The sequence below is a fragment of the Pipistrellus hanaki genome, assembly GCF_964339955.1.
Source record: "Pipistrellus hanaki genome assembly, chromosome: 5".
NCBI lineage: Eukaryota > Metazoa > Chordata > Mammalia > Chiroptera > Vespertilionidae > Pipistrellus > Pipistrellus hanaki.
The window spans coordinates 68,572,138-68,860,495 of NC_140507.1; the positions used below are offsets into that span (position 1 = coordinate 68,572,138).

At 43.1% G+C, this 288,358-nt stretch overlaps 6 protein-coding genes across 19 annotated transcripts in view; 2 read left to right on the plus strand and 4 right to left on the minus strand.

Moving 5' to 3' along the window:
• The window catches only part of EXTL3 (exostosin like glycosyltransferase 3), a 110,936-nt gene extending 107,526 nt beyond the window's left edge, over positions 1–3,410 (minus strand). Inside the window, exon 1 of one of the 2 annotated variants that reach the window (XM_084886377.1) lies at positions 3,306–3,410. The gene's annotated coding sequence lies outside the window, so the exon portion shown is untranslated. The remainder of the gene's footprint in view (positions 1–3,305) is intronic. The other variant, XM_084886379.1, reaches the window with a different exon arrangement.
• Positions 3,411–31,093: 27,683 nt separating this feature from the next.
• LOC311623327 (FUN14 domain-containing protein 2-like) lies at positions 31,094–31,609 on the minus strand (the record flags this gene model as incomplete). Its single annotated transcript, XM_084885336.1, has 1 exon — positions 31,094–31,609. One exon carries the CDS (start codon positions 31,607–31,609, stop codon positions 31,094–31,096), a length of 516 nt encoding a protein of 171 aa, XP_084741462.1.
• Positions 31,610–41,678: 10,069 nt separating this feature from the next.
• Positions 41,679–123,165, minus strand: FZD3 (frizzled class receptor 3). Of its 3 annotated transcripts, XR_014795218.1 has the most exons (8): positions 122,966–123,165; positions 112,352–112,881; positions 86,330–86,526; positions 80,479–81,496; positions 55,220–55,368; positions 50,175–50,408; positions 42,633–43,092; positions 41,679–41,966 (listed from the first exon to the last, which is right to left on the minus strand). XR_014795218.1 is itself a non-coding variant. In XM_084886392.1 (7 exons), the coding sequence occupies exons 2-7, from the start codon at positions 112,538–112,540 to the stop codon at positions 42,879–42,881; spliced, it is 2,001 nt and encodes a 666-aa protein (XP_084742518.1). In that variant the 5' UTR covers positions 112,541–112,881; positions 122,966–123,165; the 3' UTR covers positions 41,679–42,878. The 3 variants fall into 3 exon arrangements, 2 of the variants coding, with proteins under 2 accessions (XP_084742518.1, XP_084742519.1); XM_084886392.1 differs by having other exon boundaries at positions 41,679–43,092; XM_084886393.1 differs by lacking the exons at positions 112,352–112,881; positions 122,966–123,165 and having other exon boundaries at positions 41,679–43,092; positions 86,334–86,526.
• A 3,754-nt stretch (positions 123,166–126,919) lies between these two features.
• On the plus strand, positions 126,920–177,467 carry FBXO16 (F-box protein 16). Of its 4 annotated transcripts, none has more exons than XM_084886453.1 (9): positions 126,920–127,063; positions 133,060–133,195; positions 141,080–141,115; positions 149,436–149,642; positions 153,441–153,605; positions 158,354–158,586; positions 163,480–163,582; positions 174,915–174,940; positions 175,415–175,554. In XM_084886453.1, the coding sequence occupies exons 2-9, from the start codon at positions 133,097–133,099 to the stop codon at positions 175,422–175,424; spliced, it is 879 nt and encodes a 292-aa protein (XP_084742579.1). In that variant the 5' UTR covers positions 126,920–127,063; positions 133,060–133,096; the 3' UTR covers positions 175,425–175,554. The 4 variants fall into 4 exon arrangements, with proteins under 4 accessions (XP_084742579.1, XP_084742580.1, XP_084742577.1 ...); XM_084886454.1 differs by having other exon boundaries at positions 174,915–174,958; positions 175,415–175,537; XM_084886451.1 differs by lacking the exon at positions 174,915–174,940 and having other exon boundaries at positions 175,415–177,467.
• A 23,320-nt stretch (positions 177,468–200,787) lies between these two features.
• Positions 200,788–260,145, plus strand: ZNF395 (zinc finger protein 395). Of its 4 annotated transcripts, none has more exons than XM_084886419.1 (10): positions 200,788–200,810; positions 242,845–243,094; positions 245,573–245,805; positions 247,775–247,884; positions 251,563–251,798; positions 252,187–252,287; positions 253,111–253,399; positions 254,997–255,089; positions 255,853–255,956; positions 256,570–260,145. In XM_084886419.1, exons 2-10 carry the CDS (start codon positions 242,858–242,860, stop codon positions 256,679–256,681), a joined length of 1,515 nt encoding a protein of 504 aa, XP_084742545.1. In that variant the 5' UTR covers positions 200,788–200,810; positions 242,845–242,857; the 3' UTR covers positions 256,682–260,145. The 4 variants fall into 4 exon arrangements, with proteins under 4 accessions (XP_084742545.1, XP_084742544.1, XP_084742543.1 ...); XM_084886418.1 differs by lacking the exon at positions 200,788–200,810 and adding an exon at positions 215,968–216,046; XM_084886417.1 differs by lacking the exon at positions 200,788–200,810 and adding an exon at positions 216,066–216,300.
• Positions 260,146–262,100: 1,955 nt separating this feature from the next.
• PNOC (prepronociceptin) lies at positions 262,101–286,451 on the minus strand. 5 transcript variants are annotated; one of them, XM_084884475.1, is made up of 4 exons: positions 286,085–286,156; positions 275,121–275,270; positions 265,512–265,899; positions 262,101–262,539 (listed from the first exon to the last, which is right to left on the minus strand). In XM_084884475.1, exons 2-4 carry the CDS (start codon positions 275,244–275,246, stop codon positions 262,454–262,456), a joined length of 600 nt encoding a protein of 199 aa, XP_084740601.1. In that variant the 5' UTR covers positions 275,247–275,270; positions 286,085–286,156; the 3' UTR covers positions 262,101–262,453. The 5 variants fall into 5 exon arrangements, with proteins under 5 accessions (XP_084740601.1, XP_084740602.1, XP_084740599.1 ...); XM_084884476.1 differs by having other exon boundaries at positions 262,109–262,539; positions 265,454–265,899; positions 286,085–286,307; XM_084884473.1 differs by lacking the exon at positions 286,085–286,156 and adding an exon at positions 286,373–286,451 and having other exon boundaries at positions 262,116–262,539; positions 265,646–265,899.
• Positions 286,452–288,358: the final 1,907 nt, after the last annotated feature.

The window sequence follows — 288,358 nt, forward strand, 5'->3', positions numbered from 1 at the left end:
TTTGCCCACTATTCAAAACGGATCCTGCACTAGACATTGGACCGAGGGCTGCTTCTTAACCTGCCTCAGTATGCACATCTGTACAGTGGGCTAATAATGCCTAACTTATAGTGGTTTTTATAAAAGTCAGGGATGATGAACACAAAGCGCTGAGGTAAGCTTACAAAGTGAAGAGATGAATATTAACCCACTGGCTGCAATGAACCGTTATGAAAACCAAATGAGGTAATGTATGAGAAAGCGGAAACTGGTAATGCATTCTGTAAGTGCTAAGCCCTCATCATTTCTTTCCTAATCACTGCTACAGCCTCCTAGCCGTTCTTCCTGCCTCCTCGCCTCTTAAGTCTGTCCTTCACGGACTTCCGGGAGAGCTACCTAAAGCAGCTCTGACCCTGATCCTCTCCACTAAGTGTTCAGTGGCTCCCCTCACCCTTCCCAGGCCCTCTGTGACCTGGCTCCTACCTCTCTCTTTCATCGTACTTCTTATCTTTCCAGGCCTCACCTCTAGTCACTTTATCTCCATGATTTTGTGAATGCATAATGAGTTAATGTTATAATTAGTATCCTAATATAATAAGCGGCTTTTTAAGTACTGGCACCCTAAAGATGGAAGCCAAAGGGGAACTATTTCTAAGTACTTTATTCCTTTCTTCCTCCAAAATAAGTTGTGTGTTTTTCATTTGAGCTCCTTACGTCTTCACAGTTCTGAGAAATCCTGAGACATATGCTAGGCCCCCCTAGTTGTATGGTTCTGATGACACAGCACCCAATTAAGAAGTCAAACCCATGGCTATTTCTCATTAGGAGTGGGCTAGAGCAATGAGTCCAGTCTTGCAGTCAGTTAGGTATCTTCTCAAGCAATGAGTAAATTATGAGTTGCTTGCTTGTGCTAACTCCTGTAAACGCCAGTCTGTGGCTAGAGGTCAATTGTGGGGTTTGTTTTAGTTTACCTTTTTCAGAAGCAAGAACTGGGCCACTGGGCCTTTTTTGAAATAATAAAGGAATTGGAAGGTTGTAAAAGCAATGAATGGGCCAACAGTTTAAATTAATCCAACGTGCATGGTATTTACAGTTAATGTGGGAAACATCTGATCCACTTATTTTTATAAAGGGAGCCCATGAATTTATCTACATATTTCTTTTATATGGGTGTCAGTGTCTTTCCACATGAATCTCTTGGGGCTATGGGCTTACGAATGCTTGCAATCTACTGTGCAATGTTATCTTTAACATGTTCTTAAACTGTTTCTTTTTTTTATTAAATATATTTTATTGATTTTTTTATGGATAGGGAGAGGGAAAGCGAGTTAGAAACATCAATGAGAGAGAAACACCAGATCAGCTGCCTCCTGCACACCCCCTCCTAGGAATGTGCCCGAAACCAAATTACATGCCCTTGACCAGAATCGAACCTGGGACTCCTCAGTCTGTAGGCTGATGCTCATCCACTGAGCCAAACCAGTTAGGGCTTAAACTGCTTATTTTAAGCTTCAAACAGTGCCCTCTAATTCTTATGGATGTTTTGTTTTGTTTTGTTTTCCTATTAATGGGTTTCATCTTTTTCATTTATCTCCACTAACTGAGGATGTCTACTAGCTAAGACAATTTTTTAAAATATATTTTTTATGGATTTCAAAGAGGGAAAAGGGGAGAGAAATGGAAACATCAATAATGATAGAGAATCACTGATGCTTCCTGCACACACCTCACTGACCACAGAATCAAACCGTGACCTTCTGGTTCATAGGTTGATGCTCAACCACTGAGCCACACTGGCCAGGCAACTATTTTTTTTCTTGCTTTTAATCATTTAAAGGTTTACCTTTTTTAATCATAAATACACAATGCATTTAAATAAATATTAATGTCAGATGTGGAAAGTATTTTCCAAATAGAAAATATTATACATAATAAGCAATTCATAATTTCGTATTTTGATAGAGAACTGACACTTCTGAAGGAAAAGTACCCAGAGATGGAGTTAAGGACCATTAAGAAATTCTACTTAACAAAAAGTAAGAATCCTAATAACTCCTAGATTCTTCCCCTGGGAATACGTGAGGCGACAATATCCCATTTTAAAATAATTTGAAAGAATTTTCTTATATTCGATTGCTATCTCAAGCCAAGAGGTGCGTCCAGCATTTTACATTTGGAAGAAACAATAAAGATAATTAAATCCAACCTCTTCGTAACAGTAGAAATGGTTTTGGAAGCAAGTTCGCCTGATTTCCCATGTCCTGCCTTTTACTACAGCTCATTTATTAATCAGAATCATGGTCACTTGAAGAATGTATCAGGCAGTGTTCCTAATTATATAGCCTTTATTACTAAACAATAAGAGAAACTGCTTAGATTTCACATGTAAAAATCAATCGATATGACTGTATTGGAATGACTAGAGGGTGGAGGTTTTAAAGAAAAATACATCTCTAAAAATGTAACTTCTTCTACCTTGGGATAGAGATGGGAATAGTCCTGTCTTCTGAGCTTTTGGGAGCTGGCAAAGGTGGCATTACCTTAGAACTGCAGGCTGGAGCTTCCCGGTTGGGATTACCAGAGACTGGCATCGCCACCGAGGGGAACAGGAAGCGAGGCCGAATCCAGGGAGCCAGGCAGAGTGCCCAGACACAGCCGAGGAGGACAGACACCCGCGACCTCAGCTCTCCCCGCTGCCCCACATCCCAGGCTCCCGTCTGCCAAACTTTGTGCGAAGTTCTAAGTGTGGAGCCCCCAGACGAGGGCCAGCGCTCGCTCTGGAGTATGGCAGCAAGGACTATGGGGAAGCAGCGTCCTGGAGAGGAGGGGACCTGGGGACGGCGCGTCTGGGTCCGGGAGCACCTGAGAGCACCCACTAGCTCCAGTCTCAGGACGGCCTGCACCTGACAGGCTGGCGCGGCGGGGCTCCGGACAGCCGCCGCTCACTCCGGCGCCGGGGGCCGCGGGGCTCAGCACCCGCACCCGCAGACCCCGGCCCGCCGCCCCTGCACCCCGCGTCCGCGCACCCCAGCCCGCGCCTGCACCGGCTCTCCCCCATCCCAGCCCCGCTCCGGGGGACTGGCTCCCCTGCACGAGCCTGCAATCCCCCGGGCACCGGCTCCCCACACCCGGCTCCCCGGAGCCCCGCAGCGACTAGGGACGGGGAGAAGGGAACGCAGACAAAAGAGTTTTAAAACAGACTCTCCCCCCGCCCCCCGCCCCCAACAGACCTGGTGGCTCCAGCTAAACATGGAAGCAGCTTAAGACGTTCCCGTTTGCACAACTAATAAAAGACTCCACACATCGCCCTCAACCCCAGCCCTTACCTGGTTACAGCGTCCGGGGGAGCGGTCTCCGCTGCCGGGGAGGGCACGACCTGAGCCCTGGCTGCGGCCCGCAGGAGGGGCTACGGCGGCGGCGGCGGCGGCGGCGGGCCAGGGCCCCGCCGCATACGAGGCCCCGCCCCCGGACGCCCCGCCCACGCGACCCCGCCCCCGGGACACCCCGCCCCTCCGCAGCCCCGCCCACACTTCCCAAACCTGTGGTGGCCCCGCCGCCCAGCCGCAGCTCCGTCACCTTCCGACGCGGGGACCACAGAGCCCGGTGCATTGTGGGAGGCCAGAGCCTAAAGCTGAGCCTGCGCTGACCCCTGGCGGGCGCAGCCGCAAAGGGCGCCCTGGCCCCGCGGTGGGGAACGTGCAGGAGCTGGGAGAGTCCCCGCTGAGAGGGGAAGGTGGACTGCCCGCTTAGGGCGACCGCAGGAAGCCAGCATTGGTTGCAAAAAGCTCTATCTCAGTAAGATAGAAACCTACGCCAGGTGCTTTAAAAGTGCCTGGGGCCACCTCCCACATAAGTATAAAATTAAAGCAACCTTGAAGACGAGGGAAAGCTTTTTAAAATAGAGGGGGGGGAAACAACTTTTAAAATGGTGAGACTGAATGACGTCAAGATTATGGGGGAAATCTGCACACTTACGTAGTTTTATTTCTGTTGAAACCACAGGCTCAATCTGTTAAAAGAATAATGGGTGAACATGTAACAGGAAGTACTACACTATGCAATCCAGGATTTTCTCTTCTGGATATATACCTGAAGGAAATAGTTCAAGAGAAGTAAAAAAAAAAAAAAAAAAAAAAGATAAATTATACAAAAATATTCATAGTGAAAAATTAGAAAATAAGAAATGACTAATAATATATGAAAGGCACGTAAATAATATGTCACTATTTAATAATATGTCACTATGGACCATTATCCCTATGTAGAAATATTTATATCAAATAAGATTAAAGAAAAAACACAACAACACAAGAAAGCACACAGCCAATGATTCCAAGTATGTGAGAATATACGTGTTGACAAATGTAAAAAGAAACTTTGGAGCAATGTAAATAGTTTAGAGTTTAATGTGTCTTAAGAATATTTTACTGTATTTTATTTGTTATTGTTATTTTAAATCCTCACCCAAGAATATGTTTTCATTGATTTTTAGAAAGAGAGAGAGGGAGATGAAAGAGAGTGGGAGAAACATTAATGCAAGAGAAAAATATCAATTGATTGCCTCCCATATGAGAGCCAACCGGAGATGGAACCCACTACCTAGGTGTATGCCTTGACCAGGAATCAGGTGAAGCTCCAACCAACTGAGGCAGGGCTTAAGATTTTTTTATTTTAATTAAATAACTTTTCAAACATTTCTAAGTTGTTGGGACTATTTCTAATTTTGGATGGCATTGCAATATTTCAGTTTTCCTCTCTCTCGAAATAAAAAAAATAAGAAAAAATTACCTAAAAAAAAGTTCTAAGGTTTTAGAGAATCATGACAGTTTTTCTTGTCAGCAAATGCTATGAGGCACAAAAGGAAAGTCTATTTATTGGACAGTGTATTAGTTTGCTAGAGCTGATGTAACAAAACACTGCAGACTGAGTAGCAAACAACAGAAATGTGTTGTCTCACAGTTCTGGAGGCTGGAAGTCTGAGATCAACATGTTGACAGGATTGGTTCCTCTTGAGCCATAGGAAGGAAAAACCTGCTTCAGGCTGCTCTCTTGGCTTGCAGACGGCCATTTTCATGTTCACATGGTGTTCTCCCTGTATTGGTGCCTGTGTCCAACTTTGTGAAAGGATACCACCAGCATGGCTTTCGGGTTCAAAGGCTTGGAGAAAGAGCTGACGTACAAATGATACACACAAGACGGGATTAATTTTGATTTTATGGGGGGAGGCCAGGGCAAACTCAACTATAGAATCTCCTTTTCCCAGCTGCTTTTATTTACTAGAATACACAATTGCCTTTTAGGAATGCAAACAGACATATCAATGGCAATGTTATAGTAAACAGTAAGACTATCGTGTTTTCGGGGTGTTTGCTTTAGGCCATTGAGTCAGCAGTAGGTACAATGCAAATTCACCCTGTGAACTTCCAAGGAGCCACTCTGCCTTCTGGTGCACTCCTCGCATTCATATTAATAACTGTTGATCTTGGTTTCTGGCACAATTTCCTTCCTTTATAAAAACACCAATCATGTTGGATTAGGGGGCACCCTACTCCAGTATGACCTCATCTTAACGAATTACATCGGAAATGATCCTGTCTCCAAATAAGGTCACATTCTGAGGAACACAGGGTTAGGACTTCAACCTATGAATTTTTGGAGAAGCAACAGTTCAACCTATACCGGAGAACAAGAGCTTGGGATTCAAAGTGTAATCTTATGAAAATTGCACCCTCCAGATGACAAAGATAATAATCATGTACATTATGTAATCTCAAATGCATCAGAACACTAACAACTTAAACCCAATAAAACCAAAACTGATGGGCTTCTGGTCAAGATGGCGGCATAGGTAAATGTGGTACTCGCCTCCTCACAACCACATCAAAATTACAACTGAACGGCAGAACAACCATCATTCAGAGCCCGCCTGAAATCTGGCTGAATGGAAGTCCTACAACTAGGGAATTCAAGAAGCAGCCACATTGAGACTGAGCTCAGAGAAGACAACGAACTCTCTAAGGTCACAGAGACAATCTACAGAGGAGCCAGGTGCCCACCCAGCTCTGTTTCCAGAGGCTCTGATCATGCCCTCAACAGGCCTCAATCTTTTCAAACCCTGCTACGTTTCAATGGTGAAAATACTATCATTTCCTAAATTGTTTTGGGGTGATGTTGGATATTTCCTTATGTTTGCCAAATTGAGTACAACTTTCTTTTTTTCTGTTCTTTAACACCTTTCCCGCCTTTCCAGTTGAAACCAGGGATGTCAGTGAGATAAGATAGCCAGAGGCTTCCTATGAGTCAGATATCTGTGTCTACAACTGATGTGTCTGGCCTCGTGCAGGAAGAGCTGAAAAGATATGCCCAAATACCTGGAGGCAGAGTGGCGTCTTTTGCATTTAAACGTGGAACACGGGCAGAGCAGACGTGGGTTGAGAATTATAGGCAGGATCCCTGTCATTAGAAGGCACACAAATGCCCTCCCGCTGGAGAGCTCAGCTTTAGTTCAAGAGGCCGATCAGAGCCCTCTCAGCTTGCGGTGGGTGCCCTACAAGGGTGAACTCATCTTCTGGAACTGAGCCAGCCTCTTCCAATTAGCCCTGCCATGTGGGTGAGAGAGAAGCTTGGAATCTCCACTGAGCCTTACCTCCTCACTTTGGAGGTGACAGGGACCCAGAGAATCTCTGGGAGAAAGGAGGCCGTCCTACCACGTTTGAAGGAACCAGAAGCCCAGTCAGCAGTGTACTGGTGAAACCACCACTGGCTCTCCAGAAAGAAAAGCTCTGCTCTGTGGTGTACGCCCATATCTGTGGTGTAAATACTCCCATCATTAGCTGACTTCAAACCACCACAAGAGGTCACCGGGGACAGAGTTGGGGCTGCAGCACGTCTCCAAGCCCAAGTAATTGCTTAACAGTCCAAGTGGGAAGGCTGTGGGCAGGAAGCCATATCTGGGAGCACCCAGTGAGAATCAGACAGAAGGGGCAGAAGCAGAACCTCCCTCTGGATAGCAGTGTGCGGAGGGCATGGCAGTGGGGTGACCCAGGCAGAATCAGGGTCCACACACAGCCTCCGGGGCAGTGGAGATGGGGATTGGGCCAGAGGAAGTGAATTCTTCCAGAGGCAACAGCAGCTTGTCCAGCCTGGGTAAGAGAACAGGTAGGTAGCTTCAGCACACAGGTGAGGCAATCAGAATGTTTCTCAAGCTGGATGGAAACACTGCTCTTTCATGTCCCTTATTGGGACATCCTCCCAAGAATAGAGATTCTGCCGAAACTGGTTTGGCTCAATGGATAGAGCGTCGGCTTGGGGACTGAAAGGTCCCGGGTTCGATTCTGGTCAAGGGCATGTACCTTGGTTGCGGGCATATCCCCAGTAGGAGGTGTGCAAGAGGCAGCTGATCGATGACTCTCTCTCATCGATGTTTCTAACTCTCTATCTCTCTCCCTTCCTCTCTGTACAAAAATCAATAAAATATATTTAAAAAAAAAAAAAGAATAGAGATTCTCCTGAGAAGACCTTGTCTGGAGAGAGACATTAAGATTAGAGTTTCCAGGATTCACGCACATGATTCTTGTCACTGAGCTAAATCCCACATGGGCTCTGTTCCAGGTTAGGGACATGGCGTCAGGCTGAGCACATGTGGGTTCCTGTTAGAATAGGTAAGGCTTGTGCAAAGGCAGGAAACAAAACCAAGACAAGTTGGTGCATCTCCTGTGACTTAAACTGGATATACATGCCCTACTAAATGGTGAAGGTAGTCCCCCCTTATGCATGGAGGATACATTCTAAGACCCCCAAGTAGATGCCTGAAATCACACATAGTTCTAAACCCTGTATACATTATGTTGTTGTTTTTCCTGGACACGCATATCTATGATACAGTTTAATTTATAAAATGGGCACAATAAAGAGACCAGGAATAATAACTAATAATAAAATAGAACAATTATAGCAATATATATAATAAAAGTTATTGTATTGTACTTACTTTTTTTTTTTTTAATCCTCACTCCAGGATATGTTTTTATTGATTTTAGGGAGAGAGAGAGAAACATCGATGTGTGAGAGAAACATCAATTGGTTGCCTCACTGTGGATTGAATCCCCAATCTGGGTACTATGTTCCCTGACCAGGAATAGAACCCACAACCTTTTAGTGTAAGATGACACTCCATCCAACTGAGCCACCCAACCAGATAAAGACAAGATGGGATAGTGGGGATGCCCGCATGCAATTTTATTCCATGTGCTTTTAAATCAGCATAAGCGACATAGCATACTGATTGCAAACAATGCTGTTCAATCAAGCATATGTTAAACACCATGATCTGACTTTGGTCAAACCCAGCTCATTGCTGTTATTCTGCTTCCTAAGAAATAGTCACTGAAAAGTTCTTTGATTTTCTGCCCCTGCCCCAAAGCTTTGAGGCCTTGTATTGAATTCTGTCAGCATGTACTGGGAAGTTGTAAGATATTCCAATTTGTACACTCTGAAGTCCCCATATGACTCCGGTCAAAGGCTATCCCCAAGCAACATTAGAAAGTAAACAGCCAGCATCTTCTTCCTGTGTCTTTTCCTTCCAGACACTGGGTAGGAATCAATAAGGGTAGAATTTTTAGGCATGAGTGGAAAAGGAAATTTTCGGATCTGGCAACCTTGCCACTCCTCCAATCACACCATCAGGACACACCACATACTCAGCTTGGCTGAAAGGCCAGTCCTACCTGGACAGGTCCTCTCGGACGGAGGCACTCTGACAGGAGTTGGGCTTTGAAAGATTGTCCTGCTTCCTGGAGTTGAGCTAACTAGGCATCTTGTGCTACCTCGATACAGCCTGAATAAAAAGCGTTTGAGGTGAGAAAGTGGATGTGGCTAAAAGAAGGAAGCAGAAGGGTACCTTGGGAATAAGCCTGGAAATCAATTACCTCTTCCCCTCAATTTCCTCCGCTAGTGAGAGAAACCACAGCAAGTTCCAAGATAAACGCTGAGGAGCCACTAGAGAGTGTGGTCACCGGGTCATTCGTGGGAGCCCTCGTGTATTCCTAGGTCCTTCTCCGTATCTCAGTCCACAGTGGGTGTGTGACTGGTGATGAATTCACTTAGAAAGGAAAGCTCTAAGGCAGTGGTCAGCAAACTCATTAGTCAACAGAGCCAAATATCAGCAGTACAACGATGGAAATTTCTTTTGAGAGCCAAATTTTTTAAATTTAAAACTTCTTCTGATACCACGTCTTCAAAATAGACCTGCCCAGGCTGTCGTATTTTGTGGAAGAGCCACACTCAAGGGGCCAAAGAGCTGCATGTAGCTCGAGAGCCGCAGTTTGCCGACCACGGCTCTAAGGCATTCAGATATTAGCCTTGTGCAGAAATTTTGAAGAGCATAAGATTTGCTTTTTACTTCTGACTGCCTCTCCTTCCTCTCTGTGGGGCTTCGTCTCCCTGTCTCAGTTACTGACTCTTTTAAAATATATATATATTTTATCGATTATTTTACAGAGAGAAAGGGACAGGGATAGAGAGTTAGAAAAATCGATGAGCTGCCTTCTGCACATCCCCTACTGGGGATGTGCCCACAACCAAGTTATATGCCCTTGACTGGAATCGAACCTGGGACCTTTCAGTCTGCAGGCTGATGCTCTATTCACTGAGCCAAACCGGTTTCGGCCCAATGTAATATTTTTAAAAATCCAAAAGATGGATAAAGATATATCATGCTAACACTAATCAAGAGAACACTAGAGTAGCTATTTGACTTTCAGGCAAAATGGACTTTGGACTTTGGAGCAAGGAAAATTATCAGGGATAAAGAGGGGCATTATATAATGATAAACATATTGATAAAATGGTCAGTTCCTCAAGAACACATAATAATCCTTAATGTTTATACACTTAACAACAGAGTGTCAAAGTATGAGGCAAAATTGATAGAAAAGCAAAGAGAAATAAATGAATCCACTATTATAGTTTAACAGCTCTCTATCAGCAATGGACAGATGCAGCCGGCAGAAAATCAATAGGATATAGTTGATCTCAACATTACCATCAATCAACCAAATATAATTGACATCTATTGACTATTTCACTCAACAATAGAATATACACTCTCCTCAAGCTCACACATCAAGTAGTTAGTCACCACAATAGACCACATTCTGGGCCATAAACACATCTTAACAATTAAAAAAATTGAAACCATACAAAGTATGCTTTCGAAGCACGATGAAATTAAACTAGAAATTATAACAAAAAGGTGGAAAATTCAAAAATATTTGGAGGTTATACAACACACTTTTAAATAATACATAGGTTGAAGAAGTCTTTTTTTTTTTTTTTTTTTTAATAAGTTTTTATTTTTCATATTATTACAAATGTTCCTTCCCCCCGCCCCCCCACCATTGCTCTCCTCCACCAGGTTCCCACCCCACCCTCTGCCCTTTCCCCTCTCCCCATTGTCCTCATCCATAGGTGCACAGTTTATGTTCAGTCTCTTCCCACGCCCCCCTCTCCCCTTTTCCCCAAGAATCGTCAGTTCACTCCCCTTCCATACCTCTGATTCTATTATATTCAACAGTTAATATTGTTCATCAGATTTTTTTAATTTCCTTGGTTTTTAGATTCACTTGTTGATAATTATGTATTTGTTGTTCATAATTTTTATCTTTGTTTACTTTCTCTTCTGAAAGAACCCCCTTCAGCAATTCATATAATTCTGGTTTGGTGGTGATGAACTCCTTTAGCTTTTTTTTATTAGTGAAGCTCTTTATCTGGCCTTCGATTCTGAGTGATAGCTTTGCTGGGTAGCTTATTTTTGGCTGTAGGTTCTTGCTATTCATCACCTTGAATATTTCTTGCCATTCCCTTCTGGCCTGCATGGTTTCTGTTGAGAAGTCAGCTGACAATCGTATAGGTGCTCCTTTATAAGTTACTACCTTCTTTGCTCTTGCTTCTTTTAATATTCTCTTTTTATCTTTTGCTCTTGGAATTTTAATAATGATGTGTCTCGGTGTGGTCCTCTTTGGATTCCTTTTGTTTGGAGTTCTGTGCGCTTCCTGGACTTGTAAGTCAAATTCTTTCACCAGGTGGGGGAAGTTTTCTGTCACTATTTCTTTCAGTATGTTTTCGATATCTTGCTCTCTCTCATCTTCTGGAACCCCCATAATTCTGATGTTGGTTCGCTTGAAGTTGTCCCAGAGGTTTCTTACATTATCTTCAATTTTCTGGATTCTCTTGCCTTCTAGCTTCTGTGGAGGAGTGTCTTCTGGCTCTTTATGTTCCAAATCTTTGACTTGATTCTTGCGATCTTCCCTTTTGTTTTTAGGACTCTGTAAAATATGTTTTATTTCAGACAATGTATTCTTTATTTCTTGTTGTTCCCTTATCATTTCTTGATGGTCTCTTTTCATATCCTCATAGGTCTTATCCATCTTTTCTAGGAAATTCTTGAAAAACCTTATAAGCGTAGATTTGAACTCTATATCCAGACGCTTTTTGTCCTCCATTTCTTTCGTTTGTGATCTATTTTGTTGTCGCATTTCGCAGTTACAGATGGGACGGGGTTTCAGGGTGGAGCCTGCAGCTTTGGCTTCCGTCAGCCCCGCCCTATGCGGGTCCTTCAGCTGCCGGAGCCTCTGAGAGAAAGGTGCCCTCGATTTTCGCCTGCTGCCAAACAGTCTATGCTCTCCCACAATGAGCCCGGTATTGGGGTTCAGTTCAGTTGGAAGTGGAGTTGGAGGTGGCGTTCACAGCAGTCTGGAGCCCCAGTCTCCTTCCCGTCAGGGCAATCCCGCGGCACAGCCGACCGTCCCTTCTCTGGGGGCAGTGTGCGCGCCTCCGGGACCTCCTTTCTCCGCTACCCCGGGGTTCCGACTTACAGCCCAGCTCCCTATGGCTGAGCCTGGGTCCCCGGGGTCTGGCCCAGAACTGGAGTTCAGAGCAGTCAGGGGCCCAGCACAGTCGGAGTTTTATCTCCTTTCCGCTAGGGAACGCCCGTCAGGCACTCGGCCTCCCTCCTCTCCGGCTCCGTCCTCTCCGCGCGCCGCGTGTCTCCGTACCTTGGGCTTTTACAGCTCCTCCGCGCTTCCTTCTGGTTTTCTCCTTGCTTCTCGATGTAGGATTTCCAGTCAGTCGACTTTCCTGTAGTTCTGGGTATTGTCCATTTTATATTTTAGTTGTATTTTATTAAAATTGTTGTGTGCGGCTGCGGCTAGTTGCCTACCCGAGCAGCCATCTTGGATTCTCCTGAAGAAGTCTTAAGAGAAATTTGAAAATACTTTTAACTAAATGAAAATGAACATACAACTTACCAGAATTTATAGAAAGCAGTAATAGAGGGAATTTATAATATCGAAGGCATATTTTAGAAAAGAAAAAAGATTAAAACTAGTAATATAAGTTTCCACCTTAGGAAATCCAAAAAGAAGAGCAAATTAGATCCAAAGTAAGCAGTAGAGATGTCAAAAATTAGAGCAGAAATCAATGAAACTGAAGACAGGAAATAAAGAAAACAAAACCAAAAGCTGATTTGTTTTTATTGTTTGGTTTTGTTCTTTATTTTACTTCTTAAAAAACTTTCTTTTCTATGTTTGTTTTCTTTTTTTTTTGTGTGTGTGTGTGTTATTTTTTTAAAAATATATTTTATTGATTTTTTTTTTGCCCCCCTCTCTCCCTTCCACACATCCCCTCCCTCTCCAGAGGTTTATGTCCATTGGTTGTACTTATATGCATGTATAAAAGTCCTTCGATTGATCTATTATCTCCCCCAGATCTTCCTCCCCTCCCCGCTGTAATTTGACAGTCTGCTTGTTGATATATCTATGTTTGTTTTCTTAAATAGAACCAAAAGCTGATTTTAAACAAGTCAATAAGGAGAGCTGACTTTGGGTGGTGGTGGGCACATGATACAATATACAGATCTTGCAATGTAGAAACCCACTCCTGAAACCTATATGTTCATGTTGACCAATGTCACCCATTAAATTTAATAAATTTAAAAAAACACACAAAAATCAATAAAATGGATACATCTCTGGTCAGGATAACTGAGAGAAGAGGAAGAAGAAGAAGAAGAAGAAGAAGAAGAAGAAGAAGAAGAAGAAGAAGAGGAGGAGGAGGAGGAGGAGGAGGAGGAGGAGGAGGAGGAGGAGGAGGAGGAGAAGCCCTAGCCAGCTTGGCTCAGTGATTAGACCATCAGCCTGCCGACTCACAGGTTCATTTTCGGTCAAGGGCATGTACTTTGGTTGCAGGCAGACTCAATTCCCGGCCCCAGCTATAGGAGACAATCAATTGGTGTGTCTCTCTTACATCGATGTTTCTTTCTCTCTGTCTCTTCCACTGTAAACATCAATGGGAAAAAATATCCTCGGGTAAGGATTAACAACAACAAAAAAAGAGAGAAAAGATATCAATTGCTAATATCAGATATAAAATATTTCATGTTCATTAAAAATACATAAGTATATTATTTAAATATATAAGTACACACACACAACACATGAATATTGATCCTAGGGAAATTAAAAAGATAATAAAAAAATATTATGCCCTAGAGTGCCTAAAATATTAGGGCCTAGCCAGTTTGGCTCGGTGGATAGAGCATCGGCCTGCGGACTGAAGGGTCCCAGGTTTGATTCCGGCCAAGAGCACATGCCTGGGTTGTGGGCTTAATCCCCAGCAGGGAGTGTGCAGGAGGCAGTCGATCAATGATTCTCTCTCATCATTGATGTTTCTATCACTTTATTCCTCTCCCTTCCTCTCTAAAAGTCAATAAAAAATATATTTTTAAAAAAATATTGCGAATAATTCTATGCCCAGAAGTTTGACAACTTAGATGAAATGGATCAATTCTTTGAAAGACCCAAGTCTTTCTGCCAAACTCAGATGATATGTTTCTCACACAAGGAGAAACATATCATCTGAGTTTGTCATTATCTATTAAAGAAATTGAATCAATAATTAATAGCCTTGTAAAACTGAAAGCACCAGGCTCAGATTGGTTTCATGGTAACTTCTAATACACATTTAAGGAAGAAATGATATTTATTCTCTACCATCCCTTCCAAAATACAGTCAAAGGGAACACTTCCCAATTCATTCTGTGAGTACCACATTATCCTACTACCCAAATCAGCAACAACATTTCAGGAAAGGAAAACTACAAACCAATATCTCTCATGCTTAAAAAAAAAAAAAATCCTTAGCAAATTATTAGCAAATTGAATACAACAACATATAAACCCAACATATGAATCCAACACCATGACCGAGAGGTATTTACCTTAGGGATACACGGCTGCTTCAACATTCAAAAATCACTGTAACCCAGCACATCAACAGGCTAAAGAAGAAAAATCATAGGATCATATCAATAGATGCAGAAAAGTACTTGACGCAATCCAACCCTCATTCATGATTTTAAAAAATTCATGATGTCCCTGCTTTAAAAAATTAATAAGAGAATAAATTTCCCCTGGGTAAATATTTGGTCAAGAATCCTGAGAGCAGACTCTCCTTGCTAGAGTTCTCAAACATGTTATACATGGACAATTATCACAAGGGTTTATAATATGAGATTAAAACCCCAAATAACTTTTGCATTCAAGATAGGTTTTGACCCAAACATCACGCCACTAGGCTGGCGCTGCTTCTCCTCTGTGCCATCAGAATGCTCTTCTGGACCCAGGCAGACAACCTCAATGGAGAAAGAGCCCTTTGCCCTTTGCCAAGCCTAAAGGAAGGGTGATCCCGGAATGCCAAGCCTGTGTGCTCACAATGGAGGCTGGACGATGAGGGCTGGGGTGACAGGGGCGCCTTCTGCTGCTAGACGTGAACAGAATCACTTCTGTATTTAACCCTGAGTCTCCTTTGACATTCCTGTGGCAAGCTTCGTCTTCAAAGCATAAAGGGCTTAGAATATGAGAAGTCTTTTCCAGACACAAAGGAAGGAAGAAATCAGAAGCTATACCCAAGGGCAACAGGAAAGCTAGGACAGTATCCTTTCTGTCTTTAAGTGGCCTTTCACTTCTGGGGTCAGGGTGACAAATCCCTTTGTGCCAGACATTCCAAAAACCAGGCCATTATCCCCTCTCGCCACGCAGGGGTGACTGTCACCCGCTGGCCTTTCAGTACAGAATGAGACAAAACTCTCGCTCAGATAACAGAAAGACTGGCCCCGTTTAAATGCCCTTAGAATCCAGACTATGAGAAGGACAGGAGACCATAAAAATAACATTTTTCATGTCCCATTTCTTCAATGAAAAAACCCCGGCTCAGAGAGGCGAAAAGATGGCTGGAGGACACAAGACAGGAGAGGAGATATGGGATAATAGGATCAAACGGCTCAGGGCTTGGTGCCCAAACGTGAAGCAGTCGTTTTTTATCAATCTGTTTCTTCATCTGCAAAGTGGGGATAACACAATATCAATGCAGAAAAGTACCTGACAAAATCCAAACCTCATTCATGATTTTAAAAATTCTTGTTGAACCTGTTTTTAAAGATTAATAAGAAAATAAATTTCCCCTGGGTAAATATTTCGCAGGGTTGGTGTGGAAATGAAGATAGGTAACTTGCAAAGCATAGTTCTTGCCACACAAAAGTGCTTAATAACTCTTTTATTTTCTTTTGTCTTCCAGGTCAGAGCCAACACTCACTGTCTGTGCTGGGGAATCCTCTTTCCTGTGGTCCAAAGGACAGCCACAGGCGGCGTCTCTGCGGGGATGAGGTCAAATCGGGGGTGAAAGGGGCCACTGGGTGGGCACAGTGGCTCTGCGGTTCTGCCGCCCAGCACAGGAGACACTGAAGTGGGCTTTGTTTCTGCCTCTGTCACTGAGAAGCATGAAAACGTAGATCCGCTTATAGTTCCATTTTTCACCTGAGAAATAGGACAAAGTTCATCAAAAACTGATATTGTCTGGTATTCTGGAAGCCCTCCCAACTGTTACATCCAATGAACTTTGCTTAATCTGTGCTTTTGTCTACATTTGCTGGGGTCATTGTAACGAATCAAAACTCAGTGAATGTAATCCACCCAAAGTGTGTGTGTGTGTGTGTGTGTGTGTGTGTGTGTGTGTGTGTGAGATTGGGAATGAGGGGAGTTTAATGGGAATGGGAAGTTTGTCCTGTTCTAAATGGAAAATGATCAAGGTGCCAAAACCGGTTTGGCTTGAGCGTTGGCCTGAGGACTGAAGGGACCCAGGTTCGATTCCGGTCAAGGGCCTGTACCTTGGTTGCGGGCACATCCCCAGTGGGGGGTGTGCAGGAGGCAGCTGATCAATGATTCTCTCTTATTGATGTTTCTAACTCTCTATCGCTCTCCCTTCCTCTCTGTAAAAAAGAAGTAATAAAAATATATATTTTTAAAAAATGATCAAGGTCCTCAGGTCCCCATATTTGCAGAAAGAAACCCAGTAAGCTAAGAAAAGGTGGCTGAATGAGTTTGAGAGAGTGAGGTTCCAGGGATTTAGAAAGAGCAAAAATGTTTCCCTAGCCAGTTTGGCTCAGTAGATAGAGCATTTGCCTGCGGACCAAAGGGTCCTGGGTTCAATTCCAGTCAAGGGCATATACCTCGGTTGCAGGCTATTTTCCAGCCTGGGCCCTGGTCAGGGTACATTCAGGAGACAACCAATCAATATGTTTCTTCCACGTGGATCTTTCTCTCTTCATACGCTTTAAAAATGTTAAAATATCCTCAGGTGAGGATTAAGAATGTTGACAGAAGAAGATTGAGGCAATGGCAATCAACAAAGAGCATTAGGAAATTTTCCCTATGGCTCCTCAAATCTATATTTTTCAGCCCTGATCTCTGCCCAAGACCTCTATAATACTTGGAATGTTTCTGTGCCTCAGATACACTCACTGGGTCCTGCCTCAGAGCCTTTGGAGGAGCCATGTCTCTGCCTGGAATGCGCTGCCCTCAGATCTTTTCATGATGGGCTCCTTCAGAACTCAGCTGTTTTTCTTTCTTTCTTTTTAAATATATTTTTACTAGAGGCCTGTTGCACCAATTTTCGTGCAATAGGCCTTCCTTCCCTTGGCTGCTGGCACTGGTTTTCCTCTGGCACCTGGGACACAGGCCTTCGCTCTGGCTACCACCTTCTGTCTTCGCTCCGGCCAGAGCCTTCAGTGTTCTCTGCTCTGGCCAAAGCACCACTCCTGTAGCTCCCTCTGTCCCCCAACCGTCCCTTCATAGCAGGCATCCTGCCCCCACCCAGCCTCTCCATGCCTGCATATGCAAATTAACCCATCTTTGTTGGGTTAATTTGCTTACTCACTCCTGATTGGTTGGTGGGTGCCACAGAGGTATGTTCAATTTACATATTTCTCTTTTATTAGTGTAGATTGATTTCAGAGAGGAAGGGAGTGGGAGAGAGAGAAACATCAGTGATGAGAGAATCATTGATTGGCTGCTTCCTGCACACCCCACACTGGGGATCAAGCCCACAACCTGGGCATGTGCCCTGACCAGGAATCGAACCATGAACTCCTGGTTCATAGGTTGATGCTCAACCACTGAGGCACACCAGCTCATTGAGCTCAGCTTAATGTCACCATCTCAGATGACCCTTACAAGAAGGCAACCATTCACTCACTATCACCTTATTTTAATTCTCTGTGCAGCTCTTCTCACTCATTGAAGTTTTCTTGTTTTATTTCTTTAGTTACTATCGGTCTTGTTCCACTAGAGGGGAAGCTCCAGGACACAGCAGGGATCTTTTCAATCTACTTTATTTACTGTATCTTAGTGCACAGAAACTGTTCTGGTATATAATAGGCAATCACAAATATTTGTTGATGGGATAGAAGAAGGAATGAACTCAAAGCCACCAAAAGTGAAGTAAAGAGCATTGTTTGAGGGGGGTGTTCATTTTAATTGAATCCCCAGATTGTCTCACATGCTGATGTTCAGAAGCTCATCAGGTAGCCATTCAGGAATGAGGAGAGAGCAAGCAAGAATCCCAATTGGCTGGGTGTCTTTACCAGGAGACGTCTGGAAATGGAGTTCTCTGTGTCTTTCTGTAATGAGATGAGCTCAAGTATCTGTTCCAAGACAGTTAAATTGTGTTCCAATTTAAATTGTGCTATGGTCTTTTTTAGATAAAAAAAAAAGACCATAGCACTTGCAAGGCAGATGCTCTCTGCTTTGCAAGTGCTATGGACTTTTTTAAATTTAAGTCCATCTGGATGGGTGTGGCTGTCTCTAGCCGGGGCTTAGCAGTTGCTAAGAAGGATCAATTAGCTGTAGCAGATGTGAACATTTGCCTTTACTTGGGCTTTCTCCTGCCCCATCCCACTCTCTACCTGCAGAAATCCTATTTCTTCATCTTTAAGGCACAGCTAATATGTAATGCTACAGCTTCTGAGAAATTTGTGACAGCCTCCAGTTGAGATTAGCCTATAAACCCATATATTATCTTTTTTTTTTAAAGAAATGCAGCTTTAAAATAAAATAAAAAACACAACTTTTTTATATTGATTTTAGAGAGGAAGGGAGGGAGGGAGAGAGAGAAGAGAGAGAGAGAGAGAGAGAGAGAGAGAGAGAGAGAGAGAGAGAGAGAGAGAGAGAGGATGATGATGAGAGAGAATCATTGATTGGCTGCCTCCTGTACACCCCCTACCAGGAATTGAGCCCACAACCTAGGCATGTGCCCCAACTGGGAATCAAACCATGAACTTCTGGTTCACATGTTGACGCTCAACCACTGAACTACACCAACTAGACTATTCCTTTTTTAATTTACCCTTTATTATAATTACGCTTATACACCTAGAGTTACACTTAAAGAATGTTAAGTTCATTGAAGGAGGAATCATACCATTCACTTTTTTCATCTCCTCTCAACAACTTTCACATTTCTGCAGAGGCGGTACTCGATAAGTGTTAGTGAAATGAATAAACCAGTAAGAGAGGGCAGAGTTACTCCTACTCAGCTAAACACTATGTTATGACTGAAGAAAACAGGGAGGAGCAGGGATCTTAAACTCTTACAGCATTTACATATGTTCCCGGCTACCTGGTCTCCTCTCGGCTTGGGGAGACTGAAAAGGTAAACCGAAGCCTTGCTGAGATTTGCTTTAAGAAACCCCTAATAGGCACCCAAGGTAAAGGATGTCCAGTCATCCTAAAGGCTGAAGATTAACTGTTTTGAGTATGTAAAACAGAGTTTATTCTTATATTGTCATTTATTAATCATTGTATTATTTTTCAGATGGGCTGTGGGTTTGATCTCCAGTCGGGGATCAGGGCCTCTGCAGGATGTCACACATTGATGTTTCTCTCTCCTTTCTCCATTCCTCTCTCTCTAGAATCAATAAAATATCCTTGGGTAAAGATTTAAAAAAATTGTAACCTCTTTATAAAGCATTGTCTTCTCCATTTTATTTCTTTTGTGGTAAGTTAGAAAATATTCAATACTGAAGAGCTATCTGAAAACAGCCAGAGTCCTCTCTACCATCCGCATTTCCCAGACCTCAACATTCTGTAGCTAAGTCTTCATTCTCTGTTCTGGACCCCTCCTTTTTCTTCTCTTCCTTTCTTGTTTCTTTCCTTTACCATTTCCTTATCTCTCTCAGTACTTCCCATTTCTGGCAACTTATCAGGTCTCCTATAAACAGATAGGAATCTCTGTGGAGGCTTCTTCACCCTTCAAGGCACTATGATGAAAGCAACCAGGGGTCAGTAGGTTTGGTGCCTACTAAGGCTGAACACACATACACCCCCGGCCTCAGTCATCCCACTCTTGGTACATACAATAGAGAAATGAGTGTCTACCCAAGACATGTATAAAAATGTTCACAGCAGCTTTATCCATAACAACCCAAAGCTGGAAACAACCAAATGCCCACCAACAACAAAATGGATAAAGTGTGATATATCACATAATGGAATGCTACACAGCAAAGATAAGCAATGAATTATTCTATATATAGAACACTATACATGGATGAACCTCAAAGGCAATGATGAAAAAGGAAGCCAAACACACACATCCCTGTCTTTCTATTTCTCCATATGTACAAGTCAAACAGGCAAAGCTAATCTATAGTGATATCAGACTGGAAAAGTGGTTACCTTTGTGGGGGAGATACTGACTGGGAGAGAGCATAAGAGATTCTATCTTATATGGTTTCCAGTGCCCTGGCCAGTGTGGCTCAGTTGGTTGGATGTCGTCCCATGCACTGAGAGGTTGCTGGTTCAATTCCAGGCAGGGCACATGCCCAGATTGTAGGTTAGATCCCCAGGAGGGGGTGTGCAGGAGGCAGCCGATCAATATTTGTCTCTCTACCTCTCCCTTCCTCTCTCTAAAATCAGTAAAAACATACCATATATATATATGGTATGCAGTTACATGATCCTGATATACATGTAAAAAGTTGTCAGGATTAATGCACTTTTAAGTTATACCTCAGTTAAAACATCAGAAAATATATTAAATTAAAAAAATAAAGTAACCCATGTGCTACCGCAAATTCCCAAACAGGAAACAAGCTGTGCTCCCCACGACTCCCCACATTCTAACGCGTCTGCCTCCTCTGTGTCGGTGCCAGGATGGCATATGATGGAGCTGTGAGCATATGATGTGAGGAAATGTGCAAAGCAAGCAGACAGCACGGCAGATGGAGGCACACTCACCTTGCGAGAGGAAGCAGTCCAGCCCCTTCCTTTTGCGGCTTCCTTAGCTGCGGATCTGGAAGATGAGCGTCTGTCCTGTGATAGACGGTGGAATAAACAGTTTCTCCCCAACTTCACCCTCACATTCAACCTCAGAGTCAAGGGACATTCTCCCTTAAAGCTCCGACACCCATGCTCTCATTTCTCCTGGTTTCATTTGCCAAGGGCATGTGGTACAGTACCCATCATGCCTCTGTTCTCTCCCTTTCCCTCTTCATCACCTATTTTATCCTCTTCACACATCATTCTCCATGTTCTCCTTGTTATCTTTCTGCTTTTTCTACCTCTCTGTGATTCCATCTCTCTTCCCAATCTTCTCATTTCTTTCAACTAGAATGTATGAGAAAAATTAAAGGGTTTTCTACAGCATTCTGAATTATTTAATTTTTAAAAGGAACTTTGGAAAAAGCTAGATTTTGTTGTAGAAAACACCTTTCCCATTAAGGTAAACTCGTGTGTACATTATTACATAGAAATTGGATCCTCACACAACATGGCTGTCACTCTAAAAAAACAAACAAACAAATAAAAAAAACACCTGTTGAAATTATAATATGGTGGGTTTCATAATTTCTTCTTAGGAAAACCACTTTCAGAAACACTGTTCTCTAGTTCTGAATAGATTTACGCAAAGTGAAATCTTTAAATGACCTCACTTTGTATGCACATTAACTTACAGAGTGCCTAATAATAGAAAGGCAGTTATGGGAGATTTGTTTCACTGATACTGTATGACCCACAGAGGGAGAGGTAGAAGGGGTATGGGTGGAGAGAGGGCTGAAGCTTCCCTGGGGGAGGGCTAGACTGGACAAATGAAAGGAATGTGTGGAGAGATTAGGCCAGTGAGGGCAGATGGAGCCAGGGCTGGACCGCAGGAGGCTGCCTATTGCCTCGCCTTCAATCCCATAGTCCTTTTTATTTTTGTTTACAGATCCTGCCTCGGGTTTATATGCACAAATAGCACAGGAGGCCACACCAGTCCTTCCCCTCTCGCATTAGCAGGCAGAGGCCTCTACTCTAGAGCCTTCCTGGGGCCCTGGGCATCTCTGGGAGCCAGAGCCTGAGCTGGAGCCAGAGGTACTGTACCACATGCCCTTGGCGAATGAAACCAGGAGAAAAGAGAGCATAGGTACTGGAGCTTTAAGGGAGAATGTCCCTTTACTCTGAGGTTGAATGTGAGGGTGAAGTCGGAGAGAAACTGCAGCTTGGGTCTTGGTTTGAGCCTTGGCCTTTGGCCAGCGGGGCCTGAGATCCTGGGGCATGTGGGCACAAGCACATTTCCCATGCTTGGGGTGAGTGATGTAGGTAAATTGATAAACTTACGGCTGGCTGCTGCCCTTTGGGATCTTGGGCTTGACCTCCTTGGGCTTTATTTACAAAAGGGCTTTGATACCTTGGCACGTGCGCTCATGGCCTTGGCGTTGTCGGCCTGCATCTTCTTCCAGCCCTTCTCGTGCTTCTTGGCAAAGTGCGTGTTTCTCAGGAACTTGGGGTCCGCTCCATGAAGAGACTTGCATTTTTGTGCTGAGGGTTTCTTGATACCATTTCCGTGCCATTTTCGGAACCGCTTGTGGATGGTGTGATTCTTGGAAGTGGCTGTGTTTGCACCCACGCCAGCAGCTCCCACCGCACCTGGGACCCAACGAGCTCAGACTCTCAGCCTTTAACCACCTGCCCGCCACTGGGACGTGAGGCATGACGTGGAGGGGTCAGGCCGCAGGGAGGAAGGAAAGGGTGCTCTCGTGGCCGCGGCTCAGCTCTCCTCTGTTGTCCTGAAGAATTCAGCTCGGTCTCTAACAGTGCATACCAACTCACCAAACCAGAACCGCATGTGAGCCTCCCCCACACTCAGGAAGGCCAGGAGAAGCGGAAATATAATTCTACCCACCTCCCGCAGCCCATCAACTAGTATTTCTTACACCTATTTACTCTACCTCTCCCCACAAGAAATGCTGGGAATAGAACGTTCTCCATCTCACGTTTCCAGGAAGGAAGGGGTACTCTATGGAGACTGATGTCTAGGCAACGACAATGGCCTGCCTTTGATTCATCCCTCCAGGGAGCTGCTGTGGGACCATTTAGACAACCCACAATAGGAATACTGAAAAAATCATGCCATGTAACCTGATTCTCAGTTCCAAAATCTTCAAAATCAGGTATGATAGTGCCCACCAGCAGGGCTGTTTTGAGGGCTCAGTGAGATTCAGTGCCAGGCTTATGATGGGTGCTCAGTAAACATTGGTTCCTTCCTACTCCTGTCCCACATGCCTTAAAAAATGATGAGTTGGTAAGTTTATTTCCTCCAGATTACTTGGCCAGCAGCCAAGATATACTGCCCCATGCGGGCAGGGCCAACTCGGTTCAGGCCTGCGGACCCATCTGTCACTCCCCATTCTGTCAGGTTTGTGACAATATGGCACAGATGCTTTGATGTAGGAGCATTTTGATATGGCTTGAAACACCATCATTTTTTTTTTTTTTTTAACCATAAGAAACATTACTAAATACTGTGAGGAGCAGTTTTAAGTGCAGACAGAGGGAAAGGCTGAATCTCATTTCTGAATCCTGGACACAGGGCCCTTACAGAGTGAGCTAAACCAGTGGTTGGCAAACTGTGGCTGGAGAGCCGGCAGCTTGCCGCTCTGTTGACTAATGAGTTTGCCAACCACTGAGCTAAACCAATGGTGGAGGCAGAGGCTAGAGACAGGAATTCACAACAGGCATTCATACTGTGTTTCCCCGAAAATAAGACATCCTCCGAAAATAATACCTAGCACATGGAAAGATAAGACATCCCCTGAAAATAAGACCTAGCGCAACTTTGGGAGAAAAAATTAATATAAGACACTGTCTTATTTTCGGGGAAACAGGGTACTAATTTTACTTGGATCCTCACCCAAGGGTATTTTTCCCCATTGATTTTTAGAGTGAAAGGGAGGGAAGGAGAGAGGAAGAGAGAGAGATGCACCTTGTCCAAAGCCAGGGATTGAACCTGCAACCCAGGTACAAGCCCTTGATTGGAATCCAACGGGTGACTGGTAGGTCGTGAGGCCACACTCTAATCACTGAACAAAAACAAGACAGGGTTTATCTGGATCTTAAGGGTGGAATTATGCCAGGATTAGACCAAAGATTCCAAATCTCAAGTACTTAGGAGCAGTTTTCTATCTCAAACAGAATCTCTGGCACAGAAGAGAGATGTCTGAGGAGATATGTGAGGGTGGAGAGCCCCTGAAAGAGAAGGAAGGACTAGTGGTCAATAGACTCAGGGGCTCTTATCTGGGGTTGAAATCGAGAACAGATGACAACGTATTGAGGATGGAGAGAGTATGTGGGACAGAGAGGGTAGGAGAGAGGTGGAAAGATATGATGGTGGAGAGAAACCTAAGGAGGATGAAGGTTGAAGAAAGGGAGAGTGTTTTGGGGCAGAGAAATGAAGGAGCGGGAAATAAAGGAGAAGAGATTTTAGTTTATGGCATAAAAACTGTCCTTAGACTAACAAGAGGCTCCCTCAACTTGGGTTATCACCTAATCTCTGAATGTCAAGGTAACATTTTGCAAATGGCTGTAGGTAAGAGGGGAAATGCTTCACCAGAGACCATGCCCCTGGGTCATGGTTTTTTTTTTTTGTTAGTTTGTTTTTTGTTTTTTTGTTTTTTCTCCCCATATGCACTGAACACAGTGATAGTGCAAGTACTGGGCTAGTGGTACAGGTGGTAGCAGACACCACACAAGAGCCATTCTCAGGTTTAACATCTGACTCCATGAGCTGCCCTTGGGGTTCATTCTTCACAGGGATGGTCAGTCCCTTCATCTGAGGGTAATTGTTAAGAATAGACAAGATGGCTATTACTCTATATGCCCTTATTTATTTGCCTATAAACTTCAGAAGCAAATCTCTGAAGTATTGAGCTGATGATCTATAAAACTATATCTCAAATGAAGCTGTGAATTGAGAATTTGTGAAGCTTTTGGAATACATTTCTCTTGAATTGGTGATTACAGCTCCGGGGCAAAGCAAAATGTGGCTATTTCTCTCGTGTAGGATTAAGATACCATTTCTGATTTTAAAGAGGTGGTATGATGCAGTGTTTAAGGGCATAATTTTTGGAGCCAGCTGCCAAGTTCTAATCCTAGCTCTACCAATACTAAAGGTGTAAACCCTAGGAAATTGACCCACTCTTCAGATGGTTAGGGTTCTGGTGGCTCCAGAGTTCGTCAGAGAAGAAATGGGTCAAAAGATAGCCCGATTGAAGGATAATCTCAGACAAGCAATCTGGCTGGAAAACATATAGCAAAAACAATTAAAAACTACCCAAGCTTCCCGCCTCAAGATAGAGACTTGATCCCAGTGAAGGGCTTGGGATGCGGGTTTGGAGGGGGAGGGAAGAATGTGTGTGCTGCCTTTTCTTTGAAACTATGAATTGTAATTATTGAAGTATCTTGGACCTGCAAGTGTTTCTTCAGGGAAAAAAAAAAAAAATGAGTCCGTTGCTTCTTTTAAAGGTTCCACTGCAGTGTATTTGTGCGGAAGGGCCTTGTCAGTTGGTAACTGGAAGGAAAGTCGTCTTGTAAAAACTCGTTCTTTGGATGCCACATCCACCACTCAAACCAGATGCTTCTGGACATCTGGAGTGCAGCTAGCCAGCTGTGCAATAGTACAAGTGGGATGAAGAGTTCTCCCGTTCTAGGTGACCTCCACCTGTGCAGGTGCATAATTGAGGCCACATCACTTTCACACTGTAGATACTTTTATTCATATGTGTGTTCTTTATAATGCTGCATTTTGTGACATGAAGTTCCACTGCTATTTACAAATGTAAAGTTTTGTTTGAAAGCATTGCTTTTATTTTTTATTTATTTATTTATTTATTTTTTATTTTATTTTGTTTGAAAGCATTGCTTTTAATTTCTAGTGTCCCTGCCTTGTTTTCAGGGGGGTGGGGGAAAGGCTATATGTGGATTTCAGCCTATAAATTCATGACCAGCCTAAAAAAATAAAACAAAAATCCTGGAATGTTAGTACATCAGAACATCAATACATGGGACTGCAATCTATAATCTTGAGTGTCAAAGATCTGCTCTACTTGTTGAGATCAGTAAAGGAGAGTCTCACATTGCTCAGATGGCTGTCAGACCATCCTATTTGTTTCTGCCTCTCTGCAGCCAACTGTTCTGACAGCCCTGCAAGCTGCTGAAAATGAATCCTGTTCATGGATTCAAATTTCATTAGGGTTTCTGCTTTTCAGCTTACTTTCCTCATCCACGCAGTATGCCACCCCAAAATGTGACACTAGGGAGAGCAATTATGCTCCAGATGTCTAACTAGATCAAGGTCAGTAAACTATGTTCTCACTCACAGTTGTGGGTTCGTAGAAGCAAAAATCAATTATTACAGATAAGTTAAAAACTAGCCAAAAAAACTAGCTTGTCATGAAATTATTTTTAGAGTGAAATATAAAATATCTAACTTAGGGTGTTTTTAATAGTGTACTTACTGAACACTATTCAACACATGACAATTATTAGTATTCAGTTTCATAGTATGGCCAGTTTTCAGAAAGAAAGTAGCACAGGACAAAAGAGAAGGGAAAAGAGAGAAGGCATGAGAGGATAAGTGGGAAAGACATCGACGGAGGGAAGAAAGGTGATAATAGTCAGAATCTGAGAGGGGAAAAGGGAGGCAACGTCAAGAATGGTTCTTCACTTTTTTTCTCATCACACCCTCTGAGAAAATTAGAAACTACAGGGCTTTCCCCATAAAGTGGACATGTTTACATTATATTCAAGGGATCCATGAACTACCGGTTAAGAACTCCTGGTCCAAACAGGGCTACAGAAAAGTGGAAGCAAAGGGAAAGATACAGAGAAACAGAAAGGCAGAGAGATGGATAGAAAGAGCCACAGGGAAAAAAGGGGGAGAGAAGGGATGACATCAGTTTCCACCCCTTCTCACCCAGACTAACTCTGGGCTAAACTTTGAAGATGAGCATTCCTCAGTGCTGTTTAATCTCCCCTCCCATCTTTTCTCTCATCCAAATGTACTGCACTCATTAAAAGGGAGCGGTATGGTCTTAAAACTTACAGATACGAACCATTCTAGAGGAACATCAAGAGGAAATCCATGCAGCTGAGCTGTGTTAACAGGTCCTTCCCTTCTCGAGGCTCCTGTCTCTCCTTAGTTCAATGAAGGAATCCACATAGATAAAAACATTTTTCAGTCAATACGTGCCAGCTCAGAAGTTGTCCCGGGGTCAGGGGAAGTCCCTGGTGTGATAGATAGCAGCAGGAGCAGAGGTTGCCATGCAAGCTGAGGATTCACTCCCTTCCAGTACCGGTGGGCTGTAGGCACAGGGAAGGAAAGAAAGGGACCTTTTCTGGGGGAAGGAGGAATCTCCCTCTCTGCACTTGTGTATAGCGTGGTCTGATGATGAAAGAATGTGCCTATCAATATTGCAACCATCAACCTAACGTATCTAAATCTGGTCTTTGCTCCAGGCCTCTTCCCTTTCCTTGGAGGAGTGTCAGTTGGGAGACAGACTAGGAAAACATTTTAAAGTTCAGCTCTATAAATTTCAACTTATTTTCCCACTTAAGTTTTAACTTCAAGTATAGACACTTGACTCTAGGGTTTTCATTCTAGAGTTCTTACCAAGAGATGAAGAGCTACAAGATTTCTCTTGTACTATTGGGGGTTTGAAGCGGGGATAATAAAAGAAATGAAGCTGAAACCGGTTTGGCTCAGTGGATAGAGTGTCGGCCTGTGGACTGAAAGGTCCCAGGTTCAATTCCGGTCAAGGGCATGTACCTTAGTTGCAGGCACATCCCCAGTAGGGGGTGTGCAGGAGGCAGCTGATGGATGTTTCTCTATCATCAATGTTTCTAACTCTCTATCCCTCTCTTTTCCTCTCTGTAAAAAATCAACAAAATAAATTTGAAAAAAAGAAAAAGAAATGAAGTTTCTGGATTAAGCCGGCCCCTTTATAGGAATAGTGACTCCTGACATAATATTCTCAACCTCGTGTTGTTTTCTTAGGGGTTATATTTCCTGAGCATCTGGGGGCTGGGGGTAAGAATTGCTCAAAAGAACAGAAGCTTTCATTTGGATGACTTAGAACAATGACTCCATTCAAGGGACCAGGGTGGGATGGGCAGGGGTAATGCAATTGAGGAAGAAAGGAATAGATCAAGTGTGAAAATTCTGTGCCAAACAGCCTCCACAAGCTTCCTTCCAGCTAATCTGACCCTTTTCAACGAGAAGCATGAACTAAATTGTTGCTTTGATGATCTTTCCACTTTTTCCCACTGAGGTGAACATGGAAGCCGTATGGCATCTATCCATTTGCAGCCCTACAAGAGAAGGCTCTGGGCCAAACGTGAATAATGAGCTCCTCCCCTGGCGTCAGTCGACAAGTGATGCTCGTTAGTAAAGCTAACTCAAAACTGGCCCGTCACCTCCCTGGAGTTGTACTGCGCCCATGAAATAGCTGGCAGGTGTCTGCATACTTCCCATGTGCCCACCCCATGGCACAGGCAACCTGCTGCTAAGCAAGGTATTCTGGGGCAAAAGGGGAGGGAAAACAACTAGGAAAGTATTCAAAATAACTCACCATCCCCTGCTTATTTGTCCATCTGTCATACACAGGATTTACTTGTTGCCTAGGGCCTGGTCAGCAAACTGCGGCTCGCGAGCCACATGTGGCTCTTTGGCCCCTTGAGTGTGGCTTTTCCACAAAATACCACGGCCTGGGCGTCTATTTTGAAGAAGTGGCATTAGAAGAAGTTTAAGTTTAAAAAATTTGGCTCTCAAAGAAATTTCAATCGTTGTGCTGTTATTTAGCTCTGTTGATTAATGAGTTTGCCGACCTCTGGCCTAGGGCAATAAGATGTTTTTCCAAGTGTAGCCCTTGGACCACAGACATGAGAATCATGTGTGCTTTTAAATTCATATTCTTGGGTCCTACCTCACACCTACTGAATCTAAATCTCTGAGGAATGGGCCTGAGAATCATTTTTTCCATACTATCCTTCCCTCTGAATCACCAGGTGATTTTTATACAAAAGAAAATTTGAGAATCTCTGTTCTAGAGAACACACTCTTCTCTGAAAGTCAGGGGAAGTGGCTTCCTAGTTCCAACTTTCCTTTTAGCTTAGCAAGCTTTCTTTTTATCATGTCTCAGGTTGGATGAGGAGTCATCAAAATATTTTAAGATAATTATAGATTTACATGCAGTTTTAAGAAATAATACCCATACCCAGTTTCTCCTCAATGGCAACGTTTTTTTGTAACTAGAGTAAAATATCAAAACAAAGAAAGAAATTGGCATAGATACAATCCATCTATTTTATTTAGATTTCACCAGTTTTACACTCCCTCATTTGTGTATGTATAGTTCTGTGTAATTTTATCACTTATAGATTTGTGTGACCATCACAATAAAGATATAAAATGATTCAGAAATTTCTTTTTCTACCTTTTCTCTTTCCTTTCTACTTTTTCTCTTCCTTCCTTCCTTCCTTCCTTCCTTCCTTCCTTCCTTCCTCCCTTCCTTCCTTCCTTCCTTCCAATTCTCATCCATTGATTTTTAGAGAAAGTGGAAGGGAAGAGAGACATCCATTGGTGGTCTCCTGCACCCCTGGGGATGAAACCCAAACCCAGGTATGTGCCCTTGACCAGGAATCAAACCTATGACCCTTCCATGCATGGGCAGATGCTCCATCCACTGAGCAACACCAGCCAGGGCTGATTTAGTAATCTTAAAAATGGGAGTTCAACTTAGGTGCTTCAAGGGATACTGTAGTGAAGAGGGAAAGAGAAGGGTTAGGCGAATTAAGTGGGATTTTAGGCACTTTCTCTTTAAACAGTCCGTCTTTATCTGTTTATATACTGAGACTTACTATACTGGTGAAAGAATCCCATAGCTAAAAGCCTTTAGTTTAGTCCAATATTTTCATTTATAGATGAAGAAACTGTATGCACGTGTATCAATGTGCTCCAGCACATACACTGGTTTATTACTCATTCTACTAATGATCAAATAACATAAACCATTCAGAAATTGCCCCTTCCCTTCAAACGTAAACTCCTTAAATTTAGCAACATATAACTTAGGACCTTTTCCCACCTTAATTGTCAGGAGATACTTTGAGGTTCATTGCCTGGCATATAGTCATCAATCAGTGCCTCCAGGAAATACTGGACTTTCATTGGCAAACAGAGTTTGAATAATTGATGAAAATGTATATTATACATCTCTTTGTTTCCTTTTAATCATTAAAGAAATCGTTGTAAAAAAAAGGTGTCCCATTCTTCTATGATAAACCTAACGAAGTGTAATGTATAGAATAGAATGTACACTGTATTCTTCACTGGTTTTATAGTATCTGGAGAAACATATTCAGTTCTACGGAAAATTTTAATAGGAATATTTGCGACTGGAATCTTTGGAAGGGAACTACTGGGTCTAAAAGGAAGTCATGAGAGAATAGAAAAATAAGACAGGAATTGGAGTATGGGACATATTTTGCCCATAGAAAAATTTAGATGAAAAATAGCATAGTTTTTCTCAAACATTTAGAAAATAATACTGTGAAGGAATTACTGTATATCTGTGGGGCAAAACCAGTGGGTGAAGGTAACAAAGAAATACATTTGCCACTCAATATATGGAAAGCGTTTATATAATCAGCTGCCTCAAAATGGAATGGAAGGCCTTACAGAGGAGTGAGCTTCCTATTACTGAAATCATTCAAGCAGAGGCTTATAAAAGATGGTTCCGAAGAATTTTTATACTGGGCTAAAGATTGAACCATATGATTTCTAAGGTATCTTCCAATTAAAAACTGCATGATCGAGGCAAGAAACTCTAATAGTAGTTTAAATCCTGGTCTGCCTTCTTATGCAAACAAAACAAGAAAAACAAAAACACCCCAAACTGATTTGCTTATGTGATTAGGCTTTCCTTTTGAGAAATTGATATACTTTAATGTATTCTCCGCCCCCCCCCCCACCTTTCATGCTGAAAGGCGAATGTTTTCAGTTCCTTTTCATGCAGCACATAGTCAAGTATCTATGTGCTTGTTATTCCTTTTCCAAATCAAGTTTGAGACAACCTCTGAGGATCCACCCATCCTCCGAGGTGAGCCATCTTGCACTATGTTTTAGGAAATATCTTACAGAGGGGGAAAGGAACATTCTTTTCCTACAGACTAGTCAGGTGGGGAGTGTTCTGGGAGGAGAGCTAACGCCTACTATCTCTTCTGGCGTTGCTGGAGGCTCACAGAAGGGCCGTATCCAGTTTGTACCAACAAATGCCTTATAGAAGCCATTCAGATCCGCCACAGCAGGGGGGAAGGCACAGAAGAGGAGGAAGAGGAGACTTGATGTCCTAAGATGAAGAGGCTAGTAGGTGGAAAGCCCAGGAATAACGGAAACGGAGTTGACCTCCTTAGGATGACATGCCAAGCAGGAAGCCTCCGAGAAATCCACCCGCCATCAGAATGTTCGACTTCACAAACAACGCGATCTCCTCAGCTTTGCTTTTCACCTCCATAGGTATGTGGGTGCTCCTTTGGGACTTCAGATGTTCCTTGGCTTTCTTCATGTCCCTCTCTACTTGTTGCCAGTCAATTTTGATGTACTCGGCATGGTTTGCAAGCTGAAGGAGAAAAAACCCTCCTCCCACTGCCGTGGCAGCCAACCTTCCAACTTTCTGGAATATGAAGCCGGTGCACCATCCAGTGACACCTCCAATTAACAGCTGGGTTGCCATGCTGCCCTTCTCAGTCGAGAGCTCAGATTCATTGTCAAAAAGCTTGTGCCACCATCGCTGCTTTTCAGCCAACTTTGCAAGGTCCACTATGTCAAAATGTCCCTGACTGGACGCGGATGCTTCAGCGAGGTGCTCTTGCGATGCCACCCGTGAAGGCTGGGCGCCGCTGGCCTGTGGGTCAGATGTTTCCATTCCCACGGCCGCGGCGGAAGAGGGCGGACTGCGCTGGCCGCAGCCACTCCCCCCCGCCCCTACCCATGCGTGCAACTGCGTCACAAGGCTCCCGGGCCGTATCCAATGGATTCATGTTTTGCGGCAGATATTCACTGAGCCCCTATTGGGTGCCTAGTCCTGAGGATACGTGTTGTTACAGAGGACGTGACAACGTACAGAGAAGGGTCTTAACCTATATTGGCAAAGTAAGTGTGAAAGAGCCATGATACCAGATGGTGTGTGTTTGTATACTATGTTCCAGATTAATGTGAATCCTATGTTATGAATGAAAAGTGACTATTATAAGGATATCCTCATTTAAAAATAGCAGGCTAATATATTAAAGAGTCTAGAAGGTGATTAAAAAAAATTTTTTTTTTATTGATTTCAGAGAGGAAGGGAGAAGGAGAGAGAGATAGGATGAGAGAGAATAATTGATTGGCTGCCTCCTGCACACCCCTAATGGGGGATGGAACCTGCAACATGGGCATGTGCCCCAACCTGAATCCAACCATGACCTCCTGGTTCATAGGTCAAGGCTCAACCACTGAGCAACACCGGTCCAGCAAGAAGATGATATAAAAAATTATATTCAGTCAGGTACTAATGACAAAACAGACAACAAATTATTTTACTTTATTAAAAATTTCCAGTTTATAACCAAAATATACAACAACTACATTTAAAATCAGTTTGTACACTCACAGTTAAAGTGCTAAGTAAAAACATTTACAAAAACCGACAGTAGTCTACTGTAAACAAAATAAATCTACAAGAGCAGAGTGCAAAGCACATCCAGCTAATGTAAAAATACAGTTCATGCTCTAATCAAGTGCACTTGCCCTATACACATCTCAACAATAGTAACTTTCCCACTCACTTGGAAATGAACAATTTTCAATACACAAAAGAGAAACATGAAGAACTAATGCCACAAAATACAAGTCTTTAGCATAAACACTTTCTAACTAGATGTTTATATGATAAAGCAAGATTAAAATTTTAGAATCAATATTATAATTATCTTGTCAATTTAATTCAAAACAGGTTTGGAAACTCAATTGCTAACTGCTAGCCATTTAAAAATAATAGTTTTTAAAGGAAAATAATGAAAAAAAGGAATAACTTTTCTACCTTTATATCTCTTGAAAAGAGAAGGAGGTAGTCATTCTTGATAATAGTAAAATGAAGACTTTTTTTTTTTTTTTTAACAACAATGGACAGCGTTCACCTATAAATTTAATATCAATGACTAGAGCTGTAAGACAGGCCAAGTTGAAAGGTTGGCTAAGACTGAAACACAGGCCATCTCAGGAGAATAGTGTGGATGATGGATACCTAGGATGCTCTGGACACAACCTTAAACTGAAAAATAAAAATAGGATCAGCATGGCACTGACTTCATAGAACCCATAATTACAAGTGACTAGCTCCCTTCCTCAAGATCACTTGAAAGTAGACAGCACTTTCAGACACTTCATGGGCAGAATCCTACGTTAGGTCATTTAACATCTCTTGCCTCACAATAGTCCCATCAACTCTAGTGAGATTATTTCCACTTTTGTCTTAAAGCTTAATATTCTATTAACTGATAGTAATTTGCACTGGCACTAATGTATTTGTTCTATTTATTTATTTTAAATCTTTATTGTTGAATAATGTGTTTGCTCTTAAATGCAGATTTCTCTTTAAGACAGAGGTAAAAGGGCTATAGTCCTCAACACTTTAATAAGTTAAAGCAAATTTCCTTCTTCCTAACACTTTCAGATAAGTTATACTTTGGGAGTATTGATAAAGAAGACTGGAGATAAAAGGCAGCCCTGTCCGTGTGGCTCAGTGGTTGAGCGTTAACCAGGAGGTCATGGTTCGACTCCCGGTCAGGGCACATGCCTGGGTTGTAGGCTCAATCCCCAATAGGGGCCGTGCAGGAGGTAGCCAATTGATTATTTCACATAATTGATGTTGCTATCCTTCTCTCCATCTCCCTTCCTATCTCTGAAATCAATAAAAACATTTTTTAAAAAAAAGGCAGATAGTAATATCTTGGGGATTGTAAAGAAGCAGGTATGTACCTAGACAGACTCATGGTATCAACTAAGAAGTGTACCAAGCAGTTATTGAGAGATCAAAATAAGCTTCCTCCACTATAAAAGTTTATCCAAAACTAAGACACTGGATTAATACTGGAATGTACAAGATCAACTTTTTTTTTTTTTTTTTTAATATATTTTATTGATTTTGTACAGAGAGAAAGGGAGAGAGATAGAGAGCTAGAAACATTGATGAGAGAGAGAGTCATCAACCAGCTGCCTCTTGCACACCCCCTACTGGGGATATGCCCGCAACCAAGGTACATGCCCTTGACCGGAATCGAACCCGGGACCTTTCAGTCCCCAAGCGACGCTCTATCCATTGAGCCAAACCGGTCTCGGCAAGATCAACTTTTGTTAGCTAACCTGTTACCCTTATTATTCATAATATTATTTATATGAAGAGCTGTAACAACATCTGAATTTAGGACAACTTAATTTACAACCTTTTAGATCACTAAAATTGGAGATTTCATTGTAGAAGAAGCTTCATATTTATATATGTTTTTATACTCTCTTTTTTCTTATCAACCTGAACTCTCTCTATATAAAAGCCTAAGCAACTGTTTGACAATTAGAGCAAGAGTATTTATTTCAGTAACAAAACAATACATAATTAAGACAATGATCTTTAAAAGTAACAGAAACCTCCTTGGCCTGGTTCTTAGAAAACACAAATCTAAAAAAGAGAATTCTGTAGAGAGCTAAAGAAGCTTTATGGAAACATCTGCACAGCCAGAAAAAAATTACAAATAACAAATCACATGTTATCTCTAATAATATTTTAAAGCAGGATACATACATGTTCGTGGCAACTTAGCAACTGTATTCACTCAATGAATCTAAGAATACAGCATAAAAATAATTATTGAACAGAAAAGTTTCAATATACTCTGAAATTCCTTTTACATTTTATAATTATTTTAATGTTGGCAAACCTGGTAGCTTTTTTCTTTTGTTAATCCTCATCTAAGGATATTTTTTCCATTAATTAAAAAAATACTTTTAGTGATTTCAGAGAAAAAAGGAAGAGGGAGAGCTAGAAACATCAATGATGGTACATCTACACAATGGAATATTATGCTGCCATAAAAAAGAAGAAATTCTCATCATTTGCAGCAACTTGGATGGAATTGGAGAACATCATGCTGAGTGAAACAAGCCAGTCAATGAAAGAGAAACACCACATGACCTCATTTATGGATGATAAAGAACATTATAAACTGAAGAACCAAAAGATAGATATAGACAGTAAAGCAACAAGCAGACTGTCAATTACAGCACGGAGGTTAGGGAGATCTGGGGGAGATAAGAGATCAACCGAAGGACTTATATACATACATATAAGTACAACCAATGGACACAAAACTCTGGGGAGGGAGGGCATGTATGGGCAGGCGGGGAAGGGGGGGCAATGGTATATGTACAAAGACAATAATTTAATTTAAAAAAATCAATGATGAGAGAAAATCATTGATTGGCTGCCTCCTTCACACCCCACACTAGGGATCAAGCCTGAACTGTGACCTCCTGGTTCATAGATTGACACTTAACCACTAATCCAAACTGGCAAGGGCCCTGATAGCTTTTTAATTTGCTATATGGGCCAGTATCACTGTGTGGTTTGTTCAAAGTTTAGGCTAACTAGTTATATTTATATTTAAGGGAACAAAAACCACATTATATATGTCATTTTTTTTCCTGTATGTAAATTTGAGGTGCTTTAGAAGAATTTTTACATAAAGTTTACATGTAAGCTTTCTTTCACTTTTAATACAATTTTCCTCCTTTAAAATTTCTTAAAATCGAGAATGGGAAACAAAGTTAATAACATATCTGAATCCTATCAATTTAAGAATAAATTGCATTAACAGTACAGATTAATCTATTATAGTAAATATAGTTCATGGAAAGAAAAAAAGCAAGCCCAAATAATGATTATAAAATGGTCAAGAAACAACCATATTAGAGATGGGTGGAATTTGAGACTACCTAATCTAATGGCCTTGTTTCTTTCATTTACAAATGAGAAAACCAAGGTCCCAAGAGGTAAAACTCCAAAGTTACACAGTTCATTTAGAAGAGAGACAAACCTAAAAATCAAGTTGCCTGACTCAAAATTCAGTGGTACTCAAAAATAACATAATGCCCTTTTACTAAGCATTTAAAAAACTGCCAATTTAGAAAACAGAAATTATTTAACTCTATACAGTTTTATTCTTTTAAGCCAGTAAGTACAACACAAAAGAATAGTTGTAAATTAGTAATGTAAACAAACATATAACAAAAACCCCAGGTCAATAGTAAAAATAATAATAATGTAGTTCACCCTATTGCAGGAAATATGATAAAATAAAAAGCATGAAAAATATCAGTCTTATAAATACTAACTAGGGGCCCAGTGCACAAATTCATGCACCTTGAAAGGAACTGTGGGCTGGGAGGCTGCAGTGGGCACAACAGCAATCTCGCATCCTCTGTGCCCCCACCCAGCTCCTCCCACCACAGCCCCCTAGTCCCCTGTCTGCTAGCAGCCCTGCTCTTGCCACCACCGCTCCCATGCACTAACAGCGCCAGAGTCGCTCTGCACCATCAGCGGGTGTGAGTGGCAGCTGCTGCCCCAATCGTCCCTCAGGAGCAGGGGGAGGTGGAGAAGCCCTCAGGTGCGATTGGGGCCAGCAGCCGCTGCTTGCACTTGATGACAGCGCTGAGCGATCGGGGCTGGTGCTGGGCACTGGCAGCAGGGACAAGCAGTAGCTCCAGCACTGGCAGCATGGGGAAGCGCCTGACAGGACCATGGCACATGGGAGCAAAGTATTTTCAGTAACCACCAGAGGCTCGCCCCAATGACAGTGACCAGTGCCCTGTCTTGGTCTGGCGCCCCTGCTCATCTACTTCACCAACCCGCTGCTGCCATCACCGGCCATGTTCCACACTCGCCCCCTGGTGGTCAGCGCATGTCATAGCGACCAATTGTTCAGTTGTTCGGTTGTTCCACTGTTTGTCTATTTGCATATTAGGGTTTTTTTTTTTTTTTATATATAGATGTTACTAGCTAATGGTAATTACAAAATTTATGGAACTCTGAGTTCTCAAAATCTAAATTACAATATAAAAAAAAAACTTGTTTTTGTATTAAGTTAAACTGGTGACAGTGGCCAATAGAATAAAGGAATAAATTCTGAGCAATGTTATCATATCTTGAAAAATGTCTAAGAAAGGACACAATAAATTTTCTAAGGTGATTCTTTAAAAAAACAATAATCTGCCCTACCTGGTTCAGCTCAGAAAATAGATCATCAGCCTATGGACTGAAGGGTCCCAGGTTCGATTCCGGTCAAGGGCATGTACCTTGGTTGTGGGCACATTCCCAAAAGGGGGTGTGTAGGAGGCAGATGATCTATGTTTCTCTCTCACTGATGTTTCTAACTCTCTATCCCTCTCCCTTCCTCTCTATAAAAAACAAAATCAATAAAATATATTAAAAAATAATAATCTGAAGACACTTATCCTTCAATGCATTTAAATAGAATGAACTCTTTTTTAAAAAAAATATATTTTATTGATTTTTTTACAGAGAGGAAGGGAGAAGGATAGAGAGCTAGAAACATCAATGAGAGAGAAACATTGACCAGCTGCCTCTTGCGCACTGGGGATGTGCCTGCAACCAAGGTACATGCCCTTGACCGGAATCGAACCTGAGACCTTTCAGTCTGCAGGTTGACGCTCTATCCAATGAGCCAAACCGGTTTCGGCAATTGAACTACTCTTAAAGGAAGTAATGTTGTACTGGTATAGTATCTGGCAAAAACGTAAGTGAAACTTCCTTTTATCTTTATAGCAACAAAATTTTACTAGAGAGAAATCAGAGAATAAGAAATAGGCTTATTAACTAATTATATTACATCTTTATATATCAACCAAAATAATAATGTCTACAAAGATGGCTAGGACGACCATAACATTTTCCCCTAGATTCTGGATCCTGAGAGAAAATTATAATCATATATGAATTTGCCTATAAAAGAAATCAAGGATTAAAGTTAAATTAGGAAAAAACTCTAGGAAACTGATTATAGTTATATGGGAGGTAAAGGATGCTTGATCTTCCTATTCCTTTCCCAAAACTCATATAACTGGAACAAAAGAGAAGGGTAGAAAATTAAATTATGAGGGGATGACAATATTATTTTTTCATATAAAATAGAAATAAGAATGTATAAAATTATACAGCTACTAAGAAACATAGTTGAATTAAATGTAAATACTTTATCTCATTTTAATCAGTTATATAAAGGGATAAAAGAAATGTAAAAGAATCATGAGTTCCTTTGTAAATCTTGGTTTTATAAGGTATCTTTTGTCTGCTTATATCAGGGGAAAAATGGAGAAATTCTTACTTTTAGGCAGGTTTAAAAAATTATATATACAAACATAGAAACAATTAAGATAATACCTTACAATTTAAAGTTTTGCAGTGATGAAAACTAATAATTTAATCACCTTTTAAAAACTTGTTCTTAATCAGATAGAGTTAGGCACATGAAAGTCCTCAAAGAAAACAAGTAATAAGGCTTACACTTCTTATATTTTTCTTACAATTTCAGTGAAGCCAAGCGATTTTATATAATTCCAAATCAAAGATATCATATACTGGAGATCCCTAATTTCTGTTGAAAGGGACCTACAAATTCATCATATAAAATTTGAGAGCATACTGTATTTTAGAGAGCTAACACAATTTAAGGACAGAGCTACTCTTGAAAAAGAATCTCATTTTTAAAAGGATAATTGGATTGCTGATTTAAACATGGTACCGAATGAATACTGGTCTAATTGCCTGCTTTGTTGTTACTGCTATATACCACTGAAAACCATATCCTTATTTTCTACAACTCCCAAATTTTAACAGAAACATATAAGTAGATCAATTTATAGATTACAGACCATTATAATACATGTTATCTCATTTGATCCTTACACATTCTGTGAGGTAAGTTGGGACCAAAAATTGCCTTATCCTCATTTTACACTGAAGACATTGAAACTAAGAGAATTTAAATGACCTGTGCACTTCACACCATAATTATGGGTCTTTGAATTCCAAGGCCAGTGGAATTTTCATTATACTAGACTATGTAATTCATCCAAGTATGATAATATATATAAATGTACCTTTGGCATGTCAAAAGCGGTTTATATATCACCAGAGTGAAATTTTGGTATATTAATGTTTTCTAAGTTTTAGCCAATGATCCTCTATTTTATAAAAAAAAAAAAATTTAAGTTCATTTTATTTCATAGGGCTATAACCTAAATCAAGGTAGTTACAATTTCAGTTATTTCCAACTATTATCACAAAGAAACTGAGATAGGTTAAAATGTTGAAAAAAATTTTCTAATTTGAAGAGATTTTTAAAATGTTGGAAAAATTTTCTAATTTGAAGAAATTCTTAGATTTCTAAATCTGCTTTCAGAAGAAAGAGAAAGAGAAAGTTATTACTAATGAAGGTTTGCTTAAGTATTTATCACCCAACTAATACACAAAAATCTAATTTCACATAAAACCAAAAAGAGCCTAAATACTTCTAAGAATAGCTCTCACCATTAAAAATGAATATAAAATGTTGGTACAAGTTTGTATATATATATTTCTTTAGTTTAAATAGTAATATGGATAGTTACTATAGGGAAAATATGCTTCATTTGGTATAATTTTCTTGTTTCTTATTTCTTGCTACATGTTATTTTGGTAAAGTAGAGTTAATTTCACTTAGTTTAAATTCAGATCATTCAAATTTTTTTGAAGTGAGACTCACTGTTAGAATAAAAGTGAGTTGTATGACATGTTATTCATTTATTTATTAAAAAATTTACTATGTACTAAGCCCTTTGCTAGTTATTGAATTATTAATCAATTATTCTTTGAAGCTATTATTTTGAGCTTAATATTGTCTTAGATCTGTTAATTACTGAATAAATTAAACAAAATATTGGTGAAATCAAAGTACTTTTTGAAAACCTTTTGATTATATATTAACATTTGAGAGAGTACTATTATTTTCTCAGCTGTCAACTGAACGAACAAAACACTAAACATTATCATGTGCCAATCACAACACAAATTAAACATATGGTAAGAAAGCTGTCCAGACTTGCTCAAATTGGCTTAAACTAGTTGAAACTTGAAATGCTGTTTGCAACATATAGTTCTTCAACTGTCTTTGAAAAATAAATTAATTTGGAGCACTAGTTTGATAAATAACATGGCCCAAACTAAATATTGTTATCCAAAACAATGAGTTAACAATATTAAATAAATTTTGTGGAGCAAAATTAAGATACTGGAAGTATTTTAATGTAAATAGAAGCCAGGACCCTTTGGAGTTTAGAATATTTTTCTGAACTGAAATGTCAATATAGCATTTACATATATATCAACAGTTTAATAGAGAAGATATAAATGAACACATAAAATCAAGAAGCAAGAATTAATATTTTCATAAGGTTCAATCAACTGTCTATACTTGGCCATTTGTACAAGAAAACCAATTAACAGTTTGGCAATTCATAATATAATGCAGATGGCGAAGACTGACAACATCTTTGAGCTCAAACTGGTACCTTCTATTTTAACTTCTTATTTTTGTTTCTGAATGCTTGGGTTGGCCCTCTCATGCTGTTCTCAGGAGAGAATCTCAGACAAAAGCTTCATGAATTGTTCATTTATTTATAAATAAGTTCAAGGGCATGTATGTTGGTTGGGGGCGCATCCCCAGTAGGGGGTGTGCAAGAGGCAGCTGATTGATGATTCTCTTTCATCAATGTTTCTAACTCTATCCCTCTCTCTTCCTCTCTGTAAAAAATCAATAAAATACATTAAAAAAAAGAAAAGGTTTACTAGATGTCAATTATGAGGGAATTTACACTGTCTTGAGCACTTACTCCAATTCCAAGGAGAAAGACAATGAAGACAAAGGGGGGAAAATTACATTTTGGGCCAAATGTTCAAATATATCTTGTGAAGAATTAATAATAAAAATATTAACATATACTTTGAAAAAAACATGATAAATTGTTACCAGAAAACTGACTTTTGTATCTGATAAAAGATACTTTTTCAACACCTAATTCTTTGTTACTTTTTGTTTTTTTAAAAAAAGTAAAAGTACACATGAACCAACATATGTCAAGCAATGTATGATAGTAGCCCTCAAATAAATCTCTTAAATCCTCTATAATCTTAATCCCTTATATTTTAGTTTTCAAAGAGTTTTCATATGATTTTTCATTTGATCCCCTATTTGACAACTTTGTGAGGTAGGTATTTATCTTTTATCTTCATTTACAAACAAGGGAACTAAAGCTCAGAGAAGTTGACTTTTTAAAGGTCAAAAGCCAGCAAATGACAAAGCCAGGCCTCTCTGGAGTTTAGAATATTTTCTAAGGTGTCATTCTTGGATTACCTGCATAAGAATCACCAATGGTATTTTTATAACTACAGAGTTTAAATTCTTATAGAATGAGAATTTTTGGGAGTGGAGTCAGCATTCCACATTTTATAATGGACAAATAAAGTGGAAAACAATTTTGTATTAGATAATGATGTAAAATATTGAGTCCACCTAGATTTTCATGTGATATAATGAGATACCATCAGATCATCATCAGGGGCAAATCAATTTAAAACAGCCTGCAGCCTGGCTACAGATTAGAATCATCTGGAAAACTTATTTAAAAACCTATCAATTCTCATCTGAATGAGAGGAAGGCTTGGGCATCAGAGGTTCTCCAAATGATTCTTATCTCTAGTCAGGGTTGAGGACATTCTTGTTTAAAATGTTTTTCTACACATTACACCTAGCATTTTCCAAAAAATTTCTTTCCCTTTTGATCAATTTCATGCCTAATATAGTTACCAAGTTTTTATTGTAAATTAAACGTTACAAGACAAAATGTCAAAAAATTTTGAGTTGATATTTTTAAGATTACAAGGTACTTCACAGCAAGACTAATCATGCTTCATTCAGTTACAGTGATTTTTCAGATACCCCATATAAATAACCACTTTGGACCTAGGTTATATATATTTCAGCTGTAAACAAGACTTATCCAAATCTGAATACAAGGGAGGGAGCAAAAGCTGTAGCCTATTTGCTACTGGGCAATGCAAATACAGACAATCAACTCATTGATAGGAGGGGCTGGATGCCAAGATCTGGTGGCTTTGGCAAGATCACATCTCACTGCAGAAAAATACAACAATGAATACAGAGAAAACATTTTTGCCATTTTGTAATTGTGGTTGCCACAAAAAACCCTTATAATGTGTGATGCTTATCTTATTACATGCCTCCATGGAACAGATTTGAACATAAAGTTCTCTACAAATATTACTACATGGGAAAAGATGGCTACAAATTATTTTTTCCATCATGCATATGGAGAAGTTATAAAAACACTGCAAGTAAAAGGAATATTTACAAAAGTAATGAAAACAATTCACTTATAGGGAAAAAATGGCCAGTGATACTCCTAATCCTGTATCTCTCTGGATGAAATTTATTTTGGTAGAATTTTGAAAAAGCCTTCAATACTCTAATCAGATTCTTCTGCTGATCTTTTATTCTATTAGTTAAAATACCCTTGCTGATTTATCAAATTCTCTTACAGTTTAAAACTACAGTTCTTTTTCACTCATGTAAATAAAACTACAAAATCCTACCATTCATCTGAGAAATAAACCTTGCATAGAAAATTCTTTAATTCTGAAATTTTGTTTTATTAACAGAATGACCAGAATGTTATCTCACAACTAGTTGATATTATATATGAAAGTTCACTACAAAGCAGTCACCACACATTTAGGACTTTTTCTAAATACAAAATAGTGGGTTTATAAAAATGCTTACCAGACAAATAATTCTCTCTTCATTTCCTAGAAATAAGAATTATTTATGTGACAATATAATTTTAAGACGCCTTGATATTCCAAGTTTGATGCAATATAAAAAACAAAAATTTACTTTTCCAATGGACACAATCTGCACCTGACTGAACGCATGATAACAGTGAGTTACAGCAGTCAGTCATGCTAAAGGCAAAGAATAAAATCTGCTTTGTAAACGCCACAAAATTTCCACCTTAGACAGGATAAATTAAGCACTGGTTCCATCTTCTTCAATAACACGGTTCATGCTGGTGCCATGTGTGATGTGAGTCATAGGATTATTACTGAGATCCCGGATGCTGCTATGTCGTGACTGTTCATTGAGACGATGAGAACTGCTGTGCCTGGAGTGATCCGTTAGTCGTGACATGCTGCCATGAGGTAGTCTCTCTTCCATTCCTCTGTAACTGCAGGGAGTATACCTAGTACAGAAGAGTTTATTTTGAAGCGAGTAATAGAACACACTAGAAAAATAACACTAAATTTTGCATGAAAATGCTGCACTAAATGAAATAATTAGGAAACCAATAAGTGAAAAGTAACAACCACCTTTGATGATTTACAGCAATTTCATTAACACTAGAATTATTCATATGGCTAACAAAAAAAAAAAAAAGAAAGAAAGAAAATATACTCATTAGATTCAGAATCAAGGTCCTATTCTTTGCAAAAGGACAGAAGTTAAGGTTAATTTTCCCCATTCAAATAAGTTATCGGTTACGGGGTGAGTTCAGAAAGAGGAGGGAAAATAATGGAAGAAAGATGACACTGACCAAAACTTTGATAAATCAGAAGTGTAGAAAATTGGCTATAGCCGAAACCGGTTTGACTCAAAGAGCGTCAGCCTACGAACTGAAAGGTCCCAGTTTCGATTCCGGTCAGGGGCATGTACCTTGGTTGCGGGCACATCACCAATGGGGGGTGTGCAAGAGGCAGCTGATTAATGTTTCTCTCTCATTGATGTTTCTAGCTCTCTATCCCTCTTCCTTCCTCTCTGTAAAAAATCGATAAAATTATTTTTAAAAAATTGGCTATAATAAGAAGTATAGCAACTCAAATTTACTAAAAGACTAGGAAGAGGGAGCATATGAAATTAGAGGAGAAATTAGTGTAACCAAAAAGAAAAAGAAAAAAAGATGAACTGGCAAGCAACAATGACAGTATGTGCTGATAGCTTCTTTCCAGATAGCCCAGTTAACAATTAAATTAACTACTGTAAATGGTGTTAACTATTTTTCCTCAGAGCTGTGAGCATACTATGCTATTTTATAGAAGATACATCTACTTAAGTATATATAACAACATCCTAATACACTATGACTTACATTCCTGCTAAAGCAAATTCCCTCAGTATCCTGAACAAAGAACTTTTGAATATGCTAACTGGGCTAACTGCTTATTGTGGACAGTCTTCTCCTCCATCATTGTACTTATCTTGAAAGCAGCAATGGGGAGCTGTTAAATTTTCTTTTGTTCCAATCCTGACTCACTGAGCCCCCATCAGAGATAAGAATACTCATACTCAGATGTACACCTTTTTGTAAAAAGTATTTAATTTAGGATAACAAATCTCAAAGAAAACTTAACTGAATATAATTTATAACTTTAACATATTAAATTTTAAGTAATGTTTCTAAAAATAAAAAAGAATATAGCAGGTCATTTCTTTTTTAAATAGTCATCAAAATAATCATATGCAGCTGAAGACCTATTGGGTGTCAAAGCATTCATTTATCATTCCTTCATAATTATAACAAATTTCATGACTCAATATGAATAATTTATAAAATTAAAAACTTTTTAAAACTATGAGTTTACTGATTTTAGAACGAGGAAAAGAGAGATAAACATCAATGCTGCGAGGATCATCAGTTGGCTGCTTCTTGTATACCGCCACTGAGTATCAAGCCCACAACCCAGACATGTGCCCTGACCAGGAATCCAATAGAGACCTGATTCATGGGTTGATGCTGAAACACTGAACCACAGTGTCTAGGCTAAAATGTAAAGATTTTAAAGACTGATTCATGAACTTCTGAGGAGATCTAGTTTGACAGCATGCTTATTAAATAGTTTTCATTAGATCACAGATTTTGAAAATTGAAAAGTCCTTTTAAATTATAAAAGAAAGTATATCTTTTGTTTCCAGTTTTAAATTTTACTTGCATGTTTTGATAAAATAATTTGTTAATTGAAAATATTTCAGAATGAGCTTGTTATTCTATTATTTTGCAAAAACAATTATTGCCTTAACTGAGTGAAAGATTTTTCCAAATTTGATCTGCCAGCTAATTTGAAGCTCTTTCACCTCTCATAACTTCATAAGTATTATTTAAAATAAATATGGGAAATAAATCAAATTAAAACAAATCTGCTTCAGTTCCAGAAATGATATCAGAGTAATTAAAAAAATACCAAATCACTACTTAAAAATGTGAATTGGATATTTTCTTAAATGAAACCTAAGTATTTTAGTTATATGAATCAAAGAATATATGTTTCATAGGAAAAATTACTATATTGAGGTGAGATATATGGCTATTCACAAAATTCTATAATATAAACAACCCATTCATGGATAATTAGGAATCAACTACACAGAAAAATAAATTTAATTATAGTTTTTAATCTCAATTGTATATTTTGATAATTATTTAAACCACTGTGACCATCTAACATACAATATGAAAATGTACATTAATCTTAATATAAGCTTAGGCAAAAACAATTAGTATGTTTAATTTGCTGAAAAGATAATATGGTGTAGTCCAAAGTCAAAATGAAAAAAAAAAAATGAAGATGATTTGCTCTCTTTGATTCTCTATACAATGAATAATTCAATTAGTTGTAATTTCACTAGTATCTCATTATGCATTCCCTAACTATCCCTTGTAGTCGCCACTTTTTACCATCCTACTCACTCAATTCAAATAAATATGGCAAATGAACCAAATGGAAATTTTTTTTTTTATCTACCTACTCATCCACTTTCTTTTTTACCCATCTTTTCATGGGTAAAATTACCCATCTAATCACCTATTACTTATTCTTTGAAGTTGATTTACATGTGTAAGGTATGTGTCTCAAGTGTATTTATTTTGCATAGCACTGAGATCAATTATCTATCAAGGAGTCTGGATTAGAGTGAGTAATGTGAAGTGTGTGTGTGTGTGTGTGTTTATGTGTGTGTTATTTCATAACCAAGAAATCAATAAGATGATGAGAAAAGGATGACCAAAAGATAATGTTAACAGTAAACTTAAATGCTGACTGATGGCCCTAGACTCTCGAATCCAATAATTATAGGCTGTGATTAAGCCCCTATCCCAGTGGTCAGCAAACTCATTAGTCAACAGAGGGGCAAAGGCGACTCGTGAGCCACAGTTTGTGGACCACTGCCCTAGCCAGTTTGGCTCAGTGGATAAGACTATTGGCCTGCAGACTGAAGGGTCCCTAGTTCGATTCCAGTCAAGGGCATATGCCTGGGTTGTGGGCTTGATCCCCAACAGGGAGCATGCAGGAGGCAGCCGATCAATGATTCTCGTACTGATGTTTCTATTTATCTTTCCCTCTCCTTTCCTCTCTGAAATCAGTAAAAAAATATATTTAAAAAAATCCTGAATGATGCAAAGAGAAATTTCCATGAAATGGCTTTTGGAATTATGATAATCCCTGTTTAGAGTTTTAGGTTTAATGTGGTCTGAGGTGCAGGGTATGGCAGAGAGGCTCACAATGTAAGTGTTCTTGCACCACATTATAGAACCACATTAGTAGGCCACCATTATAGTTCTGGGTCCCGAATTTCTGGGAAATACAGTATTTCTAAAATCATTTGTTACTCAATATACTTGTGTGTGTATGCATGTACAGCTGAGGAAAGACAACTGTATTGAAAATACGTCATACCAAAAGAATTATTAAAAAGTAATTAACTGCCATGGTGATTCCATGACACTATATTTTTATTGATTCCCTCATATGTGTACAGTATAAGCATTTTCTCTGAATCATATGCTGGCTATTCTATTATTATTACTGTAAGGTGTTGTTCTTGATCTATTCTTTTTTAAATTATGACTTAACAGCTTCTCAGAATTTTAATTACCAATTCCTTATACTAATGATTATAAGCTTCCTTATCGAAGCTCCAGTTACACTCAGATTACAGAGGCTGAAATTCCCTATGATTAATTACCTTCAGAAATTCTCTATTCAGTATGAACTTATCTTTTGTTACCATTCATTCACTCTATTTATCTTCTCTAAGATACTTTCATGGGCCAATCTGATCTTTCCCTTTTCTAAAGTTCCACAACATCAATCATCTATAGCATTCACTGTTTTAATTATATGCTGGCTTGCACTATTACTTAATTGGTTCTTATGCATATATCTTATCTTCCCTAAAAGGTCATATGCTCCTAGAATGCAGAAATTATACTTTAACTTTCTTCTATATATCTCTATATACAAAATACCACATGCATATGCATAAGCACTGTACTAAAAATAACTGTCCAATTCTTATTGAAAAGGAGGAGGCTAATAATATCAAATGTCATATAATGCTGACAGTTATTTCATGGAGGATGATGTTGACAAAATGTATTCTAATTCCCTCCCTCCTTATGAATGTCTTAAGATAGGACCCCTAAATACTTACTGTAGAAACTTCCCAACTGAGCTTACTTAAAATCTTCTCACCTAGGTGTTGCCAAAGTGATCATTCTCAAATACAAAGATGATTTTATCACCACAGTTGCCCACACATGCATACTGTGCGGTAGCCATACTCCAGTACCTAACCCCTGCTGTTCTCCTTACCTCTGCATATATATTCTTTCCCTGTCTTTAATTTCCAAGTGCTTCCCCTTCAAAGTAGCAGTGCAATGTTGTTTGTGAAATTTCCTCTGACTTCCTATGATAATTTGATGGTTTTCTTCTCTGGGATCCTAAAGCACCTTGTATATAATTTTTTAAAATATATTTTATTGATTTTTTTTTTCCAAATAGGAAGGGATAGGGATAGTTAGAAACATCAAGGACAGAGAAACATCAATCAGCTGCCTCCTGCACTCCCCCTACGGGGGATGTGCCCAAAACCAAGGTACATGCCCTTGACCTGAATCGAACCTGGGACCCTTCATCCACAGGCTTACGCTCTATCCTCTGAGCCAAACCAGTCAAGGCTATAATTTTATTATATACAAGGAAAAAAATAGGTAAAAGATAGAAAACATATCATAGTCAAAAAAAGACTGCTGCTTTTTAAAAACAGAGTAGCTGTCCCATTAGAAGGCAAAAGATCTTCTGAGAAGTCTCAATCTAAAAAGTATGGAAATTATATCCTACACTAGGACAGAGAAGACTGAGAGAAAGGTTAGGATGAGATTGAAAAGATATTGGACAGTTATAAAAACACATGTTTTAAAGTTAACATAGAATTCTTTCCATTTTAGGCATAAGAATTTTCATTCTTTCAGTTTCCCAAACTAGAAATTGTTAAAAACAAAAACAAAAAACAATAAAACACAAACATTTGATATAGTTCTCTCTAGTTGTTATTAATCCATCATCAATTCCTATTTTTTTAATTTCTTCTTTCTAAATATTTTTCAGATCAGTTCTTCCTCTCTTTCCATTGCCACTACTTTCCTGTTAATCTTCATCATCTCTTAACTGAATTATTGCAAAGCTCCTTAGAAGTGTCTAATCATTGGCAAATTTAACAAGAAAATACATCCCCTTCTCTCATTCTCTCTGTGAAGCTTCTCTGATCCTGTGCCCTTCTTATTTTTGACTGGAATATAGTCATTCCCATCTTGACCTCATATTATTCATGCTATAATAGCACAAATGAATAGTTACAACAGAGATCGGATAACCCACAAAGCCTAAAATAGTTACTATGTGGCTCTTTATAGAAAAAAACCTCAGGACTATACAGTCTTCCCTAGGTATCCACCCAGGATTAGTTCTAGGACCCCTGCAGAAACTGAAATCCATGGATAATTGTTTTTATATAAAACTAGAGGCCGGGTGCACGGATTCGTGCACTGGTGGGGTCCCTCGGCCTGGCCTGCGGGGATCAGGCCAAAACTGACAGCCCAACATCCAGGGGTCCTGGAGTGTGAGAAGTTGCAGGCCAGGCCAAGGGACCCCACTGGTGCCAGTGCACAGGGCCTCCAATATCCCCTGAGGGGTCCCAGATTGCAAGGGGCCTAGGCCTGGCCGAGGGACCCCATCGGTATACGAATCTGTGCACCAGACCTCTAGTATGCATATCTGATCTTTGGTCAATCTCTTTCTACCCTTCCCCCTCCCCCCTTTCCTCTGAGATTCATCAGTCTGTTCCATGTTTCCATACCTGTGGTTTCCACTCCTGCATTGAGCATCTGCCCCCTGGTGGTCAGTGCACATCATAGCTACCAGCCAGTCAGCCAGTTGGCCTGTTGCTTAGGCTTTTATATGTATATATATATATATGTATATATGTGTATATATATATACACACACACACACACACATACACACACACACACAATATATATGGTATATTTGCATATAGCCTATACACACACCCCTATATATATTAAATCACCCCTATATACTTTAAATCAGGGGTCGCCAAAAGGTGGTCTGCAGACCATCTCTGTTAGGTCTGAAAAGTTAGTGACCACTGCTTTAAGTTATCTCTAGATTACTTATAATATCTAACACAATGTTTAGGAAATAATGACAAGAAGAAAAAGTCTGAACATTTTTAAGACAGACACAACCACTATAAGTCAAACTACATTGTACAGGTCAGCAACAATATAACACTTCCCCCCCAGTATTTTCCATGCCCATTTGAATTCCTGAATGCAAAACCCATAGCTACGAAGGGCCAACTGTACCATCATACTTATATTTTACTTTAATTGTTCACTTAAAATAATAACAGAAGTTAACATCAGGCACTTACTAAGACAGGCACTGTTCTAAGCAATTGGATATATTATCTCATTAATTTTTTTTTACAATAGTCCTAAAGGATATTATTACTATTTCCATTTTACAGATGAGAAAACTGAAGCTTATCTTTCCAGATCCCATGTGTAAACAACAACACTAATAGTGACTATACTATTATTCTTAAAAACTGTGAGCTTATTAAAAATATAGATTATGCCTATATCATCTTTGTATTCCCAGAACAGTAGCTGATATAGTAGGTATTCCACAACTGTTTGCTAAATTAATCTTACTAACATAACCATTTTCATCCTTCCTTCTCCCTACTCAATACCCTTTGATGACTCCATATTTTTTACTGCAGCAAGTCTAAGCTTTAAACTCCTCTGACTGGCTTTATATTGGACCATAATCAGGGACAACTGTTCCTAGCAAAGTTAAAAAAAATTAACAATGTTCAACCTCTATTTCAGAATTGGCTACTCTTCCTTAAGCTGTGTAACTCTAATTCAGCACATGAAATAAACTAAGCTAGCAATAAACTCACCTGCCATCACGAGATCTGTGGAGGCTGCCGTGATAGCTGCTCACTTTGCTGTGGACACTCCCTGCTTTGCTTCTCTGATCATCCACCATAGCCAGCTGAGTTGAAGAAGCATGTGTGGATGTTCCTTGAGTGGAAGTTCCTCTTGATTTCCTTATAATAGGAGTATTTGGATCCCTCAGAAGGGACTGAGCAAAATCAGGTTCTTGGAGTACTTGTCGGCTCTCATTCACTATCCTAGACAACAAAATACTAAGTTTAAGATAAAGATTAACATTCCTATAGACTAACAAATAATACTTTTGTGACGCACTGACATTATTCTTTAAATTAATTGCTCTCCACATAATGTCTTTAGAACAGATATAACATTGTTAACAGAGGAAAGAGTATAATAAAAATTCTTGTGAATCAGCCCAACTGGCATGGCTCAGTGGTTGAGCAACGACCTATGAGACAGGAGGTCACAGTTCAATTCCAGGTCAAGGCACATGCCTGGGTTGTGGGCTGGAGCCCCAGTGTGAGGTGTGTAGGAGGCAACCAATCAATGGTTCTCTCTCATAACTGATGTTTCTGTCTCTCTCTCCTTCTCTGAAATCAATAAAAATATATTTTAAATTTTTTATGTGTAAATCTGTTCACAAAAGTGATAGAAAGAGGTCTGTGCTAGGATAAAAAAAATAATAATTTTAGTTTCAACTCTATCAACAAATATGTGATCTTAGGCAAGTCACTATCTCCTTTCCTTTTCCTCATCTATAAAATGAAGTTATATTAATCATTTCTAAAAAGTCTCTTTCAGCTAAAGAATTTTATGATTTGCAAGGGCACTGAAATATTACAAAGATATTACTATAAAATAGAGCAATTGTTTTATTGCATTTATTATGGAAGTAATGGAGGCCTCAGATACATTTTTTAACTTGTAAGATCAGTTGTTTTAAGGCTACAACTTAATTTTCTGATAGAAGCAGTTGTCTAATGCTGGAATAAACGTAAGTGGTCATAATTAGAACAAAAACATGAAAAATTAAGTAAATTTTGACTGGAAAATAGTCATTCCCAAACTAGAAATTGTTTAAAAAAATGTTTAATATATACAAATATATAATTAAGTCTCAGATATATTAAAGACTTAAAGAAAAAAATTAAGGAGATAAATTATTGTCAAGAGCAAAAGTTTTTAACTGTTACGAAAGTGTTAAAAGCAAATGTTTATGATGATGAACAAAGCAGTATTTAAATTAATAAAAGAGCCAATTAAATTGTTGCAAAGATCTGTGTCTCAGTTTATGTAAATCGGTAACTTGAGAGTCAGGATTCAAGTTAAAATTTCATTTAAAAAACAACCACCTCAAATACATAAAGATTGGATCATACAGTGAGAAAGTGCATATATTCTCTTTTCAAATTACAAAAGCATTGTTGTTGTTTTTACAATAGAACTTGGATAGAAGGGCTGAAGGAAAACTGGCATTTGTTAAGTACCTGCATTGTGCCAAGTATTTTAAATACATCCTTCTTTGAGCCTTTAAAAAAAATTTTATTTAAAATTGATTTTTAGTGCGTTGACTGTTTCTTTGTTTTCCGTGTCCATCTCCATTACGGAAAAGGACAGTCAGGTTCCTGAGTGGAGGAGCTGGGGATTAAGAAACTAAAGATAGAGACTAAGAGGTAGAAACAGATTCATCAAGCTGGGCGATAGGTGGGCGCCATCCTCTCTGATAGAGAGGCAGCAAGCCCCAAGCCATGAGCCACACACAGCAGGTTTATTTTATAGGGTCAAAGGAGCTTATTTGCATTCTTAACTAGGCCCTAGCATTACTAGATTTACATATCTAGACCCGCCCCTGCCGACACCTGGACAAAGGTAGTCAGAAACTAAACAACACCCCCAGCCCTCTTGCGGGAGGGAGGGGGGTGCAACTGGGACACTGCCTCGGGCTCAGCTGACAATTTAAAGGTGGCCCTCTACATTTTAGAGAGAAAGGATGACAGAGAGAAAATCAATGTGAGAGCAAAACATCAAAAGCTTCCTCCTATGTGCCCCTGCCCCAGGGATCGAGGCATGAAACCAGGGCATGTACCTTGTCCAGGAATCAAACCTGCAGCAACCTTTTGGTGCACTGTGGGGACAACGCCCAACCAACTGAACCACAATGGCCAGGACTATGCTTTTTTCACCCTCAATGTATTTTTATTGATTTCATAGAGGAAGGGAGAAGGAGATAAAGACAGAAACATCAATGATGAGAGAGAAACATTGACTGGCTGCCTCCTGCACACTTTGGGGATGTGACCTGACTGGGAATTGAACTGTGACCTCCTGGTTCATAGGTTGATGCTCAACCACTGAATCATGCCAACTGGGCGAGGACTATCCTTCTTAATAATGTTTTTGTTATGGAGACGAATGTCCTGAGAGAATATTTCTAAGAGGATATTAGAATCTATTAAAAATAAACATTGTGGTCCCCATTTTATAGATGAAAAACTGAGGTTTGAAAGGATCAGTGGACTTTCCACAACAAAACCAGTAGTCAGAGATCAAACAAGTTTAAGCGGCTTAGAAACCAATCATAAAGTAATGATAAAACAATGTTTACTTAATCCTGAAAACAGAGTGTCAAAAACTAAATAGAAGAGACAGTAAGTCAAAAATAGTACTGTCCTAGCTTGTAGGATCACAATGACTTTGTTGAGGAGGTATCCATGATTGCAGAAAACCAAGTAAAAGGATCCTTGGGTACTTTTGTCAGTTTGAAAAAGACTCTGGCCCAACCAGGATCTCCCAATAACTATTATAGAATAATTCCTCATAAGGTAAGGAGACCGGACGTCCCAATTTTTAACAATTTGTCCCATCACCCTTGCGTTTTAAAAAAGTCTTTCCAAAAATCGGGATTTTTTAAAAACGCCATGGGATGCGGGACAAATTGTTAAAAATTGGGACTTTCCTGCCAAAAGAGGGACGTCTGATCACCTTATCATAAGGGCAGGTTGGGTGTAGCTCTATGTGGAATTTCCAATACAACCCCATAGAGAATTATTTGTCTACTAGAGCCCCAGTGCACGAATTTGTGCATGGGTGGGGTCCGGCTGGCTTGCCCCAATAAAGGCCAACTGGGCTGGGCCAGCCGGGGGGATGGGACAGGGGAGGTTGGCTGGCCGGCCCCGCCCCTGAATGGGGTGTATGGGGCCAATCAGGGACGGGGTTGGCCAGGCAGAGAGGCCCCAGATGGGTTGGTGGGCTGGCCCCATTCCCTTGTCAAACTCCAGTGGAGGGGACAATTTGTATATTACACTTTTATTATATAGGATGATCCAGAAGTGACCAGGAATGTTTAACTCAAGCCCCTTCCTCAGCTTTATGTTGTACTGTGATTAAAATACGTTTAAAATGTTCAACAAATACTCAGATAAATCACAGTAAATCCTACAAAAAAGACTCCATGAAAGCAGGCACTTGTCCTGTTTTGTTTCCTGTTGAATCCCTGATATCCCAAAATAGTTCATGGCACATAGTAAGCATTTAATAAAGACTTCTTAAAGAATGAATTAATTCCTAGAAAATATATTTTTGTAGTTGTTGTTGAATGCATCTTTCTCTCTTTGTCCTATGAAACTGTATTTAAAGGAGAAATACATTATCTGATATCACTAATAGCAGTCTCAGAATAAGAAAAATATATATTTTAAATGTGATTATTTTATTTTAATTTAAACTGTTTAAGATAAACTATTAATTACTAATAGTTTATAAAATACAGATTTTTATTATTGAGGCACTTTAAGTTGCATAGTGAAAGTACATTAGCCCATACAAGGCACAACATTTTAAATACAATCTTAAGAGTATCTCCTGAAACCCACTTTCCATGGACCCTATCCATAAGTTATACTAATTTAGAATTCAGATATATTCATTTTTAAAATTCTGAGTAAAAAATTTAAAATAATTGGTTCTTTTGTGAATATTGAAGAACCTTGTTTTATTTAATGAACTAAAGGTTCAAAAAAAATTAAAGATTCTTTAAATATGCCCTCAAAAGATTGCTTCGGCAAGTCTTACCATTATGATATTCTAATATGTAGTGTGGTCAACTATGAAATGAATTAAAATACTTTCTTAAACATATTTTATGTTATCTAATGGTATGTTTTTTTCTATATTGGCTTTAATGTGTACTATATCAGAATGGAATAGCATGCTATCTCTTTAAATCATTTATGGTTTACTTGGACGAACAATTTGAAATGGAAGCCTAATCTAATACCTGTGTGACTTAGGCCAAGGCACTTAACCTCTCTGTGTCTGTTTTCTCATCTGTAACACCAAGATTATAATAACCCTCACAGGATATAAAGAACATAAAATAAGAATGTATATAAAAGCATTAATTTGTTTTTAATTTTAAGAAAAATTATAATTTGGATTTTTAAAAATAAAGATTGACCTTCCCTGATATCTTAGTAAGGAAGAGAAGTTTTTAACTTTTTTAGAAATTTGATTTGAGAGAGAAGGAGGGAGGGGGAAAGAGAAACATAAATTTATTGTTCTTATTTATGCATTCATTGATTGATTCTTGTATGTATCCTGACTGGATTGAACATGCAACCTTGGTGTACTGGGATGACACCTTACTCAACTGAGCTACCCAGCCGGGGCCATATTTTTAGATTTTTATATTATTTTTAAAATGTTTTTTTTTTATTTGAGAGAGAAACATCAATTGGCTGTCTCCTGCATGCCCCCTTCCCCCGACCCTGCACCTCCAACTGGGGAAAGAGCCCATACCTGGGCATGTGTCTTGATCGGAAATCCAACCCCTGACCGGGAATTTAACCAGCGACTTTTTGGTGCACAGGACAATGCTCAAACAACTGAGCCACACCAAGTTTTTAGTTTTTAATTAAGACATGCTACTATGCCAGTCTTAACTGATGGCAGCTGAAGTTACAGTCCAAATTATTTTAATGTAAGCAATACAAAAAAATTTACGTGAATGTGAAGTCTGTGAACATTGTGATACTTTACTTCAACTTACTCTTTTTTCCTACGACCATGAAAAAAACTGGCCCATTCAAAGCATGTCTTTTTGCTTCCAACCCAAAATATGGAGGGAATACCAACTATGAGAGCCATCAGGTATTTCATCAGAAAGAGAATCAGGTCTGGACGACTCATTTGAGTGACCTACAAGAAGGGAAAGAAAAATATCTTAAATAAAGTAATTATTTATTAAAGGCCATTATTAAGTATTTAAAATAAACAACAGTAAAATAATTCTACATTTTGATGTTTTCACTTATATAGTACTATACTTAATTTTCTGGTTATATGGAAAGATACACTCGCAAAAATTTGACAATAAACTTATAATATATATTTTGAGTCCTATATTTTTCTTATTAGCTCACATTGGCTGTCTTCTATAGAAAAATAGTATTAATGCCCAAATAAACCCTAAATAGGAATAGAGGCTCAAGTAATAACCATACTGGCCAATTTTACTAGTGTTATCATTGGCCATACTACCTAATAAAAGAGAAATATGCAAATTAATCATCACTCTGCTACACCCACAAGCCACGCCCACTAGCCAACCACCATAGGCCCTTTGCCCAGGCTGCCCCACGTCGCAAGGGAACCCCCAACCTGATCCAGGACACCTTTCAGGGCAAACCAGCTGGCTTCCACCCATGCACCAGGCCTCTATCCTATCTAATAAAAGAGTAATATGAAGATTGACCATTATTTCAACACATAAGATCATGATAGCTGCCCTTATGTGGTCAAAGGTCCTGCCCCATGTGGACACAAGATGGCCAGCAGGGGAGGGCAGTTGGGAGGGACCAGGCCTGCAAGTGAGGGCAGTTGGAAGCGATCAACCCTGCAGGGGAGGGCAGTTAGGGGTGACCAGGCCATCAGAGGAGGGAAGTTGGGGGCAAACAGGCTGTCAAGGGAGCAGTTAGACATCAATCAGGCTGGCATGGGAGTGGTTAAGCGGTGATAAGGCTGGCAGGCAGAAGCGGTTAGGGACAATCAGAAAGGCAGGCAGGTGAGCAGATTGGAGAGGGCACATGCTGGGCTGAGGGACACCCCCCCACCCCTGTGCATGAATTTTGTGCACCAGGCCTCTAGTCACAATATAAAAAAATTATCATCTTTAATATGCTCTTCCATCTACCTACTTCATTCTTAATTCTGTTCTTTTCAAGCTTCCTCTTTAACCTATGAGTTACTTGTAAGTGGATTTTCTAGTCAGATTAGATTTTCAAAAATTTATTTTTATTGCCGGTTTCAAGTTTAATTATTATGGTAAGAGAATCTGGTCTATAGATTCTGGTTACCTTAAATTTTGGAGACTTCTTTTATGATTTAGAATACAGTTTTCTAAGTATTCCTTGTGTGGTAAAAAAATAACACATATTCTCTATTTGCTGGGCACACAATTTTCTATATGTATTAGATCAACTTCATCAGTTGTGTTGTTTAAATTTTCCCTATATTCTTGACCAATTTTCTGTTTACCTACCCATTTTAATATAGGTATACTAAAATCTCTCACATAACTGTGAACTCATCAGTTTTCCTTCCAATCTTGTCAAGTTTTTATTTTCAAGCCTATGTGAGGTGTTAGGTAAATTCAATAATGGTCTAGCTGCTTATTTTGCTTTATGAATACTCTTCACTTTACATTGTATTTTATCTGACATTAATACTGTCACATCAGCTTTTCTTCCATGTTCAAATAGCTCTAGCTTTCTGCCTATCTGTCCTAGTTCTGTTCTATGGAGATAAGAAGAATAGAGCAATCACTCCGAAAGACCAGGTCCAATCAATGAGATACCCTGTCAGAAGCAAAACTTAAAAACACAGTGTAAGTACGGGGAACAATGAGACAACAAGACTATCCAGAAAATCCAAGAGAATCAACTAGAAAAAACAAAAAAAAACAAGCAGAAATAATCAAAGGGTTCAGTAACTTAAGTTGGACAAGATTAATATAGAAAAATAAAAAAATTCTGTATATATATCAATAAAGAGGTAAGAAAAATAATGAAAACCATTTAATTTATAATCTTAACAAAAACTTTAAGACAGCTAGGAATAAACCTAATAAGAAAATGATAAAATCTTATTGAAGGACACAGAAAAACCGAAGTAAACAGAGAAATATGTTATATTCCTACATGTAAAGACTCAATGTCTTAAAGATGTCAATTTAATTATCCCCCCAAATAATCTTATAAACTTGATATAATCTGAAAAGATCAATAGGATTTTTCACAAGATATAAAAAGTGAGGTATATAAGTATTTCAAACACTTAGATATTTATTTGAAATATCTAAGATAGATTGTTTAATAAGTGATGTAGGAATGGTTGGGAATCTACCATTCCCAACAATTTAAACAATTTAAACACCACCTCACATAGTAAGGAAAAATAAATTCTAGAAAGTTAAAAATAAATCACAAACCTATGGAAAACATAAAGCATTTTTATAATGGAGGGTGTGAAGCCTTTTTAGAAGAGTAATATGAAACAAAGAAGTTATAAAAGAAAAAGGCTGATAATTTTGATTATTAAAAACTTAAAATTTCTGTAGAACAAGAAACTATAAATCAAATTAATAGATTAATGACTAACTAGGAATATTAATTGTATTATCTGTCAATAAAGTAAAACAAAAAAGAAATCAAATGAATTAGTAAAGATAAAATAAGTTAAAAGTAAAAAAAATTAATAAACCCCAAAATTGGTTATTTGAAAAGCATAATAACCATACTCTAGCCCAATCAGAACAACAGAGGGAAGTCTGTCTGTGTGGCTCCGTGGTTGAGTGTCAATCTAGGATCCAGAAGGTCAAGGCACATGCACGGGTTGCAGGCTCAATTCCCAGCAAGGGGCATCCAAGAGGCAACCCATTAATGATTCTTGTCATTGATATTTCTCTGTCTCCCTTCCTCTCTAAAATCAACAAAAATATATTTTAAAAAACAACAACAAAGGAAAGAAAAGAACTCATGTGCACATACACATGCAGAAATGGTAAATAAACAGCTACAAAAGACAAAAACTAAAATAATATTAAGAGATTACTTTGCTCAATTGCATGCAAATAAACTTAGAAATTAATGAAAGCAAATAATAAGAAAATATAAACAAAACTAACCATAGCTCTGGCCACTTTGGCTCAGAGTTAGAGTGCCAGTCCACATAATGAAGGGTTGTGGGTTCGATTCCTGATCAAGGGCACATACCTTAGGTAGGCTCAATCTCCAGCCCCAGTTGGGGTGCAGATAGAAAGCAACCAATTGATGTCTCTCTCTCTGTGTGTTTCTTTCTTTTTCTCTCCCTCTCTCTCTTTCGCTCTGTCTCCCTCCTTCCTTCCCTCTACTCTCTATAAAAAAATCAAAAGAAAATATATCCTGAGGTGAGAGTAAAACAACAACAAAAACTGACCTCAGTAGCAAGAATAAAATTGTGCTCAATAGATTTGATAAAATAATAGATTTGATAAAATAATAAATCTATAGATGTCCCATTTATGAATTTTTATGCAAATAGCAAATTCAAAGAATATGTCATAGCCTTGGCCAGGTAGCTCAGTTGGTTATAGTGTTGTCCCAATACACAAGGTTCTGGGTTCAATCCAGGAGTCAAGGCAACAAACAATGAATGCATAAATAAGTGTAACAATGAATCAGTGTTTTTCTCTTTCTTTCTCTCTCTCCCCCTTCTTTTGTCTCAAATCAATAAATAAATTAAAAAAGAATGTCATACCAAATATAGAAAAGCAAGGAAACTGATTTGTACATTTGATACATTATCGGATCAAAGAGAAAACATATACAATCATTTCTACATATGCCAAAAAGGAATTTGATAAAGTTATCCATAATTGTTTTTAAAATCATAATAAATACCCATTTATTAAACATTGTAATAAAATAAAAATAGAAGATAAGCCCTTACAGAGACAAAATAAATCTGTTATTCCAAAAGCCAGTACCATGTTTAACGGGAACACCAGAAGTTACTAGTCTCACTAAATTCAGGAATACAAGAGGAGCTACTATTTCTACTCTTAATTAACTTTGTATCAACAGTTCTAACTGACTGCAATTATACAAAAAAAAAGGTATAAAAACTATAAAGGATGATAAAATGATTATTTACAAATAATATAATTTTTTAAAATGTACTTTTGTTACTTTCAGAGAGGAAAGGGGAGGGAGAAATAGAAACAAATATGATGTGAGAGAATCATTGATTGGCTACCTCCTGCATGCCTCACACTGGGGATCAAGTCCACAACCTGGGCATGTGCCCTGACGGGGAATCAAACTGTGACCTCCTGGTTCATAGGTCAAAGTTGATGCTCAACCACTGAGCCATGTCCCCTTTCCCAGGTTAAAATCTGAGGAACTTCATACTGCACATTCAAAGAGTCACGAAAGAAAGTAAAAATGTTATCCTCCCCTCATCTATACTAATAAAAGGGTAATATGCTAATTAGATAGGCTGGACATCTTCTGGATGTCCTTCCTGACAAAGCCAGGGCCCAGGTGCCTGCAGCCAGCCAAAGGGAAGTCTGTGAGAAACCGTATCTTGTTGCTTATATAGAGTTTAAACTGCATTGCATTTTCTTTCATAAATTAGAAATACTGCCTATATAACAGAAGTGCTTGAATTAAAGAGGAGTGCTTAAAACAAGATCAGCAATAACACCAACAATCAAAGCCTTCTATTTGGCAAGAGTGTAAAAAGATTTAGAAAACAGAGGGATGGAACAGTTTGTGTTATAAAGTTCTGGTCAAAGCCAAAATTCCAAGGTAACCAAGTCAGCACCTGCCCGTGGTAGAGATACAGTGAGAAAGCAACTCAAGCAACACCTGTTTTGTGAACATGCCATTTAGGCAGAGTACTGGAGCCAGAGAGCTAAGACACTGGTGAAAAATAGTCAGCCTTGCTATAAGAAAAGATTTCCCTTATAAATGAAGAAAAAGAAAGAGAAAGGAGAATGAATTATTATCTATTTATAAATTACATAAGAACACCCCCCCTCTCCCCAAACAAATTCAGTCCTGATTTAAAACAGGATATATACTAGGTATAAAGGAAAATATTTAAATAAAGGAATACGATGTTCAGTTTTTATTTTATAATAACATTATAATGCCTATATTTTTTGAGGAAAAAAAAAATCACTAAATATCTTAGTTCTTTGTATAATTAAAATGGACAAGTGAGAAACTTCAAAACTCTTATAATTATCCTTTATAAACACTATATTCCTATTAATGTTAAAATATATCACAGTAACATTGGAAAAAAACTCACCTGACGTATTTCTCTGATCTATTTACTGGGAACTGTAGGGAGCCAGGCAGAGAAGGGAGACTACCAGTACTCACTGTAAGCCCCACATCTTACTGTCCTTTCCCTACCATGGTCTGGCTAGCTGTGAACAGCTTACATTCACCATCTTCTAAACAACTGATCTCCACTAACATCACTAATTTTATTCAACAGAATTTTGCAATATGACTTTATTCAACCACAATATGGAAAAGTTTTACTCTTCTAATTTAGATCCGGAATCCATCAAAGACCTGGGGTTTGAAAATTCTTTTTAATTAAATAGAAAAATTATTCATGCTAAAGGAGAAAAAGCATTGTGGGAAAAAAAAAAACAACCCACGAAGGGCATTTTTATGATTATTGTGGTGGCCTACATTTAATTCTTGTTTCTGAGATTTTGGCTTTGAATCAGCCAAAGGTTGGCAGATTTCTTTCCCTATCAAGTAGAATCTATACTTTACTAATTGGAGACACATATTGCATTAGGTTTACTTTTATTTAAAAAAAAGATTCATTACAAAATGTTAGCTTATACTGAGCCTGTGATCATCAAAGTCACATAAAAATAAATAATTGATCAGTCTGTGACAGTAGTTCTAGAATGGAGGTCTGTTGTATTGGTAAGTAACAGTAGTTCTAGAATGGAGGTCTTCTGATTCCATATTTTGTGCACTTATTATACTACATTGCTTTATTTGCCTTTACTTTTATTCTCTTTTGAAAAGTCCTACTTGAACTACTATACTGCTATTATAATTAAAACAATGATAGGAGATTAAGCAAGGACAGAAAACAGACCATAGAAAAGAAGAGCAAAATAAGTTTCACATATGGAAACTTGATATATGAGGCAGCATTATAGTTCACTGGAAGAAGTCTAGTCATTAAATAGTGATAACTATATATCTACATATTTTAAAAATAATATCTCATCCTCACACTAGACATAATAAATTATATAGATTAAAAACCCACACCTAAAAAGCAAAACTTTAAAACTGCAAAAAAGTATTTTTTTATGACTCTGGGATAGAGATTTCTTAAATAACATATAATTTATAAAAACAAGAAAAAGATGGGTAAATATATACGTACATTAAAATTTTAAATTTCTGCAGATTAAAGGGCATGATTTAAAAAGTGAAAAGCCAAGCTAAATATCTATAATACATAAAACAAAGAATTATAATCCAGAATATGTATGTGTCTGTAAATAAGCAATTTATAGAACTTGAAATAGCTAATAAACCTAAGTTCAATCTCACCAGTAATCAGGAAAATACAAATTTATATAGCAATGAGGATTGTGAATACAATTGACAAAAATTTAAAAAATCTGATGATACCAACTGATGATGAGGATGTGAACAATGAGAACTCTCTGTTCGTTCATATGGGATTCTAAATTGGTTAAACAACTTGCAATTTGGCAACATCTAGTAAAGTTGAAGATTCACATGCTATGACACTACATTTCTGTTTTTTCACATATACTATAGAGAAACTCATGTCGACACACAAAAGTATTCATAGCAGCATTATTTCTAAGAGAGGAAAAACAAGGTATAACCTAAATATCCATTGAGAGTAAAACAAACAAATGTGATATATCCATACAATACTGCACAGCAGAGAAAGCAAATAAACTTTACAGATATTACCATAGACAAATCTCACAAACATAATAAATGACAAAAGCAAGGTGCAGAACTATATATACATCTTTGACACTATAAAGTTTTAAAATAGTTAAACTAATATATATTACTTAGGAAAATATAATATATAAATATACAAAAACAACAAATCCGGGATGATAGTTTAAAAGGCAGATTAGATCACAAAGGAGGAATTGGTGTTTTGTCAGTGTTTTTTTTTTTTATTAAATGGATGGTAGATCTATTGATATTCAATGCATAACATCATTCCTTATTCATATCTGTATGTCAGAAATATTTATAATACCTTTTAAAAAGAAAGGACAAAAAGGAAGTGAAGGCTCCTACAATTACAATATAGTTTGTTCCTATCAGGGAGGCAACAGTTTTGGAAATAAAGCAAAAAAAAGTAATTGTTTCTTTAACTAGGTATATTTCATTCCTAGTTCTGTATCTGTCTATTTTCCTTTTGCTAAGTTTATCGTCTTTCATCATTGGTCCACTAATTTATTTGCAACCCTGTAAAAAGAAGTATAGTAAACGGGGATTTCAATTCCCACGCTTTTATTGTTAGAGGAAATCATAAAATACAAACTCCACATTTGCAAATAATCTCATTTTCTTTTCCAAACACATAGAGATTACCTTCTTACAATAATTCTTTCTTTTAAATTCAAGAATGGCAATGAGGCTCCCCAGTGTGACTTAGTAGTTGAGCGTTGGCTTATGAATCAGGAGGTCATGGTTCAACTTCCAGTCAGAGCCCATGCCGGGGTTGCAGGCCCTATCCCCAGGAGGGGACAGGCGGGAGGCAGCTGGTGAATGATCCTCCCACTCCCTTCCTATCTGAAATCAATAACATATTTTATAAAGACATTCTAAACTAGAAAAACCATTTTTTTTAAAAAGGAATGGCATGAGGAAGGTTAAGCAATTTAAATTCTAATTAACTTTACCAATGACTTTATTTGTTGATTATACCCATTCTGAGGTATGAGATGGTATCTCATTGTTGTTTGGATTTGCATCTATCAGATGATTAGTGACTTTGAGCACATTTTCATATGTCTCTTGGCCTTCTGTATGTCCACTTTCGAAAAGTGTCTATTTATGTCCTTTGCCCATTTTTTATTGGATTGTTTATCTTCCTTTTGTTAAGATGTACGAGTTCCCTATAAATTTTGGAGGTTAGGCCCTTATCGGATATAACATTGGCAAATGTGTTCTCCCATGCAATGGGCTCTTCTTGTTTTGTTAATGACTTCTTTTGCTGTGCAGAAGCTTTTTATTCTGAGGTAGCCCCATTTTCTCCTTAGTTTCCATTGTCCGAGGAGCTGTATCAGTGAAGTTTTTACTACATTATATGTCTGATATTTTGATGCCTATGGATTCTTACAAATTTTTATGGTTTCCCATCTTACATTTAAATCCTTTATCCATTTTGAGTTTATTTTTGTGTATGGTGTAAGTTGGTGGTCTAGTTTCATTTTTTTGCATGTATTTGTCCAGTTTTCCCCAAACCATTTATTGAAGAGACTGTCTTGATTCCATTGTATGCTCTTGCCTCCTTTGTCAAAAATTAATTGAATATAATGACTTGGGTCTATTTCTGGATTCTCTGTTCTGTTCCATTTGTCTATATGCATGTTATTGTGCCAGTACTAGTCAGTTTTGAGAATAGTGGCTTTGTAATAAAGCTTGATATCTGTTATTGTGATTCCTCCAACTTTATTCTTCTTTCTCAAGATTGCTGTGGCTACTCAGGGTCTTTTTTTATTCTATATGAATTTTTGGAGAGTTTGTTCCAAGTTTGTGAAATTGCATTAAATCTATATATTGCTTTAGATAGTATGGACATTTTATTGATGTTGATTCTACTAATCCACGAACACGGTATTTTCTTCCATTTGTTTATGTCTTCCTCTATTTCTTTTTTCAATGTCATGTAGTTTTCCAAGTATAGGTATTTTATCTCTTTAGTTAAGTTTATTCTTAGGTATCTTAATTTTTTTTGGTGCAATGGTAAGTGGGATTGCTTTTTTTATGTTTTTCTGAGAGTTCATTATCTAGCTATATAAAAGCCTAAGCAACAGAACCCACCGAACAATTGGTCCACTGGTTGTTATGATGCACATAGACCACCAGGGGGCAGACGCTTCATGCAGGATCTGCCCCCTGGTGGTCAGCTGACCAAGGGGAACCAGGGGCAGCAGGGTTGGGATGAGTGGGAGCAGCAGGCAGGACCAGCAGTTTGATATCCCCCGAAGGGTCAGAGATTGCAAGAGGGCGCAGGCCAGGCAGAAGGACCTCACCAGTATATGAATCCATGCACCGGGCCTCTAGATGGTGTATAAAAAAAGCTATAAATTTTTGGGTGTTAATTTTGTATTCTGCTACATGGCCACATTTATTAAATCTAGGGTTTTTTTTATGGAGTCTTTAGAATTTTCTATGTACAATATCATGTCATCTGTGAACAATGACAGTTTTACTTCTTTTCCACTTGGATGCCTGTTATTTCTTCTTCTTGTCTGATCAATATGGTTAGCACTTCCAGTACTATGTTGAAGTTCTACAGGAGTGGTGAGAGTGGGCATCCCTGTCTTGTTCCTGTTCTTAGGGGAAATGATTTTAGTTTTTGCCCATTCAATAGGTTTGTCATATAAGACTTTCATTATTTTGGGTATGATCCTTCTATTCCCACTTAGCTGAGGATTTTTATCCAGAAAGGGTGTTGGATTTTGTCAAATGTTTTTTCTGCATCAATTAATATGATTATGTGGTCTTTATCTTTCAATTTGTTTATGTGATTTATCACGTTCATTGATTTTTGGATATTGTACCATTTCTGCATCCCTGGAATAAATCCCACTTGGTCACGGTGTATGATCTTTCTAATGTAATGATGGATCCAATTTGCTAGAACTTTGTTGAGAATTTTAGCATCTATATTCATCAGAGATACTAGCCTGTAATTCTTTCTTTGAAGTGTCTTTATCTGGTTTTGGGATTAGGGTAATGCTGGCTTCAAACAAAGAACTTGGACATGTTCCTTCCTCTTGAATTTTTTGGACTAGTCTGAGGAGGATAGGTGTTTGTTCTTCTTTGAATGTTGATAAAACTCCCCCATGAGGCCAGGGCTTTTGTTTGTTGGACTTTTTATTTTTTATTACTGCTTCAATTTCCTCCATAGTTATTGGCCTATTCATATTTTTTAATTCTTCCTGATTAAGTTTTGGAAGGTCATATTTTTATAGGAATATGTCCATTTCTTCTAGGTTGACCAATTTGTTGGAATAGAGTTGTTCATAGTATTTTTTGGCAATCCTTTGTATTTCGGTGGGGTCTGTTGTTATATCTCCTTTCATTTCTGATTTTATTTATTTGGGTTCTCTCTTTCTGCTTCTTGGTGAGCCTGGCTAGAGGTTCATCAATCTTATTTATCCTTTCAAAGAACCAGCTCTTGGTTTTATTGATCTTTTGTATTTTTTTTGGGGGGGGGGTGTCTTTATGTCATTTATTTCCATTTTGATCTTTATTATTTCCTTCCTTCTGCTTATTCTGGGCTTTTCTTGTTGCTCTCTTTCTAATTCTTTAAGTTGTAGAGTCAGATAATTTATGACCAGTTTTTTTCTGTTTTTTTTTGAGACAGGCCTGTAATGAACTCCCCTCTCAGGAATGCTTTCACTGTGTCCCATAGATTTTGGATTCTTGTGTTTTTATTTTGTTTGTTTGTTTTTTTGTTTGTTTGTTTTTTTATCTCTTTGGCAACCCAATCATTGTTTAATAACAGCTATTTAGCCTCCAATTGTTTAAATTTAAAAAAAAAATTTTATTGTAGCTTATTTCTATTATGCCATTGTGATCCGAGAATAATTTTAATATGATTTCAATCTTCTTAAATTTGAAGAGACTTTGCCTGTGTCCCAATATGTCTATTTTTTTTTTTTTAAATTTCCTATGTGCACTTGAGAAGAATGTATATTCTGTAGCTTTGAGTGAAATGTTCTGAAGATGTCAATTAAGTCCATATGATCTACTGAGTTGTTTAGGATTGCTGTTTCTTTGCTGATTTTTTGTCTAGAGGATTTATCCAGTGATGTCAATGGGGTATTAAAGTCCCCTACTATAATTGTATTGCTGTCAATTTCTCCCTTGATATCTTCTGCAAGTTTTTTTCCCCCTCATGTATTTGGGTGCTCCTGTATTAGATGCTTATACGTTTATCAGAGTTATATTCTCTTGTATCGATCTCTTTAGTATTATTAAGTGGCCTTTCTTATCTCTTATTATGGTCTTCACTTTGAGGTCTATTTTGTATGATATAAGTATTGCTACCCCAGCTTTTTTTTTCTTCTTCCATTTCCATTTTTCTGAAAAACATTTTTCCATCCCTACATTTGCAGACAATATATAAATGGGTCATTTTAAAAAATCCATTCAGCCATTCTATGTCTTTTGATTGGAACATTTAGTTCATTTATGTTTTATGTTATTACTGATAGGTACTTTTGTTTGTAACCATTTTTACTCTTTATGCCTGTGTTCCTTCTTACCTTTCTATTTCTTTTTACAATAGCTTCTTTAGCATGTATTGCATTGCTGGCTTGGTAGTGATAAATTCCCTCAGTTTTTTTTTGTTTGTGAAGCTCCTGATTTCCCCTTTAATTTTGAATGATAGCCTTGCTGGATAGAGTATACTTGGATTCAGTCCCTTGCTTTGCATCACTTTGTATAGTTCCTTCCATTCCCTTCTGGCTTGATGTGTTTCTATTAAGAAATCATTTGATAATCTAATGGGAGATCCTTAGTAGGTAACTCTCTGCCTCTCTCTTGCAGTCTTTAAGATTCTTAGTCGTTAATGCTTGCCATTGTAATTATGATGTGCCTTGGCCTGGGTCTTTTTGGGTTCATCTTGTTTGGGACTCTCTATGCCTATATAACTTTTTCTTCCCTAAATCAGTAAGTTTTCTGTTATTATTTCTTCAAATAGATTTTATAATCCTTGGTCCTCTTCTTGTCCTTCTGGCACACTTATTATACACGTTACTTTGTTTCATGTTGTCTCAATGCTGCCTAAGGCTCTCCTCTTGCTTTCTAAATTTTTTCTCCAATTGTTGTTCAGATTGGGTGTGTTTTTCTGCCCTGTCTTCTAACTCGCTAATTCGGCCCTCCATTTCTTCTAGTCTACTGTGTTTTTTATTGTAGCTATATCATTCTTGATTTCCTCTTGATTCTTACATAAGTTGATTTTCTAAGCCATCTGGTTTACAAACTCTATGACCCTTACTTTGAATTATTTTTCTGACATACTGCATGCTGCCATTTCATTTAGTTCCTTTTCTGGCAATACCTCCTTCTTTGGGGGTTGTCTCCCCATTTTTGCTCTCACCAAAGGGTCCACGTGCTGGGAGGGTTGCACAGCCTGAGAGTCACCAGAGAGCCCAGGCACTGAAGACTAGCCTTCTTAGGTCACCTAATAATATCTCATTGCAGGTGGCCCTAGGAAAGACATGATCTCAGACTAGGAAGCCCTTTGTGGCTGAAAGATGTCTGTTGGATACACCTCAAGAGCTGAGCTGCAAGTCTTTCTTTGTAGGAGATCTGGCAGTGCATCACCATATTTTCCACAAGTTTTACAAGGTACAGATTTCTGGTTGAAGAGTGTGTTTTTTCCCCCTCAGTATTTTAAAGATACAATCATTCTATCTTATGGTTTTCATATTCGTCGTTGAATACTCTGCTGTCATTGTACTGTTGGTCTTTTATGATGATCTGTCCTCTCTTTGAGACTGATTTCAAAACTTTTGTCCTTGGCATTATGCAGTTTCATCAAAGTGTACATTTCTGTTTATTTATCCTGCTAGGTGTATATAATGCCTCCTTGATCTACAGATTCAAGCGTCTAGCAGTTTTGGAAAATTTGCAGCCATTATATCTTTAAGTACTTTAAAAAAAAATCTCTCCTACATAATAAACACCATTATCACAACTACTGGTATAAAAGGGAACTCTGCAGCTATTCCAGAATATAGCCTCTAACCCAAGCATCCAACATGAACTGGCCATCAGTTTATTTTTTCATTAGTCCTAGGAAGTTATCTTCTAACCTAGTAAGCCAGCTAATCTTAAAGTTGGTTATTTTGAGCATAACTGGTATGTTATTGCACTCTCTTAAGTCTCACCTGCTGGTTCTACCTCTGACAGAAAGATGTTTCAATTGGGCCAAGAACAAATTAGAATCCTCAGAAATGATAAATAAGCCACTGTCCAATAGATGGACATTTTGTAGTAGGAAAAGGATTGCGTGAAAACTCTAATAATCCTCTTCCTCTTTTTTCCCTTGCTAATGTGTCCCTTGCATTGGAAGGGCTAATAGAATTAGGAAGAGGCCTGGAAGAAAGAAAGTATGGAAAAGGCTTCTTTATGAAGGCTCAGTTTTAAGTAGTAGGGGGGAAAAGTAATTTTCAGATCATCACTCACTATCTCCAATTATGGTGCAATTAAAGCTCAGATAGGGCGAAGAATAGAAGTAGACAATCTGGCCTTTCTCTTGCTAAAAGGGGCAAGAGGAACTCCTCTAGAAAGACAGATACACAGACACACACCTTTGAAATAAATAGTACTGTATGCAGGTAGTCAGTGATTTGGAATTCACAATTTTAGTTACCATTCTCTTTCCATCAGATATGCAAAATACACTATAATGTTCACATAGGAACACATATTTGCATGCAATGCTAGCTATATATGCTATATTTGTGGCAAATTTAAGACCTCACTTATTTTTATTTTTCCATAGTTACCCTTAGGGATTAATGTGATTTTGAGAATAAAGATGACACAATATTTAAGAAATTGTTAAAGTAATTATCTGGTCACTTTTATTATTTATTTATTTTATTGTTATTATTTTTTAGTTTGGTCACTTTTAAACCTTAGGACTTCAGCAAATTTTTTTTCTACCCAATTTATAAAAAGACACACTTTAATTTGGCAATGAAGAATATTCTTTGGGCCTATGCAGTGTGGCTCAGTGGTTGAGTGACAACCCAGGAACCAAAAGGTCCCCAGTTCAATTTCCAGTCAGGGCCCATGCCCAGGCTGCAGGCTTGATCCCCAGTGTAGGGCAAGCAGGAGGCAGCTGATGCATGTTTCTACCTCTCTATCCCTTCCTCTTGCTCTCAAATCAATAAAAACAAATTTAAAAAAAGAATATTATTTAGAAGTGCTGGAAAAATAAATGTACTCTCCAAAAGTAATCTTTGTATACTTACTAAATAACTGTATTTTTAGCTGTAGTATAACCAATATCATATTCTTTAAGATGTTTTTACTAGGTTTCTCCATATTTTTTAAAGAAACAGAGGTAAAAGCCCATAAAATAATTGTGCTTTAGTCACTCACAGAATTAAAAGGACTTTCATATCTGTTTTCTTCTACTAGACTATAAAGTCCTGTAGGATAGGAGCTGTGTCTTATTCACTCCTGCTTTCTCAATTTGGCAATTGTCAATATGCCAAAATGGTAGATATATAATAAATGGTTGTTGCATTATAGATTAATTTTATTAAGAAAGAAAAAAAAATCTGTGGTTTATGAGAGAAAAGTTTCTAGATTCATTTGATATTAGAACTGAGAAGAACCTTAGAGATTATCCAGTCCAACCCCCTAATTTTAGAGATAAAGAAACTTTAAAGTGACTAGTCTAAAGACAAAGCTAGTTAGGGGTACAGCCAGGACTAGGTTGCATCTCCCAAATACTCCTCCTATGTTTTTTGGGTAAGAGGTGTAAAGTGGTGGTAAGAATGTAAGCTTTGGAATCAGAAAGATAATTCATATCCCAGCTCTCACTTACTGTTTGAATTTGAATAAGTTGTATAATTAAGAAACTCCATTTCTACATTTGTAAAATTGAGTACATTTTAACTTACTGGGCTTTAGTGAAAATTAAGTGAGATGATGTATATAAATTTGCTGAGTACAGAACATGGTGCATAGGAAATACTTAACTAGAAGCCTCTATGATTATTACATTATTTTGCTTCTGTTTTACTATTCCCATAAACTACTGAAATTATTTCCTTTAACTGGTGCAGTAATGACTACAAAATGATTGGGGAAAAATTTATTGGCAAGTTTTTATTATAATGATATACTAGAATTTATTTTTATTTTTTATTGTAGCAATATAATAATACTAGACTGTACTGAATATTTTTAATACCATTATGCAAATAGTGTAAAACAATGATTCTCAAGAATAGTAATAAGAATGAAACTGACAATTCATATGGACAGAAAAAAATGGCACAGACAGGCCACCAACTACTAAATTTTCAAAGATTATATAGAACAATGCCTGCTATAGATCAGGATTGACAAGCTAAAGCATGTGGACCAAATCTGATGCAACTGTTTTTGTAAAATCAAATTTTATTGGAACAATTCCATTTGTTTACATATTGTCTATGATTACTTTTGTATTATCTTGGTAGAGTTGAGTAGCTGCTGCAAAAATCATATGCAGGCAAAGCCTAAAATATTTACTATATGACCTTTGACAAAGTTTTCTGTGCCCTGCTGCAGATCATGCCAAGTTCATTAAAAACATTTTTTTCTAAAATGTGTAAACCATTTGTACACCAGATACATTTGCAACTAAGTTTTAAAATTGAACTTATAACTTGGGCTTTTCTGTTAAACAGAGGCCAGAATAATAGTAACTTATATGTTTTAATATATTTATCCAACAGTGCCATTTGACAGCATTTTACAACCTGTACATAATGGTATTAATAGTTTTCTATAAATTTCTTTAATATTCTTTTATAATATTTTCCTATAAAATTAGATTTAGAATATTTTTTCATGGATTACTCTTTTTCCCTATTATATACACTAAACAATTTTGAGGAAAAATTAATTTGGTACTAGGAAATCACAAGCAGGATATTTAACATTTAAGTATTAGTAGCGCTATATATTTATACAGAAATATTCACTGTCCCTAATGTTGGCAGTGTAAAATACACCTATTTCCCTCAGGGTCCTTACATAAACAATTATGATTCCTTTTGAAATTGCCTGGTAGAGAAACATCATTACCAGAGTTGAAGCTAATATCATGGTTAGATTTGACATTTTTCTGCTAGTTTTGTATTTTTCTGAATCAAGACTCGATAAACAACAGATGGGTTGCCTTGTGTGGCTGAAATAATACAAATAATGTTTTTTTGTTTGTTTTCTATAAAAATACATATTTTTTAGAATTCTACAAATGGTTCTAATGTGAACTTCATAGTCTTAGCTAAGTTGCTTGTATTACAGTAACACATTTCTACTACTGAAACATAGGTTCTATTATCAAAATTTCTTGGGATATATAGCATTGCATTAGATGTATGAAAGAGGTGAAAAAATGAAGGGGCACTTTAGGAAAGAATATGTGCACTTTTGAAAATAAATATTTAGCCGAAACCGGTTTGGCTCAGTGGTAGAGCGTCGGTCTGAGGACTGAAAGGTTCCAGGTTCGATTCCGGTCAGGGGCATGTACGTTGGTTGCGGGCACATCCCCGGTGGGGGGTGTGCGGGAGGCAGCTGGTCGATGTTTCTCTCTCATCAATGTTTCTAGCTCTCAATCTCTCTCTCTTCCCCTCTGTAAAAAATCAATAAAATATATATTTTTTTAAAAAGAAAATATTTAAATGAAAAAAATTATGATTCTAGTTCAGAATATAGTGTTAATATATTCCTTCCTCAAGCTTCAAGAAATATGTAGTTATGGCAAAAAAAAAACAAAACTGAAATTTTCCTTTTTGCAAGGCATTCTAGAAAGAGGTTTAAATTTATTATCTCCTTTAATCTTCATAGCCACTCAAGGGGTACATATTACTATTTGTAACGTATTATTTCCTGCATTTTACATGAGGAAACTAGGCACAGAATGTTAGAGACAGGACATAAACCTAGCCTGTCTGCCTTTGAATACTATGTATGTATGTATGTATGTATGTATGTATGTATATTTTAGAGAGAGAGGGAGAAAGAGAGAGAGAGAGAGAGGGGAGAAAAAAAAGGAGGAGGAGGAGGAGGAGGAGGGAAGGAGGGAAAGAGGAGGAGGGAGGAAAAGAGGGAGGAAGAGAAAAGAAGGGAGAAAAACATCCATCAACTGTCTTCTGTACCCACCCCAACAGAGGATTGAATCCAAAACCCAGGCATGTGCCCTGACTGGGAATAAAACCCACGACCCTTTGGTATAAGGGATGATGCTCCAACAAACTGTGTCACACTGACCAGGGATAAAGCCCATGTTTTGTTTTGTTTTTTAACCAATACTATGTATATTATTGAAAGGCCTTTCTAGAAATAACCTTTGAGACTTGTAACTCATAAAATGCTTTGAGCCTCTTAAAAGGCAATAAATAGAGGACATTATTTTTAAAGAGAAAACTGCAACAACAAACACCGAAGTACCTAGAAAATTACTAATGTTAAATAGTATATCAGATGGAAGTGTACTCTAGAAATAAACTGTACTGATTTTATTGTAAATAGTAAAATAGGTATTCTGACAACTGGGGCTAATTTCATAATTCTGGCATTAAATATTACTTGTTCAAGTATTATTTAAAACACATTTTAAAAAGTGTTCTTGCTAGAATTAGTTAGTATAAAGTATTTTTAAAATATTTTTATTGATTTTAGAGAGGAAGGGAGAGGGAGAGAGAGAATCATTGATCTACTGCCTCCTGTACACTCCCCACTGGGGATCGAGCCTGCAACCTTGACCGGAATCTAATCTGAGACCCTTCAGTCCACAGGCCAACGCTCTATCCACTGAGCCAAGTAAGCCAGAGCTAGTATAAGTATTTTAACCCTTTGCACTCCGAACCATTCTGGACATTGGCAACCAGCTACTCGACGCTACTTTGCGAAACGTGCATTGAATTAACTCAATTCCCCGTAATCACTAATAAACTGCAATGTCCCCTGAGAGGGGACATCCGAGTGATATGCTAGAATTCCGATGTCCCCTGAGAGGGGACATCCGAGTGATATGCTAGAATTCCGATGTCCCCTGAGAGGGGACAGCGGAGTGCAAAGGGTTAAAATCTAAGCAATAAATTTCTATTTACAGCAAGGTTTCTATTTTAAATATTTTAAAATCCTTTATACAATCCCTATTTTTCTTCAAATTATGGACTTAAATACATGCCATTTGCATTAAACACAACTGACATTTTGAAACATGTGATCAACTACTTCCCAAATTTATTTTTCAAATATTTGAAACCTGCAGTAATATAAGAAATAACTATAAAGCAACCTCTAGAAGCAAAATATTCAAATATTATTCTCTAAGTCATGTGGCAGGCTACTCTAAAGAAAATTTCATTGCTCAATACATTTTAAAATGTCTCAGACCCTGCTAAGTATTCTTTTAGGCAAGCTCAGTGATAGTAAATCTGTCCAATTATGTGTGGATATTACTTCAAATAGGAATTTAATATCTCTGGTACTCAATTCACAAGTCTATGTAAGATTCTTCTCAGTGAAATTGTGAATGAAAACTAGTATTAAAATTCTAATATCAAACTGTTAAAAAACCAAAGTAGGACAAATATATGATATCACATAAATGTGTACCCAGAGTAGTACAGGTATACCTCATTTTATTGCACTGCTTTATTGCACTTTACAGATAATGCGTTTTTCACAAATGGAAGGAAAGACCCTTCACCTGCAAAAAGATTATTACTATCTGAAGGCCCAGGTTAGTATTTTCTTGCAATAAATAAATAAATTTTTTTCATTAAGGTATGTATTTATTTTTATAAACAATGCTACTGCACACTTTATAGACTATAGTGTAATGTAAGCATAATTTTTATATGCACAGGAAAACCAAAAAATTCCTGTGATACTTGCAGTGGTCTGGTCTGGAAATGAACCTGCAATATCTCAGAGGTATGCCTGTAGTCAAATTCATAGACACATTAAGTAATGATGGCTGCTAGGGGCTGGGAGGCAGGTAGGAAAGGGGAGTTATTAATGGGTAAAATTTCAGTTTAGAAATATGAAAAGATTTCTGGAGATGGATGGTGCTGATAGTTGCATAAAACGTAAATGTACTTTATGCCACAGAACTGTATACTTAAAATGGTAAATTTTGTTACCATTTCTGGGGGGATATTTTACCACAGTTCAAAAAAAACCACCCTAGATGACTGGTTCTATAATTTGTCAGTAGGCTCTAGTTTGGGTGGGCTATACTTAGCTGACCCCTCAGTTAATGTTTCTCTGTGATATGTCATATTTCTTTCTGCTTTAACCCTTTAGAGTGGCAAGAATGAAGCCATACTATCAATATCATAAGGTTGTTATGGGTATCAGATAAAATCACAGATTTACTCACAATGAACTTTATACAAATAAGAACAGTTCATATTTATAACACTATCTTTTTTGAACAAGTCATATTTAACTCAATATCTGTTACTTAAGAAGGAAAAGCAAGAGTCACAAGGGAGTTCATGGGATTCATACACAGAATAAAGCTTTAATCATACTTGCACTAATCTGCCAAAACAATCTCTGAACTTTTATGCTGAAGAAAAAAGTTAATACTAATTCTGGGAAAGAAACATACCAGGGAATAAAAATGCAAGTATGTAATATCAATCTATGAGGTGTTAATGTAAAAAAGCACCCCCTTCCATTGGAATTGGAAAAACTTTTTTATGAAGGAAGAAAGGCCAGAGATTCCCCCACTTGAATGAGTAAAAGGTTCTACAAAATAGAACCAGAGTCAAAGAAGCATCAAACAGACCGTCCAACCTATGAAGGAATGTGGGGAGTGAGGGGGTAAGAGATCAACCAAAGGATTTGTATGCATGCATATGAGCAAAACCAATGGACATAGAAAGGGGGAGGAGGGAGAGGGCATGTGCTAGGGGATGGGAGCAGCTGGAGAGAGCTCAGTGAGGTAAAAGGAGACTTAAGAAGTACTTTAGCTGAAACCGGTTTGGCTCAGCGGTAGAGCGTCGGTCTGCGAACTGAAAGGTCCCAGGTTCGATTCCGGTCAGGGGCATGTACGTTGGTTGCGGGCACATCCCCGGATGTGCAAGAGGCAGCTGGTCGATGTTTCTCATCGACGTTTCTGGCTCTCTATCTCTCTCCCTTCCTCTCTGTAAAAATCAATAAAATATATTTAAAAAAAAGAATATCATTTAAAAAAGTACTTTAAACAATAAAAAATTTAAATTAAAAAACCCACACAAATTGAAAGTAACTTAGCTACAGATAATCTTTTAAAAAATAAATAAAATAAATAAAGTTGTTTGGAACTACCAAGTAAGTATGAAAAACTGAATGAGTGATCAACATGGTTCATAACAATTTCTTGGCTGTAGCTGGTTTGGCTCAGTGGATAGAGCTTTGGCCCAGTGGATAGAGCTTCGGCCTGAGGACAAAAGGGTTCTGGGTTTGATTCTAGGTTAGGGCATATGCCTGGGTTGTGGGCTTGAGCCCCAGTTGGGGATGTGAAGGAGGCAGTCAATCAATGATTCTCTCTCATGATTAATGTTTCTATCTTTCCCTCTCCCTCACTGAAATCAATAAAAATATATATTTTTAAGAAATAATTTTTTGGGGGTTAAATTTTAAATAACTAATAAAAACACTTCAAAAAACAGGAAATAGTTACCATGCATGAGTTGAATTTTCAAGAATCTAGAAAAACAAAGTATAGTTGACCACTGAACAACACAGGTTTGAACTGAGTCGGTCTATTTATATGCAGATTTGTTACAATAAATATACAGCCAGCCCTCTGTATCCCTGAGTTTCACAACTGAGTTTTATAACAGTAGATTTAACCAACTGCTAACTGTATGTATGCATTGTTTTGGGGGAGTCAAAAGTCATATGAAGGTTTTCAACTATGTGGGGGATGGCACCTCTAATCTCCACATTATTCAAACATCAACTGTAATTCTAAAGAAAAGCAGCAGGAAGAAAGTAAGGTAAGAAGAGAAATAATTGGGAAAAAAATAGAACATATATTAGGAACAAAAATAGGAAATAGTAACAATTTTCAAAATTAAAACATGTGAATAACCTTATACCAATTTATTTGAAATATTTTTCTAGAAAAATATAAATTCTCAAAAATGACTCAAGAAGAAATAAGACCTGAATAAAACATTATTATTAAAGAAATTGAAATGGTAGTTTAAAAACCCAGTGATTACCAAAACGTCTCTCACTTACTTCTACAATACTATGACACATAGTTTTTACGGGATATACTAACCTTTTCAAAGAGCAGAGAGCCCTAGTTATTATGGAAACTGTTTCAGAGAAACAAACCTCACTTTATGAAGCTATTATAATCTCAACACCCAAATAGACAGGGACAGTACAAAAAAGTAACAATTATCATCACCTATCTCATTTACGAGTGTACAGTTGTCTCCCCTTATCTGTGGCTTCACTTTCTGTGGTTCCAATTACCTGTAAATCCACAATCCAAAAAAGTTAAATAAAAAATTCTAGAAATAAACAATTTATAAAATTTAAATGGCACACTGTTCTGAGTAGCATGATAAAATCTAGCACTGTCCTGCTCCAGCCTGCTCAGGACATGAATCATCCTTTTGTCCAGCATCTCCACACCATATATAATACCTGCCCCTTAGTCACTCAGCAGCCATCTCGGTTATCAGATCAACTATCTCAGTATCTTATTTTACTTAATAATGGCCCCAAAGGGCCAGAGTAGTGATGTTGACAATTCAGATGTGCCTAAGAAGAGATGTACTTTCTTCCCATGAAAAGGTAAGTAATTGTTATATTCTATTTTATTAGTAGTTATTATCATTAACTCTTACTGATACCAACTTATAAGTTAAACTTTATCATAGACTAGAGGCCTAGTACACGAATTTGTGAATGGGTGGGGAAACAATACTTGGCCTGGCCTGTGATGGGGCCGATCAGAGCTAATCGGGCCAGCTTGGGGAGGTTGGCTTTGGGAGCACACTCACCACCAGGTAGCAGCTCCTGCATTGAGAGTCTGCCCTCTGGTGGTCAGTGCACATCATGGCAACTGGTCATAAAGGTCACTTAAGCGTGTGTGCTTGTGTGTATGTGTGTGTGTGTGTGTGTGTGTGTATTTATAGAGAAAAACATAGTATATACAGAGTTCAGAACTATCTGTGGTTTCAAACCTCCACTAGAATCTTGGAATATATCACCTGTGGATAATGGGGGACTACTATAGATGTAAAAAAATTTAAATAAAATGTAAGAACTGGAAAACAAGTAAGAGACAAAGCTGTCCTTATTTTCAAACAATAGAATTTCTACAAAGAATATCTAAGAGGATCTAAACGCAATTAGAACTAATAAAAGAGTTCACAGGGATGCTTATTATAAGATCAATACACAAAAGTCAGTCAATGGCATGCTTGTACACCAGCGATAACCAATTTAAAATGTAACAGAGAAAACATCTTATTCATAACTGCAACAAAAACAAGGTACCCAGAAATTAATGAACATATAAATAAACAAAAGGATATGAAAACTCAGTATACAAAAACGGCAATTTCCCCCAGATTCATTTAAAATAAAAAACAAGTTCAATCCCAACACTGTTTTTTTATGAATAAATTAAAGGATTTTTAAAACACAAAAGGCAAAGAAAACACAAGTTAAAAGACAAGCTACAGAGCAGGATAAGATATCTGCAATAAAAATAAATGGCAAAGATTAATGTCAAGAATATTTAAACTATAACAAAAAAAGGCAAATACCCAACAGAGCTATGGACAAAGGTTACAAATAGGCAAATCACAGAAGAGAAATCTAATAAACATACAAAAATACTCTCAACCTTATCAAACTCATCCTGTACTGAGTGTAAAATTAAAATAAATATTTGAGTTGAAGATGTCTTATAATGCAACAATTTCACATTTTGGTTTATATCCCATGGAAATTCTTATTCATGTACAAGGAAGACAGGAATTACAAAAATATTCATTGCAAAATGGATAACAAAAAATAAACTGGAAACTATATGCCCAGAATATAGTTTCAGAATAATGAGTGAATAAATTGTAATATATTTCTACATTAGACTATTAGAGTTAAAATGAACACATATCAACATTTATATTCTTAAAAACATAAAGTTGAGTAAAAAAGCAACCAACTGATTTACCTCATTCATATGAATTTTTAAAACTTGCAAAACAGCAAGTTTTATAGATACATATTCAGCCACAATATAAAAATATTAGGAAGAGCTCTAGCTGTTTTTCTCAGTGGTTAGAGCATCACCCCAAACACTGAAGGGTCCTAGGTTTGATTTTGGTCAAGGACATGTACCTTGGTTGCAGGCTCTATCCTTAAATGGTCCCATTCTATCCTTAAATGGTCCCATTCAGGGCACATGCAGGAGGCAACCAATCTCTCACATCTATATTTCTCTCTCTCTCTCCCCCTCCCTTCCACACTTTCTAAAACTCAATGAAAAAAAAATATCTTCAAGTGAGGATTAATATATATATGAAAAAGTGATAAATACCACATTTATGAGAAGGGTTACTTACCTCTGGGAAGGGAGAAGGAAGAGGAATGGGAATATGAAAGGGAACGGAAAGATTCATCAACTTTGTCTTTAATAATAGATAGCCAGCCAGCCAGCCAGATAAAATATTAAATTTCAACATTATGAGTAGATGGATGTTTGTTATTTTCTATCCTCTATATATTTAAAATATTAACATATACCTTCCTTAAAAGGAAAGATTAAAGAAAAATGAACTGCAAATAGGACTATTTACACAACAAAATAAAAGGAAATTGGCATTTTTATTCACCAAATATTTATGAGCTTTGACTATGTACTAATCACACATTCCTTATTCCCAGTACCACGGTTACCATTTTTGTTGTTGTTGTTGTTGTTAATCCTCACCCAAGGATATTTTTCCACTGACTTTTAGAAAGTGTGCAAGGGAGGAGGAGAGATAGAAACATCGATGTGAGAGAGACACATCGACTGGTTGCCTCTTGCACGTGTCCTGAGACCAAGGATCAAGCCTAAAACCAAGGAACATACCCTTGACCAGACTCAAACCAGGACCCTTCAGTAAAAGGGACAACATGCTATCCACTGAGCCAAACTGGCTAGGAATGTTACTATTTCTTATGTTTTTTAATCTATACACCCATATTCTCAATGGTATTATCTACTGACCTACAGAATATACATTAAAATATGATAACACAAAAAATATGAAAGCAAAAGAACTTCTTGCTTTTAAAGAGTTCACCATCTAGCAGGAGAAATAGACAAGTAAAATATATAAGTACTTTAATAAAGACATTTAAAAGGTATTAGAGAAACATAAGGGTTGGGATAGACAGAAAGGTGGCTGGTGCACTTCTGAGAATAGGAAACCTGGAACATGATGAACAGGAGATAACTCTTAAAAAACAAACAAAAAAACAAACAAACTTGTCTTAATAGGAAGAAGAGAGGGTAATAGCTAGTGGCATAGTTCCACAGAAGGTTTTAAGATGAGAAAGAGAAATACTTAGCATCAACTCCTCTGAATTATTTTCCTTGTTCCACTTCTCTCCTAGGATCTAAATCCCAGATGAGTGTGAGCAATTTACTATACATTTCTAAGTCTCAAAGGAGACAGATGCTTAAGAATTTTATAGAGGGAACCTGAAAATGATCTCTAAGATTCTATGATTCTATTATTATGATTATCTAATCTCTTTAAACTAAATCACAAAATATTCAGTAATGCAAAAGAGAAAACAGACCAATTAAGAAATGAACTGGTTTGTACAACTGCATTCTAAAAAACAATTAATTCCTATTTTGAACATCAATAAAATTTCTATAAAAAGACGGTACCTTTTTACCAGAGTTGGTAAAGTGCTTCTTCCCTTCAAACCTGAAGTTTTAAAGAATCAACAAGCAACTATTTTGTAATAACAGATGTAAATTGCTTAAAAGCCCATACTTTAAAGTGGTTAAAGTCACATTTTAAAAGGAAGATGTTTATAGAAACATATGTATGCCATTCTTATTACAATATATTTGTTCATTATCTTTCGCTTTAAAACTTTAATATACAAGTTGAAGGTTCATGAAGTTTTTTAAAGCCCCAGCTAAGATTAGCTCTTCAGAGTAATATGCCTTCTTTTCACTATTACACAAAATTTAGAACAAGGTTTCTCTTACCTGATATGGACATGGAATGTGATATTCTCTGCAGCGTTCTTGTATCCATGTTGTTTCCCAGATGCCACGGTAAGCTTGCTCATAAAAATAGCATCCAATTACAACCAAGAGTGGTACCAGATAAAGAATGCTGAAAACACCAATCCGGATCATAAACTTCACCAATTTATCTTGGTTCTCCTTTTCTAATGGAATCTCAATTCGAACTCTGTTTAGGGATATAATGCCAGCTAAAAGGAGTGAAACCCCAACTACCACATACAGGCAGAGGGGTGCAAGAACAAAGTATCTCAATGCATCAACATCGTAGAGGCCAACAAAACACACGCCACTGATATTGTCACCTTCAATTTTATTCATCGCTAAAAGGATGATAGTTAGAGTTCCAGGGATGCCCCATGCACTGGCGTGAAACAGCAATGCTTTCTTCTCAATAGCTTCACTACCCCACTTTGGCACAGCTGCCAAGAACCATGTGATGGTAAGAATTACCCACCAAACGCTGCCAGCCATAGTAAAAAAATAAAGTACCATAAAAAGCATGGTACAAGCTTTATTATGAGATCCTTGTGTCACTGTGGAAGCTTTATACTGTGCAGGGCTAGATGCATTGCAGGCTACTCGGTCCTCAAGCAAAAACCCAATGAAAAAAATTAATGATACCATCATGTAGCAGACTGCATAAAAAATAATAGGTCTTTCAGGATAACGAAATCTTGTGACATCAATCAAAAAAGTTAAAAAAGTAAACAACGTGGCAGAGAGGCAAATGATTGAGATCAATCCTATGAAATATCGAGCAAATGAAAGTTCTTCTCTCCTAAAGTACATATTTGGACATGGAGGTGAACAATCACGCACGTGCAAAAAAGAATAACCAAGATCAGGATCAATTTTCAATTCCCGAGGACACCAAAAACCATAGTCCCTCTGCACTGCCACTGGGGCTCCTTCAGTAGGATCTCCAGCTAAATTCAGATCCACAAGTCGAGGGTATGGCTCATCACAATCTGGGAACCTATAAAATATAAGATGAGAACCATTTTACTTACTGGGAAATCACTGCCACTTAACAATTTGAATTTCCAAAAATAGCACCTGTGACCTTATTATTTTTCCTTACGTACTTAGAATACATTACAATAAGTAGAAATAAAGCAAATAGTAATATATTGTTTGGTTTACAGAATTAGATTTTCCATAGTTGACCAAAAATGATGTTTCACAATTTTGTCTTGGCTTTAAAAGCAGTACTCTTGCTGGTTTCATGGGTTCGATTCCCAGTCAAGAGCATATACTGAAGTTGCAAGTTCCTTAGCCCTGGTAGGGGCTTGACCAGGAGGCAGCCAATTGATGTATCTCTCTTGTGTCGATATGTGTCTCTCTCGCTCTCTCCCCACCATTTCCCTCCCAGTATCTCTAGAATTCTTGGGTGAGGATTAAAACAATAATGAAAACAGTACTCTTTCTTAAAATGGTCAAGCATAGCCATCCAAAAAAGGTATATGCCCAGTCAGTATGGCTCAGTGGTTGATCAGGGCACATGACTGGGTTGCAGGCTTGATCCCCAGTGTGGGGCATACAGTGGGCAACTGATCGATGACTCTCTCTCATCACTAATGTTTTTCTCTCTCTCTCTTCCCTTCCTCTCTGAAATCAGTAAAATATATATATATATATATATATATATATATATATATATATATAAAAGATGTATAAACTATTTATTTAGAACACAATTTAGAGCATTTCAAAATATAAACATATATATATATAAGTAAAATAAATAAATATAAGTATACAGTTCCAACAAAATAGAAGCTAGAAGTTAGTTTGGTCTAACTACAGTATAGTCTTCAATTTACCCTATATTCACATAGAACTTACTTAAACATAAGAGCTAAAAATATTCCCTAAATGCATGTTCCAAGGTATTTTGAGTTAAATTAACATTAAAAATCCTTATAAGTGGCTTATATAGTAGTTTATATGCATCAAATAGTTTCCAAGGAACTATCACTTATATTGTTTGCCAAATGCATAACCTTATGCTCTAGTAGATTAATCTTTTTTTAATTTATTTTCTTCACAGGGGTTGGAATTAGAAAGTTAAAGATTTTAATGTTTTCCCTTTGTTTTACAATTATTCTCTGCTTATATTGGTTAATTGAAGGCCTTCGAAGGTCTCTAATGTCAACTATTTCCTTCCTACCATCTCTAATTTCTCTCCAACCCACTGCATTCTCTAATCCAGTTATTCTCAAACTTTCAAGTGCAGGAGAAAATTTAAGATCCCTTTAAAATGTAAATTCTCAGTCCCTACCACCACAAATCATATTACAATATACTCTTGTTAGGGCCCAAGAAATCTGCATTTTAACAATTTTTCAGATCCACAAACTTGAGTGTCATAGCTTCAGAACAGAGAAAATAAGGCAGACATACTTACACGACTAACAGTACCATTCTCATGAACTTCCTGCATCTTCAATTTTCTTGCCAGTAGCAGTTGCCAAGTCCTCAGACTCTCACTAACAATGTTTACTAGTTTATATGCATCAAATAGTTTCCAAGAAACTATCATTTATATTGTTTGCCAAATGCATGCATAACCTTATACTGTAGTGGATTAATCTTTTATTTTTTGTTACAAACCATTTCCTTCACAGGGTTTGGAATTATAAAGACAGAAACTTACTGTATTCAGGCATTTATTGGAATCCTGAAGTATGCCAGGGGTCTAACATAAACAGACAAAAGAACAGGATCTCTATCCTTCAGTCTAAAAGGAGATACATACTGGTAAAAACAGCACAAAAGACAACAGTGTGATGCATGAAGCAATCAAAATCTATATAAAGTATAAAATGATATAGAGAAGGATTAATTAGGAGAAGAGGTTATAAAAGACTTCACAGGATAAGTCTCTGAACATAAAACTTTGAATCAGTATTTGCCAGTATTGGAAGTATGCCAAACAGTGTAATAGCTTCTGTTCAAACAAAAGCATACAGTTGTGAACAGGGTGAGTTTAGTACTACTGGAGCATGAGGTATGCATGACTTGTGACAGGGATGAGACTGGAGAGGAAAGCATGTTGCAGAAATGTGTATGTATATACAAAACTGATAAAATTTAAAACCATGCAAAGTAATACTATATTTTTATGGATATATTTGTATATATCTATCTGCCAATTCAACACAAAGACGCCCTTCACTCAAAACCAAACTCCTGATTTTTTTCTCCTTAGATTTCTCCATTTCCATGAATGATAATTTCATTCTAGCTGCCTAGGCCAAAGACTTTGGGGTCATCTTCTCTCTCATTTACACTTCAGAATCTACCAGCAAATCCTGTCATTCTACTTAGTGATATTCCAGAATCTGACCACTTCTCTTTCTCCGCTGCTGCCCCCCAGTTTGACATCAGTGCCTCATCCCTGGACTTCCAATTGATCTCCACTTCCACACAGCAGCCACTCCTGTGCTCATGATGTTTCTTCTGTTCAAAATCTTCTAATGGCTTCCCTTCTCAGAGACAAATTCAAATTCATATTAGAGCTACAAAACTACCTCCCCAATACTTTTCTGGTCTTATTTAATCTTTCCATTCTTCTTCCCTCACTTAGCTCCAGCCTCTTTGATCTCTTTGTTCTCTGAATATGCCAGACATTCTTTTACTTCAGAACCTTTGAACTTGATCCTCTGTTTCTTCTGCCTGGAGTATTCTTTTCTAGATATTTGTATTTGTTCTCCCCCTTTACTTAGATCCCTCTTCCAATACCTCCTTATCAAAAAGGCCTTCCCCAATGCCTCCACAGACAATAGAGCTTCTACTTCCCTGTGTTGTATCACTATCACCTAACTCCACTCTTTTCTTTATATTTATCTTTATTGTTGAAAGTATTATAGATGTCCCATTTTTCCCCCTCATTGACCCCCATCAACCTGTGTCCCCTCCCCCACCCCAGGCCTTCACCACTATTGTCTATATCCATGGGTTATGCATATATGCATATAAGTTCTTTGGTTAATCTGTTTTTACCCACTCAACCACCCTGCCTTCCCTCTGAGATACATCAGTCTGTTCCATACTTCTATGTCTCTGATCTCCACTCTTTCTTAATAGCATTTGTTGACATTATCTATTTATCTCCCACCACTAGAATATTAGCTCCATAAGAACAGAGATGTTTTGTTTACTGTTCATCTTCAACATAGGATAGTGCCCACACACAGAGCACATCCATTTACTACTTGTTAAATTAATCATTGTTGAATAAATATATTCATAACAGAGGCCTGATGCACGGAATTCGTGCATGGGGGAGGAGGGTGTCCCTGAGCCCAGCCTGCACCCTCTCCAATATGGGACCCCTCGAGGGATGTTTCTAACTCTCAATCCCTCTCCCTTCCTCTCTGTAAAAAATCAATAAAATATATATTTTTAAAAATAATAGCACAGGAAATTTATAAGACATTGGTTGAGTCAATCAGTTTGGGGATCTGAGCAAATATAGTGGAAGAAATAAATTAAGAATGCTAACAAACGTGTTATTTCAAGTGATGGACAACAAAGCTTAAACTAAGTAAGGAAATAATTACGATCAGGAAGGGGTCTATTGGGAGAGTAAAAAAACCTCACAAAAGTTTAGGGGTGTCCATGAAGCAAAGATATATGCAGTAGAAACAAAAATATGAGAAATTTGGATGAATGAAGAGTTGTTATAAAAGATCAGCTTGCCAGGATTTAAGCTTTCAGAGTTAGGCAATCCAGGTAATACTGAGGACATAAAATAGATTTAATTTTATCAAAATAAAGAAATAAAGATCATGATGAGATTTCTATACTCGTATATAAACTTTTAACATAAAGTGACCACTAAACAATGAGAGTTAGATACAAAAAACAAAATAGGATTCTGGTCCAGGCAAAAAATTTACAAATTTCTAAAGAGGGACTATGAATATAATCAGGTATTTGAGGAGAGAGTGGATAAGAAAGCAAAATGTCAGTGAATTGACTACAAGCAATTAATGTTTTATTTCTTAAATTTTCCATCTCTCAAGTGAGAATAAACCACCTGCTTTTTACCTACCTCTAAGGACTACTGTCAGATGATAAACAAATTTAATTTTAAACATGAAGGTGACAATGTTCACTGTAACATTGCTCATAATAGCAAAATCCTGGAAATAACCCAAATGACCATCCTTAGGAGATGACTAAATAACTATAGGATATTAATACAACTGGCCATTATATAGCAATTAAAGGGAATGAACCAGACCTAAAGATATAAACATAGGTACATGTAAAAAAATTTAATGTTGCTTATGGATATGTATACATGTAATAAGAATATAAAAACACACACAGGAATGATTAACAACTAATTTAACATGATTACTTCATCTCTGGGGAGGAAAGAAGGTAATGAAATCAAGGCAGGTACCAAGGAAGGAATTTTCAACTTCATTTAAATTGTTATTTTGTGTGTGTTTTTTTCTTAAAAAGAAAAAAAATCAATCCAGCCAGTTTGGCTCAGTGGTTAACCTATAAACCAGGAGATCATGGTTCGATTCCCAGTCAGGACACATGCCCGGGCTGTGGCTCGATCCCTAGTGTGGGGCATGTAGGAGGCAGCAATCAATGATTCTCTCTCATCACTGATGTTTCTATCTCTCCCTTTCCCTTCCTTTCTGAAATAAAAAAACAAGTATATATTTTTAAATTAAGAATAATATATATGTACTTTAAAAAGTTTTTAAAAATTGATGAACAAGACAAGTAATTTTTAAATATATTGCAACATAAGTAATGATCCATAAAAATATGATTTTCGCACCTACTGCATTCCATATCTTCAGGCCAAGGAACACCAAACATCTCCATAAGCTTTGAACATTCGCTGTAAGCCCGCTGACACAGTCTACGACAGGGAAGTGTGACACGTCCATATTCCATACAAATAGGAGCATAGAGTGCACAAAGAAATGGCCGGAAATCCCGAGAACAATCCAGGTTCACCATAGGGTGGAATGGCTAGGAAAAAGTTAAAATTGAACCATTAGAGAAAGATTTATTTATAAATTAAAGTTTTCTATATATAATATTGCAATATTCAATTTTTTATTTAAAAATTCTGAAAGTTATTAAATTTTTTGAAGGAGGATTTTTGTTTTTTTGAACAAATCATCTTAGCTCTACCCCTAGAGATTATGATTTGGTTAAGTCTAAGATGTATCTCAGAATCTATATGTATATTTTAATTGTTATTGGTGATATTAATGTAGAGACAATCCTGAGAACCAATAATAACAATATGCTCCATTTTATAAAGAAAACAAAAAACACAAAAGAGATATGTTAAATGCTCAAAAGAGTGATTATTACTTGGTGATAAGATTACAAGAAATTTTAATGTTCTTCCTTTTATGTATTTCAATTTTTATATTTTCTTCAATTAACATGTATCAACAGGAGAGGGGACAAGAAGTGAAATGGAAAGAGAGGAGAGGAAGAGAAGTAAACTAGTTATTTTGAGGGAGAGAAATAGGGAAGAGATCTCTCACTTTTTCTCATACTTTCTTGTTCTTTTTACATTAAAAATTAAAGATAAAACAAAAGAGAGTTCTTTAAACCCTGAAATCACTTGTTGTAAACATAGCTAACTATAAGCTGATATTAAGAAAGCAACAAGGAATAAATAGTGGCTCCAAACATATTAAATCATCATTATAACCACAAGAATAGATCAAATATCCCAAGAAGTGTACATCTGGGCTTTTTTTTTTCTTAATATATATATATATATATATATATATATATATATATATATATATATTTTTTTTTTTTAATTAATTTCAGAGAGTCAGGGAAAGGGAGAGAGAGATAGAAACATCAATGATGAGAGAGAATCACTGATCAGCTGTCTCCTGCATGCCCCACACTGGAGATGGAGCCTGCAACCTGGGCATGTGCTCTGACTGGAATCGAACCAACCTCCTGGTTCATAGGTCGATATGCTCAACCACTGAGACATGCTGGTCAGGTTGAGCTTTTTTTTAAAGATATATTTTTACTGATTTCAGAGAGGAAGGGAGGAGAGAGAGACAGAAATATCAATGCTGAGAATCTTTGATCGGCTACCTTCTACATGCTCCACTCTGGGGATAGAGCCTGGGCCCTTGACTGGAATGGAACCCGGGACCCTTCAGTCAGCAGACTGCCGCTCTAGCCACTGAGCCTACTAGCTAAGGCTCATCTGGACTTTTGACAAATATTTTTCCACTTGTTTACATAATAGTTTGAGTCATTGTTGATTTTGAATTAATAACAAATATTCTCACTACCAGGCCTATTGAGTAAGAATCAATTTATTACACTGACAAATATTTACAAGAGATCTCCCATACACAATACAATCAGAAAGACAAGAGTAACTTAAAGATACTGATGTCAAAGAAGTTAACTGCAGAATAGTAGACAGTAATGTTGACTTTCACTACTCTTATTCAACACTAGTGACCAGGTGCACAAAATTTGTGCACATTTAAAGGGGATTAATTAGAGGAAATATTTTAATATTGTTATTTGTCCTTTCTCTATAATAGAAGTATCTGGCTAGCCCCACCCTTATTGGGCAACACCAAGACGCAGCCGGCCCCACCCTCATCAAGCCTCGCTGGGCGGGGGACACAGCCTCACGTCCTGGCGCTAGGGGTGCAACCTCAGGTCCCCTGGCCCTGGCCCACGCCACACAGCCTCACCCAGACTCGCTGCACTGCAGGACCCATCAATGCACCTACTGGTGACCAGTCGTTTGGTCGTTACAGATGAAAATAAAGTCATGCAGTTAAGCATGCACATTCATTATTAACGCCTTATTTGTCTACATTCTCTAAATTGCAAAATTAATAAGATCTTCAGCCAGATAGCATCATGCCAAGTTCTTTATATAATGACACATACCATTCTCTCCACTCAGTATGCTCCATTTGAATGGATTAAATGTAAGTGACTCATGAAAGCACTACTGCTTGCTCTTAAAAGAGGAAGCATTAGCTCATTACCTAAGGCCATAAAGTGGTTTAAATGGCATATAATGACTTGAAGAATAGAAGGAAAAATAAAAACAACAACAAAACACACAAAAAGTTACAACATTCAATGCTGTGGACAGCAGAATCTCCCCCTTTCCCTTTGTTTTCTACTTTTCCCATGAACCTATTTGCACTCTGCCTCAAAATAAACATAAAAGACAAAATCAGATGCTGTAATCTGCATTTTATAGTGCCATTTGAGTACAAAAAGGTGTTTTTCGATTTTTAGCTTTTATTTTTTTAATCAATGCAGCTCAAACCTGCTCCCAACATTCCAGGAGCCAGGCCAACATGGCTGTGCGGAAGCACCTTTGCTAGGTGCTGTCAGGCTTCAGGGCTGGGGCAGGGAACACGCCAGGTGTTGCTGGAAACGAAGAGCTCTCCTCTCTACATAGCAGAAGTCTTTTCATTATAAAATGCAAAGCAGCAGCCGTTTTCCATTACCCCTAGCCCCAGCCCTCCTTAGCTGGGGCGTAGGAAGGGGCTGGAAGGATATTTACTCTCGGCTCTTTGATTTCTCTTATTTAACTGAGCCCAGGGACAGCAGCTTCTCTGAGCACAACGCCAGCCGGCTCAGGGCTAGCTGCACCTGGAAGGCAAATGGCAGAGCTGACGGGGCTTTGACCAAGCCCGAGCATGTGGTTCACAAGCAACCTTGGCAGGTGGGCTGCTCCTGAAGATTCTAGGCCCCTCCCAGATCCACACCCCAACTCCCTCCTCTCCTCCTTTCACCCACAGGTGCCACCGCCATGGTCTGCCCCAAGGCTTGGTGTGCAGATGTCAGGGTTGCAAGTTCAAGACACTCTGCCTCCTTCTGGCACTTTGAGCCATAAGCGCTGGCAGGGACCTGGAGAATATTATGCTAAAGTGAAATAAGCCAGTCAGAGAAAGACAAATATCACATGATCTCACTCATATGTGGAATCTGATGAACAAAATAGATCCAGAGACGTAGAAGCATAGAACAAAGTGCAGAATTTCGGAGGGAAGATGGGAGAGGGTGAGTGGGTAGGAAGACATCAACCAAAGAATTTGTATGCATATATGCATAACCAATGGACACAGACAATAGGATGGTGAAGGCCTGGGGGGAGGGGGGAATGGAGCAGGCTAAAAGGGGTAAATGGGGGGAAAAGGGGATATATATAATACTTTCAACAATATAGATTTAATTAAAAAAAAAAAAAAGAAGTTAACTGGATAATGGATGTGATAACCGATATATAACAGTAAACTATTTGTGGCAATAAACTATGTTACTATCACTTCCAGGAATGAAGAAGTAGTTTGTGTTAAACCAATGCGTCCATCAAGAACAAATTTAGCTGGGCTGGTGTGGCTCATTGGTTGAGAGTCAAGTTATGAACCAGGAGGTCATGGTTTGATTCCCAGTCAGGATACATGCCTGGGTTGCAGACTTGATCCCCAGAGTGGAGTGTGCAAGAGGCAGCCAATCAATTGATGTTTCCATCTCTCCCTCTTCTTCTCCAAAATAAATATAAATACAAGTTTATATTTATTTTGGAGAAGTTTATATATATAAACTCTACTTCTTTCAGAGCAAACTTAAAAAAAAAAAAGGACAGTTTTAAAATATAGGGGGAAAAAGTTTAAAATATATATATATATATTTTTTAATTAAATTATCTGTGTACATATCTTACCATTGCCCCCCTCCCCCTCCATACATACCCTCCCTCCCCAGAGTTTTGGAACCAATATCTTTAAAAATATATTTTTAAAGATATTGGGCCCTAGCCAGTTTGGCTCAATGGATAGAGTGTTGGCCACCTGCGGACCGAAGCATTCCAGGTTTGACTCCGGCCAATGGAACATACCTCGATTGCAGGATCCACCCTGGCGCAGGCCCTGGTTGGGGGGGGGGGGGGGGTGCAGGAGGCAACCAATCGATGTGCTTCTCTTACATTGATATTTCTGTCTTTCCCTCTCTCTTCTACTCTCTCTAAAAACTCAATGGCAAATATCCTTGGGTGAGGACTAAAAATAAAAGGCAATTAGAGAACTACTGAAGGAAAAGAACTAGAGAGACCAAGAATTAGAGAGCAGGGAAGCATAGTGAGGTGGCCTGATCAGTGCATCCACATTTCCAAGGAGGCATTTGTTGAATCTAGGCATAAGGCAAGAAACTGAGAATCAAATATGCCTAGGCTAATGGTCGGCAAACTACAGCTTGCGAGCCAGATGTGGCTCTTTGGCCCCTTGAGTGTGGCTCTTCCACAAATACCATGTGTGGGCACGCACGTACAGTGCAATTAAAACTTTGTGGCCCATACGCAGAAGTCAGTCTTCGGCTCTCAAAAGAAATTTCAATCGTCGTATTGTTGATATTTGGCTCTGTTGACTAATGAGTTTGCCAACCACTGGCCTAGGCTAGTGATAGAAAACTGATAAACCATCAGAACTTTGGTGGTCTTTTGAGGCTATAAACAAAATTCACATGCAAAAGAATGAAGTTGGATCCTTTTGCTTTACACCAAAATTAATTCTAAATGCATCAATGGCCTAAATATAAGAGCAAAATATATGAAACTCTGTTTCATGACCCTGGATTTGGCAATGGTTTTTTAGGACACCAAATGCACTAAAGAAAAATTAGATAAATTAGACTTCATCAAAATCAAATTCAAAATTAAAAGCTTTTGTGTATTAAAGGGCACTATCAAGAGAGTGAACAGACAAACCTCAACATGGAATAAAATATTTAAATATTTGTAAGTCAGTTATCTGATAAGGGTCTAATTTCCAGAATACATGAAGAATTCCTATAACTTGACCCAAACAACCCAATTTTAAAAATATATATATTTTATTGATTTTTTTTTACAGAGAGGAAGGGGGAGAGAGAGTTAGAAACATCAATAGGAGAGAAACATCCATCAGCTGCCTCCTGCACACCCCCCACTGGGGATGTGCCCACAATCAAGGTACATGCCCCTGACTGGAATCAAACCTGGGACCTTTCAGTCCGCAGGCTGTCACTCTATTCACTGAGCCAAAGCAGTTTTGGCAAACAACCCAATTTTTTAAATGAGCCAAATACATGAACAGACATTTCGATAAATAAGATACACAATGACCAATAAACACATAAAAAGATGTTCAATATCATTAGTCCATTGGGAAATTTGAATCAAAACCGCAATGAGATACCATGTCACACTCAGTAGAATAGCTATAATTAAAAAAAGTGTTGAAAGCTTGTGGAGAAACTGAAAACCTTCCACTATGGAAAAGAGTTTGGTGATTCTTCAAGGAGTTAAACACAGAACTGCCAAATGATTCATCAATTCCACTCCTATATGCATACCCAAAAGAATTAAAAATGGTGTTCAAATCATGCTGAATGAAACAAGCCAGTCAATGAAAGAGAGACACCACATGACCTCACTTATTTATGGATGATAAAGAACATTATAAACTGAAGAACCAAAGATAGATATAGAGACAGTAAAGCAACAAGCAGACTCTCAAATTACAGCGGGGAGGTTGGGGAGATCTGGGGGAGATAAAAGATCAATCGAAGGACTTGTATACATGCATATAAGTACAACCAATGGACACAAAACTCTGAGGAGGGAGGGTATGTACGGGAGGGGGGGCATTGGTATATGTACAAAAATAATAATTTAATTAAAAAAATGTAAAAAAAAATAAAAATAAATAAATAAATAATTAATGTATTTTCAGGGGGGGAAAAAATGTAAATAATAATATAAATTGGGCTAGAATCCAAGATGGCTGCTCGGGTAGGCACCTAGCCGCAGCCGCACGCAACAATTTCAATAAAATACAACTAAAATATAAAATGGACATTACCCAGAACTACAGGAAAGTCAACTGACTGGAAATTCTACAACGAGAAGCAAGGAGAAAACCAGAAGGAAGCGCGGAGGAGCTGTAAAAGCCCAAGGTACGGAGACACGCGGCGCGCGCGGAGAGGACGGAGCCGGAGAGGAGGGAGGCCGAGTGCCTGGCGGGCGTTCCCTAGCGGGAAGGAGATAAACACTCCGACTGTGCTGGGCCCCCAACTGCTCTGAACCCCCGTTCTAGGCCAGACCCCGGGGACCCAGGCTCATCCAGAGGGAGCTGGGCTGTAAGGCGGTACTCGGGGAAGCAGCGAAAGGAGGTCCCAGAGGCGCGCACACAGCGCGCAGAGAAGGGCCGGCCGGCTGTGCCGTAGGACTGCCCTGGCGGGAAGGAGACAGGCTCCAGACTGCTCTGAACGCCACCTCCAACTCCACTTCCAACTGAACTGAACCCCAGTTTCGGGCCCATTGCGGGAGAGCTTACACTGTTTGGTAGCAGGCGAAAATTGAGGGCACCTTTCTCTCAGAGGCGCTTGCAACAAGTACTGAAAGACCCTGAGTCTCAGGAGTCGCATAGGGCGGGGCTGACGGAAGCCAAGGCTGTAGGCTCCACCCTGAAACTCCGCCCCATCAGAAAAGCTGCCTGCGAAAATGCCTAAACCAAATAGATCACAAACGAAAGAAATGGAGGACAAAAAGCGACTGGATATAGAGTTCAAAACCACACTTATGGGGTTTTTCAAGAGACTCCTAGAAAAGGCCGATAAAATAAATGAGACCTATGAGGATATGAAAAGGGATCAACAAGAAATGCTAAGGGATCAACAAGAAATAAAGAATACATTGTCTGAAATAAAAAATATTCTACAGAGTCCTAAAAACAGAATAGAAGATCGCAAGAATCAAGTCAAAGATTTGGAACATAAAGAGCCAGAAGACACTCCTCTGCAGAAGCTAGAAGGCAAGAGAATCCAGAAAATTGAAGATAATGTAAGAAACCTCTGGGACAACTTCAAACGATCCAACATCAGAATCATGGGGGTCCCAGAAGATGAGAGAGAGCAAGATATCGAAAACATACTGAAAGAAATAGTGACAGAAAACTTCCCCCACCTGGGGAAAGAATTGGACTTACAAGTCCAGGAAGCACACAGAACTCCAAATAAGAGGAATCCAAAGAGGACCACACCAACACAAATCATAATTAAGATTCCAAGAGCAAAGGACAAAGAGAGAATATTAAAAGCAGCAAGAGCTAAGCAGGTGGTTACCTATAAAGGAGCACCTATACGATTGTCAGCTGATTTCTCAACAGAAACCATGCAGGCCAGACGGGAATGGCAAGAAATATTCAAGGTGATGAATAGCAAGAACCTTCAGCCAAAAATACTCTACCCAGCAAAGCTATCACTCAGAATCGAAGGTCAGATAAAGAGCTTCACTAATAAAAAAAAGCTAAAGGAGTTCATCACCACCAAACCAGAATTATATGAATTGCTGAAGGGGGTTCTTTCAGAAGAGAAAGTAAATAAAGATAAAAATTATGAACAACAAATACGTAACTATCAACAAGTGAATCTAAAAACCAAGGAAATTAAAAAAAAAATCTGATGAACAATATTAACTGTTGAATATAATAGAATCAGAGGTATGGAAGGGGAGTGAACTGATGATTCTTGGGGAAAAGGGGAGAGGGGAATGTGGGAAGAGACTGAACATAAACTGTGCACCTATGGATGAGGACAATGGGGAGTGGGGAAAGGGCAGAGGGTGAGGTGGGAAGGGGGGGAAAGGAACACTTGTAATAATATGAACAATAAAAATTTATTAAAAAAAAATAATAATAATATAAATTGGATTATCTTGAGTAGTAGATAAGATAAAGCATGAGAAGCACCAGGCAGTAATGAAATTAGGAGCTCAATAATATTAGGTCACTTCTACTTCCCTAAATTGTGTGCTTAGAGGGAAGGCGGGTGAGGGTGGGTGGGTGGGAAGAAATCAACCAAAGACCTTGTATGTATATATGCGTAACCCATGGACACAGACAACAGAGTGGTGAAGGCCTAGTGCGGGGAACAGGAGCAGGCTAGGAGTCCATAGGGGAAAATATTGGACATATGTAATACTTTCAACAATAAAGATTTAATTTAATAAATAAAAAAAATAATAAAATAAAAATGGTATTCAAGCAAAAATTTGTATATATGAATGCTCACAGCAGAGCAGCATTATTCATAATAGTCAAAAGGAGCAAAATAAATGAAAAGCAAACTAATAAGAAAATAATAAAGAAAAGAAATAAATGAAACTGAAAACAAAAACAATAGAAAAATCACTTTGAAAATATCAATAAAATTTATAAACTTTTAGCAAGACTGATAAAGAAAAATGAGAAACACAAATTACCAATATCAAGAATGAAAGAAAGGATGTCATTGGAGTCTCTGCAGACATTAAAAAGATAAGGAAATACTATAAATAACTGTATATACCTAAACTAGACAATTTAAATGAAGTGGGCCAGTTCCTCAAAAGCCACAAACTATCAAAACTCACCTAAGATGAAATTGATAATTTGAGTAGTCCTATAACTATTAAAGAAATTGAATTTGTAGATTAAAATCTCTTGAAAAAGAAGTGCACAGGCCAGATGATTTCATTGGTAAAATCTAACCAACATTCAAAGAAGAATTAATACCAATTCTAAATAGTCTTTTCCAGAAAATAGCAGAGAATTAATCTCAACTAATTTAATGAAGCCAGGATTACTATTAAAGCCAAACAAAGATAGTACAAAAGAAGAAAACTACAAACTAATATCCCACACATAGATGCAAAAATCCTTAACAAAATAGTAGCAAATCAAATCCAAAAATATATTAAAAGCATTATATATCCAAACATAGTAGGGTTTGTTCTGCAAAGTCAAGGTTGACTCAATATTCAAAGTCAATCAATGTAATCCACCAAATTAGCAGGCTGACAAAAATCACATAATCATACCAAATGCAGAAATAGCATTCATGATTTTAAAAGTTTTCAGCAAACTATTATAGAATTAGTAACTTTTTCAACTTGATAAAGTGCATCCACAAAAACATTATTGTTAACATCATACTTACACTGGATTCTTACCCATAAGATTGGAAACAAAGGATAGACAGATGCCTACTCTCAATGATCTTATTCAATACTAGAGGCCCAGTGCACGAATTTGTGCACCAGTGGGTCCCTCGGCCTGGCCTGCACCCTCTCGCATCAGTGTGTTCCATGTTTCCATACCTGCCTTGAGTGTCTGCCCCCTTGTGGTCAGTGTGTGTCATAGCTACTGGTCGAAGGGTTGCTTAGGCTTTTATATATATAGACTAGAGGCCCAATGCACAAAATTCATGCACTGAAGGTGGGGGGGGGGGGTCCCCCTCAGCCCAGCCTGTGCCCTCTCGCAGACTGAGAGCCCTCAGGGATGTCTGACTGATGGCTTATGCCTGATCCCACAGGCATAGCACTGCTGTGAGCCCGGCTTCTGGCTGAGTGGCACTTGCCCTGTGTGAGTGCATTGACCACCAGGGAGCAGCTCCTACGTTGAGCGTCTGCACCCTGGTGGTCAGTGCATGTCATAGTGACTGGTCATTCTGCCATTCAATTAATTTTCATATTAGCCTTTTATTATATAGGATGGTATTGGAAATCCTACCAGTAGAATTAAAGCAAGAAAACGAAATAACAGGTGTAGAGACTGGAAAAAGAGAACTGTCCCTACTTGTAGATGATATTACTGTCTACACAGAACATTCCAAATAATCTACTAAAAACTCCTAGAACTAACAATAAAGTTCAACAAAGTTTTGGCTAAAAGAAAAATATTTAAAAATTGTATTTTTGTATATAATGAGGATTTGGGATCTAAATTAAACAATACATTTAAAATCACTGAAAGCACTCAAACAGTATAAATCCAACAAAACAAGTACAGAACTTGTATAAAACACTGATGAAAGAAGTCAAAGAAGATAAAAATAAATGAATGGATATACACTTTATTAGTTTGCAGAGGTTTCGATAACAAAGTATCACACAAACTGATTTAAACAACATATCAATAAATTCATTATTTCATATTTCTGGAAGCTAGAAGTTCAAAATCAAAGTGTTGTTAGAAAAGTTATGTCTACTCAAAAAGCTGTAAATGAATTTTCACAACAGCTTTATTTGTAATCGCGAAGAACTGGAAACAACCCATGTCCTTCAATAGGTGAATGAGCAAGCAAATTGTGGTGCATCTCTATATTGGAATACTACTCAGTAATTAAAAATAATAACTATTTACCTGTAACAACTTGGATGGAACCCAAGAGTATTATGCTAAATGAAAAAAGTTAATCTCAAAAGATTACATATTGTATAACCCTATTTATATAACGTTCTTGAAATGACAAAAATTACAGAGATAAAGAACAAATGAGTGGCTGCTTGGGATTGGGAAGGGAGAAAAGAAGGAATTCCTTGGTGATAATAAAACAGTTGTTTCTTAACTATAGCAGTGGCTACATCAATTTATAAATGTGATAAAATTGCAAAGACTACACACATATGCACATTTGCATATACACACAAATAAAAATGAACACATGTAAAAACTGGTGAACTATACGGTCTGTTGATTGTATCAATGTTAATTTCTAGGTTTTGATACTGTAAAATAGTTATATAAGATAGTAAGATGGGGGAAACTAGATAGTACACTGAATCTCCTATACTATTTTGCAATGTCCCGTGAGTCTATTATTTTAAAATCAAAAGTTTAAAAATATAGTCACATGTTGATGTATCTGTATATATCACATATATATGCATATGTGTATTTTAAGCAAGTCTCAAACTTGCTTGGTACTAAGTAATACATAAAAACTAACTAATGCAATATTGTTAACCTCCATCTGTGAGCTCCATGATTAACTATAAAATTGATTTGAGTGATATTTTGCACTGCTTGCATTGGGTCTAAAGCTAGTAAGTTTATATACTTGTTCCCAACTGTAGAGTTGGGAACAAGTATATAAAATAAGTTATATTTTATATACTTAAAGCACTATGAAGTAGAAAAAGGATCTTTATCTGATTAAATTTTAAGATTCTTACTGAGTATTTCCTATCTATCACTTATTAAATACAAGTACCTTGTGCAATATCTCAGCTAGCATTTACTGACAGTATAGGCCAGACAGAGTTCTAAGTGCCTTACACACATTATCTCATTAACAATCTCATAAAGTAGGTACTATGGCTGTGGCCAGTAATGCTCACAGCAGTTAGAGCATCAACCCATGCACAGAAGGATCTAGGGTTTGATTCCTATTCAAGGCACATACCTGACCCCAGTTGGGGCATGTGTGGGAGGCAATCAACTGATGTGTCTCTTTCACATCCATGCTCCTCTCCCTCTCTCCTTCTCCCTCTTGCCCCTTCCTTCTTCCCTTACTTCCACTCACTCTAAAAATCAATGGAAAAAATATCCTCAGGTGAGGATTATTTTTTTTAAAGTACGATAGGTACTAAAATTATTAATCCTATTTTATAATACTTGTGAAGAAAATGAGGCATAGAAAGTTAAGTAATTTACCCAAGATCATACAGCTGCAAAGAGCCAAGAGTCAAACCATGGCATTCTTATCCAAAGACCTTGAGCTTAACCAATCTGTTCTATATAACCTCTCTAAACTTTAGTTCTATATAACCTCTCTAAACTTTAGTTTTCTCCTCTATAAAATAGTTTTAATAATATGTAAATAATACACAAAATAGCATACAAAACCCAGTAAATTATAACTTTCAAGGGGATTACTGAAGAGCTGCAAATTAATAGAACTGAAGAAGGCATATTTGATGAACATGAAGAAACCTGTTCAAGTCCCTATTTTCAAATGCCAAGTGAGAAAGAAAGTCAATGGAAATTATGTTTTAAAAAGCAAAACAAAACATGGATAAATCTCAAGATCATTATGCTGGATGAGAGAAATCAGACATAAAAAAGTAGATACTATATGACTACATTTATATAAAACTCTAAAAAAGTAAAGTAATCCATAGTGACAGAAAGCAGATCTGTTGTTTGGAGCAAGGAGTCAACAGGGTGTGGACTACAAAGGGACACGAGAATTTTGAGGTGATGGAAATGCTCTGTATCTTGATGGTTTCATATATATATATATATCTCAAAACTCACTGAATTGAACACTGTAAATGGGTGCAGTTTTTGTATACAAATCATACCTCAATAAAGTTTATATAGAAACAAAACTATTAATATTTTTCAAACATGCAAATTGCCTTGACTTTAACCCTAACAATTTTTAATCTCAACAAAATAAAAATGTAATGAGGTGGCCTGAATACTGTAGAGTTGGGAACAAGTATATAAAATAAGTTATATTTTATATACTTAAAGCACTATGAAGTAGAAAAAGGATCTTTATCTGATTAAATTTTAAGATTCTTACTGAGTATTTCCTTAAACAGTAATACTTCTGTTCACTAAATTAAGACCAAGTATAGAAAGTTTACAAACTGAAAAGTAACTTTCTAAAATTAAATTTCTGGTTTCTACAACAAAGGTACACAACGTGGAACCTACCATTCTTTGTTCAAATTCAAATCAACCAAGCCTCTATGCTCCCCATCTCTTTCTTCTTTCAAATTTCCATTCCTGTTACCATAGGAACCTGCTAGCTGACAAGCCTTCAAGCATAGCAACAGCAGAAGCTTAGCAAGGGATGTGAGAAAGGGACAGAGTCAAAGGCCAAAATTTGACTCACGAGAATCAGAATTCCAATCTTAGTCACTCTACAAAGGTCTGGTAACCATAGAAATAGTATCCTACTGGGTTTGGGAATATTATGACTAAATTCACTAAATGTGAAGCCAAATGTGGAATGGCCTCGAAAATTCAAAAATAGTATTCAATTCTATTTCAGATCCAAATTAGAAAAAGAAATTAAAAAATAACTGTTTAGAATAAGTTTACGTGATTAAATATACCTTTAAAATTATTTTTGTAACAATAAAATTCCTAATGATAAAAGATCTAAAACTTTAATAATTACTTTGTATATAAAAAACCTAGGTTGTAAAACACCTTTAAGCCCAATAGATTTCATTTTAGAAATCCTAATATTTTAAAATATCTCATAAAGCATATTAAATGCTTCCCAATAGTCTTTTAGTGAGTTGGTTTGCAGAAATATGCCATTATCACAGGAATATATTTATCTTCTTAAGTGAAAGGGGAGTCCCCAAAGCAGACCTTTAGGAAGTAAACTTTAATACTTCAAATATCATAAAAAATTGTTAAGTATAGTCTCAAAAAGAGAAACTTTAAAAATCAAATCCCACCACACTTAATGAGTTAATTGAATACAAATTTTTAAAAGGTATTCCTTTAAAGTGATGTTGCACAAGAAAATCAATTAAAAAATTTAAAAGCTGCTATTTTCCCCCTAAAGTCAAAAGTAACTAAATGCAATTAATTCTCCACTACTCGTGTGTACACTTTTAAATTTAGAAGCTTCTTAATTTCTGGCTGGTTTCCTTGTCACACAATACGCTTCTTAAGCCAACTCACTAAATTGTTTGCTTAGGGAAAAACCACCTTATTAACCTAAACAAAAGACAACAAGAGAAGTAAATCTGCTGGATAATGCATGTATTCTAAAGATATAAATCATGAATTTCAAGCATATAATCAAAGAAATTTCGTTTCCAAAAAGACTGTCCATAAAATGTTAATAATTACTGGTAGTACATAGGTATATATATATATTATGCCATTCCCTAAACACAAACACACAAAACTGTCTTTTAAGGCCAATTCACATATCATCTGTAATTGATGAGACTTCTCTTGAATCTCCTGAGCACTTTATGCCTTTATGGCATTTACCAAATTCTTCCTTAAGTTTCAGTCATTCAATCAAAATATCTGTAATAAATACTTAAGTCTTAGGTAGGCGCTGCAACAGGGTGCTAACCAAAAAATGACCCTTGAGCTTTTAACAATAAAGTTTCTGTATTAATTTTATTGTTTTAAAAGCACAATGTATTTCTTACAGAAAAAAGAACATTAAATGAAGAACACAGAAAACACGAATAAACTGTACTAATTCAGGAACAACCATTGTAGACTTGGGGAAAAGCCTTCCAAATGAACATATATATTTTTTCCAACCAAAGCAGGATGATATCATACATAATGTTTTGTTAACTACCCCTACTTTTTTCTACTTATTAATCTATTAAGTACAACTTAGAATTTTGACAGGCAAAGATGGAGAAGAGAGTATAAAGGCAGAAGGAACATGAAAGGTCTAGGGCTGTGAAAATTTGGTTATTTAAGCTTATTATACCTCTTATAAGTGTAAATATGTATATTGAAAGCATCAAGTAAAGACCCAAAAATGGGCAGGGGGGCAAAGCAAAACACTAGTGCTCATAGGTTAAATGCTAAGTGGTATTCTATGTATTAGGAATACCATTACTAACATCCTAACCAAGGACACTACTACAATATTTATCATCCCTGGAGATTAAGTGGTTAGGTACAGCATCATAACCATAACCATGAATACTACCACCTCCTTTGAAATTCACAGTTTATAAAGTTCATTAATTCATAAAAATATATATTTAGCAGTTACTATGTGTGAAGTACTGTTAGGTACAGGGCACACAAAGATGAACAGGGCAGGCTCTGTTTTCAATGGCAAAAAAGCAGCAAACAATCCTTCAGTAAGAACTAAATTTTAAAAAATGAAGAAAACCTCACACCTATTAAGATAACTATTATCCAGGGGGGAAAAATAACCAGTATTGGGAGGATATGGAGAAATTGGAACTCTTTGCACTGCTGGCAGGTATATAAAATAGAGCAGCTATAGAAAGAAAAAAGAAAAAAATGGAGCAGTTGCTATGGAAAACTCCCCACAGCCCCTCCACCCCCCTCCCCCGCCCAAATTAAATAAAATCATATTATATAGCAATTTCACTTTTGGATATATAACCACAAAAATTGAAAGCAGAGATTGGAACTGATATTTGTACAACCATTTTCATGGCATCATTATTTACAATAGCCAAATGGTACAAGCAACCCAAGTGTCTGACAGATGAATGGATAAACTAAATGTGTGGAATATACATACAATGGAGTATTATTCAGCCTTAAAAAGAAAGAAAATTCTGACATATGCTACATGGATGACCCTTTGAAGACATTATACTAAGTGAAAAAAGCCAGTCACAAAAATACAAATATTGTGATACCACTTATATGAGATACCTACAGCAGTCTAATTAAGAAAGTAGAATGGTGGTTGTCAGGAACTTGGAGGATAGAATAATGAAAGATTATTGTTTAATAGGTACAGAGTTTCAGTTCTGGAAAATGAAAAAAGTATTGGAGGTTATTTGTGATTACATTAACAGGTGAATGCACTTAATGCCACTGAACTATACATTTAAAAATGGTTGAAATGGTAAGTTTTATGTCATGTAAATTTTGCCACAATTATAAAGTGTTTTTTTTAGTAATATTTATAAATACTACTATGGGATTATCTACTAGATATTGTTAAGTGAAAAAGTAAAGTAATAAAAACAAATAGTATGACACTATATCAAAAAAAGGTGAAAGAATATACAGATATAGACAAATATAATAAAAACATTTAAAATAAATATTATATTTACATTTTTAAAGGAAGTATAAACAAAAAACATTTTTAAATGAAAGGGTCAGAGACTGGACTTCTCTTAATATACTTTGTTCCAAAGTTTTAAAACGTAATTATAAAATAAATTAAACCAAAAAAATTGTTAGGTTGTTCCTCAAAATCAAATGAAACATTAATCTGTGTATTGAGTTTAACTTCAAAGAGAAGAAGTATTTAAGTAACTTTATAATACAGTATTTGACTGTACATCCTTGGTGAAACATATCCTTAAGCAAAAAGAAGCACACAAGAATATTAAAACTGCTTTTAGTAATCATAGTATAATAATAATGAAATTATTCTGAAATACTACAATGTCTATAATGTTTCAGTATAAAAAACAAAATTAAATTTAAGTAAAAACTCTGCAATGTTGTTTCAATTGCTAGTATCTGCATAAACTTACAATGTACTTCCTTTAAAAAATTATTTCCTAACTCTGTCCAGGAAAAGTCCTAAAAATGATTAAACTATTATCAATAGGGTAAGCATCCACATAATGGTCTCTAACTAACATTTCCAACTAAAAGGAATCAGTACTCCCTATATAAACTGATGATTCAAGGTGTGAAAATTAATAAAGGAAACCTCAATTAAAATTGGGGATGGGAAGATCTGTTAATGGAACTCTCAAGCTATTATCGCTCACTGCTGACAATTACTCCAAACAGGAAAACTCAATTACAGAGTCAATTAATTCAGTTATAGATCCCAACCAATCAGAAAAGGGATACTTGCACAGGAAGTACGTCTACTTTACTATTCCAGCAGGAGGTTTTCTTCTCGCCCAGCCAATAGAAATACTGAAACTCAACCAATAAGAAGCCATAATACCTATGAACTCTTACTTTCCTCCAATGAACTTTCATTTTTCCTTGATGATAACTTCCTTGCTTTGCCCTCCTTATTATAAGAGTCTTCCATCTTGTATAACCCCTGGGACTATCTCTCTGTCTGCTAGATAAGATGATGCCCTATTCATGAATTGTTTAATAAAACCAACTAAGTCATTAAATTTACTTAAAATTTATTTATTAACAAAGATTTGAGGCAGAATTTTATGAAGTGGATTTGAATCATAGCAAAGAAGTTATTAGAAACCCCTAGAGTACTGTAAAAAAAAAATACTCAGGAGCTACCTTAAAGAGGCTCCCACTACCAAAGATGGAATAGGTTGAGCCCCAATAATAATAACTGCAAAGGATTGAAACATATCAAATACTAGAGGCCAGGTGCACAGGGGCGTGGCGGGGAGGGTGTCCCTCAGCCTGGCCTACACCCTCTCCAATCTGGGACCCCTCGTGGGATAACCAGCAGTCAGACATCCCTCTCACAATCCGGAACTGCTGGCTCCTAACTGCTCCCCTGCCTGCTTGATTGTCCCTACGTAACTGCTTCTGCCTGCCAGCCTGATTGTCTCTACCTGCTCCCCTGCTGACTTGATTGCCCCTAGCCACCTTTGCCTCAGCCCTGCACCAAGAATCCAAGATTCCCTCCTCCAGCCAACCACAGGCACCCAGGATCTAGGCTTCCTTCCCTCTGGTCATCCATAGATGCCCAGGCCGGCTGTAGCTGCAGGGGATGGTGGGCAGGTGTCTTTGCCTGTGCTGCAGCCACAAGTGCTAGTGCCTAGGACCACAGGGTGGGCGGCTTCTCCATCTCCTAGGCCACAGCCAGCCACAGGTGCTGGTGCCCAGGACTGCAGGGTAGGCAGCTTCTCCATCTTTCCTCGGATGTAGTGGGGGCAACTTCTCCAGCTGGCTGTGGCCTGGGATCACAGGGCAGGCGGCTTCTTCATCTCCTGGGCTGCAGCCAGCATCAGGCTCTGGCACCTGGTTTCTTGTCTCCCCCAGGATGTGGGGTGGGCGGCTTCTCCAGCTGGTGTGGCCTGGGATCACGGGGCAGGCAGCTTCTTAGTCTCCCAGGTTGATCCAGCCTCAGGAGCTGGGGCCTGGTTTTTCTGTCTTCCTAAAGATGCGGGGCAGGCAGACATGAGGTTTCTGCTGCTGGCTACAGTCTGGGATCACAAGGCAGGCAGCTTCTTCATCTTCCGGGCTGCAGTCAGCCTCAGGTACTGGGGCCCGGTTTCTCCGTCTCCCCCAGGATGTGGGGCGGTGGACATGGGGCGGGCGGACATGGGGCGGGCAGCTTCTCTGGCTGGCCGTAGCCTGGGATCACAGGACAAGTGGCTTCTTCGCCTCCCGGGGCGCACCCAGCCTCAGGCGCTGGGGCCCAGTTTCTCAGTCTCCCCAGGACATGGGGCAGGAGGACATGAGGCTTCTGAGGCTGGCTGAGGTCTGGGATTATGGGGCAGGTAGCTTCTTGGGCTCTGTAGCCGCCATGTTTTTGGTTCAATTTGCATACTCACTCTGATTGGCTGTTAGAGGCAGTGGAGTGATATGATTTGCATGTTTCTCTTTTATTAGTGTAGATGTTAAAAATACATGAGTTCAGCCGAAACCGGTTTGGCTCAGTGGTAGAGCGACGGTCTGCGGACTGAAAGGTCCCGGGTTTGATTCCGGTCAAGGGCATGTACCTTGGTTGCGGGCACATCCCCGGTGGGGGGTGTGCAAGAGGCAGCTGGTCAGTGTTTCTCTCTCATCGACGTTTCTAGCTCTCTATCTCTCTTCCTTCCTCTCTGTAAAAAATCAATAAAATATATTTTTAAAAAAATACATGAGTTCATAATGATGCTTTAAAAAAAAAAAAATCACCTTTGGAAATTGCTTGGGATTCAACTTATCCTAAAAACTAATAAAGTATAATCAGGGCCTAACTGGTTTGGCTCAGGGGATAGAGCGTCAGCCTGTGGACTAAAGGGTCCCAGGTTCGATTCCGGTCAAGGGCATGTACCTTGGTTGCGGGCACATCCCCAGTGGGGGATGTGCAGGAGGCAGCTGATCGATGATTCTTTCTCATCGATGTTTCTAACTCTCTATCCCTCACCCTTCCTCTCTGTAAAAAAATCAATAAAATATATATATATATATATATATATATATATATATATATATATATATATATATATATTTTTTTTTTTTTTTTAAAGTATGATCAGGTATTTATCCTGTCTTTCTCATATAAACTGTATATTTAATAGTAATAGGGAGGAAGTTTCTATTTATAAAGTATTCCAGCTGAGAAATGAAGATGATAGATTAGAATATCATCATTTTATAAACCCCTAATAAAATTGTTGATCTAGGATAGGGGTGTTGAACTCAATCAGAGAAGGGGCCAAAATCTAAAATCCAGCCTAAATCGCGGGCCGAATGGTTTACTGAACAGTCATAAACTGACAATGTCATAAACTGACAGCGGAGTGCAGTGATGACAGCGCGGTGCGGGCCACATTGCAAGGCCTGGTGGGCTGGATTTGGCCCGCGGGCCTTGTGTTTGACACATGTGATCTAGGAAATCAACGGCTGCTAAAATTACAGAATGACAACTAGATATTATGTGCCTATGAAATGTTCTCCCCCACCATCCACCAAAAAAAAAAAAAAAAAGTAAAAAAAAGGAGTCAGAGGAACATGGTAAATAATACCACAGGGATGAAATCAGTAAACTAAAGACTATGGAAAACTCTAAAGAGCAAACATATTAAAAGAAAAAAGGGAAAAGGAAAAGGAAAGGTGAAATCATAAATTAAGAGACTTTAAAAGACATTAATTGAATGCAATGCATGAACCCTGATTTAAAAAGTCAACTATTAAAAAAATGTGAAGTGCTCAGAGTAATTTGAACATAATTGGGTATTTGATGATACTGAAGAAGTGATAAAAATATGGCATTTATATATTTGCAGAGCCCTTACTTTATAGATATATATAAATGGAAATATTTATGGATAAAATTATGGTGCTTGTGACTTTCTTCAAAGTAACACAGTTGGGTGTGAGGTCATGAATGAAACAAGACTAGGTATAAGTTAATAACTTTAAAAATTGGTTATACTATTCTATCTTTATTTCTATGTAACTGAAATTTTCCATAATAAGAAATAGAGGGGAAAAAGCTAAAATTTGATTTTGGATAACTGGGTGACTTGTTCAAACATTCTTTATCCTTAATGAACCATAAAAGATACCACAGATGTTCACGCAGGCTTTTAAACTCTATCTTCTAACTTGATCTATACCACTGCCAATTTCCTATGCTATAGAAAATCTTTAATGAGAATGACAAAAGAAAACAAGAAATGGAAGCAAACACAAACCATCCCAGGAGTTTTTCCTCTGATTCTCTAACAGAGGTTTAATTTCAAAATAAGAAATCAACCTCCCAGCCGGGACCGGTTTGGCTCAATGGATAGAGCGTCGGCTTGGGGACTGAAGGGTCCCGGGTTCGATTCCGGTCAAGGGCATATACCTTGGTTGCGGGCATATCCCCAGTAGGGGGTGTGCAAGAGGCAGCTGATCGATGACTCTCTCTCATCGATGTTTCTAACTCTCTATCTCTCTCCCTTCCTCTCTGTATAAAATCAATAAAAAATATATTTAAAAAAAAAAAGAAAGAAAGAAATCAACCTCCCAAAGAGATTAGGGTGACAGGAAACAAAGAATAATGCTCTGCACTTTAACTTTTTAAAGATCTTTAATATATATGTCACTATATCATTTGATCTTAACAATAACCTTGTAAAATAGACAGAGATAACTTCATTTCTTAGAGAAAAATAATACAAAGAAGTCAAAACTAATTAGTAGAAAAAACAAGTCTTCTCACCCCATACTAGTGATTTTTCCACTAAACAGTCCCCTTCCTATTCAATGTAATTATTCAAAATGGGAGAAAGGCTGCTCAGATCTCTTTTATTATCATTAAAGTCACAAATATACTAATACCTGGTACTGTGTGGGTAGGTATATATAGTTAGTGACAATTTGTTGTTTTTGTTTGTTTGTTTGTTTTTTAAATATATATTTTATTGATTTTTTACAGAGAGGAAGGGAGAGAGATAGAGAGCTAGCAACGTCGATGAGAGAGAAACATCAACCAGCTGCCTCTTGCACACCCCCCACTGGGGATGTGCCCGCAACCAAGGTACATGCCCTTGATCAGAATCGAATCCTGGACCTTTCAGTCTGCAGACCGACGCTCTACCACTGAGCCAAACCGGTTTCGGTACTTACTGACAATTTGTTATCCATGCTGTATAGCTTCCAAAATTTTACTTAGCAATCTGGACAGCTCAAAATGGTTTGAGAAACTTTTCTCTATCAAAAGCCACTGATACTCAAGGGGGGAAAAAAGACATCAAGTTAAAAAGTTATAAATATTTAGTGTGTTTGTGTATACCTGTGCATGTTTTGGAAAGTAGGGTAGAGAAATAAATATACCAGCAAAGGATCTTCCTTTCCAACTTAATACAGTGATACTTATCCTATTATTTAAACGTTTCCCAATTTCAATGAAAGTATAGACTTAAAATCCTCTATATACAATGAAAGAATATCCAACTTGTTGATTGTAAATAATCAAGTTCGAGATAACCCAGATCCTGTACTTTCTCTTATCTGTATACCCCTAGTTCACTGTCATTTACTATCCTATTGCAAGCACTTATTTTGACTCACCAAACATCAGAACAGAAATAAGCCAGGCAGGTGTGAAGCCTGGGCCTGCTGAAAGATGCTACACCTAGGAACTCATCTTTCAATCCAAGTCCCACAGTGAACACTCAAGAATATGCTGCTCCTATTACTTGCTCCTGATAAAAGCTGGCAGACATATATCCAAAGTTCCTGGATAAAGGATGTCATCAGCAGATATAAGTCCTTGTAAAGACCCAAGAATCCTTACTTCCTTCTGGAAGTATGTTGTGTTGACTGCTGAGTACCTTTTACTATTACAGAAACTTCACCCTCTCAAACCATCAGATGACTACATGTGAGTGTAGAATTGTCCTGATATGACAACCATACTACTAGTACAAGCAAACTATCCCCAATATTAATCACTTTAAATCACTAGAACCTTCTCTTAGAAAGTATTACCCCCTTAGGTGCTTTCCCTAGAATAGGTGAAACTCCAATCGAGGCAACCTCATTGCCAAAAATCTAGACTACATGGGCTTATTTGTGAAAAGGATAGAAACAGCTTAACTTGCCATCATTATGAATGTTCCATGAGCCTACAAATTCACTTGGAACACATACATCATCTTTCTAGTACTTTCTCTGTATGATTATTTAGAAACTAGAGGCCCGGTGCATGAAATTAGTGCGGCGGGGGGGGGGGGGGGGTGCCTCAGCTCAGCCTGAACCCTCTCCAATCTGGGACTCCCTCGAGGGATGTCCAACTTCCTGTTTAGGCCCAATCCCACCGGACATCCCTGTCACAATCCAGGACTGCTGCCTCCCAACTGCTTGCCTGCCTGCCTACCTGCCTTCCTGATTGCCCCTAACTGCTTCTGCCTGCCAGCCTGATCACCCCCTAACCACTCCCATGCCAGCCTGATTGATGTCTAACTGCCCCCAACTTCCCTCCTCTGCCGGTCTGGTCACTCCTAACTGCCCTCCCCTGCAGGGTTGATCACCCCCAACTGCCCTCCCTTGCAGGCCTGGCCCCTCCCAACTGCCCTCCCCTGCTGGCCATCTTGTGGTGGCCATCTTGTGTCCACATGGGGGCAGGATCTTTGACCACATGGGGCAGCCATCTTGTGTGTTGAAGTGATGGTCAATCTGCATATTACTCTTTTATTAGATAGGATAGAGTCCTGGTACATGGGTGGGGGCCGGCTGGTTTGCCCTGAAGGGTGTCCCAGATCAGGGTGAAGGTTTCCTTGCGGAATGGGACGGCCTGGGCGAGGGGCCTGCGGTGGTTTGCAAGCTAGCCACGCCCCCCGGCAACCCAAGTAGAGGCCCTGGTATCTGGAATTTATTTATCTTCTACAATTGAAATTTTGTAGCCTGGATGGGAGCCAAATCTCCTGCTTGCTCCATGACAGCAACCATTTCTGTTGAAATTTATGTATCTTCTATAATTGAAGCTTTGTAGCCTGGAGTGAAGGCCTGAGCCAGCCAGGGCTGCAAAAGCTTGGCTTCCTCCCTCACCCGGGGAAACCCTAGCCTCCTGCTCTTCCAGCTCAGTGGCTGCCACCATTTCTGTTGGAATTTATTTACCTTTCCATAATTGAAACTTTGTACCCTTGAGTGGAGGCCTGGGCCCACCAGAATGTGTGAAAAGCTTGGCTTCCTCCATTGCCAGGGAAACCCAAACCTACCTCCTGCTCTCTGTGGCCGCAGCCATCTTGATTAGGGTTAATTTGCATACTCGCTCTGATTGGCTGGTGGGTGTGACTTGTGGGTATGGCTTGTGAGTGTAGCAAAGTGTTGATTAATTTGCATGTTACTCTTTTATTAGATAGGATGAAATTTGGAATAAAATCAACTTTTCCGAATCACCTATTGTGTGCCATGAATTGTGCTATCTACTTTATAAATCTTTCATTTAAGCCTAACAGCCCTTTCAGATATTTTCATTATTAATGTCTTTTCACAAATGAAGAAACCAAGACTCAGGGATGGTAAGTGATTTAACTCCAAAGACTTAAAGTTACAGACAAAAAGTGAACCCAAATAAGTACAAAAATCTTTATAACCAGCTTCTTACCACTCTAATTGCTTTCCAAAGGAGTTGTACTACCTATATGATACTAAAATCAAGGTACTCCTACTTCAATTTATTTTTGTGAGAAAACTGATGGCTTCAATGCACATTAGGGATTACCATGCCTGGAAACAAATTACTGTATTAAAACCAATACCCAATTTCATCTATCAATCAATATCAAATCTCTCTTTACTAGTTAGACCTTGTGTAGTCAGAGGAAAAGCAGAAAATGTTTTGTTCAACCTCTATAACATCTTTAAATATTTGGAATATATAAGATGCTCCCCACATTTTAAAATCTATGAATAGTGATCTTTTTACAAATTTTCCCAGATAGATTTATGTTAGTCTATTTGGAAGTAAGAACCTTTGAATCTAAACTAATGAAAGGGAAATATGCTAATTAGGCCAAATAGACCTGCCATCTTCTGGACAAAGCTGCAGCAGCTGTGAGGGCCAAGGAGAGCCGGCTGCTGTGGTGGCCAGCAGTGACAGCAGCATTGGGGTGATGGGGTGGCACCTTCCCCTGACCAAACTGTGCCTTAGGCCTGCTCCCTAGGGGAAAGTGGGCCTAAGCCACCAGTAGGACATCCCCTGAGGGTTCCTGGACTGGACTGTGAGAGAGGATCCTCCCACCCCCCAGTGCACAAATTTTCGTGCATCAGGCCTCTAGTTTTATTATGAAACTAAGAGTTCCAAAACATGTAAGCTTCAATTTGCTGAAAGCACTATAACAATGGATTCAAGACTAAAGTAGAAAACATTCTCTGTAAATTATATGTATTATATAGCCACATTAATATGAGGAAATGGGTAAATGGTAAAAGTTATCACTTTTAGAGTACTTATATGTGCCAACTATTTAGTACATGTGGTTTTATTTGGTATTTTACAAAAGCTTGTTTTGATTATTAACTCCATTTTACAAGCAAAGAAACTATAATAAGAAAAGTTCATACAACCTGCCCAAAGTAATATAGCTAGAAAGTGATAGAGCTAGAATTCAAAGCCCCGTCTGTCCAAATCCAAAAACCTATGCTCCTTATTGCCACCATTTACTGCCTCTTTGTTCTTATCTGGTAAACATATCCCTGTCCACAAATCTAAAACCAGTATAGAAATACATGCTTATTTAAACCTATTATTAATTACACCCATTAATTTGTCATAGTTTTCTAATTGCCTGTTACCCTAAAATCAGCCCAGCTGGTTTGGCTCAGTGGACACAGAGTGTCAGCCTGTAGGCTAAAGGGTCCTGGTTCGATTCTGGTCAAGGGCACATGCCCCAGTTGTGGGGGCTTGCAGGAGACAGCCGATCAATGATTTTCTCTCATCATTGATGTTTCTCTCTCTCTCCCCCTCTCCCTTCCTCTCTGAAATGAATAAAAAATATTAAAATAAATTAATAAAGTAAAATCATTAAAAGTGCCCAAAAAATTACCATTAAAAAATTCAAGTAAATTTTCATAAAATTTTGAGGGGTCAAGAACAGATAAATTCAGATAGCAAAAAAAATTTTGTTGCTTCAGTTATTGTTCTTAAAAAACACACAAAACTAATGTTAACATGGTAGGCCAGAAAATAATTTTAAGCATTTAAAAAAATTGAAATACTGTAAACCACTAGCCTAAAGGCTGAACAAAAGAACTTTTTGCAAAATCAAATTACCATCAATACTTAATGAATGAATTATGGATATTATTATATTGTCTTTATCTAAAGTTTTATTATTAGTCAAATAACAGAAAAATGTAATCCTAACTTGGGCAATTTTAAACTTCTACTAGTAAATGGCTATTATCTTCCATTTTCCAGTTTCAAATTTCTTTATAAAGTATGTCTAAAAAATAAGTAACATTCCCCCAAAATCAATTCTAATAGTTTAAAGAATTGATAGTTTGAAGAACCTAAATCAAGTACACAAGAGGAGTGTGAGGAACTAAATGAAAAACCTAAAAAGAAGAAAAAGCAAAAGCTCCAGGAGAATGGAACAGAAGACCCACCTGTTTCTTCACCCAAACCCAGGAAAAGGAAATCTTTGCCCACGGAGGAGTTAGTTAATAAGGACCGTGAGACAGCTACCAATGGAAATCTTCCCAAGAGGAAGAAATCTTTAACCAGACCAGAACCCGTTAGTGAACCCGAAGAGGCAGCAGACAGGAGTGTTCTCAAGAAAAAGAGGAAACTCTTTGAAGGAGGAACCTCTCAGCAGTGGACCTGAAGAGGCTGTTAGCAACAAGAGCTCAAAGAAAAAGAAAAAGCTAAAGCTGGCCCAGGAGGATTAGAATGGACAGTACCCTGGTGGGGTATAACCACCAAGTTACCCACCCCCTAAGTCCCAATAAAAGAAAAATCACAAAGAAAAAAAAAAAAAAAAAAGAACTATTAATAATAGTTTGAAGATCCTAAATCAAGAACTTTTTAATGCACAAGATGTAGTTTAAAATAACATATCCTTTCCGTTTTGTTTATCAGTCACATTCATTAGGTAAGTTAACAGGGCAAAATAAGAATCATTTTTTAAGATATGTCAAAAGAATATATTAAGTCTTACCTCCATTGCTAAAGCTGCTGTCTGTTGGTCATAATGATTCAGAAGATTAGGCATGAAGGTAGTATTGTAAGGCAAATCTTGGCACATCCTCAAGGTAATAGGTTCACAAGAAAACAAACTGTGCCCACCTATATGCCCCACAAACATAGTTAAGGGCCAAAGATAGAAGACGATCCAACTCATAGCCATCCTTCTTGAATCTGAATGAGATATGGACGATTAGGCCTATGATGTATATTTTAGATCTTTGTACACCTGCAGGTCCCAGCTTGAAGAAGTGCTCTTCTATATTTTATTATTAAGTTCTTCAAACAGTCAAATACTCTTCGCACTGTCAGAGGTTTGTTAGCTTGATCTCACAAAAGGCATTTGTTTTTGGTTTCACAATACAGGAAAATGACATCATCTTGTCTCTTCTTTTCATTTTATTACATAGGGCACATTTGGCCAAACATATCAAGGTGATCAACCACATTCCCAAACAACAGATTCCATCTTAGAAGAGCTATTTCTTCCTTTGACTGGAATACCTGAAAAGCATTTTTTTAAATGCAAGAAATTAGTCATTTCCTCTCAAAACCTTTGATAAGCTTAATGTTGTAGGATTGAAAATCACTATAAAAATAGTTGCATTTTTATACTATAACAAACTGTCAGAAAAAGAAGCAAGCAACATTTCATGAGAAATATCATACTGACCTAATAGATAAAATATATAAGTATTTCATAAAAGATATAGTATAGTTTCTCTACCTTATCATTTACACTATAGATATACTAAAACAATTCTTAAACAATACTTAAAATATAAAATATTAAATGTCAACTGTAACTGGAAAAAAGTATTTAAAGGTAAACTTTCTTCCCTTTTAGTTGTTTATATAACATATGGTTTAATTTGTCTATATTGAAGCAATTTTCATTTACCACAGCTGTAACGGGCTCATTTTGAACAAATTTCATGCTATTGTCCTAAATTTTATTTAAATAGCTGTCATACTTATAAGCTATTGAATTTAAAATTTATTGTATATGTCTTAATCATTAATAGTGCATTTTTACATTAAATGATTTGGCAGAAGGTATCCAAAGAGATGAAATAGAGCCCTAGCCAATTTGGCTCAGTGGATAGACTACCAGCCTTCGGACCAAAGGATCCCGGGTTCTATTTCTTATCAAGGGCACGTACCTTTTGGTTGCACTCATCCCAGGCCCTGGCCTTGATCGGGTGTGTGAAGGAGGCAACCAATTGATATGTTTCTCTCACATCGACGTTAGTCTCTATCTTTCTCTCTCTCTTCCTCTCTCTCTGAAAGATCAATGGAAAAATATCCTCAGGTGAGGATTAGCAACAAAAAACACAAACAAACAAAAAAAGAGATGAAATATAAATAAACCAAAAATTTATGGATTCAGCCCTGAGCAGGTGGCTCAGCTGGTAAAAGCATCCTCGTGTACACCAAAAGGCTGCAGGTTTGATTCCCAGTCAGGGCACATACCTAGGTTTCAGGTTCAATCCCAGTCAGGGTATGTATGGGAGGCAACCAATCAATGTTTCTCTCTCACATCAATGTTTCTCTCTCTCTTCCTCCCTCTCTAAGAATCAATAAAAAATATCATTGGGTGAAGATTAAAAGAAAAGGTAATGGATTCAAGCTTCTTAGTAGTTGTGTGAATGGGAAACATTGCATAACTTCTCTAACTCAGAATTTTTTTCCTGAAAATACCACCTCTCTAACAAAGATTATATAGATAATCCATGGACACAGACAATAGGGTGGTGAAGGCCTGGGGTGGGGGGAGGAAAGAGGGGTTTAGAAGAGGTCAACGCAGGGGGCAAAAAAGGAGATATATATAACTTTCAACAATAAAGACTTTTTAAAAAGAAATAAGTATGTAACACTTTCAACAATAAATATTTTTTAAAGAGATAAGGTATATAAAAGTATTCTATAAATGATAAAGCAGCATCAAAGATTAGGTACCCTGTTTCCCCGAAAATAAGACAGTGTCTTATATTAATTTTTGCTCCCAAAGATGCGCTAGATCTTATTTTCAGGGGATGTCTTATTTTTCCATGAAGAAGAATACGGTACACATTTATTGTTAAATGAAAATAAAGGAAATTTATTACCTGTATATGGGACGGTAGTACGGTAGTTGTCAACACAAACCAGACAAACTGTGAATCCTACAGTATCAAGAATTTACTCATTTATTCAATGACAATCATGTCATCATTTTCTGGAACATCATCATAACAATTCAATTCCTGAATTTCCTGGTGAATTTCTTGTGACTCCATTTCTTTCAGAATCAGGGGACCAAATCTCTCATGTTTAGCCCAGGGGGGCCTTATTTTTGGGGGGATGCCTTATATTTCACTCAGAAGGAAACCTGTAAGTAGGTCTTATTTTCGGAGGATGTCTTATTTTTGGGGAAACACGGTAGTTTCTTTTAACCCATTGTACACCATAAGCGTCTGTAGACACAAGTGATATGGACCTTCCCCACACTCCACGCGCATCTATAAAAAAAAAAAAAAAATGTTTTCCCTAAGTGGCAGCCCTGACCAACTTTAAAATCATTTCTCGTGAGAATTTTCAGCTGAAAATATTCAAGAATACCCGAATTGTGAGTAATATATTTTTATAATATTCATTGCAAGTTGATTTTTTAAATTAAATTCAAAATATTATGGCGTGTGGGGATGGTTTCCATTTGGATGTGTGACAGTTAACTGAATTACAGTTGATATATAGGCTACCTTTTCAACCAATATTGAATTGGCAAATAGAAGGCTCTAAAAGAAATATCAAAAATTTTTCCCAATATTGCATATCTTTTCGGATAGCACAAAAATTTAGTGCCACACACAGATGCAGAAATACTTGATCACAAAATCTTTTATTACATAGCCAGGCTGCAGAGAATAAAAATTATCCTTAGAAACTCAAAGCATGAATAGGAATAATTCCCAGTTAATTTTCACTAATTTTTAGAATCTTTGACTTGCCTCTACTTTTCTATTGGCAAAAATACTTATTTCATTTCATTTGGGGGTGAGAGGGTGTGGGTGGACTGGAAGGCAAGCTTGGTAGGAAAAAAGCATATTCTAAGTTATACTTTCATTTGGTTTAGTGATGATTTTAAATTGGTTTTCATTGCATTTTGTTTCATATGCATGGGACATTTCTGTGTTTGTTGTAGAAAGCCTACTTTGGGAAAACATGAAAAGATCAGGTTCAGAAATTCTCAGAGACCAAAGTTAATTAAATAACTTAAATACGAGGGCTCATGACAGCTTAAGACCTTGAGACCTAGAACTGGTTTGGTTTAAGCAGGGCATGAAACTGTCCTTTGTACACTATCAGTGATTAGGACCTCTGCATCACAACTTCTAGTTATTAGGCAGAAAAAAACTATTTGGAGAAAGTAAAGGAATGGCTGAATCTTCGCACTTTCTCGCTCTAGTATATGGTCATGGGTAGCGGAAGAAAAAGGGGAAGTGTGTGGCCTCTAGAATTAGTAGCACTAAAGTTATGAGCACTCCCTGCCCCAAACACCTAATCTCTCTATACCAAAATTTCTAAATCAGGATCTTTGTAAAAGCTTCTTGGCCTGCCATATCTTTTTTCCTCCTTCAGGCTGGCCCCAGAAAAGTGAAGTCTGGCCATAGGAAACTGATATTAAACAGCCATTTATATTTAAGCTTAATGACCATGCAACACAGTAATAATTATGCATATCATTAAATATGTGTCAAATAACTGCTGAAAGCTTTATTTGGTTACACATTATAACATCCAAATAAGTGCAGTCTGTAGTTTGTTGCTTATATAACATGTTCATCTACTTGCAACTAAAAAAAAAAAAATTTAAGGGAACATTGTTCCATATTAAATATGCATATAATAATCCAAATCTCAAATATTTCACTGGATAAAACTATTTTTTCAAGAAGTGATGAGTTTCAAATTTATGGTTCAAAGACGATCATATAAAACTTGAGGAAAAGCCTGGCTAGTGTGGCTTAATGGCTGAGCATCGACCCATGAACCAAGAGATCCCTGGCTCAATTCCCAGTCAAGGCACATGCTTGATCCAGTAGGGGGCATGCAGTAGGCAGATGATTGATGTTTTTTTCTCTCTCTCTCTAAAAATTAATAAAAACATACTTTAAAAAAAAATTGCCCTGGCCGGTTTGGCTGAGTGAATAGAGTCAGCCTGTGGACTCAAGGTTGGATTCCGGTCAGGGGCATGAACCTTGGTTGTGGACACATCCCCAGTAGGGGGTGTGTAGGAGGCAGCTGATTGATGTTTCTCTCTCATTGATGTTTCTAACTCTCTATCCCTCTCCATCTCTGTAAAAAATCAATAAAATATATTTTATTTAAAAAAAACAACTTGAATTAGAAACTGGGCAATAACTCTCTGGATATTTAAAACTAGATGAAATTTGGCAGCAAAGCTTCCCACCGTCTTACAAGCTTCCTTTATACCCTACAACATCCATATTACCACATATCAAAACTTTCATAAAATCTATTATGTTTGGGCTAGGAAAATAATCTTAATATATCAAGATTGTAGTTTATGATTATTAAAATAAATAAGAAAAAAAGTCGAATGCAGTGAGACAAAATAAGAATAGTAAAAATATTAAAGAATTGCATGACCAGTGTTGCTCAGTGGTTGAACATCAACCCATGAGCCAAAAGTTGATTCCTGGTCAGGGCACATGCCTGAGTGGCAGGCTTGATCTCCAGTAGAGGTTATGTAGGAGGCAGCTGATCGATGTTTCTCCCTCATCAATATTTCTATCTCTTTCCCTTTCTCTGTCTCTAAAAAAATCAATATAAACATGTTTTTTAAAAAATGTACATGCCCCCCAAGTCAGCGGTTCTCTACTTTTAACGTGTAGCAAATTCACCGATTCCCCTCACAGGTCTAAGAAATTTGAATTTCTGTAGAATGACATGCATTCTAACAATTATCTCAGGTACTGTTACAAGTGCTCCATAAGTCACGTTTTGAGAAATGCTGTCCTGAAGTAGAATAATTTAAAAGAGTATAAATATACCTGAGTCTGATTATGTGCTTAGCAAACATAATATATAAAATGAATTTTAAGCCGGGACCGGTTTGGCTCAGTGGATAGAGCGTCGGCCTGCGGACTGAAAGATCCCGGGTTCGATTCCGGGCAAGGGCATGTACCTTGGTTGCGGGCACATCCCCAGTAGGGGGTGTGCAGGAGGCAGCTGATCAATGATTCTCTCTCATTGATGTTTCTGACTCTCTATCCCTCTCTCTTCCTCTCTGTGAAAAATCAATAAAATATATTTTTTTAAATGAATTTTAAAAGATAAAAGCAGCTACAGAATAATAGAAAGATGGAAAAAGGTCATTAATTTACAAAAGAATACAAATAATCAACACATGAAAAGATATTCAACTTGAATAACAAAAAATGCAAATATGAGATATATCAACTGATTTTCAATACTGAAAATATAGTATCACCTATCAGATGAATCAAAGGATATACACATTTAAAAAAAATGTATTTTATTGATTTTTTTACAGAGAGGAAGGAGGAGGGAGAGAGAGTTAGAAACATCAATGAAAGAGAAACACTGATCAGCTACCTCATGCACACCCCACACTGGGATGTGCATGAAACCAAGGTACATGCCCCAGATGGGAATGAACCTGGGACCCTTGAGTCTGCAGGCCAACACTCTATCCACTGAGCCAAACCAGTTTGGGCTATACACATTAAAAAAAAACCCAAAACTTTTTATATGTATTTCAAATGATTCTTCAATAACATAATGATGTGTGGGAGGATAGCAAAAGTCATTTTTTCCAAAGGTAGGGGTACTCCATAGAAAAGCTCTAAGTTGAAGTTTTATACAGGCAGGAGAAGATTCTGGACCCAAAGAGATACTATCAAAATACAGCAACCCATTAAATAAAGGTTAACATCTTATTGATATTTTTTACTAAAAAGAATCTGCAGGCCTGGCGGTGTGACTCAGTGGTTGAACGTCAACCTAAGATCTAGGAGGTAATGGTTCACTCCCAGTCAAGGGACATGCCCAATTTGAGGGCTTAATCCCCCAATAAGGGGGCATGCATGAAGCAGCTAAATTATGATTCTCTCTCATCATTGATATTTCTCTCTCTCCCACTCCCTCTCCCATCCTCTCTCTGAAATCAATAAAAACATATTTCTAAAAAAGGAATCTGCAGAATTACAGCTAAAGGGACTTACAGGGTTAACATAACTGGAGTGAACAGCTTCAGGGGCCAGAGACCAGCAAAAAGCGAGTGATATGGCAAGAATTTATTCATGCCATATCTATGGGAAAACAAGCACATTCACTTTCCCATAGAGCAATACAAGATATTTAAAAAACTAATTTCTGATCAAGTTACTTGATTATTATTCCATCAGAAAACAAAACCAACTAGATACATTTAAACCTGTATTTTAATTTTTATGAATCTATAACACTGGGAATCTGATATTCCCAATTACTAGTTTTCTTTTGATGATAAAATGCAAAAACCCTTAAAATAAGTTGAGTATTTATCCTAAAGGACAGCCAAAAAGGGGAAGGTGATACAATCTTAGAAAGCAGTCTTCCCAAGCTGGCTGCAAAGCCGACCAAAAGAACAGGAGGTGGCAACTGTGAAGTGGAAAGCAGGCTGAATCCCAGAAGAAACAATGACAAAAGTAGGCCCTGAGGGCTTGTCAAGAAGGTCCTGAAACATAAGATTATGTTCAGCAATTCGATTCCAATTTACACTCGCAGTAGAGAAAGTGATCTCTTTCATCATTCTCAGTTTAGATTTAATTTTCTTGACACCCTTTAAGTGTAGACAACATTTTGCATTTCCAGTTCAGAAAGACCATCAAAAGGTTGCCTCACACACAGTGGCTCTACAGAAGAAACAGGAGGAATATTTTTTGGCTTCTTTCAGAGTTTTCTAAGAATGCATTGCAAGAATTAACAATGACTACCTCTGAGTTTCTTTTCTCAAGGACATTGTCTTATTAAAGAGACAAAATATACTCTTAGAGCATACTCACTGCTCTAAGTGCTACAGTCCTTTTCCTAAAATCCATGCCACCCATGTGGTCTTTGGCCTTTTGTTTTCCACGTCCTATTCTTTAAAAAATAAATTCTCCAAATTTGCCTCCTTTTTGCTAAAAGTTTATATGACTTCATATTTAACTCACAGGGCTTACATTGCTATTAATCTCAAGGTATCTCTCTCTCTCTCTTTTTTTTTTTTTAATCTTTCTCACTTTATCTAATTTTTAAAGTCCATTTTGTCATCTACTGATAAAACAAATAACTTAATCTTCCAATATGCTGAGTGATAGAGCTTAAAGAAAAAAAAACAAGTAAACAAACAAAAACCCACGGGAAAACAAATACATCTAGGTTCAAATTAAAATGAGTGGAGGGCTTCAAAAATCCAGTCCATTTTACAAATTATAAATTATTTTAAGATTAAAGAAAAGCAAAATATCTTTTAAAACCAACCTGAAAATAAAAATGGAAAGTTAAAAGCCAGACTTTTTCCTTATTGAAAAGAAAGGAAAAAAAGAAAAAAAAGAAAAATCAGGCTGCAATTCTGACCCAGTTTCCCTATCAAGTAAAATCTGTTCATCAGAAAATTCTATAATATCAAGTCCCTGACTTTCCCCTTAGCAAGGTTTTATAGTTTATATACTTTGACTATAAAATTATTTCAGTAAGATAAAATTTAGGGACCAGTATTTGTTCTTTAAAGCCCACTAGCCAAATAATATTCACCTAAAACTTCATTTGCAATACACTCTTTGGATCCACCTAAACTGTCAATACTTTTCAACATAATGAATTGGAAAGCAGAGAGAGAATTTTGAGAGGACAGTAAAACTCTATCCTTAGCCAGTGAAGAGTTCTTACTCCTCAAACATTTACTCCTGGCCCTATGGAATTGTCACTATTAAAAGTCTTCATTTCTTCAAACCCTGCCGCATATCTTTTCAAAAATCTATACTGAATAATTTCTCCAGTATGTATTTTCCAAACCATTCTTTTTATTTGTGTTGTTGCTCTTTTTGTGGGCAGCTTCAGTTTTAAGCAACTACAACAATACAGTGCTGGGAATTAAAAAACACACACACACAAAACTTGAGGCCAACACCATTCTCCCCTGACAGGTAATAGGAGCTGTTTCCTACCATCTGTCTCATAAAGAAAAGAAAATCAATAGCATTCTAACATCAACAAACTAATATGCTCAGAATAAGTTCTGAATATAATATCATATGGCTTTACTAACAAACTAATACAAAATTTAAGTTGGTTAGAGATTTTTTTTTTTTCCTGTCAAGAGGGAAACAGAATTTATTGAGTTAAAAACTCATCTCTCCTTCTCCAGTGATAAAGCTTTCACACTCTACTACACAAAAAAAGAAAGTGAACTCTACTATTAAATTCCCTCTCTACTTCAAGTCTCAAGCATGGAACTCACCCCCCCCAAAAAACAAAAACAAAAAACACCTAAGTGTTCAAAGCACAAAATAAAGCTCAAGGGAATATAGTAGCTAAGATGAGGAAATGAGTCTATAGTCCTTTCTTTTTCTATTAATGGGGCAGTGTTATAAATTTAGGAGAGATGGGGAGGTAGAGAATATTAGTAGTAAATGAGAAAGAACAGGAGGAGGAAATAGAAGATAGGATGGGAGGCCTTATGAATTGCTTGTTTACAAGGTAGTTTCAAAGCATTTCGTGGGTACAGGAGGCACATGTTCTTTCACTAAATAAAAGGCAACGTGGTAAGAGAAGCACTGTGTAGTCATTGTATTTTGCCCTCAGCTCTATCCTTCCAAGCCTGCCCAGTTAAGCTTTTACACCTCTCTCCTACTCTCCTAACCCTGCATCTTTTCACCTTTAGGTTGTGGTTTGGTAGTTTAAGTGAAAACATTTTTTTTTTCCTAGAGGAAAAAAGATAGTATTGATTTGCTGGAAAGTACAGATGGAAAGCATTATCTTGAGGAGTAAGTGCTTCTTAATAGCAGAACTAAGGATTTATTCCTAGACTGTCACACACCACGAAAGGCTGAAAGAAGGCTGAAGAGGGAGGGAACACCCCCAGTGTCAGGAAGGTCTTTGTTTCCTTGCTCCTGGTTCCACTGGCTTTGCAAAGGGGCTCAATTCCCATACACGAACATTGCAGGTCTATCAAAACTTTTACAGAATAAGATTTTGTTTGGATACTTTTATGTAGCAGACCTTTATAGAGCTGCCATTCTGCTCTGCTGCTGCTGCTGCTGCTGCTGCTGCATCTGCCCAAATTCAGCAGGGAACCGAAATTCAAATTTTCATTTGTACTGGGCAAGGAACTGGACCTCCTTTACAGGGTGGATATATTTCCACTTCAATTAACGGCATGTGCTATTATTGGGGCGGGGGGGGGCGGCAGACTTTTTTTTGGGGGGGTGTAATTATTTATTTTTTTATTATTTAAAGTATTACACATAGTAGTACATATATCTCCTTTTTTCCCCCTCCATTGACTTTCCCCCAGCCTCCCCTACACCCCTCTTCACCCCACCCCCACCCCGTCGCATGCCCTCACCCCCATACCCCTACCCCCAGTGTCTTGTGCGGACTCTCTCTCTCTTTTACAGACGAGGTACCTAACCCAAGACTCCTGACACTTAAGCCTCTCGGAAGATGTTAAAAACGATTTTAAATAGTGTAACAAGCGCCTTTATTTCGGAGGCCATCTGCTAATTACCCAGGAGTACTCATGCCGTGGGAAACCCGGCGCATAAAAGGGTGCAGCGGCTGGGGGGGGTGGGGGAGAGTGGGAGAGGCTCATTTTGGGAAGGGAGCGCGGACTTCTGCTCCCAGACGGGATGGAGGGGACAACTTACTTTTAGGGTTGGGAAATCAGAGGTCAGCCCATGCTGAAGCAGCGGGGTCCGGGCAGGGAAAAGTCTCCCGCCGGCCCTCCCCAAGGGCCCGGGGCGCTGGAGCCCTCGGCAGGCGCATTGTCCTCCCCCGCCGCGGCCGCGTCCTCCACCCACGCTCCCTCCCGGCGGGCGGGCGGCCAGCGCCGCACGGCCCCGCGGCGCCCACCCCGGCGGCGGGCTCCTCCGTCCCGCACCTTCCTCCTCCCGAGAGAGGGGTGCGGGCCGGGGCGGCGGCGGAGGGGGAGCCTCGGTCCACACTCGCACAGGTTGTCTGGCGCGGGCGGAGGACGGAGAGGGTTAACCATCTCCCCGGGCACCTGCCCCCCTCAGCCCTCAGCCCCCCCACTCGGCTCCCCCGTATCCTCCCCCGAGCCGCCGCCGACCCCCAGAAGCCGGTCCGACACCCCGCCTCCCAGCCCCGCGCGGAAAGCTTTTGTTTTGGCCGCGACGAGAATCACGATCCCAGAGGAGGAGGCGGAGGAGGTGGCGGGGCCGCTGGCGGCTCCTCAGCAAAAGGGTGAGGAGAGGAGCGGGCGACCGCGGCGGCACCACCTCGCTCCCTCCCCTCCCCGCGCCCTCCTCGGCCCGCTCACCCCGCCGGGAAGACCGCACGCCGCCTCCGTGCTCACCTCACACCGCGGGGCCCGGGCTGCTCCGAGGCGAGGGCTGCAGCGCCGGCCGCGCACGGCCGCCGGTCCCTCAGGTAAAGCGAGCGAGCGAGCGAGGACCGCCGGCGCGCGCCTCGGAGCGGCCGCGAGCTCTCCCGAGCGTCCGCGCGCGCGCGCGGCCCGGGGAACGCGCAAGCGCGCGAGCGCGCGCGTGCACACGCACAGCGCAGGCGCGCTGGGCACGCTCGGCCGAGCGGTGCCTTGTGGAGACCAGCCGCGCGGGGCCGACTCCACGCGTTGGGTTGTTCCCGGTCTGGTGCCCTGGGTGCTGCCTCTCCCTGGGCTGTCCCCGCGGAGTCGTTCGCAGCTCTGCAAGCGTTTGTTATTCTCTGCGCTCAGCCCTCTTTGCAGCGCTCTCCTCCCCGCTGCGGCTGAGACAGCGCGGAGGCTCTCATCACCCCAGCCTATGAAGGATGCTGGTATGAGAGCGCCAAGGGCGTTGCAGGTGGCCCAGAGGCAGGTCACCGAGTGCTCGGGGTGGCACTGAGTGCAGGGAGAGGGCATGGTGCAGAGCCCCACGCTAACACAACCGCAGGCAGGGCACCTGGAATAGTACCAAGCCTCTTTGCAAGACCTCCGGGAACAGGTGGAGAAGGCGGTTATTGACCGCCATCCCCCATCTTTTTACTACTAAATTCCCCCTCTCTTTTTCTACATAAACAATGTTAGGGCTAAAAATGTCCTTAGAGATCATCTAAACCCAACCTCGTGTTTCAGACGAGGAATAAACGGCCAGGAAGATGAAGTGACTCGCCCAAAGCCACGCAGCGTCTTCATGACGGTCTAAATTCATTCAAGGCCAAAGCTGTTCTTTGACCCACCATTTTTACTCTTCCTTTTCTGTCCCTTTCAACCCAGACTTCAGAGGCATCATTTTGGTCTGTTGGTAACCCAGGGATGCGAATGTCCTTAACCTTACCCAACCGCACACTGAAAAATGGTTAAAGTGGTAAATGGTATGTTATGTCTATTTTACCACAACTCAATAAATGTTAAATAAACATTGACTACGAAGCTTAGCCATAAGTATAGTTTAACATAAAAAGATGAGCTATGGACTCTAACCGGTTTGGCTCAGTGGACAGAGCGTTGGCCTGCAGACTGAAGGGTCCCGGGATGGATTCAGGTCAAGGGCACCTGCCTTGGTTACAGGCTCAATCTCAATCCTGGCCCTGCAGTGCCTATGATGTTTCTCTCTATGTGTCTCTCCCCTCCATTCCACTCCCCCTAAAAATCACTGGGAAAATACCCTCTGGTGAGGATTAAAAAAACGAAACAACCTAAAAACGTGAGCTTTGGGAAAAAGCATAATAAGTGAGATATAAATGACATTTTCAATTTTTCTAATAAACATATTCCTGTGCAATACCATTATAAAATAATGTTGATTCTTAGGCTGATTATAAGCAAGCCAATGTGTCTTTTTAAAAATATATATATATATACTTTTTTTTTTTTTTTATTGATTTCAGAGAGAGGAAGGGAGAGGGAGAGAGAGTTACAAAAACATTAATGATGAGAGAGAATCATTGATTGGCTGCCTCCTGCACGCCCTCCACTGGGGATCTAGCTCGCAACCCAGGCATGAGCCCTTAACTGGGATGATACCTGGGAATCTTTAGTCTGCAGGCCAATACTCTATCCAGTGAGCCAAACCCGCCAGGAGCCAACACTGCATTTACTAAGGGTCATTAGGAAGCAAATGTCATATGTGAAAAAATGTGCCTACTTTATAGACAGGGTATCCCCCGAAAATGTATACATATGTTAACAGCTGAAATACATTTGAAAATGAAATGTATTCTAATAAAACACTGCATTTATTATTATTCAAAGTGTGTGTGTATATATATTTTTGGGACACCCTATATTTCAAGATTCCTTGTATTTGCAGAGCCTGTGGAGATGTGCAGCTATATGAATCTTTATGTAATTTACACAATGTCCTTTGAAAACTGTCAGGGTTGGGGCATATCATAGTTCACAAGGGGAGGTAGAAAAGATGTAGAAATTATCACTGAATGTATCAACATGACTAAATCTCAGAAATATAACAGTGAAACAAGCAAATTACAAGATGTAAATTATATACCTGTTTATATTACACCTAGTCATATTGTTTATGAGGATATATATGTATGTATATAGAATTTAAAAATGGACAAGTAGGTTTCACAACAATTTCTCAGTATTGCCTTTAGGCAAGCCAGGAGGGAATGAGATCTGGAAAGTGTACAACAAAAAATGTTTCAACTGCTAATCACACACAGGAAACAAAAATGTTAATATTTTTTAAAAATCTTGGTGGGACTACAAGAGTTTTTCTTATGCAAATCTCTAAACTTTATGTTTGAAATGTTTCATTTAAGAGTAATGTTGAAGTATTGTGGACACTGAGCTGGTGTGCTTACTATGAGTACAGGGTGAATGGTGCCCTTCAGGCTGTTGGCCAGGTTGGCGGGGTGGGGGGGGGGGGGGTCGTCATGGGGGAGATCAAGAGTCAGACTGATGAGAAGCTGGACAAGGGGAGGCTCAGAGGGTACTAGTTGAGAGGATAGACTAAAAGGACCTTATTTTCAGGGATAAAGTGCAATGCTCTCTTTTATCCCATCTCTCTTTCATTCCGTGTTGTAACCACCAATAGGAAGGCTTTAATGAGCAGGCAGTACGTTGTTAAAACTGGTCTCTTTCTGGATGAACTAGTTTTGAAACCATAAATGTTAACTGGTAATTTAGTACTGCATTTACATACCTCCCCTAGGCCACCCTCCACCTCACCTAAGCCCTTGTTTATTTATATACATACAACTTGGTCATGTGGGGGGAAAAACCACTAGTCTGGAATTCAGACAATCTAGGTTCTAGTTTCAGTTTGGCCAATTACAGGTCCTTAGTTAACTCAAGGAAATCCATCCTCATGAGCTTCGTTTTGTTTGTTTGTTTTGTTTCTGTTTAAATTGGAGATATACAAATACTGCATATTTTAAAACTGTGAAACACAATACAAACCTAGGGTTTACATTTGAGGAGAATATATTCTTATCTATTTTTGTGAGAAAAGTCTCTTTTGCCTGGGGGGGGGGGGGAGTGGGAGGGGAGAGAAAGGATGTTTTTGTTTTGTTTTTGTTAGCTGCTGTGCATAAGAATTGCTTTACATTTACTAAGGAGCTCCGTCCCGAAATTTTGAATTTTGGGTGATTCTCCAGCACTTTATAGTTCTATCACAGCAGTTATCACTGGGGGGGCCTTCGTTATTTATACATTGTATTTTCCAGTCCTCATTCGATTCTTTTTTTTTTTTTATCCTTGCATTCTCACGCCGCCCCTGATTACATGGTGGATGCTCAATACATTTAATTAAATTAGACCGAGTGGTAAAATTTCCCACGTTCGGAATTATTCTTATTAAGGCATGCCATCTGCTGGTTCCGGGATGTCAGTCAACCTGAATTCCTTAATAATCCGATCAATTAACATTCATGCTGAAGCATTTGTGAGTGTGTGTGCTAGGCAGTTTTCCCACGTCCTTCCACTTCCTGTCGTAGGTGCCATTCTTTATTGACCCTGTGGGGAATTTCTTTTCCCTCCAGCCCTCTATTTACCTGTTGGCCATTCTTAAAACCCGGAGAAACGGAGTTTATATTTCGGAGGCTCGGAGTGACCAGAGCAACGTAATTGGGCATGCTCAGCAGGTTGGCCTGGTTTGGAAAATAAACGTGTCTGGAAGGAGGGCTTGCAGTGCTGCTTGTTTCCGGAATTGGAGGCATCTGTCTCCCCAGCATTATCTTGGGAGATGGCACCCCCTCCCACCTCCTTGGCACTCTCACTTTTTTCGATACATCCGTGTGCCTAATTTTGGAGCCAGCCCTCTTGGATCTCCTGGCCAATCAAGAGGCCACACATTGTTGCCTGAGAGACCCCGGATGCCAGCGAAAGGATTTATAGAGGATGATTGGACTAATGGGAAGCTAGAGGGTGGGGGCTGGGCAAAGTCAAAGAAAAAGCAGCCATGGCAACGCCAGCGCTTGAGGCTTGAAGAGGGGAGTCCAGCTGAAAGAGGTGAGGCAGTGGGTAGTGCATGGAAAAGATGGAGCCTCTCTTTCCAGAGCTCCACTCGCATGTCCTCCTGGGCCTCTCACAAGCCTTGTCACTGCTCCTGGGGATTGCATTTTGCTCCATTTCAGCTGCAGTTAAAGCGCCATATGCTTCATACTTAGAAAATTAACAACAAACAATTATTTCTATGCCTATCAAGTACCAGCTCTCTCTCTCTCTCTCTCTCTCTCTCTCTCTCTCTCTCTCTCTCTCTCTCTCTCTCTTATTGTATTACAGTGTTTGTTTTCTAATTGGTTGACTATAAGATGAATTAGTATTTAAATCTGACCATACCCGATAGCCTGGTACTTTCCTGATAATATCTGAGGTTCCCTTCTCGAATGATACTGCCGTGTACAATGAGTGACTTGTGTGCTGGCAGAGAAACGCAATCCTATTCTGCTCTGTCAACTCCAAATAAAAACTTGATAATCCTGAGTATAATCCCAGTGCTCAATTCATAACGTTCTGAGTTTCACCCTACATTCCCACTAGTTTTAATCCTTGAACTGTCCCCTCCACTGTCGTATTCATTCACTCAGCTGATTTCACAAATACTTATTGAGCATCTATTACGTACTATGAGATTAAGATTCAAGTGAGCAGTCTCAGAGAAACACATAAGCAAAGAAGCATCAAAGTTTTATATTGTTTTCTCAGAGGGATTGGAAGTACACGCATCCAGGCAGATAGAGAGGAGAATGAGGCTCAAAAGATAGATTGGGGTAAATTCATAGTGAATCTAGACTTGCATGCTAAGGATTCTGGATATTCTGTATCCATTAGCAAGCCTCTGAAGGTTTTTGAGCTGAAAAGGGACATGATCAAATAACTTGTCTTAAAAAACCCCCCACAAATCTCCCTAAGTAGAATGGTGGTCACCAGAGGTGGAATGAGGTGGGGGGTGGGGGGGGGTCGGGGGGGGGGAGGATATTGATCAAAGCGTACAAACTTTCAGTTATAAGATGAATAAGTTCTGGAGACTTAATGTACAGCATGGTGACTATAGGTAATAATATAATGGTATGCTTGAAATTTACTAAGAGAGTAGATTTTAAGTGTTCTCAACATACACACACACACATCTACAAATGGTAACTATAGGGGGTGATGGAATAATTAAATAGTTTGAGTGTTCATTTCACAATGTATACATATATCAAAACATCACCTTGTACAGATCAAATGTATATAATTTTTATTTGTTAAAGAGGAAACTCTCTTAATAGTGGACTCTAAGCTCCATTAAAGTAGAAACCCTTACCTTTGTACCTCTAATACAGGCCTAACAGGTCCTAAGCAAAGTTGAGTAATGGTGACAGTATGAAAAATAGCTTGGAAGATGAAATTAGAGATGTATGGCCCCTAGAACTTTACAGGAGGACTCATCCTTGCTGTTAATCATAGATACAGCTGAAACCGGTTTGTCTCAGTGGATAGAGCATCAGCCTGCGGACTGAAGGGTCCTGGGTTCAATTCTGGTCAAGGGCATGTACCTTGGTTGTGGGCACATCCCCAGTGGGGGGTGTGCAGGAGGCAGCTGACCGATGTTTCTCTCTCATCGTTGTTTCTAACTCTCTAACCCTCTCCCTTCCTCTCTGAAAAAATCAATAAAAATTTATTTAAAACAAAAAACAACAACAACAAACATGGATACAGAACTATACGTTGCGGGCTAAGGCCATAGGTCCTCTTTCTTCCATTTTTTCCCCCAAAGAAAAACTAAAGATAAACATTCAGGAACATGCATTAAGGAGGAAAGAGGTTACAAAAATAGCATCAGCTAGCTTTAGCTGTGGAAGGAGGGAAAACAACTTGCTTTGTCTTGTTGATGGGAGTGGGGGCAATTATTTTTGTGTATGTTATCTAAAAGTGTCTGTCTTTATAATAGCCCTGCATGGTCTATAGCGTGAACATGTGTGTGCATGCAGATATGCACTCTGCCTATTTTCTGGTATGAAGAGAGGAGGAAAAATTGTAAAAGAATGGTGACAAAAGACAGGGTAGGACACCCCATTTTCATGCTTCAGCAGGACTGTATTACCAAGAAAGCTGTTTGTTCTGGACAGGCCCATCTCCTGAATACCAATTTCCCTCAAGTTGATTTGAAGGAAGCCTTGTTCAAATAATTTCTGGCTTTGAGGAACCAGGGGGAAAAAACAATCAGTGTGGGGCCTTGGGGAGGTCCTAGAAAAGCTCTTTTGTCCTAATTAAAAAAAAAAATTATTTATTTTTTTGCCTAGCTTTTTTCGTATACAGAGTGGGAAGAGAGAGAGTTTCTCAGCTTACACCAGGAGTTTTTAACCTGGGGTAAGCAAAATTTTATGTTCATGTGCATTTTTCTAGGGAGGAAAATTCATCACTTTCATCACATTCTCAAAGAGTTATTTGACCCTCAAAGAAAAAAATTACAGACACCTGGTTTAATAAGAAGGAAGGTCAAATGTAAATAAATAACAACAACAACAAAAAAGAAATATGTAGCCCTAACTGGGTTGGCTCAGTGGATAGAGCGTTGGCCTGCAGATCAAGGGTCCCAGATTCGATTCCCCATCAAGGGCATGTACCTTGGTTGTGGGCACATCCCCAGTAGGGGGTGTGCAGGAAGCAGCTGATCGATGTTTCTCTCTCATTGATATTTCTGACTCTCTCTCCCTCTCCCTTCTTCTCAGTAAAAAATCAATAAGAGGTATTTTTAAAAAAAGAAAGAAATATGTAGCTTTTAACTAGGCAGTTCTAGGCTCAGTGACCATGCTTTGTATCTGTAATTTGCCTACTCACATGTACTTTTATAGCTGCCAATTAATAATACTGCAGTGAAGTCATTTCTTATGCCTTTGCAAGTTGGCCAAATATGTGTGACTTAGATAATTGGCTGCTGGGTGCTGAGAAGGATGTGAGGATTGATCTGAGCCCCCTTTGTCCCAGTGGTCTGATGGCAGCAGGCAGCTGCCTGGAGGTACTGTCTAATGACGCCACTGAGGTTTGAAAACATTGGCTTTATCTTCACCTATAACTAATCTCTAATGCTGAGTGATAGTATTACCTGTCAAGTGAGAGCCTCAAACATTTCAGATCTAGCATTTGAGGAACCCCATACTAGTATAAGCCTAAAACGAGTGATTATATTTTTTTTAGTTGTCCAGTATTTGCTGCTATGGAGTAATTTTTGGAACCTGTGGATCAGACAGACAAGCCCTGATCCCTTCAGTCATCACCACTGCCTTTCAATATGAAGCCCACCTTCAGGGAGAAAAGAGGGCAGAAACATGGAGGATATACATTGACACTACCATCAATCTGGTGTAACTGTTTCCCACCTTAAAATATTTTGTCATGGCCCTCTAAGGACAGGTATTTAGGCACTCTGTGAATGATGGGAAGTTACTACTTATTGAGGCCACCTATCTGTCAGGCAGTCTACTGGATCCTTATTCTCTAACATTCACAAGTGGCAGTTGAGTATAGATAGGGGTAGGGAATGTCCAGCCCGAGGGCCATATAAGGCCCGTGAAATCATTTGGTCTGGCCCTGCTAAGGCATTAGGGGTGTTTTAATTAAATGTTTGACCAAAGATAGCAGGCTGATTTTGTATGGCCCATGCATGACATTATAAATATCTAGCCCTACCTGGTTTGGCTCAGTGAATAGAGAGTTGGCCTACAGACTGAAGGGTCCCAGGTTCGATTCCGGTCAAGGGCACATATCCGGTAGGGGACGTGCAGGAGGCAGCTGATCAATGATTCTCTCTCATCATTGATATTTCTCTCTCTCTCTCTCTCTCTCTCTCTCTCTCTCTCTCAAATCAATAAAAAAAATGTATTATAAAAAAATAAAATATACAAATGGCCCTTGGCAGAAAAAGGTTCCACACACCTAGTGTAGGTATACACACACACACACACACACACACTCTCACACACACACACACACACACACACACACACACACACACACACACACACGAGGGAAATTCATGCATTGACGGGGGCTTTGTCCATCAGCCCAGCCTGCACCCTCTCCAACCGGCAGTCGGACCTAGCTCTCACACCCTAGACTGCTGGCTCCTAATTGCTCACCTGCCTGCCTGCCTGGTTGCCTCTCACTGCTCCCCCCCTACCCCAGCCGGCCTGATCACTCTTCACTGCCTCTGTGTGCCGACCTGATCGCTCCTAACTGCCCCCACCCCAGCCTGGTCACCCCTTATTGCTCCCCTCTGCTGGCCTGTTCACTCCCAGCTGTCCCCTCTGCCAGCCTGGTTGTCCCTAACTGCCCTCCCGTCTGGCTTGGTCACCCCCAACTGCATCCCACCAGCCTAGTCACCCCTCACTATCCCCACCACCAGCCTAATCACCCTCAATTGCCCCTCTGCCAGCCTGGTCACCTCCAACTGCACCCTCCTGCCTGCCTGGTCTCCTCTAACTTCCCCTCTCCCCCCACTGGCCTGGTTGCCTCTTACTACCCTGCCTGCCGGTCTGGTCACCCTCAACTGCCTCCCCACCCTCCTGGCTACCCCTCACAGCCCTCCTGCTGGCCTGGTTGCCCCACACAGCCTGCTGTTCAGTCGTTTGGTCATCCCTCACTAACCCCCCTTCCCAGTTTGTGATGTCATGAGGGTTAATTTGCATATTACTCTTTATTATATAGGATACAGCCTTATTTGAAAAATGAGGACACTGAAGCTCAGATAGATTAAAAAAGTTGCAAAAAGTTATTCAGTTACTAAGTTGAAGAACCAGAATCAAACCCATATGAGGTAAGAACCAGAATCAAACCCAGATGAGGTAAACCCATATTATTTTGGTTGTAAATAATAGAAACAGATCCTAGCTAATGTAAGCAAACGAGGAAATTTATTGCAAAGATGTCCTGTGGCTCACAAAATGGACAAGACAAGAGGCTTCTGAGGGATGAGGCAGCAGGAACAGCCTAGCAGAGTACCAGTGCTACTTTGAACGTCCACCTCAGCTGTAAAGTAAGGATAAGCCAGCATCAATCTCAACTGGCCTAGCTTGTGACCAGGGAAGGGGAGGCCACTTTGATTAACCAACCTAACAAACTCTAAACAATGAGGGAAAGGCAATTCCTCATGGAAATTACAGTGCTTTCATCAAACGAAGGCAAACATATACTGAGCATTTAAAAACAGCACATTTTGCCGAAACCAGTTTGGCTTAGTGGTAGAACGTCGGTCTGCGGACTGAAAGGTCCCAGGTTCGATTCCAGTCAAGAGCATGTACATTGGTTGCGGGCATATCCCCTGGGGTGGGGGGGGCGGTGGGGGGGTGTGTGTGCAAGAGGCAGCTGGTCGATGTTTCTCTCTCATCAACGTTTCTAGCTCTCTATCTCTTCCCTTCCTCTCTGTAAAAAAAATCAATTAAATAAATAAATAAATAAATAAAAAATAAAAACAGCACATTTCCCTCAATAAACTCAAAGCTGTCCATCTCTAAATGCTTAGTGTTGGGTATTATATCACTCTACTTCTTAAATATGGTATCAAGCTAGAACACTTGTTATTTAGATGTCAGGAAGTTAAAGGGGGAGGAAGGCAATCACACGGGACAAGGATGGAGTGTTTCATATTGCACTATGATTTTATAAATTAAAATACCTCTTCTTTCTAAGCCAATATGGGATATTCTTAGTTAGGAGTGATTTGATTCTTGATTTTTCTCTGTGGTCCAATGAAAATAGAGTTAGAGTTGAGTTTGATTTCCAGTTCCAATCTGTATAATTATGAGCAGAGCATGTAACTTGAATGAGCCTCATTTTCTTTATCTATGTAATGAGTTAAAACTTACCACCTCACCAGATTATTATGAACTTTAATTGAGCATACATATAAAGCTCCCAGTAAGTGTTCTTCCCTTCATTCCCGTCTCTCAACATACTAAAATATTGTATGGTATTGGTATTTCTAATAGTCTGAATATTACATGATTCATTTCTTCTGACAGGTATAGTTGTTCTTATAGAAGAATACCCAGTCATTTCATGATGGCGTTTGCACCTCCGAAAAGCATGGATGGTCCCAAAATGCAGACAAAGATGAGTACTTGGACACCCTTAAACCATAAGCTTTTGAATGACCGGGTAAGTGACCAGAGCTATTTTATTAGTTGCATCCATGCCTGAAAGGGGGAAAAAAGTATTGCCCTGGCCAGGTAGCACAGTTGGAGCATCATCCTGATATGCCAAGGTTGTGGGTTTGATCCCCAGTCAGAGCACATACAAGAATCAACCAGTGAACATATAAATAAGTGGGACAACAAATCTCATCTCTCTCTATCTTTATCTCTCTCTCTCCCTCTCTTTTTCTCCCACCCTCTTACTCTCCCCCTTCCTCTTCCTTTCTCTCTAAAGAAAATAAATCACCCTAGCCAGTTGGGCTCAGTGGATAGAGCATTAGCCTGCAGACTGAAGGGTCCCAGGTTCGATTCTGGTCAAGGGTGCATGCCCGGGTTTCTGGCTTGATCTCAGTAGGAGGAGTGCACGAGACAGACAATCAATGATTCTCTCTCATCATTGATGTTTCTATCTCTCTCTCTTTGGCCCCTTGAGTGTGGCTCTTCCACAAAAGACCATGGCCTGGGCGAGTCTATTTTGAAGAAGTGATGTTAGAAGAAGTTTAAGTTTAAAAAATTTGGCTCTCAAAAGAAATTTCAGTCGTTGTACTGTTGATATTTGGCTCCGTTGACTAATGAGTTTGCTGACCACTGTCCTAGTGAAACACCAAGTTCCACTTCACTCCAAGTCACTTAAACCAGACCTCTTCCTTCTCTCTGTTGGGTCTGGAATTTGGTTTCTCCCAATTTGCAAGCTAATAACTTTAGCCTGTTATTTGTGGCATAGAAGACACTACAGTTTCACAGTAAAAGATGCAAGTCTGGGGTCAGAGACAAAGAACTTTATTACTCACGGTGAAGCACGAGCATCATGTTTGTGATGGTTCTCCTTGCCTGCCTTGTCTAACAGGAGTGATGCAGAAGGCCCAGATTAATACCTCACACACCTTGGGTCTGTGTCATAGCTGAAGAACTATGAGGCCAGAGAATCCACTGCTTTTATAGTAAACAGAAAACAAGCCTGCTCTTGGTCCCGAAGGGAGAGAGTACTGAATTACTAAAGTTTTCCTTCCAATAAACCAGTGTTTCCCAAACTTCTCTCATGATGAGAATCATCTGGTGGAGTTGTTAAAATTGTATACTTAACTAGTGCTCTTAGAGCACTAGTTAAGTATACAATTTTACCTCTATGTTCCCAAAAATTCTAGTTTAGCACTTCTTAGTTGGGATTCAGGAATCTGTATTTTAACAACTCCACCAGGTGATTCTCATCATGAGAGAAGTTTGGGAAACACTGCTATAAACAAAACTTGGAGAAATGACAGTCAGGGCCTTGCATTCTTGATATTCCAAGACATTTCGGAGTGCGAGAGGCCCGGGGAGGAGTGTCTACCAGCACCCCTCCACCTCCATAGCCAGTTCATTCTCAAGTTCTAGGAGTCTTCCTCCCAGAGCTCTTCATCCAGGCTCCTTTTCTCCATTCACATATACCTCCAGCTCCACATTCTCAGTTCACACTCTCATCACCCTTTGCCTGCTGCATTGTAATAACCCCCTGACAGGTTTCACTGCCTCTGTTCCAATTTATCCATCTTCTATTTTGATTCCAGAATAATATTTCTAAAATACTAATCTAATCCTATTATGTAAAACCAAATAAAAGGCCCCACTCTGAAAGGTAAATTCCAAATCCCCATGCATAGCATTGAGGACCCTTCATGAGTTGACCTCAGCCAACCTCCCAGTTCCAACCCTTGCCACAGCTTCCTCTCATCCTATATCCAGGCCACTTGAGGGGCCCCCCGGTGAGCCATCTATCTCTCTGACAACTCCACACCTTTGCATGTGCTCTCCTCATTGCCTCCTGGGAGAGTCAATCAAATAACATTTTCTCTGGGAAGCCTCTTCCTGCTTACCTTTCTTTGCTCTCATCACTTTTTACTGACCAGTGTGTCAGGAGTTAAGGTTCTGTCTTTTCTCTCTGTCTCCAGTGCCTGCTGTGGTTCCTGATGCATAAAACATGGAGTCATCCTGAAAGCTCCCTCCATTGACTCTCACCTTCTTATGTCTGTATCCCTCCTTCCTTAGCCTGGATTTGACCCTTTGCCTCTCTGAACCTAACAGAAATGCTATACCAATAATTTCCCACATGATTGGAGTACCTTACCTTCTCTGGTCTTTAGTGTCCTTCTTTATGAAATGAGTATGTTGGATCAGATGACCTTGAAGATCCCTCTCAAGTCTAGCATTCTGACTGCATGAAAGGAATTGAAAATAGATGCCAAGCCCTGACTGGTATGGGTCAGTGGTTATAATGTTGGCCCTTGCAACGAAGGATCTTGGGTTCATTTCCCAGTCAAGAGCACTACTAGGTTGCAGGTTATATCCTGGCCTCAATCAGAGTGCGTGCAGGTGGCAACCAGTTGATGTGTCTCTCTCACATCAGTGAGTTTCTCTCTCTCTCCCCGTCCACCACCTCTTCCACCCCAACTCTCTTCCAGTTTCTCTAAAAAAAAACCAAACCACTACAAATCAATGGAAAAAATATCCTTGGGTGATATTCATAGTTGGTGATATCAAAATGTCCATACAATAATTTCAATGATTTTTCTACATTTTTAAAACAGAGTACTTGTCACCACTGATCAGTGTGTAATTTTGAGGCCCTGTTTTTTGTTTTGTTTTTAATTTTCTTCTCTTCTGTAGTAAAATGTGAAATATGTAACTACTCCAGACTAAAATAAGAGTCACAGGATTTTAACTTCATTGCAAGCTTTAAACAGAAAGGTTGAATTCAAATTCAGATGCCTAGAAAAACAGCATTATCAACATAAACAAATATAACAGATTTCAAAACAATTCAGGCCCTGTGAATTTTGAGAGGAGGAATGTTTTGAAAGTATATGCATTTCTTGGCCATCTAGTATTTGAATTGCAAGTAACCAACATTTCTTTTGAGTATGGTTCAGAGATGTAGTATAGTACATGTTAAAGGGTATTCTGAGAGCTTAGCCAGTGTGGATCATTGGTTGAGCATTGGCCTATGAACCAGGAGGTCACAGTTAGATTCCTGGCCAGGTCAACTCCCAATAGGGGATGTGCAAGAGGCAGCCAATCAGTGATTCTCATCATTGATGTTTCTATCTCTCCCTCTCCCTTCCTCTCTGAAATTAATTTAAAAAAAAATTTTTTTTTAAAAGAAGGGTGTTCTGAGAAAAGCACCTAGTTACCATCAACCATCATTGAGGAGCCCTTAAATGTCTTATTCCCACACTGTAATGATGTCACACAGTGAAATATGTAACTGCTGTATCAATAGACTGAAATAACATAGGATTTTGATTTAACAGCAGGATCTAAGCAATTGTGTTATAAACATTCTACGAAGAAAGAAGATCCATTTTTATATTTCCATTTTGAATTGATACTTTGTTTTCCAGTTCTTTAAGATGAAGAATATGATTGTAAATCTTTGAAATGAAGACTTGCTCCAACCAGAGACTATAAGACTCTGACTAAGGACCTGACAATTAAATAATTTGCCCCAAATTGTATTTCTTTTTTAAAATATATATATTTTATTGATTTTTTACAGAGAGAAGGAGAGAGGGATAGAGAGTTAGAGACATTGATGAAAGAGAATCATCGATCGGCTGCCTCTTACACACCCCCTACTGGGGATGTGCCTGCAACCAAGGTACATGCCCTTGACCGGAATCGAACCTGGGACCTTTCAGTCCTCAGGCTGACGCTCTATCCAATGAGCCAAATCAGTTTCGGCCCAAATTGTATTTCTTGTCAAGGGTAGAGTCAAAACCAGATTTCAACTCATGTAATATTCCCCTCCCCCACTTTACTCCTATTAGTTTCTACTTGGGTTAGATGCCTTTTGATAAAGAACTGGGTTTGCTTGACCCCTGCTTAGACTTGATCATTGGCCCTTTAAACTTATTGTTTTAGCATGAATAACATTGCTGAACAAAAGTATTTATTTGAGCAAAAAGATTGCAATCAGTTAGACACAGATTCAGGTAACAACCCAAACTGCACTCTGGAGAGACCAGGCAAAGGCAGGGTTTATTAAAAGGAGGAGGAGGAGGAGGAGGAGGAGGAGGAGGAGGAGGAGGAGGAGGAGGAGGAGGAGGAGGAGGAGGAAGAGAGTAGGGGGCGGGGGGGAAAAGGAGGAGGAGACCCCTACAAAATATAATTCTTTCATGAAAATAAAGGATTGCTGGCTACGTTCACAGGAATTGGTTAGTTCCAACATGTAAATGAGAGAAGCAGAAACTACAAGGAAAGAAGTAAAGTCTACTAGTACATGTGTCCAAGTAGCAGTTGTTCCAAGATGTTTTCAGCTCCAGGATGCTTATAGCTCAGCCATTTTGGTAGCTTAGCAACATAAATGCAGCTCTGAGAACTGAGGCCCAAAATGTTCATAAGCCTCACTCCTTAATAGTCTTCTGACTCTATTTTAAGAGACTCTCTTAGCGATCTTTATTTCATTTTATTTTCTCCATTATCACTTGGACCCTGCTTAGACTTGGTGGTTGGCCCTCTAAAAACTATTGTTTTAGCCTGAATAACACTTTCCACCTTCCTCCCCACTCCCTACTTCTCTTCGCCCCTTCAAGTCAGTGCCCCTTTGTTCCAAATGATCCTTATTGTCATTGGCCTCCATGATGGTCATCCCATCCTCCTTTTGAAAGGCATGTCAAACTGGAAGTCAAGGCTGGGAAGACCAAGGTTCTAGGGGGGGGGGGGGGGGGAACAAGTACAGAGTTGAACTGAATAGACAGTGTGGAACCTGTGATTTTTAAAAATCTATGAGTGTAGTCCCCTTTTGCTTCTGGTTAACCTCTATAAAACTAGGAAATTGAGCAAAAATATCTCTAGGATTTCTCTGAGCACTAAAATGCTATGACTTTTGAAGCTTTTTGCTGTTATTGTTCAATTAGCAAGTGTTTTTGGAGGGCCTGCCACAGAACCTGTTGATGAGACTGTGGTTGTAATATACATGGGAAGATAAAATGAACAGAAACAACCAGAGAGCCATAGCAAACCCTGTAGAGACCAAATGGAGCATGCGCTGTACGTGGACTATACGTTGGGAGGAGTTAGATCACTGGGCATCAGAAAAGCGGTGGTGCTGATTTGGTTTGGGTGCTAGACGATTGGTTGGATTTGGTTAGAGGGAGGAGAAGAGTTTGGGAAATATTTGAAACCAGATTTTTGAATCTTCTATATTCTATAGGTATTCTTCTGTTTTCACTTAGAAATTCTGAGCTTATTTGAGGATCCTAGTAGCTCAGGTGGCAGTGAATTAGCGGGGAGGAGAGAAGGACATTCTTTTTCTTCTTTAATGTGCAAAGAAAGCCTACCTGTGATGTATGAGATTCTCCAACCAAGAGCAAAACTGACATTTCGCTGGCCTTGAGGCTGTGGTTGAACCAATTATTTCAGTCCTCATTTTGTATGCCCTTTGAAACTAGAGTTGAGAGCGTAAAAAAGGAAGGAAACTGTGATCCATTAGAAGCATAAAGCCAGCTCCTAGCCCTCCTCTACAGAAAGGGAAGAAATAGGCCTGAGTTACTCTTCTAGTAGGAAAGTTCTTGCAGTGCCAGAGAATTTAGGAAGGGGAAAAACATTGATTCCAAGTGTTTTTTTTATTTTTATTTTTTAATATATTTTATTGATTTTGTACAGAGAGGAAGAGAGAGATAGAGAGTTAGAAACATCGATGAGAGAGAGTCATCGATCAGCTGCCTCTTGCACACCCCCTACTGAGGATATGCCCGCAACCAAGGTACATGCCCTTGACCGGAATCGAACCCAGGACCCTTCAGTCCCCAAGCCGACGCTCTATCCATTGAGCCAAACCGGTCCCGAGCCAAGTGTTTTTTGTTTTGTTTTTTAAATCATTTTTTTATTTTTCAACTAGAGGCCTGGTGCACAAAATTCATGCATAGGTAATGGAGGATGGGTGTGTCCCTCAACCCAGCCTGCACCCTCTCCAATCTGGGACATTCTTCTCACAATCTAGGATTGCTAGCTCCCAACCAACTTGCCCTCCTGCCTGCCTGATTGCCTCTAACCGCTTCTGCCTGCCAGCCTGATCAGCTCCTAACCACTCCCTTGCTAGCCTGACTGACTCCTAACTGCTCCCCTGCTGACCTGATTGCCCCTAAATGCCATCCTCTGCCAACCTGGTTACCCCTAACTGCCCTTCCCTGCCATACTGGTCGCCTCTAACTGCCCTCCTTTGCCAGCCTGGTCACCTCCAACTGCCCTTCCCTGCTGGCCTGGTCACTCCTAACTTCCCTCCCTTGCCAGCCTGGTCGCCCCTAACTGCCCTCCCTTGCAGGCCTAGTCCCTCTCAACTGCTCTCCCTTGCAGGCCATCTTGTGGTGGCCATCTTTGACCACATGGGGGCGCCAACTTGTGTATCGGAGTGATGGTCAATTTGTATTATTACCTCTTTATTATGTATGATTACAGTTGACATACAGTATCATATTAGTTCAAGTGTATACCCCATTGATTAGACATTATATAATTTACTAAATGTTCATCCCAATAAATCTTACACCATAAATAGTTATTAGAATATTATGAACTATATTTCCTATGTGTATTTTACATGCATATGACTATTCTGTAACTACCAATTTGTACTTTTTAATCTCTTTACCTTTTTCATCCATCCTCCCAAACCCCCTCCCATCTGGCAACCTTGAAAATGATTCCAATTATGAAAGCTGGCAGGGTGCATGTGTGGGAGTGAGACAGACACTTACATCTGTTCATTACTTTTTCTTGTTTCCTCTCTCCATAGTTCCCTGCCAGACATTCTCACATAATTTTTCCCTTCCTCACTCATTCAAATACACATATACTACTAACTGATACTCAGAAAAACACCTCTACATCAATAGCTAAATCATTTACATATACCAATATATCCATAAGTATATTCATTGTCACTTTCATTGCTACATTCATTTAATCCATTAAACATGAGTACCTGTGATATACTATGTATAACACTCTATACTAGAGATGGAAAGATGAATAATACATGATTTCTGTTCTAAATATTATACTATATAACAACAAACCTATACAGTTAAACACTGAATGTAAGCACAGAGATACATACTAAGTACATGTATACTCACTAATATGTGTGTACACTGACATATAAAAATAGAGCTGCTCGTTCATAAACTTTATAACTTCTCAAACTATTGATACTGAAATATTTGGGGAGAGGATCTCCATTTTACTGTGTTTTCTTTGTCAGTTTTTTCATCTTTTAAATTCCAGATAAATATATATATATATATATTTGTATTGGTTTTTTTTTTTTTAAGAGAGAGAAAGGGAGAAGGAGAGAAACTGCAATGAGAGAGAAACATCAATCAGCTGCCTCCTGCACAACTCCTACTGGGAATTAAGCTTGCAACTGGGGCATGTTCCCCACTGGGAATCAAACCGGTGGCCTCTCAGCGCATGGGACTATGCTCAACCAACTAAGCCACACTGGCCAGGGCTCATTCTTTTCTAACTTCTTCCCTTTAAAAAGTATTACTTTTTTAGTTCTCACCCAAGGATATGTTTATTGAGTTGAAAGAGAGAGAGTAAGAGAGAGAAACATTGTTAGGTTGCCTCTCATATGTGGCCAGGTAAAATTATTACTTCTTTAAGATGAATTATTCCACATGCAGAAACTGATAAAAAAAGATACCTTGCCCAAATTAAAAGGAAGTAAAGTAACTTCTCAAGAATGAAATCTTTTATATTCAGTTGACACAATGAAAAGACTACTTATTTATTGATACTTTAATGCTTTCTTGTAATAGGTATTTTGAACCATGAATTATGAAATCATTCCATTATTTTTAATTTATTGTAGGTATTTGAAGAAAGAAGAGCTCTAGTTGGAAAATGGGTAACCATTTAAAATATACTTACTTCTATTTTTGAAACAGATAAAATATATTTGTATAATATGTTATGTTATCATAGAGCCCAAAGAATTCTGTTTAGATGTAAGGTAATCAGTAATGATTGCTCATAGCCTGAGAAGTTTTTGTTTTTGTTTTTTGTTTTTTAAATATATTTTATTGATTTTTTTACAGAGAGAGGAAGGGAGAGGGATAGAGAGTTAGCAACATCAATGAGAGAGAAACATCAATCAGTTGCCTCCTACACACCCCCTCCTGGGGATGTTCCCGCAACCAAGATACATGGCCTTGACCAGAATTGAACCTGGGACCCTTGAGTCTGCAGGCTGACACTCTATCCACTGAACCAAACCTGTCAGGGCCTGAGAAGTTTTTTAGTGATTTATCAGTTATGGTTGTCAGGAAAATAGAAATTAGACCAGTTATTTTAATAGACATAATTAATGTTTTTACATTTTTTATTTATTGATTTTAGAGAGGAAGAGGAAGGGAGAGAGAGAAATATCAATGTGCTGTTCCATTTATTTATGCATTCAGTCGTTGCTTCTTATATGTTCTGTCAACTTTGGCATATCGGGACGACGTGCTAACCAACTGAGGTAGGGCCCAGACATAATTACATTAAATAAATAGAACCAGTTAAACAAATGCTGGAAAACAGAAAAGACAAAAAGAGAACCCTGAGGTGCCATGGAAACAGAACTGCAGGAAGTAGCTTTTCCCAGCTTTACTGCTACCTCGGAAGTTCAGAAGAAGGGCTCCGTGGGGCTGGGACTAGTCCTACAGGGGACCCAGATTTATGAGGAATAATGTAGATAGGAACCACCTGGTTCCTCTATATCTGAGGAAGTGTGATGGTTCTGGGAGTGTGGAAAAAATTAGACCCTGGAATTAAGTGCTGCTGTCAGGGTCAAGAGTTTGGATGCTGCTGCCAGGAAAAGCAAGGAAACAAAGGAGTAAGCCTCTTCCACCTTAGTTTCCCTCTAGTACCCTCTTCCCCATTGTCAACATTCAACACTTCTCTCTTCCTCTCTCTCTTCTCAAGTAAAGATTTTTTAAAAATACCCATAATTTAAAATCTAGCTGAATTTTTCTCATTCTATATATGTTTTTAAATAGCTTTGCATCTGTTACCAACAACTTAAAAAGAGACTTATAAAGAATGACTATTTTTACACCAGCTATTGCTCCACTTACTATTAGTAGAAATCCCTAAATTAATATAACCAGGGCTAAAGTTCACCCAATATTTGATGTGGCTGAACAGCTTCTCTATGTTTTTTTTTTAAAATATATTTTATTGATATTTCACAGAGAGGAGGAAAGGAGAGAGATAGAGAGCTAGAAACGTCGATGAGAGAGAAACATCGACCAGCCGCCTCTTGCACACCCCCTACTGGGGATGTGCCTGCAACCAATGTACATGCCCTTGACCGGAATCGAACCTGGGACCTTTCAGTCTGCAGGCCGACGCTCTACCACTGAGCCAAACCGGCCTCGGCTCTATGTTTTGATTGGTTGATAGTATTGCTAATTATTAAATATTTTTACTATCACCCTGGATAAGGTCTTCAAACATTTTAAAAGATCTTATGTATTCTTTCTTTTACCATAACTAATAGAAATATACATTTGCAAATATTACTAATTATCTAACTTCTCCAATAAACTTATCCATGGCAGGCAAACATGGTTCTATCATGCTCTTTGTTATACATTCCTTGATACTACCAAATGAATAAGTGATACTCATTGCTTTTTCTCTTTTGTCTAAAAACAAACTTATTCTTTAAATTTATATCATGTAGATTTTTTTGTTTGTGTATTTCATGAACAACATAAGAGACTGATAACCTAAGAAATATATTTTCCAAAAAAAGAAACTAAAGATAGCAATTTTTCTTTTTACTTAGCATAAATTTGGATTTTTATGGAAACGATTGAGTATTGGTTTTAAAGCTCAAACTAGTCTTTAAAAGTCACTTTTGAAAACAATCTGGACATGTGAGCTAAGATGTAATATGAATTCTATTTAATGATAGACAATCCAAGAGTATTTTCTATTTGGCTATAGAATGTCATTTTTATTCACACATTTGCACATGGTCCTGATGTTCTGTACAGTAACAAACAAAATAATTACAAGAAACTTAAAAGCTCTTACACTTTTACTGTTCCACGTTACTATTTAATCCCTTATCGCAAATCTCACCTTTTAATCCAGGGGTCCTCAAACTTTTTAAAGTGGGGGCCAGATCACGGTCCCTCAGAGAGCTGGAGGGCCGGACTATATGAACTACTAATTCCTACTGTAACACCTCGGCTGCGCTCACTGCCCAAAAAACCTGGCGGGCCGGATCAGACTCCTCTGCGGGCCGCATTTGGCCCGCGGGCCGTAGTTTGAAGACCCCTGTTTTAATCCATTAGAAAAGACAGTTGCTTCTCAACAGAAAATAACAGCAGAAGTATTTTAGTTGAAAAGAAAGATAACCCTGGCTGGTTTGGCTCAGTGGATAGGGTGTTGGTCTTGGGGACTGAAGGGTCCCAGGTTCAATTCCGGTCAAGGGCCCATGCTTGGGTTGCAGGCTCCATCCCCAGTAGGGGTATGATGATCAATGATTCTCTCTCATCTTTGATGTTTCTCTCTTTCTCTCCCTTCTTCTCTGAAATCAATAAAAATATTTTTTTAAAAGAAAAGAAAGCATCTCACATTGTTTCTCAGCTTCTATGTTGTTAACAGAAATAATAATAATAATAATATAAAGAATTTGAAAACAGTAGATTGCTTTTAACTTGCTGGAAACAAACAATCACAGTTAAAATTCAAAAGAGAAACGGGAAAATATTTTGTAAATTGCATGCTAGATAAAGATTAATATCTGGGAGACATAAAGAGTTCCTAGAATCAGTAAGAAAAGTACAAATACTCATATATAATAAGTCAATAGAACAATGAGAAATGTATAAAAATATACAAATGGCCAATGAACATAAAAGATGCTCTATTCCACTAAAATCAGAGAAATACAAATTAAACAATGAGATTCCCAATTCCTCCCTTTGTCTATGTGGCAGCAGCAATTAAAGAGACAGATTAACATCCAAAGTAAGGTTCCTTGGTGAATGGGAGAATATGCTGAAAACCATTGGAGGGAATATAAAAATGATGATGTTTACAGGACAGTTTGACACCCTCTGTTCAATTTTTAAATGCGAATATCCTTTGAGCCTGTAATTCCACTGCCATTTCACTGTACTAGAGAAATGTCCACATGGGGCCTGAAAAGGCACGTTGTATTATAGGATATTGCAGGTTTTTTGTTTTGTTCTGTTTTTGTATCAGAAATAACCTAAATGGTATTGGCAGTAAAATGAGCAAACAGATCATCGCATATCCATCCTACCACGAACGAATGAGAAGATAATATGCTCTGGAGCTCATTACAGATCAGGATACTATGGCTATCTTTTGTTTGATTTTTAAATGTCTCTGTAGACGAACGGATATATTCTACTTTATCTAACTGCGTCCTTATGGGTGGATATATGTGTAGGTAACTGCATAGACGTGCACAAGCATCAAACTGTGAACAGTAGTCATTTCTGGGGAATGGAGTGAGTGAGAATTGACAAGGAGGAATGGTTAAATAGAATTTTCATGTTTGATTATATTCGTACCTAGATGAAATTTTAAAAACAAGAATGTATTCCTACTTGAATTGTGAACTTGAGTTTTTGACAATAGGACTCAGAAACTCACATGAACATAACCAATAAGCAAAACAATAACAAGCCTCCCTTTTTATCCTATCTCTCACGCCCCGTGAACTTTGCCTTGCCATTGTGTCAGATTAATGGACCGTCATCTCTACCAACTGTCCTCACTTCCTGAAGCTGCAGCAAGTATACACTCATAGTACTCCCAACTCCTCTGAAAATAGTACTGTAGTTGGGAGTACTATGAATTTTTCACAATTCTTTTGAGTCAAGAAAGCCCCTAAAAAAAGGTATTAAGCCCTAGCTGGTTTGGTTCAGTGGATGGAGCATTGGCCTGCGGACTGAAGGGTCCTGGGTTCCATTCCAGCCAAGGGTACATGCCCAGGTTTCGGGTTCCATCCCCCGTTGGGGGCATGCAGGAGGTAGCCAATCAGATTCTCTCTCATCATTAATGTTTCGATGTCTCTCTCCCTCTCCCTTCCCCTCTGAAATCAATAAAAAAATATACAATGGTGCCTCGCATAACGAACGCCTCGCACAGCGAACTTTGGACAGGTTTTTCATGAAACCATCGGCCAAAAAGCAGAAAATGGATGAAGATGTGCAAGATTCGGTAGACTCTACTTTGTCTTAAAATTAAAAAAATGTGTGTGTTTTTTTTTTAAAAAAAAATATGTTTTTAGATGTATCTAAATAAAAATATGTCATCTTAGCATATTTTTTTTTATGTCATCTTAGCATATTTTATGCTACAGAACGAATTATTTTTTTTAACATGTATTGTTATGGGAAAAGCGTTTCACATAACGAACTTTTCGCATAACAAGCTTGCTCCTGGAACGAATTAAGTTCGTTGTGTGAGGCACCACTGTATTTTAAAGGCATTAAATAATTATAAAATAAATATAAACATATCATAACTTAACATAACAATATAATATAATGTGAAAAATGAACATGAAGCAAAGTACCATAAATGGTCCCAGGTGCTCCCCAATCTCACACATTGGATTGATGGCTGCAATGTTACTTGAAAGATGATGCAAGAGATGTGGGAGTTTATCGAATTCCTGTACAGTTAACTCTACCACAGATTATTTACTTTTTGGATTATTCCTAGCGCCTTTTAAATGCCAAAGGGATTTTCCCCAACTGTTAAGCATTCTTCTGAGTCATCACTTTCAGCTTAATAATAACCCACAACCTTCGGACCAACTGAGTCATCACTTTCTTTGTAGGAGTTCAAGGAATGCAAATTCGGTTTCTTTTAGCCTAAACAAACACAATTAGAAAGGAAGCTTCCTTGAGGCAAAGAACACCTATCACAGCCAAATTTAAATTGCCTTTGACCATTGTCGTCAGGGAAATGGGAATCCAAAGTAATTGTCTTTTTAGCCTCTAAAGAATAATGTTTTATTGCTATTTCTTATAGAGTTCATAATAATTTATAATCCTAATGTTCTTTTTTATATTCATTTTAAATCACTTCAATTTGGGCCCCCCCTTTTTTTTTTTTTGTGGATATCAATGAAAGTTGATGAGAAAATCTCAGCCATTCTCAATATATTGTATTTCCCATACTTATCAATGTGCCAACATGGTAATTTTATGCTTTTTAATTTGTTTACACATATTTTCTTTTTACATGGATTAACCCACATATTTATTATTTTTAACTTTACTATGCTAGTTTATTATAATATCTGCCATACAATGAGTCAGGCACTCTTTTAGGAACTTTATACATATACAAGTAGTCCAGTGCACGAAATTCATGCAGGGCAGTTGCGGAGGGAGTCCCTCAGCCCAGCCTGCACCCTCTTGCAATGCAGAACTCCTCTGGTAATGTTCAACTGCTGGTTTAGGCCTGGTTTCTGGGCCTAAACCAGCAGTCAGACTGCCCTTTCACAATCCAGGACTGCCTGCATGCCTGATCACTCCTAATCACTCTGCCTGCCTGCCTAATTGTCCTTAACCACTCTGCCTGCCTACCTGATTGCTCCTAACCACTCTGCCTGCTTGCCTGATCTCCCCTAACTGCTCACTTGCCTGCCTGATAGCCCCAACTGCTGGCTTGCCTGATCGCCTCTATCTCTGCCTTGGCCCTCGCCACCATGGCTTTATCTGGAAGGATATCCAGAATGACATCTGGAAGGTCGTTTAGCTGTCTGGTCTAATTAGCACATTACGCTTTTATTATTATAGATTATTTTATTTATTCCTCTCAACAACTCTACAATGTAGATATAGTTATTCTTAGTGTATAAAAGAAGAAATTGAGGCTGAGAGAGGTTGTTAGTGGTAGAACTGGGATTTAGTAATTTATTTCTAATGAGTATTAGAAATAACAGAATATTGTAAGTGAGACTCCCAGTGGTCTCATTCTCAAACCCACCATCAACATAAAGCCACTCTTTCTTTTATCCATTTACAGGTTGCTTAGCTGATCCCCCACTGTTAGGCATTTTGGCTTATTTCTGATTTCCTACAGTGATGATAATATCTCATGAAAATTGTTTTGTAACCATATTCATCCTATGTCCTCATGAAGCTCATCGCATTGCCTGAAAGTAATTTAAAGAAATAAATTCCAATTTTCATTTTGTCTCTCTAAGATAAAAATCACAGAGAATCCAGTTCAAAACACTAGATCTCTTGCCTTTATTCCTCAGTTCTCTTACACTCTAAAACTGCTATCAAGGCAATGACAGTCTAAACCCTCAAACTCCCTGCAAGCCAGAACTCCAAAGCTCTTGTTGTCTCTTTCTACCTCCCTTGGCTATTCATATAGATCAGTGCATCCTCCTGGGCCTGGTTCTGACCCTGACCCTCCACATTCTTTTCTGGTTTCTCTGAATTCATTCCAATAATCAATCCCAGAAAGAAAGAAATTAGAGATAGGATTGTGCAGAAACAGGGATAGGACAAATCAGGAAACACACATGGATACATTTTACTCACTTATTTGTAAATTACAGTTTTTGGTGTTTTTATTTATTTTAGAGGTTTTTCCCCCTCTTGAATTATAGTCTTCCAAGTGAGATTTGTGAGTCATCAAGTAGATCTGTAATAGTGAATAGTTGTAATCAAGAAGTATCCCTACTGATTTTTTAAAAAAAATACATTGTAACACTGGCCGGTAATCTCAGTGGTTAGAGCGTCGGACTATGCACCAAAGGGTCAAAGGGTCAATTCTTGGTCAAGGGCATGAACCTGGGTTGCAGGTTCTATCCCTAGTCTGGGTGCATGTAGGAGGCAACCAATGTATCTCTTTAACATCTTTTCTCTCTCTCTCTCTCTCTCTCTTCCTCTCTCCTCTCTCCCACTCTCTCTAAATAAAAATCAATGGAAAAATATCCTCAGGTAAGGATGAACAACAACAAAAATACATTGTATGACTATAATAAAGTTGACTATAAGGCTTGTACCAAATACATTTTTTTGCTTAATACTCATATGCCTTGTTAGGTAGTCAGTATATAACTAAAGTTCATTACAAAATTCTGATTACTTTATAATAGCTGTAATAAGTATCCACATGTGAAATGAAATAGCATACAAAATACAAGTAGCCCCAAATGTCCCTGTTTTCTCTAATGGCAAAAGAAGTGAAGATTTAAACTCCGGAAAAGTGGCTCATTCAGCAGGGAGGTGATCCCATAGGGCCTTTCTTTGGGTTTTAGCCAACTCTCACGTTCTTATCTTAGCTCAGCCACTGATCTTGGAACTGATGTTGGGTTATCTCTGGGGGAAATTGTGAAGTAACCAAAGTTTGGTGTGCCTCAGATTACTTGGCATCTACCTCTTGTCTCTGGAATTCTTTTCATCCAGGTCTTCCTATTGCTATTTCCCCTCCAATCACATCAATTATTTACACATTAGTGGGACTTTGACCCAATAGACTCCCCTTCTCAGGGATATTTGCATGCAATACCTTATTTCCCACTGCGAATGCAAAGGTTTGTTTCTGGTCTTTGAGTTCGGCTCTTACGAGCTAATGCACCACTCTTTGGGAAGAGAGAGGCTGCCCAGGCACCTTCTCTTCACGTGGTATGTTATAAATATGTTTTCTCAGTTAATGAATATGGCTAGCTCCCAACTTACTGTCCTAATTAGCTGCACATTCTGAGGTCAAGTGTACTCTGTGCACATTCAGATCTTGCACAGGTTCACACATATAAATGTGAGGAAGGGCATGTAGGTGTGGCAAAATGTGGAATTTACTAATTAGGGAAAGAAAAGCACGCCATTCATTAGGAATACATTACTAGACTTTCTATGCCATTCTTTTTTTTTTTTTAATTGATTCTACACAGAGAAGAATTGAGAGAAATAGAGAGCTAGAAACGTCGATGAGAGAGAAACATCAACCAGCTGCCTCTTGCACACCCCCCACTGGGGATGTGCCCGCAACCAAGGTACATGCCCTTGACCGGAATCGAACCCGGGACCCTTCAGTCCGCAGGCCGACGCTCTATCCACTGAGCCAAACTGGTCCCGGCTCTATGCCATTCTTTATTGCTTCTTCATAATAAATCTCTGGAATCAGATTAAACCCGGAAGTTTTTCTTTTCTTTTTTTCTCCAGTTTGACAAATGGACAGACTCTCAAAGGAGAAGAATCCTGACAGGCCTGTTGGAGCGCTGCTCCCTGTCACAGCAAAAGTTCTGCTGTCGAAAGCTCCAGGAGAAAATCCCAGCAGAAGCTCTGGATTTCACCACCAAGCTCCCCAGAGTGTTGTCCTTACGCATCTTTTCTTTCCTGGACCCGCGAAGCCTCTGTCGTTGTGCCCAGGTAAAGGCAAAGAAGCCGCATGGGGCATTTTGTAAGGACAGCCTGGAACCTGAGAGGAGGAAAAAAGCACAGGTAGCAGGTTCTCAACTGATCTCATTTTGTTTAACTTAGTTTTGTTACAACGTTGATGAGAATCTGTAGGAACTTGACTCTTGTGGATATCAGCCCGTGTAAAACTGGTTTCGTTACATGTCATTTCACTTAAAGTTGCAGAATCTGTCGGTGACATTAAGTGAGGGCTTACTATGCACAAAACCAATTAGTGGGGTGCTCAGTATGTTTAGTCTGTATAGTTTGGATTCACTCCTGTCTCAGACACTGTGTGTCTCATTCTCTATTTGGTGCTCAAAATGGAAAGAAAAAAAAAAAGATACCATTAATGTCCACATACACAAAAATATATCAATAGCTGGTTGGTGAGAGAAACACCCAAAAAAGAAATGCTTCCTCAGCAGGATCCTCTTCCGTTGCACAGCTACAATAAAACCTGAATGTCCAGTGCAGGCCATTCATAAAGAGAGAGGCTCAAAATAAGGTGCTAATGAAATATACAAAAAATAAATAAAAATATGAGACTAAAAGAGTTCAGAGTGAGCAAACGTGCTCACGGATCTGGAAAAGAAGCTGACCATTATTTTCTTACAAGGAATTCCATGGTGTATTAAAGTGTAGTTGAATTACTGAAGATTATAAAACGGGTAGTGATTTTGTTGAGTCTTCTCATAGAGGCTAGTAACACCAGACATTAGACCTGCTAGCATGCATTCACACATGTGTAAAGTGTTCACTTTCATTTTTTAAAATTGAGAAAATGAATTCAGTAGGAAAGATGAATTACTTAATGAAGGAGCTTGGAAAGCTGGGTAGCTATCTGAAAAGAATTCCTAGTAGGATAAAAGATTGACATGAAATCAAAGAAAACACAGGAAAGGAGGTCTTTGTGAGTATTCTATAATACTCAGAAACCATAGATGAAAACATGTAATTTAAATTCTTGCTTTACTCATTATATATAGTATTTACTACATGTGTTTTATCAGCAAGAATAAAGAAGGCTAGATTTTAAATTGTGACTATAAAAATTTTCTGTATAAAAAAGAACATTATAAATAAATCCAAACAGTAAATAGGGAAAATACATATTGCCAACACAGGGCTAATTTTCTTATATTTTAAAGAAGGTCTATTAATCTATAGTAAGAAAAAAAAGACCACCTGGCCAGTGTGGCTCAGTGGTTGAGAGTCGACCTAAGGGCCATATGCCAAGCTTGTGGGCTCGATCCCCCGTAGAGGGCATACAGGAGGCAGTTGATTGATGATTGTCTCTCATCATTGATGTTTCTCTCTCTCTCTCTCTCTCTCTCTCCCTCTCCCTTCTCTAAAATCAATAAAATTATATTTTTTAAAAATAAAATTATATTTTAAAAAGGAAAGAAAAATAGGCCAACAACCCAGCAGAAGAAAAAAAAAAATGAGCAAAGGGAATGAGCAAGTAGCTCCCAGAAAGAAATGCAGATGTTTCTAAAATACGTAAGCTGCTTAGTCTCACTGTGCCATGCCATCTTTCATGATACAGATTGATAAGTTTTTAAAATAATATTCTATATTGGCGAGGGTGTGAGAAGAGAAAAGCACTTTCATATATTGTTGATAGATAAATTGGTACAACCACCATGGAGAACAAGTTGGGATCAATTACAATTTTTAATAATGATTCCAGCAGTTTTACTTCTTGGAATTTATCTGATGGGTATACTTCAACCTATGCAAAATTACGTCTATGTAAGAATATTGCAGCATTGTTTACAATAGCAAAAGATTAGAAATAATGGAGGTGTCCACCATTAGATTAGTTTAATAAATTCCAACCATCTCCAAAATATATCATCAGTGAAAAATGCAAAGGTGCAGAATTGTCCTACCATTTTGGAAAGATAAAGAACACATACATATTTGTTAATATAGACTTAGGATACTTCTTAAATGATACACAAGAAGCTGGTCGCAGTGGTTACATCCAGGGAGGAAAATGAGGGACTAAAGAACAGGGATGAGAGAGAGACTTCCTTTTTACTGTGTGCCTCTTTGTACCCTTGGATTTAGTATTGATGTACATTAGTCTAAAAATGAAACAGTTTTTAAAAAGAGTATATCATTCTAAATGTCCAGTAATATGACAGTATTAGATAGCCATTGATAAATTATTGTGCAGCTTTTAGAAAACATGATTTGGAAGGACAGAGATACTTATGATATGTAAAGTTAAGAAAGCATGATTTTAAATTGTGTATAGAGTTTCCCAATTTTGTTTCTTATATACCTTAAAAAAAAAAAAAGGACTAAAAGGAAAAGAGCCCTACCTGGTTGTTAATAATGTTCATCTTTAATTGATGGATTTTTGTCCATTGTTTTTCTTTAAACTTCTCAGAAGTTGCAAGTTTTCTACATGAGAATGTTACCATTCTAAGGAAACATTATTTGAAATAGCTATTCTTATAATCTATGGGCACCATATATCAGTCTAGCAAGATTTTTGCATTGTATTTATTCTCAGTACTGACTGTGAGGAAGACACAGATCATTATTCTTCATCTATGTTTAAAGGAAACAAGAAATTCATTGCACTAAAATGAGCTTTAAGGTGTTTAAAAAAGTATATGGGGGGGGGGTGTCTTTTATAGTTTTGAAAGCTCCTATCCTTCAATTCTCATTTCTCTACCTTAAAAAAAAAAATACCTTATCTACCCTGGGGGGGAAGCCTAGCTTAAATATCCAAATTATAAATAAGATCTAAGGAAAAGGAGGAAAAGAATGACAATTCAGACATTTTTCTCCTTCTCCCCTCCCTCCCAAAACCTCATCTCGCCATTGAATTCTGAGTTAATTAATCATATAAGGATTAAGGTTGAAGTTTCATTCTGAGTTGGACAAAGTAGATCTGGTTTCTGTTTCTGCCTGAGGGGCTCTATCAGATCCTCTACCTTTTTCCTTCTTCCAGCCTTGAAATCCTATTTCTTTTAATTGTGCCTCCTTTCTCCTGCCTGACTCGTGTTCAGCACATAAAACAGTGCTACACAAGCAGGAACTCAGTAAGTGGTGGATGGAAGGAGGGAGGAAGAGGGGTGATAGATAAGTAGATGTATGGATAGCAAGACCTATTATAGAATGTTCTATTTATTTATTTATTTGGTTCAAAATCATTAACTAGTGATTCTTAAAAAAGAGGATAGTTTTCCAAGGATGAAATTTGGATTTGAATGTTAGTAGTCATCTTTGCAGTTCTTACAGCTAAGACACAGATGTCTGGTCTCATGCGGGACACACCAAATAGTATCAGTATTTGTGTTCCGTTTATAAAATTTATATTTAGTTCAATCGTAACAATGAAGGGAAAACAGATGCATACCATGTACAGACCTGAGTTTCTATAACTTTCATATAACTTTCACATGAAGTTCAGGAACCTTGATGAAATTCCAAAGTCTAACTGAGCCTCAGTTTCTTCATTTGCAATAGGAGAGTAATCATTATATTTACTTCCATAGGTTGCTATGAAGATAGTTAATAGGTGCTCGGTAAGTATTTGTTGACTCAGATCCTAAGTCTGAATTGGAATTTGGAGAAAATTGTTCTGCCCAGGTAGGAAGCACTTGAGGTAGGAAGTAACTACGTAACCTGTGAGTTGGAGGAAAAGGTAAAAAATGTTATCTAGGGTCCAAGGTGATAGTTTAAAATGCAGAGGAAGTGAACATGTAAACTGAGTAGGTCCTTTTTCCCCTTCCATTGTTGTTTTTCCAGGTGAGCTGGCACTGGAAGAACTTAACTGAGCTGGATCAGCTCTGGATGCTCAAATGTTTGCGGTTTAACTGGTACATCAATTTCTCTCCAACTCCCTTTGAGCAGGGTATATGGAAGAAGCACTACATTCAAATGGTGAAGGAGTTTCATGTTACCAGACCTAAGGTAAATTTGGGGTTAAAAAAAAAAAAAAAAAAAAAAAGCAACAAAGTTACAAACATCAGTTATTTAGGAAGTTTAGAACTAAGACTACATGATCACACTTGAACTTGGAAGAGGGAGTTGGTTCAAAGGAAGAATACTATGACTTCAAAATTCTCTTCTGGGAACTTGACAGCCCATGCCAAGATATCAGTGACCACTGAGAGCCCTTGCCTGACACTCCCAAGCCACCGTTCCACTCAGGAAGTTAGGACTGTGGAGCTCCTCACTCTGTCCAGGTCTCGGATTTCCGTATCCCTGCCTCACTAACCCTCCCGGCCTCCCCCGACCCCACAACAGTTCTGACACTGGGATTCTGTGGGTAATGTGCAGTATTTGTTACATGTGGATCAGCAAATTCCACTTTACTATTTCAAATATTCTATAATTCTTCGTGATGAGCTGAAGTATATTTTTGTAACATTTATAAGGAAAAGTTTTCCAATAAATCCGTAATTACAGGTCATGATGAGCATATTAAAGTTCTTTCTAAGCTGGAAACTACCAGCATAAAGCATTTACATATTCTAATATATAAAGAGCCAGGGTCCATCATGACCTAAAAACATCCAGATGGACAGCTGAACACCAGGCTAGGGTGCTGGCCAGTGCGACGGAAGTCAGTCCTGGGTCCCGGCTGGCGCAATGGGAGTCAGTCCTCGGTCCCAGAGGCCTGTGGTGGGAGTCAGTCCTGTGTCCCATGGCGTAGCGACAGGAGGGAGCTGTGGGAACAGAGCCATGCTGCCATCGGACTGGCCTGTTGGTCCCTCCCCCTGGCCCGCAGGCTCAGGGAACCAGAGCCATGCTATGGTGGGACTGGACCCTACCCAAGGGGTCCCAGATTGTGAGAGAGTGCAGGCTGGACTGAGAGACCCCCCTGAATGCATGAATTTTCATGCACCAGACCTCTAGTAATCATAAAAAATAAAATAAAATTTTTTTCTAGTGGCTTAATTACATTGGTTATAATGCATAGAAAGTAGTCGCTGTTAATAATAGGACATGTTTGAGAGCATTTTATTTATGGCATGGTCTGTATATATGTAGAGTTGTGCATAATTTTGTACAATGAATGCGTTCCTGAAAAATTGCACATAAATTAAATTTTTAAATGATTTTTAAAACCACAGGGGTATCATATTCTATGAAAAAGCTGCAGTGAATCCTTTTAAAATTCAAGAATCCTTTTGAAATAGGAATAGCCAACTTCTAAATTGCTCATTTAGGTTAGTTTTATGAAAGTAATATACATTTACACTTAGTATAGTAATAAACTATGCATAACTAATATTACCAGAATTGCAATAATAAAACTAGTAATTGGTGTGCTCCATGAGGATTTCTTTAAAGAACTTTTTAAAAACTGCATTGATGTTAAAGTTATTTTCAAAATTACCATAGCTATGATATCTTTTCTCGTAGAGCTTTTCTCAACCTCTCATTCTCATGTGTGGGCAGAGAATGGCCCTCAGTAGCTGGAGCTTGGGCTTTTGTGGGGCAGAGGAGAGATAAGTGACTAGCCAATTTGTAGAATGAAAGGAGGTTTTGAACAGTATATATAAAACTAACTTCAACGCTTTTTCTGCAATAGCTCTTTCTACAGAATATTTCTGTACAACTATATTTAAAATAATGACTAATTCTGACGCAAGAAAATGTCCACCTCTTTGCTTAGCATTAAATATCTGTAGAGGGTACTTTGTTATATTAAACTTGAGTTTTTCTGTTTAAGAAATAAACCTAAGTTAGAAAGACAGAGGTTAATAAAATCAACTAATAATTCTATTTCTTAGTCAGAAAGACTAAGTTTATAAAGCGTCTGACTAATGCTAATAAAGTCATCTGACTATGGTTTTAAGGTCAACTGTCAGTACCACACTTACTCAATTTGTGTAACCCCCTCTGAGGCTGCTCCAGTGATGGTGCACACAGGCAGTCGCTAGAGTAGAGCATCACTTACCTTCCCTCAGTTGCCAGCACCATCTCCCTTCCCTCCAATACTTTGTCCCTGGCATGAAAACATTTTAAAAACAGGTGGTAGTGATTAAGAATGGTTTCCCCAACCTTAAAATGAGACAACTGGACTAGAATGATCTTTATAACTGTCTGTAAAGATACACTGCCTGCACCAAGAAACATAATTTCAATAATATTTCATCTAGAAAAAGAAGAAGAAGTTAAACCCAAAGCAGATAGAAAGAAGAAATAATAAAGAGCTGAGGTCAATGAAACTGACAGATAAACAATAGAGAAAAATCTATTTTCTATCAATGAAATCTAAGCTGCTTGTTTGAAAACATAAATAATATTGATAAATTTTGGCTAGCCTGCTAAAGGGAAAAAAAGAGAGAACACATAAATTACTAGTATCAGGGATGAAAGAGGGAGACATCACTACAGGTCCTGAAGACATTCGAAGGACAATGAAAGAATATTATGAACAATTCCATGTCCTTAAATTCAGCAACCTAGATGAAATGGACAGTCCTTGAAAACCACAAATTGCCAAAACAGTCTCAATAAGAAATAGAAAACATGAACAAATCTTTATCAATTTAAAAATTGAATTCTTTTAAAATTTCCCACAAAACTTCAGACCCAAATAGCTTTATTGGTGAATTCTATCACGCCTTTAAGGAAGAGATACCAATTCTACATAGACACTTTCAGAAAATGGAGGAAGAGGGAAGAAACACTACTGAACTCATTACCTTTATACCAAAACCAGATTAAGATTTTACAAGAAAACAAAACAAGACCACAGACCAATGTCCCTCATGAACACAGATATAAAACTCCTTTAAAAATATCAGCAAATTAGATGAAACCGATTTGGCTCAGTGGATAGAGCGTCGGCTTGGGGACTGAAGGGTCCCGGGTTCAATTCCCGTCAAGGGCATGTACCTTGGTTGCGGGCACATCCCCAGTAGGGGATGTGCAAGAGGCAGCTGGTCGATGTTTCTCTCTCATCGATGTTTCTAGCTCTCTATCCCTCTTCCTTCCTTTCTGTAAAAAATCAATAAAATATATTTTAAAAATATATATCAGCAAATTAAATCCAGAAATTTATAATACATGATAACCAAATGGGATATACCCAAGGAGAATAAGGTTGACATACTATTAAAAAAAAATCAGTCATGCTCATTTTGGCAGCACATATATTGGAATGATACAGAGAAGACTACTATGGCCCCTGTGTAAGGATGGCATGCAAATTTATAAAGCATTAAAAAAATCAATCAATGTAATTTACAGAATAAAAAAGATTTTGTGATCATTTCAGTATAGGCAAAAGTATTTAACAATAAAATCAGCATTCACTCCTTAAAAAAATTCTCAAAAAGATTAGGTGAACAAAAATTTTGTTTACTTAATACAGAAGTGTCATCACAGTTTTCATTATTACCTATTATGTTAAAGTGTCAAGCATTTTATATTTTTCAGAGTTAACGTATTTATTTATATGTGATTACTATCACTTATGCCTGATGTTTTCCCCCTGAGACTGATTTTTATTATCACATATTATTTATTCCCAGGACTATTAAATTAGACCTCCTCCAGCAAAAGCATCAGAGAAATGAAATGAATGCCCATTCAAAATGAGACCTGCACAGACTATTGAGTAATAAACCAATAATGAGCTCTCAGAGATATAAGTATAAAATGTTTTCTTAATCTAACAGATTATAACTATTCACTAAATGAATATTTTATATATATATATATATATATATATATATATATATATATTTATTTATTTTTTTTTTTAACTGTTATGTGTTGGGTACTTGAGTGCAATAATCCCAACCATGCTTTCAAGGAGCCTAGTCTAGTGGCTTTGGACACAGACAAATTAATGAGTACTAAGTGCTCTCCTGTAATGGAAATATATACAAAGAGCAGTTGAAACAAGGATAAGAAACTAACTGACTCTGCTTGGAGGCACTGGGGAATTTCTTAATTTTCACAAGCAATTCAAACAAACCAATTCACCAAGCAAAGCTCCCCTAATCTCTTAAAGAACAGAAATTAAGCCTTTAATGGCTTCTCAACATACCAATACCATTTCCCTTAGGGCTACAACCCCATGAAAACCTTAGGAATTTCACACACACAGAAATAGACTTTCAATTTAGGAAATTAAAGCAAAAGTATTTGGGGGAGCAGACGAGGTTTTGATAATTGATAAAAATCAATAGACTACCCCTATATAACTTGAAATTGTCTGTATGGGTTATAGATAATTAGGACTGGAGTACTTTTTTGAAAGTATACGTTTTCATGGGTGAATTAATTGCAGTTGTGGAAACCCTATACAATGATGAGGTAAAGGAGGTGGCAGTACCTGGTAGAGAGGTTCATTGTATGATCTTGAAGCAAGACAATCCTGGATTCAAATTCTGACCCTGTCTCTTAAAACTTCGGTAGTAGCAGGCCAATTAATTGGTTTATCCTATCTCTAGTTTCCTCTTCTTTAAAATGGGAGTAGTAATGTTTACCTTTTAGAGTTATTGTGAAGGTTAAATAAAATAATGTATGAAAACTTCCCAAGACAGTGCCTGGCACACAGCAAGTACTTCTGGGTTGACGGCTGCTGTAATCATTGTCACCACCATTGTGGCGATGATGATGATATTCTTTGTTTTATTGTTGTTATAATTACAGTGTGTTAAAAATAGAAATAGTCCTTAATTGTCTTTTTCTAGACATCTCCAAAAGATGGGTTTGTGGTTGCTGATGTTCAACCAGTGACAGGCAGTTCTCCAGAGGAAAAGCAGTCTCCGTCATCAGCTTTCCGATCTTCTTCCTCTTTAAGAAAGAAGAACCACTCAGGGGAAAAAGAACTCCCACCCTGGCGATCCTCTGACAAGCATCCAACTGATATCATTCGCTTCAATTACCTGGACAATTGTGATCCCTTCGAGCAGATCTGGCAAGGGTGAGAAGTTCCATGTCCCTCTTCCCTTGTTTGCTTTTAGAAACAATTGGCTGACACTTCCATGTGAAAAGATGAAAATAGAACTTAAGTGAATATACACGTGCTTTTCCATACTTAGAAGTAAAAAGTAATAGAAAAGTAAACAAACTGTTTTATGGTAAAATTTCCCTGTTCATTAAGATTTGTTTGTGTTTTATAGCTGTAACTATATGCCCAGTGCATGAAATTCGTGCATGGGGTGGGAGGGTGTCCCTCAGCCCAGCCTGCACCCTCTCCAATCTGGGACTCCTCAGGGGATGTCCAACTGCTCGCCTGCCTGCCTGATTGCCCCTAACCACTTCTGCCTGCCAGCCTGATCACCCCCTAACGTCTCACCTGCCAGCCTGATCGGTGCCTAACTGTTCCCCTGCCAACCCGATTGCCCCCAACTGCCCTCCCCTACAGTCTGGTCCCCCCAACTGCCCTCCCCTGCTGGCCATCTTGTGACCACATGGGGGTGGCCATCTTGTGTGATGGCACGATGGTCAATTTGCATATTACCTCTTTATTATATGGGACGATTTAACATTACAATTTCTTTTACTTCTATTTTAATCTAGCACCATAGGATTCATCCTAGTAGTTTTCTTTTTTCCATATTTACATCTCCCTTCTCTGACACTAAGAAACCTGGCTCTCATATTTATTTATTGTTCATTATATATGTTACATGTCACAAATATTATACATTGTACAGTTCACCCTTGAACAATGTCAGTTTTAGGGGTACTGACCCCCATGCGGTTCAAATTCACAAATAAATTTTGATTCGCCAAAAACTTAACTAGAGTTGGCACTTTGCATTCATAGATTCAACCCACCATGATTGAAACCAGTGTTTTCCATCTGTTGTTGGGAATGCAAAATAGTGTTTTCAATATGCAGTTAGTTGACTCATTCTCTCTGAAAATCAATAGAAAAAATATCCTCCAGTGAGGATTAACAAAAAACAAAAAGACACACCACAGACTTACAAACTAGAATTAAATATTTTCTTATGGTTCTCTTTGCCTTTGGTCTGAGCATCTATATATATAAAGCTCTCACTGGCACCAGAGCTTTGTGTATATAGTTAATATATAAATAAAGCTCTCGCTGGCATGTGTGTTTCCATCTGTCATTGTTGATCGTGAATATGGCTGACACTTCTATAATAGAGAAAGGACAAATAGTGATACTAAAATATTTCTTTTAATTAATTTCCTTTCACTGTGCACGAATTCATGCACCAGGCCTCTAGTTTAGTCATAATACTATGTTCAAAAGTTATGTGGATATGTTAATACCTCCTTCTCTGTGGGTACGTCACATGGTTCTAAAGTTAAAACTATATAGAAGTATAAAAAAAGTATATAAAAGTATACAAGTGTATACAAGGTATACGGTACTCAGAGAATTGCCACCCCCATCTCTTCCACTCTGCTCCCACCCTGTTATCTTTTCTACCCCATTCCCACTAACAAAGCTCATTAGTTTCTAGTTTATCCTTCCAGGGTCATTTTTTTGCACAGAGTTATAAAATACATCATTTTTCAATTATCTGGCAAACTTTAAAGTTTGGTAATATGTTCTGATGGTGAGGCTGTGAGCAAACGCTGGTAGAATTTATTCATAGCTGGTGGAAATATAAATTGGTACAGACTCTATGGAAGAGAACTTGACAATATCCAGCAAAAATACATATATATTTACACTTTGACCCAGCAATTCTACTTCTAGGAATCAATGTTTAAAATACTAAAAATGCATCTGCACAAGGATATTTATTGCAACATTGTAATATTAAAATATTGGAAATAACTTCAATGGCTATACATAGGAGAGTATTTGTTAAATAAATCATGTATGGTCTATTCACACAATGGAGCATGAGGCAACTGTAAAATGAATGGGGAAGATTTCTATTTATTTTGGCAATTCTCTGATTATACATTGCATACACTTCTTGTATATTTTTAAAATACTTTTTTTATATTTTTATGTAGTTTTTACTTTAGAACCATGTGATGTACCCACAGAGAAGGAGGTATTAACATACCCACATAACTTTTGAACACAGTATACTCAAATTGCAAAGGAGTATTTATAATATTCCACCCCTATATAGAAAGAAAAAAAAGTAGGAAAACATAGATCTGTATCTACGTATACATATGTATCTGTTCATTTGTTAACACACACATGCACAAACAAAAGATAAACAAAAATTAAGAAAACAAATTTTGAAATATTTGAATGTTTTAATACATCTGCTATATTTTTAGAATGTATTTTAACAGATTAACACCAAGGCAGCATAGGATAGTGGTGATGTACAGGCTCTAGAACCATACTGCAAATCCAGGCTCCCATACTTCTTTTTAAAAATATATAAATATTTTATTGATTTTTTTTTTTTTTTTTTTTTTTTTTTTTTTTTTTACGGAGTGGAAGGAAGAGGGATAGAGTTAGAAACATCAATGAGAGAGATACATCAATCAGCTGCCTCCTGCACACCCCCTACTGGGGATGTGCCCGCAACCTTGACCGGAATCGAACCTGGGACCTTTCAGTCTTTCAGTCTGCAGGCTGACACTCTATCTATTCAGGCTCCCATACTTCTAACTGTGTGACTGGGGGACTCCCTTAACCTCTCTGTGCCTCTGTTCCCACATTTGTAAAATGGCAATAACACTGTTACCTAAGTTATAGGATCTATTCATCAACATAGACCAGATGCTCAGACTCTTCAAAGAGTCAGTGTCATGGGCGGGGAGGGGGAGAGAAAGGAGAAAGAGGTGGGAAGAATATTCTATAACATAAGAGACATAACAACCAAATTCATTTTGAATCTCGATGGAATTCTGGTTCAAAAAATAAGAACTTTAATAGGCATTCTTGGGGCAATTTGATATAGACTGGGTATTAAATGATTTTAAGGAATTGCTATTCATTTTCTGAGGTATGTTGATAACTAGTGTGGTTAGGTAGGCAAATATCTTTATCTTAGGAGATGAGTGTTGAAGTATTTAGGGGGAAGTGTATGCAATTTACTTTCTTACACTGTGACAAATATATACGTATGTATAGATGGTGTGTGTATGTATGTGTGTTCATATATGTATCTATATAAAGGGATAAAGCAAAATATTATCAATTGTTGAATTTAGTTGAAGAATATATGGATAATCACCATACTATTCTTTCAACTACTCTTTTTTTAAAAAAATATATTTTATTGATTTTGTACAGAGAGGAAGGGAGAGAGAGAGCTAGAAACATCGATGAGAGAGAGTCATCGAACAGCTGCTTCTTGAACACCCCCTACTGGGGATATGCCCGCAACCAAGGTACATGCCCTTGACTGGAATCGAACCCGGGTCCCTTTAGTCCCCAAGCCGACGCTCTATCCATTGAGCCAAACCGGTCTCAGCTCAATTGTTCTTTATGTTTGAAATTTCTTAATTAAAAGCTGGGGGAAGTTTTTTAAAAATATTTTTTTATTGATTTCAGAGAGGAAGGGAGAAGGAAAGAGAGATAGAAGCATTAATGATGACAGAGAATCATTGATCAGCTGCCTCCTGCACCCCCTTCCCCCACTGAGGATCCAGCCCTCAACCAGGCATGTGTCCTTGACTGGAATTGGACCCTTCAGTCCACAGGCCAACGGAAGGAAAGCTGGGGGAAATTTTTGAACATTAAGCAGCAAGAAATATTCAGCAAAACTGATCTTTTAAAATAAAAATTTATAATGGAAATTCAAGTATGTACAAAAGTAGAGAGACCAGAACCCCTTGTAACCATCTCCCAGCAGTAACAGGTTTTAACTCCTGACCAATTTCATTTCATTTATTCCTCACCACTCTGCCCTTCCCTCAGGTTATTTTTGAGACAAATCCAAAAGTCATACATTTTCATTCATACATGTTTTGGTGTTTTGTCCTTAGGATATATTCTATTAAGAATATTCAAACAGCCTAGCTAGCATGGCTCAGTGGTTGAACATAGACCCGTCCACCAAGAGGTCATGGTTTGATTCCAGCCAAGGCACTTAGATTGCGGGCTTGATTCCCAGGGTGGGGCATGCAGGAGGCAGCTGATCAATGATTCTCTCTCATCATTGATGTTTCTATCTCTCTCTCCCTCTCCCCTCCCCTCTCTGAAATCAATAAAAATGTAATATTCTTTAAAAAAGAATATTCAGACAAATTACTGTGTTAAAGTCCCATAAAGAAATTATTCTGTGTGTGCTAATGCCCCAACTCAACAGACAAGATCATTTGTATTATTTTGTTTTTTATTTTAGGGATTTTCCTCCTTCATTTTTATTTTAAATTTTTAAGAAAAATTGAGATGGTTCCAAAGTAAAAAACAAAACAAAGCCAAGTATATGCGGAGAAGTCTGGCTTCTGCTCCTCCCCTTCCATACTGTTCCTCATGCCTGATTGAGTCACATGGGAATCCTACTTATGGGTAACCATTTTTCAAAATGCTATGCTGTAATCCTTCCATTTGAGAAAACATAAATAAATACACACATGCACACACACACACACACACACACACACACTTTTTAAAAAAATAAATAATAGCATACAATATGTACCACTTCACCCACTTTTCCTTTTCTCATGTGACACTATATTCTGGAGATCACTCCACAGTTGTATCAGAAATATTCTGCCTTCCTTTTTACAGCTTATAACACTTCATTGTGTGGGTATAGAGTTTATTTAACCAGCTCTCTATTGATGGACATTTGGCTTGCTTCCAGTTGAGTGAAGATAATCTTTTAAGTCCTAGTAACAACAAAGTCAAATGGCCAAAGTTTTAAAATGAGTATTTGTCATTTCTCCAATGCCCTCCAACTTACAGAAGAAAGAAAAGACATGAAACGACCCCAGATTCCAGCCGACAGTCACAAGATAAGAAAAATAAACTGCGGGACAGATCTAAGCTAAGAAAAGCACAGTCGCTGGTGAGTATTGCTTTCAAAAGATTCCCCACCAAAGCCATAGCCAGTCTGGTTCAGTGGAAAGAGCATCAGCCCGAGGCCTGATGAGTCCCGGGTTCGATTTCATCCAAGGGCATGTTCCTTGGTTGCAGGTTCCCTGGCCCTGGTCTCAGTATCTGCAGGAGGCAACCAATTGATGTGTCTCTCACCTTGATGTTTTACTCTCTGTAAAAAAATCAATGAAAAAATATCCTCAGAGAGGATTAACAAAACAAACAAACAAAAATTCCACACCATAATGTTAATGAAAAGCGCTTGGGTCTCTAATACTGTTTGTGAAACTGAATTTGTTTTGTTTTTTAAAATTAGAATCAAGCGGTGGTTTAAATCCTGGTCTCTGGAAGGGACTGACAAGCTGTGTAACCTTGAAGATGCCCTTCACTTAATCTTTCTGGGCCTTGTTTTCTCCTCTGTTTAAAACAAAACAAAAAGACTAGATGAACTGATATGTATGAATCCGCTTTGAGAACTATACAATATAAAGGGAACATCCTTATCATTTCCGTTTTCCTTCTGCTATGAGTCCTTTGGTGGGGGTGCTATAGAAATTTCTCTGCAGAAATCACTGCTCTATAGAGTGAAGGTTCCACTGACCTAAGAAAAAGGTGCACTTTCCTGCTACCAGTGGAGTATGATCACAACGGTGCATTTCAAGTAACTGCAGAAAAAGTGAATTCAGAACTTTTCTCTCCCTAATGAAAAAAATAGCTACTTGGTGACCTAATAAAGTCAGTAATTGTGTCCAGGGAACATTATCATTTCATGGCAGAGTTTTCCAAACTGGTTCTATAGCCCCAATGGATCCCTTTGAGCACACGAGTCTTTGGTGCAAGGTAGAAGGGAATAAGGGAGGAATCAAAAGTTCACATTATTAGTAAAGATTTAGAAGAAGAAAAAAACAAGCAGCTGAGGATACACACTGAAGGCAAATGAATATAAAATGAATGTCAATTGGGAGGAGAAAAAGTAGGTACTCGTGAGTAAATCACTTTGATAGCTCTGCTTTAAAGCCCTATTACTTTCTGTTTAAATTTATTTTCAAGTGTTATTATATTCAAAAAAGAGAGAGTGAGATGAGCTTTTTCAAATAGGGCTATTTGTATTCTGAGGGACCAGTTTTGTTGGGCTGGATGAGGCTTATCACAGGCAGATGTGCAAATGCCCAAGGGAATGGAGATGCTTAAGGCAGAGCAGTAAAATTGTCAGTGAAAACCATTAATCGAGAAAAATAAGTTTATGAGGCTTATCACACAGGCCATTCAGACATGCTCCTGTCTGGTTTCCCGGCCTCTCCTAAGCCAGGAGGACAAGAGCGATCTGGGGGAGATGAGGGAATTGAAGGACGATAAAACTTGATGGTGATGTATGCTTACGAATGATCAGCACAAACATTTCTCTGGCTTAAGAAGGAACAGAACAACAAAAACCAAAGGCTAAACAGAAGCCTTCTCTACGGGCTTTTGACATTAACCATCTGTCACATACTAGCAGGGCTTGCTTAAGTTGAAATATTTGTTATATATGAAAAACTTTAAAAGTTGCACTGCTAATTAAAGCCCCAAACCAGGACAGATTAAGCAACAATAAAGAACTATTATGCTATGAATAAATAAAGTTCGTGACTGTATTGATCTACTTGTATTGTTTATGTAACTATACTAATTACAATCACTATTTATGTTTAGTAGTTTTGCTGAGGAGCACAGGCATAATCAAACCTTCCAAAAGTATGTGGAGGTCTTGGACTGGGTGACGATGCCCGTGATAACTGGCTGTGAGTGTGGCCAAGGTCCCCTCTCCATGAGGTAGCAGTTTGCCCTCACTGTAGGCCACCTCCGCCGAAACCAGTTTGGCTCAGTGGATAGAGTGTCAGCCTGCGGACTGACAGGCCCCAGGTTCAATTCCAGTCAAGGACATGTACTACGTTATTTGCGGGCACATCCCCAGTAAGGGGTGTTCAGGAGATAGCTGATTGATGTTTCTTTTTCATCAATGTTTCTGACTCTCTCTCTCCCTTCCTCTCTGTAAAAAATCAATAAAATATATATTTTTAAAAAGAAATAAGCAACCTCCTAAGTGAGGTTGCAAGATGCTTGAGAAAATGAAGAGACTCAGGTGTGGGGCTGAGAGAGGAGGGAGTGGGTATTGAGGAAACTCAAGGAGGGAACCCAGGGAGAGTCCGGAGTAACTAAACTCTGACCCCTGCAGCTGTAGAGGTTGGTTTACTCAGCCCAACCTCAGCCGAGGTGGGATTGCGATGGAAACAATTACATATTCACTTGATAGAAAGTTCTTGTGTTATGTAGACAGGTTTATTTTCTAGGGAGATTTCAGGAGAAACTAGAGAAACCAGGGAAGCAGGTGGAACTTAGGGGAATACATTACAAAGGCAAGGACGAGAGGGACAGATCCCCTAAGTCTGCCCCTGAGGTTGCTGAGATCTGAACACATGAATATTCCTTGCCTGTCTCTCCATGCCCCACTCCACCCCAAGCCCCCATAAATAGAAAAGGGGCATATGATACTTGGAGAAGTTAAAGCTTTGTGAATGGAAGGGTTGGCAGGGGGGAAAAGCACAGGTGTGTAGAAGTATACAAAGAATATTCCTTAGGCCATCTTTCCAGGGCTGTGGCTTTGATGCCACTGGGGCCATCCTCACTTTACCCTCTCAGGACTTAGAGCCTCCAAATATGAAAGTTCTCTCTAAAAAGAGAAGCAGTCTTAGGGAAACAGTCTCAAGTCTACATGCATTGCGCTGAGCTCACCATATTGTCTATTGTTTGATAGATTTGAGTTTTCAGAGCCCACCCCTAAAAGGGCACCTGGTTTCCTCTCAAGCTTTCAGCGCTATGCTGCCTCATTGCAGCCGCTCCATTTAACCACCTTTGGGTGTGAATCGTTGATGGGAGATGGGAGCAAAGCCTAGACCTTCTCACTAATGCTTTAGAATTTTTTTTTAATTACAATATATTTTATTGATTTTTTTAACAGAGAAGAAGAGAGAGGGATAGAGAGATAGAAACATCGATGAGGGAATTATTGATCAGCTGCCTCTTGCACACACCCTGCTGGGGATGTGCCCGCAACCAAGGTACATGCCCTTGACCGGAATCGAACTCGGGACCTTTCAGTCCGAAGGCCGATGCTCTATCCACTGAGCCAAACTGGTTTGGGCGCTTTAGAATTTTGAACATTGTTTCTTAAAATTCCCTACACATCGTCGGCCGGTGTGCTCAGTGGTTGAGCATCAACCTCTGAACCAGAAGGTCACAGTTCCATTCCTGGACAGGGTACATGTCCGAGTTGGGGCTCCACCCCCTAGTAGGGGATGTGCAAGAGGCAGCCAATCAGTGATTCTCTGTCATCATTGATGTGTCTACCTCTCCCTCTCCCTCTCCCTTCCTCTCTCTGAAATAAATAACAACATGTTTTTAGAAAATTCTACACATATCAAGAAGTGCCCAAATATTAGCTATTATAAAATTCCATACAGAACAAAACAACTTAAAAATATAAACACCACAGTAGAGCCAGGTACCATTTTAATTAACCTCCAGAAATTTCCCCATCTCATGTAAAGGTATGAAAAAAAAATCATTATTATTTTTTAATCCTAAGAGCTGGCCCCACAGTTCCTCTTGGAAAGGGTGAGGAGGGAGCTGTCTCCTGGGGGAGAGCGGTTGATGAGCTTGCAGAGGGAGATGACACCTCGAGGGCTTGAATGTATGGGGCACCCCCTTCAGAGGAGAGAAAACCTGCTCTGCTGGAGATTCGGGAAGTTTGTGGTTTCTGCTCTTTTGATGGCAGGGGAGGAGGAGCAGAGGGACAGGGGAGGAGAGAGGAGAGAAAAGCCCGCTTGGGTCCAGAAGCTGAGATGAGGTCAGGGAGAGACACCTGGAAGGTGTTAGACAGTGATACCACCACCCGATCAAATGTATTTGCTATTGCTGCGAAGTAAACCTGCCTTCCATCTCTGTAGTAAATTCTACTCAATTTGCACAAGGAAGCAAGATCTCAGAAGTCTAGGAGGCCAAGAAAACCAAAGTCCTTTGGGGACAATTCACAAAAACTTGGGGGTGGGAGTGGGTTTGGGACTTTCCAGGCCCCCAGCTGACATCTTGGTTCCCGTTCTTTTTGTCTTTTTCCCACCAAATTAAGTATAAAAACAAATACCTTTTGTCTCTCACTGGACTTTTGCTTGGAGGTTAGACATCTTCACTTCTGGTTCTGATTTGGGCACGGATTTCCAAAAGCTTGCAGTTTCAGAGCATTCATGGTAATACAAGTACCCAAAGCCTGGCATGGCCTGCTTACTCTAATTGCCTTAGATAAGACCTTATCTCTTCCTGTGCTCTGCCAAGGCCAGCCGCTGCAGTTACCTCCTTCACCTCTTTCCAGGATCACTTGATTCTGATGATTTAAAATGCTTCTTGCCCAGCCGACGTGGTTGAGTGTTGACCTATGAACCAGGATGTCATGGCTCAATCCCTAGTCAGGACACACAACCGGGTTGCAGGCTTGATCTCCCATTGGGGGTGTGCAGAAGGCAACTGATTAATGATTCTCTCTCATCATTGATCTCTCTCTCTCTCTATCTCTCTCTCTCTCTCTCTCTCGTCTCTCTCTCTCTCACTCTCTTTCTCTCCCTCACTCTCCTTTCCTCTCTGAAATCAATAAAAATATATTTTAAAAATAAAATAAAATGTTTCTTTAAGCTTTCTCACTCTCCCCGGCCTCTCCCCCTCCCCCAAGCTCAAAAGAGGAGGGAAAAGAATTCTACTCCAAAGTGATTCCTGGTTCCTGTCATGGAATGCATGATGGTTTATGAGTCAGAAAACCCAGGTTTCTAGCTCCAGCGCTACCTTTAACTCGGCAGTCACTCAGCCTCTCTGAGTTTTCCTTTCTCCGTGTATAAAATGGAAGTTGGATTCCAACACCTCACAGGTCCGTTCCAGGCTAACGTCTGATCTATGGGCCCCCCCTAGCTTCCTTCCACATTCCCTCCCCTCTCTCCTGAGACCTGAGGGTCACAGCTGGGACTGAGGCTGCTTTACACAGGATAGCCAGAAGGTTCCATTATCCCGAGGCTCCTACTTATAAAGCCATATAAACAGGTTTCTGTCTCCCATCTTTTCCTTGGAACTTTGGAAACTATAATGAACTGAAATAGAAGAATTTAAAAAACACAGTTATGCAGGGGTTTCCTTGCAGGCAATATTTAATATACTCTCATTTCTGGTGAACTCTCCAGGTGTTTTATCATGGTTTTTTGTTTGTTTGTTTGTTTGGATGTGCAGAACTAAAAATATCTATGGGAGAGATTTTTAATTATTCAGCTCAGTCAGTGCAATCCTTGAGAATTCCATTGGGAAGAAAGAATATGGGCTTTGCAGACAGAGGGATCTGGGTTCTTTTACTAAATGACATGCATGACTTTCAATAAGTCATTTAACCTCTCTGAGCCTCTGTTTCATTTGTTAAATGGGACTATATTAAGTATAATACATGCTTATGTGTCGTCCCCCTCCCCCTACCACCACCACCACTATCACATTCTATCTTATTTTTCACTTTGCTGACCAAGAACACAGGTTTGGTGCCCTAGCCAGTTTGGCTCAGTGGATAAACCATCGGCCTGTGGACCAAAGGATCCGGGTTTGATTTCGGTCAAGGGCACATACCTCGGTTGCAGTTTTCCTCCCTGGCCTGGCCCGGGCCCTGGTGGGGGCGCGTGCAGGAGGCAGCCAATTGATGTTTCTCTCACATTGATATTTCTCTCGGTCTTTCCCTCTTCCACTCTCTCTACAAATCAATGGAAAAATATCCTCGGGTAAGGTTTTTGTTTTGTTTTTTTAGAGACCACAAGTTTGGGACTTACACAGCCTAAGTTTGTTGCCTGATGCCACATTTTAGTAGCTCTTTTTTGAGTCTGGCCTCTCGGAGACTGTTTTCTCAGGTGTGAGACGGAATTAGTAACAGCACTCACAGGGCTGGGAGGGGGATGTAAAGCACTGAGCACGGCGCCTCCTCAAAGCAGGCGTTCAGTAAGCAGTGGCTAGTGGTGGGGCAGCACTAGGTCCACAGTGGGAGGCAGAGAGCAGCTGCCCAGGAGGGCCTGCCTGGCAGCCGAAGGAGGCTCCAGCCTTTGGAATAAGCTCTCTTTCTTGCTTTTGCCTTTCCTTATCCAGTTTTCTTTCTCTTCTCCCTTTATCTTCTAGTTTCCACTCTGTAAAACATGCTTGTGCCTCTACTAGTATGAGATTTTAACCAGATATTTTCTTTCCCTGCCTGGCATCTGTGCCATCGTGTGCCTGTGAACACACAGGCTTCTGCACTGACACCTGATCTGGGGTGTCCGATGAGTGGGTGGATTCTGTGTCATGTGCACCCACTGCTTACTAACTATAGCGCTGGCTCTTAATGTCTGATACCTCAGAGGAGAAAAGGCCTACCTGCTAAGAATCTTGGGGGCAAAATGCACCCTCAGGAAGAACCCCACGGAGAGTCTGCATTTCTCCTTTGTCTGTAAGAACACCATTTGCTTGTCCCGTCTTGTTGCCTCTTGTTCTATCACGTTAGGATAATAAATGACCCTGGCGTTTCCAACAGGGGTGATTCTACCTGCTTCTCTCTTGCTGACTAGACTGGGGCCAGATGCTGCTTGATTTTGTTTAAGAGCTAAAATTGGCTTCTCTTCAGGATCTACCAGAAGAGAAGAAACGTGTTTATGAGCTATGTAAAGTTATTTGTTATATTCGTATTATTTATGACATATTTTAATTGATGTTACTACTGGAGTTTATAATGTGCATGTACATATGTAGGGTGTGTGTGTGTGTGTGTGTGTGTGTGTGTGTGTGTGTATAGAACATTTAGTAACAGTTATTTCACCACAAACTACAGTAGAAACTAATTTTCTGAGACATGGATGTTTTGAAATCTGAGTTTATAATCATTACTGACAAACAGCCGTTTGAGCTTTACGGCCTATGAACATTTTACAACACACCCCTCCCTTATTTCACTTACTTCATGGTGTTCTTACATAGTCTTGGATTTAAATTTCAAAACCCTGTCTAGAGTTGCTTGGCCCTCCTGCACAGCTGACAGTTTTACCCCAAGGTTAACAACAGAGGTCTGAGGCTTCCTTGGCACCATGCTGATTCTCCTCCCTAACGCCTCGCCTCTGTCTCTCACGGAAGCAGAGTGCGCTGGGAGGGAAGGGGAGCATCCTCTGCCTAGGAGCTGACCTAGAAGGGTGGCCAGGGGGGTCTGAGCAGCCCTCTGGGCTCCCAGACAGGCCGAAGCGTGGCAGGGGTCCCCCTCACAGAGTTCCCCCATGGAGAGTCCGCGAAGCAGCTCCCTCCTGGGATTAAGCTGAAGCCAGGAGGAGCCACCACCCCTTTCGACTCCCCTCTCAGAGGGAAGCCCCTGGAGAGGCGCCCTCCTCAGCCTGTATCTGTGAGCTGAGCCTGTATCCCCACCAGTGGTCCTTATTACTCAGCCCCAGGCCTAAGCTTAGGCCGTTTACAGGGCTGAGTCAAAGCTGTGAGCCTATGACTAAAAAAAAAAAAAAAAAAAAAAAAAAAAAAATTGCAAACACAGCAATCCATTTATATACAGTTTTTAAAATGATATCCTTTTCTTTTTAAAATGTTTTTATCATTGTGGTGGGTTTTTTGTTTTGTTTTCGTTTTTCCTCTTAGATAAGGTGACCAAAGATTCTTTCCAAAAATCAGGACTTTTTTAAAACGCTACGGGACACGGGATGAATTGTTAAAAATCGGGACTGTCCCGCCAAAAGCGGGACATCTGGTCACCTTGCTCTTAGAGGAAAAGGTACAGGGAAAGAGAGAGAGACATCAATTGGGGGATTGAATCTGAGCATGTGCCCTGACCAGGAACTGAACCAGTGACCTTTTGGTGAATGGGACAGCGTACAACCAACTGATCCATACCGGCTAGGAGTTTATATACAGTTTATATACAGTTTCACCGCATCACTCTGAACTGAGAGTCATAATAAAGTGTTCAGGGTAGATTTTTTAAAAAGGAGATGTGGGTGGGGGTCTCCTATAAAGTGAAGATGGTCACCTTCTTTACCTCCCTCTACCATTTCACAGGCGTGGGAAGATTAATGGAACAACAAATATGTGACTCTGCACCATGCCCAGCGGTCATGAATTTGCAGTTATTATTCACGAGGGGGCATTGCAGGGGCTGTCATCATTGATACTGTCTACGCCCACATGCCCCTTTACCCAATCTATGCTCTTCCGTCACCCGTGGGTTTATCCAATGGTGGTGATTTTGTATCATTGATCATTTGCAAATTTCTGCAAATAACATGAATGGAAAACAGCAACAAACGACCCAATCAGGAGTGACAGATACAGGTAGAGAAGCTGGCATGTGCCCTATTGATAGCCTTGGCCTTAGCCTCCTCTTTCCTGGGTTCATTGGCCTCAGGAGCGTCTCCCCAATCTCATGACTTTATTCTGTCTAATAAAATCCAGCCTGAGCACAGGAGTGTGCTATCCCTGCTCCAGAGCCCACCCGCTCAGGGGTTCCAGCCATTGTTCTGAAAGGGGGGAGAAAAGGAGGAATCACTCACTGATCCAACAAGTAGTTCACAGGCACGAGGGGTACAGCCCTAACACGATACGGTCTCTATCCTCCAGATACTTATAGGCAGGGGGTGGAGAGGCGTGAGGGGAAGCTTCTGGTCAAGAAAGGGGTGTCTCCTAGGTATTTGGGTATTAATGTTCCTGCCATCACTACACAACAGGACATGCTAGGAGTGAGGTCACGGAGTCAGAAGAGAGCTGAGCGTGTGAGCCAGGAGCTCGGGAGGGAGAGCAGGATGAGAGGGGGTGAGATAGCAATTGAAGAGTTAGGCACTGAGCCAACCCTGTTTTGGCTATTTTTGTTGCTACTTCATAACTGTAATTTTGCTACTGTTAATGAATCGTAATGTAAATACCTGTGTTTTTCGAGGGTCGCGTCCCACAGGTTGAGAACTGCTAGCAGGGTCACCCAAGACCATCGGAAAACACAGATATTTACATTACGATTCATAACAGTATCAAAATTACAGTTATGAAGTAGCAATGCAAATAATTTTATGGTTGGGGGTCACCACAACATGAGGAACTGTCTTAAAGGGTCGAGGCGTTAGGAAGGTTGAGAACCACTGGTCTAGACCAAGATCCAGGCCTGTCGGTGTGCCCCAGCGTATACATCGTCCTCGTGTTTCCCCCTTAAACTTGTCTTTTCTCTTGTAACAATGAACATCTAAGTCTTACAATGAAGAGGTGAGGGCCTCGGAACTTGCTTTCGCGGACAAAGGGGAGTGTGGACGTAAGGAGACCTCCCTCCTTGAAGGGAGGGGAAAGCCACCATCTGGGAAAGCGGTGACCATCACCAAGGGGAGAGAGGGCGGCAGAGGGTAGTCCCTGGGACCTGCCACGGAGGAAAAGGAGCTCGAGGAGCCTGCCTGGGCCTGTGGACCTCCCTGGGGGCTCAGGAGAAAGGGGTTCCTCCAATGCAGGGGAGCTGCTATGCGCAGTAATAGGATTAAATGTGAAACTGTTACAGGTGAGCTGTGACTAGCCCGTTCTTGAATCACAGAGAGCTAGTTTTGTGTGTGTGGGTGTTGGTTTTTTTTTCCTTCTCAGCAGGTATTATGTTACTTTCACTGTTACTAAAATAGCACAAAGGAGCACTGCTACGTGTTGTAGTACCTTGTGCTGATCTTAGAGCAACACTGAACATGCCTACCCCATGCTGATCCCAACACTGCACACCAGGGAAGATTATATCTGCCATTCCTCTCCCAGTTCCTCTTCGGTTCTAACAACTCGCTGTGTTTAACCCCCGTTTTGCCTGCTCTTTGCCAGAAAAATCAGTAAACATAGATGGATCTCTCTGCTATAGGCAGGCAGCGGCGGAAGGTTCAGTGAGGTCCAGCTTTGCTCTCAGGGAGCCTGCGTTTTCATCAGAAGACAATAATGAGCCGAAACCTGTTTGGCTCAGTGAATAGAGCGTGTGTGCAAGTAGGGGGTGTGCAAGAGGCAGCTGATCGATGATTCTCTCTCATTGATGTTTCTAACTCTCTATCCCTCTCTCTTTCTCTCTGTAAAAAATCAATAAAATATATTTTTTTTTAAAAGAAGACAATAATGACATTCAGTAATACAGAGTCAGTAAAGCATTGAACAGACTGTCAAATTACAGGCTGGGGAGTGTTGGGGACGAGAGGGGGGAAAGATCAACCAAAGGACTTGTACGCATGCATATGAGCACGACCAATGGACACAAGACACTGGGGGGAGCGGGGAGGATGAGGGCATGGGACAGGGGGTAGGGGAGGCTGGGGGAAGGTCAATGGAGAAAAAAGAGAGATATATGTACTACTATAAGTAATACCTTAAACAATAAAAAAATTTAAAAAGAGAGAAACAAATGCTAAATGCCGAGAGCATAGATATGTTCAGTGCTAAGTCAGAGGCCTCCATAGAAATCCAGCCGAGGCGGAAACCCCTGAGGGTCAGGTCACGGGAGCTCCTTGCAGAAGGCGGGCCTCGAAGGACAGGTATTTCAAGGAGGAGCAAAGAGAGCAGCCGAGGTCGGACCGGTCGGTGTGATGCATCTTTGTGGACTAGGAGGACCGGAGACAGCCGTCATCGGCTGAAGCAATTTCTGAGTTCCCCCAGATGGGCAGAAACCCCGCGTGTTGAAAATATCTCTAGCAGAGCATTGGGGGGGGGAGGGGGGGGGCGTAACAAATGACCTGCTGCTGAGACTTGCTGAACATGGAGTGATGGGAGGGGGATTGTGCTCGGGGAAGGCTATGGCAGCGTTTTTCAACCGCTGTTCCGCGGCACACTATGTTGCCTGGTGTGCCGTAGGTGCAGACAAGACAAGAATTTTATAATTTTTCACTATTTTGTTTACTTAATATTTCATAATAGAGTAATTATAAAATACTTTCTTTGTGTTTATTTGATTCCTATTCAAGAGAATTATTGTACTTTATATATAGTCAATATAGGCACAGAGTTAAATTTTTTAACATTTTCTAATGGTGGTGTGCCTCGTGATTTTTTTCATGAAACAAGTGTGCCTTTGCCCAAAAAAGGTTGAAATGGGCTATGGCATGTGCGTGTCTGCTCAGGCTCCTTTCGTCTCTGCACACGGTAGGAGCCAACGTAAGGGTAAACGTACAAGTTTCCTGCAAGTTGCATGCGTGTGATTTCTCTCCATTCTTTCCTCTTCCCTTTCCTGCTACGGCCAGACGCAGAGGAGAAATCCTTTCTCACCGTGAGTTTTGGTTGGCAGGTCAGCCTGTGACATTTGCCTTTTCAGAGACAATGTGTGCATGCCCAGATGAGGAGGGAGTATGAAATGTGGGCGCCGGATGCTCACTGGCCTCAGCATCGCAAGCCTCCAGCCCCAGCCCGAACACCTGGCTGGCACTTCGCCTGCCTGTTCTTCGGTTTCATTTATTTGCAAAAGGGAGGGGCTCATACCGCCCCGCCTGCCCCGCAGAATTCCCTGAGGTTCAGAGAAATTATGGCTGTGGGAGCACTCTGGAGACGAAAGAAGCTATTATTAGCAGCTCAAGGCGAAGATTGCATGGGGATAAGGGGTGGTGAAATTGGGAAGTCTCAATAAATCCCACCCAGTCCTGTGATTTTACACAACGGTTTTACATCATTAAGATACGTTTAATTATATAGCTTCCTTTGATGTCTCAATGACTCTCGCTCTAATGATATCTCTCTCCCTCCCTAGGTGTCCCTGAGTGCAGAACCCGGCTCCCCTCTGCAAGTCCCAGCTCAGCTCGCCTGGCCTCCTCCTCCTCGGTTGACGGGGCTCCCAGCCACCGAGGCAGCAACAAAAGTTCTCATGCAGCATCTTCAGAGACACGCCGGTCTCCGGTCAGTGCCCATCCAGGCTTCAGAGCTGAAGCTGATTTAACCATGTGGAAAGAGCTCTGGCCGGTGTGGCTCAGTTGGTTGGAATGTCATCCAGTACACCAAAGGGTGGTGGGTTTGATCAATCCTTATACAGGACTGATAGATGTTTCTCTCTCTCCCTCCCTCCCTCCTTCTCTCTAGGAATCAATAAAACATATCCCCAGGTGAGGATTTTTAAAAATGTGAACAGATTTTTGTAGAAATGACAAGAGGCTCCACACTTGGCTCCTCTATAGACACAGTTGGTGGCCCTGGCTGGTGTGGCTCAGCTGGTTGGGCATCATCCTGGGCCTGGAAAGGTTGCCAGTTCGATTCCAGGTCAGGACATTAGATGCCCAGGTTGCAGGCTTCTTCCCTGGTAGGAGGTGTGCAGGAGGCAGCCCCTCAATATCCGGTTCTCCACATTGATGTTTCTCTCTCATGCCTGCCTTCTTCTCTGTCTAAAAACCAATAAAAAAGTCTTTAGAAAGAAAGAAAGAAACTGTCGGTGGTAGGTTCTTGATTGTGAAACCGAGTTCTACCGCATTTCATCAAAAGGCGTTCATGGCATAAATGTTGACATGTTCACAAACATAGATGGAAATGTGATGATAGGGGCTAATAAAGGGCCATGTGATAGTACCCTTGGTAATATCGGGTGTATGAGGCAGGGTCCCAGGAGGATGCACTCAGCACACTTCCGAGGCTGCGTGAGCAGTTTAATGTTCATATACAGCATCCTGTTTACCGGGGTGCCTTAATTTGCTAGGCCTTCCATAACAAAGTATCACTGCCTTAGTCTGCCCAGGCTGCTATATCAAAAGTACCATAGGTGGGTGGGTTATAAACAATAGACATTTACTTTCTCACAGTCTGGAGGCTGGAAAGTCCAGGATCAGTGTCATCAGGGTTGATTTCTTCTGAGGCCTCCCTCCGTGGCTTGCAGGTGGCTGCCTTCCTGCTGTGCCTCACACGTATCCTCTCTGTGTCTCAATCCCCCCTTATTATAAGGACACAAGTCAGACTGGATGGGGGCCCACCCACATGGCCTCAGGGAGCCTTACTCACCTCTTTAAAACCCTATCTCCAAAGACAGTCACAGACTGAAATCCTAGAGGTTAGGGCTTCTGCATGGGAACTCTGTGGGGATTTTGGGGGGGTGGGGAGGAGGAAATGACACAATTCACTCACTGGGCAGGGTCAAGATGAGATGGGGAAGCACCCAGGAAGTAGCAACTGCAGAAGCCTTTATGTTCTTTGGCCTGAAGAGGCAGATGGGAAAGGACTCAGTGAGAACTGTTCCCAGGGGAGAGGCCATCCAATAGAGTGTGTGCCGTGTGGTGGGGAACACAGCCTACGGAGGCAGAGAATAGGCAACCCCCCTCTCTCCCCGCCCTTTGACACTCCAATAGCACTTCCCTTTGGTCAGTCTCAACTGAAAGTCCACAGCAAAGATGCCCCGGGGGTACAGCTCTTCGATGCCACTTCCGAGGCAGGAAGTGGAGCTGAGGAGTGTGGCCAGGAGGGGTTGGGAGGGAAGAGGAGTGGGACAGTGACGAATACCCAGAACAGTGAGGTAACATGGGCATTTCCAAAGGTGGAATTATGATTGATAGTCAATGGATGGGCTTTAAAAAGTTACTGGAAAACTCAAAATGTTATTCAGCTGTAAAAACAGTAGTCATACATTTTCAACTAAGCCACTTAAGGTCATGTAACCATTTCAAGGTCCCAGAAGTGGCCATTCTAGGACACTTACTTAACCAAGTAAAGCAGAATGATAGACAAGTGATTGCCAACCATGTAATATTGAACATTAATGTTCATCTATAATAATAAAAGCCTATCATGCTAATTAGACTGGATGTCCTTCCGGACGACCTTCCAAATGAAGCCGTGGTGGGCGGGGGCCGAAGCAGAGGCAACCGCCTCGGCAGTGGAGGCCAATCCCCTTGCATGCATTTCATGCAACAGGGCTCTAGTCCTATATAATAAAAGCCTAGAGAGAAATCCAAGATGGCTGCGCACAGGTAAACACCTAGCCACAGCCGCACACAACAATTTCAATAAAATACAACTAAAATATAAAATGGACATTACCCAGAACTACAGGAAAGTCGACTGACTGGAAATTCTACAATGAGAAGCAAGGAGAAAACCAGAAGGAAGCGTGGAGGAGCTGTGAAAGCCCAAGATACGGAGACACGCGGTGCACGGAGAGGACGGAGCCGGAGAGGAGGGAGGCCGAGTTCCTAGCTGGCGTTCCCTAGCGGGAAGGAGATAAAACTCCGACTGTGCTGGGCCCCAGTTATGACTGCTCTGAACCCCAGTTCTAGGCCAGACCCCGGGGACCCAGGCTCATCCATAGGGAGCTGGGCTGTAAGGCGGAACCCCAGGGGAGCGGCGAAAGGAGGTCCCGGCGGCGCGCACATTACGCACAGAGAAGGGACGGTTGGCTGTGCCGCCGGATTGCCCTGGCGGGAAGGAGACAGGGGCTCCAGTCTGCTCTGAACGCCACCTCCAACTCCACTTCCAACTGAACTGAACCCTAATACCGGGCTCATTGGGGGAGAGCATAGACTGTTTGGCAGCAGGCGAAAATTGAGGGCACCTTTCTCTCAGAGGCGCTTTGCAGCGAGTACTGAAGGACCCTGAGACGCAGGAGCCGCATAGGGCGGGGCTGACGGAAGCCAAGACTGTAGGCTCCACCCTGAAATCCCGTCCCATCTGTAACTGCGATATGCGACAAGAAATAGATCACAAACGAAAGAAATAGAGGACAAAAACGGTCTGGATATAGAGTTCAAATCTATGCTTATTAGGTTTTTCAAGAATTTCCTAGAAAAGATGGATAAGACCTATGAGGATATGAAAAGAGATCAACTAGAATTAATAAGGAGTCAACAAGAAATGATAAGGGATCAACAAGAAATGATAAGGGATCAACAAGAAATGATAAGGGATCAACAAGAAATAAAGAATACATGGTCTGAAATAAAAAATATTATACAGAGTCCTAAAAACAGAATGGAAGATTGCAAGAATCAAGTCAAAGATTTGGAACACAAAGAACCAGAAGACACTCCTCCACAGAAGCTAGAAGGCAAGAGAATCCAGAAAATTTAAGATAATGTAAGAAACCTCTGGGACAACTTCAAGCGAACCAACATCAGAATTATGGGGGTCCCAGAAGATGAGAGAGAGCAAGATATTGAAAACATACTGAAAGAAATAGTGACAGAAAACTTCCCCCACCTGGTGAAAGAATTAGACTTACAAGTCTAGGAAGCGCACAGAACTCCAAACAAAAGGAATCCAAAGAGGAACACACCAAGACATATCATAATTAAAATTCCAAGAGCAAAAGACAAAGAGAGAATATTAAAAGAAGCAAGAGCAAAGAAGGTAGTTACCTATAAAGGAGCACCTATATGATTGTCAGCTGACTTCTCAACAGAAACCATGCAGGCCAGACGGGAATGGCAAGAAATATTCAAGGTGATGAATAGTAAGAACCTACAGCTAAAGATAATCTATCCAGCAAAGCTATCACTCAGAATCGAAGGTCAGATAAAGGGCTTCACTAATAAAAAAAAGCTAAAGGAGTTCATCAACACCAAACCAGAATTATATGAATTGCTGAAGGGGGTTCTTTCAGAAGAGAAAGTAAATAAAGATAAAAGTTATGAACAACAAATACGTAACTATCAACAAGTGAATCTAAAAACCAAGGAAATTAAAAAAAAAAATCTGATGAACAATATTAACTGTTGAATATAATAGAATCAGAGGTATGGAAGGGGTGTGAACTGACGATTCTTGGGGAAAAGGGGAGAGGGGGATGTGGGAAGAGACTGAACATAAACTGTGCACCTATGGATGAGGACAATGGGGAGTGGGGAAAGGGCAGAGGGTGGGGTGGGAACCTGGTGGAGGAGAGCAATGGTGGCGGGGGGGGGAGGAAAGGAACATTTGTAATAATATGAACAATAAAAACTTATTTAAAAAAAAAAAAGCCTAATATGCTAAGTGTCTGTTTGACTATTCGACAAGTTGCTATGACAAGCACTGACCACCAGGGGGCAGACACTCTGACCATAAGTTAGCTTGCTGCTGAGGTCCGGCAGGTGGGGGACTGGGTGAGATGGGCCAGACATGCCCTTGGGTCCTACCAAGGTCCCTCCCCAGCCCTGATGGTGCACCGGTGGGGTCCCTTGGTCTGGCCTTCATCCTCTCAAAATCCAGGACCCCTCGGGAGATGTTGGAGAGCTGAAGGCCAGGCTGAGTGACCCCACTGGTGCACTATTTTGTGCACCAGGCCTCTAGTATACTATAATATGATTTTAAAAGGTTGCCTGAAATAAAAACAACAAACAAAAAAATAAACGGTGGCCTCACATGGTGGTAGAGAATGGTGGTTTGGATGCCCAGATAATTGGTGGACATAACACGACTAATTCACAATTGGTTCGTTTGTATCGACAGAGGGAGGTTCCCATGTGCTGGGGGCAGAGAAGAAAGCAAACACACCCAGATGAGACCTTGGGATCGTCCCTTGGGCAAAGCAGGTGCTGTGATTTAGGATTTCCTCTTCCCGGAGCCTGAGCCCTCCTGGTTGGCTCCTAGGGACCAGGGACAGCTGTGCAAGTGGGGGAGGGCTGTAGCTCCAGGGTTCTGCACACTTCTGATTCAAAAACCACTGTGGTTGCCTGGCTGGTATGGCTCAGTAGTTGAATGTCAATCTCTGAACCAGGAGGTCACAGTTCCATTCCCAGTGAGGGCACATACCCAGGTTTCAAGCTTGATCCCGTAGGGGGAGTGCAGGAGGCAGCTGATCAACAATTCTCTCTCATCATTGATGTTTCCAGCTCTCTCTCTCCCTCTCCCTTCTTCTCTGAAATCAATAAAAATATTTTTTAAGTCAATAAACTGCTGTTGGTTATTGCAGGAGCCAGCCATGCTGTGGGCAAATGTTTGAATAGGCCAGTCTGGAGAATGAGCCCAGCTTCTGGAGTAGACAGGTTCTTCTGGAACAAGGACATATCCAGAGAAGGACAGACCTGCCCGGTACGAGTGACTATCTCCTGCCTGAAGCTGTATTTGGGTTATCTATTTCTGTGAAGTCATTCCCAAACTTTGCTGCTATGACAACAGTCTGTTGTTTTGCTCGTGAATCTGCAGCTTGGGAGGGCTCTTGGGGAGAGCCTGTCTCCAATCCATACAGCATCCTGTCTCCTCCCCTCCGAGGGCTGGAAGACCCACTTCCACGATGACGGGGCAGGGACAGGCCTGGAGAGCCGGTGCTGACGGCCCACTGGGGGCTCAGCCAGGGCTTTGCCCTCTCCGGGTGGGAGTTCTCCCAGCACGGGCGAGGTTCTAAGGGTGAGCAGCCAGAGGGAGTCCGAACCACCTGATTTGTCTGGAAGTCTCACCATGTCTCTCATCACTCGCCTGAGACCACAGAGGCTTGTCCAACGTCCCGCAGAGGGGCATCCACTCGGGGGAGGTGCAGGTTTTGGTGTGTCTTCTTTTAAGGACACTCATCCTATCAGGGTGGGGTTCAGGCCTCCACCCTCATCACTTCATTTAGCCTCGGTTACTTCCTTCGAGGCTCTGTCTCCAAATATAGCCACTCTGGGGGTTAAGACCTCAACAGAAAAGACTTCAAAGTATAAATATTCAGTCCTTAACATCCCTATGGTGATGTGAATTAGACAACAATCGATAAAGATAAATTTATATTGATATTAATTCAAGAAAACTGCTGAGACCGATTTGGCTCAATGGATAGAGCATCGGCTTGGGGACTGAAGGGTCCCAGGTTCGATTCCGGTCAAGGGCATGTACCTTGGTTGCAGGCATATCCCCAGTAGCGGGTGTGCAGGAGACAGCTGATCGATGACTCTCTCTCATCGATGTTTCTAACTCTCTATCTCTCCCCTTCCTCTCTGTACAAAATCAATAAAATATATTTTTTAAAAAATAGAAAACTGTATTGAACACCTACTTACTGTGTATCAGACTCTATTCTAGGCTCTGGGGGTATAGGTAGGAGAAAAAAACTGTTCCTGCCTTTTTTTATTTTTATTTATTTTTATTTTTTATTGTTTTTTTTTTTTTTTACAGAGAGGAAGAGAGAGGGATAGAGAGTTAGAAACATTGATGAGAGAGAATCATCGGTCAGCTGCCTCTTGCACACCCCCTACCAGGGATGTGCCCGGAACCAAGGTACATGCCCTTGACCGGAATCGAACCTGGGACCTTTCAGTCTGCAAGCTGACGCTCTATCCACTGAGCCAAACTGGTTTACGCTGTCCCTGCCTTTTTAAAAATATATATTTTATTGATTTTCCACAGAGAAAAAGGGAGAGGGATAGAGAGTTAGAAACATCGATCAGCTGCCTTCTGCACACCCCCCCACAGGGGATGTGCCCACAACCAAGGTACATGCCCTTGACCGGAATCAAACCTGGGACCCTTCGGTCCACAGGCTGATGCTCTATCCACTGAGCCAAACTGGCTAGGGCTGTTCCTGCCTTTAGTGAGTTTATGAGTATTAGGAAGACAGAGCAGCCAGGAGACACAGGGACAGCTGTACGGAGAGCCTGCTATGACAGCTCCCAGAGGGACAAATCCACTACTCCACGGGGAGGGGCACAAGCTATGTCCAAGCGGAGATGAAGGCAGAGTCATATGGAGTGGGGAACAGGAGGTGGAGAGACAAGGGGAGACATTTTGGGGAGAAGAATAAGATATGCAAAGACCCAGGGACAAAACTGGGGTGACCACCATCCTGGTTTCCCAGGACTGTCCCGGTTTAACATTCAAAGCCCCACACCCAGAAAAGGCCTTAGGTAAATACTGGTGTCGCTGGAGCATAAGGGGGGTGGGCTTGCAACAGGGCTGGTGCCAGAGGATGCTGGGTATGTAGGTAGAAACCCCAGGAGTCAAGCCATGCTAAGAGGCTAAGACTGTATCTTGGAGGCAGTTGAGCAATCCGTAGGATCTTACCTAGGGAAGTGACTCATGAAGAATTGTATTTAGAAAGATCTCTATCTGCTGGTTAATTAAGAAGAGCCAGTTAGGAAGCCATGGCAGGTTTCCAGGGAAGAGATGATGGTGACTTTAAGTAAAATCATGGAGGGGGGTGGAGCAAACCAGAGGATTTAGGACATCTTAAGAAGTAACAGAACTTAGAGATGCGGGAGGTGAGAGACAAGAAGTCAAGGTTGACTCCCGGGTTATTATTGGTTTGAGCCACTGGAAAAAGTCTTGGGAAATCCCTTCCCCACGCCACTCTACAGGAGAATGCAGACAAAGCAGCTACTCTGCTCCCCACAAAGCTCATATCGACCTAAAAATCAGAGTGACTGCACCCCTGACCCAGAAGTCAGACTTAGCCATGAGACTTAGAGACACTTAAGGTAAGAAGGAGGCTTGGGGCAAGCAGGGGAGGAAAGTGGGCATTTATCATACTAGATACTCCCTGCACGATTGACGGACTCTCTAATTGGACCTTCACAAGAATCTTGGGAGGGAAGGAGGTGGGTATTGTGGTCCCCATTCCATAGCTGCAGAACGGGGGTGAAGTGTGCCGCAGGTGGCCACGGCTACGAAGCAGCAGAGCTCGGGATGCCAGACCCTAAAGAACTGCTCTTTCCACCAGGCTGCTTCCCCTACAGAGCACCCGTTGCTACCTGACGGGCTATTTTGTCACATCCATTGCCCTGCCTGGATTCTGTGTTTCTTCTTGTTCCGAGAAGGATGCACACCCAAGGCAGAGCTCTTAGAGGCCAGCTGAAGGCTGCTTTCAGGAGCAAGGGTTGCAAGAAAGCTTCTTGCTCCTTTGTCACTGCCCCCCCCCACACACACTAATGCTACTTGCAGAAACCCTAGAGCCAGAGACCTTGGTGAGCACCAAGGCTGGGGGAAGCAGAGGAGACAGGGTTCCAGTGAACAGCCAGGCCAGGGAAGGAGGGAGTGCTGGGGAATGAACCTCTAGAGATAGGCAGCCGTGGGAAGGACACCCAAGGAAGAAAGGAACGCAGGCTGAGTTCCCAGGGCCTCCCCCCGAAAGAGAGAGGGTGCACAGGTGAGCTAGTCGAAACCTTAGAAGGGGCAATGGAGCCCTGACAACTAGAACTATGTGGTGCCCAGTGCCAACTTGAGCTTCTTTTTAATCAGCCAGGTTTACAATTATTTTTTTAAATATATTTTATGGATCTTTTAACAGAGAGGAAAGGAGAGAGATAGTTAGAAACATCGATGAGAGAGAAACATGGACCAGCTGCCTCCTGCACACCCCCTGCCTCCACCCTGAGGGATGTGTCCATAACCAAGGAATGTGCCCCTCACCAGAATTGAACCTGGGACCCTCCAGTCTGCAGGCCAACACTCTATCCACTGAGCCAGGTTTACAATTAAATGTAAATTTTGACTTATCTCCTGTGAAGTATCAATCCTCTGTATTCACATACTAATCTATCTATCTATCTATCTATCTATCTATCTATCTATCTACCTACCCATCTATTGTGTGTGTGTGTGTGTGTGTGTATATATATATATATATATATATATATATATATATATATATATATATATATATTATTGATTTTTTTAGAGAGGAAGAGACAGGGATAGAGAGATAGAAACATTGATCAGCTGCCTCCTGCACACCCCCTGCTGGGGATGTGCCTGCAACCAAGGAACTGGAATTGAACCTGGGACCTTTCAGTCTGCAGGCCAACCCTCTATCCACTTAGCCAAACCGATTTCGGCCATCCATCCATTGTTAAGATAGTTTTTTCATTGATTTTCGGAGAGAGTGGGCGGAAGGGAGGGGAGGGGGAGTGAGCGACATGGATGTGAGAGAGATACATTGATTGGCTGCCTCCCACACAGGCCCTGACCAAGGTCATGGATTGGTGCCTGCCCTTGACCGGGGGACTCTAACCCCAAACCCTTCAGTGCACTGGCCCACACTGGCAAGGGCATAATCTATCCATTTTACCTATAGTATTTTACAAATATTATTTCTTATTTCACCACTCCTTCTAGATTTGGAATTCTTCCAAGGATACCACTTTCACTCTCTTCATATTTTCACATTTTCTTTTATACAGCAGGCGCATGACTCTAGTTTGTTGTCATTGGCTGGCTTCTTTACTCACCGACACTGGCAGAGAAAGGACACAAGAGGGCGCTCCTTTCCTTCTAATCTGAGCCTGGGGAGCTGAAGCTTTTCTGCCCATTTTAGGGCTCTCTTAAAAACTCACAAGTGACTGGTGTTAGTAGAAACATTTTTCACTACTACTAGGGAGAGGCTCTGGGGAATTCTGAATATTCATCCCTGTGCCCTTAGGGAAATATTTATTCAGCTCAGGTCTTTGATTCCATTTGAATCAATAAAGCAAATATTTGTATAGTCAGTTTTTGAATAACTCAGCCTAAGGAAGAAACCTATTTTAAAAAGTAACCAACCCCTTTACATCCACTAGGATGACTATGATCGAAAACGCTAAGTAACAAGTGTTGGCAAGGGTGTGGAGAATTGGAACCTTTGTGTATTGCTGGTGGGAATGTGAGAGGGCAGCTGCTATAGAAAACTATGTTTCTGAAAAAAAAAAAAAATTTAAACATAGAACTACCATATTCCAGCAATTCCACTTCTGAGTATATACCTAAAGTAACTGAAAGCAAGGCCTCCCGAGATATTTGTGCAGCATTATTCACAGCAGCCGAAAGATGGAAACAACCCCAACATCCACTGATGAGAGGGTTAATACACAAAGTGTGGTAATATATGTAATGGAATGCAATTCAGCCTCAAAAAGGAAGGGGTTTCTGACACACTGTACAATGTGAAGATGCAAACCAAAACCACAATGAGACTTTTTAAAAACAGGCTCAATCCCTGTATAATATATACTGTATATTACCTATACAATATATACTGGAGGCCCGATGCACAAAATTCATGCAACCCTGGCTGCCCTGGCCTTTGCAGGCCTTCATAGCCCCGGCTTTGTCTAGAAGGTCATCTGGATGGTCATTCTGCTGTTCAGTCTAATTAGCATATTAGCTCTTTATTATATAGGATGCTGTATATATTATATATATATATTTCAGAGAGACATCAATGATGAGAGAGAATCATTGATCAGCTGCCTCCTGCACACCCCACACTGGGGATAGAGCCCACAATCCAGGCATGTGCCCTGATCAGGAATTGAACAGTGACCTTCCGGTTCATAGGTCAACACTCAACCACCAAGCCATGCCGGCCACAAAGAGATTTTACCTGACACATGGCTACCATCAAAAAGTCAATCAAGAACAAGAGTTGGTGAGAATCTGAAGAAAAGCCAACCCTTATACACTGTTGGTGGGAATGTAAATTGGTACTTCCACTAAGGAAAACACTACAGAAAAAAAAAAAATTAAAAATAGAACTACCACATGATCCAACAATTCCACTTCTGATTATATGTCCAAAAGAAATGAGAAAGGATATAGAAGAGATAATATGCATGCTCATGTTCATTGCAGTATTATTTACAATAGCCAAGATATAGAAACAAATGAAGTGTTTGTTTAACAGATGAAGGGTAAAGAAGATGTGGTTTATATATACAGTAGAGGCCCTGTGCACAAAGATTCGTGCCAGAATGGGCCTTCCTTCCCCTGGCTGCTGGCACCGCCATCACTCTGGCTGGGAGCCGCCTTCCCACCTACCCAAACTGCCTAGAGGCTCTGAGCGGCTGGGACAGTGTGGAGTGTCCCGCCCCCCCCCCCCCCCCCCGCACGTTTGGCGCCTGCTTATGCAAATTAACTCACCATCTATCTTGAGTTAATTTGCATACTCACTCCTGATTGGCTGGTGGGCATCTCGAAGGTACGGTCAATTTGCATCTTTCTCTTTTATTAGTGTAGATGGAATATAATTCAGCCATGTCAAAGAAGGAAATCCTTACATTTGCAACCACATGGATCTTCCTTGAGGGCATTATGCTAAGTGATAAAAGGCAAAGAAAGACAAATAGTGCATGGTATCACTTATATGTGTGGAATCCTTTTTTTTTTTTTTTTTTTGTCAAATTTATAGAAACAAAGAGTAGAAAAGTGGTTGCCAAGGGCTGGGGTTGGGGAAAACGGGGATAAGTGGGGAAAAGGGTACGAATCCCCAGGTGTAAAATGAAAAGGTCTGCAGGTCTAATGCATAACATCATGACTACAGTTATAAAACTCTCCGGTTTTAATTGAAATTTGTAGAGAGAGTGAAAGTGAAGTGGTCTCACCAAAGAACAAACAAAAAAGTTCTGCGTGAAAGATTCCAGGTGTTTCTCGTGCCCTTTGAAGTCTGAAGAACACTGCTGTTGAGCAACCTGTTCTTTCTTTCCCACGCACTCGCCCCTGGACCAGGAGAGGCGGGGACGTTAGGCGGGTTCAGCACATCCCAGCGAGGGGATTTGGCCCTTTAAGGCTGGATGGGCTTTGCACGGACAGGCATAAGCCAGGACAAAGTTCCAGAGAGATAGAATGGTTTATTCAAAGAAAAAAAAAATGTGAACAGAGATTAGACAACTTTGAAGTCAAGGATTCATGAAGGGGAGTAGAAGAGATAAGGGTAGAAAAACCCTGAACAAGAGGCCAAAGTATTTATTCAGGAGGGCAGTGTTTTCTCTCACTCACTCATGTTGAAATCCTGATATATTTCATTCCATCGACCAAAAGAGAGATTTTTAATTTTTTTTTTTTTAAGAAAGAAAATGACGATACAACTGACATGCATTCTACACATCACAACGAGCAGCACACGTGCCGGTGAGAAAGCCCAGCTGCTGAAGTGAGTGCGATCTGGCTTTTGCGGAATCTTGGTCATTATTTAGTTGCTGCTTGTTCCTGCAGTTGGTCATCTGCTAATGCTAGCAGATACAAGTCTGGATCCTTACTACGTACGGTGGGAAAACAAGCATGGGGCAGGGGGGAACCTTGCAAGTTGAGGAAATTTTAACCATTCATTTTCATTTTCTCTCTGACTTGGAAAAAGGTCATGGTTATTTGATAGGAGGACAGACCACCTTGGTTCAGCTCATTGAGCATCAGGCTTCCCAGGGACTATGGGTTCAGCCCTGCTGGGGGCCGTGGGAAGCAAGGCCCAGAGGGATAAACGTGTGCTCTTGGGCAGATTACTCCGGTAACTGTATATAGGATGGGTTGTGGAAGGCAGCAACCAAAAGACAGGGAGACCGATTAGTGGATGATAGCAGCCGTAATCCAGACTTCAAATGGAGTAATAGGACCTTGTGTTTACACAGTACTTTATGTCATACGAATTCTTTTCACAGACACTCCTTAAAGCTGATACGTGAGGTAGGAAGTCATAAAAACACACACACAACCGCGGTGGGAGTTTAATTTGAAAGGTGGCTGTGTGGGAGATATTTTTAAAAATAAGCACTTACAGGGCTGAGGGAGTGGTCCGGTGGTGGGGGCAGAGGTGGGAGGGGAAAGAGAGGAGCCAAAGATAATACCAATGTTTTCGAACTTGGGTGAAGATGTTGCTGCTACTAACGCAAACTTAGAGGAGAAGCCAATTTGAATGGGGTGGGGGGTAGGAGAGATAATGGTAAGTTTTGAAGTAATGTCAAACTGATAGAAAAGTTATAGCACAAAACACCTTTGTACTAATCCCTTTGCCCAGAGACTCATCTCAGTCACATCCTTCAGAGCAAGAGGATCCACAGGGGATCCATATCCCACCCAATCCTCACAACTTTCAAATTTTCTTCAATCCCTCTAACAGGTTTGGCTCAGTGGATAGAGCGTCAGCCTGCAGACTCAAGGGTTCCAAGTTCAATTCCGGTCAAGGGCATGTACCTTGGTTGCGGGCACATCCCCAGTAGGGGGGTGTGCAGGAGGCAGCTGAGTGATGTTTCTCTCTCAATGTTTCTAGCTCTCTATCCTTCTCCCTTCCTCTCTGTAAAAATCAATAAAATAGATTTTTTAAAAATCTTCTTCAATCTAGAGACGTTCCTCGATTTCCCTATCCTTACATGGCTTCGACTTTTTTAGTAGTAGTACTATCATAGGCTATTTTGTAAACTGTCCCTCAACTAGGGTTTGTCCAATGTTTCTTCATAATTAGACCCAGATTATGCACCATTTAACTGGAATATCACAGAGGTGACGAGGTTCTCATGGTGTCATCCATCGGACAGCACACCTGTCAATGATCTCAAGTCCATTTACCTCATTACTTTGGTGTTAACTTCCATGACTTGATTAAAATGGTACCTGCCAGTGTTCCCCACGGTAGAGTTACTCCCCTCCCCCTCTCTAAGGACTAGAGCAGTGATTCCCAAAGTGGTCTATATCGACCCCCAGGGGTCTATGACAACCTGCAAGGGGTCTACGTCAGCGAAAAAAAAATTTGGGGGTCCATGAAATGAAAATGGGGGTCCACGATAGTGGATCTCAACATACATTGATAGTACCTATTTACTTACATCATATTATCTTATAATATAAAAACATATAAATTATTTATAAAAGTACCTATGAAGTAAAAAATTTATTATATATGTTTATAAAATTGTGTAAGTTGTAGGATAAAAACCTGCACATAATGATATACCAGTATCATCTTGTTACAAGCATACGCGCAGTAAACATTCTTGCCAATTTTTGTCTCAAAGCTTCTCGAACTTGCACCGACTTGTTCAATTCGTCACTCTATAGAGTCTATAAATATGAATGTGAGAAAAATACGTTCATTCGTTTCCTGAATCTTGAATAGGAAAGTGCTGAGAAAATATTTTAAAAAATATAAACTGGTAGTTTATCATACAAATTATAGTGAATCAGTGTTATTTTGAGAATGCCGGAGAAAAGTAGGTACATTATTTTTTATTAAATTTTAACACTAAACTTCACTACAGTTAGAAATTTACAAAAAAAATCAATATCAGGTAAGTAGGGGGTCTACCCAAAACCGAAAAACATGGCAAGGGGTCTACGGCACAAACAAGTTTGGGAACCTCTGGACTAGAGTATTTGTGAATCTGTGGAAAGGGTGTCAGCAAGGCTGGCTTCACCACAGTGTCTCCTGGGCAGGTGTACTGAGTCCCCTGCTTAGAAGGGTCCCAGGTGGCTTTTTGTTTGTTTGTTTTTAATCTCACCTTTTTCCTTTTTAATTTTTTTTTTTCTTAAGAAAGTGGAAGCGAGATAGAAAGATAGAGAGAAATATCGATGTGAGAGCAACACATCGATTGATTGCCTGTTGCACGAGCCCCAATCAGGGCTCAGGCCGGGGAGGAACCTGCAACGGAAGCACGTGCCCTTGATGGGAATCAAACCTGGGACCCTTTGGTCTGCAGGCTGACATTTTATCACACTTCATCCACTGAGCCAAACTGGCGAGGGCAGAAGGGTCCCAGGTTTGGTGTGCTCTTTGCTCAGCTCCCAGCATGAAGGAAGGAAGACGGGCAGCAAGGCAGGAGAGAAGGAAAGGACAAGCAGGCAGACATCCCACGTCTGACTTGGCACCTTTGAGGTGCCAGGTCGCCTAAGAGTTAGAAAAGCAAAGCCAGGGCTTGGGAGGACAATCTGGGCTGGAGGTAAAGGCTGGGGTGTGTGGTGTACACAAAGTGGGGAGGACAATTTCTCCAAGAAAATGAGAAGGGACATGAGGAACCGGGGACCTAACCTTTGAGAAGACACACCGATGCGGAGCAGAAGAGAAAGGGAAGCCGAAGGACTTCAGTGCATCAGAGAGCGAGGGAAATCCAATGGTGCAATGTGTGACAGAAACCAAAGGAAAAGAGTAGCTGGTCATGTCCACGGGGCAAACGCCTTAAAAGGAGATGGCTGGCCCTCGTTCTAAGAACTAGCCACATGAAGAGATCATCTGTTTGTTCTTTTAGGCATTCAATAAACATTGATGGGGGTGAGAAGAAGTTCGGCCCCAGGTTTGAGGATAGAGAAGGGGGCTGGTAAGGTGGGCATCCTGGGTGTACCACCGAGGTAGACACACAGGGTCCTGAGCTTAGCAGAGTCCCAGGCTTGGCCTCCTGCTGTCAGAGTCTTAGTAACTGAGCAAGAGGTCCTGCATTTTCATTTTGCACTGCGCCCTGCCCATAAGCTGGTCCTGGGTGAGGGAGAGACTGTAAACCAGTCTTCCCTGCAGGGAATATGTGTCGGTGAAAGCGAGAGGCCAGTATCTTGTCCTAGTGGCAAAGCAGAGTTAAACTGTGACTCCGCTTCGGGTATGTGCGTTGGCAAACGGCCGAGGGTGGTGGGAGGAGATTACGGAATCCGGTGGAGATTTACAGGAGGGATTCATGAGTTCAAGGCCCCTGGTGAGTCAGATGTAGCCTTGGCCTGGAGGAAGGCAGAGGCAGAACGCCAGCCCCAGCCCATGCAAAGGGGGGGGGGGGGGGGGGGGGAGAAGGGTAGGGGCGAGAACCGGCTGAGGCCGAGCAAGCGCCAACAGAAAACCTGGTCTGGTGCCTAGAACTGAGCGTGCCTTAGGATCGAAAGGGCCCCTGGAGAGCCAGCCGCAGGCCCCGGCTCCAGGGCGCGCACGCGGAGAGGCCCCGGCGGTCCGCCCTGGCGCCAAAGCGCGCAGTGTGGCTCCGAGTCTCCGGCCCAGCTCGACTGCGGCACGAAGGGGCCGGAGGAGCAGCGGGCAAGGCCGCAGGGCAGGATCGGGTCCCCCTGGCCTCCGATCCGTCCTCTCCGTCAGGCAGGCGGCCCCAGGGGAGCCCCCCCCCCCCCACGCCCCGCGGTCCCCGCCCGCAGGCTGCGCCAGGGGGGGCGCAGGGAGGCCTCCGTGGGCCCGCGCACGTCCGAGCCGCCCTCAGGGCTTCGAGCGCCCAGAGGCCCGGAGGAGCCTCGCTCCCCTTGCTCGGCTCCCGCGGTCCCGCCGGCCGCATCCAGGCCGCAGGCGCGGGGCCCGGGGAGAGGACGGGGCCGGGGGCGCCGGCGCGTGGCCTCCCGCTCCGGGGCTGGGCCCGATCCGGCGGGGCGGGCGGCGCGCCAGGAGGAGGCCGCGAGCCCCACCGGGGCCTTCGGAGCGCTGCAAGGGGCGTCCCCGGCACAGCTGCCGGGAGGGCGGGCGAGTCAGAGCTGCCTCCTCTGCACTCGCGGTGGAGGGAGGAGGGGGCAGGGAGGGAACGGGGGGGGGGGGGGGGGGGGAGGGGAGACGGCGCACAAACCAGTCCCAGCCGGACGCCGCCCTCCTCCGCTAGCCTAGGCCTCTCGAATCTTCCTTCCAGCAGCTCGTGCTGGGCTACGTGCCTGCAGGCCCTGTGCAGCCCTCAGAACTTTTAAGAGAGGCGCCTGGAGGAAATGAACCCGAAGCAAAAAGCTTTGAGAAGGAAAGGGAGGACGTTGGAGGTCGGTTGCAGCCTTCCTCTGCCACCGTATAATCAGAGTAATAGGTGCTTGCTGCATAAACTGTGGCAAATGCAGAGAAGTGTAAATATTTAGACAAAAACAGCACCCTAATTCCACTACCCGCAAGCAAACACGGTTGCATGTGGCAGTATTCCTGTTGTTATGTATATTTTCCTTTACATAAGAGAATTCAGTATTGAGTTCATGCACATTATTCAGCATCTTGCTTTTTATGCTTAATGTCTTCTAAACATTTCCCGGTTCGAACACATCAACAACGTTTGTAAGGGTTCTATAGCTGGACCAACATGTAACCATTTTCATTTTTAAAGGTCCAAAGGATACAAATATTTTTAAAGTTCTTAATGATTCACGTTACATTGTTCCTCAGAAGCTCTGAACTAATTTATATATTTTTTCAGTTGCACTGGATACATGGCCAGAGTGTTGATCAGAGATTCACACCGGGCCTTGAATAGGTAACCCCTTCTCTCCTTCTAGGCACCAAACCTCTGCTCTGCTTTCCAGGGTTGCAGCTGGATCCCTGGTGGGCATACAGGAGGCAGCGGATCAATATTACACCCTCACATCGATGTTTCTCTCCCGCCCCCTTCCTCCAAAAATCAGTACAAAAATCTTTAAACACAAACCAACCACAACAAAACCGGTACTACCCAAGTAATTTAAAAATGGAAGAGGATTCAGCCAGAAGGCTCTCCTCTAGAACCTTCTCCTCCCGGCCGCCAGGGGAGGCATATCAGTATGTTCCCTTAGGAGCCTGAGTCTGTGCAGATGCAATGGCTCCCATGGGGCCGGTCAGTAAGACATCATGGCTTCGGTGTTAATTATTTCTATTAAGAATCCCCTGCAGGCCCTGATCAGAATGCTCAGTTGGTTAGAGCAGTGTTTCCCAACCTTCTCTCATGATGAGAATCACTGGTGGAGTTGTTAAAACACAGATTCCTGAATCCCAACTAAGAAGTGCTAAACTAGAATTTTTGAGAACATATAGGTAAAATTGCATACCTAACAGTGCTCTGTATATAAAATCTGTCTTAGAGCACTAGTTAAGTATACAATTTTACCTATATGTTCCCAAAAATTCTAGTTTAGCACTTCTTAGTTGGGATTCAGGAATCTGTGTTTTAACAACTCCACCAGGTGATTCTCATCATGAGAGAAGTTTGGGAAACACTTGGTTAGAGTGTTGTCCCCATACGCCAAGGCTGCAGTTCAATCCTTGGTGAGGGCACACACAAGAATCAACCAATGAATGCATAACTAAGTGGAACTACAAATGGATGTTTCTTTCTCTCTTTCTTTTCTTCTTCTTCTTCTTCTTCTTTTTTTAAAATATATTTTATTGATTTTTTACAGAGAGGAAGGGAGAGGAATAGAAAGCTAGAAACAATGATGAGAGAGAAACATCGACCAGCTGCCTCTTGCACACACCCCCCCACCCCCACTGGGGATGTGCCCGCAACCAAGGTACATGCCCTTGACTGTAATCGAACCCGTGACCTTTCATCCGCAGGCCGACGCTCTATCCACTGAGCCAAATCGTTTTCGGCCTCTCTCTTTCTAAAATCTATGTTTTAAAAAGAATCCCCTGCAGTAACAATCCAAGTGCTCATCACCAGACAAATGGAAGATGTGATGCACACATACATGATGGAATATTACCCAACCATGAGTACGGAGGGAATCCTGCCATTGGTGAAAACACGGATGGACTTTGAGAACATTATGGTAAGTGAGATAAGTCAGAGAAAGACAAATACTGGGTGGTATCACTTATATGCGGAACCTAAGAAAAGCCAAACTCCTAAAAACAGGACAGAATGGTGGTTACCAGGGAAGGGGGGAGGTGAGACAATAGGAGAGATGTTGTTTAAGGGTACAGACTTGCAGCTAGTAGACAAATAAGTCCTTGAATTCTAGTGCTTAGTATAGTGATTATAGACAACAATAGTATATTATAGATGCCAAACTTGTTAAGAGACTAGATCTTAATTATTCCCACTTTAAAAACGAAGCGATAATTATATGTAGTGATAGAGGTGTTAGTTAATGCTACAATGGCAATACTATCTATAATCTAAAAAAAAAAAGGCGTAATATTCTAATTAGACCAAATAGCCGGACAACCTTACCGATGAGGCTGGGGCTGCGAGGGCTGAGGCAAGCTGTGAGGGCCAAGCTCCTTGCACGAATTTTGTGCACTGGGCCTCTAGTTGTAATATATAAATGTATAATATTAAATCAACATGTTGTACACCTTATACTTACAAAATGTTATATGTCCAATATATTTCAATCTAGGATCCCTAGGATAACCAGGATCTTAGAGAATAAAATAAATTAAAGAGAGCTGGCTGGGCATGGGTCAGTGATTGAGCATTGACCTATAAACCAGGAGGTCACGGTTTGATTCACGGTCAGGGCACATGCTGGGCTTTCGGGCTCCATTCTCAGTAGGGGGCGTGCAGGAGGCAGCTGATCAATGATTCTCTATCATCATTGATGTTTCTCTCTCTCCCTCCCTCTCCCTTCCTCTCTGAAATCAATAAAAATATATTTTAAATAAATTACAGAGAAGAAAAAGCAACTTTCTACATACAAATGACCTCACTCTCAGCCCCAGCCCACACAAAAAATCAAAATTACATGGGCGAGTGCTATAATAAAGGAAAGTACAAAATGCCAAGTGTGTGTAGCGGGGGAAGCATCCCCTGGAAAACCAAGTGCCTCTCCACTCAGGACCCTGTCCAGTCTCAGTCCTGGGAGAAGTGAATCCCCAGGTCTGAGTGGCTGAAGGGATCTTGGGTGCTGCTCTCTAAGAATCAACAATAGCAGGCACTCTGCCGAGCACTAGCTTGCATGCTCTGAGCGTTAGGCCATCACCACCCTCGCTTTCCAGGTGACGAAACTGAAGCTCAGAGTGGTCTGATTCCTTGACATTCTGAAACTAGTAGCGCGTGTTGCTTTCTCTCTCTCTTCCTCCCTCCTTTGCAACTGTGGAGAGAGAGCATCTGATCTTTTTCTTATATTTTAGACCCTTGTGTACTGTGTCGGTACAATCATAGCACGGCACTGATGGGACCAAAACATACAGCAGCAGCAGCCACTTTTCATTTGTTTACTTGTATGGCTGCAGGTTTGTTATCACGTGATTTTACCATATTCTCCCCATTGTGCTGGCCTGCTTCCCGAGGCCCATAAATTCACCTCACTCTCCCCACTGCACCTGGAGGTTGCAACCAGCTACAGTATTCCCCCCTTACAAGCTGGGGGGGGGGGGGGGGAAGATACGTTCCAAGACCCCCAGTGGACGCCGAAACAACGTATGGCCCCAAACATCATTACATATACTGTCCCCCCCACCCCCATGCATACATAAAGCTTAACTTATAAATTAGGCACAGAAGGGGTTTAACAACAGTAACTAATAATATAAAACAATTGAGAATGGCTTTGGGGCCATTATTAAATAAAACGAGGGTTACTTACACACAAGCACTGGGGTACTTCCCAGTCAGTCTGATAGCTACTAAGTTACTATTGGGCAGATGGCATATACTGGGCGGATAACACAAAGGGATGATTCATGTCCCAGGCGGACAGAGCGGGACAGTGCGAGACTTCATCACACTCCTCAGAACAGTGCGCAATTTAAAGCTTATGAATTATTTATTTCTGAAATTTTCCATTTAATATTTACAGACGTGGTCGGCTGTGGGTAACTGAAACCACAGAAAGTGAAACCGCAGATAGGGGGGATTACAGTATATTCACATGCTTTTCTTGCATCTCCCATCTCGGTGGGGGGAGGGGAAAGGGTGGTCCCTCAGCCCCGCCTGCACCCTCTCACAGTCTGGGAGCCCTTGTGGGGTGTCTGACTACCGGCTTAGGCCTGCTCCCCTTAGCTCTGCCACAGACATCCTTAGTGCTGCCATGGAGCCCGGCTTCTGGCTGAGCTGCACTCCCCCTGTGGGAGTGCACTGACTACCAGGGTGCAGCTCCTGCATTGAGTGTCTGCCCCTTGGTGGTCAGTGTGCATCATAGCGACTGGTCGTTCTACCATTCAGCTGATTTGCATATTAGCCTTTTATTACATAGGACTAGCGGCCCATTGCATGAAATTCATGCATGGATAAGGTCCCTAAGCTTGGCCGGCAATCAGGGGCGATTGGGGCCTTCTGGCTGCCAGCTAGGGCCTTCCTTGGTTCTGCACCACCCCCTGGTGGTCAGTGCACATTATAGCAAGGGATAGATCTCCCGGGCTCCTGGTCAAACTCCCGCAGGGACACTTGCCATATTAGCCTTTTATATATATAGATTGTTTGGGTTATGTAAGTTATATATTGTTTCGATTCTGCAGTTTGCTTTACTCCCTTTTAAATAAGTATTAATGCAAACAGAGAGATACAGATATCAAAAGTGTACCATTTGGTGAATTTTCCCAAACTGAACACACGCAGTGACTTGCATTCAAACAAACAAACAAAAAAAACATTTCCGTCACTCCACGAGTTTTTTGTTATTATTTTTTCTTTCCTCTTTTCATAAATTTGCCTAATGTGAAATGGATTTTTGTTTGATTTAAAGATGGCACATTCCCCAGCTTCCTGGCATGCAGAATGTGTATAATAGAAGAAACATTTTTTTTTTCCTTAGGAGGCCAATTTAAAATCAAGTGCACTAAAAATGTGGGCTTGTTAGGAGAAAACTTGAGGGTAGATTCATATCTGTTATAGCTGGAAGAAGACTGGGAAGAGGAGACTATGGGCAAGGTGTTGTACCTCTCCAGTAGCAGGCGTAGAACTGAAGCCCTCCCAATCACCCAGCATTACTGCTTATTAATGTTATGTAAATAGCCACGACAGAGAATGGAGAGGTACCAGGAAGATTTCCCATGGAGGGCTGAGTGATAAAACTGTGAATGAGGGTACAAGTGGTTCCCTCTTTTCCATCCACTGGAGAGAACTCTGCTGCCCTCTGGTTGCTTCCTGAATAGTGTCTGACAGGTTCCTTAATCCGCTGGTTCCCAAATTGTGTGTGGAGGCACCCCAGGTGCCACAGAAAATGCCCAGGGGAACCTCGGGATATTTTTAAATTTTGAAGGAAAACACAGTGATACTTGATATTGGTGGCACACTGCCTGAGCTATTAATTAAAGTTTCAGCATTCGATTGCATCACATTCCTTTTGATGACATCCTTCCTACCCTAATGGAGTTGGCTTTTTTTTTAATTCATTAATTTTTTTATTTTATTATTATTTTTAATATATTTTATTGATTTTTTACAGAGAGGAAGGGAGAGGGATAGAGAGTTAGAAACATCAATGAGAGAGAAACATCGATCAGCTGCCTCCTGCACATCCCCCACAGGGGATGTGTCCATAACCAAGGTACATGCCCTTGATTAGACTCGAACCCAGGACTCTTCAATCCACAGGCCGATGCTCTAACCACTGAGCCAAACCGGTTTTGGCAGTTGGCTTTTTGGTGGATGCTTTGTGAAAAAGAAATTGGGTGGGGAAAAGGAAATGAGGGAGGTTGTGTGCAATCTGATTCCGAGGTTTGAGAGGTGCCCCCACATGTGCACAAATTGCATTGGAAAGTGATGTCTTTTTCAATTTTGGTGTAATATTATTTTTGAAAGCAACCACTAAATTGTTAGGACGTAAATACTAATTAAATTGTTTCGATCTAACTAATTGAAAGTGTACTCTTTAGGCATTTCTTTTGGCCTAGGGTTTCTGTGAAACTTTGCCTTGGGCATAAGGTTAGGGCAGATCAGGTTCTTCAAGTTACTAGTAATTCATCATCTTTAGTACTCTTTGTACAACTGGAGGCTGCTGGTAGACCAGAATGATTTTATTTGAAAATTAGTCTAGAATGGATTTATTTTTAATTAAAAATTTTTCAGATAAAATCATTGATTTTAGAGGAGAGGAAAGAAGAGAGAGAGAGAAAACAAAAACAAAAAATACATCAATTTGTTGTTCCACTTACTTATGCATTCATTGGTTGATTCTTGTATGTGCCCTGACCAGGGAGAGAATCCACCGCCTTGGACGACACTCTAACCAACTATACTACTGGGCCAATCTTAAAATGATTTTATTTAGATGAGGAAACTAAGTCTTAGAAAGTAACTTGATGGAAGTTATCCAGTTTGGGCAGATCCAGGTTTTATGGGGGCCTGAAGCTTATGCAATTGTTGGCACCCCCTTTAAGAACAATAATGCACAATCAGAGATTGAAAACTGGGCCGAGGGCTTGCCAGGGGCCCATGCAGGTGAGGGAGGGGTTGTGAAGCTAAAGGTTCATTCGCTTCAGGGAAATCCTCCCGCCGGGGGCCACCAGCTAGTAAGAGGTGGAAATGGAATTCAAACATAGCTTTGTCTGCCTCTAAAGACACAAAATGGGAATCTCCTTTCTTAAAGACAAGAATAGAAAACCAGGGAGGTGAAAGCGCTTCTAGAAATATGAGCCTCGCTGGGCCACGGGTCCCTCCCTAGGAAGGAATCTGAGAGTGGGAACACAATGCCTCTATCTTCTCATTAGAGCCGTGACAGGTGACTGGAGGTTAGGGCTTTGGCAGCAACACCGAGTTTGAATTCTGGCGCCACCTCTGCCTAGCTCCCTGATCCTGGAATGCTACTTGGGAATGTTACTTACCATCTCAGGGTGTTACTGGAGCAACAAGGCCCACACTCCGCAAGGCAGTGAGATGAGAAGAGAGATCACAGATGCAAGTGGCGGGTCTATAGCAGGCACCCGCCTCCCTCTCCTTCCTCTGCTCCCACACAGAAACCACAGGCATTTGGAGACGAAATAAATGTAGACCAACGCTAGTAGAGGTTTCCTTCGTGTGGGGGTACGTTGATTAAATGCACATACGTGGCAAGCAACTGTCTAAAAAAATGCAAATCAGGCCACGTTGGCAGAGATTTGTCTGGTATCTTGTCTTGGTTCAGTGTCTAGCTCAGTGTCTATTTTCAGGGGTTCCCCATTATCCACAGACTAAGTTGAAAACTCCTTATCCTGGTATTTAAAATGTCCTCAACGCTGACCTCAACTTAACCTTCAAACATTTCTCCCCCCACTGTGATCCAACCCTACCTCTCTTCTCACCCGACTGGTTTCCTCTCGGACCTTTTAATGTTCACCACGCGCTAACAGAAGCCACTTCCCCTGCCAGGAATTCTTTCTCCCTTCCATGGTCCTGAGTTCCTCCCATCTTTCAGGACCAGTGCAAGCCCCCTCTGGGCGGTGAGCATTTTGTCTGTGATCCCAGCCACTGGCGATTCCCCTGCTCTCAATTCTTACCGCTAGTCCCATTTGTACCATGCATTCAGGTCTTACCACACACACACACACACACACACACACACACACACGGCCTCGTTTTGTTTTATCGCTTTTAAGGAGTTTGCTTTTCCTTTCAATTGCGTTGTAAGTTCAGTACGGTGTCATGGAAATAACATCAGACCGTGGGCAGAGACTTGGCTACTGTTTCTAACTTGCCGTACAACCCCAGGCAAATAGTTTCCTTTAACTTAGAAGTGAAGGGTTTGGATATGGAAACTCTTTAAGATTCCTTTCCTTAAAATTAGGGCCTTTTTCCCTCCCAAGGCTCAGTTCAATGAAATGCGTGTATAATTTCTTTGAAAGAACATTGAAAACATTTGCTGATCACTTATTCCCAAAGCCACCGAGCTAGATGCTAAGGGGAGAGTAAGGGTAAACAAAAACGCAGGGCTTACTCTCAAGGAACTTGCAAGGGAAAGCTAGATATCCATAATCAATTGTGTGATTTATTGAATGGGGTCAGGAGGTGAAAGGTCAGGCACTGGTGGAGTGTCTGACATTCTGTCTGATGGATGCCTCTGTCACCCCAACTCGGCTGTTTGGCCCTGTGGCTTACTTCATTCTCTGAATCCCATCTTTCTTCCTTTCCCGGTACCCCACCATCCACATCTTGCAAGGGCTTAACTCAGAACCCCCGGGGCCTCTGTTCTCACCACGCCATCCATCCTGTTCCCCTTGGCTGAGCCAGCAGTACTGCACTCAACTTGGGGATGTCCCCATCAACGGGACTACCCTGCCCTCTGCTCTTCCTGTCACGGTCTGCCTGGCCCCTGAACTCAGTCCTCCAAAGCCGAGCCTGGCCTGGTAGGTGAATCTGGCTGCAATATATAGTGGGAGGCATCGGGAAAGAGAGACAGAACATAGAACAGTGACTAGCCCAGAGCGATTGCTTGGAGGGCTTTATTTATTACTAGGGAAGTGCTGTCCTAAACACTACCTACCTTAACTCATTTAATCCTCACCACATCTTTTAAGAAATAGTTACTATCATTATCAAACCCCCCCCCCCCCCCCCCCCGTTTTACAAATAAGGAACTGGGGGCGGAGAGAAATCTAACGGCTTGTCCAAGATAGCCAGCAAGTGGAGATAGGACTGGAATTCAGTCTGGCTCCGCAGTCCACTCTCCCAACTTGTAGCTGAAACGGCCTCTTTCCTGTCCCTCTGTAGAGGGTTTCTGCCAGCTATGGCCTTGAGACGGACAGAAGGGAATGGGCAGATACATTTTCCCTGGGGGAGAGGGGAATGTGGAAGGCGCTAATAGGATAGCCCAGTCTGCAGCGCCAGGCGTCCGGCTGGTGCATCTGGCCCAGACAGGCAGGCACGGGTGCAGAGAGAGCGAGCGAGAAGGCCCTGGCAACAGGAGGTCCGAGTTCTGCTCTTGGCGCTGAGCTAGGAAATCTTCTCACCTTCCTGACCCCCAAGTCTCCCCACCTTTACAGGAGCAGAAAGGTGAAGGGAGTTGGGCCGGGGAGCCCCCCGGGGCCCTCCCTCCGGCATTCCGGTAAGGGGAAGGTCAGGCCGAGGTGGAAGGACCGCACAATATAGGTCTGTGTGCAGGAGGACGTCCCCGAGGCGGGGGCAGGAAGGGGTATGTTTGTGCAGCCGGGGCCGGTGAGTGTGCAGCTCCGGGGAGCGGGGCAGGAAACTTAGGGAAGGAGGCGCAGCCCGGTGGGACTTGGAGGAGCTGGGGGCGAGCCCGCTGCGCGCGGGGGCTGCGCGGGGAGGCGCCGGCGCGGTGACTCAGTCATCGGGAGGCCTAGGGCTGCGCCGGGCGCCGGGCCAGCGCGGGGCCCCAGCCGGGCCGGGGGAGGGCGGGCGGGCGGGCAGGGCGAGCTCCGGGGAGTGGAGAGGCGAGGTCGGGCCCGCCCCGCCCGCCGCCTCCACCGCCGCCCGGCCCCTCTGGGCCCCGCCCACAACACGAGTCACGTGTGCTCCGCGAGCCCTCCCCGGGCGCGGGCTCGGGGCGCGCGGGTGGGTGGGGAGCGGTGTCCGGAGGGAGCAGGCTCGGTGGGGCGGGCTGGGGAGTGGGCACCGGTCCCGGGCGAGGCCAGGGCAGGCGGATGCCTCGAGGGCGAAGGCGGGAGAAGGCGGGCGGCCGGGCGGCGCGGGGCGGGGCCTGTCGCGAGGGGCGGGGCCTGTTGCTGGGGCTGGCGCAGGAAACGGGGCGGAGGGGCGGGCCCACGGGCTGCCAGTTCGGGCTGCTTGTTTACTCCCGGCGGGGGAGCTTTAACCCGCGGGGCGGGAGGGAGGGAGGGAAAACGCGGACTGGATTCCCGGGCCGCTGCAACAGGAGGGGCGGAGAAGGGGAGGAGGAGGGGACTGCAGCGGGGGTGCCAAGGCCGCTGCGTTCCTGGAAGGAGCCAGCTAGAGACGCCCTGGATAGTTGTTTTTGTGGCTTTTATGTGTGTGTGTGTGTGTGTGTGTGTGTGTTTTAAATTTCCTAGCCTGTTCTAGCTCCCATCCTGCAGGCGCACGCACGCGCTCACGCACATATACACACACACACACCCGCGCACACACATGCACACATGCACACACGTTGGTGTAGGGTGTGCACGAGCGCAATCCTTTCGGCCTGGACTTAGTCCCAGAGTGGGCTCCCCAGAGGAGAAGGCTCTGCGTACGTGCTCACAGGGATCCCTGCCTGAGAGGTGGCTGTGTGTGCGTGTTGCTCTCCAGTGGGGCTCTGCCACTTTCCTTAATCCAGGAAATGATTCAGTTGCGGCACCGTCACATATTTTGGGTGCCTGCGTGTGGCCACAGTTACACAAATAAGTTAATTTTAGCCGAGAGGACACTCCAGCGACGTGAGCTTCGTTTTCTAACTTGTGTGATAGACGGCAAAGCTCTTCCCAAAGCGCAGAGTTTCATAAGTGTATTGGCGTAAAAATAGAGGACGTGGGCACAGGGGCAATGCCTTCCTCGGCTAAGGCAGTTTTTCATTATCAGAAAAATCATCAGGGTGTCTAAAAAGATACAATGTAACCTATAATTTAATGTTGACCTAGTAATGACCACGCAGCCATTTTATTCGGGAAGAATCCAGGCTCAAAAAAGACACTGGTGGCTTGTCAGAAGTCAAATGGCCAGTCAAAGGGCACAGGAACACAAGTGCTTTGAATCCCAAACGTGTCCTCTCCTCCCTCCCTCCCACTGTGGAGCAGACACATGTAATCTTCTCCGTCCATTCATTCCTTATGTACATCAGTCCTATTCCCAGTGCTTTAATAAAGATTCAAAATTGTAGAATCCCATCCCTCTGGCAACTGTGGTCCGAAAGGTTGAACATTTTAATGACAAATAATCGATTAGAGTCTTTCTCTGGAACTGATACATAAATATGAGAGAGAAAAATTTGTTTTCTGCTGGTGTTACTAAATCGGGATGTCATCGTTGGTAGCTGTCAGCAAAAGTCTTCCCAAGTATCGAAGAAAAGTTGTTTTGGGGGGATTGTGGGGAGCTCTTTTGAAAGAGAAAAGAATGGGACTCATAAGAAGGGGCAAACAGAAATGAGAGGTTTTAGAGCACAAACTCTGACATCTTTCTTTAAACCTGGGGTCCGGCTGTGTCTGTGGCCAGCACAAACTCCTCGATTTCCCAGTTACGTGAGCCAACACATCCATTTCTGTTGCTTAAGCTAGCATGAATTGAGTTCCTGTCGCTTGTCTCCAAAGAGAGGCCTGACTAATAAGTTTGGCACCGTGCTATTTATTTATCCTTCAGAAAATAATGGAAGTTGGGTGCTGGCCACAACTATCACTTCTTAAGTGTTCTAGTTCCCATGAGTCATACCAAGAGTTCCACGAATCTGAGTAGACAGAAGAACACATAATTCTCCCTCCGTACTATTGTGTGATCAACAGGCCACAATTCACCAAATCCAAGTTAGAAGTTGCATAGGTAACATTTCACCTTGGGATACTGTGATGGTCTGAATCATGAAGAGGATGAGATGGAGGTTTTTAAAAATATATATATTTTATTGATTTCAGAGAGGAAGGGAGGAGAGAAACATCAATGATGAGAGAATCATTAATCGGCTGCCCCCTAGTCACCCCCCTCCCTCTGGGGATCAAGCCCCTAACCCCAGGCATGTGCCCTGATTGGTCATTGAACTGTGACCTCTTGGTTCATAGGTTGACACTCTGAGCCACACTGGCCAGGCGAGATTGAGGTTTTTAGTGAAATGGTAAAGAAAGAGGGGCTGAGAATTCCCTCAGTTGGTTAAAGCTGAAGATTGAGCAGGGGAGTGGTCAGTTTTAAAGAAACAATTAGAAGGACAGGACATTGAGCTGCAAAGAGCCGAGGCATTAGGAGTCGTCTCAGAGTTTTAGAGATAGAGGGAGTCCCTAACAGATCATTCTTCCTCCTAAACAATTCTGGTGATGGACAGCTAGGTAGGTCCCCAGGCAAAAGGTGATCAGTGATTCAAGGATAACAGGGAGGGATGATCCTTGACATCCTTTAGCAGCTCTCTAAGAATCTAGAGATAAAACTGTAGAGGCACCGTGTGTGTTTCTTGAGAATTCACCAGAAAGACTGGAACTGGTCTGATACCGTTGTCCTGAGAAGAAGGAAAAAAAAGTTGAATGTATACAATGCCAATCCCTTGCCACTCCCGGACTCCCAGGAGGAGGATTCTGGGCTGGCTCAGGCAGCTGCCAGGTCTTTGACAACACTGAGAGACATAGTCAGGAGCAGGCCATATTTTTCCACTTGAGGAAAGAGGAGAGAGAGGGGAAGGAGGAGTAAGAAAACAAGGGTAAGCCAGTGGAAGAGAGAAGAAGGAGAAAGGGAAAGAAACCAAAGTTGATGGAAGTTAGGAATTTGGAGACAGAAATATGAAAAGAGGATTTGGAGGAGCTTGATTGTGTGTGGGGTGAGATGAAATTTCTACGTGGCCTCCTTCTAAAGAGAATGTCATCAAAGACTTACATTATTTTATTTTTTCCCCTTATTTTTTTAAATTAAATTATTATCTGTGTACATATCTTACCATTGTCTCCCCCCCCCCCCCATATATGCCCTTTCTCCCCAGAGTTTTGTGTCCATTGGTTGTACTTATATGCATGTATACAAGTCCTTCGGTTGATCTCTTATCTCCCCCAGATCTCCCTACCCTCCCCCACTGTAATTTGACAGTCTGCTTGTTGCTTTACTGTCTCTATATCTATCTTTTGGTTCATCAGGACTTAAATTATTTTATTTTATTTTTTTAATTTATTTATTTTTAAAAATATATTTTATTGATTTTTTACAGAGAGGAAGGGAGAGAGATAGAGAGCTAGAAATGTTGATGAGAGAGAAACATCGACCAGCTGCCTCCTGCACACCCCCCAACGGGGATGTGCCCGCAACCAATGTACATGCCCTTGACCGGAATCGAACCTGGGACCTTTCAGTCTGCAGACCGATGCTCTACCACTGAGCCAAACCGGCTTCGGCAAGGACTTACATTATTTTAAAGGCTTTTTTAAAAAGTTGATTTTTAGACCCAGCTGGCATGGCTCACTGGTTAAGCATGGATCTATAAACCAGGAAGTCATGATTCAATTCCCTGATCAGGGCACATTCCCAGATTGCAGTCTCTATCCCCCGGGGAGAGGGGGGGTCCGTGCAGGAGGCAGAAGGTCAATGATTCTCTCTCATCATCTCATCATTGATGTTTCCTTCTCTCTGAAATCAATAAAAATGCATTTAGAATAAATAAAAATGGATTTTTACAGAGAGAGGAAGGAGAGGGATAGAAAGATAGAAAAATGGACGAGAGAGAAACATCATGATTGGCTGCATCCTGCACGCCTTGTTCTGGGAATTGAGCCCACAACCTGGGCATATGCCCTGACTGAGAATCAAACTGCCATCTCTTGGTTTCTTGGTCGGGGTTTAACCACTGAGCCATACCAGCCAGGTTTAAAGGCTTTTTGTGAATTGAATTTATTTTTCTCCTGGCTGTGTCACCTAGATTTCACAGGTCGACCATCAGCATTTTGTAACCCCTCTAGCTAAATGAAGGTGCTGTAGCATCTCACCCTCGGCACCTTTTCCTAATACACAGAAGAATTCATAGTGACAACAACAACTTCCGTTCATCAAGTGGTGGGTGGGCATGTTGGCCATGGGGCCTGTGGACGCTGAAGTACACAGCAGCAATGACTTTCTAGCCAGTGTGGCTCTTAGTGCTCCTATCAAAGAAACCTGGCAGGGTATTAGCCGATGAGTTTTGAAGATTTTCTTTGGGGTGCTTAGTTTGACTGAGGAGGGAAGAAGAGAACTATCAGAGGAATAACAACCTAGAATGGTCTGGGAGTAGGAAGAAATCTGGTTCCTAAATATGGCAGGTCTCACGCCCACATTTGAGCACTAACTTGACTGAAAACCCAGTTAGTTGCCAGCCATTTCTACTCACCCTCAGGAATCAATGAAAGCTTCTCAGGGGTGATCTGATAGGCAATCAATTATATTGTCAGATGGGAAAGTTTGGGTTTTGGCGATTCAGCAGTTTATCAGTGAGACAATTGTGAGATGGGCCATGTTTAGGACAAGTATTGGAAAATCAGAGTGCTCCCAGGTGGAGAATGAAAAAGGGTAATTGAACAGGATTTGATTAATTCATGTGATTTCTACTCCAGTGTATTATGTATTATAAGGATTACTAGAGGCTCCAGTGCATGAAAATTCATGCACTGGGGGGGAGTGGTCCCTCAGCACAGCCTGCCCCCTCTCACAGTCTGGGAGCCCTCAGGGGTGGGAGGCGACCCAGAAATCAGGGGAAGGCAATGCCCCATCACATCTCTGCTGCTGCCACTGCTGGCAGTGCAAGCCTCCGCCAGCCCTGGTTACCAAAGCCTTGGACCAGCTCTGGGTGGTGGTTGGGGGACTGAGGGAACTGGGGGACTCCAGAGGCAGGTGCATGAAGCAGCAAGGCCCACCTTCGGGTGGGCCTGGCCTTGCTTTGCACCTTCTGCTCCAGTAGAGCTGAAAGGACTGGGGGCTACCATCCTGTGGCTGTGGGTGCCAACCATCTTTGAGAGCGTGGCAGCCAATTAGCATATTCCCTCCTCATTGGCTGTGGGTGCTGCCATCTTTGCAATGGCATGAGGGTCAATTAACATATTCTCTCTTTATTAGATAGGATTAAGGCAGTAGGTGACCTAAAGATGAATGAGCTGTAGGTTAAGAGAATAGTATGGTGACTGGATATATTTTCAAGGTAAGGTTATGGGTTTCATGGGCAAGTGCTTGATTGGCTCTCTTCAGAGAACCAAGAATAAGTAGGGTTCATTCTTTTCATCTAAATTAATTTAGGCAGGTCTACAAAAAGAGGAGAAACTTTTATCAGTAAATAATTTAAACATGGAGAGATCAAATTTGAAGGAGAAGCTAAATTTCAGACCTTATCGTTTATACTGAAATGCAAGAGGGAATTCCTTATATATGTCAATGATCGTCAGCTTTTTCATCTCATGGCACTTGTATACTAGTTACTAAAGTTCTGAGGCACACCAAAAATACATGTTTGACGATCTGACAAAAAAAAAAAAAAGTATAATTTTGATTCATTCACACTGGGCAACTATTGTTGTGCTAGCTGTTGTCATTTTTTTTTTAACTTGACAATCTAAGGGAAAGGAGGTCAATGCCCCTCACTAAACAGTCAGGTAGTACATGTTTAAACAATTCTAGCAGCATACTGGTTGACAATCACTGGTATATACCAATCCCCTTACACCAGTAGTGTCTTATAAACTGGTATTATGGAGCTGGTTATCCCACTGGGTAGTGATGGAGGCCAGCCCATGATGGATGTAAGAAACTGGGTTGACAGCAGATACAATACGATGTCTGGCACAAGCAGGGAGCAGCACCTGCTATTCGATCCAGAAGAGCCAGAAATTGTCATAAAACGATTGGCAGCGTTTAAAATGCTTTTAGAAACAGGCTTTTGTATTTGGGGTTTTGCTTGATTGGTTTATGGACTTATGAACTTCATTTTTAAAAAATACATTTTTATTGATTTCAGAGAGGAAGGGAGAAATAGAAACATCAATGATGAGAGAGAATCATTGATTGGTTGTCTCCTGCTCGCCCCCTACCAGGAATCGAGACCACAACCTTCCCTCTGCTAGGAGCTCCCATACAGGGTTTAACCAGGGTCTGGGGCATTCTAAGGATCTGGGTCTTCTGGATTGTGGCAGGCACAGCTGCCGTGGGAAGGAATTCAGTCCTGCAGAAGAATGAGGGAGAATGGCAGAAAGCTTATGTGGCGTAGCGAACTAAATGAAATATGGAGGGAATGAAGTTGAACCGCCGGACAAAAATGAAACTGGGAAGTTCACTGCAGAAAACGTCAGCAGCCCTTTCTCTGGGGGGGCTATGGGGTGCCCCTGCGATGGGAGGGAAAGTAAGAATAGAAGCTGTAAGAGCAAACCTAGTGACACAAAACACAGGGCAGAAAAGTAATAATTATGTGTTGATTGGAACTCAAGAAACTAAAATAGGGGGTGGTATGGGTTGGCTTTCATGACGTATACTTTTGTGCCAATTTTTGCTTCTTAATGGTTGTTTTTGCCTTTGCTTGATCACTCCTCTCTCTCTCTTTAAAAAAAATTTTTTTTATTGATTTTAGAGAGGGAGAGAGAGATAGAGACATCAATGATGAGAGAGAATCATTGATCAGCTGCTTCCTGCACTCCCCACACTGGAGATTGACCATGACCTCCTGGTTCATAGGTCAACACTCAATCACTGAGCCACACCAGCTGGCCAGGCTCTTTCTCTTGATAGCCCCCGATCTGTTTTCTAGTAACTCTTGTATCTAGTAGGTGAAATGACTTTAGGCTCCCCACACCCATTCTAGGGGGCGGGGAGGGTCTGGGTAACCCAGTTCTCGCTTTACTTTCAGAGTCTAAGGTCTCCTGTCCTGTTTCATCTTATTTAATCATGCTTTTCTCTTTAACAGCTCTGTGTCATCCCCCTTAGGACTTCTTATGAGAAGACTATGTTTACAGAGGCCATAGTGTGAAAACCTAACTCAGAAGAGCTCCCAGCAAGACTGGGAACTGCTCCCCTAGCATTTGTTGGGCTGAGCTGAACGGATATTTTTTCCCACGTGGTGTTTTCTGTGCCTGGTCTGCTTCAGAGTGAGAGGCATGTCTAGATAGTCTTAAGCCCTCGCCGAACATTTTCCCTCGGCCTTCATTCCTCTGGTCTCAGTTACTAGCACCTCCCCCGGGGCACCATGGAGGGTGACACTGGAGTCGGTCCATCGTCAAAGGATACTGTTCTGGATTTTATCTTCCTGCCTCAAACAGTGAGATAAACACACTTTTAATCCCCATTTTTTATGCGCTCACTAGAAAGCAGACAGGGTTGCTCCAGAGTGGATTTCCTGTGTCACAGAAATCACAGATGCATAAAAGGAAAAACCAGATGTGCACAGAGAGCCTGCCTGGGCTTACACATTCTTTCATTCCCAGAGCCACAGGGCTTTATGGTCTATGTTCCCAAAGCCAGTTCATGTTTTCCTCCTTCAAATATGTACTCTGGTTCATACTCAGGGTTTCAGAGCCAGGAGGAAGTAGGTATGGATCTGGATGTTTATGCACCGGAGCGTATCTCTGGATATCTTCACGCATGTGGGGGCTTGTTTGCTGGAACATGTGGCTGTGCAGATGTAAGCAAGCTACTCCAGGGATCCCCTGGAGCTTTGAACAACCTACTTGCAACCTATCAATTCTTTCTCGTGCAGGAAATGCAAAGCCCACCTTCTGCAGGAAAGCCTCATGGCTCAGAAAGAGATGCCATTTGCCCCAGGCACATCTGCAAACTACTTTCTCTGAGAATTGCTGAGCCTGGTGCCTTCTGGAGTGAAAGTGCGTAACATTGGTGCTGGATCTATGTTTGCCCGCTAGGATACACTGTGATTTCTCCCTTCCTCCTCCTCCTCCTCCCTCCTCCTCCTCCTCCTCCTCCTCCTCCACACCAGCTGGCCAGCCTCCTCCTCCTCCTCCTTCTATAAAAAGAAAAAGTCTGCTACACATTCTAAGTGAGCAGTATTATCTTTTTCATTGGAAACTCGTTGCCTGTTTTGAGGTTGTGTAGAAGCTGTGTTGAGAACTGTGTACCATAGAGGTTACACAAATCCCTCATCTAAGGTTATGAGAAGCAGAGCAGCAAACGATTAGGCAGCTGGTATCTTGATGTCCCACTGGAGGACAGCTAAATCCTGGAGGATTAGCTGGGACAAAAGCAGTGGATAGATACCTAGTTCAGGGGTAACTTTTTGGTAGCCTAGTAGACCCTTGATTCATGATTATTTCTTGAATGCCTACTACAGTATATGCTAGAATGCCTACTTCTGTTCTAGAAGCTATAGATACTGCAGGGAAAGAAAAAAAAAAGACTCATCCTGGCTGGTTTGGCTCAGTGGATAGAATGTCGACCTGCGGACTGAAGGGGCCTGGGTTCGATTCCGGCCAAGGCACATGCTTGGGTTGTGGACTCGATCCCCAGTAGGGTGCATGCAGGAGTCAGCCAATCAATGATTCTCTATCATCATTGATGTTTCTCTCTCTCCCCCCCCCCCTTGCTTCCTCTCTGAAATCAATAAAAAATATATATATATATATTAAAAAATATAGACTCTACTATCCTTGAAAGTATAGTCAAGTGGATGGAGACAGGCTGTCAGTGGCAATAAGTGCTATGAAGAAAAATAAAGTAGGTGTGTTTTAGATAGGTTAGGGAGGGAATTTCTTTCTAATAAGGATGTCTTTGAGCAGGGACCTGAATCAAGCGGTGGAGCGAGTCATGTGGCTATATGAAGGAAGATCATTCCACTCCAAAGGAAGAGCTTGGAAAGGTTGAGTTGGAAGTTGATCTGAGAACCAGCAAGGGGGCCGGTGTGGCTAGCGCTGGGGGAGCCAGGGAAGAGGGTGGCAGTGGGGCTGGAGAGTTTACTCGGGGCAAGACTCTGCAGGGCCTTGTCATGAGGGAAGTGAGAAGTGATGGAAGGTTTTGAGCAGAACAGTGACTGGATGTGACTCAGGTTTTAAAAGGATCACTTTGGCTACCATGGTGTTCATAGAGTATGGGAAGGCAACAGACAAAGCAGGGGAACAGGTTAGGAACCTATTGTGGAAGTCTAGGCCAGGGAGATGGTGGTCCAGCGAGGGAAGTAGTGCTGGAAAGGGAGGGGCGTACGTAGATTCTGGATATATTTCATAGAGCCAACAGGACTTTCTGGTGCATTGGGTGTAGAGTAGGAGAAAAGGGAGTTGAGGACGACTCCACGTTTTTGTTTGTCTGTGAGTTTGGTTTTTCAAGTAACTAGGAAAAAATGGAATTAGCATTTATTGTGATGGGGGAGAAGCAGCGTTTGAAGGGAAATCAAACTCTGGACTTGGCACATTTGAGATCTGATGAGGCACTCAAGTGGAGATGTCAAGTAGGTAATTGGCAACAAGAATCTGGAGTTCAGGAAGCCAGGTTAGGTATAAAATAAGGCTCTGATATAAGCCGAGGACTCTGTACATCCCACTCTAAATAAATGCTTAAAAAGTCTCCCTCAGCCCCAGCACCCACTGAGCATACAAGACATACTATGAACCAGAGACTGAATTGCCTGGACCATGGATAGAATAGCTCTAGTCAGTCAGTCCCTTGGGTCTGACTTACAATTTATTATTAACCAATGTTTATCGAGGGCCAACTCCACACCAGGCACTGTGCCAAATGTTGGGTATTCGATAGAGAACAAGACATGCTTCTTGTCTTCACAGAATCTCTAATCTCCGGGAATAGCGATGTCAGTACAATGCAATGGAGGTAAGTGTCAGGTGTGATTGAACATAAAGGAGAAGCACCGAATCCAGCCCTGGTGGGCAGAGAGGGCCATCTTAGCTGACCTGAAGAATGAGTAAGGTAGTCAGACAAAGAGGCGAGAGAGCCCAAGCCGGTTTGGTTCAGTGGATAGAGCCTCAGCCTGTAGACCAAAGGGTCCCAGGTTCGATTCTGGTCAGGGAGAGCACATTCCTTGGTTGCAGGCTCCTCTCTCCAGCCCTAGTTGGGCGCATGCAGGAGGCAACCGATAGATGTGTTTCTCTCACCTTGATGTTTCCCTCTGTCTTTCCCACTCTATTAAAAAAAAAAAAAAATCAATGGGAAAATATCTTTGGGTGAAGATTAACAGAGGAAAAAAAAAAAGAGTTAGAGAGAGAGAGAGGTGGAGAATGTTCTAGGGAGAAAAAAAGAGCATGTATCAAACAAAGGAAAAGTCTGTGCAGGCAAAGGACAAAAGTTCTGGTTGGCAAGTCTGGAGTGCAGAGTGGATGGGGTAGAGACAGAGAGGGGCAAGTAGTGACTGGAGGAGCGATCAGGAGCTACACCATGAAGGATCTTAATGAGCAAAGCTGGGACTTTGTTAACAAAAGCTACAGGAAGCCTTTGAGCTTTAAGCAGAGAAAAGGGGCTAGTGTAAAGAGTGGATTGGAGGGAGCAGTTACCTTCAGAGGATTGGAGATGGTGGCAATCTGACACTCATCTGCCCCTATAAATGTGTCCATATAAGACTCCACAGGGCCTGGGTTTGCTTAATCTCAAGCGAATGGGATATGTGCTCCAAGAAGCTAATTACTTTGATGGAAAAGAGACACAAGATGCCTATATTTTAATAGGGACCAGGGTGTGGGAGGAAGTGAAGCACAGCGCTAGATGGGACAGCTTCCAAGAAGAGTAATGTCTAGTTATGGGGGGGTCGGGAGCCAAGACGGGAAACAAACACCTTATAGTCTTGCTAAGTACATCTTGCTTGGTGCGATGTGTGTGCGGCCCAGTGCGTGCTTAGGACAGGGCCTGGCTTCTGTGTGAAGGCGCTAAGTGCTGGGTGTGTGTCAGGGAATGGAAGTTTGCGGTGGGAAGTTCTTCCTGAGCCTGTGTTAATGTGCAGAACTCTGGAATGCACACCGTGCAAGTACGTACCTGCAGCAAAAAGGGAGAACACAGCCCTCAGACGGTCCACGTCTCTAACAGAACAGGCGATGGGTTCTGTTCCAATCCAGATATTCTTTTGGTTTTGCACACAGAAGGCACTCACATATTTGTCCAGTGAATGATTGTTTTTCACTTCTATTAAGATTCAGTCATTTGTGGAAATCTGTAGATTTGGTTACACGTTTGAACGGGACATTTTAAGAGAAATAAACTCAACTGCCAGCCAGGCACCAACATCCATTTACAAAATCTAGCAGTTTAGATCCTGTAATGGAGTGTCTAGGCTAGCTGGCTCGTGTAAAAAACGTTCACTGTTTCATTTTATGCCGCAGACATTGACTGGACACCGCGGCCACACAGGCAGCAGTGGACTGTTGCTGGTGGAACTCATTGCCCTCTCCTCTGAGCCGCATTAGTCTGGGCGCTGCAATTAAGCTTAATTACATGCTATCTTGTATTGTTCCTTAATTGTTGCATGTGCATTAATCCATTTCCTACTAGGTTGTGGGTTCCTTGGGGGCAGAGACTACATACTATAAACCTCCGGATAGGCGAGGGACTTAGCAGAGAATGTACATAAGCGAGTAAACACCCACTGGTGGAGGCAAAAGGAAAACAAGAATATGTAGCTGTTTATGAACTGTAGTGAATGTAATATATAAGGCACCTTAACAAAAAGGGAGCATACATTGCTGCTAGTTAATGAAAATATGAAACTATTCCTTTAATGATGAAATGTAAAATTCCAGTCTGTGTTTTCATGTTAAAGGAAGGGTTTGTGGCCCTAGACGGTTTGGCTCAGTGGATAGAATGTAAGCTCACGGACTGAAGGGTCTAGGGTTCAATTCCAGTCAAGGGCACCTACCTCTGTTGCAGGCTAGATTCCCAATCCTGGTCAAGGTGCATATGGGAGGCAACCAATGGATGTCTTTCTCACATTGATCTTTCTCTCCCCCTTCCTTCTACTCGCTCTAAAAAAAAAAAAAAAAAAAAAAAAAAAAAAAGCCAATGGAAAAATATATCCTCAGGTGAGGATTAACAAGAACAACAAAAAAAGGGAAGGGTTTGTGTACTAACATAATTGCTATGATCCTCAAAATGCCTTCGTTTTTTATATTCTTTTCAATGCAAAACAAGAATGTTTCCTTGAGGTGAGAATTAAGAGGTAGAACCAGTATTTGGTTAATTATTCCATAGCAGAATTATCCTATAACTGAATTTCTCAACAATGGCACTATTGATATTTTAGGTAATCTTTTGTTGTCCGTGTGTGTGTGTGTGTGTGTGTGTGTGGGGGGGGGGTTGGGGAGGGCTGTCCTGTGCGTTGTAGGGTATTAAGGAGCATTGTGAGCCCATACATGTTAGATGCTAGTTGCACCCCCTCTTTTATAACTGTCAAAACTGTCTCCAGACAGTTCCTTCAAAAAAAAAAAAATTAACAATAGAACTACCATATGACCCAGCAATTCCACTTCTGGATATATATCCGAAGAGATCCAAAACACTAATTTGAAAAGATATATGCACCCTTATGTTCATTGCAGCATTATTTTACAGTATCCAAGACATGGAAACAACCCAAGTGCCCATCAACAAACAATTGGATAAAGAAGATGTTGTACATATATACAACGGAATGCTACTTGGCCATGAAAATAGTGCCACCTTGCCCTTTGTGCCAACACGGACAGACCTAGAGGGTGTTATGCTGAGTGAAATGAGTCGGACAGAGAAAGACAAACACCAATATGATTTGACTTATAGAACAAAATAAACACACCAACAAAACGGAAACAGACTTAGGTACAGAAGGCTGCCAGATGAGAGAGGGTTGGGGGGGGGGGGACGGGTAAAAAAAAATGAAGGGATTAAGAAGTGCAAATTTGTAGTTACAAAATAGTCAAGGGGATGTAGTCAATATTGTAATAACTATGTATGGTGCTAAGTGAGTACTAGAATTATGGGCAGGGTCACTTTGTAAACTATACAGTTGCCGTACACCTGAAACTAATTAAAATAATATTGACTGTCAACCGTCATTGAAAGAAATAGGATATATACAAGTTAAGATATTTTCAAAATAGTGAGAGAAGAAAAAAGTCTCCAGACATTGCTCCCAGTTGAGAATCAATGCTCTATAGGCATTTTGGTTCTACCCGTGTTTCCCCGAAAATAAGACATCCTCCGAAAGTAAGACCTAGTGCATGGAAAGATAAGACATCCCCTGAAAATAAGACCTAGCGCAACTTTGGGAGAAAAAAAATAATATAAGACACTGTCTTATTTTCGGGGAAACAGGGTATATATATATATATATATATATATATATATATATATATATATATATATATATATATGCAATGCTGGGAATTATGGGAAAGGAAATAATACTTATTGCTTCTTTGTTCCAAGCTAGGAATTATGCCTATGTTTTTAAGAAAGTTTTGTCTGACAGACGAAGTTGAGATTCAGCGAGATAAAGGAAACTGCTGGAGACCATAAAGCTTGCTCAGCAGTTAAATCAGTATTGCACGCCAGGCTTGTCTGCTGGCAAAGCCTCTGCTCCCTTCCAGCACACTCCCCACGGCCACTCGGCAAGAAAAACAGGGTGCCTCACACGGGCGGCTCACTGTGCATTCAACAAGTATGCCCCCAAGTATTTAGAAACTTTCTGGTACAGGGAAATCATTCCTTTGCTAGTCATTACACGTATTGTAACATAACAACAGGCCCACACCTAGAGACCCTGGGACCCTTCCCTACGCCAGGCCTCCGGTCTTATCTCGGAAAAACAGAGCAACACAATGGAGCAGCTTAATGCTCCTCCTTACAACTTCTACAAAAGCCAGAGCCTAACGGTGCCAAAAGCAACCGGCCTTGTTTACATAAGGGCTGAAAGCTAATCGTTAACTTTCTCCCCGTCCCGAAGAAAAAAAAGTAAATAACGCCTCGTTTTACAACTACACAGGAGCGAAATCGTGTAAAACGACATGAAATGGAGGAGAAAACATTAAATCAAAAGAAAAAAATGGAAAGGTTGATTGCAACTGCTCCCTCTCATTCCCCGGCGGCGGGTCCAGCTGCGCAGCCCGGATCCCTCTGGCCCCCGCCCCACGCCCTTCGGGGGCGCTGGGGGCACTCTGGCTCCCTTTCCCGCCCGGGGCAGCGCGGCTCCCCTCGGAGGAGCCCATCCCAGAGCCAGGCCTGGGAAAAACAACAGCAAGAAACTTTGGCCAGGTTGGCGGCTCCGTGGAAAAAAAAAAAAAAAAAGCAAAGCACTCCAGTTTGGTTCGGGGCTGTTGCCGCCGGTTCCGATTTGGGGGTGGGGGTTGGGGGGTGGGTCACCCCTCGGTCAGGTTCAATGGCGTCCGTGCGCGGGGAGCCGCCGGGTAACTTCTGGAGCGCCCCCGGTCTCCAGGGGGTGTGCGTCCGGGCGCGCGGGGGGCGCGCGGGGAGGGCGCGGGCGCGCGGAGCCGGCGAGGGGCGCGCAGGCCGCGGGCACGCGCGCACGGAGCCTGGGGCTGGGGGCGGGGAGCGGGGGAGGGGGCGGGGCGGGGAGGGCGTTCGAGGGGTGTGGGGGAGAGGAGGGAGGGGGGTGTGTCCCCGGGTCTCGCTCGTTCACTCGCTGGCGGGCGCGCTCTTCCGCTCCCTTCCGCGGGCGGGAATCCGGGCCGGGTTGTGGCCGCGGCCGCGTACGTGAGCGCAGAGTCCCGGGGAGGGAGGGGGGCGGGCAGGCCGGCCAGGTGGGCGCGAACGGAGCCTGGGCGGGCGAGCGGCGGCCGGAGCGGAGCGGAGCGGAGCCGGGCGGCGGGCCGCGCACAGCCGGTGGGTGGTGCAGGGGCGACGGCAGCTGCAGCCGGGAGCCGAGCCGAGCTGTCCGAGCCGAGCGGACCGGTCCGGCCCGCGCTGCTGGTGCTGCTGCTGCTGCTGCTGCTGGCGAGGCGAGGTGAGGTGAGCTGTGCCGGGACCTCGCAGCGCTGCAGCGCCGAGCCCGGGGGCGGCCTGAGAACTTCCCACGCTCCCACGCCCTCGGGGGGAACCGGGCAGCGGGCCGGGGCCTGAGGGCCCGGGAGGCCGGGGCGCGGGGGGCACTGGCGGGTCGGGGCGCGGGGCCGCTGCGGCGGTGCCCGCGCTGGCTGGCTGGCTGGCTGGGGGTGGCCGCTCGCTCGCTCCCCCGTGTGCCGCCTTGTTTATTTCGCTCGCGGCGAGGCACCCCCTCCCCAACTTTGAACCGTTGTCCGGAGTCGCTTCTCCCCGACGGAGAGGGAACTGCCCCCCCTCCCCCCTCGCTGACCCTTTCCGGCTGGGCCCGCGCGTTCCTGCCCACTCTACCGAGCGAGCGAGCGAGCGCTGGGCTCCGGGGCGCGCGGCGCGACAGACACACCCTCTACCTCGGGCGCCGCCCCCCCCCGCCCCCCCTTTCTGTCCTCTTCTGTCCACCCCCACTTCCTTCCGTGCGGTTAGCTCTGCCTCTCCTCACTGGTGGCCCCTGACCCTCCCTAGGAGCTGGCACTGTGGGCATGGGGGGCTGCCCGCTGGGGGCCCGGATGGGGGAGTTTGTCATGTGCAAACAATTTTAAAGGCAGGCTTTTCTTCCCTGCCTTGGAGTTCAGAGCGCAAGCCAATCCTAAATCCAAGTTTAGGATTGGCTCAGGGACCTAGAGAAGCCCACCTGCCAGGCGGGCGAGGGGGTGCTGCCGCCTCGCCTCTGTGATTTCTGGCAGCCCTGGCCAATTCCTGGTGTCTTTGGAGCGCTTCCACCGGCGGGCATGGTGCCAGGCTGCCAGGCGCAAGGGTTGCCAATGGGCCGCCACTAAGTTCTTGACACTCCTCTCCCCAGAAAAAGTGTGTATGTGGTCTAGTTTGCCTGAGAGCGAGTGATCCACAGATACCCAAGGCCTTTTTGACACCCTCCTAAGGTGTTGTGTACACAGAGGTTTGGGTCCCAAGGAACTTGAAACGCCAGGAAACACAGCAGTTACGGTCAGTCTACAGGTACTTGTGAGGAGCTGCCGTGCTCTCAGCGCCAGGCCAGGCTCTCTGGGAGAGGACAAGAGGCGCACAGATCGAAGGCTTTAGAAAGTTTGCTGTCCAGATGAAAGCGATTTCTGACCAACTTAATGTGTTATGGCCTCCTAAATTCTGTACATGCCGGGGGCAGGGAGCCATATCAAAGGAAAGGTTAGCGTTGGGGAATGGATTGACAGTATGTACTACGCTCTGACATAAGTTACGCACTGGCGATGACTCACTGGCAGAGGCCCAGAGGCAGGAGGGGAAGAAGTAACAGGTGCAAGAGGCTGCAAAGGGGCTCCCAGCAGAGAAGAGGTTCAGTCAGGGATCCCAGGGAGGGAGGGTACAAGGGACACACGATATGATGTCTGCTGGGGATTATAAACTCAGGAAGGAGACGGGAAGACCAGAGCAGGTGAAGTACAACTCAAGAGAGTGCACGATTCATTTAAATGTGGAATGTATAGAAGAGGTGCTGTTTGAGTTCAGAGACGCGAGCTACGGGTGGGAATCACCAGGTCTGTATTCCTGGAAGACGAGACCCTTGAGACGGGCTTCGAGGTGCGAATGAGCATGGCTTTTCCGAGAGACAGACAAGGAGACGACCTTGGCCAGACCAAGGGAACATTTCCTGAACGGCAGGAGATAAAGATGGAGAGGAACAATGGTCGAGATTGTAAAAGTGCTAGGAAGCCAGGCTGGGAATGACACTTCACCCTGGGTACTGTGGATATATTCCAAGTGCTTGAGCCAGGGAGTGACATAATGAAAGGGTAGTTGGAAGGGTTTTAAAAAGTGATATTAGGAGAAACATCAGTTAGGCACCTACCGTTGTGGAGTGCCCAGGGCTTGGACCGGGATAACTGGAGATGGAAAGGAGGATGCGGGAATATCCGTTTGACAGGGGCAGGATGAAGGAAAGAGATGAACGGAAATGAATACCTTGTGGAAACAGATTGCATGCCAAGGCCTTGGAGTCGCTGTACCACCCTGTTTCCCCGAAAATAAGACAGTGTCTTACATTAATTTTTTCTCCCAAAGTTGCGCTAGGTCTTATTTTCAGGGGATGTCTTATCTTTCCATGCGCTAGGTCTTATTTTCGCGGAAACACAGTAGTTGGTAACTCGAGAAATCGAGAAGTTGGAAATGTGTGTTTTGGAGAGAAGTAATTGACACTCAGGATGCAGAGAAGTTTTGTGTTTGTCAAGACATCCAAACATAGGTGTCCTGCAAGCGACTGTGACTGTGAGATTGGGCAGGGTGAGCCAGGATGTGGAGTGTAGAAAAGGCTGCCAAGGCTGGGAGACGGAAGGCACCCCGGAAATAAGTGGGGTGTCTTCTTGGTCATAGGGAGGAAGTAGAGGATGCTAGTGAGGGTCCTAATGGTCAGCCTCTGTTCTGTATTGCATTCAAATGACATCTCCTGGTCCTGACCCTGCAGTTGGCCTAACTACTCTGGAAAACTGAAGGTCCAAGGAGAATGGGCTGCTTATTCTTCTAGCCATGAGTGTGATGGAAGGCGGGAGCGGGGGGGTGTAGAATGGAATTTGCTAAAGACATACATGGCTGGGTTTTGAAACGAGCTGAACTTGCTCTCCACTGAGAACCTCAGGCTAGTCCTGATGTCCCATTCATGGGCGGAGGTGGGGAGCAGCTGGATGACCTAAAGGAGCAAGGAGGACGTTTTGGGCTTAGGGACACTGCCTTTCCCAGAGCCAGGCCAATCCCCACCTGAACCATTACCAGTCCCCAGGAATCCAGCCACCTGCCTGCAGAGGTCTTTCCTGAGCTCTGAATTCTGCTTTCTTGTTGCAAGGGGGACCGGGTGATTTGCTGAACAAATTCCCCAGGCCTCAACTTGCAACATCTGAGGGCTGGTGAATGTGAAGGATGATTGCAAAAAGTTGCAGAATGAGTGGAGAGTGTAATTGCATTTCCTTAGCCTCTCTGTTTCTTTGAGATGTAGGATCGGTGATCTCGCAGGGGAAGTGACTTGCATAGGGAGAGGTGTCCATCAGATTTTTTTTTCTTTTAAAAAAAAATATATTTTTATTGATCTCAGAGAGGAAGCGAGAAGGAGAGAGAAAAGGAGAAACATCAATGATGAGAGAGAAACATTGATTGCATTGATTGGCCGCTTCCTGCATGCCCCACACAGGGGATCGAGCCCACAACCCAGGCATGTGCCCTTGACTGGAATCGAACCTGGGACCCTTCAGTCTGCAAGCTGATGCTCTATCCGCTGAGCCAATCTGGCTAGGGCTATTTTTTTTTCTTCTTTATAGGGAATATATGATGGTCAAAAAAATTGCACGGAGCAGTAGTTGTGCTAATTCACTCTTTATAGAACAGTGTTTTCTGCTCTCTCGTGGCCTAGTCCACTCTATCATGTATGTAAAAATCTAATTCAAGTTCATAAAATACTACTTTCCTTGGCTTGGTACAGTCTCCTCTGCTACCTTTATTTTCTATTCTATTATTTTTCATTTAAAAAATACTTGTCTCCCACTCCATTGATGTAGCCACTCTGTAATGGATCCTACCCCACAGTTTGAAAAACAGTTACAGAGAATTTTCACACCTTGTGTTTGCTAAGCTGCTCGTGCAGAGCTACCCTTATTAGTGCTGTGGGTGGAAGGAAGCATGAGGAAGATACTGGAAGTTGACAGGCCAGTTGGAGTGTTAGGGTAAAGCTATGGTTACGGAGCAGAGCAAAATGATTAAATGTCACATGAAAAATAGCTACCCACCGAGTTCAGAGGAAGGGATGAGCAACCTGTGCTGGAGTGGCTTGGGAAAACTGTTTGGAGTAGGGAAGGAAGTCTGGGCTACACCTTTTCAGGGGTGTCTTATGGCTGCACAGGTGGGAGGTGTAGCATGGGCAAAGACTTGGAGTTGGGGATGTACACGGCATGTGCAAGAATGATGAGCAGAGCAAAGGCAGAATCAGGTTGGCAAGGGGGGTTAGGATTAAAGCATCATGTAGGGGTGATAAGTAGGTGGCACGAAGAATATGTTCCGTCTTCAGACGTGTTGTAATTTGGACTGCCCAAAGTTTTTCATATCCTGGGAGAGATCCAGAAAACCTCTGGATTTGGGATTGCCTTAAAAAATCCCATCAGGCAGGCTTCTAGACCCAAGTGGTGGCTGCTCCCTGGGTGTGGGAGACAGGTCTCGTGGTCTCCAGTTGTCATAGTCCCAGTGCTCCCTGTTGCCTCAGTCCAGTCGCTTTACATCGATGCTTAGTCCTGCAGGTCTTTGGGTGTGTGACCTGCATCTTCAAGAGGATTCAGGGAGGAGTCTGACCTGACGGAATCTCCGATGTTCATGTGCATAAATGATTTACTGCAGGCGAGTGCACAGCACTTTCTGAGTTGGTATGGGCTGGGACTTGGCAACATTGTTTTGATGGGTTGGAATGGCACTTATTGGAGGGCTTTGTGACATGTTCTCTATAGTGAGACAATTTTCTAGTGACCCCCAAATCTCCCAAGCATTCCCCATTTCCACTACTGCCTGCCACGGTTAGATGGAGGCCCCTGGCCTGTATCTTCTAAGAACGAAGTCGAGGTAATAACTTAGTCAGAGGTGAGTGGTGACTGCCAAGTGCTGTATGACATTAGACTCTCAGGAGCTTTGGTTCTGAGTCAGTAGTAAAGGAATAGCAGGGAGAGGAGATGTGCCGTTTCTTCTGGTGTATCCTTACTCCTAGGATGTCCCCAGCAGGTAGGCCTCCAGGATCCAGAGGTTCACAAGGAATACGGAATCACTGGTCCAAGCCCAGGTGTTAATGCAAACGGTTCCTGGGAAACGAGGCTGCTTCTAGTAAATTCAGGTCTCTGTGGTCCTGAGACAGATTGGTGTACCCTGGGAGTCCATAGCCACTTGTTATGTCTCCCTAGGTGAGCTACAGGTAGAGCAAAAGTCACCCTGTTTTTTTTTTTTTTTTTCAGATTGCACAATCTGATTACTTTAAAATATTGCCTTTGTAACGTTAAAAAAGAGTTGAAATGGAAGTGCTTTTTGCTTAAAAAGTGTGTGGTCTGAGGATGCTAGGATAATTAAGAGTCTGTCGAGTCGGATGAAATGAAACCCACCGCCTATTTTATATGATGGTTTGGTTACCAGATCAGAGAAATGATGTAGCAGCTTTGGTACATTTGGCTTTGTAGGGAGATATTTAACAGTTATTTGAATATGATGGTAGAACGTGAGCTGGATGGTGTTGTTAATTTATTTCGATTGTGCTATTAATAGGCAAAAACTGTTAATTAGTGGCACTGAGTCAGCCCTTAAGGGGGTCTGAAAGCAAATGCCGTAGGATTCTATTCTTGGTCTGTTCCCCATTTTTCCAATGCGTGGATGAAGACACACAGGTGGGAGGGATTGCTTATTTAATAGGTAAGTCCATGTTCAAAATCACCCAGAATGAGGCCCAAATTTAAAAAAAGAAATTTAGTAAGAGACACATGAAAAGTCTGATTCAGTTTTTAAAATTTGAATGGTAATGTGTCGAGATGTCCATACATTCTGGTCAGATAATCCTACTTCTAGAGATAGACCATATCCAAAATGTAGATGCTATTTTATGCACAGAGATTATTCAGACTTTTTAAAATAAACTATTGTGAAAAATTGGAAATAACTTAAATAGCCAATGATCTGAGTGGGCTGGAAGCAATCTATAAGTGAATGTGTCTTTTTAATAGAACTAGAGGCCTGGTGCACAAGATGCATGCACTCCAGGGGGGGGGGGGCGGTCCCCTCAGCCCTCGGGGGATGGGCCTAAGACGTCAGTCGGACTCCTTAGCACTGCCAAGGAGGCGGGAGAGGCTCACGCCACCACCGCTGCACTTGCCAGCCATGATCCCGGCTTCTGGACTTCTGGTTGAGCAGTGCTCCCCATGTGGGAGTATACTGACCACCAGGAGGCAGCTCAGGCATTGAGCATCTGCCCTCTGGTGGTCAGTGCACATCACAGAGACCAGTCGTTTCACCATTTGGTCAATTTGTATATTATCCTTTTATTATATAGGATATTAAGGGCATTCAAAATAATGATTAGGAAGCCAGGACCGGTTTGGCTCAATGGATAGAGCGTCGGCTTGGGGACTGAAAGGTCCCGGGTTCGATTCCGGTCAAGGGCATGTACCTTGGTTGTGGGCATATCCCCAGTAGGGGGTGTGCAAGAGGCAGCTGATCGATGACTCTCTCTCATTGATGTTTCTAGCTTTCTATCTCTCTCCCTTCCTCTCTGTACAAAATCAATAAAATATATTAAAAAAAAAATAATGATTAGGAATAATTTAAAAATAATACGGACAAGTTTCTGTTAAAAGTTAAAGTGTATCTGCTCTATGATTTCAAATCTTAAAGAAACAAAAGTATATGGAAAATGACTGGAAGGAAATTGCTAATTTTAATACTGAAATACTTAGTACTGGTTGCTTCTTGAAGGATCACGTTGAGTGTCACTCTTTACAGTTAAAATTTATTACTTGTGTTTTGATAATGTGTGTGTATCACAGTGGAAGAAAGTGATATATATATATATATATATATTTAAATACACTTTATTTTTTAGAGCAATTTTAGATTCACAGCAAAATTAAAAGGAAGGTAAAGATTTTCCATAAAACTCCCTGCCCCCACACATGCGTAGAAAGCTTTCCCACATTAACAACATCCCCCGCCAGAGTGGTGCATTTGTTACAACTGATGAACCAACATTGACACATCACTATCACTTTACCTCCATAGTTTACGTAAGGGTTCACTCTTGGTGTTGTCTATTCTGAGTTTGGATAAATATCTATCTATCTATCTATCTATCTATCTATCTATCTATCTATCTATCTATCTAAATATCTATCTATCTATCTATCTATCTATCTATCTATCTATCTAAATATCTATCTATCTATCTATCTATCCATCCATCCATCCATCCATCCATCCATCCATCCATCCATCTATGAGCCTAAGCGACTGTTACAACCAGAATGACCGGTCGACCAGTCATGATGACATGCACTGACCACCAGGGAGCAGACGCTCAATGCAGGGCTGCCCCCGGGTAGTCAGTGCACTCCCATAGCCAACCTCCTGTGGCCCCTACACCCAGGCCCCGATGGGGGCTGGGCTGGCCAGTCCCTCCCCTTAGCCTGCTGGCCCCCCAATAGGCCTCAATTGCCAGCCAGGCCGAGGGACCCCACCTGTGCACGAATTTGTGCACCAGGCCTCTAGTTTAAAATAAAATATATCCTCTATGATAGTTTCCTACTAGAGGCCCGGTGCACAGATTCATGCACTGGTGGGGTCCCTAGGCCTGACCTGCGCCCTCTTGCAATCTGGGACCCCTCGGGAGAAGTTGGATAGCCGGTTTTGGCCCGATCCCCACAGGCCCGATCCCTGCAGGCCCATCCAGACAGGAGGGAGCCCGATCCTGTGTGTTAAACATCTGTCTCCTGGTGGTCAGTGTGCGTCATAGCGACCAGTCAACAAGTCGTTTGGTTTCTTAGGCTTTTATATATATAGATGGGGTGCTTTCACTCCCCTGAAAACCTCTGTGCTCTGCCTGTTCATCCCAGCATCACCCCAAACCTCTGGCAGCCACAGACCTTTTTTACTGTCGTGACAGTTTTGCCTTTCCACAGTGTTCCATAGTTGGGATTACAGAGTATGCAGCCTTTTCAGCTTGGCTTCTCTCACTTAGTAATATGCATTTAAGCTTCCTTCGTTGCTTCTCATGGCTTTCTTAGTGTTGAAAAACATCCCATTGCCTGGGTGTACTGCAGTTTATCCTAAATTTATCTACTGAAGAACGTCTTGGTTACTGCCAAGCTTTCGCAATTATTGTGAATAAAGCTACTATGAACATCTGTGTCCAGGTTTTTGCATGGACATAAGTTTTCAAATTTTTTTTGAGTAAATACCAGCGAGTGCTGTTGCTGGATTATATGGTGAGAGTATGCCTCATTTTGTAAGAAACTGCCAAACTGTCTTCCAAAGCTGCTGTGCCCTTTTGCATTCCTACCAACAGTGAATGAGATTTTCTGTTGCTTCTCGTCCTCACCAGCATTTGGTGTTGTCAGTGTTCTGGAGTTTGGTCATTCTAACAGGTGTTTAGTGGTGTCTAGTTTTAATTTGCATTTCCCTAATGACATGTGATGACATCTTTTCATGTACTTTTTTTTTTGTCATCTGTAGGTCTTCTTTGGTGAGGTGTCTGTTAAGGTCTTTGGCCAATAACCACGATGCATGTCTTTGACCAGAATCCAACCTGGGACCCTTCAGTCCACAGGCTGAGGCTCTATCCACTTAGCCAAACCAGTTAGGGGTTTGGCAAAATTTTTTAATCAAGTTGCTTGTTTTGTTATTATTGTTTCAAGAGTTTTGTATGTTATGGCTGATAGTTCTTCACCAGCTGTATCCTTTGCACATATTTTCTCCTAGTCTGGTTTGTCTTTTCTTTCTCTTAAGCACTGCTATTTTAAAAACATTTTATTGTTCAAGGATGGGGAAAAGTAGATAGTTCATTCAGTGATGTATCTTGAGTACCTAAACTGCTTTTATTTAAAATATATTTTTAAAATGATTTTAGAAAGGAAGAGAGAGGGAGAGAGGGAGATAGAAACATCAATGATGAGAGAGAATCACTGATTGGATGCCTCCTGCATGCCCCACACTGGGGATCAAGCTACCAATCCGGGCATGTGCCCTGAGCGAGAATGGAACAGTGACCTCCTGGTTCATAAGACTCTCCACCCCTGAGCCACAGCTGCTGGGCTGTCCCTACCTGCTTTGGGTCACACACAGGATGAGGCACTGGAGTCACAAAATAAGACAGTTCTTGATCTGAACTTGATAATCTAATTGAAAGGGGCAGACCCACAGGTGAACAGACAAGCACAGTGTAACCCTGGTAGCAACTCCACACATGCTGAGGAGGGGCAGATCATGTGGGGGGAAAAGTGTTGTTTTTTTAAAAAAATATATATTTTATTGCTTTTTTATAAGAGGAAGGGAAAGGGGTATAGAGTCCAAAACACTGATGGGAGAGAAACATCAATCAGCTGCCTTCTGCAATCCCCCCCCCCCCCCCACTGGGGATGTGCCTGTAACCAGGGTACGTGCCCTTGACTGGAATCGAACCTGGGACCCTTTAGTCTGCAGGCTGATGCTCTATCCACTGAGCCAAACTGGTTAGGGCAGGGGGAAAAGTTTTGAGATAGTTTTATGTTTGTGAGAATAATGTGAGCCCTAAGTGGGATGAGGCGTTTACACATTGAATCCAGTTCTCAACTGGATCAGGAATTCATCCATCCAGTCAAGGGATCTAGTTTTAATAACCTCTGTTGGTCATGTGCCATTTGGACCACCGGGGGCGGGGGGGGGGGCATAATTTACAAGAAACACGAGCCAGCAAGACTCTCCACAGGAAGGCGACCAGGATGGTGTAGTAGAATCAGGAATGACTGGAGCGGACTCATGAGGTGGGCACGTGACAGAGCTTGCAAGTATTTTCGTGGTTAGCAAGCACAGGAGAGTGTGGACCTGCTCATGTCGGCTCCTGCTGTTGGAATTTGACCAATGGATAGAACAACGGCTTGATCCTCTCTCGCTTCAGATTCCTCATCTGTAGAATGATTACACTGAGGTTGATGAGCTTTAAGGTTCTTTTTAACCCCAAAGACCAGAGGGCAGATTTTCAGTTCAATCCCAGCTGACCGAGCTGCCCAGCAATGGAGCTGTTTGCCCATAGACTAGTGAGCTTCTCGTTATTGGAGGTATCCAAGTTGGGTTGAATGTTGTTGAGTAAACATACCGTGGAGGAGAAGGATGCGAATTAGGCTGACCTCCGAAATCCTGCCCAGTCCTAGGGTCGGGCCATTAGGTGGTTTGTCACAGCTGAACGAGAATACGGATGAGGGGTTCTACCTGTGGTTGCATAGGATCTGAGTCAATAGCATCATGTCAGCTCTTTTAAAAATATTTGGGAATGGGTCCCAGCATTTCCAGGAGACTCTTCTACAGTCACTTTGAGAACTGTTCCAAGGCGGGGCAGGGCTCTGTGGGCACAGGGCTGCAGAAAATGGAATTTGGTCTTTAGGAAAGCGAAAGCTTGGGGCTTGGGTAGAAGTGGAACATAATAATAAATAAAATGGCTGGACACATAAAAGACTAATAATGGGCATGTCGGCCAGTTCTAGCAGGAAAATGAATGGAACAAGGTGGGGCCCTTCAGTTGAATGATGGGTGCTCTGCTTGGCTTTTGGGGACCTGGGAGTGCCCTTGACCATCTCCTTTCAATGTCCAACACCACAGATTTTTATCCACAGGAGGAGCACTGTCAGTGCCATCCTGACACCTGGGAAGAGACCGAGCCTTGGGATTGCTCTGTAGGTTTAGCGACAAAAAGGAAAAGGGGTGAATACATTTAAAGAAACTTTTGAGTGGGATATCCTAGTGTGTGTGTGTGTGTGTGTGTGTGTGTGTGTGTATTTTATATCAGGCCATAAGTTTGTGGTTTAAGTCAAAAATTTTTTCATTTTTATTATTTATCACTTACATGTAGAAAATTTGATTAGCTGAATATTGCCTAAAGTTTACTGAAATTTACGGTTGTTTTAGAAACCACCCTGATTATTTAACAGTAGAGGCAGAGTGCACAAATTCGTACATGGGTGGGGTCCAGCCAGCCCTGCCTGGCCCCAATTAGGGTGGATCAGGACCGGGCCTGTTGGGAGGAGGAAATGGTGGTAGGTTGGCCAGTTGGCCTGCCCCCGATTGGTGTAGGGGGGGGGCGATCAGAGTTGGAGGCCCATCGGGGGCGGGGCCTGCCTGGAGGAAGGGCTGCAGGAGGTTGGCAAACCAGCCCTGCCACCTATTGAGCACTGGGGGTAAGGCACTCTGGGGGGGGGGGGGCGATCAGGGGCAGGGCCAGTCGGGGTGAGGGGCCGCAGGAGGTTGGTCGTCCAGCCCCATCCAGGCCAGTTCGCTGGCTGCAGTGGGCATCATAGCAACCAGTTGTTCTGGTCCTTAACAGCATTCCTGTCGCTGGCTTTTTATAAACATAGATTTTTAGATTTTCTTCCTGATATTTTTGAATTACCTTTTTTGCTGGTGCGGGCACTGCCAGGGCAACATCACATAGCACACATTTCTTAGAGAGCTCTGCAAAGAGAATAGAGGCTTCTCTCCGCTTTGGAGAAAATCACAAGGTGATTTCCGTCTCCACATGACCCAGGCTCACATATTAGCACTTGAAGAAAAAAACAGTATTTGGCAAGGAAGCGCTCTCTCTTCACACGGAGTAAAGCGGTTTTGGGGTGCACAACGTAGGGAATGGCAGTTCTAGAAGCGCATAAATATCCAGGCAGAACCTGCTTGTTTGGAACTGGAGTTGGAAACTTGCGCCTTGGTGACACAGGGCCCCGGTTTCCTTTACCTCGGTGTCCTTCAGGCCCACAAGCTCTGCTTGTTGAATTGCTATGAATTGGTTCCCTGGGCCACAGAGAGTGGATATGGGGACAACATACACTACCATATGCTTTAAAAAACTTTTTTTTTTAAAGCAAACTACAATGAGGAATAATAACATTTCTCAGCCTCCTTTGTCCTTTGAGTCTTGGGGAGTCATAAAAACACTTTTTAGGGAAAACAGCCATCCTCAGAGGCAGTTTCTCAGAGTGCAGGGGGAACGAGAAACTCCCTCTCCGCTTTCTGTTTTTTCTTCTGCTGCTGGGAATGAATTGCTCCCGGTGTGCTGTTCTTAAATTCATGTGGCCTCTATCCATTTTAATCTTGTTATCTATTTTTATGGCGGCTGTCGCCATGGTACTCTGTGCTCTTTACATAGCATAACAGGGATTTCAGATGTCTGATAGGGCAGCTCAAAGTTCTGCTGCAGCTGGCAGAGAAGCAGCGTTTCAGTTGCACTCTCTCTCTCTCTTTTTTTTTTTAATTGAGGTATAATTTGCATACAGTGGAATGCTCAGATCTTAAGTGTGCTGGTGATCAGTTTTGACAAATGCATTTTGAGACAGAACATTTTCATCACCCCGGAAATGTCCCTCGTGACTATTTCTAGATGACCCCTCCCCACGCCCCTCTCTCCCCCCCCCGGCCCCCCCCCCCCCCCCGGCCCCCATCAGAAGGACCACAGCTCAGGTTAGTTTTGCCAATCAGGTTCTTAAGATTCAAATTTTGTGTTTCTGGGGACTTTATATATAATGCTTTGAAAAGATGGAGGGGGGTGTGTGCTTAAAAATCAGTACCCTATGCCCTGGCTGGGTTTGCTTAGTGGTTAGAGCATTGGCCTGTAGACCTAAGGGCTGTGGTTTGATCCCCAGCCCTAGTCGGGGTGCATGGGGGAGGCAACAAATTGATGTCTCACACATGTAGATGTTTTTCTCCCCCTCCTCCTCCCTTCCCCCTCTCTCTCTCCCTCCTCCTCTCCCCTTCCTCCCTTCCTTCCACTCTTTCTAAAAATCAAGGGAAAAAGTATGTTCCAGTGAGGATTAACAACAACAACAACAACAACAAATCAGTACCCTGGTGAGTCAGGAATATTTTGGAGCCTGTCTAGTGGGGTATTCAGATTTTTCTGTGTCCACAGGATCCAGATTAATGTTAGGATCAAGTGTGATTGGGCGAGGGCTGCCATTATTGGCGTGTGTGTGTGTGTGTGTGTGTGTGTCTCTGTGTGTGTGTGTGTGTGTGTGTGTGTCTGTGTGTGTGTGTGTCTGTGTGTGTGTGTGTGTGTGTCTGTGTGTGTGTGTGTGTGTCTGTGTGTGTGTGTGTGTGTGTGTCTGTGTGTGTGTGTGTGTGTGTGTGTTGTGTTGGAGAGCTGGAATCCTCAGCTAGAAGAATTGGAATGATTCCTAGGACATCCCTTTGGATTACCCAGAAGCCCCCAGCACACTCTCTCCCTTTTTCCTGCCTCTTCCTTGAACTAGCACATAAGTTACAGAGTTACAGAGTTGGGCTTGTAACATTGAAACAAGATCCGTGTTGCAAAGCCTGGATGCTTTGCACTGCTGAGCTGTCAGCCTCCTGGGGAAGCACGCCCCCAGACATATTACCGAAATGTGTTGAACAAGGTCAGTTAGTTTTTCTTCCTTCCTTCCTTCCTTCCTTCCTTCCTTCCTTCCTTCCTTCCTTCCTTCCTTCCTTCCTTCCTTCCTTCCTTCCTCTCCTCTCTCTCTCTCTCTCTCTCCCTCCCTCCCTCCCTCCCTCCCTCCGTCCCTCCTTCTCTCCCTCCCTCCCTCTCTCCCTCCCTCCCTCTCTCCTTTTCTCCTTCCCTTTCTCCCTCCTTCCCTTCCTTCCCTTTCCTCCCCCCCCTTCTTTCTTTCTAAATAAAATTTTATCGCACAGGGAGTAAACGAACACCTTCTTCACAGGAAAGCGAGGCAGACCTTCCAGAGCAAACAGAATCTTCCTTGACCACCACTCCTAATCCAGCCCTTCCCCCGAGGTCAGCGCTGTTTCGGGTTTGCTGGTATTTTTCAAATGCTTTACATACTTGAGTCATACCCATAGAGCTTCAAAAAGGAGAAGTGCTTTGCAGGGCACGTATTGTCCCCCCTGCCCTGCCCCACAAGGGCACCCCGCGGTGATGGCTTCCAATCCTGAGGTCGGTCTTCTTGATTCTGGTTAGCTCCTGGGTGGCCTTCTTGGAAGCAGCGGCGAAAATGTTGTTCAGCCTTCCTCTGACTCGGCGGTTCTCAACCTTCCTAACGCCGCCACCCTTTATATCTGTGTTTTCTCGACCCACAGGTTGAGAACCGCTAGCAGGGTCGCCTAAGACCATCGGAAAATACAGATATTTACATTACGATTTCATGACAGTAGCAATATTACAGTTATGAAGTAGCAGCAAAAATAATTTTATGGTTGGGGGTCACCACAGCATGAGGAACTGTATTAAAGGGTCGCTGCATTAGAAAGGTGGAGAACCACTGCTCTAACTGGTGGACCTGTAAGGTTATTTCTGAGCCCTCTGCTGTTACCAATGTTACAGCCAGCTTGGCTGCAGTCGCCTCTTTGTAACACAGGTGAGCGATTCTCCAGGGTGGACACGGAGAGAGGGGAATTGCTGTGTAAGAGGGCACTTTACTTTTAAATCCTGATGCAGACACATGGCAGGGTCAGTTCCTCACATGCTCAGACAGGAAGCGATAGTTTTCTGAGGCTAGCGCAGGACTCAGGGTGTGCTAGGTGTGTGCCCGTCCCCCATGAGTTAGCACTGGTGGCCTGGAAGGGCCGGGGATCGAACCCACAGCCCTGAGGTCCACGTAGTCAGTTCTGTCTGGTTCCCCCCGGGGACCGTGGCTGCATGTGGGTGGTGGTTGTGTGCAGGGGAATTGCAGGATGGACAAGCAGCATATGGTGGACTGCATGGCACATTCTAAGCCCGGTTCCCTCCCTGGCTGGAGACCTTAACGCATCTGTGATCTTTATTTTTGTTCTGGGCCGCTCCACAATACAGAGCGCCTTACCCTCAGTGCTCAAGCCCAGGGTGAGGCGTTTGGAAGCATTGTAGTGTTCTTAGAAATAAAAAAAAAAATCTGAAGCACTGTCATATCCTTGGACAGTTTCGTTGTATGTGGAGAAGGATAGTGCGCGTCTCTGGACTTACTCTTCTTGACATCATCTCTGGATCCCTGAGAACTCCTGGAAAACACAGAAATTCTTTGTATCCGGCCAAGCCCATGCCAGTGTAGCAAGGGAAGGCGTGGCTGAAGGGTACACGCTGCTGCCACTGGCCCCCGAGCTGGTGAGAGGCGGGACCCCTGTGCAGCCTTCGTTACTTCCCCTACATCCGTCCTCAGATCCTTCACGCAGATGTTGATGAAAGTAGCTCTGGATCTGACTCCTGGGGACGCCCAGCGTTGCATTCAAGCCATCGCCCAAGCCCGGGAATGCATTTATATCGCCTGCCTCTGGGGTTCCGAGGCGTCGTCTCCTCTTCTGGTCTCCCTAGGGTGCTGCCAGGCGCTCCCTCCCCTGTCATTTCAGGGTTTGGTGACGGAGTTAGCGCCCCACCCTGTCGCTCCCCTCTGCTAGGTTCTCACTGGACTCTGCTGGCCTTGACCCTCTGGCTGCGCCGGCTGCCCTCCCCCTCCCACAGCCCACGCCGGTGACCGTCTTCTGTTTGTACAACTCGTTTTCATGGTTGGCCACGCTTCCCGTGTTCCCAGGGCGGAGAGCTCCCTGGTCCTACGGGGCGGGCGGCAGCCTGCTGCTTTTTGTTTTCGGCGCTTTTGCAGCCGTGCCGGACACAGCGCCGTGCTGTCTGTTTGCGTTGGCCCCGGGACCTCGATAGGATGGCAGACCGGTCGGCAGTGGCAAGGAGGTCCCTTCCCTGGATTCCGACCGCTGTGCCACAGGGCTCTTCGTGATTTCGATTTTCTTTTTTTTCTCTCCTTAAATGGATTGCACTGCCCTTGTCAGGGTTAAATGTTACTGGCTGCTTCCCCCTCTACTTAACTGTTCCTTTAGTTTGGCTCATTACTGTTCAGAGTTTTGTGCCTTTTTTTTTTTTTTTTTTTTTGGCTAGCGTTTATTGGGTACTCGGTGACAGGCACAGTGCTGAGTGCCCAAGGTGCACTTTTTTTTTAATTAAAAAATGTATTTTATTGATTTTTTTACAGAGAGAAAGAGAGAGGGACAGAGAGTTAGTAGAAACATCGATGAGAGAAAAACATCCATCAGCTGCCTCCTGCACACTCCCTACTGGGGATGTGCCCACAACCAGGGTACATGCCCTTGACCGGAATCGAACCTGGGACCCAAACCAGCTAGGGCGGAGGTGCATGTTTTCATTCTTCCCCAGGGTCCTCTCTCAGAGGGGTCAGAACGGCTAGGAAGAGGAGCTTGGTGGCTCTTAAAAACCAAGGCCCTGTGCCAGAGAACCGCAGGCCTCGGGACACCCGCATGTTATCCTGCGGAGGAGGAGTGCTCTCTCTCCCATGGTAGAGGCGAGGAAACTGAGGCCCAGGGAGGGGAAGTCACGTGCCTGAGGGCACATGATTGGGGAGTTCGGGCTCCTTGGCAGCCCTGAGATATTTGGACCAGTGTGAGCTAGGAATGACCGTCGCCCTGGTCCTCGGGGAGCCCCCTGCCGGATGCTTTGCTGCTGTCATGCCCGCTCCATTTCCTTCCCCGCCCAAACCACCACCACCACACTGACCTCCGAGCGACTCGCCCTTTCACCAACAAGGAGCCTTTAAGAGGCCATCAGTCTAGCTTCTTGCTTGACGCACACGTGCTTTTCCTGAGTGTAGGCTGTGGAAGGAAAAGAGCGTCGTCTTTTGGAATCAGCCGTATTTAAGCTCACTTCTGTCACTTTCTAGCTGGGTGGCCCCGGTACCTTCCTTTATGGAGTCTGTGGTCTCTTTACTTCGGCTGACTTTGTCTTTTCTGGGGGAAATGGGTCTGCGCCCCTCACCCTCCCAGTCACCCAGCAGATTAAAAGAAAAACAAAATCACAACACATTTCCGCTTTGCTAACGCATGTCAGGCGCTTAACATGTTCACGTGCACGTCGATCTACCCTGATGAGCTGGGTCCCGAAAGCCATCCTCCCATCTGGCTTCCGCGTCCGGTGGCTGGAGGTTTGCGTTTTCCACAGAGACGCGGATTCTGACTCAGTCATCCAAGGCAAAAGCACAGGTGTCTGGGTGTAGCTCTGGAGGGTAGTCAGTGCTTTTACCAACAAGTGCTGGAGGGAGGGCCCAGGTGGGAGCTCAGGGAGGCAGAGGCTCTTGACGGGTCTGACGCATAGGCTTCTAAATGACGCCGATCCAGTGCATCGGCAGAGCCTGGCACGTGGGTTGAATATCAGCAGATTTTTAAGCAGATTCTCTTTTTTTTTTAAATTTTATTTTATTTTATTGATTTTTTACAGAGAGGAAGGGACGGGGAGAGGGAGGGAGAGTTAGAAACATTGATGAGAGAGAAACATCGATCAGCTGCCTCTTGCACACTCCCTACTGGGGATGTGCCCGCAACTAAGGTACATGCCCCTGACTCAAATCGAACCTGGGACCTTTCAGTCCTCAGGCTGTCGCTCTATCCACTGAGCAACACTGGTCAGGGCATCAGCAGATTTTTAAAAACGCCCGTGCCTGTGTTCCTTGGTGCTCTTTCTGGTGAGCTGGTGCGAAATGGTTTCCTGTGTGGGTCTGAGCTGGTGTGGCCTGGACTCGGGACACCTGGACAGCTCACCTGGGACCAGGACCCAAGAGTCTGCAGCAGCCAGTCGGTCGCAGAGGCTGACCAGGCTCTGCCTCCGGGAGGTTGGACCACCCGGGAGGGGGGCAGGGCTGCTGGGCACCAAGACTGAGATGTGGGCTCAGGAGAGAAGAGCAGAACTGGGAGGTGCCTGCCTGCCGGGGATGAAATGAGGAACTCGGCCATGTGGGGACGGGTGGCCCTGGGCGTGGTGGTGCACCCGCTCAGCCCTGAGCCCCCGGGTGGGTTGGAGGTGGCCAGCAGGCCTCTCCGTGGAATGCACGGGTTCCTCGGTTCCCTGTCTTGCTGCAGATCCGTTTTGCTGTGATTTGAGTTAACGAGTGTCTCTCCCATGGTCAGCCTCTTGGTTTCCTTTAGAATCAGTAAGTTGTACGACTGGTTCTGGTCAAAGGGCATTTGACAGCCTCCATCCCCACCAGCCTGGGGATGTGACTTGGAGTGGCCCGTGGTGTGTGACGTGGCTCCCAGCCTCCATCTGAGACGGGCGTTGGGGCAGGGACACATGGTGGGTTCCTGCCACACGCTGGGCACCGGTCTCATGTTCACAGGCGGGCGGGACGTGGAGGCTCTGAGAGGGCGGCTGAGGGTCGCGGTCACAGGTGGAGGTGCCTGGCGGCTCTGTCCCTTCCCCGGAGACACTCCCTCAGCAGGGGCTGGGCATCCTTCTCCCGCACAGTCTGGTGTCCTTCGGAGGGGCCGATTCTAATACTCCAGTGGCTTCCAGCCTTTCTTTCCGCTCAGCCCTGCGCTCCTGGGGCGCGGGAGGCCTCCCCTGTGGTGCTGGGAGGGAGCTCCCATTGTAGGAGGCGTCTCAGACCAGCGGACATCTTCCTTGAGGACCTGCCGCTCTGTGCCGCGGTCCTTTTATTACCTGTTGGCTCCGGGAGACGGTGATGGAGGGACAGCGAGGAGCTGCCCCCCTATCCCCCCAATATGGAAACGGAGAGCATGTACAGTTCACCGGGGAGCGGGAACAGAAGGGAACGCTGGGTTAAACATTGATCTGCAAAAGGTGACTTCCGGTGACTTCCCTTCCGGCCAGGCAGGTCTCTTCCCGTTGGCCCGTCCACCATCCTGGTCTTGGAACAAACTCCGGTTGCCAGCTCTTCTTTCAGGTTTTTAAATGTCATCCCGGCCACACACGCTTCTTATCTCGTGCCTTATGATCTCCAGGATGACAGCTCACATGGGGGACTGTGGCCCGGGGCGAGGCTGGGATTCCTGAGAGTCTCTGGGCCCGTCCCTCACCTGCCTCGCCGCTGGCCAGCTGCCTCTCGTTGGCGGATTTTTGGTCTGCGTGAGCCGGCGTGGTTTCTCACTTTTACTTTCGGATCCCACCCTCCTGGCCTGCCTCTCAGACCAGGTGGCATCTCTCTCTCGAGTACCTGCCGCTCTGTGCTCTGTGCTTTACCTGTTGACTCTGGCCGGGCAAGTCCCCAGGTGGTTCTCCCCCCGCCCCCCTGACATGCCCCACTGTCTGTTTACTCAGTGCCATCGGGGAATGCCATTATTCACTCCAAGGATTGCTGAGTTCCAAATACTTTTTTCTGTCTTAACCACTACAACGAAGTGGTTTAAAAGAGTATAATCTCCAGGTTACAGCTCAGAAAACCGATGTCCCTCGAGGAGGTCCCCTGTTTGCCGGAGCTGGCAAGCACTGGCGTTGGCCGCTCTCCTGGCTGCTCCCTGGTCCCATTCTCCAGAAAAGAATCCGCATTTCTATGCCATCTCATAGGCGTGAGGACATGGGGACCCCTTTCCTGGTGTCTTGAGATGGGCACCTTGGGCATCATGGCCCCGAAGGCTTCCCTTTTTGGCACATCTGACACTCAGGGCCTTAGGCTAATGGGGTCCTGGATTATTAGGCTTTTATTATTGTTATTATTTTTAGAAATAGATTTTTTATTGATTTCAGAGAGGAAGGAAGAAGAGAGAGAGAGAAACATCAGTGATGAGAGAGAATCATTGATCCGCCGCCTCCTGCATGCCCCACACTGGGGATCGAGCCCGAAACCCCGGGCATGTGCCCTGACCGACCGGGAATCGAATTGTGACCTCCTGGTTCATAGGTCGACGCTCAACCACGGAGCCACGGCAGATTGTTTGCCTTTTAAAATTCTCACCTCCACCTTTTATGTGTTTCGGATAGTTCTCTGCTGCCAGCTTTTGCTTTGCTTCCCTATCACTACCTCGAGGCTCCGTCTTCCCAACGACACGTCTCTTCCTCACGGCGTAGTGAAGGTCCGATAAGGCCGCGCCTCCTGAGCCCTGGACCCTGCACCCTGGTCCGGACCCCTGCCCTGCTGCTGGGTCTCCCCTTGTGGGGAAGAGAGAACAGGACCGGGGAGCAGCCAGGAGAGCGGCCAGCGCCAGTGCTTGCCCGCTTCGGCGAACAGGGGGCCTCCTCGGTGTTCTGAGCTGTCACATGGAGATTATGTTGTCCGTCCACATTTTCTTGAGCTGCTGGGCGGTCAGGAAAAACAGGGAAGGTCCCCAGTGTGAGCATTAAAATGGGTGTAAACCCCAGTGCCACTGAAGCACTGACTCACGGGTGGTTTGAGTTAATGCGCGGGTCTCTTCTGTGCTTACTCTGAAAGCTGCTCGAGAAAACGGTTAATTCTTTGAGGCTCGTGTTCCCGGAGACACTCAGTTCCTGGTTCCCTCCTTGCTGCATGCAGCCTCTGGGTAAAATGCCGAGTCAGCAATCGCCGGCCGGCCCTCCCCCCTCCCTCCTGGAGCGCTCACATAGTTTTCGCACGGTGTAAATCAGGTTTGACCACCCTGCACGCACGTACCCACACGTACTCATGGCATGGGCCCGCCCCCTCCCCCCGTGCATGTACAGAGCCCTGCTGGGAACCCCTCGGCCTCCCACACCGGTGAGCTGGGTTTTCCTGGGTTTGCCTGCTTCCTTATTTGGCATCCCCAACTTGTTTTTAAGGCAGCCCTCCTGTTTTAGAACTGGGGGGGTTGGGGGGGGGACACGCCCGACTCCCCCTTTGCTCTTGATACCTGTCTCCATGGTAGGGCAAGCAGCACGTACTGCTTCTTAGAACACATCTCTTTTTTGAAATCCGGGGCTTTCTGGGAATATCATCTCCTTAAAACCACACGTCTGGTGAGATCAGCAAGCTATGGCCTCTGCCCTCAGCGGGCTTGCAGTCCGAGGTGGAGACAGTCCCCTTAGTTCTGTTAGAAACACGGTTTCCTAAGCCCCGGCTATGCACCGAGCACCGTGCTGAGAATGGTCGTGTGCAGTGCAGCGTCGTGCATGCATGACAGCGCATGGGACAGGGAGCCACGCGCGGCCGTGGTGGTCTGGGAGCCGACGGGGAGCGAGGTGTGAGGACAGGGGAAGCGTGCCGGTGCCTGGGTAGAACGGTGGAAACACACGTTCGTCCTGCAGGCCGGGCAAGCAGAGCGGTGTGTCTCTTTCACGGGATTGAAGACGGTTGTGTGGTCGAACCAACACAGGTGTTTGTTGATTATTTGCTGGAGAAAATTCGGTGTCACCCGTCGATGGCCCGTTTCTGCAGCCCGTCTGCTGGGACAGGAAAAGAGCACTGAACTTCAGGCCCCTTATTTCTCCCTTCCGTGATCCTGTTCCATCTTTTACCCACAGCCGCGGGGAGGCTGGGTGCTCGCTCAGAGGGGATGCTGGGACCAGGATTCCGGCCCCTGAAAGGGAGGTGGGCAACCCCAAAGAGTCCCGTCCACCCTGATAGTAGCCTGTCACTTAATTTTATGGGGAGTCTGAACTCTTACACATGGATCAGTGTAATCCAGTTTTTATTATTTTTTATTTTCTAAAAAAAGTATTTTTATTGATTTCAGAGAGGAAGGGAGAGAGAGAGAGAGAGAGAGAGAGAGAGAGAGAGAGAGAGAGAGAGGGAAATATCCATAATGAGAGAGAATCATGGATCGGCTGCCTCCTGCACACCCCACACTGGGAATGGAGCCCACAACCCAGGCATGTGCCCTGACTGGAATTTGAACCCTGGCCTCCTGGTCCATAGGTCGATGCTCAACCCCTGAGCCACACCGGCTCACACGTACACATGGCATGTAATCTAGTTTTTAAAAGCCTTCAGGAGAAGAAAAATAATTTAAATGCTCTGAAAATCCAAATGGTCATTCTTTGAATAGCTGATTTAGAAATGTTGGTGCTTGCATTGCGAAAACCTAAAACGTACACCACACGTTTTAAAAATGGTGCGGCTCAGTGGTTGAGCATCAACCTATGAACCAGGAGTTTACAGTTCCCGTCTTTCTTCGATGTTTCTATCTTTCTCTACCACTCCTTTCTCTCCGAAACTAATAAAAATGTATTAAAAAAAAATAAGAATGGTATAACAGGCACTGTTACATAAGTTGGGAGATGTAAAAGTCTTGGCTCATAGCCTTGGCTGCTCTTGGAGGGTTTTCTATCCAAAGCCAGGCTGGGCAGAGAGTCCTCTGGGAAGAAAAGGTCAGTATATGCTCAGTGAAGTGAATATTTTTTTATTTTATTTTTTTTACTTTCTCTGGAGAAGGCAGTCCAGAAAAAAAGAAAAAAGAGAAAAAAGACTTGAGAACCACCGGGTGGCATTGGGTGGTGGTGCCGGGGTATGACACCTTGCTTCTGCCAAGTTCAGACGGTGACCTTCACACTGCGAGGCCCTTACACGTATCCGCATACATTGTAAATACCTGCACATGCACTCAGAGACGGCCCTGGCTAAGAGGTGCTGGGAGATAACTGGGAATCCTGCTGTCCATGGAGTTGTGTTGTAAAAGAAGAGATGTTTATCGCTACATTTTAACCTTTGAGTGAGCTTAGGACACTACCGTGGGAAAAATTTTAGGTTAAAACTTTACAGATTTTCTTTAAAAATATATTTTGATTGGTTTCAGAAATGGAATCAGGGAGAGGGAGATAGAAACATCAGTGACGAGAGCGAATCAGTGATCGGCTGCCTCCTGCACGCCCCCTACTGAGGATCGAGCCCACCACCCCGGGCATGCGCCCTGACGGGGAGTTGAATCGTGACCAGCTAGTTCGTAGGTTGAAGCTCAGCCCCTGAGCCACACCGGCTGGGCAAAACTTGACAGACTTTTAAGGGGAAACACGAGCACCTCTCTGATAAACAAGCACCAAGGATGGTATGCAAAATATCAGCCAGAGAACTGACCACTCACACCGGCATGCTGTGCAGCGGTCACCCAGCGGAGATCATGAGTTAGAAAGCTGAGGTTTTCGTAGAGAACCTGAGACCGGTCAGTGAGTGGCTGTCCCTCACCTGGATCCGTAAATTTCTTGTTCATTAGAGAGCTTGTGGCAGGCACCCAAGGTTTAGCAAACGAGAGTCTTACTCCAAACTTAATTCTCCTTAACAAGCAAACAAACAAACAAACAAACAAACCCAAGTTATTCGTGATGTAAGGAACCATTTTGACGTGTGACCTGTGCCCTAGAAGTGTCTCTCGGTGACGCCACGGCCTGCTGCAGGGCCCCTGGGCCGGAGAGAACAGCCATGGTGCGTGAGAGGCCCGGGACATGTGGTTGTCCGGCAACCGTTACATGTCAAATAGCAATTTGCAACTCAGAACCACAGAGAGGGTTTGCTTTCCTCTGCTGCCTGTTCCAGTTATTTAACGGAGGGCAGATGTCCTCCCTGAAGGGCTACCAGCACGTCGGAGCATGTTTTCTGAGCCCGAGAAGGGGCTCCCTCCCTTTGGACACGGACCGGAATACATATTCTAGCTCGCTAGCCCCTCCCCCGTGTGTGGCAGCGGAAGGGGTGAGAGGCACGGGAGGGCCCAGGACCTCCTTCAGACCGTGCATCAGCAGGAAGTCCTTTGCAGCAACCGGTTTGTTTCAATCCGTGATTTTCCGTAAGTCAAGAACGTAACATCAGCCGAAGCCGGTTTGTCTCAGTGGATAGAGCTTCGGCCTGCGGACTGGGAGGCCCCGGGTTCGATTCCGGTCGAGGGCATGTGCTTTGGTTGTGGGCACATCCCCAGTAGGGGGTGTGCAAGAGGCAGCTGATCGATGATTCTCTCTCACCGATGTTTCTAACTCTCTATCCCTCTCTCTTCCTCTCTGTAAAAAAATCAATAAAATATATTAAAAAAAGAAAAAGAAAAAAGAAGGTAACGTGATAAAGTGAGATTTGGCTACATGTCGAGACGTTGTTGTTGTTATCCTTTGAAAGCTGTTTCTTGATTTCTCTTGGCTGTACCAGATCCTATGGCAAATTAGGGGACTGGCTGGTTTGTATGGGCCTTGGATTGCTCCCGAGCAAGAAACCCACAGGGGAGTGAATAGAAGCAGAGACCAGGGAAGAGAGGTTTGAAGAAGCCTCCAGGTAGATTGATCGACGTGTGCTAGGAGGGAAGGTGGGACCCTCCGGCCCAGCGGGAAAGGAACAGGTGAGCCTGGAGAGTCCCTCGGAGGTCCTGCGTCAGCCTGGCTCCTCCACCCCGCTGCCCTGCTGACCTCCGGAGGTGCTCCGGTCCACTTCGGAGCCCTCGAAGGACTCTTGTGACCTGGAGAGCCATGTCCAGCATGTAGCGAGTGTGCTGATAAATACAGGAGGGGCAGTGACCCCCCCCCCCCGCCCCCCGCCCGGGCGATGCTGCCCAGCCTACCTTCAGTCTGGATTCGTATTTATTTCCCTTCCGTGCTGTCAGTCACGCGTGCAAACCTGGCTGACATCTTTTAACTTTTGAGACCGGTTGCATAATCCCTCCGCTCCCTCTCAGAGGGCAGTGCGTGTATAAAGGTCTCCCCAAAGCACTAAATGATTAACAGTGCCCCGGCTGCCGAGCAAGGTCAGGCCGAAGCCCCGACCTCTGTTTTGTAGGTAAGAGGCTAAGGCTGGAGGAGAGATTTCTCAAGGGAAGAATCTGTACGAAGAAACTGAAGTAGAGACTTGCAGGGTCAGAGTGGTTTCCCCCTTTTATTTTTATTCATTTGTTTTTATTAAGGTTCACTGACAAAAGGGGGTGGGTGGGGGGGGGGAGGAATACCATGTAGATAAAAAGCAACGTAATGGAGTGTTGTATTTTGAGAGATCCCACACCTCCGGGAATAATGGCAGGATCATGACCTCTGACCCCAGGTAGACATGGGGCAGCACCCCTCAAACCCCGCCCCCCCTTCTGCTGGGGCTCCTGGTTGTGCAGCCTCAGCACCCTTCGCTCTCCATGGCTCAGTCTCCCCGTCAGAAGTAAAAGACCATTATGTTTATCTCAGATTGTCCCCTAGGATTAAATTAGATGCAGTTTGTGAAAGCCAGTGCCGAGGAGGCACTCGGCAAAGGCAGTTTCTCTTCCTTCTTTCTGTTCTGCTTTTAAACATGAAGAGGTGGGCATACCCTAAACCACATGTGTCAAACACAAGGCCCGCGGGCCAAATCCAGCCCGCCAGGCCTTGCAATGTGGCCCGCACCACGCTGTCATCACTGCACTCCGCTGTCAGTTTATGACATTGTCAGTTTATGACTGTTCAGTAAACCATTCGGCCTGCGATTTAGGCTGGATTTTAGATTTTGGCCCCTTCTCTGATTGAGTTCGACACCCCTACCCTAAACGAATAACAGAGAGCACATTTCAGTGTGGAATTTGGAGAAAGGCCAGAGAAGAGAGCAAACAGACGCGGGAGCAAACCAAAGGGGGGCCGGTTCACCAGCTCGGCAAACCCCACAGGCTTCGGAAGGTGCCCCTTCACAAACCAAATAAGTAGTTTTTTACATGAACAAAAAAGAAAAGAAGGCTGATAAAAAACATCGTCAGAGCCTGTTAGCCACAATATTTCAGGCTCCATCTGGAGACTGGAAGCCCAGGAATTTCGGAAATAGGACTTTTTCTTCCTTTCCAGAGGTAGAAACCTCAAACTTCCTGTTGTGGAAAGTGGGGGTGGCTACTGCTTTTTTTTTTTGTCTAGAAAAGGGTGGTTTCTTTTCTCTGGATGGATGCTGCCCTCTGGTGTCTCTCCGTGGTACTGCGGCCTCGCCTCTAGCTCTTACTTGCTTCACGGAATTAAATGGGAGAGGTTCTTGTTTCTGGCTTGAGGCTTCGAGGATGAAGGGAGGAGAGTGGGCTGTAAAAACCCAGTTAATTGGATGTACATATTTCTTTTCTTTTTTTTTTTGGCCAAGAATTCACTTCTCACAGTCTTCTTCCTTTTTATTATAATAAAGCTTTCCACAGTAGTGTTGTTACTGGATGGAAGCCACCAGACACCTGATGGGTGCTGTGACTCCGACCTGGTTCTTACCTTTTCTCTGCTTCCTGGGGAATTCATGGTGGAGACACCAAGCTCTCTGCTTCCAGCCCTTGAGGCTCTGAGTAAAAGACTCCGGAAACCCCCTTTCTGTCACACTTTGCAGGTTGCGAAAAGCTTCTACAGCAGGGGGAGGGGAACCCCTTAACTGCCAAGGGCCATTTGGACATGTATAACATCATTCCAGGGCCAACCAAAATGATTGACTTAGCCGAAACCGGTTTGGCTCAATGGGTAGAGCCTCAGTCTGCGGACTGAAGGGTCCCAGGTTCGATTCCGGTCAAGGGCATGTGCCTTGGTTGCGGGCACATCCCCGGTGGGGGATGTGCAGGAGGCAGCTGGTCGATGATTCTCTCTCATCGATGTTTCTAACTCTCTATCCCTCTCCTTTCCTCTCTGTAAAAATCAATAATTAAATTTTTAATTAAAAATCAATTAAAAAAAAAAAAGATCGACTTAAAAATTAGCTTGCTGGGTTTGGTCAGACATTTAATTAACTCACCCCTACTGCCTTGGCAGGGCTCGGCCAATGATTCTATGGGCCTTATAACAGCCCGAGGGCCCGAAGTTCCCCACCCCTGCATCGGCCTAGGCAGATCCTTTGTGGTTTCTAAAAGGTTTTTTTTTTTTTTTTTTTTTTTTAAATAACATTGACTGATGCCGTTAAATCTTCTAGTACAGTGATGGGCAAACTCATTCGTCCACAGAGCGGCACACCGCCGCTCGAGAGCCGCCGGTGGCTTGCGAGCCGCAGTTTGCCGACCACTGTCCTACGAGAACTGGGTATTACTTCTGTAAAAAGAAAAATATCGTTAAGAGTTCCTATCAAATGTTCCCTCCGTTTTCATAGGCACCGGCAGCGTCGGCTGTGTGTGGGGAGGGCCCGGCCCCGGAGCTTCCTGACTCCCCGGACCGTGGCTAACGGACTCTGTGTCCCCTTTGCCTCCCCAGGGAAGAGCGCAGCATGGCCAGCGTGCTGTCCCGGCGCCTCGGCAAACGGTCCCTCCTGGGAGCCCGCGTGTTGGGGCCGCCCGAGGCCACGCTCCCTCCTTCGGAGCCGCAGGCGGAGCTGCTGGAGGGGGCGGCTCCCCAGCCCTTCCTCACCTCTAAGGACACTTCCTGTCAGGAGCAGCCTAAGGACGTCCTCAAGGCTCCCGGCACCTCAGGCCTCCAGCAGATGGCCTTCCAGCCCGGGCAGAAGGTAGGATGGTCCCTGCGTGGACAGGCGCCCCATCTTCCCAGGCTTGTGGCCCGCAGGCGAGGGGTGCCCCCGGGGGTGATAGGCAGAAACTCCCTGGGCATCGATTTTCATGCATACAGACCTTTATTGCAGCCCTGTGGGCCTGTGGGCAGCAGAGCAGGCTTCTCGGGGGAATGAGTCGTCAGCAGCAGATCTGAGACTCCTCCCTGACTGACAGGACTGCCTGGAGAAAAGGCTGGCGAGACCTGACATCGGACATGCTGGGCGTAGGCCCGCTCAGAACCTCAATTTCAAGCACGGCCAGAGCCCAGTTTTTTTTTTTTACCTGTCTTGGTTTGCAACTTAACAAAACAACAGGAAGAATCGCAGGCGTATGAGAGGTTGATAAGGTTGTGCCTTTGAATAAGAGAGGAAGGTGTTCCTTTAGTCAGAATACTATTGTATTTGGCCTTCCCTTTCCAGTGTTTTCTCCCCTTGTGTCAGGGCCCGCACCTGCTGTGATCACTAGATCCAGGGGCGCGGGATTCTCTTTCATTGCCTTCTCCACGGTCCATAAGTGGACTCTCCCTTTTGTCTCCCTGCCGAGGCTTCTGTCTCCCACAGCTCACTTCCCCCTCTGCTAGGCAGCCCTCGAGGGAGGACAGTCGACCTCGCCATCCCTACCACCCTGACCCTAGGTAGACTCAGAAGTCCCTGGAGGGCAAGATGGTGCAGGGCGAGTAATTCAAGGCAGTAGTTGTGAACCAGCAGATATATAGGACTTTGGAGGCAACGCAGGGCAAGAATTCGGGACGATGGACACGGATTCCAAAGCCATTTGGTTGGAGAATTTAACTCATTTACATTTAAAGTACTTATTGGTAGGTAAGGCCTTCCTGTTGTTACTTTGTTAATTATTTTCCGACTGTTTTGTTATTCCTTTGTTCTTCCTCTCTTGCTGTCTTCTGGGGTTTGTTGATTTTTTTTTTTTCATAGTCATGCTTTGATTCTTTTTTCTTTTTATCTTTTTAATTAGAGGTGTTTCCTTCCTTCCTTCCTTCCTTCCTTCCTTCCTTCCTTCCTTCCTTCCTTCCTTTTGGGTTACTACAAGGCTTACAGAAAACTGTCTATTTTAAGATGATAACAACTTAAGCTTAATAGAATATAGACTCCTAAGTTCAGAAGAAAAAAAAAAAATCTCAGAAACTGACATGTTCACCTTCTCCATATAGAGCCATGGTTGCCAACCTTTTCGTGGCCGTGCCCCACCTAAGCATCTCTAAAATCTTGATTGCCCCCCCCCCCCACGATATAGAATTCTTATTATTCAAAAAGTGAACTCCTGTTCACGTGGAGGAAGCCTAAAAGGCCATTAACTTGGTCTAAACAAGCTTCCAAAGCACACGGCACCCATGACAGAGAAAAAATAAAAGAACGAAAGGACAGTTGAAGTACTGAAGAAGAAATCAGTAAGACATTGTTAAAAAATAATAATAATATGAAATGATATGGAAAAAACAGCAAATAAAATTTCAAAACATATAATAGAGAACTGAAATGCATAAATGTGTCACAGCATATATATATTTATATGCTGTAAATGTGGCCCCTAGAACCATAAAAAGGGCAAAAAAAAAAAAATCACTGTTAATAACTCATTCTCGAATTGCCCCCCTTAAAAATCAAGTTGCCTCCCTGTGGGGCATGTGCCCTACGTTGGGAAGCTTTGGTGTCTAGAGTCTATAAGGATCTGCTTTTATTATTTTTATTTATTTATTTATTTATTTATCTATTTTCAATATATTTTATTGATTTTTCCACAGAGAGGAAGGGAGAGGGATAGAGAGCTAGAAACATTGATGAGAGAGAAACATTGACCAGCTGCTTCCTGCACACCGGGGATGTGCCCGCAACCAATGTACATGCCCTTGACCAGAATCGAACCTGGGATCTTTCAGTCCGCAGACTGACGCTCTATCCACTGAGCCAAACCGGTTTAGGCAGGATCTGCTTTTAGAAGAACCAGTCCACCGGGGGCTCAGGTGGGAAGCAGTTGCCTGGCAGTGTCTTGCTTGAATTACCACTGAGGCAGGGACTTTAGTTGGTCTAGGCCAGTGTTTCCCAACCTTCTCTCATGATGAGAATCACCTGGTGGAGTTGTTAAACCACAGATTCCTGAATCCCAACTAAGAAGTGCTAAACTAGAATTTTTGGGAACATATAGGTAAAATTGCATACCTAACTTAGTGCTCTGTATATAACATCTGTGTTAGAGCACTAGTTAAGTATACAATTTTACCTATATGTTCCCAAAAATTCTAGCTTAGCACTTCTTAGTTGGGATTCAGGAATCTGTGTTTTAACAACTCCACCAGGTGATTCTCATCATGAGAGAAGTTTGGGAAACACTGGTCTAGGTGGATCCCAGAATCTGGGGCCTGTGCGGTAAGAACGACCAAGTGCTGACCACGGTTGCTGCTTTTCTCGCTCTCGCACCAGGTGTATGTGTGGTACGGGGGGCAGGAGTGCCCAGGCCTGGTGGAGCAGCACAGTTGGGCAGAGGACAAGGTGACCGTCTGGCTGTTGGACCAGAAGTTACAGATCTGCTGCAAAGCGGAGGAGGTGTGGCTGGCCGAGCTGCAGGGGCCCCTTCCCCAGGGGCCCCTTCCGGAGCCGGGAACCCAGGCGCAAGCCTACAGGCCCGTCTCCAGGAACATCGACGTCCCGAAAAGGTTTGTGTGGGAGAGCCGTCGCTCCGAAGACCACGTGGGCGGTGAGCGTGGGGTGGTGGCACATTCTGCGATGGGGGAGGAACGTGGAAGTCCTAGGTGTGTAGTGGTCAGGATATTGGACAGACGGGACACAGAGAGAAGAGACGGCATCCTTTAGAAAAACCCGGAACGGCATCTGTTCTGCTGTTTTTGGTTTGACGAAGGGCTGTTTTTCCTCTTTTCGTACTTAGAATAAAATTAGGTCTTAGTTTTCCATGACGAGAGACAGAAACAATGGCTTCAATCAGGAACCGGTGAACTTGCTCTGAGGGGGCCAGATAGTACGGAGGGTGGGCTTTGTGGGCCCGCAGTCCTGGTCCCAGAGACTCCGCTCCGCTGTGGTGGTGTGAGGGCAGCGTCGGACAATGAGGAAACACACAGGCACGGCTGTGCTGCAGTAAACTTCACTTATGGGCACCCAGATTTCAATTTTATGTAGTTTTCATGTGTCACATGTCAAGAAATAATACTCTTCTTTTGATTTTTAAAACAATTAAAAAAAAAATTGTAAACTCATTCTTGGCTTGGGAGCCATACAGAAGCAGGCGGCAGGCTACATCTGGTCCACAGCCCGTAGATTGCTGACCCCTCGCTTAGACGCTCGAAACCATTGATTTAAAAAAAAAAAATAATTATTTTTTAATTAAAGTTTACATTCAGTATTATTTTGTATTAGTTTTAGGTGTTCAACATAATTCAAAACCATTAATGTTGAATGCAGACTGTTTGAATGTATATCTTGCTTTAGAATTTTATGATACAATTTTCCCCTGAGCGGGGATATATGTATATATCCCTCCCTCCTAGTTTCTGTTACATACTCTTTATACATTGATCTTTTAAAATTAAGAGAGAAAACCTGCCAGTGGAGATTGTCTTATATCCAGGATGTGCAAGCCTCATTCAGCCTCTTTCTGTGCTTGTCTGTGGGCAATACTGCCTGTGACAGCACACCCAGAATATTGAGAGCAGACCAGAGCAACAATATTTGTGAATGTGAATTCAGAGAAATGTTGGCAAAATAATGTGTTTTTCGATGGAAATAAAAATACAAAGATCACGTAAAACAAAGGGATGCTAATATGTGAAATATATTACGGGTTTCAGTTTAACGACTTCAAACCCAGTCACACATTTTGGTGGCTCTGAATTGTGAAGGAAAGATCATTATAGTCCTGTGAAACAGAGAAGCTAGCTACAAATTTATTTCAGACCACCTTTACATACCTTAGCATTAACTTATAGACAGGTCTAAATGTACTTCCACATGATGTAGCTTTATATGGATTAAAAAAAAAATTACATGTACAGTTTTATAGACCTCTGCTGTTTAAAGCATTGAGGTTTACTTTAGTGCTTCTGGCTTACTTGCTCATCGCTTATGAACTAGGTTCTGTTGACATTCGGAAGCTAACAGAATTCCTCATCACTTTTCTTGGGGGAGGGGAAAGGAATTGGTTAGTGTATAATAATTGTTTCCTCTTAAATTTAAGTATAAGATGGGGAAAGAAAGGTAATTTTAGTGCTTTCAAATTCTAGTGGGCATCCTAATTTTGTCTATGCTCTTTTTCATTGCTTTGACTCTCCTTCCTTCTCCCCAAATACAGTTCTCTATTTTGAGCTGCAGAGTTATTTAGGAAGTGAATTCAGGGGAGAGAATGGAGTTGCCTCTGGGTGTCAGCAATGGGATGGGGACCGCCCCCCCCCCCCCCCCCCCCTTTTACTGGGGTTGACCGATACTATAAACGTAATCCAGAATGAGTATTTTTCACTAAGAATGAGGGGAGACCTTCATGCTTTATTTAATGTACACCCTGGCTGATTGGAGTGGGGGTGTGGAGGGGACGTGATCATATTACAGATAGGTAATATGATCACGTGACCAGCAGTGTCCGCATGTAACCTCTGGCCCTTGCCTGTTTGAATCCAGGAAGTCCGAGGCAGTGGAGATGGACGAGATGATGGCGGCCATGGTGCTGACGTCCCTGTCCTGCAGCCCGGTCGTGCAGAGTCCTCCTGGGGCCGAGGCCAACTTCTCTGGTGAGGAAGGGAGTCCGCGTGGGTTCTGGGTGTGTCAGAGTCTCATCATTCACGTCTTCTGCTCTGAGCAGCGAATGGCCAACATACTGGCCCGGCCACAGGATTCCGGAGTCCCTTCTTTCCCGTGCCCCAGACTGGCTGAGTGACACTGAGCTGGATGCTTCCGTTCTTTTTCCTCAGTTCCCTCCTCTGGGGAGAAGCCTCCTGGTGCATGGTGAAGATGATTGAGCACGGGGCTGAGCCTCCCTGGCCACTTGAGTAAGTTCTTCTGTGGGAGTAAGTGAGCGAGGCTCTCTGGTGGGGGCCCGCACCAGGCCCAGAGAGGCATGTTTAGTTCCCGAAGGTGGAAGCTTCCTGAATGGCCCCCTAGGGGCCTCAGAAGATTCATGCCCTGGTTCTAAGTGCCTCATTCAGCCTTGCAAATTAGCGTGGGCCTACAGGCCAAGGACCTGGGATAAACAAGCCCAAGTCTAAAGTAAATCTGATTGCGACAGAACGACTTCACAGCAAATTGACAAATTAAAGGGAACTTCTTCCGGGTGCGACCCCCAAAATACACTAATCCGTAAAATGGGAGGAAGGAGAAGGGTTGCTGGATATTAGCAGTTTGGCAAGGCTGGTGGCAAACCTGAAGTGTTTCGTTTGGAAACTCGCTGTGGGGCTGGCCTGACTTACTCCCAGGGAATAACTTTTTCATTGGTGAGATCTCACTGGAAACACGGAGTCAGAGGAAAGTGGCCTTTACAGGTATCCCTCCAGTTGAAAGGAGCAATGAAGCAAATTGACTTTCTTCACCCAAAGCTTGTCGTCAGCAAGGAGTTTGCTAGCAGGTTGCTGTGTCTGCTATCCCACCTGTGGTGAAGCATGGTGTGTAGGGAGTCAGTTTTAAGTTCTCAGGAAACTCTACGAGTTCAGGAGATCCAGGAGGTTGGTCAGGAGGAGGAAGATCCAGAAATGTGTCAGAAAGGGAAAGAAAATCATTGATTTCAATTCCCATCGGGTTTAATGTATATATCTGTGTGTAGAATACATATATAATATTCACACACACACCCCCCCCCCCAACACCAACACATACACATCTAACTTAATATGCCACCATCCTGATATCTGAAGTCCCTTTTGGACACAAAATTCAGTAGTTTATTAAAGACTTTTTTTTTCTTCTTCCATGACTGAAATCAGTGGACATATAAGGTTGGCAGCGAATGATATTGAAGTGTTCTGCCACAAGGCAAGGTCTACACAATCACCCCAGCCTTGCTCCAGTCACGGATACTGTTTGCACAGATACCACTCTTCCCTTGGGTGTCTGTGTTGTTAGGGTGGTTCTGTGCATGTGTTTGTGTGTGTGTGCGTGTGTGTGTGTGTGTGTGTGTGCAGACCGGAGGGGATTATAAATATTTCTTAGAGGTTCGCTGTGTGCTCTCACTGCTGTGCACTTGCAGAGGAGCACTTCAATTGCACGCCTAGAATAGCTCGTACCCTCCCTAGAAAATCGCCCGATCAAAGGCAGAGGAATTCATGTTCGCCTGACAACGTACAGACTCCTTTGTGAAATTAACCTTTTTTTCTTTTTAAAACGCTTTTCTTCCTCTGCATGCCCGCCTGCCAGTTCCAGCGTTTGAGCCATGTGCATGGCTCTTGGCGGAAGGTTGCTGGGTTGTAGGGTTTCCCTGTGTGTGACCTGCTCTTCTCCAGAGCCCTGATGGCGTTAGATGTCGCCTTCTGCTTCTCCGCCCTTCTCTCCTTGAGTGGGTGTGTGGGCGCCCTGGACCTATTGGGCTGTTGGGGCTGTTGAGTTCTCCCCCGAAGGGCTCTCCTGTTTTGTAAGCCCCATGTATAGATGTCATACCCTCTTGGTTTCCAGGGGGTCAGAGCTTTGAGACTTGACAGTGATACTGAGGGAGGGAAGAAGCTCACAGCCTCCCATGCTGTGTGGGCGGGCTCCTGCGGGCAGGTGTGACTTGGGGAAGGAGAGCCTGCATGGGCAACACGCAACAGGAGTGCATGCTGGGTATCCACCCCAGGGGCCTGGCTCAGCCGAGAAGCAGTTGGGAATATGGAGCAGGATGGGAGAAAAGCAGCGGATTTGTATCCTGGCTTCAGAGGTCGTGTCCGTCCATCTCAGGACCCAGATTATGGAGGAGGCTCCGTGGAGAGCCCGCCTGTGGTGGAGTTGGGGGAGTTGGGGATGTGGGCACCCCATGTTTCCCCTCTTCTCTTGCTATTTCTGTGTGTGAGAATGTCAGATTCTCCTGTCCTGTCCAGGAATTGGGATTTATGGCCTAGGCAATGGGAGAGTCTGGGCTGGGCCCAACGCAGCCTGAAGACAGGCGACCTAAAAACGGAAAGTGTCCCGTCTCACTATGATCTTCCTCCTGCTCAGAGGCCCTGCTGGGAGCAGGCGGCAGGTTCAGAGCCCTGCTGGGCGTCACCCAGGCATCTGTCATTGGTCTGAATTGCTCTCAGAGCTTATCTTCTCTAAACGCGTCATGTGTGGGTAAAAGCAGCCGCCTGGGCTGCCGCCACCTCTGATGGACGGTACGCGTCCCAGTGGCTGTAGAGCTGGCCGAGTGGTTTCTTCCCACCGGCAGTTTTGGGTGGACTTGCCTGGATTTAAGTGATCAATAGGCATTTTTCAAGAAAGCCTGGTCAACGAGCTCCTAGCTTGGCCTTTCCATCCTACTCCGCTGTGGGGAAGGCGCCCAGTGGCCCCCTGCACAGGTCTGTGCACCTTCTCACCCACTGTTTTAGGCCTAGAAGCAGTAGAATCTCTCCCTTCCTCTTCCCCCTGCATTTATTTATTTATAATTATTAATTATTAATTCCAGAGAGGAAGGGAGAGAGACAGAGAGAGAGAAACAATGATAAGAGGGAATCACTGATGGGTTGCCTCCTGCAAGTCCCACACTGGGAATCGGGCTCACAACCTGGGTATGTGCCCTGACTGGGAATTGAACCGTGACCTTCTAGGTCATAGATTGATGCTCAACCAAGGGGTCATGGTGGCCTGGGCCGCTGCCTTTTTTTCAAACATATAAAGTGAGAAACACATTTAAAACACACACACACACACACACACACACACACACACACACATTTATTTCAGAGAGAAAGGGAAAGGGAGAGAGAGAGAGACAGAAACATCAATGATGAGAGAGAATCATTGATCAGCTGCCTCCAACATACCCCCCACTGGGGACTGAGCCCACACCTCAGGAACGTGCCCTGACCAGGAATTGAACCATGACCTCCTGGTTCATAGGTCGATGCTTAACCACGGAGCCACACCAGGGCGGCAGTGAGAAACACATTTTAATTAGGCTCTCTTTCTGTTAATACTATACAAGAGGAAGCTCCAGTGTGTGCTTGCTGGTCAGTGGTGACCAGCGTGGCCGTGGCAGGAGATGCCCACTGGAGCCGAGCAGGACGACCCAGGGACGTGGCTGCGATGAGTGGCATTGTCTCCTCATGTTTACTGGGTTTTTCCTCCCTGACATGGCACTGCCAGGCAGAGCCAGAGCCAGGAATTGGATTCAGGAACCCGGGCTCCAAACGAGACTGTCGTGGCCTCTGACGTGGGCTGCCCGTGTGGAATCCGGTGTGTACGGGGCCGTGGCCAGCAGCTCCGTCTGGGGACTGGCCCCTGAGCGCCCCCCCTCTTCTCTCCGCCAGCCTCCCGCGCGGCCTGCGACCCGTGGAAGGAGAGCGGCGACGTGTCGGACAGCGGCAGCAGCACCACCAGCGGGCACTGGAGCGCCAGCAGTGGTGTCTCCACCCCCTCGCCCCCGCACCCGCAGGCCAGCCCCAAGTACCTGGGGGACGCCTTTGGTTCTCCCCAAACCGATCCTGGGTTCGAAACGGATCCGGACGCGTTCCTGTTGGACGAACCGGCTCCGCGTAAAAGGAAGGTACGTGGTGCTGTGCTCGCGTGGGCTCAGGCCGGCGAGGCCGACGGCCTCGGCCCCGCGGGGCCCCACCGGTCCCAGGCGTCCTCGGGCTCCATCCCATTTCAGCTTTCCTTGGCTGCTGCTGTTCCCTCTAGACATTCCCGGGAGCTCCCTTCAGCCCCCTCTTCTGTTTCTCTCCCGAGGCTTGTGTGCGTGCGGCTTTGGCGGGGTCTGACAGGCCCGGCTCCTGGGTCCGAGGCACTCTGCCCCTGCCTGCCGGTCTCTTTGGCTCCGGAGAGCCTTCTGTTGGGTTTTTGTTTGCAGGAGGCTGAAGTCCCCGGGGGGTGAGGATGGGAAGGGGATGGAGGAGCGGAACGCGTCCCCATGACCCTGTCTTCCTCTCCCCTAGAACTCGGTGAAGGTGATGTACAAGTGCCTGTGGCCAAACTGTGGCAAAGTCCTGCGCTCCATCGTGGGCATCAAGCGGCATGTGAAGGCCCTCCACCTGGGGTAGGTGCGGAGCCCGGGGCCTGGTGGCCTCCCGGAGCATTCAGGTCTGTCTCCCCCTCCACCCTGCTGATTGCTGGGGACCCACAGCCCAGAATGCTTCCAAGGAAATGACTCGCTCGAGAGCGCCACCTGGTGCCTGTCCCCCGGGCCCAGCGGACTAGCCTGTTGGAGAGAGTTCCTTGTTGGGAAGCAAGGACCGGTCTCTTCTTTCCTGTTGCAGTGAATGTCCATCTAGCTGTTCCTGGGGAGGGAGCACCATCCGTCTGTCTGTGGGTGTGTCATCTAGCCTCCTGCAGGATGCAAGCTGCTGTTGTAGTTCTGGGTAGAAACGGGGTGAGACCCCCACGGCGAGGCCTGCCCCTGCTCTCCCTCGGGGACCTGGGGCGCCATTGGATTCCACGTGGTTGCTGGGGACGTCCTACCCTTTAGTGCAGCAACCGCTCCCTGCTCAGAGCTGCTCCTGGCTGAGGCACTGGCTCACAGCCCTTCCCCTGGAGGAGAGTCTGTGACAGCAACGAGCTGGGCCCGACAGGACCCGTGGCCGGGCTCAGGGTCAGACGCCTCCTGCAGGAGGTGAGGTTCGGACACCCTGTAGGGAGGAGAAGCCTCAGGTGCAGGAGAAGCGGCACCATGGGTGCGCAAGCATGTCCTCCCCGTGATGTTGCCTTGGGGACAGGCTCCTGTGTGGCCTCTTGGGCTCCTTCCCTGACTTGCTGGGTGGCCCAGAGCAGACACCCCCCCCCTCCCCTTGTGCCTCAGTTTCCCCTGTGTTTGAACTGAGGCAGCTTGTCCCTGACCACCACTGCGTCCCCTTCCCACACAGGGACTCTGTGGACTCCGACCAGTTCAAGCGGGAGGAGGATTTCTACTACACGGAGGTGCAGATGAAGGAGGAAGCTGCCGCTGCTGCTGCTGCCGGCACCCCCGCCGCCGACTCGGCCCCCACCCCCGGCGTGACCAGCCCGCCCCTCGCCATTCTCCCACCGCCCGCTCCCAAAGGCCAGCCCTCGGGCCCGGAGCACCCGGGCCCGGAATCCTGCCTGCCCTCCGGTGCTCTGAGCAAGTCAGCTCCCGGCTCCTTCTGGCACATTCAGGCCGACCATGCGTACCAGGTATGGCTGGGCGCCGGGGGCTTAGCTTTGTGACCGTGAGGACGTCCCGTGTCTGACCTGCCGCCCACCAGCCAGCCTGATCGCAGGCCACTGACCACCCCGATTGGAGGCGGAGCCCTGTGGCTAAATGGGTCGCCTCTAACTTCTACAGGGAAGGAAAGGGAAATAAGTCACCCTTGACACACGTGGGGTTTCCCGCGTTCTTCCTCGGTGGCTGTCACGAGCGAGTCCTAGAAATCTGGCTGAATCCCCGAGCACCCGGGTGGATGGGTTTGGACCGGGGAGATGTTACGCCGCCGGCTATCAAGGCGGACAGAGTCCTGTAGTTGGGGCTTCCCAGAGCAAATCTCTAGTCCCTAGAGTCATATGTTAACAAACAACCCACCACTTATTTAAAAAAAACACAACAAAAAAACACCCTACTGTGTGTCACACAGTGGGGGAAGCTTTCCAGACAGAATAAGACATTGTCCCTGACCTTGAGAAATGCACCATTTAGCCGGAGAGAGAAATGCATATGTGACTATGATTAATTATAATCGTCCATGTGCCCTACTGGAGGCACCAGACGTTGTTGTGGGTATAGGAAGGGCCAAGCCGGGATGCCCCTGTGGTTGGGAAAGCTGTCGCGGAGGGGGGTGTCGTGTAGGATGGTCTTCCCTGTGCGCACAGTAGGTATTCAGTAAACGCACCGCTTACCACGTGCCCGTTTTTCTTACAACGCTCCCGTGCCCACAGCCTGATCTTACCAGACTCCAGGCAGATGTGCAGGTTAGTCATTAGACAGCAGTGCTTTCAGTCGGAAAACCTGCACAAAACGAGCCAGGTGTCCTCATTAGAACGAGGGGTCACTTAGCTCTTTCATGTTTGGCCAACTTTCAGGTGGCCCTTCAGGCGCTGGCTGTCCCCAGAGGCTGTTTTTTTTTTTTCTTTTTAAAAAATATATATTTTTTTTCTTTAAAAAAATATTTTTTTTCTTTTTTAAAAATATATTTTATTGATTTCTTTTTACAGAGAGGAAGGGAGAGGGATAGAGAGTTAGAAACATCGATGAGAGAGAAACATCGATCAGCTGCCTCCTGCACACCCCCCACGGGGGATGTGCCCGCAACCAAGGCACATGCCCCTGACCGAAACCGAACCTGGGACCCTTCAGTCTGCAGGCCGACGCTCTATCCACTGAGCCAGACCGGTTTCGGCTGTGGCAGGTGTTTGGATGAACAAACCTAAACCCATTCATCCCGGAGAGTGCTGCTAATTCCACGTGGCTGCTGGGCACTCCGTACCCTAGATGCAGCAATCGCTCCCTTTGGGGAGTCTTTGGGGAACTGCCTTTAGTGTGTTCTTGGTGGGTGACGATGGCATCATGAGGCTAGCATGTGCACCAGCTCTGAGAGGGGTTTCCGAAAGAGATTGGTGCCCGTGGCTAAGGAGACCGCGTCGGAGAGTTGGGAACTCTGCTCTTTCTCTTGGGAAGGGCCTTCTGGTGGGTCCCAGGGTTTCCAGCCAGAGACCTGCTGCTGTGCATCCTGACGGCACAGGAGGGTGGGCGGAGTCTGAGAGCCGGACCTGGGCTGAGGCTGTCTTGTCTCCGCAGGCCCTGCCGTCCTTCCAGATCCCCGTCTCCCCGCACATCTACACCAGTATTAGCTGGGCCGCCGCCCCCTCCACGGCCTCCTCCTTCACTCCGGTGAGTGTGCCATTCTCTGAGCCCAGGGCCCTGCCACACACACCCAGTGCTGGGGGCCCTCTCCTCGCACTGGTCGGCAGCACCCACACTTTGTGAAGATCGCCCCCTGGCCTGGCAGGGGGTCCCAGCCCCTCAGAGAGGGTGGAAGGAGGGCGCCTGCAGAGAAGTAACCACTTCATGCAAGTTCATTGCCAAGAAAATCACGGGGCGAGGCCAGGGTCAGTGCCCTTTTGGGCCCGTGTGTCTGTGGTGCGTGTTAAGAAGGGTGAGAGTGTGGGAAAGCTGGAGGGGAAGAGGGTGGGCCAGCAAGAAGGCGGGGGGCTGTCTAGGCTCGATCAGAAATCTCGCGGCCACTGTGGACCACTGCTCAGGTGGCTTGCCTCTGAACTAAAGTGCCTTGGAAGCCACTGGTACCACCCGCAGCGGGTTCTGGTCTTACGTGTCTCCGGCAGGAAGGGATCACACACTGGGAAGCCTGGGAGCCTGAATGTGGCGTCGAGACAGTGCAGTCCCTTCTTTTCTGTCACCATGGTGACGGCCTCTCAGTCCGCCAAAATGGCCACCGCCCCTGCCCAGGGCCCCTACTCTCTCCCGAGCGTCACTAAGAGGCTTTCTCCTCACTCCCTCTCTCCTCACCTGGCCCCTGTTCACCTCCGTCTGAAATGTCCTTCCGGGAAAGGCACGCTGGCCCTCCTGCCACAAGGAGGGGCCCCGCCGGCGTGGCCGCCTGCCCTGTGCTCACGGCCCCTCTCTCCGTCTACAGGTCCGGAGCAGGTCGCTCAGCTTCAGCGAGCCCCAGCAGCCACCACCTGCCGTGAAATCCCACCTGATCGTCACGTCTCCACCCCGGGCCCAGAGCAGCACCAGGTAAGGCCCTCCGTGCCTGCCCACCGCCTCCTTCTGGCTCTCATCCCCACTGTCTCCACTGCGCGTGCAAATGCTGAGGTCACTGACCCTAGGAACCGCGCAGGGCGGGGTGAGGGCAATTAGGGGCAATCAGGCTGGCAGGGGAGCGGTTAGGGGGCAATCAGGCTGGCAGGGGAGTGGTTAGGGGGTGATCAGGCTGGCAGGCAGAAGTGGTTAGGGGCAATCAGGAAGGCAGACAGGCAAGCAGTTGGGAGCCAGCAGTCCTGGATTGTGAGAGGGATGTCCGACTGCTCATGTAGGCCCGATCCTGGATCCCAGTTGGACATCCCTAGAGGGGTCCAAGACTGGAGAGGGTGTAGGCTGGGCTGAGGGCCTCTAGTAAATATTTACTGAGGCCACTGACTCCGGGAACTGGGCGGGGCAGGGTGAGCCCAGCTGGAGGACACACCAGACACTAAGGAGACACGGTCCTCTGGCCCCCTACGCTCCCCCCTCCCCTCCCTTCTCACCTCTGCCTGTTTGCTCAGCCTGGCCACTCTCCAGGGCTGACCTGGCCACCCTCCAGGGCTGACCACCAGCGCGTGACAGTGCCCTCATTCCCCTCCCTCGGCAGGAAGGCCCGAGGGGAGGCCAAGAAGTGCCGCAAAGTGTACGGCATCGAGCACCGGGACCAGTGGTGCACCGCCTGCCGCTGGAAGAAGGCCTGCCAGCGCTTCCTGGACTGAACCGCCGCCCCCCGGCCGGCCGGCTCCTCCTCGCCGCCCCCGGCCCCACGGCGGCCGGACAACGACGCCAGGCAGACCCGTGAGCCCGCAGCGGACAACCTACCGATAACGCGTGGACACCGGGAGTGTGGGCTCTCTTGGCAGAGGTTTAATACTGAAACCCCTTTCTCCCCTCCCTTGCGGGAACATTTTATTTTTTTTTTTAAAAAAGAGAGAAACGAACCTATTTTTCCGCCCCCTCATCCAGGAGAGAGCCAAAACTGACCAAGGGTATTCTGCAGCGAACTAGAGACCAAAGAGCGCGTGGGCCTCCCCTCCCCACACCCCTCTCGCCGGGGGCGGGGGGGGGGGGGGTGAGTGTGTGCGCATCAAAAGAAGGAACAGCTCACTCCGTTTCCTGCTGAGTTGGTGGATTCTTTGCTTTCTCAACTCTGCCCAGAAGGGACTGTGAGCAAGATGAATTTACTTTTCTTAAAAAAAAAAAAGTTTCTGGCTGATGACTCAGAGAGCAGGCCCCGCCTTTGGGGTGGGAAGAAGGGGGGGGGGTTGTCTGGGCAATTTTTTTTTTTCCCCCCCAGCAAGCCCTTCTCCACCCGAATCGTGGAGAATAGAGAGCTTGTCTCACCAACCGCTTCATGGAAGTGAAAGGACACGCTTCTGGTGACAGCGCGCTGGATCTGGGTCCCCTCGGGCATTGGGGGGCATCCCGGCACAGACTGCACGGCCTCTTCGACAGCCCAGACGCCTCGTTTTCTGAAAGGCGGTCCCCCATCGCTGAGCCAGAAGGCGGATAAGAATTCCCATTCTGACGTGCGGCGGCCGAACACTACCTTGATATTCTTTCCTCTTTCCTTGAGGAAAAGCGAGAGGGCTTCCGTCTCTGTGAGAGCTCTCTGCTGGGAAGGACTCCTCTGAAACACGTTGTCTTTTTTTAGGATGTATTCAGAAGCCCTTACCGGATTAAAGGTCCCCTTTTATTTGGGTGGTAGGTTCCTCTCTGTCTCTGGTTTCACCAGGGATCTCCCCATTCCCGCCCCGAGGGGAAGGAGAGAGAAGAGCATGGGCAGGGGCGGTGAGCGGCAGCTTGCCCACCGATGGAGAAACAGTTGGCAGGTCTCTCCTTGCTCGATGGCTTCCGGGCCCCTTTGGGAGCAATCCCGTCCCTCCCTCAGGTGGCAGGTAGGATAGGACCCAAGGCAGGAGGCTTCTGGATTTTTTTATTTTTTATTTTTAACCCGGGTTGGCCCAGCCCAGTGAGGAGGAGGCAACCTTCTCTTAGTGTGGTGTAACCTTCCCAGGTACCTGCCGAGCCACCTTCTTGCCTGAAGGCAGGATGGAGGAGGTTGGAGAGAGGGCTGGGGAAATGGAGTGAGGAGGACCTGGGGATGCATTCACAGCTCCCAGGATGTTTCTGGAGGACTTAGGCACTGAGGGGAGCCCTACTGCATTGCTCAGGAGGTTAATGAGCAAAGCTTGGGTTGGGAAGAAGGAGAGAGATGTGGGGAGTTTAGTGCCGAGCCAGCCAGGGCTTAAGATGGGGTGAGCTGAGCCCCGAGGGAAGGCCCGGGTGGGTTTCAGAGCCCCGCTTTTCTTCCCAGGAACCGTGGCGATTCCTTGGGGCCTGTTTGACCAGCTGCCGTGGACCCGTGTCCTGGATGTCAGGGAGGGGCTCAGGGAACCCCAGCATGCCACTCACTCCTCTGGGGACAGAGCAGCCGCATCCCCCCATTGGCTGTCCGTGAGCCGAGGTGGGAACCTCCTGCCCCCAGGTGGAAACACCTGGCTCCCAGGAGCTCCTCTGGCCGCTCCCACGGGAAACGTGCTTATGCCTCAAGGTGGGAGGCAGGCGGGTGTTAGAGCACCTGCCCCCCTGAGGACAGGGGCGTGGCTTGGTGAAGGGTGATGGGGACCCGGGTTTGGTGACGGAGGGAAAGACAGTTATGCACAGGTGTCTTGGGTGGTGATGGGGTATATTTTTATAACTTTGTGAAAAAAAGGTATGTGGAGTCCCTTCCTCGGGGAAAGCTCAAAACCAGGCCCGCAGGAAGTGGCCCGGGGCGCTCCTTCCTGTCCCTTCAGCCTCCCTGAGGATGAAAAGCAGGTGGTTGCTCATCCTGACTCACTCACCTCCCGCACTGTCCCTGTTCTGGGCTTCTCGGGGAGGGGAGGGGAGGGGAGGGGAGGGGAAGGGAGGGCGGGTTTCAGACACGGGATGCTGCCCGGGGGTATCTTCCTTTCCCTTCTTTCTTCATCAGAGCTCTTGCTGAGTCTCATCTTTAGAAAAGCTATTCTCCTTCCACCCCCCTCAGTTTGGATTGTGCATATATAACCGGATATAAAGATTTTCTCTGAGGGAGGCAGGCTTTTCATGTCTTTGGTACACAGGGCGGAGAAAGGAAGACAGACATTGACGAAACGACTGAAAAAAACTGAGGTGGTTTTATTTTTTATTTTATCTTATATTTGATGTTTTATTTTGGTGCCACTTTCCCTGTCTGCATTTGCTCCTGTCTTATTTCGGGTGGTGGTGCCCCCCTTCCTCCCCCTGCCCCCGGCTTCCCTCTTCCCGCACCTCAATCTCGTGGCTGTTGTGTTGATTCTTGACGTGTGGTCTGTCCTCGGGGTTACCCCCGTTTGTTTCTTCTCGAAGGGTGGGGTGGTTTGTGAACCGATCCAGCTATCATGCCTGTTTTTTTTTTCATCTCTGTATCTCTCTCCCTACGTCCCAGCCCACCTGGGCAGCAGAACCTGAGAGAGGGCAAGATGCCACAGGTGCACGCTCAAAAGTAACAGGACAGATGGTCCAATGCAGTTATTTTTGGGGAAACTCGATTCCACGGACGTTACCCTTATTCAGAACATTTCTTGGGATTACCCTGGGAGTCTGGTACCTGCTGTGACCAGCCGTCACTCTATGAGGCCTGCCCTCGGGCTCGCTCAGTGCAGAGAGAGTCCCGAAGGTCCGTGGCCGAGTGAGGTCACAGGTGCAAAGCACAAGGACTGACCAGTGAGCTCAGTGGTCGGACTCGGCTGTGTGAGGGGTGAGCTGGCCGGGAAGCGGCTCTGCAGTGGCAGAGAGCACGCCGAGCGAGGCCCACATGGCGATGGCACACCGATGGCTTCTCTCCTGGGAGGACACTGTTAATGTGGAGGAGGGTACTCTGATTTGTTTGAAGAAATCTGTCCTGTTATTTTCTGCTCCTCCCAGGTTCTGACTTTACCAGGGGCAAATAAAATATAAATAAATAAATAAATAAAAGAGAGAGAGAGAGGGAGAGGGAGGGAGATAAATCTCATTTGTGAATTTGTCTTATTGGCGCCTTTCCCCCCCCAGCTGTCTTCCAAGTATTATTTTTACCGTTAAAAAGTTTTGTTTTCTTTTTCTAAATGTGAAATGTAATGTTTTTACAGCAACAATATGAAATATATTTTATAAGGAATAAAATGGTACATTGTCTGGTTTACTGTGTGCCTGTCCCTCCGGCCCCTCCCCCTGCAAAGGATGTCCTTGGTGTCAAAGCAACGACAGCATGTCAGTCACCCGACAGGCAGAGCACACACATTTATTTGCTTAGAATAACGATAGGTTTCATGATCAGGGACCAGGCCAAGAGTTATGGATGACTTCAGTAACCCTCTGAAGGAGTTACTATTATGATCCCCATTTCACAGATGAAGAGAGTGAGGTTAAATCACCCTCCCGAGGTCACACCCCGGGAACTCGGGGCACTAGGATTGCAATCCAGGCAGTAGAACTATTTCCTGTGTTGCTTATACTGACAACAGGGAACGTGTTCTTGGCCATGCTGCCGAGTCTGTTGGGGAGTTGGTAAGTGACTTAGGAGAAGATAAGTTAAACTCTACTTAACGGGACGAGTTCTGATTTCGTGAGCAACCTGGGCCACTCCCTGAATTCATCGGTTCCATGGTCTGGGATGGCCCAAATGGCCAGTGAGAGCTGGCCTGCGTGGGGAGGGTGCTGGGAGCAGAAAGCAACACGGGACCATGAGGAGCGGGTTCCGAGGACCCCACGCAGGGCCTGGCAGTGAGGGTGATGGCGCGGTGAGAGGGCCCGGGAGTTTGATCACGGCCGGTCAAGTCCAGAAGCCCCAGAAGCTGATGCGGGAGGTTGTCCTTTGGCCTTTTTTCTTGCCTTGAGGTAGAACAGAGGGCTTCTTTCTCCTCCTTCCCTTTGTCCCTGTCCCCCCACATCTCTCTAAGAAAGCCCCGGATGGAATCTGCTGCTTCAGTGCTGTTTGCCCAAGCCCCCACATCCTCTCACTGCCGTTGAATTGGATATTCTTCATTTGCAGCCCTGGGCCCTCTCAGCCTTACCTGGTGGCTGTGTCTGCGGACCCCTAACTGTCTGGCTTCTGGCTGTTTGACTCACAGGAGGCCCCAGGCTGGAGGTGGAGGGGCTGAAGGAGAGAGAAGTTGCCCCTCAAAGGCCCTGCCTGCGCTGTGTGCCAATGGCTGCGCCCCTGCTGAGAGCTGAGCTCAGCGGGTTCGGGGACTCCCCCTTGCCCCAGCTCTCACCTCCTCAACAGAGCGCCTCACCCTCCCTTACGCTGTAGACGGTGGACTCCTCAGTCACTCTGTCTGGGCGCCCCAGATGCTTCCTGGCTGGGCTCTGATAGTTATGCACCTTAACATGTTTTGGGTTAAACTGGAGGGGGGAAAAAAGGACAAACAGGCTCTGCCCCTCGCCTCACATCCCAATCTAGTGGTCCCAAACCAGCAGGATCTGCATCTCTTGCAACTTGTTAAAAAGGCAGATTCCTGCCCTCACAGAGGGTTGGCGCAGCGGTCGTCAACCTCTTGGACCTCACGGACCACCAGAGCATCGTCCGACGGCCACGGTGCCGGGATCCCTGCCCCGTCAGGGCACACACAAGAATCAACCGATGAGTGCATGAGTAAGTGGAAGAACAAATCAATGGTTCTTTCCCTAAATTTAAAAGTAAAGAAGTTTTCATGCAATTTCTATTGATCCCTGGTATGCGGAGTCCATGTGTAGTAATCTATTGCTTGAGGCTAAATTACATCTTCACTTACGGTTCTCTTACACTGCAAGTGCTTACGCTGAGTCAGAAATGGGGTTGGGGTGGCGGGTTGAGTGGGGGAGGAGGGCAGGGTGGGACGGGGGCTGGGGGCGGGGTGGGACCCAACAACTTGCCCGTTGGCTATATTGCCCTGCGCAGGGAGTTTCTGAGAAACTCGGCCCCTCTGTCCCACCCACCCAGCTGCATGTGGGACACAGCACAGTTGCGTGTCTGTGCTCACGTCTCTTGCCTGTCATACTTGACAGCAGAGCCATAGGCTGGTGGCCCCCGCCTCCCCTCCATGAGGCCGCTCTGCCGGTGTGCTTGGAGTGCGCGCTTCTCGGTGACGTCCCTGAGAAACAGCTGACCCACCTATCACCCATTTGCTTGGTAGAAGTTTAATGGAGAAATATCTGTTTAAAACAATCCGTCAGAAAGAACAGCTCTTTTACAAACAAGTGATGGCAGTGACGAGTCAAAACCCCAGGCTTGGCGTCCCCTTCCTTCAGCCCACCCCTAGAAGAGGGGAGAGGTGGGTGAGGAGGAAAGACGGGACCATTTACACGTCAGCTGGAGGAATTACAAAAATACACTCTGATGGAGGATTGGGTTGCCATGAAACATGCGGTGGTGGGGGGCGGTGGCGAGTGGGGGGGGGGTTGGGGAGGGTTGACAACCAGGCAGGGAGGCGCTGCACCCTGGGGGTGGAGACTTGGAGGCAAAGCCTGGCTCAGTGCCCTGGGACGGGAGGAATCCGGATGCCCAGCCGGCAGGTCTGGGCCTGGCGACATGCTGTTTTGGGGATCACCCGGACACCTGGGGAGACAGAAATGATTACACTGACAAACCAGACAGTTTGACGGACGCTTCGATCCTATTTGGCCTAGTAACTGAGCGGGGGAAAGGAGGCAAAGAAGAGCTACAGACCAACCAAACAGTCCCTGGAGCCATCAGAGGGGATCCCTAACTCCTTTTACACCTGCTGTCCCTGGCTCTAATGCATATAATACATACAGACCTATTACATGGTAGACCATCATACGATAGCCTATTGGCATAACGAGGAGCATACAGGGCAGGCCTATGGGCTGGTATTTGAAAGGTACTGGATAGGTGCCCTACCTGGAGACCATTGCCTTATCCCTGGTATGTGGAGTCCATGTGGAGTCATTTATTTCTTGAATTACATCCTCACATATGGTTCTCTTACATTGCACATGCTCTTTAAGCCTGATTTTACTAATTCCTCATCATGAATGAATATGCTCATTTCCCACTGCCCAAAAGGGTCACAGCTCCGGGCAGCAGAGAGGAGACCATATAGGGACAGGGAAGGGACAGAAGGTCTGCCTGGGACTGGTCCTGCACGCAGTGTCCCTCCTTCCTAACGCATCCCTACACTTTCTGATTAGGGTTCTTTGGCCCATTCCAGTGTGAGGCAGCCCCGCCTCCTCCAACCTTCTCAGAACAGACTGGCTCTGGATATCACACAAGTATAGCTTAGCACTGGCAACGGGGATCCCCCAAGCTGGAGGAGTCTCAAGCGCAGGTAGGGCTGGTTGGGTTGTAAAGGCAAGCTCATAAGTACACATCCATCTTGGAACTCAGCAACCATGAATGTGTGGGAAAGAAATAGAGAGGTGGCTCTAGAAGGGGAAAGCAAGCAATCGACAGGACCCAAATGAGCTGGTTGATGTTTCTAGCGTTTCCATCAGGAAGTTTACTTCGTGAGCAGAGCAGCAGACAGAAGCTAGTTACCCGTCTCAGTGCCGCTCAGTTGGAAGCTTAATAGAAAATTAGAAAAACCAATTGCCCGAATAGGGGCTCAAATCGTGTTTTTTTGTTTTTTTGTTTTTTTTTTTTTTTTTAAAAATACATTGATTCCTGCAAATGTGGCTGATTTTAAACTGTCTTTCGGTAAAGAAAATGGTTGTACTTCAGAATCAGACATGAGCTTCAGTTCCCTTAAGAGCCACTTTATAGAAGAATGTCTGAGATTTGAGACAATTCAATTCAATCTATCAGCCATTTGCTCAGTAGATGTATTGTTAAGCTCTGTGCAGATATGGCTTGGGAAGAAATAGAATTAGCTTGTTAAGGACCCGAGAGTATGACTTCAAAAGCAGTGCAGGTCCATTCAGGGCCTTCGCAGAATGATTAGTTTTAGCCATTATTTAGCAGAATGATTAGTCATTCTGCTAAAACAAACACAGCGGCCTTCTCACAACCCAATGCACATGTCCATATTTGGCCAGTGGCCTACCTGCAAAGAGCCACGTGGGCTGCCTCCCTGCTGAGGGGTGAGTGCCAAGATGAACATGCATTCATATGCTTTGAAGCAGGATTATGAACAATCTGGCTACCTCTGCAGTGTGGGACACAAACAACAGCACATGCAGGATTTTTTTTTTTTTTTTTTGCCTCGGAGGGAAAAGTCCCATTTGGGTAATGTTTTGACTAACTGATTAGTTCTTTATGCGAGGGCAAGAAAGACTATTTAAGAAGAGGCATATGTGTGTGTGTGTGTGTGTGTGTGTGTGTGTGTTTATTGATTTCAGAGAGGAAAGGATAGGGAGATAGAAACATCAATGATGAGAAAGAATCACTAGTTGGCTGCCCTCTGCATGCCCCGCACTGGGGATTGAGCCTACAACCATGGCATATGGCCTGACCAGGAATCAAACTGTGACCTCCCGGTTCATAGGTCAATGCTCAACCACTGAACCACGCCAGCTGGCCTCTGCATATAATATTATGCCCATATGTAAATTAAGGCACATAGGCTTGATGGGTTTTCTAAGATTTTCATAAAATTCCATTGTGCTAGCTCTCTGTGCCATTCAGCGTTATTGATAGGTTGATGGGATGAGGAAAGTTGAATTTGTAATGAGGTAATAGATCAGGGTCTTTGATATTTATTATCTGATATGTATTATAGGTACATGTAGAAGCATGGTCATGAGGTAAAGAAAGACCAGAAGGGAGGAAGGAATAAGGGCAAGCACACAAACCAAAGCAAACCAAAAATGGCCCTGGGAAGATGCGAAAAGTGAGGAAAGACGAAAGCAATTGAGTCATTTGGGCCAGATTCTCAAAGCTCAGTGATGATGCCATCAACCACAAGGAGTCAGACCATTTGGCCAGTCCATCAGGCGGTAGGATGGACACACGGCAAGTGAAAGAAGAGCAGAAAGTGTAGCTCCTGGCCCTAACCACAACTCCTACTGGGGTTGTCTGGGAAAGTTTCATGGTTTCCATGGAATCCAGCTGTCTAGAGATATAGAGGGAGACATGGGGGACAGCTAAGCTGTTTTTGAAGGTGAAATAGCAATATCACAGCCTCAGAAATAAGACTCTGCTAATGGCTAAGGGTAGGTCTAGCTACTGCTGCTTAGAGATAGTCTCTGAGAAAAGGTGAACTGAATGGTTGCCATGGCAATCGAATAGGAGGATTGGTTTCCCTTATCTGTCCCCATAGTAACTAAACTCCTGGAGAATTATAGAGGAATTAGTTATCTTAACCTACTACTATTATCCCCATGGTAACTAGTCTCTCAATGGCAGTGGTCAGCCTAAAAAAAAAAAATCTTTGCTCCTGAAAAAAAAAAGGTGGGCAGGAGGCAGGGGGTGAACACCTTGGGGAGCGGAGCTTGTATGTTTGGGGGGCTAATGCGCTAAGACGAATATATGAGGTTTCTTCTTGCCCCCAGCTCATTCCTGCCCAACTCACTCATGGGTTGAAGTGGACGGTGCAGCTGGGAGGGGCTCCCCTTCCGGCTACACATTACCATTCCGGTTCAGGGTGCGCCGGCGCTGGCTGGACTGCAGGCTCAGGACCAGGTACTGCCTCATGAACTCACTGAACCGCTTCTGGTTGGCCAACTTCCGGGCCGACTTCCGGGCCCCGGTGAAGCCCCCAAACCTCTTCTGCAGCTGCTTCTGCTCCTTCCCAGCCTCCTCCGCGCCGGGCTCTGTCTCTTCCTGCACTTCGACCAGGCTCCTGACACGGGGCATTCGCTTCAGATGCATCTCGGAGGTGACTGGCTGGTAAAGAGCAGCTGCCAGGTGCTCTGGGTCAGCAGAGCTGAGCTGCCAGGGGCCCCTGGCAATGATCTTGGTGCATGGCGCCCAGAGAGGGCTGGGCAGGACCTTCCCTTCACACTCGAGGATGCACACCTGCCAAGACAGAGGTGGGAGGAAGGGAGAAGGATGGGGGGCGGAGGGGATCTATTAATCCAAGGCAGTGAGGGTATAAAGCCCCTCTACGGCCTATACTTGTACCATGCAAGTTCTTCTAAAGCATGTCTTTCTTAAGTGCTGTGCGGCTGTTCTACATGTAATTGTTTAGGTTCATAGAATTTCTAAGTTGGAAAGAGACAGAAAACTCCCTGGCCCAGCTCCATCATTTCGCAGATGAAGAAACTTGGGGCTCAGAGATGGGAAGCTACCTTATCCCAGGTGACACAGCAAGTTAACACAGAACACACGCACTAAACTGTACCTTAACTGTTAGTGATGTAGTTGGGTTTTTGGAGCCAAACGGCTCAGGAGGGTCACCCGTACAGAAGACTTTTCTTTTGTTCTTTTATCAGACTTGGAAGTCAGACTGGCTTAAGATATTGTATGGGAAACCGCCTATTGTCTTCACCAGCAGAGAGGTGTGGGCAAGGTCCGAGCTACCGCACCCACAGTTTAGTCTAGCTAGCTGAAGCAACTTCCTCACAGACAGTCATGTGAATCCTTACTGATAAGAGTCTGTCACTGGAAATTGCCTGCCTAAGGGCTGTAGGTGTATTCCAAATTGAATAAAAGGATGGCAAGGCCTGAGCCCAAGGGGAGTCCTTCCTCTTGAGTTGGGTTCCGGCCTGGTCCTCCAATATTTCCAAATTATTATTTCTTGTCTCATCTCTTTCATTTGCGTGTGGCCCCTCTTCTAGAGCCCGAACCCTGAATCACACAGGACATGGGACATGCACAGCATTGGGGATGCCAGAGCATGTAGTTAAATCTGCATGGTTATTTTAAGGTCACCAGGAAAAGATCAATCCTGGTATTAATTTTTCACCTCCCCTCCCCCAAAACACTGGTCATCACTACCTGTGCTTCATTTATAGAAAATAAAGGTCAAGGTAGGGAAGCACAGATAGTGATGAACACCCTGCTCAATGGCTTACGTGTGTCTGCAGTACTTTGAGTTGATGGAATTGAATGGGAGACTAGGATCCTACGAGACCAAAAGATAAAGTGCCAATGGGAAAAGGACTCATTTTCAAATGGCTGGACCAGAGAGGAGAAAGAGACAGAACCCAGTGGGAGTTCTTCACTGGTCAGGTGTCCAAAGAGTACTCTTCACCAAGCCCGCATGCTAGCCCGCATGCTGTCAGATGTTGGCACCGACTGAGACTAGAGCTGTCGTTTTTTTGAGCAGGTCTTTCCCATTAGCTTTTTTTCAGAGAAGCTGGCAGAAGTAACTTGTAGTCAGTGCCCACACAGCTGAGAGACCCAGAGAAACCTCTTTTTCACACCCACAATGTCACTGGGTATGAAAGAAGGGCAGGCAACTTCAGTAGGTGGGAAGGGTGGACTTGAGGACAATGGTAGCTACAAACTTGAGTGCTCTGTAAGAAGAGCTACTGAAGTTGGTTTGGATGCAAATTCTTAGCCTGTACTTCTGGAGATTCTGATTCGGCAAGCCAAGGCAGAGCCAGGAATCTAGGAATTTGCTTTTTTATTTTTTATTTTTTCTCCTTGCAAGCACTGCAGGTGATTCTGAGGCTGGACTATGAGCAATCCTACTGTGGAACTTGCTGTGAGGAGGAAGAAGCCATCAGGGAACACTGTGGCCAGAGATCCCCTCAGAGATAAGCTCACATGGGTCTGTATTTAGCTTGCCTCCAAAACACTTGGAAGAAAACTGGGTAGAATCAATTTGTAACATGTTCTTTCAGACCATAATGCCCTTGGGTTATTACTCTGCAGCAGTGGGTCTCCACTGGAGATTTTGCCTCTCTCCCCCCGCCCCAGGAACATTTGGCAATGTCTGGAGATATTTTTGGTTGTCACCCGGTGGATGGGTAGGGGGGACACTATTGCTATCAGTGGGTAGAGTCTAGGGATGCTGCTAAACTTCCTACAATGCACAGGACAGCCCCCCCCCCCCAACAAATAATTATCCAGCCTAAACTGTCCTCAGTGGCGAGTCTGAGAAACAACAGAGTCAAGAGGAAAGCAGGAAAACATGGGTAGCAGCACGTGGAAGCCAAGAGGAGGGCAGAATTTTGGGCACCTGGTCCAATCCTCATAGAACAGCAGCCCCAAACGCGTGTTGAATTGTTCTATGCCGTCAGTTTACAGGAACAGGTGGACATTGTTAAATCTAAAGGCTATTAGATCTTCTGCAAGTCCCCGAGGTCTCTGGGCCCAGATGGTAATGAGATTGTGTGTCAATCAGAGAAAATGAAATTCTATGATCGAACCAGATGCATAGCCCCGTACGAAGGCACATCATACTGTTAGACGAATTAGGTACTCGAAAAATCATCGGAATGCGTGATTTCAGAGAAGGTTTTGGGCAAAATGTGAGGAATCCAAATTCACAACAGCATTTGCAGCACCAGATGGGCGCCGAAGCTTAATGCCGAACCGTCTGGTCTGAGGGAGCCACCAGCCTCTTCCCAGAGATGGGCTAATAGCCTATTAAGGGAGCTGGACGCATTCTCCCAGCCCACACTGACGGCATGGCTATATTAAGCCGGAGCGTGGGGGAGCATCTGGAAGGTCTCAGATTGATGCCAGGTTGATCTGTAAAGCTGGGCTGGTGGGGAAACTGATGTCTGGAATCACAGACTGGGGAACAGGCACACAAGCCCATTAGAAGGGAAAGAAGGGCGTGAGGGGCGTGGGACTCCGTGAGGATTGCCATCCAGGGCAGCAATGGGTAATGGCAGCTCATCCCAGGCAAACCCCCTGAACCTGTCCCTAAGGCCCCCTTTTCAATGACCTCTGAGTGAGCCAAAGCAGCCACTCCTGTGGTCATTTCCCCAGCCCGTGCTTGCTTCCCTGTCCCCAGCTTTAACAAACGTCCTCTAAAAATCACCTGGACTCCTGTGGTGAAATTTTCCCTTCAGGAAGTCAAGAACCCACACACTACTGGCCTGCTCAGGGCCAGATCCCCTTTCTGGCAGCACTACTACAAACCAGCCACTCAGGGTGCTCATGTAACGAGGACAGAAAGCCCTAAAGCACATGTGTCAAACACAAGGCCCGCGGGCCAATTCCAGCTCGCCAGGCCTTGCAATGTGTCCCGCACCACGCTGTCATCACTGCACTCCGCTGTCAGTTTATGACATTGTCAGTTTATGACTGTTCAGTAAACCATTCGGCCTGCGATTTAGGCTGGATTTTAGATTTTGGCCCCTTCTCTGATTGAGTTCGACACCCCTACCCTAAAGGAAGGCAGCTTCTTTTGTTGTTAGAGTTTTAGGAAGTTTTAAATACATTTCCCCAGACCTCTCGGTAGGTTACCTTCTTCTTTGTCTCTCAAACATGCCGGTTTTTTGTTTTTTTTTTAATTTTTTTTTTCTCCTTGAGCTGATACGGCAAAGCACCATTCTCAACCCAGGCCATGACACTGGGTTTTGTATGGGAGTCATTTACTGACCAAAATTACAGCCTGAGGAAAAGCCAGCCACACTTGGACCATGGACTTGGAGTGAGAAATAAAGGGATTCTTGATAAAGCCAGGGGTCCAAGAGGCTCTGGGAATAGCTCAGGGTTGCATAACGTGGTGGAGGGGCTGGGAAAGTGACCTTGCTGAAAGAGGTGAGTTCCCTCCACCCCATTATTCACAGAGTGGACATACTCAGGAGTTGCCAGATTTGAAAATGCGATGTGGCTGCCTACATTCTAGACATTTCATTAAAAAAAAAAAAATTAAAATAAATACAAACTAGAAACCAAACAACCCGGCAGCCAGTCCCTCTGGGGGTCAGCAGGCCCTGCGAAGGGTTGACCCCTCACTGTAAGGCCGTAACTGGCCATTCTCTAACTGACCATTGTTTGGAAGAAGTAACTCTGTGCCACACAGCACACGGGGCCACGTGTGGGAATGCCTGGGACCATCAGCAGAGGAAGCTCACACCGTATGTAGAGAGACAGACGAGCAGACACAAGGAACTGTCAGAGCACCCAGGAGGGAGGCGCTGGTTCTATGGGAGCAGGTGGAGAAGCAGGATGAAACTTAAGTGGGATTTGGAAGTAAAAGAGCAGGGAGAGGCACGTGCAAGGTGGGAGGGCAAGTTCCGGGCATCGTGGGACAGCCAGGAGAGGAGGCGGGGCTTCTGGGGAGTGTGGGATGTGATTGGAGCCCAGGAGAGACCAGGTGTGGGTGTACGTTTGGGAGTTCCCTGGGGCCTGGGGAGAGCTGGAGGCCTGGATGTGGGGATGACATCTCTGAGGGAGCGAGTACATGGAGGCGAGAATCAGGGAACCTTGGCAGTCACTATGCTTAGGGGGTGGGGAGAAGAACAGGAGGCCAACCTGAGGCAGAGAAACAAGAGTCCCAAGCAGGGAAGAGCGCCAGGTAAGTTCACCAAGCGGGCAGCCAGTCCGTGGGCCTGCGGTTCGGTGCTTAGGAGCTGCTGCTGACCCTGAGAGCAGCCGAGAGTGACACAGTGGCAGGGGCTGGGGTGGGGGTATGTGTGTGTCAAAGTCGCAATCTTTTAGAACAGCGTTTCCCAAAGTGTGGTACGCGTACCCCCAGGGGTTCGGGAAGAGTTTGGTGGGGATATGGACTGCACCGTGCTTAGCTGCGCCTAATTCTACGTTCTCATGAGTACGAGGGGTACTCAGCGTTACGAAAATTATAGAAGGGGTACACATATGTCAAAAGTTTGGGGAAACACTGTTTAGAACAATGACAGCAAAGGAAAGGAAAGAGCAGGTGGGAGAGGGTTAAAAAGGAACGTTCAGTAGGGAAATCAGTGGTACCATGGAAGATGGAAGGCGGGAGAGAAGGAACTCAGATGGGAAGCAGGTGGGGAGAATGAAGACAGATCCTGGTGGCGGGGAGACTGGAGAGAATGTGTACTTGCTGGCCATTGTATTCTCGTACAGGTCAACCCAAGGTCATGGTGTCCAAGGGGGTGGGAAGGCACACCAGTGTTTCACAATCGGGTGTGACATTTTTTTTTTTTTTTTTTTTTTTTTTACAAGGAGGTCATGTAATCTGTGAATGATTTTCTTGTAAAAAAGACGCTAGATAGCCCTAACCGGTTTGGCTCAGTGGATAGAGTGTCAGCCTGCAAACTGAAAGGTCCCAGGTTCGATTCCGGTCAAGGGCTTGTACCTTGGTTGTGGGCACATACCCAGTAGGGTAGGGGTGTCGAACTCAATCAGAGAAGGGGCCAAAATCTAAAATCCAGCCTAAATCGCGGGCCGAATGGTTTACTGAACAGTCATAAACTGACAATGTCATAAACTGACAGCGGAGTGCAGTGATGACAGCGCGGTGTGGGCCACATTGCAAGGCCTGGCGGGCTGGATTTGGCCCGCGGGCCTTGTGTTTGACACATGTGCAGTAGGGAGTGTGCAGGAGACAGCTGATAGATGTTTCTCTCTCATCGATGTTTCTAACTCCCTTCCTCTCGAGTCCATAAAATCAATTTTATATATATATATATATTTAAGACATTAGATAAAGCTGTGGTACATTTATACCATGGAATGCTATGCAGCTGTAAAAAAGAAGGATCTCTTAGCCTTTGAGTCAACATGGAGGGACCTGGAGAGTATTATGCTAATCAAGATAAGCCAGTCAGAGAAAGACAAGTATCACATGATCTCACTGGTACGTGGAATCTGATGAACCAAATAAACCAATGAACAGAACAGATCCAGAGACATAGAAATATGGAACAGACTGACAAATCTCAAAGGGAAGCAGGGGTGGGTGGGTGGGGGGAGGTTAACTGGGGGGTGCATACTAGAGGCCCAGTGCAGGACATTCATACACTTTGGGGTGGAGGGCGGGTGGTTCCCCATCCCAGCCTGTGCCCTGCCCTCTCTAAGTCCAGGACCCCGGGGGGGATGTCCCACTGCTGGCTAAGCCCACTTCCACCACTACCACTACGGTTGCCAGCTGTGAGCCCAGCTTCTGGCTGAGTGGTGCTCCCCCTGCGGGAGTGCACTGACCACCAGGGGGCAGTTCCTGCATTGAGCATCTGCCCCCTGGTGGTCAGTACATGTCATAGCAACTGGTCGTTCTGCCGTTTGGTCAATTTGCATATTAGGGTTGTATTATATAGAATATGCATAGCCCATGGACTCAGATAATAGTGTGGTGAAGGCCTGGAAAGGATGGGGGCAGGATGGAGGAGGTCAATGGGGGGGAGAAAAGACACCTATAACACTTCCAACAACAAAGGTAAATTAAAAAAAAAAAATACTTTAGAGCAGACTCAGGGTTATCCTTACAGTTAAGTTCCAAATATTTCTTTTATTATAAAATACACATAACACCAACTCTTTACCATTTTAACCATTTTTAAGTGTGCTCTCGGTGGTATTAAGTACACTCTCAGTGCTGTGCCATGGTCACCACCATCCATCTCTAGGACTTTTCTATCTTCCCAACGTGAAACTCCATGCCCATCCACCCCCTACTCCCCATTCCTCCCAGCCCCAGCGACCACCTTTCTACTTTTTGTTTCCATGAATTCTACCGCTGATGACTATAAATAGAATCAGACAGTATTTGTCCTTTTGTCCCGTGAAAATCATTCACAGATTACATGACCTCCTTATAACAAGTGTCACACCCGATTATGAGACACTGATGTGCCTTCCCACCCCCTTGGACACCATGGCCTTGGGTTGACCTGTTCTTTTGTGTTTTGTGTCTGGACAGGTCAACCCAACTTAGCACAATGTCTCCCAGTTTCATCCACATTGTTACACATGTCAGAATGCCTTTTGTAAGGCTGAGTGATATTCCATTGTCTGTACGCACACGTTTTGTGGATCTGTTCATTGTTGAGGACACTTGGGTGGTTTCCACCTTTTGGAAATTGTGAATAATGCTGTTGTGGACTTGGCTGTACAGATATCTTTTGAGTCCTAGTGCTTTTTTTGAGTGGGAAATAAAGGGTTGCACTTATGGCTAGTGATTCAGGAATTGTGCAGTCTGGTCTAGGCTGCAAGCAGAGAACCTTAGCAGTGTGGCCATTATGAGATTATTGCTTCATCAATGTCTTCACTGGTTTACATGCAAACTAGTTGTCTACTCTGTTTTTTTTTTTTTTAAATATATTTTATTGATTTTTTACAGAGAGGAAGGGAGAGAGATAGAGAGCTAGAAACATCGATAAGAGAGACACATCGACCAGTTGCCTCTTGCACACCCCCTACCGGGGATGTGCCCGCAACCAAGGTACATGCCCTTGACCGGAATTGAACCCGGGACCTTTCAGTCCGCAGACCGACGCTCTACCACTGAGCCAAACCGATTTCGGCTCTATTCTGTTTTTTACTAAGACCAAGGGAAAGAGATTTTGGGTGAACTTTTAAACCTCTCTGGGCTGCACAGAAAAGACATGGGGGCCTTCTGTGCTCTAGCCAAACTCAGCTTTTCTCAGTTCCTTAAATGCCACGCTTCTCCCTCGTTTAGGCATTTGCAAATGCCCCCTCTCCACCCTCCCCAATTGCCCCCATGCCTTCCTTTACTACATGGTTCCCACTCCCTGACTCTTCATTCCCACTCATCTTTTTTAAAACATTTTTTTAAAATATATTTTTATTGATATCAGAGAGGAAGGGAGAGAGAGAGAAACATCAATGATGAGAGAGAATCACTATTCATGCCTCATGTACGCCCCACACTGGAAACTGAGCCCACAACCAAGGCATGTGCCCTGACCGGGAATCAAACCATGACCTTTTGGTGCATAGATCGATGCTCAACTACTGAGCCATGCTGGCTGGGCTCACTCCCACTCATGTTTAGGTCTCCTTAGAGATTCAGTTCCTCCAAAAGCCCTCTCTGCCGCTCTAGACTAGGTTGGGGTCCGCTGCTCTGTGTTTCCCCAGCACCAGTAATTACTCTCTCTCGGAGGGGCTGTGGATTCTTCTCCCACTGGCTGCAAGGCCCATCCACCTGCTCACCTTTGGATCCCTTGTCCTAGTCAGGAAAACCATGGCGGGTGAATGAGAGGGACGGATACACTCAGAAAGGGTTATCTGGGAATACTTTTTGTGACGCAGCAGTTATTACTGCTCAGAAAACAGGCTCGAAAACCACAGGGCAGGAGGAGCTTGGCATTGAGGCCTGTTGGGCTGTGTCTGCTCCCCGCTGGTGCCTTGGCCCAGTTTGAATACCTGGTCTCTATGTTTGTACATTCGCCTTAAGCGACATAGTTACTTCTGGTTGCTTTAAAGGTTGAGGAGTTTGAAACATGGCATCTTTTGAAAGGAGTTTATTTAACTACAAAGAAAAATAATAATAATGGAATTATATTGAATTTCATAAGAGAGGAATAACTATTTAGATAAAAATAAAAGCAGTGGCGCCTTGGTCCCTATGGCTCAGCAATTAGAGCGTCGGCCAGCACACTAAAGAGCTATGGGTTCTATTCCTTGTCAAGGCCACATACCTGGGTTGCAGGTTTCTCCCCAGCACTGGTGGGGGTTCGTGCGAGGGGCAATCAATCAATGTGTCTCTCTCACATCAATGTTTTTCTCTCTCTATCCCCCTCCCCCACCTTCCACGCTCTCTAAAAATCAATGGAAAAAATATCCTCTAGTGAGGATTAACAACAACAATAAAAAAAGGCAGCGGAGAAAGCAGCTTATTTAATAAAAAGAAACTTAATGTCAGATTTGTGCTTCAAATGCAAAGTTTAAAATAGAGCATTTTAGGTGATCATTTGCAAAATTATCCGTTATATTAGCAATGGAGGTCAGCAAACATGTTGAACTCAGGAGGGGATGCTTAAACAAGTTATACTGTATTCACCGAGAGAAATAACTTGGTTAGTAACTCGGGGAAATGGAAATTATCCTGGCATAATATAGCATGAGAAAACACTAGGATTCTTCCTCTTGACTGGTAGGATTAAATGTGATTTCAATTCTCTTTTTTAAAAAAAACTTCTCTAATTTGCCAAACTCTCTCACATGCTTATGCACTCTTTTAATGGGGGAACAAAATGGCAGTGTGGGCAGGCCTCTGTTTGAACTTGGTCAAGTGGACATAAATGTTTACAGATTTATGCATTTGGGTTTGCCCTGGGAAGATGCTCACGTCTGCTTCTGTTCCCCTACAACCACGTGATCCCGGGCGAGGCCTCAGTTTCTCCCTCGGGGTCTACTCTGGAGGAGCTGGGGAGGAGGAGACAGCTTACCTCCAGGTCGAAGCTGTGGAGCGCTGGGCGGAGCTTCTCCCTGCAGGTCAGACAGTCCCTCTGGCAGCTGCCGGACACGCTGGAGAAGAGGCTGAGCAGCAGGAGGTCGCAGAGCAGGGCTTTCATGGTGCAGGAGCGGGAGGCAAGATGCTGAAACACAGGGGAGGGTGCGCGGCCGTTAGAACAGCCTCTGATGGAGACCCTCACCCAGGGGACGCAGGACAAACACTCTTCAGAAGGGACAGTGCCGGCTGAGGTCCACCTCCCAGGACGCAGGGGATCATCGGCAAGGGCACAGGGGTCTGCTCCTGTCAGCCAGGCCGGATGCCCATGCGGGGTGCCAGAGCTCCTGGGAGAGAGCCCCAGCTGGCCTCCACTCGCACGGGCACTTTCAGGGAGCTTTGCCACTGAGTGCGTGACCTTGAGACAACCTCTCCCAGCCTCGGTGTTCCTGGCTGTAAAAGGGGAGGATAGTCCTGTGCCACCTAATGACGTTTCGGTCAACAACGACCGCGTGTATGACGGAGGCCTCCCTATAGGATTATAACAGAGCTGAACGATTCCTATCACCCGGCGACGTGGCAGCCATGGGACTGTCACAGTACACACTGTGCTACTCCTGCTGGCGCAGACAAAGCTGAGCTCCCGTCACATAGAAGAGAGCACGTACAATGATGGACGGTACACGATACGGATAATAAACGACTGTGCCACAGGCTTCTGTATTTACATACAATACTTTTCACCGTTGTCATGGGGTGTGCCCTTTCTCCTTACAAAAGCAGTGTGCTGTACAACCGTATGCCGTGCTGCCCCAGGAGCAGCCTCACCCATTTTGTGTTCACCGCATCTCATGGTTGCATCCTTTTAAGTGTGAATCGATCTCATGTTTTTGTAGAGTGATATACTGTGCAGGCTTATAGTCTAGGAGCAATAGGCTGTACCATGGAGCCTGGGTGTGTAGTGGGCTCTAGGTGTGTGTAAGCGCACTCTGTGGTGTTCACACAACCAGGAAACCGCGGAGTGATGCATGTCTCCCAACGCATGTCTGTCGTTCAGCGGTGCATGACGGTAGCGGCACCTGCCTTGTCCCAGGGCTGGTGCGAAGATACGATGAGAACTGTAAGGGGCGTTTTGTGAAGTGTTGTGCAAGAGCGAGGTGTGCAAACTGTGAGATTTACGCATGACACATGTACTTCATCTCATCCTCCCAGCCTTCCTCACGTCGGCCAGGAATGCCCTACATCCCAGAATTCGCTCTTTCAGGAGGCTGCAGGTTCCTTGTCTGTTTCTCCTACTAGCCGTGAGTTAACTCCTGAGCACAGGGCCAGCAGCGTGTTCACTCACCTTGCTATCCCATGCAAAGCACAGAATCAGACACATGGATATATATATATATATATATATATATATATATATATATATATATATATATCAAATAGCTTGTCTGGTTTGGCTCAGTGGTGGAGCGTCGGCTGAGGAACCAAGAGGTCACTGGTTCGATTCCCAATCAGGGCACAACCCTGGATTGTGGACTCGATCCCCAGTGTGGGGCAGGCAGGAAGCAGCCTATTGGTGATGTTTCTCTCTATTTCTCTCCCTGACTCAAAAACTCAGTAAAAACCATATCAATAAAAAATGAATAAATGATTATAAGATAATAGCTCCAACCATTGTCAGATCAGAAGTTTATATTCTTCATGTAGGATTGCCCGACAGATGTTTCGTTTTTCCCTTTCCCTCTTTAAATTGATCCTGTGATGAAGCCTCCTGAATCAAAAAGCTATTTCCTTGAACTGAATCACTCTGGTTCCCTATAGAACCACCTTTGCTCGGAGGATTCAATGGAAAGGGGAACAAACGGACTCTCCGGAAATGTTGCAAATATTCTTGACTGAGGTGTTGGTCGCAGGGGTGTCTGCATTTGCCAAAACTCATTGAATTTATTTAAAAAATATATTTTATTGATTTTTTTACAGAGAGGAAGAGAGAGGGATAGAGAGTTAGAAACATCGATGAGAGAGAAACATTGATCAGCTGCCTCTCGCACACCCCCTACTGGGCATGTGCCCGCAACCAAGGTACATGCCCTTGACCGGAATCAGACCTGGGATCTTTCAGTCCGAAGGCCGACGCTCTATCCACTGAGCCAAACCGGTTTCAGCGAAACTCATTGAATTTAAATTTAATTCTGTGAACTTCGCTGTGTATAAATTCTACCTTCATAAAGAGTTCAGTGTAGAAAACCAAAAATAATTGCCTTTATGGCTTTTTTCATTAGACTCCACTGAGAAAATGTACAAATGCAGTCTGCAGACCAGCAGGACCAGCATCACCTGGGATCTTGTTAGAAACAAGAAATATCAGGCCTCACCCCGCAACCACTGAATCTGGACCCGTGTTCTCAGGTGACTCATACACACACTGGTGTAGGATATGGATGTGAAATGGAGTGAGGCAATAGGAGGAGGGATCCTGCAGTTGACACCACATTGGGGGACCACCCCAACTCTTCTTGTGTATCACCCAAGCATCTCATACTAAGAGGATGTCGACTGAAAGATGCTCAATCAATGTCTAAGTCAAAGAGTTGACATCTGAGATGCTTTTGAAGGATGAGGAGGTCTTCCAAAGAAGAGGGCATTTGAGAGATACAGGAAACAGTCTTTTCACAGGCGCAGAGGAGCCATGTACACAGCCTGTGAGGGGAGGCTGAGCAGGCTGGTACATGGATGGGGCCACCTTCCCACCTGGGGAAGCACCTGCTGAAAGACGAGCTCTGTCTGATAGAGCAGGGTCTTGTTTGTTATCCTAAAGGGTTTGAGCTTTACCCTCCAGAGGGTGAGGTGCCCTGGGTTAATGAACCATGAGCACACTCATCTGAACAAAGGAATGTATCTCCAATGCAGTTTTCCCTCTCTATCTCAAGAGTGAGCACCTTAGTTGGGATTCATTGCCTTGGTTATTGTGGTAAGCCTCCTAATCTGTCTGCCTAATGACCTGACCTCCTACCAAACCATCTTCCAATCCAATGCTTTGCACTGAAGATAATTCTCTAACTCCCGCTGGGACTTAGCACCACTCCTGTTATTCACCCTCTGTCTCCTCTATCATCCTGGTGAGTCACTTGTCATTCCGACTCTATCGGGTCCTTAATGGCTTTGTGTCTGGGCACGTTCTCTTCCTTCTACCCGGAATACACGTCTCCAACTCATACTTCATACTCAGCTTCAGAGTCATCGCCTCTGGGAAGCCACCCCCACCCCCTGGTCTCAGCTACGTGCATCTCTGCTGCTGCGGCATCGACATGCAGCACATCACAGTGGGAAGCGAGGGAACCTCTAGGGCCTGTCGGATGGGAACCGCAGCTCTACGTTGCAGAGTGGTTGTGACTGGCGAGTTCCCATCAGCTCATCGCTGCAGACCGTAACAATGGAACAACATAGGATCTACCTCATATGACAACTAACTGGTTAATGTTTATAAGCAGTTAATATAGCACCTGGCACATACATACTACACTGAGTGGCCAGATTATTATGATCTTTGAACACATAATAATCTGGCCACTCAGTGTATATCCTATATAATAAAAGGCTAATATGCAAATTGTCCCCTCAACCAGGAATTCGACCAGCAGGCAGGCCAGCCACCCATCCATGTCCCCTCCCCCTGGCCAGGCTGGCCAGACCCCATCCATGCTTGAATTCATGCACCAGGCCTCTAATTACATTAATATACACTGAGTGGCCAGATTATTATGTGTTCAGAGATCATAATAATAATCTGGCCACTCAGTGTACATATTATATAAAAGCTTAGAGGAAAAAAAAGGGTTCAGCACACAGCCTTTCCTCATTAATGTTCTCCTAGCCTCTTGCAGGGCACTTACCACATTCTCCTGTGAGCTGGGACATCTGTGTGTGTTTCTCTCCCTGACCTGTGACTTCCTGAAGAGCAAGGGTCATATTCTAGGGTTCTCTATTTCCAGCACTCAGGGTCAGGAACTTAGGAAGTGCTCAAAAAAGTCTGACAAATGACAGTAGAGGATCTCAGAAGCCCTCTTCCTTCTCCTTAGCAGAGGTAGAGTTGGGGAGTGTCTAGAAATCTGCCTCATTGGGGGCCCAGGGTGCTGACGGTCCGGGGGCCTCTTCAGCATCTGTGTCACTGACAGTGTCTATTCGCTACCTGTGCGGATTGGGGAGTGGGAACCAGTGTTGTTCTGGGGTGATGCAGTGTGCCACCCTAAGCTGGAAGTCCAAGCATGTTTTGCTAGTGGACTGGTCACATATGGCCACAAGGCAGGGTTGGAATAGTAATATCTGTGAAGTTTGAATGGGTCACATAGGGGTTGGTAGACAAGCTACGAAAGCCCGTCACCACTTACAGGTTCTTTTGAAGAGTTTTCAAAACTCAAGAGTATCTTGAGTTCTAAAAATAGCCAACGTGTAAGCCAATATATTAAACTAAGGACTGCTTGCATAGGTCTTTGTTTAATTCGAGATTTGCCTTTCCATTTCTTATTCTACTCAGTTTCAGTCTTCCTAACCTGGAGGTTATTTTTGTGGAATCTGTCCGGAATGGCATGGCTGTGCTCTCTGTGGCCACATGATGGCAGCACCTGGATGCCACAGAAGAAAGGGAGGCTGGGAGAAAAGGGACTGCTTCCTTTGGTTCTTAATACAAAATTGCAATACACGTCTGCATAGGCCGAGCTGATAAGTTGTGACAGATGTTAATAGAATGCTCTCCAGCTGAGGTTTTTCACCAAGAGCATTAACTGCGACAACTTGCTCACCCAGGAAATGTTTGATGGCTTGGCTGATATTTGTTATCTCAAATTCTGGGTAAATGAGTTTTAGGGGGCGGGGCAGGAAGAAGATAAGCTCTTGGGACTTGGAGCACGTGTTCTGCCTGGTAGCCTTCCTGCATGTACAGGGCGGGCCTTCTGTAGTTTGGCGCTTGGGTAACCTTATGAAATCTACTTGGCCTTAGCCTGGCCCTCCCTGCTCGTCCAACCTCCCTAATCCCCCTCTGAGCCCCACCCCTCACTTAAAAAATATTTTTTAAAATTGATTTCAGAGAGGAAGGGAGAGGGAGAGGGCGAGATAGAAGCATCGGTGATGAGAGAGAATCATTGATTAGCTGCCTCCTGCACATCCACAACCCAGGCAAGGGACCCCACCTATTGTTAAAATGCTGAGTGCTATTCATTCTATTCTAAAATGAAAACAAATCCTTAAAATGAGAATGACCACCATCCTATCTCCCAGATGGTTTGTGATATTTACATGAGATTGATAAATGTGAAAACTCAAAATATGTGTAATTATCCTTAGAAAAGGGTAATTACAACACCTAGTATCAGTGTATCAGTATCCTCATAACTAGGTTAAGTTAGATTTTGAACTTTACTGAAAATGCTTTTCATTCTTCGGAAGGCTTGTGCTTTCCTTTTTTTTTGTAGTTCTGTATATAAGTTAATGACATTTGAGTGAAGGCATGCAATTAGTTAATTCACGAGTGACATTTATGCTCAATTTACACTTTGTAACTGTGAGTTTGGGCAAGTTTTTTCCCCACGGAGAGCTTCAGGCTTCTGCAAAATGGGGGTGACGACAGGTTTTTATATTTGTTCTTGTTTTATTGGACAGTAGTAACCATCAGTAAAAAAAAATGCTCCCTACATATGTCTGAATTTTACTTGGCTAGTATTTCACTTGGTAAGCCGGGCCCCGCCTACACTTCCATGTGGTGATACCATCATAGTTAGAGATCTGGACATCTCGTATTGAATAAAAAAATGTTTAATTACCTTTCAGCTTGGCAATGACACCTCCTAAATTTAATTGTGCTTCGCTGCTTATGAAGATAAAATACCCCTGTGCTTTAGACTTAATCTATTTGCATGTAATCTTGCTTCCAAGGACAATATAATTAGTTGCCGATCTGTTTTGGAGAATTATGTATGAAGCTTCAGCTGAAGATAAAAGTGAATTATGTCTTGCGTTGTGACCTGTAAACAAAGCTGTCATTTGGGTGCTTTTGGAGGACGAGGGAAGAGGGGGCAGTCTTCTTGTGGGAGCATATACGTCCCCATCCTCCTCCTCCATCTCAAGGGTAGCTACAGGTTCTTCTACAGGTTACGGAAGATTTCAGTATTCACATGCAGCTCTCTGATCTAGGGTGAACGTTACCTCCCTTTTTGCGATGAACATAGGTTTGTAGAGGGTAAGCAACTTGCCGAAGAGAGTCTAGCTCATACAATAGCAGATCCAGGACTTCAACTCATGTATTTTGACCCCAAAAGGTGTGATCTGGGGAACCACACCTTCCACAAGCCGGTTCTGCCTTGGAAAGCTGGCAAATTCTGGGGGATGGTCTTGAAGGGAGACCATCCCCACAAGAGACCATCTTGTGGGGATGGTTTCTCTTTATATAGTTAATAGTAATCAAGTTACAGTTATATTCAGAACACTGTGTGCCAGACGCTGTGCTAATAGCTTTATAAGCATCGGTGCCAGGGGGCGAGGGCCATTGTCCCCATTGTACCATTGGGAAGACAGAGGCTTGAGGAGGAGGAATAAGACCACCGGGTTCCCAAGCTCCTGCTCTCACCAGACCGCTCTGATCTCCGTGGCTCTCTCTGCCGTCATAGAGCTGGATTCACTCTGAGCACCTGCCTGTGCCCTGGACTCTGGGCTCCCCCTCTCTGTTGTTGCTTCTGCCCGGTTCACACAGGAGTTGCTCATGAGCACAGGGGTTTGTCTCCCTCACGCCCCGTTTCTATGACCCGTTGCAGACGGGATGCCCACATGTCGCCTGTTCACCAGCTATTGCGGAGGGAGGCCTCTTTCTTTTCCTCCTCTGGCTAATACGCTCATGTTCGAAAAGGCCCCCTTACTGCTCTAAAATTCCCGCTTGGGAAGAGGGCACGGGCAGAGAGGAGAGGGAGGCCACGCCTGCTCCCCTCCCAAGCAGCCCAAGGGCGCCCCGTGCTGGTGAGCAAGGGTCAGGGGAGCCCTGCGTGTGGAGACCAGAGTCCTGGGCTCAAGCTCTGACTCTGACAATGACAGTGGGGTCTTGAGCAAGACCCCTTCTCTGGGCCTCAGTTTCCCCTTCTCTAAGAAGAGACAGTTGGATTAGGTGGTTAATGTGGTTGATTTTCTAAGTGGGGTGGGCAGATATTTGTGCTCTCCTGCTGAGGGGAAGCAAGAAGGGGGGATATGGAGGGAAGAAGTAAAGGGCTTCCTGAGGAAGCAGCTTCCGGGCAGCCCCGGACTGAGGCCACAGTAACAGCCCAGCCTGGGGCTCAGGAGAGGGTCAGGAGGGGTGGGGGTGGGGTAGGGGTTGGGGTGGAGGGGTAAGAAGTCACCAGGATCCGTTTCCATCAGGGCTGCTTCAACACTGAGCAGCTATCGCTCTTAGCATTGATCTTCCTGGTTCCACACATACTGTCAAAACCATGAAAATGAAAACATAAAAGTGTATTTACTTTTATACTGAAATCACTCAATGTTATTTTCAAGTAGATTAGAAAACAGAGGTCAGGAAACGAGGAATGGAACCAGACCAATCACCTTCAAGCTTCTTTCACTCTATGCCACCAGCAATCAGGTTGTGAGCGTGCTTTCCCCATGTATTTGTTCATATACTTTATAAATGCAAATGACGAAAGGTAACACCAGAAAGAACAAAGCCTTCGTGTCCTGAAGCCCGGTGGAGTGCCGCGCACTGCTCACGTCTGGCGATGCTGGCTGTGGGGCCCGGGAGAGCTGGCAGGTCTGTTTTGCGGGCAGTGGGAGGCTCCCATCGGATGGATGAGTGGGGAGTGGGGGGTGGGGGAGGTTGTCTCTGAGCTCCAGTGGGGCGGCAGAGCCCCGGCTGGGTGGTGACTCAGTGACATTGTCACCCAGACCCTGGACCCCTGGGAGGCCATCTCTCCCCTTCACCTGCCACGCCAGGCCCTTCCGAGCGGGCGGGGTGCTGTGTTTCTGCTCCGCTGTGGCTGCTGCCAAGATTGGAAAACCCCCCAGGATCGTGGACAGTCCAGACCGATTGTGATCGTGGCCTATCTAGGGAGATGCCCAGGAAACCGGCCCCTAAATTGGGGTGCCCCAGGTCCCACAGCTAGTTTATGGTTAGTAGGAACCCTTCATGTCAGATTGTGGGGGCACCTATAGGCATTTAAATAAAAGTGTTTAGAAAACCCAGTTTGCCAAAAGAGTTAGTTCCCAGAATTGAAGCCAGTGAGACTGCTGTCTGGATGATTCCGTAGAGCCTGTCCACCCCCTCCCTTGGGTATCTGATGAGCTGCCCCCCCCAGGCCCAGAGCTGGTCGGTTTCAAGGGTTCCTCCTCCGGCTTTGGGAGCTGTTGGGCTCTGGTGTCGTTCATGGAAGCACGCTGATAAACGCTCACCCTGAGGCTCACCTCCCTATGGTGTGTGTGCACGTCTGTCCGTGTGTTTATGTGTGTCCATGTGTGTCTTAGCACAACATAAGCCTGTTTATTTATTTATTTATAAAATATACTCCTATTGATTTCAGAAAGGAAGGGAACGGGAGAGAGAAATGTCATTGATGAGAGAGAATCATTGACTGGCTGCCTCCTACACACCCCACACTGTGGCTCGAGTCTGCAACCCGGGCATGCGCCCTGACTGGGAATCAAACCGTGACCTCCTGGTTCATAGGTCGACGCTCCACCTCTGAGCCAGGCAGCCGGGCACAATAAGTGTGTTTAGGTTTCTGCCTGGTGCATCGTAGGTTTCAATAAATGGAGTTCCTTTGCCCTTCCTCTGTGCCTTTGTCCCGGCTGCCGCCTTTCTCTCCAAATCCCTGGACAGACCCATTCACGTCCTCCCCTGCCTCGCTCGCTCGCATCCCTGCAGGCGGAGGGGCAAACACGGCTTCCCGGGAATCCCTCCAACACTTGCTGTCTGGACCACGCAATTTAGGACTTAATTTCAGCTGGCCTGGCCTTGTCTGCTAATTGCTTCCCTGTGTTTGTGCCACCCCCACCCCATCGCCATCGGTCTGTGAGCACCCCTGGCCCGACGCGGGAGGCGCGCTGGACTTCGGAGGGCCGGGCTCAGTCCTCTGCCTGCCGCGTCCTGCACGATCGGTTTAACCTCGCAGCCTCGCAGCTTCGGCTTCCCGCTGCACCACCGAGATAATGGCACCCCCTCCCAGGGCTGTTGCCGGGGATAATGGGTGTGAAAATGTGGATGCAAATCACTGTACAAATGTGCAAAGCTGTTATTATCACCTCGGCTGAATCCAGCCCGGGCCCGTGCACCTCCCCTGCCGGGTGGCGTGGAGGAGATAAATATCTGATTGATTGAAGACGGAATAGCTTCGTGACAGCTCCTGTTACAGGCTCCGCAGAGCACGGGCTTGAGCCTCGTCTTGCAATTACTCCCTTCATTGACAATGCAAAACCTCCTCCCCGGAGACTGGAGGACCCTCAGCCTCCAGCTGATAAAGCCCCACAGACAGAGCGGCACCGCCCGAACGACCCCAGGCTGCACCCCAGCGCCCTCAACGCACAGGCGCACAGCACGCGGGACAGGGGAAGCCGCTTTTTACTAAGGTGGAGGCTGGGGACGGGCATTCCGGGGACCCTACCCTGCAGGAGACTCGCAAGCATGCAGAATCACCGATCGCTTTTCTGAGAAAGGCATCGCAGCATCCAGCATCCGTGGAAGCGCACAGCGTGTTTCCCCGCCGCCGTGTCCGCACGCGGGAAGGGGTGCGCGGCAGCCCGCAGGCAGGGGGCAGAGCCGCGGGCCGGCCGGAGCCTTTGATAAGGAGCCCGGCGCTTCCCGTGCCCCTCCGTGGGGAGGACTCGGGTGGGGGCTCCACGGCGAATGCCACGAAGAAGAGCTCTGCCTTTTGTTCGTCTCGTGAACGACGTTATGGGTTATAATTGGGGCAATTACGGGCTGGGGCTGCTCGGGGAAGCGAGACACAGATGTGTGAGCCCGGGAGCGGGGTGTGCGAGCCCACAGCAGCTTGCTTTAAATAGTCCATTTCCCCAAGCATCCTGCCCGACTTGAAATCCCCCCAGAACTTGCCCATGTTCAGAAGGAGATGGGGGGAGGAGAGGATGGGGAATGGAAAGAGGGTGAGAGAGGCACGCGGGGGGAGAGAGGTGCACAAAGAGAGAAGGAGAAAGAAAAAGAGGCGGAGAAGGAGCGGGAGAGTTTGGGTGACTTGGCCACGTCCTCTCCCACCGGACCCCGGCGGAGTCCTGCGGTGGGAGGTGGTGGGAGGTGGGCAGGAGGAGAAAGAGGCAAAGAAAGAGATGAGCCCTCAAAGGGGCTCCGGGTCTGGGAGACCAAGGTCATCCCTGCAGACATCAACGTGGAATTCACACAGGGCGAGCCCGGCCAGCCACGCACTACGGGTCCCACACAAAGCTGCTCCGACTTCCCACGTCATTACTCACAATTCCTATTCAGTGCCTATCGGGGAAGGGTTCCCTCGGGGCTGAAAACCCAAATCCAAGCCCACCAGCCTGAACACACTGTGAGGGAAGGGAAGAAAGGAAAGCTGCACAGAGAGATCACTCAGGAGTGGGGGGCGGTCCTCAGGGCTGCCCTGAAAGCCAGCCCCCCAAACCTGCCCCTTCTGCACCCCCACTTCCACAGCCCCCTCTCCTCAACAGATAGGAACGGCAAAGTAGGGGCCACGCCTGCCAAACCCAAACTTTTCCTCGTCTCCAAGTTCGGCTCTTTTCTCCTTCTGCCTCTGCGTTTAGGATAAAAAACCTCCAGGCTCCCCTCCACCCTCCATCCGAGCGTGGAAAATAAAGCGAACGAAGAAGAAATCCTCTCGCAGGGAGACGGCAGCATCCACCCTGGACAAAGGAGGGGGGCTGAGGGAGAGCCCCCCGCTGCCCGGCTTTCCCCCAAGGCTCCCGGCACCGGGTTCCGGGCTGGGGTGCGCATGCATCGCCTACCTGAGAGCTGTCAGCAGTAGCCCGGCTCCCTCGGATGTGAGGCTCGGTTCTGCCGTCTCAGCCACACCAGCATATATATCCTTCTCTCCTCCCCCCCACCCCCCACAGCCCTCCCATTCCCTGCCCACCTCGATGACACATACACACACGCTGACCCCCTGAAGCAAGTGAGCAGCAGAACCTACACGCCTCCTGGCTGGCGCCCGCCCCGCTGGCTGGCTCTGTGCGCAGACCTGTGACATCCCAGCCTCCCCACCATCAGCCCATTCATCCTCCAGCCCGCTTCACCTGGACTTGGCTCCTCCAGGATCCCACAGCTGCCTCCCCTGGCTTCCAGAGGCGCTGTGAGGACTGGCAGGCTTCTCTGGTAAGCCAGTCAGGAAAGAAAAGGCTCCCGGTGACAACGAGGAGGCAGCCCCCCGTCCTCCAGTCTCCTTGAGCAACCTTTTTGCCTGAGGAGTGAAGAATGAGCGGGCAGAAGGAGGGGAAGCTCCCACTGGCTCGGAGGAGCCCAGGGCTGAGCCGAGCCCCCTCCTCCAGTCACGGACCCACGGGCAGCAGCGATGCCATCCGAGGGAGGGGCGCCACCTGCCAGGAGGCTGGGTTGGGAGCATTTCACAGGTGCCCACAGCATGGCTCCGTGTAAAACACCGAGACTTCAGACTTAGACTGAAGTGCCTGCAGTTCTGACTCTGCTATCAGAGCAAGTTACTTCTCAGCACCTCAGGCCCTCTGCCTGTAAAATGGGTGTTAATGCCTTCCGGGATGGCTGTGAATAGAAAAACACATACGACCTTTATTTTATTTTTAAAAAATATATTTTTTTTAAAATTGATTTCAGAGAGGAAGGGAGAAGGAAAGAGAAATATCAGTGATGAGAGAGAATCACTGATCGGCTGCCTCCTGCATGCCCCCCACTAGGAATCAAGCCCACAGCCCAGGCCTGTGCCCTTGACTGGAATCGAACTGGGGACCCTTCAGTCCATAGGCTAACGCTCTATCCACTGAGCCAAACCAGCCGGGCCATAAGACCTTTAATAACTGTGAATTCTGCATCCCCTCCACCCTTTTCTCATTCAATAATGCCAACGGGATCTAAAAAGCCCCTGTGAATATCCAATGTCGCAACAGAATGCCTTTTTTTAAAAAAAAATATGTTTTTATTGATTGTAGAGAAAGGAAGGGAGAGGGAAACATCGATGTGAGAAACATTGATTGGCTGCCTCCCACATGCACCCCACCTGGGGATCAAGCCTGCAACCCGGTGGATGGCACTCAATCAATGAAGCCACACCAACCAGGGCAATAGCATGCTTTTCAAGCTGCTGCTGTACTTCCGGGTGTCACCCCACATGCCTCGGAGATGGAAGGTGTTGAAGGGGCTTCCCCCGCCCAGTGAGGAGCCTCCTTCCCTCACCTACAGGGAGCAGCCCACAGGCAGCCCAGGCAGGGAGGGTTTAGATTCTGTAGCGTCCTCAGGGAGCCCTCTGTTCCCGGCCCTAGCGTAGGCCCATTGCACCAGCACCTCCTCCTTGGCTTTCCCAAGATCTGAAAATACTCCAGAATCCCTGGGTTAAAATCTATGTTGTCCACGGAGCTCAGGCACCTTCTCATGTGACAAGTCAGGCTCTCCCCTCATAACTGGGTGGAGGATGAAAGGAAGTATGCGCTCTGACTGCTAAGAGGTCTGAGGTTCCTCTTTGGGGTGGGGGGAATAGTCTGGAATCAGTGCTGATGATTGCACCACAGTGAATCTACTGAAAACTATTTAGGTGCATGCTTAAGAATGGTGAATCTTACGTTACGTGAATTATATCTCACTAGAAGAGAGGAAGAAGGAAAGCAAGAACGCACTGCTCTAGGTAAAGAGCAACACATTCCAACAATCAAATGTCCTTTCCATCAATATTCATAGCAAAGGGGCCCAGGAGACTAGCATACTGTGGTTTTCCTCTTAGATCTCTGTTGCCGGAACCTTACACTTGGTTACTACAGGTCAAAGCCAGCACTTTGTTACTACAGGTCAAAGCCACCACTCTGTACTCTGAGAGGTCAGCGAGACCTGTGGTCAGTTTTGCATCCTGATATGTGTGTACTGGGGTCCCAGGTCTGGAGCTTGATGGAACACATGCCCCGGCAGATATTGCTAGTTGTCTACTCAATGCCCACACCCGTGTTCTGCCTGACTAACAGTACCCTTGATTTTATGCTAGGTGGCAATCTGTTCTGCTAAAAGGCCAGCCTTGCTTGCAGCTAAGGATAGCCAATGAGAAT

Bases quoted from the DNA above. Each gene is read 5' to 3' on its own strand.
- FZD3 (XM_084886392.1), bottom strand. From the start codon at position 112,540: ATGGCTATGAGTTGGATCGTCTTCTATCTTTGGCCCTTAACTATGTTT. The intron at 86,527-112,351 runs GTAAGACTTAAT...ACTTTTTCCTAG, and splicing joins CAGCAGCTTTAGCAATGGAG to CCATTCCACCCTATGGTGAA. The intron at 50,409-55,219 runs GTAAGTTGAAGT...TTTGTTGTCTAG, and splicing joins CATGGTCGTAGGAAAAAAGA to GATAGTGAATGAGAGCCGAC.
- FBXO16 (XM_084886451.1), top strand. From the start codon at position 133,097: ATGATGGCGTTTGCACCTCCGAAAAGCATGGATGGTCCCAAAATGCAG. The intron at 133,196-141,079 runs GTAAGTGACCAG...AATTTATTGTAG, and splicing joins ATAAGCTTTTGAATGACCGG to GTATTTGAAGAAAGAAGAGC. The intron at 163,583-175,414 runs GTGAGTATTGCT...CTCCCTCCCTAG, and splicing joins TAAGAAAAGCACAGTCGCTG to GTGTCCCTGAGTGCAGAACC.
- ZNF395 (XM_084886419.1), top strand. From the start codon at position 242,858: ATGGCCAGCGTGCTGTCCCGGCGCCTCGGCAAACGGTCCCTCCTGGGA. The intron at 245,806-247,774 runs GTTTGTGTGGGA...GTTTGAATCCAG, and splicing joins AACATCGACGTCCCGAAAAG to GAAGTCCGAGGCAGTGGAGA. The intron at 252,288-253,110 runs GTAGGTGCGGAG...CTTCCCACACAG, and splicing joins GTGAAGGCCCTCCACCTGGG to GGACTCTGTGGACTCCGACC.
- PNOC (XM_084884473.1), bottom strand. From the start codon at position 275,246: ATGAAAGCCCTGCTCTGCGACCTCCTGCTGCTCAGCCTCTTCTCCAGC. The intron at 265,900-275,120 runs GTAAGCTGTCTC...CTGTCTTGGCAG, and splicing joins TCCACAGCTTCGACCTGGAG to GTGTGCATCCTCGAGTGTGA. The intron at 262,540-265,645 runs GTTTGGGGGCTT...CTGTCTCCCCAG, and splicing joins CAGAAGCAGCTGCAGAAGAG to GTGTCCGGGTGATCCCCAAA.